The sequence below is a fragment of the Lissotriton vulgaris genome, chromosome 7 (assembly GCF_964263255.1).
Source record: "Lissotriton vulgaris chromosome 7, aLisVul1.2, whole genome shotgun sequence".
NCBI lineage: Eukaryota > Metazoa > Chordata > Amphibia > Caudata > Salamandridae > Lissotriton > Lissotriton vulgaris.
Window position 1 is genome coordinate 23,387,764 of NC_141695.1, and position 236,140 is coordinate 23,623,903.

The following is a 236,140-nucleotide window of genomic DNA, read 5'->3' on the forward strand; positions in this document are numbered from 1 at the left end:
TTGAAGAGGCAGGACTCAGGCCACGTCTGCACCATCAGCTGTGTATTAAAGAGGCAGGAACCCCGGCCACGTCTGCACCATCAGTTGTGGATTGAGGAGCCAGGACCCCTGGCCACATCTGCACCATCAGCTATGGATTGAAGAAGCGGGCACCCCCGCCACATCTGCATCATCAGCTGTGGATTGAAGAGCAGGAACCCCGGCTACGTCTGCACCATCAGCTGTGGATTGAGGAGCCAGGTCTTGGGCCACGTCTGCACCATCAGCTGTGGATTGAAGAGGCAGGACCCCCTGGCCATGTCTGCACCATCAGCAGTGGATTGAAAAAACGGGACTCCCAGGCCACATCTGCACCATCAGCGGTGGATTGAAGAGATAGGACTCCCTGGCCACGTCTGCACCCTCAACTGTGGATTGAAGAAGCAGGACTCTGGCCACGACTGGACCATCAGCTGTGGATTGAAGAGGCAGGACCCGGCCACGTCTGCACCATCAGCTGTGGATTGAGGATCCAGGACCCCTGGCCACATCTGCACCATCAGCTATGGATTGAAGAGGCGGGCACCCCGGCGACATCTGCATCATCAGCTGTGGATTAAAGAGGCAGGACCCTGGCAACATCTGCACCATAAGCTGTGGATTGAGGAGCCAGGACTTGGGCCACATCTGCACCATCAGCTGTGGATTCAAGAGCCAGGACCCCCAGCCACGTCTGCACCATCAGCTGTGGATTCAAGAGCCAGGACCCCCAGCCACGTCTGCACCATCAGCTGTGGATTGAAGAGGCAGGACTCGGGCCACGTCTGCACCATCAGCTGTGTATTAAAGAGGCAGGAACCCGGCCACGTCTGCACCATCAGTTGTGGATTGAGGAGCTAGGACCCCTGGCCACATCTGCACCATCAGCTATGGATTGAAGAAGCGGGCACCCCCGCCACATCTGCATCATCAGCTGTGGATTGAAGAGCAGGAACCCCGGCCACGTCTGCACCATAAGCTGTGGATTGAGGAGCCAGGACTTGGGCCACGTCTGCACCATCAGCTGTTATTTCTGGACGGTTCCCCTGGTGTTGGCACGGGTACAACTAATGCAGCTTCAATCAATTACGGACAGGTTCATTTGGGGGTGGAAGAAAGCTCGTCGAGCTTCAAAATATATGATGTTACCATTGGCACGCGGTGGGTGGGGGGGTTCCAACTTTCATTTTTTACTATTTAGTAAGCCTAATACAAAATATGAAGTATATTGTAATAGGGGGGGAGATTCGGCAGTTTGAATCCCCTAATATCTATCAGATGTTACTAGGGAACCAGGGGTGTGAGGCTTTGCTTAAATTCAGCTGTGGATTGAACAGGCAGGACCCCTGGCGACGTCTGCACCATCAACTATGGATTGAAGAGCCGGGACCCCCGGCCACGTCTGCACCATCAGCTGTGGATTGAAGAGGCAGGACCCCGGCAACATCTGCACCATAAGCTGTGGATTGAAGAGGCAGGACCCCTGTCCACGTCTGCACCATCAGCTGTGGATTGAAGAGGCAGGACCCCTGGCGACGTCTGCACCATCAACTATGGATTGAAGAGCCGGGACCCCCGGCCACGTCTGCATCATCATCTATGGATTGAAGAGCCGGGACCCCCGGCCACGTCTGCACCATCAGCTGTGGATTGAAGAGCCGGGACCCCCGGCCACGTCTGCACCATCAGCTGTGGATTGAAGAGCCAGGACCCCCGGCCACGTCTGCACCATCAGCTGTGGATTGAGGAGCCAGGACTCAGGCCACGTCTGCACCATCAGCTGTGGATTGAAGAACCAGGACCCCCGGCCACGTCTGCACCATAAGCTGTGGATTGAAGAGGCAGGAACTCCGGCCACGTCTGCACCATCAGCTGTGGATTGAAGAGGCAGGACCCCCAGCCACTTCTGCACCATCAGCTGTGGATTGAAGAGCAGGAACCCTGGCAACATCTGCACCATAAGCTGTGGATTGAAGAGCCAGGACCCCCAGCCACTTCTGCACCATCAGCTGTGGATTGAAGAGCCGGGACCCCCGGCCACGTCTGCAACATCAGCTGTGGATTGAAGAGGCAGGACCCCTGGCCACGTCTGCACCATCAGCTGTGGATTGAAGAGCCAGGACCCCCGGCCACGTCTGCACCATCAGCTGTGGATTGAAGAGCCAGGACCCCGGCCACGTCTGCACCATCAGCTGTGGATTGAAGAGCCAGGACCCCGGCCACGTCTGCACCATCAGCTGTGGATTGAAGAGCCAGGACCCCCGGCCACGTCTGCACCATCAGCTGTGGATTGAGGAGCCAGGACTCAGGCCACGTCTGCACCATCAGCTGTGGATTGAAGAACCAGGACCCCCGGCCACGTCTGCACCATAAGCTGTGGATTGAAGAGGCAGGACCCCGGCAACATCTGCACCATAAGCTGTGGATTGAAGAGGCAGGACCCTGGCAACATCTGCACCATAAGCTGTAGATTGAAGAGCCAGGACCCCCGGCCACGTCTGCACCATCAGCTGTGAATTGAAGAGGCAGGACTCAGGCCACGTCTGCACCATCAGCTGTGGATTGAAGAGGCAGGACCCCCAGCCACGTCTGCACCATCAGCTGTGGATTGAAGAGCCAGGACCCCCGGCCACGTCTGCACCATCAGCTGTGGATTGAAGAGGCAGGACCCCCAGCCACGTCTGCATCATCATCATCTATGGATTGAAGAGCCGAGACCCCCGGCCACGTCTGCACCATCAACTATGGATTGAAGAGCCAGGACCCCTGGCGACGTCTGCACCGTCAGCTGTGGATTGAAGAGGCAGGACTCAGGCCACGTCTGCACCATCAGCTGTGGATTGAAGAGGCAGGACCCCCAGCCAGGTCTGCATCATCATCTATGGATTGAAGAGCCAGGACCCCCAGCCACGTCTGCACCATCAGCTGTGGATTGAGGAGCCAGGACCCCCGGGGACGTCTGCACCATCAACTATGGATTGAAGAGCAGGAACCCCGGCCACGTCTGCACCATCAGCTGTGGATTGAAGAGGCAGGACCCCTGGCCACGTCTGCACCATCAGCTGTGGATTGAAGAGCCAGGACCCCCGGCCACGTCTGCACCATCAGCTGTGGATTGAAGAGCCAGGACCCCGGCCACGTCTGCACCATCAGCTGTGGATTGAAGAGCCAGGACCCCGGCCACGTCTGCACCATCAGCTGTGGATTGAAGAGCCAGGACCCCCGGCCACGTCTGCACCATCAGCTGTGGATTGAAGAGCAGGAACCCCGGCAACATCTGCACCATAAGCTGTGGATTGAAGAGCCAGGACCCCTAGCCACGTCTGTACCATCAGCTGTGGATTGAAGAGCCGGGACCCCCGGCCACGTCTGCACCATCAGCTGTGGATTGAGGAGCCAGGACTCAGGCCACGTCTGCACCATCAGCTGAAGATTGGAGCAGTGGGACACCGAGGCCAAGTCTGCATCATCATCTCTGGATTGAAGAGCTGGGACCCCCGGCCACGTCTGTACCATCAGCTGTGGATTGAAGAGCAGGAACCCCGGCCACGTCAGCATCATCAGCTGTGGATTGAAGAGCAGGAACCCCGGCCACGACAGCATCATCAGCTGTGGATTGAAGAGCAGGAACCCCGGCCACGTCAGCATCATCAGCTGTGGATTGAAGAGCAGGAACCCTGGCCACGTCAGCCTCATCAGCTGTGGATTGAAGAGCAGGAACCCCGGCCACGTCTGCAACATCAGCTGTGGATTGAAGAGCAGGAACCCCGGCCACGTCTGCACCATCAGCTGAAGATTGAAGAGTCAGGACCCACAACACGTCTGCACCATCCGCTGTGGATTGAAGAGCAGGAACCCCGGCCACGTCTGCACCATCAGCTGTGAATTGAAGAGTCAGGACCCCCAGCCACGTCTGCACCATCAGCTGTGAATTGAAGAGCAGGAACCCCGGCCAAGTCTGCAACATCAGCTGCGGATTGAAGAGGCAGGGCCCCCGGCCACGTCTGCAACATCAGCTGTGGATTGATGAGCCGGGACCCCCGGCCACGTCTGCACCATCAGCTGTGGATTGAAGAGGCAGGACCCCCGGCCACGTCTGCAACATCAGCTGTGGATTGAAGAGCCGGAACCCCCGGCCACGTCTGCACCATCAGCTGAAGATTGAAGAGGCAGGACCCCCGGCCATGTCTGCACCATCAGCTGTGTATTAAAGAGGCAGGAACCCTGGCCACGTCTGCACCATCAGTTGTGGATTGAGGAGCCAGGACTCAGGCCACGTCTGCACCATCAGCTGTGGATTGAAGAGGCAGGAACCCCGGCCACGTCTGCACCATCAGCTGTGGATTGAAGAGGCAGGAACCCCAGCCACGTCTGCACCATCAGCTGTGGATTGAAGAGGCAGGAACCCCCGGCAACGTCTGCACCATCAGCTGAAGATTGAAGAGGCAGGAACCCCGGCCACGTCTGCACCATCAGCTGTGGATTGAAGAGGCAGGAACCCCGGCAACGTCTGCACCATCAGCTGTGTATTGAAGAGGCAGGAACCCCGGCCACGTCTGCACCATCAGCTGTGGATGGAAGAGGCAGGACCCCCAGCCACGTCTGCACCATCAGCTGTGGATTGAAGAGGCAGGACCTCCGGCAACGTCTGCACCATCAGCTGTGGATTGAAGAGGCAGGACCCCCAGCCACGTCTGCATCATCATCTATGGATTGAAGAGCCGGGACCCCCGGCCACGTCTGCACCATCAGCTGTGGATTGAAGAGGCAGGACTCGAGCAGCGTCTGCACCATCAGCTGTGGATTGAAGAGGCAGGAACCCCCGGCCACGTCTGCACCATCAGCTGAAGATTGAAGAGGCAGGAACCCCGGCCACGTCTGCACCATCAGCTGTGGATTGAAGAGGCAGGAACCCCGGCAACGTCTGCACCATCAGCTGTGGATTGAAGAGCCAGGACCCCGGCCACGTCTGCACCATCAGCTGTGGATTGAAGAGCCAGGACCCCCGGCCACGTCTGCACCATCAGCTGTGGATTGAGGAGCCAGGACTCAGGCCACGTCTGCACCATCAGCTGTGGATTGAAGAACCAGGACCCCCGGCCACGTCTGCACCATAAGCTGTGGATTGAAGAGGCAGGAACTCCGGCCACGTCTGCACCATCAGCTGTGGATTGAAGAGGCAGGACCCCCGGCCACGTCTGCACCATCAGCTGTGAATTGAAGAGGCAGGACCCTGGCAACATCTGCACCATAAGCTGTGGAGTGAAGAGCCAGGACCCCCGGCCACGTCTGCACCATCAGCTGTGAATTGAAGAGGCAGGACTCAGGCCACGTCTGCACCATCAGCTGTGGATTGAAGAGGCAGGACCCCCAGCCACGTCTGCACCATCAGCTGTGGATTGAAGAGCCAGGACCCCCGGCCACGTCTGCACCATCAGCTGTGGATTGAAGAGCCAGGACCCCCGCCCACGTCTGCACCATCAGCTGTGGATTGAAGAGCCAGGACCCCCGCCCACGTCTGCACCATCAGCTGTGGATTGAAGAGGCAGGACCCCCAGCCACGTCTGCATCATCCTCATCTATGGATTAAAGAGCCGGGACCCCCGGCCACGTCTGCACCATCAACTATGGATTGAAGAGCAGGACCCCTGGCGACGTCTGCACCATCAACTATGGATTGAAGAGCCGGGACCCCCGGCCACGTCTGCACCGTCAGATGTGGATTGAAGAGGCAGGACTCAGGCCACGTCTGCACCATCAGCTGTGGATTGAAGAGGCAGGACCCCCAGCCACGTCTGCATCATCATCTATGGATTGAAGAGCCAGGACCCCCAGCTACGTCTGCACCATCAGCTGTGGATTGACGAGCCAGGACCCCCGGGGACGTCTGCACCATCAACTATGGATTGAAGAGCAGGAACCCCGGCCACGTCTGCACCATCAGCTGTGGATTGAAGAGGCAGGACCCCTGGCCACGTCTGCACCATCAGCTGTGGATTGAAGAGCCAGGACCCCCGGCCACGTCTGCACCATCAGCTGTGGATTGAAGAGCCAGGACCCCGGCCACGTCTGCACCATCAGCTGTGGATTGAAGAGCCAGGACCCCGGCCACGTCTCCACCATCAGCTGTGGATTGAAGAGCCAGGACCCCCGGCCACGTCTGCACCATCAGCTGTGGATTGAAGAGCAGGAACCCCCGCAACATCTGCACCATAAGCTGTGGATTGAAGAGCCAGGACCCCTAGCCACGTCTGTACCATCAGCTGTGGATTGAGGAGCCAGGACTCAGGCCACGTCTGCACCATCAGCTGAAGATTGGAGTAGTGGGACACCGAGGCCATGTCTGCATCATCAGCTGTGGATAGAAGAGGCAGGACCCCCAGCCACGTCTGCATCATCTCTGGATTGAAGAGCTGGGACCCCCGGCCACGTCTGTACCATCAGCTGTGGATTGAAGAGCAGGAACCCCGGCCACGTCAGCATCATCAGCTGTGGATTGAAGAGCAGGAACCCCGGCCACAACAGCATCATCAGCTGTGGATTGAAGAGCAGGAACCCCGGCCACGTCAGCATCATCAGCTGTGGATTGAAGAGCAGGAACCCTGGCCACGTCAGCCTCATCAGCTGTGAATTGAAGAGCAGGAACCCCGGCCACGTCTGCACCATCAGTTGAAGATTGAAGAGTCAGGACCCACAACTCGTCTGCACCATCAGCTGTGGATTGAAGAGCAGGGCCCCCGGCCACGTCTGCAACATCAGCTGTGGATTGATGAGCCGGGACCCCCGGCCACGTCTGCACCATCAGCTGTGGATTGAAGAGGCAGAACCCCCGGCCACGTCTGCAACATCAGCTGTGGATTGGAGAGCCGGAACCCCCGTCCACGTCTGCACCATCAGCTGAAGATTGAAGAGGCAGGAACCCCGGCCACGTCTGCACCATCAGCTGTGGATTGAGGAGCCAGGACTCAGGCCACGTCTGCACCATCAGCTGTGGATTGAAGAGGCAGGAACCCCGGCCACGTCTGCACCATCAGCTGTGGATTGAAGAGGCAGGAACCCCGGCCACGTCTGCACCATCAGCTGTGGATTGAAGAGGCAGGAACCCCCGGCCACGTCTGCACCATCAGCTGAAGATTGAAGAGGCAGGAACCCCGGCCACGTCTGCACCATCAGCTGTGGATTGAAGAGGCAGGAACCCCGGCAACGTCTGCACCATCAGCTGTGGATTGAAGAGGCAGGAACCCCGGCCACGTCTGCACCATCAGCTGTGGATGGAAGAGGCAGGACCCCCAGCCACGTCTGCACCATCAGCTGAAGATTGAAGAGGCAGGACCTCCGGCCACGTCTGCACCATCAGCTGTGGATTGAAGAGGCAGGACCCCCAGTCACGTCTGCATCATCATCTATGGATTGAAGAGCCGGGACCCCCGGCCACGTCTGCACCATCAGCTGTGGATTGAAGAGGCAGGACTCGAGCAACATCTGCACCATCAGCTGTGGATTGAAGAGGCAGGAACCCCCGGCCACGTCTGCACCATCAGCTGAAGATTGAAGAGGCAGGAACCCCGGCCACGTCTGCACCATCAGCTGTGGATTGAAGAGGCAGGAACCCCGGCAACGTCTGCACCGTCAGCTGTGGATTGAAGAGGCAGGAACCCCGGCCACGTCTGCACCATCAGCTGTGGATGGAAGAGGCAGGACCCCCAGCCACGTCTGCACCATTAGCTGTGGATTGAAGAGGCAGGACCTCCGGCCACGTCTGCACCATCAGCTGTGGATTGAAGAGGCAGGACCCCTGGCTACGTCTGCACCATCAGCTGTGGATTGAAGAAGCAGGACTCAGGCCATGTCTGCACCATCAGCTGTGGATTGAAGAAGCAGGACACCTGGCCACGTCTGCACCATCAGCTGTGGATTGAAGAAGCAGGACCCCTGGCCACGTCTGCACCATCAGCTGTGGATTGAAGAGGCAGGACCCCCAGCCACGTCTGCACCATCAGCTGTGGATTGAAGAAGCAGGACTCGGGTCACGTCTGCACCATCAGCTGTGGATTGAAGAAGCAGGACTCGGGTCACGTCTGCACCATCAGCTGTGGATTGAAGAAGCAGGACTCGGGTCAAGTCTGCACCATCAGCTGTGGATTGAAGAGCCAGGACCCCCAGCCACGTCTGCACCATCAGCTGTGGATTGAAGAGGCAGGACTCAGGCCACGTCTGCACCATCAGCTGTGGAATTGGAGAGGCAGGACCCCGGCCACGTCTGCACCATCAGCTGTGGATTGAAGAGCAGGACCCCTGGCCACGTCTGCACCATCAGCTGTGAATTGAAGAGTCAGGACCCCCGGCCACGTCTGCACCATCAGCTGTGAATTGAAGAGCAGGAACCCCGGCCACGTCTGCACCATCAGCTGTGGATTGCAGAAGCAGGACCCCCTGCTACGTCTGCACCATCAGCTGTGGATTGAAGAGGCAGGACTCAGGCCACGTCTGCACCATCAGCTGTGGAATTGGAGAGGCAGGAACCCCCGGCCACGTCTGCACCATCAGCTGAAGATTGAAGAGCTAGGACCCCCAGCCACGTCTGCACCATCCGCTGTGGATTGAAGAGCCGGGACCCCCGGCCACGTCTGCACCATCAGCTGTGGATTGAAGAGGCAGGACTCGGGCCACGACTGCACCATCAGCTGTGGATTGAAGAGGCAGGACTCGGGCCACGACTGCACCATCAGCTGTGGATTGCAGAAGCAGGACTCTGGCCACGTCTGCACCATCAGCTGTGGATTGAAGAGCCAGGACCCCCGGCCACGTCTGCACCATCCGCTGTGGATTGAAGAGCCAGGACCCCTGCCACGTCTGCACCATCAGCTGTGGATTGAAGAGCCAGGACCCCGGCCATGTCTGCACCATCAGCTGTGGATTGAAGAGCCAGGCCCCCGGCCACGTCTGCACCATTAGCTGTGGATTGAAGAGGCAGGACCTCCGGCCACGTCTGCACCATCAGCTATGGATTGAAGAGGCGGGACTCTGGCCACGTCTGCACCATCAGCAGTGGATTGAAGAGTCAGGACCCCCAGCCACGTCTGCACCATCAGCTGTGGATTGTATAGGCAGGACTCAGGCCACGTCTGCACCATCAGCTGTGGAATTGGAGAGGCAGGACTCGGGCCACGTCTGCACCATTAGCTGTGGATTGAAGAGGCAGGACCTCCGGCCACGTCTGCACCATCAGCTATGGATTGAAGAGGCGGGACTCTGGCCACGTCTGCACCATCAGCAGTGGATTGAAGAGGCAGGACCCCCAGCCACGTCTGCACCATCAGCTGTGGATTGAAGAGGCAGGACTCAGGCCACGTCTGCACCATCAGCTGTGGAATTGGAGAGGCAGGACTCGGGCCACGACTGCACCATCAGCTGTGGATTGAAGAGCCAGGACCCCGGCCACGTCTGCACCATCAGCTGTGGATTGAAGAGCCAGGACCCCGGCCACGTCTGCACCATTAGCTGTGGATTGAAGAGGCAGGACCTCCGGCCACGTCTGCACCATCAGCTGAAGATTGAAGAGGCAGGACCCCCGGCCACGTCTGCACCATCAGCTGAAGATTGAAGAGGCAGGACCCCCGGCCACGTCTGCACCATCAGCTGTGTATTAAAGAGGCAGGAACCCTGGCCACGTCTGCACCATCAGTTGTGGATTGAGGAGCCAGGACTCAGGCCACGTCTGCACCATCAGCTGTGGATTGAAGAGGCAGGAACCCCGGCCACGTCTGCACCATCAGCTGTGGATTGAAGAGGCAGGAACTCCAGCCACGTCTGCACCATCAGCTGTGGATTGAAGAGGCAGGAACCCCCGGCAACGTCTGCACCATCAGCTGAAGATTGAAGAGGCAGGAACCCCGGCCACGTCTGCACCATCAGCTGTGGATTGAAGAGGCAGGACCTCCGGCCACGTCTGCACCATCAGCTGTGGATTGAAGAGGCAGGACCCCCAGCCACGTCTGCATCATCATCTATGGATTGAAGAGCCGGGACCCCCGGCCACGTCTGCACCATCAGCTGTGGATTGAAGAGGCAGGACTCGAGCAACGTCTGCACCATCAGCTGTGGATTGAAGAGGCAGGAACCCCCGGCCACGTCTGCACCATCAGCTGAAGATTGAAGAGGCAGGAACCCCGGCCACGTCTGCACCATCAGCTGTGGATTGAAGAGCAGGAACCCTGGCCACGTCAGCCTCATCAGCTGTGAATTGAAGAGCAGGAACCCCGGCCACGTCTGCACCATCAGTTGAAGATTGAAGAGTCAGGACCCACAACTCGTCTGCACCATCAGCTGTGGATTGAAGAGTCAGGACCCCGGCCACGTCTGCACCATCAGCTGTGGATGGAAGAGGCAGGAACCCCGGCCACGTCTGCACCATCAGCTGTGGATGGAAGAGGCAGGAACCCCGGCCACGTCTGCACCATCAGCTGTGGATTGAAGAGGCAGGAACCCCGGCAACGTCTGCACCATCAGCTGTGGATTGAAGAGCCAGGACCCCGGCCACGTCTGCACCATCAGCTGTGGATTGAGGAGCCAGGACTCAGGCCACGTCTGCACCATCAGCTGTGGATTGAAGAACCAGGACCCCCGGCCACGTCTGCACCATAAGCTGTGGATTGAAGAGGCAGGAACTCCGGCCACGTCTGCACCATCAGCTGTGGATTGAAGAGGCAGGACCCCCGGCCACGTCTGCACCATCAGCTGTGAATTGAAGAGGCAGGACCCTGGCAACATCTGCACCATAAGCTGTGGATTGAAGAGCCAGGACCCCCGGCCACGTCTGCACCATCAGCTGTGAATTGAAGAGGCAGGACTCAGGCCACGTCTGCACCATCAGCTGTGGATTGAAGAGGCAGGACCCCCAGCCACGTCTGCACCATCAGCTGTGGATTGAAGAGCCAGGACCCCCGGCCACGTCTGCACCATCAGCTGTGGATTGAAGAGCCAGGACCCCCGGCCACGTCTGCATCATCCTCATCTATGGATTAAAGAGCCGGGACCCCCGGCCACGTCTGCACCATCAACTATGGATTGAAGAGCAGGACCCCTGGCGACGTCTGCACCATCAACTATGGATTGAAGAGCCGGGACCCCCGGCCACGTCTGCACAGTCAGATGTGGATTGAAGAGGCAGGACTCAGGCCACGTCTGCACCATCAGCTGTGGATTGAAGAGGCAGGACCCCCAGCCACGTCTGCATCATCATCTATGGATTGAAGAGCCAGGACCCCCAGCCACGTCTGCACCATCAGCTGTGGATTGAGGAGCCAGGACCCCCGGCGACGTCTGCACCATCAACTATGGATTGAAGAGCAGGAACCCCGGCCACGTCTGCACCATCAGCTGTGGATTGAAGAGGCAGGACCCCTGGCCACGTCTGCACCATCAGCTGTGGATTGAAGAGCCAGGACCCCCGGCCACGTCTGCATCATCAGCTGTGGATTGAAGAGCCAGGACCCCGGCCACGTCTGCACCATCAGCTGTGGATTGAAGAGCCAGGACCCCCGGCCACGTCTGCACCATCAGCTGTGGATTGAAGAGCAGGAACCCCCGCAACATCTGCACCATAAGCTGTGGATTGAAGAGCCAGGACCCCTAGCCACGTCTGTACCATCAGCTGTGGATTGAAGAGCCGGGACCCCCGGCCACGTCTGCACCATCAGCTGTGGATTGAGGAGCCAGGACTCAGGCCACGTCTGCACCATCAGCTGAAGATTGCAGCAGTGGGACACCGAGGCCATGTCTGCATCATCAGCTGTGGATTGAAGAGGCAGGACCCCCAGCCACGTCTGCATCATCTCTGGATTGAAGAGCTGGGACCCCCGGCCACGTCTGTACCATCAGCTGTGGATTGAAGAGCAGGAACCCCGGCCACGTCAGCATCATCAGCTGTGGATTGAAGAGCAGGAACCCCGGCCACGACAGCATCATCAGCTGTGGATTGAAGAGCAGGAACCCCGGCCACGTCGGCATCATCAGCTGTGGATTGAAGAGCAGGAACCCTGGCCACGTCAGCCTCATCAGCTGTGAATTGAAGAGCAGGAACCCCGGCCACGTCTGCACCATCAGTTGAAGATTGAAGAGTCAGGACCCACAACTCGTCTGCACCATCAGCTGTGGATTGAAGAGTCAGGACCCCGGCCACGTCTGCACCATCAGCTGTGGATGGAAGAGGCAGGAACCCCGGCCACGTCTGCACCATCAGCTGTGAATTGAAGAGTCAGGACCCCGGCCACGTCTGCACCATCAGCTGTGGATGGAAGAGGCAGGACCCCCAGCCACGTCTGCACCATTAGCTGTGGATTGAAGAGGCAGGACCTCCGGCCACGTCTGCACCATCAGCTGTGGATTGAAGAGGCAGGACCCCTGGCTACGTCTGCACCATCAGCTGTGGATTGAAGAAGCAGGACTCAGGCCATGTCTGCACCATCAGCTGTGGATTGAAGAAGCAGGACACCTGGCCACGTCTGCACCATCAGCTGTGGATTGAAGAAGCAGGACCCCTGGCCACGTCTGCACCATCAGCTGTGGATTGAAGAGCTGGGACCCCCGGCCACGTCTGCACCATCAGCTGTGGAATGGAGAGGCAGGACTCGGGCCACGTCTGCACCATCAGCTGTGGATTGAAGAAGCAGGACCCCTGGCCACGTCTGCACCATCAGCTGTGGATTGAAGAGGCAGGACTCGGGCCACGACTGCACCATCAGCTGTGGATTGCAGAAGCAGGACCCCCTGCCACGTCTGCACCATCAGCTGTGGATTGAAGAGCAGGAACCCCGGCCACGTCTGCACCATCAGCTGTGGATTGAAGAGGCAGGAACCCCGGCCACGTCTGCACCATCAGCTGTGGAATTGGAGAGGCAGGACTCGGGCCACGTCTGCACCATCAGCTGTGGATTGAAGAGCCAGGACCCCGGCCACGTCTGCACCATTAGCTGTGGATTGAAGAGGCAGGCCCTCCGGCCACGTCTGCACCATCAGCTATGGATTGAAGAGGCGGGACTCTGGCCACGTCTGCACCATCAGCAGTGGATTGAAGAGGCAGGACCCCCAGCCACGTCTGCACGATCAGCTGTGGATTGAAGAGCCAGGACCCCGGCCACGTCTGCACCATTAGCTGTGGATTGAAGAGGCAGGACCTCCGGCCACGTCTGCACCATCAGCTGAAGATTGAAGAGGCAGGACCCCCGGCCACGTCTGCACCATCAGCTGAAGATTGAAGAGGCAGGACCCCCGGCCACGTCTGCACCATCAGCTGTGTATTAAAGAGGCAGGAACCCTGGCCACGTCTGCACCATCAGTTGTGGATTGAGGAGCCAGGACTCAGGCCACGTCTGCACCATCAGCTGTGGATTGAAGAGGCAGGAACCCCGGCCACGTCTGCACCATCAGCTGTGGATTGAAGAGGCAGGAACCCCAGCCACGTCTGCACCATCAGCTGTGGATTGAAGAGGCAGGAACCCCCGGCAACGTCTGCACCATCAGCTGAAGATTGAAGAGGCAGGAACCCCGGCCACGTCTGCACCATCAGCTGTGGATTGAAGAGGCAGGAACCCCGGCAACGTCTGGACCATCAGCTGTGGATTGAAGAGGCAGGACCCCCAGGCACGTCTGCATCATCATCTATGGATTGAAGAGCCGGGACCCCCGGCCACGTCTGCACCATCAGCTGTGGATTGAAGAGGCAGGACTCGAGCAACGTCTGCACCATCAGCTGTGGATTGAAGAGGCAGGAACCCCCGGCCACGTCTGCACCATCAGCTGAAGATTGAAGAGGCAGGAACCCCGGCCACGTCTGCACCATCAGCTGTGGATTGAAGAGGCAGGAACCCCGGCAACGTCTGCACCATCAGCTGTGGATTGAAGAGCCAGGACCCCGGCCACGTCTGCACCATCAGCTGTGGATTGAAGAGCCAGGACCCCCGGCCACGTCTGCACCATCAGCTGTGGATTGAGGAGCCAGGACTCAGGCCACGTCTGCACCATCAGCTGTGGATTGAAGAACCAGGACCCCCGGCCACGTCTGCACCATAAGCTGTGGATTGAAGAGGCAGGAACTCCGGCCACGTCTGCACCATCAGCTGTGGATTGAAGAGGCAGGACCCCCGGCCACGTCTGCACCATCAGCTGTGAATTGAAGAGGCAGGACCCTGGCAACATCTGCACCATAAGCTGTGGATTGAAGAGCCAGGACCCCCGGCCACGTCTGCACCATCAGCTGTGAATTGAAGAGGCAGGACTCAGGCCACGTCTGCTCCATCAGCTGTGGATTGAAGAGGCAGGACCCCCAGCCACGTCTGCACCATCAGCTGTGGATTGAAGAGCCAGGACCCCCGGCCACGTCTGCACCATCAGCTGTGGATTGAAGAGCCAGGACCCCCGGCCACATCTGCATCATCCTCATCTATGGATTAAAGAGCCGGGACCCCCGGCCACGTCTGCACCATCAACTATGGATTGAAGAGCAGGACCCCTGGCGACGTCTGCACCATCAACTATGGATTGAAGAGCCGGGACCCCCGGCCACGTCTGCACCGTCAGATGTGGATTGAAGAGGCAGGACTCAGGCCACGTCTGCACCATCAGCTGTGGATTGAAGAGGCAGTACCCCCAGCCACGTCTGCATCATCATCTATGGATTGAAGAGCCAGGACCCCCAGCCACGTCTGCACCATCAGCTGTGGATTGAGGAGCCAGGACCCCCGGGGACGTCTGCACCATCAACTATGGATTGAAGAGCAGGAACCCCGGCCACGTCTGCACCATCAGCTGTGGATTGAAGAGGCAGGACCCCTGGCCACGTCTGCACCATCAGCTGTGGATTGAAGAGCCAGGACCCCCGGCCACGTCTGCACCATCAGCTGTGGATTGAAGAGCCAGGACCCCGGCCACGTCTGCACCATCAGCTGTGGATTGAAGAGCCAGGACCCCCGGCCACGTCTGCACCATCAGCTGTGGATTGAAGAGCAGGAACCCCCGCAACATCTGCACCATAAGCTGTGGATTGAAGAGCCAGGACCCCTAGCCACGTCTGTACCATCAGCTGTGGATTGAAGAGCCGGGACCCCCGGCCACGTCTGCACCATCAGCTGTGGATTGAGGAGCCAGGACTCAGGCCACGTCTGCACCATCAGCTGAAGATTGGAGCAGTGGGACACCGAGGCCATGTCTGCATCATCAGCTGTGGATTGAAGAGGCAGGACCCCCAGCCACGTCTGCATCATCTCTGGATTGAAGAGCTGGGACCCCCGGCCACGTCTGTACCATCAGCTGTGGATTGAAGAGCAGGAACCCCGGCCACGTCAGCATCATCAGCTGTGGATTGAAAGAGCAGGAACCCCGGCCACGACCGCATCATCAGCTGTGGATTGAAGAGCAGGAACCCCGGCCACGTCTGCACCATCAGCTGTGAATTGAAGAGCAGGAACCCCCGCAACATCTGCACCATAAGCTGTGGATTGAAGAGCCAGGACCCCTAGCCACGTCTGTACCATCAGCTGTGGATTGAAGAGCCGGGACCCCCGGCCACGTCTGCACCATCAGCTGTGAATTGAAGAGTCAGGACCCCCGGCCACGTCTGCACCATCAGCTGTGAATTGAAGAGCAGGAACCCCGGCCAAGTCTGCAACATCAGCTGTGGATTGAAGAGGCAGGGCCCCCGGCCACGTCTGCAACATCAGCTGTGGATTGATGAGCCGGGACCCCCGGCCACGTCTGCACCATCAGCTGTGGATTGAAGAGGCAGAACCCCCGGCCACGTCTGCAACATCAGCTGTGGATTGGAGAGCCGGAACCCCCGGCCACGTCTGCACCATCAGCTGAAGATTGAAGAGGCAGGACCCCCGGCCACGTCTGCACCATCAGCTGTGTATTAAAGAGGCAGGAACCCCGGCCACGTCTGCACCATCAGTTGTGGATTGAGGAGCCAGGACTCAGGCCACGTCTGCACCATCAGCTGTGGATTGAAGAGGCAGGAACCCCGGACACGTCTGCACCATCAGCTGTGGATTGAAGAGGCAGTAACCCCGGCCACGTCTGCACCATCAGCTGTGGATTGAAGAGGCAGGAACCCCCGGCCACGTCTGCACCATCAGCTGAAGATTGAAGAGGCAGGAACCCCGGCCACGTCTGCACCATCAGCTGTGGATTGAAGAGGCAGGAACCCCGGCAACGTCTGCACCATCAGCTGTGGATTGAAGAGGCAGGAACCCCGGCCACGTCTGCACCATCAGCTGTGGATGGAAGAGGCAGGACCCCCAGCCACGTCTGCACCATCAGCTGTGGATTGAAGAGGCAGGACCTCCGGCCACGTCTGCACCATCAGCTGTGGATTGAAGAGGCAGGACCCCCAGCCACGTCTGCATCATCATCTATGGATTGAAGAGCCGGGACCCCCGGCCACGTCTGCACCATCAGCTGTGGATTGAAGAGGCAGGACTCGAGCAACGTCTGCACCATCAGCTGTGGATTGAAGAGGCAGGAACCCCCGGCCACGTCTGCACCATCAGCTGAAGATTGAAGAGGCAGGAACCCCGGCCACGTCTGCACCATCAGCTGTGGATGGAAGAGGCAGGACCCCCAGCCACGTCTGCACCATCAGCTGAAGATTGAAGAGGCAGGACCTCCGGCCACGTCTGCACCATCAGCTGTGGATTGAAGAGGCAGGACCCCCAGCCACGTCTGCATCATCATCTATGGATTGAAGAGCCGGGACCCCCGGCCACGTCTGCACCATCAGCTGTGGATTGAAGAGGCAGGACTCGAGCAACGTCTGCACCATCAGCTGTGGATTGAAGAGGCAGGAACCCCCGGCCACGTCTGCACCATCAGCTGAAGATTGAAGAGGCAGGAACCCCGGCCACGTCTGCACCATCAGCTGTGGATTGAAGAGGCAGGAACCCCGGCAACGTCTGCACCATCAGCTGTGGATTGAAGAGGCAGGAACCCCGGCCACGTCTGCACCATCAGCTGTGGATGGAAGAGGCAGGACCCCCAGCCACGTCTGCACCATTAGCTGTGGATTGAAGAGGCAGGACCTCCGGCCACGTCTGCACCATCAGCTGTGGATTGAAGAGGCAGGACCCCTGGCTACGTCTGCACCATCAGCTGTGGATTGAAGAAGCAGGACTCAGGCCATGTCTGCACCATCAGCTGTGGATTGAAGAAGCAGGACACCTGGCCACGTCTGCACCATCAGCTGTGGATTGAAGAAGCAGGACCCCTGGCCACGTCTGCACCATCAGCTGTGGATTGAAGAGGGAGGACCCCCAGCCACGTCTGCACCATCAGCTGTGGATTGAAGAAGCAGGACTCGGGTCACGTCTGCACCATCAGCTGTGGATTGAATAAGCAGGACTCGGGTCACGTCTGCACCATCAGCTGTGGATTGAAGAGCCAGGACCCCCAGCCACGTCTGCACCATCAGCTGTGGATTGAAGAGGCAGGACTCAGGCCACGTCTGCACCATCAGCTGTGGAATTGGAGAGGCAGGACCCCGGCCACGTCTGCACCATCAGCTGTGGATTGAAGAGCAGGACCCCCGGCCACGTCTGCACCATCAGCTGTGAATTGAAGAGTCAGGACCCCCGGCCACGTCTGCACCATCAGCTGTGAATTGAAGAGTCAGGACCCCCGGCCACGTCTGCACCATCAGCTGTGAATTGAAGAGCAGGAACCCCGGCCACGTCTGCACCATCAGCTGTGGATTGAAGAGCTGGGACCCCCGGCCACGTCTGCACCATCAGCTGTGGATTGGAGAGGCAGGACTCGGGCCACGTCTGCACCATCAGCTGTGGATTGAAGAAGCAGGACCCCTGGCCACGTCTGCACCATCAGCTGTGGATTGAAGAGGCAGGACTCGGGCCACGACTGCACCATCAGCTGTGGATTGCAGAAGCAGGACCCCCTGCCACGTCTGCACCATCAGCTGTGGATTGAAGAGGCAGGACTCAGGCCACGTCTGCACCATCAGCTGTGGAATTGGAGAGGCAGGAACCCCCGGCCACGTCTGCACCATCAGCTGAAGATTGAAGAGCTAGGACCCCCAGCCACGTCTGCACCATCCGCTGTGGATTGAAGAGCCGGGACCCCCGGCCACGTCTGCACCATCAGCTGTGGATTGAAGAGGCAGGACTCGGGCCACGACTGCACCATCAGCTGTGGATTGAAGAGGCAGGACTCGGGCCACGACTGCACCATCAGCTGTGGATTGCAGAAGCAGGACTCTGGCCACGTCTGCACCATCAGCTGTGGATTGAAGAGCCAGGACCCCCGGCCACGTCTGCACCATCAGCTGTGGATTGAAGAGCCAGGACCCCGGCCACGTCTGCACCATCAGCTGTGGATTGAAGAGCCAGGACCCCGGCCACGTCTGCACCATTAGCTGTGGATTGAAGAGGCAGGACCTCCGGCCACGTCTGCACCATCAGCTATGGATTGAAGAGGCGGGACTCTGGCCACGTCTGCACCATCAGCAGTGGATTGAAGAGGCAGGACCCCCAGCCACGTCTGCACCATCAGCTGTGGATTGAAGAGGCAGGACTCAGGCCACGTCTGCACCATCAGCTGTGGAATTGGAGAGGCAGGACTCGGGCCACGTCTGCACCATCAGCTGTGGATTGAAGAGCCAGGACCCCGGCCACGTCTGCACCATTAGCTGTGGATTGAAGAGGCAGGACCTCCGGCCACGTCTGCACCATCAGCTATGGATTGAAGAGGCGGGACTCTGGCCACGTCTGCACCATCAGCAGTGGATTGAAGAGGCAGGACCCCCAGCCACGTCTGCACCATCAGCTGTGGATTGAAGAGGCAGGACTCAGGCCACGTCTGCACCATCAGCTGTGGAATTGGAGAGGCAGGACTCGGGCCACGACTGCACCATCAGCTGTGGATTGAAGAGCCAGGACCCCGGCCACGTCTGCACCATCAGCTGTGGATTGAAGAGCCAGGACCCCGGCCACGTCTGCACCATTAGCTGTGGATTGAAGAGGCAGGACCTCCGGCCACGTCTGCACCATCAGCTATGGATTGAAGAGGCGGGACTCTGGCCACGTCTGCACCATCAGCAGTGGATTGAAGAGGCAGGACCCCTGGCCACGTCTGCACCATCAGCTGTGGATTGAAGAGGCAGGACTCGGGCCACGTCTGCACCATCAGCTGTGGAATTGGAGAGGCAGGACTCGGGCCACGTCTGCACCATCAGCTGTGGATGGAAGAGGCAGGACCTCCGGCCACGTCTGCACCATCAGCAGTGGATTGAAGAGGCAGGACCCCCAGCCACGTCTGCACCATCAGCTGTGGATTGAAGAGGCAGGACTCAGGCCACGTCTGCACCATCAGCTGTGGAATTGGAGAGGCAGGACTCAGGCCACGTCTGCACCATCAGCTGTGGAATTGGAGAGGCAGGACCCCGGCCACGTCTGCACCATCAGCTGTGAATTGAAGAGGCAGGACTCAGGCCACGTCTGCACCATCAGCTGTGGAATTGGAGAGGCAGGACTCAGGCCACGTCTGCACCATCAGCTGTGGAATTGGAGAAGCAGGACCCCCAGCCAGGTCTGCACCATCAGCTGTGAATTGAAGAGGCAGGACCCCGGCCACGTCTGCACCATCAGCTGTGAATTGAAGAGGCAGGACTCAGGCCACGTCTGCACCATCAGCTGTGGAATTGGAGAGGCAGGACTCAGGCCACGTCTGCACCATCAGCTGTGGAATTGGAGAGGCAGGACCCCCAGCCAGGTCTGCACCATCAGCTGTGAATTGAAGAGGCAGGACCCCGGCCATGTCTGCACCATCAGCTGTGAATTGAAGAGGCAGGACTCAGGCCACGTCTGCACCATCAGCTGTGGAATTGGAGAGGCAGGACCCCGGCCACGTCTGCACCATCAGCTGTGAATTGAAGAGGCAGGACCCCGGCCACGTCTGCACCATCAGCTGTGAATTGGAGAGGCAGGACCCCGGCCACGTCTGCACCATCAGCTGTGGAATTGGAGAGGCAGGACTCAGGCCACGTCTGCACCATCAGCTGTGGAATTGGAGAGGCAGGACTCGGGCCACGACTGCACCATCAGCTGTGGATTGAAGAGCCAGGACCCCGGCCACGTCTGCACCATCAGCTGTGGATTGAAGAGGCAGGACCCCGGCCACGTCTGCACCATCAGCTGTGAATTGAAGAGGCAGGACCCCCAGCCACGTCTGCACCATCAGCTGTGGATTGAAGAGCCAGGACCCCCGGCCACATCTGCACCATCAGCTGTGGATTGAAGAGGCAGGACTCAGGCCACGTCTGCACCATCAGCTGTGGAATTGGAGAGGCAGGACCCCGGCCACGTCTGCACCATCAGCTGTGGATTGAAGAGGCAGGACTCAGGCCACGTCTGCACCATCAGCTGTGGAATTGGAGAGGCAGGACCCCGGCCACGTCTGCACCATCAGCTGTGAATTGAAGAGGCAGGACTCAGGCCACGTCTGCACCATCAGCTGTGGAATTGGAGAGGCAGGACTCAGGCCACGTCTGCACCATCAGCTGTGGAATTGGAGAGGCAGGACTCAGGCCACGTCTGCACCATCAGCTGTGGAATTGGAGAGGCAGGACTCAGGCCACGTCTGCACCATCAGCTGTGGAATTGGAGAGGCAGGACCCCCAGCCAGGTCTGCACCATCAGCTGTGAATTGAAGAGGCAGGACCCCGGCCACGTCTGCACCATCAGCTGTGAATTGAAGAGGCAGGACTCAGGCCACGTCTGCACCATCAGCTGTGGAATTGGAGAGGCAGGAACCCCGGCCACGTCTGCACCATCAGCTGTGGATGGAAGAGGCAGGACCCCCGGCCACGTCTGCACCATCAGCTGTGGATTGAAGAGCTGGGACCCCCGGCCACGTCTGCACCATCAGCTGTGGATTGAAGAGCCAGGACTCAGGCCACGTCTGCACCATCAGCTGTGGAATTGGAGAGGCAGGACCCCGGCCACGTCTGCACCATCAGCTGTGAATTGAAGAGGCAGGACTCAGGCCACGTCTGCACCATCAGCTGTGGAATTGGAGAGGCAGGACTCAGGCCACGTCTGCACCATCAGCTGTGGAATTGGAGAGGCAGGACTCAGGCCACGTCTGCACCATCAGCTGTGGAATTGGAGAGGCAGGACTCAGGCCACGTCTGCACCATCAGCTGTGGAATTGGAGAGGCAGGACCCCAATAGTAAATAAAGTCTCTTTGGATTTTTCTTTTTTTTTCTCTTGGTTTGAAGTAGTGTTTTTTCCTAAGTGCGTGTTTTTTTTCTGCCTTTTATAAATATTTATTAATAATATGAAAGTGAGTATACATATTCGTAAATCATGCATTTTAAACAATAACACCGCTGCACCAATAGTGTATGAAGTGTGCGCAAAAAAATAGACATAATGTTGTGAGGAACTGATGCGCACAATGTTGAGGCATGCTCTGTCTTTTACTTTATGAATCCCTGGTGTAAACAATAATGTACTATGTATAGAATAAAACTAAGGTTTCTGTATAAGCACAGCAATAATTAGTAACATAATAAAAACATTTGCTAATATATTGTAAATTGTGTAAGACCATAATTGGAATCAATTCCATTTTGAAAATATACACCACTGTAGTCACATGCACTGAATTTAACAATGGAAAATTGTGCGTGTCCCCAAAACGTTAGTCTGTGAATTAGTGGGTGGCATAATTAATAAAGTCTATGATAGCACAAACATGTTAAGACATTTAGAAGTTGTCCCAAATGAACAAATAGATGTCATTTTACTACCTCGAGCAGACGTTGACTACCATCATTTTACTACCTCGAGCAGATGTTGACTACCATCATTTTACTACCTCGAGCAGATGTTGACTACCATCCTTTTACTACCTCGAGCAGATGTTGACTACCATCCTTTTACTACCTCGAGCAGATGTTGACTACCATCCTTTTACTACCTCGAGCAGATGTTGACTACCATCATTTTACTACCTCCGAGCAGATGTTGACTACCATCCTTTTACTACCTCGAGCAGATGTTGACTACCATCATTTTACTACCTCCGAGCAGATGTTGACTACCATCATTTTACTACCTCGAGCAGATGTTGACTACCATCATGTTACTACCTCGAGCAGATGTTGACTACCATTTTACTACCTCGAGCAGATGTTGACTACCATCATGTTACTACCTCGAGCAGATGTTGACTACCATCATTTTATTACCTTTGAGCAGATGTTGACTACCATCATTTTACTACCTCGAGCAGATGTTGACTACCATCATTTTACTACCTCGAGCAGATGTTGACTACCATCCTTTTACTACCTCGAGCAGATGTTGACTACCATCATTTTACTACCTCGAGCAGATGTTGACTACCATCATTTTACTACCTCGAGCAGATGTTGACTACCATCATGTTACTACCTCGAGCAGATGTTGACTACCATCATTTTACTACCTCGAGCAGATGTTGACTACCATCATTTTACTACCTCGAGCAGATGTTGACTACCATCATGTTACTACCTCGAGCAGATGTTGACTACCATCATTTTACTACCTCGAGCAGATGTTGACTACCATCATTTTACTACCTCGAGCAGATGTTGACTACCAAGTAAAAAAACCTGAAACATGAATCTTAGTTGCCGCAGATGTAATAAGGGATCTGCTTACACATCAAAGTAAAAAGCCAGCATTATTGAAATAGTTTTAAGGGCTGGCTTTTCCCTGATAAGAGATGTTATCTTGTACTCTAACAGTTGCTTAAGTCTCGGCAGTGAATGGGCCTTAAATGCTGTGTTTTGCCCAAGATCACCATTTAGAAGGGTGAAGCTGAGACAAAAATAAGCTTTTTCACTTTGAAATCTCCAACTGAACCCATAACTGCCCATAGTGTACGAGTCATATCCATTGTGGGCTGTACAGTTCTTGGGGTGCATTCAAGGCAGGGGTTTCCAACCTTTTCTGTAATAAGAGCCCATCACTTTCAATGAAAATCATCCCAATCTACTAATATTAGTAATAATGACCACCCCATCCACAATTGTCAGCTGTGATCCCATCGGTGAACTAGGCAGGGTTTCGAGCAGTAATTTGAGTTGAAATGTTACACTGCCAATGCATAAAAGCCATAGCTACAATCACCCTGGCACAAAGGTAAGAATGAGTAATACATCTCTTCAACTCAAATAATTCCTTTACTTACGTTTTGATATTAAGATAACATTTTTCTCCAAACATCACCTTATCAGTTCTGAAAATGCACGCATTCTAGTCTTGAATAAATGTGTTTTAATTTTGGTGTGCATATAGTTGAACCAAACAAAATCTTCTCAATTAGTAAGCTGGGCTGCACACAGTAGGGCTGCTCGCGAGCTACTGGTTGGAGACACCTGATTTAAGGTATGTAAAGGCAAACTCCCATAATAGGTGATCCTGTAACCAAAAAAACAGTACTTGTACATGCATACAAATGCGTATAATGTTGGTATACGCATTGCATGAGCAAAACGTGTAAAACGTTCGTTCCATTGTGAAAATGGTCGTAGCTAAAAAATAAATATAGACTAAATAGTTTCTATATTCTTTGTCCAGCTGGAAAGAATTTAACAAATGATACATAAATTAGTAATCAGTATCTATACAGATTCAAGTGGGACGTAACCTGCGTCCTACGACCACATTTGAACAACACGACACACAAGGAGGGGGTTCGAGCAAGGAAAGCGTGCCATAAAATATTGCAGACTGATATAACAAGAGTACACTCACTATTGCGGCAATTCATACAGTGCGGTCGTAGGCATACAGTGTATATATTGCCGACGGCTTCGATCCCTATGTAGGGGCGAATGGGATGATCCTCGGGACATTGTATTCATGCCTGTAAACATTGCATTATTGAGACCGTCGCTTTAAGCCAGAAAACAATTAGTACATACAGTGAAAATAATTAAATAAACATTAAAACAACGGGGAAAAAATGGGGGGAAATGAAAGAAGATAGGAGATTAAGGAGGGCGTGGGTATAAATTGAAATCAGTATGGCAGATTCAACCAACAATTAGTCTGGGTGGCATAATTCGAAATCAGCGTTGAGCGCTCATTTGAAGAACCCAGATGTCAATAGTGCTTTAGAATAAGTACCCATATTCCAAACTGCAATGGCGCTGTAATTATGGTAGAGAAATAACAGGCGATATAATATTTTAACATGAAGAACCGTCCTCAGCAATGCCGATATGACATAGTGTGTTTGGGTGGAACAGTGAAACGGTGAAGGTGAGATCATGGGCGGCGGGACCAGTATGAGGGCCCGTTTCTAGTGCGGATACGTGCGTGGCCGTGGAGTGCGGGTATGTGCGGTCAAGGTGCTTATAATAGAGTGGTCAGTCTGACCTACGGCGGAAAGAACACTGCAGGTGTGCGTAGTGACATGGTGAAGCGTCTCAGAGTGTTAGACCGGTGACAACCTTCCTGGAATTGAAATTGAAATTAAAAGTAAAGAATAGTCCTACATGCTTGGCGGTGAGGGACCGCGAGTGCAAAGGGAATCTCCCCGCGATCAGAACGCGCTGCAGTCGGGGATGGACTCTGCGGGCGAGAAAAAGAAATAAAGCCGGTGCCACGCAACGCGTTGTGTACGCACGGAGAGAGTAAGGAATGAGATCCCGTTGGGGCTCACCTAAGAATTGTGGAGGTCGGGGGGGGCTCTGGAGTAGAGCGGCGGCTAATTCCAACCTGCGGGGTAAAAACGGGGGGCGGGGGAGGGGTGTTGTAGCGTTAAGGTACGTGGTGAGCAAGCTTGCGGTAAAATTCGAAAAGGAACTGCGCCGCGAAGCTTAGTTGTCACAGATGTTCAATCGATCCACCAGGGTTTGAGAGGGGAGGTGGGGAGGGCTGCTGATCGGTCTCGGTGTGGAGATTCAGTTGAAGGACCAGGTCTGGAGATGCTTCCTGGGCTGGGTCAGCAAAGGGGATTGGTTGGGGTGGAGGGGCAGGCTGTTCCAGGTCTTGGTGAGGAGGGGTGGGTAACCCAATTTACCCTTGTGGGCTCGGGCAAACAATATGTATAGATAAAGGTACCAGCAAGGGTTTTACTTTTGTTGAATAATTACAGCGACACAGATCTATATTACTAAGATTCTTAGACTGAGAACATCAGTTGCTGAAGTTGTTATATCTCACCTTGTTCTCAGTGAGAAAACCAAAGAGCTCCCACACTAGCTCCAAGGGGGCAAGAAAATTCAAAAATAAGAAGCAACACAGGAGGTTGATTTCAAACAAGACTTCTTATTTGTTGTTCTTGAATAAAAATTGTGAATTATACGGTTTCAAAATGAACTGAATTGATACCAGATCTTAGGTACAAGGAAAAAGGCATTCAATCAGTAAATCAGATGCAATAAATGTCATTTAATGCAGACATGGACTGGTGTGTCGACGTTTCGGTCTTTAGCGGTGTTATCCCAAGACCATCATCAGGACGAAAGTTTTGTATAGTTGACCCTTGTAGAAACGATTAAACAGTGTGACCCACTCTATGGGACAGATCAATTGTAGTTGATTGTATCACACTTAGAGATTGCAAATATCTCTCACTAGCGGCGTTATGTCAGAAGTACAAAGGCCGCGGTTATATTTCTTATGACGAAGTCGGCGATCAATTCTAGAGCTTAGTTAGACAGTCACCGAACGAAAGAAACTGGAAGGGTTGCCACCGTAGTCTCTGATCAAAGATTAATCTACAAACTACAATTGATCTGTCCCATAGAGTGGGTCACACTGTTTAATCGTTTCTACAAGGGTCAACTATACCTTACAAAACTTTCGCCCTAATGATGTCTTGGGATAACACCGCTAAAGACCAAAACGTCGACACACCAGTCCATGTCTGCATTAAATGACATTTATTGCATCTGATTTACTGATTATCTTAACAAGGAGTCAGTTATTAATCATACAGACTGGATTTTTATCTTTTGTATCAATGGAATGAATGCCTTTTTCCTTGTACCTAAGATCTGGTATCAATTCAGTTGATTTTGAACCCGTATAATTCACAATTTTTATTCAAGAAAAACAAATAAGTCTTTTTTGAAATATAACCCCCTGTGTTGCTTCTTATTTTTGAATTTTCTTGCCCCCTTGGAGCTAGTGTGGGAGCTCTTTTGGTTTTCTCACTGAGAACAACGTGAGATATAACAACTTCAGCAACTGATGTTCTCAGTCTAAGAATCTTAGTAATATAGATCTTTGTCGCTGTAATTATTCAACAAAAGTAAAACCCTTGCTGGTACCTTTATCTATACATATTGTTCCAGGTCTTGGCTGCAATATAGGTGAAGGATCGGATTCTGGTCTAGTGGATCTGTGGGACGGTGGTCAGGGCAAGTCGGGTGGAGCAAAGTAGTCTGGCGGGTACGTGGAATGAGAGGTGGAGGTTCAGATATGCTGGTACTATGTCGTGGAGGACTTTGTAGACATGTGTGAGGATCTTGAAGGTCGTCGTCTTGTTGACTGGGAGCCAGTGCAGTTGTCAAAGGTGTTCAGTGATGTGGCTGCAGCAGGGGATCTTGAGGACCAGTCTGGCTGGGGCGTTTTGAACGTTCTTTAGTTTCCTGAGCTGTTTTGAGTGACGCTGGCATAGAGTATGTTGCTGTAGTCGAGTTTGCTAGCAATGAGTGCCTGGGTGATCCCTTTAACTGTCTTTGAAAGCAGGCGGAGCAATTGGAAGCAGGGTGAGGATACGGTGTTGATCTGGTGCTTTATTGTTAGCGAGGAGTCCAGCATGCTACTGAGGTTGCATGCATGGTCCATGGGGGATGGAGGGGTTCCCAGTGCGCGGGCCACCAGGAGTTGTCCCAGGCTGGGGGGGCGAGTCCCATGTTGAGAACTTTGGTCTTGTCCGAGTTGATCTTGAGGCAGCTATCTTTGATCCAGGTAGAAACGGTCTGTGAAAGTTGATTCTGTCGGCAGTGGGATGGTTGGTGAGGGAGAGGATCAGCTGCCTGTCGTCGGCATAGGAGATGATGTCGAGTCTGTTGTTTTTGCCGATGGCTGCAAGGGACGCCATGTACACGTTCAAGCGGGTGGGGCTCAGGGAGGAGCCCTGGGGTGCTCAACGGCAGATCTCTAGGTTCTAAGAGGAAGTGAGGTAGCCTGACTCGCTGTGTTCGGCCAGTAAGGAAGGAGTTGATGCAGTCCAGGGCCTTGTCACAGATGCTGTTGTATTGGAGTCTAGTGTTTAGGGTTTGGTGAGAGACGGTGTTGAAAATGTCCAAGAGGTCAGTAGGATGAGGGCTGCAGTTTTGCCTTAGTCAAGGAGAAAGCGAATGTCGTTGATGGTGGCAAGGAGTGTGGTATCGGTGCTGTGGTTGCTTCAGAAGCCAGATTTGGAGATGTGCAGGATGCACATCTCCAAATCGATGAACTTAGAGAGCTGGGTGTTGATGGCCTTCTTAACGACCTTGGCAGGGAAGGGGAGGAGGGAGATGGGTCAGAAGTTCTTGAAGTCTGTCGTGTCGGCGGATGGCTTCTTCAGCAGGGGGTTGATCTCTGCATGTTTCCAGTCGTCGGGGAAGGTGGCAGTCTCTATGGAGCAGTTGATGGTGTGGCGAAGCTCAGGCAATGGAGGTGGCTGCTCTATAGAAGATGTGATACGGGCAAGGGTCCGATGGGGCACAGGAGTGAATGCACTTCATAGTCTTGAGTGTGTTGTCTATGGTGAGCGTAGTCCATTTGAGCATGATCTGTTGGGGTGTGGCGTGGTTGCATGTGGTAGTGTTTGACTTTTTGGCAGGGTCTTGGGTGTTGTAACTGTCGTAAATCTGCCTGATCTTGTGGTGGAAGAAGGTGCAAAATTTGTAGCAGTTTACCCAAAAACCAGTCCCAGGATGCTTGTTTCTGGTCCATGGAAGACCTGGCCTGGCAGTTCGGGCTGGACTGTTCCCAATGGGAACAGGGTCAAGACTGATTTACATATGGTTGGGTCTAAACTGAAATGGTGTGGCATGCAAGAAAATGGTGGATTTAACCCCAATCTGTGATTGGGGGTGAATGTTTGATTAATTCAGCATTCCGTCCATCATCTATTTTTTTGTGTTTGTGGAGGGAGCGCGTATTGAGGAGGATGCAGCTGAGGTTGGTCGGGTGCACTCTTGATCGGCTGAGCAGCAAGAGGAGCTGGTGTGTTGAGGAGGGCGAGGGTGTGGCTGCAGTTCTGTCAGGAGAAGGGTCCTGGGTGTCCCTTGGCCATGCGAGGTGTCAGGTGGAGTGGCGTCCTGTGTTAAGAGCGAGGAGGGTGCTAGCTTCATATCGGTGGAGGGTCCGAGAAACAGGGGTCCGTGGTGCTGGGAGCGGTTCAGATGCAGACGGGTGCTGACAGGTTTGCCTCTGGTGTGCCGTCGACGTGCCCCCTGCTAAGTCGTATGCAGGAGCTAGAGGCAGGAAACGCAGGAAACGCAGGGAGCGGGAAGGGTCACTGGAGCGGGTGGGGCCATGGGGGATCACATCGGCATGGGTGATGAGCAAAAGAGCGATGGAAAAAGAAAAAGTGTAGAAAGGGAAAAAAAAGGCACAAGCAGAAAAAGACCAAATAAAGCAGAAGAGCGGGAAAAAGAGAGAAAGAAGGGCAGCAGAGCGGTGACGCTCTACCACTAGGCCACCAGGGACTCGAACTCCTGATCAGAGGGGGAGCGGCAGTGACAGGGGCAGCTGCTACCAGATGAAGCTACCCAGGGAAGGGAGCGGGCCACTGCTCTAAATAAACCATATGCTTTACTCATCAAGGTGGAAACCAAGCAATGCTGAATAGTGTTACAATGTGGATGTCTTTTTCCTGTGAAAACTTGTTATCCTGCACTATACAAGTTGCTAAAGTCTCTACAGCGAACAGTGTGACTTGCCCAAGCTAACTATATGTTTAGCTGACACCGTGACCGAAATGCACTTTTGCCAGGCCAGGTCCTCCCTGGACCAGAAACAAACAGTCTGTGACCGGTTTTGGAGTATCACCCCTCATCAGCCAGGCTAGCTTTAATCGATCGGCACAGTGAGCACAGGACCCACTGCAGGGCATACACTTTCCACTTAGGTCGACATTAGCAAAAAGAACAGATGATAGACGGAATACTGAACCAATAAACCATTCAACCCAGTCACAGATCTGGGATTAATGTATCATTTTATTGCATGCCATGCCACCCCAATTTGGACCCAGCCATATGCAAATCAGTCTTGACCATATAAATCATGGGAACAGTCCAGCACGAACTGCCAAGCCAAATCTTCCCTAGAACGAAAACAAACTCTCTGTGACCGGTTTTAGGGTAACACCCCTCATCAGCCTGGCTAACTTGAATCCAGTGGCAAAGTGAGCAAGGGGCGCACATCTGGGCACAGAGCGCTGAACATTTTCAGACACTCACCCCCAGTCACAGATCTGGGTTGAATCCATCATCGTTCTTTAGTTCACTCCGCCACCCCAGTTGAGACCCAGCCATATGCAAATAAGTCCTGACACAGTTCCTCCTGGGAACAGTCCACCCCGTAGTGCCAAGCAAGGTCCTCCCTGGACCAGTAACAAGCATACTGGGACATGTTTCAGGGTATCATCCCTCATCAGCCAGGCTAGGTTAAATCCAGTGGCACAGTGAGCCTGGGACCCACGTCTGGGCATACCCAGTGCACTTAGACTTAGAGCGAGAAAGCAAAAGACGCACAAATGGATGGAATGTGGAATAAATCAAACATTCACCCCTAGTTAAAAGATCTGGGTTAAATCCATTGGTCTTTTCTCACCATGCAAACCCAGTTTAGACCCAGCCATTTGCAAATCAGACTTGACCCTGTGGCTCATGGGAACAGTCCAGGCCGAACTGCCAAGCCAGGTCCTCCCTGGACTGGAAAACAGCATCCTGGGTCCGGTTTCGGGGTATCACCCCTCATCAGCCAGGCTAGTTTGGATTCAGTGGCACAGTGAGCCCGGGACCCACGTCCCAAACCGATTACTTTGCATTTGCAGTGCATATATGAAATAAATAATTCAACGTCATGTGGTTTAGGGTACTTCGATGACAAACTAGCACTGGCTGAAGGTGTCACATGTAACATGGGGGCTCTTGCCTGCTGTAGCAGAAGTGTCTGACAAATTGAGAGCCATCTGTTTACGTGAGGTTCTGCACCACAGTATATATCTTGCTTTAGCTATACTTCTACAGGTAGCCATGCCAATAAAGAGGTATTAATGTCTCTAAAGAAGCATCCCGCAGTCCTGAAAGCTTTGAAGCCACCGTACAACTGGGCATTTGACCAATCTGTAAGATGGCCAGTCCCCCCTGCCTTGCTCTCATGGTACGTTACAATGGTCTCTGATATCGCTTTAATACTTTTTGCACGCCACTGTCTCTTGAGCTTTATCATCTGCCAGTGGTTGTCAATGCCTTCCTGCCCCCAATCTGGCAACGTATAGCTTTAAAACAATGAACTACGTATACTGCGCACCTCTATTCAGTGGCGCTGAAGGGATTCAAAATGTCAGCTCAGCCTGGCCAGTAACACATTCATCGGTCCTACTGCGTTTCGCCTTCGCACTGAGTTCTGAAACCATTCTTCTGGGACCTCAAAATGGTTACATCCGCTGGACAGAAAACCACTTCCTCATTCACCACACGCAGTGGAACAACCCCATCGCTGAAGCCTCACTCAGGCGGACAACTTGAGCTGTTGGCTGTTTATCACCTTCAAAAATGGAGGACAAGGACCAAGAATACGATGTAGCTGGCAGATGGGAGGGAGTCGGCCAGGGGTCAGACCCCCAAGCTTCCATTTTGTACAGCAGCTTGCGTCATATATCGCAGGTCGATGGGTCAGAAGACAGGGGAGGTAAGATGAATTGGAACCCTTAAATATATCATCCTGAGTGCAGTATAAGCAAGTTAACCAACAGGGTGTAGACGCTGGGAGTCATTTTAACCATATAAAGGTCATTCTTTACTCTTTCTAGTATGTCTCCCAGCTCTCCTTTCCCATTGGGTTCCAGGTTTCTTTCTTCTCTGCTTATTGTCTTCTTTAGCCCTGCCTCCTGCTCCCACTTTAGTCTTATTTCTCTAGTTTCTCTTTTTTAATGTTTCTAATCTGCCCTTTTCTCGTGTTTTGTCTGAAATTCTCCCCTCTTTGTTCTTTTTACTCTGCTGAGTGTCTCTGTAAACATTTGGTTTGTTTACATCCCATATTCCTGACCAATGAGTGTCTCTGTAAACATTTATATTATTTATAGCCCACGCTACTGATCAGTGAGTAGCTCTGTGAAAATTTGATTTGGTTGAAGCCCAATCTGTGGGCCAATGAGTGTGTCTGTAAACATTTGTATGAGTGACAGCCCAAGCTGCAGATTAGTGAGTGCGTCTGTAAACATTTGTATGGGTTACAGCCCAAGCTGCGGATTAGTGAGTGTGTCTATAAACATTTGTATGAGTTACATCCCTTTCTGATGATCTGTGAGCCTATAAACATTTGTATAGGTTACAGACCATACTGTAAATCAATGAGTCTCTCTCTGAACATTTGTATGAGTTACAGCACAAGCTGCGGGTCAATCAGTGTGTCTGTAAACCTTTATATGGGTTACAGCCCAAACAGCAGATCAGTTGGTAAGCAATTAATTTATTATACTAGATTGATTGTCAGCATTGCATATACATAACACATATAAGTAACTTAATTTAAACAAGATAAAAATTTGTTAAATGTCATGTTCAGTCCATCTTAAGAAGTTGGTGTGGTTTAAAAGAACCCACAGGAGAGTGCCTCTGGTTTCGGGTTTTCTTTTCTTTCCGCAGTGGTGTCTTTCGATTTCAAGGGGGACCTTCGATGTTTCCAGAATTATTTATTTTATTTTATTTTATTGTGCTAATTGCCGCTGTGCAAGGTAGGTCCTCAGTCCTCATGTTTTGTTGTGCTGCTCGGCTGCCTTGGCTCTGCTGTGTATTTCTGTGTGCAGTCTCTTCTCTACTATGTTGAGGAATTTTGTAAATTGGCAGATCAGTGAGCGTCTCAGTAAAAATTTGTATGAGTGACAGCCGAAGCTGTGGATCAATGAGTGTGTCTGTAAACATTTGTATGGGTGACAGCCCAAGCTGTGGATCAATGAGTGTCCCTGTAAACATTTGTATGAGTTTCCAGACACACCTGTAAACAGAAGGAACCCTATATCCGGAGGCTCTGATTTGATTCACCATTAACTGTGAAACCAGTAGTTAGAATTATACTTAGTCCCTTCATCTGCATCATAACGTAACTAACGCAGAAAGAATAGAATGTGACATCCGGTTATCTTCAGACATTACTAATCCTTTTTCCCTGTTCAGACGATGCATGTCCATTGGACAATTAGTATACCCTTATTGAAATCACATCAGGATATCTTTCAGTATTTTGCAGCATAAACTGATGTCCCATCGTCATTTGGTTTTGAGATTATCTTCAAAATAGCGTATTGTCCTTATTCCACTGTGCATCATCATATGTCTACTATCTAAATTAAGAATTTATCAATTGCTTTCCCTGCGGCCGTCCTCCTGACGAAGGCTCTTTGGCAGTGTCGAAACACATGTAGAATTCCACCAGTCAATTGAATTTGTGCCACTCTTCTGATAGTGTTTTGCAAATTTTGTGCTGATTAATTAATTCATGATAATGTGTTATCATTATACTAATTTTTTTATCTGTTTTCAGTATGGTTGTGAGTTTTTATGATGGATATGAAAGTGAATGAATGATTCAATATACATTTTCTTTCATGGTTCAAAAACTTAATAAATGTTAACCTTTTGTATTTTTGATAAATTGATTGTTGTCTTTTCTGACAATTATTACATATGCTGGAGTATCAAATGGTCTGCATTTTGGTTGCCTTAAATCTGCACACTCATTAAGATTTGTATGGGTTACAGTCCAAGCTAAGGATCCATGAGTGTGCCTGTAAACATTTGGAAGGGTTACATCTCTATCTATAGATCAATGAGTGTGCCTGTAAACATTTGTATGGGTGACAGCCCAAGCTGTGGATCAATGAGTGTCCCTGTAAACATTTGTATGAGTGACAGCCCAAGCTGTGGATCAATGAGTGTCCCTGTAAACATTTGTATGGGTTACATCCCTATCTATAGATCAATGAGTGTGCCTGTAAACATTTGTATGGGTGACAGCCCAAGCTGTGGATCAATGAGTGTCCCTATAAACATTTGTATGGGTGTCAGCCCAAGCGATGGATCAATGAGTGTCCCTGGAAACATTGGTATGAGTGACAGCCCAAGCTGTGAATAAATGAGTGTCCCTATAAACATTTGTACCGGGCAATTTAACCGGGTCAATTGGCACACCGCCCTCAGCATCTAGCACCCGCTTGGTACCTGCGTCTGCCCTCGGTAACGGGGTCCACGAGACTCGGTTACCGAGGGCAGACGCAGGTACCAAGCAGGTGCTAGATGCCAAGGGCGGTGTGCCAATTGCATCACCACCGCCCTCCCGAGGTCTATGATGTGAGAATTTCACACCTGCCAAGTGCATTTTAATTTTTGTGTGGTCTCCAAACTGTGAGAACCTATTATTTTGTTGCACTTCTTTTTGACAGTTTTTTCACTTTCATGTCCCTTGGTAGAGTGGGCCTTAGTGCGTCCATACCGCCGGGGTTTATTACACCATAGGTCCTGACGAATGCCAGGTAAATTAAAACCGACATTGGCAGAAACATGTTGACCAGCACTTAAATCTAGAGGAAACAAGCCACGCAATTTATTTGGCTGAGTTTTCCCACACATATTTTTAATATGTCTTATTGATCAGGTAATAAAGAATTTTTTGATACAATTAAGGCATTTTTAATCTCACCACTAACACATTCTTTAGTCACTTACACAACCACTTAGCCACTCACGACTTCACATTACCCGCTCCGCAGTAAATCTGGCGTTGAAGCACACTGGGGTGGCACTCGGCCACTCCCAGTGGGGCCCGATGTTGAAGCAGGTCACCGACCAGGTCGGTGAGTGAGGGCTTTCTATAAACACCAAGAGGGTGGTTCTACTTTCTTCTCTTTGTGCTCTGAAACCCGTCCTTTTCTGACGAGCTCCGAACACTCTTCTGTTGTTGTTAATGAATTACATATTATTGTGCCACCTCCTCTAATATGTCTGTAAAACGTATGTTTTGTACCAAATTTTTGTCCTGAATTGTGACCTTCTGTCCTGAATTTTTGTCCTGAATTTTGACCCTTTGTCCTGAATTTTTACACTGACCGTCCTGAATTTGCACCAATGCAAGTTGGTCACCCTACTTTAAACATTTGTGTAGGAAGGTGGATACCGGACTATGGTTGCCCCCAACTTGTTGCCTAGTGTTTAGCTGGTTTTCGGTTTAGTTGGCTTGGGATCCTGCTATTCAGGATCCCAGGCTATATGCTATCTCTGTATAATGGACTCCATGTACTGTAGGTACATACCAAATTGGATATTGGGTTACCCTTGTGAGTCCCTGTATAGTGTACCATCGGTACCGAGGGCATAGGTGCACCCAAAGCCTACCAGGGGCTGCAGCATATATTATGCCACCCCTGACTGGCCACCTAAATCGACACAACTGGCTGATCACTCAGCTGGGGCAAGGTTGTGTAATCACCCCTTGCTTAGGTATAGTATCCCTATACCTACTTTATATATAGACACACAGTAACCTGTAAGTCACTCCTATGGCAGGCCTTAACAATCCTGGAGGCAGAGTGCTTGGTTATGTGTGAGATGGTGCTCTAGCATGAGCTGAGCCTGTCTGCAGCTTTTGGAACCATGTCTTTATAGCTGTTCTATGATATCGCCATACCATATACTTTTAAGTGCATTATAATCCTTGCGGTTAATGCAAACTTTGGTTTGGCTTTATCCAAACATGTCGTGTAAGGTGTCCTACGCTTTGGGATTCTACCCCCTCGCCAATTCTGGTGACGGGGGTAGCATTCCACCCTTCTAGAGAGAGAGGACATGTTGAAACTACTGTACCCGGTTAAAGTTAACCAGAGCCCCAGCATCACAAAATGGATGCTGCTGCCACAGACACAAATCTGACATCCTGCTGCTGGGAGTCCTTCCAGTCACGGAGGTTTGGACAATAGGTTTCCTGCTTGGGGAGGTGCGAGCACCACCCCAGACAGGAGGATGTGTATTGGGACAGGGAGGGCTGAATAGATTGAGACAGTGCTTGAGGCACACTAGGTGCTTCATGCATACCCCAGTTCAAACCGGTTGCTGGGACACTCCAGCCCCAGCTCTGGCCCGAAACTGAACAAAGGATAGGTTGGTGTAACCAGGCCCCTTCCTGATCCCTCCCATAGGAGGGACCTAGAAACTAATCCAGCCCTTTTTAGTTGTATAAAAGTAGGAGCTGAGTCCTGAGACTTTAGATTAGATCCTGACTGAAACTTGACACGAAACTCTTGACCTTCGACGTTCTGCTAAAGCTGAAGACTGAAGAATCTGGCCAAGGAGTGACCACCCTGGGCAACCAGGCACCATCCAGCAAATCAACGGCTTGCTTTTTCCCCGTTCCCGCCCGAACCCGAGCACAGAGCCGGACAAGACCCAGACTTCCAGACCTCTCTGACCCTCTCTTCACGTCTGCAGCATAGCTGAGATCCGTGGAGGCGACGAGACACGTGGGACCGGACACCTTGAAAAGCCTGCAACTTGCTACCCGTGCAGCTCCTGAGGCATCCTCGAAGCTGTACACTGGGGACTGAGAAACCCCGAACCCGAGCTCCACCTGCACCGAAGATCGGCCCTCCACACTCCACAAGTTCTGCGTGGGGCCCTTCTGCTTGTGTTCTGCTTGATGCGTTGTCCGGTTGCTGGCCCGTTGGCTAGTAGCCTCTGTGACGACAATCCTTTTGAATCACCTTGCTGGTTTGTTGTTTGCTTCAGACTGGCCCTTGCCTTCCTGCTAAGGTGAGGCACCTCAGACCTTGCTGGTCTGCACCAGAAGCCTTCTTTGAATCCTGCGTGGGTTGCCTTTGCCAAGGCTCGTTGACTCCCATCCGGCAGTCGACCCCTCTATCCGCGAGAACCTTCATGGGACAGCTCCTCTCCAGCACCTAGTCGCCGTCGACGCCTCCTGGTCCGAGTGGCTGCAAAGACTAGCTTCAAGACAGCACCAGATTGCTCCTTGACATAGTCTGGTTCCTTCCTGGTTCCACCCGGTCACTGGCTAGTGACCCAGACTCTATCCCCTCTGCTTTCAGGTCCTCTTCATCCTCAATCCACCCTTGGATCCGCCCGAACATCTTCCTCCTGGTCGCCTGCAGCATCTTTTCTCCAAGGTTCCATAGGCTTCAACGGCGAAACCCGACACATCTTCACACCTATGCACCCGCTTCCTGTGGGTGAGGTAACGCGAGTACTTCGGTGCTCCCAAGGGTATTGACTATCCAAGTGTCTAGGTTTTAGTTGTTTCCTCCTAGCTAGACCGGAAGTGTCCTAAATCCTTCTTTATCTAACTTTGAGATTCCCATTGACTTTGTATTGACTCTCGCATGAGTGTACAGACACGGATGTATGACCGTACAAAGCGTACGGTTACAACGTGTACCTTTACGACTCAGGTTTAACAACGCAAGTCGTTACAACGACTTGCGTTGGGGGGCGCTGGATAGTGAATAGTTTAATTTACTATTCCAACTTCAGTCCCCGTGGATAGTAGGGAAGGTGTTGGATAGTAAATTAAACTATCCCCTGTCCTAGAGCGCCCTCCAGCGAAAATCGTTGCAACTACTTTCGTTGTAAACCCTGCGTTGTAACGGTCCCGCGTTGTAACGGTTCCGTTGTAAAGGATGTTTCCCTACTGACACTGCACGTTCCGCCTGTGGGCCTCCTACATCTAAACTAAGGTTCAGATAGTGTAGCCCCAGCGATTCCCTAGGCCTTTCCTTTTCTCGTGACGTGGTACTTATACCACTTACTTAGTATATAGTTTTACGCGCCCATAGGGCCGAACTGTAAATTGTACTATTTAAAGTATTTCTGAGAGTAACTTGTTATGTGCTTTGACCTCTGACCTCATAAAGAGTTCAGAGGAGTGTGTTGGTAAATAAATACATATATATGTTATATATATCCTGTGTGGTGTCCTTTCATTTGGTATTCAAGGGGTTACATATGGTAAAACAGCTGGCTTTACACGCCCTCAAGAGCCTTTTAGCCTAAGACTGTTCTGTCCACGCTACCCCTAGGATAGCTGGTCTATAAAGTTGACTTACAACCAATCACCATAAGGGTTGTTTGGACTGGTGCAAGGTGTTCACTAGAATAGTGAACATCATATACCAGGCCAACTTCTCACAATTTGTATGGGTTACAGCGCAAGCTGTGGATCAATGAATATGTCTGTAACATTTTATTTGTGTTACAGACCACATTGTAGATCAATGAGTGTCACTGTATTGGTTACGTGTTGTGCTGTGTGCACAAGTAAATCTTCCACTGTAAGATATAAGCAGTATGGATGCCCTTTTCTCACCTTCATTTAATATACGATACAGCAATCGCTGCTGATTTGTGTAGGTGTTTCTAATCCTTAATTTGTGGGTTACGTGCACTGTTGATAGGTGTACATTTATCTAAGATCTGTGCATAGAGACTTGGAACCTCAGTGAATTAGGATGAACCAAAACTTACCTTAGTGTCCAAAATCCCCTACCAGACTAGCAATCAGTGTCTCATTGGTTCTTACACACCCCCAATGATTAGACAACACAGAACATAGACTTAGAACACCTCCGGCAAGGTGGAACACATGAACACTCTTTCTTTATACCAACAAATCAATCCAGAATGAGGAGTCAATGAGGACACGTGCGAGTTTGGGCTAATACAAGCAAACATATTATAAGCAACAAGGTTATCAGCATATTTACTAGTCCATAAAATGCAAAGGGTGAAAGCATGTTAAAATGCTAAAGGGAAAAGGTCTAAATAGAACCTCCGTCTTACCCTCCCTTGCTAGTATATTAAATTATAGTATAGAAGGCCTCTTTGGGTTTTAGAAGGGCGGCCCCATACCTCTGGTCTTAGTAGAAAGGGATCACATCATCTTCTACACCAGCTCTCTGCATGCGGATATTCATCAAGTGTGTTTGCATGCTCTGCGCAGTGCATTATTAAACGCACCAAAAGCCAGAGTTGGCCACAGCTGCCTTTGTATTATGTCTAAGACGTGCGCTGATCAAACCGAACAACAACCGCTGTGTTGAAATAACCTTGAAGGCCTCGGCACTCACTGTTCAGATATAGCTAACCAAGCAAAGCTGATAATATAGGAAAACATATTATTCTCGTGTGAAGCAAAATAGTCTACTAGGCTCAAAGAATTAATAACAATATGTGCCGTGTGCAGAAGCAGCAGAGAGGTAAAATGGCGTTTAAACTTCTAATAAGCTCATGCTAACTTAACACAGTGTGAAGGCAAGGCCTAACTACATGACAGTAGGGCCATGAAAAGTGACGCAATTTTATGATTGCACAGCACTGGTTTCCCATTTAAGGGCCCCAAAGCGCTATCTGCCTTCTTGCTCAGCTGTGTGTCGATTGCTACTTGTGATTTTTGTGGGAATGTACCAAGTGGAGAAACCTCTGGTCGCTGTGATCATCAGAGGCTCTCGGGGTCGCCAGGAATCAATACTTCACATAATAGATCCAACACATAAAATGCCTTCATCATTATATTCTTCTTTTAAAGAGTTGACTAAAAGGGCTAGTTGGGTCTAACGTGTAACGTAATTTACGTCATTCACGCTGACCATATTCAACACTTGCTTTAAGGGGCTTTGGGTCCGCTTCCTTCAGCCAGTGCATCTTTGCTCCGGAAGCATCAACGATTGCTTGAGACATTGTCAATCACATGTTGGATCAGTCCATATGAGTATATTTCAGTCTCACTGTTATTCTATTGGCTGTTTAGGTGTGTCCCTCCGCCTGCATTAGAATGCATGAAGCATTATTTGACATTTTAAACCAAGTGTTTTTTTGCCTGCCTTCCCCACACACGGCTGCTAGAGCCACATGCGCATGTCCGATTCGTAAATCATACAAACGTCAGACCTGTTTGTTTTGCCAATGCTTGTTGCTATTAAGTTGCAGGCTCGTAGGCCTATGTCTGTCCACATGCTCAATCTCCACCTACCCTTCCTGCGTGTGCCACATTTAACCTCGGTGTGCACATCCAATTTGCAAGTCATAAAATGTCAGACCTGTTGGTTTCGCCAATGCTTGTCTGTGTCTGTCCACCTTGTCAGGCTCCACCTACCCTCCCTGCTTCTGTCACACTCACCCTTGGTGGTCTCCTGCCCAGCAAGCTGCAGGGTCTCACACTTCATTCTGAAGATGTCTCTTCCGCGCTGGACATGGCTGTCTCTCTCCCACTCCCCGTCCCCCCTCAGGCGCCATGACAGTCTGGAAGGAAGTGAACAGAGGCTGCTTGAGGGGCCTCAGCCCCACAGCCCCCAAAGCTGCTAGTTAAAGACCAGCATTCCTCTGCTGGGTGTGATCGAAGGTGACCTCACAGACATCTGTCTGTCCAGCTCCAGGACTGGCTCTTGTAGGATGGACAGACGCGCGCCTGCAGATTGTAGGAATCCCAACACCGGGCCAGGCCCGGGGGCTGCGGGCTTAGGCCGGGCAGCGGGAGCTTTACTAGATGTCCTGAAAATCGTGTCCTGGGTCCAGGGGCTCCTTGGATTGAACTTTAATCTAAACAGGGTGTAAAGATCCCTGTTTGTAAACCCAAAGCGGCCTCTGCCTCTGACCCCCCACCGCTGAGAAACTGATCCGAATCACACATTCTGGTCCGTTTAGGCGATTTTAAGACACAAACCTTAATTTACCAACGCCCGTCTGAGTCGTTCCTGAGCGTCGTTCGTTTTAGACAAAAGTTTACATTGACAAAGATATGATTTGCACTGGAAATAACAATGTCTTCATTTTAGATAGCGCTTCAAAGTTGCACTTCTGCACTCTCAAGCGCTGTAAATAGCAGGTGTCGCTGCTACCTCATTTAACGGTTCTTAATTGAAGTAACTAGGTAAACTGGGTTCCTCTTCTTGTAACACAAGCCACGTAATTTCCAGCTCAAAAACCTCATCAGGAAGTCGACATTTCGGCGGTGGTGGGCCTCTAAAGACCACTTCCGCCCTTGTTCTGTTTGAAAAGGTGATGTCGATGCTTCCGGTTCCACTGCTCAGGACATTCAAGTTATATATATTTTTTTAAATCACCACAGCAGCTCCAGGCGTGCAGGGCCGGCGTTAGCACTTAGTGCCTGGTGCGACAACCTTTTATAGTGACCCCCACCCCTAATGACCCCCTCCTCAGACTCCCTCACTACCTCCAGGCAAGAGTGCCCCTCACCCCTCCATACCCCCCCTCACATACATTTCATTCGTTTTAATGCACTGGCAAAGGCTGACTTTATTAAGAAGAATATTTATCTACCCAAACAAACCCTTTTTTTTTATCAACATTAGGAATAGATAATGAAAGACTGGGGAAAATATAACCTCCTGACCAGTGCTCAGGTCGGGGGTACACGCAGGTACACGGCGTCCACCCCCTATTTTCACAGGGTGGACGCCGTCCCCGTGCCAAGAAGTTGGGCCCCACAGAAATATGCTGAACTTGTCCCGGTGTAAGACACTGGGCATGTTCAGCGGCGCCGCAACCTCGCCTGCTTTCCATTCCCAGCCACAATGTTCAGGCCGGGGGCTTTTTTTCACCTCCAGCTGGGCCTCAGTTAAGGGGCCATCCGGCCTCCTTCTGTTTCAAACTCCTGACTGGAGGTGCCCTGCAACCTCGCACTTAAATCCAAATGCACCAGAGGGAAACAAAGACACACATCTTGCCTTCTCTTTACAGGTACTTAAGAGTGGCAGCTTTTGACTTTGTTCTGTCCCTTTATATAAGTGCAGACACTGTAAGACTGTCAGATGGGGTGGTCTGTCCCAGTATTTACACAAACAATTTAAATAATGTAATTTTTTTCATAGCTCTACCTTGTGATGGCATGCGTCATGATGTCACTTGCATAGTGTCTGACTTTCAGTCCCCCCACTTTTTATAGGACTTGTGCCCTGATACTGACCTGTTTTATGCGGGCTGCAAGCAGCTCTTTGATGACCGTTCATAAGTCACTGTTCTGTATTAGGGGTTGTATCTTATGAACCGAGGTAAGAAAAGGATCACTGTGACAAAAGCTGTAACCCACTCAGCTATCCACCTAAAATCTAGATCTGTCATCTGCACGGTATGTGTTCTTTGCAGCAGGCATATTAACCCCCTGTACTGCTTTATGGGCAGTCAAAACTGCCACTAGACAAAACAGGTTCTCTTTCAAGCAGGAACTGTAATCACAAGAGTTATCTTGACATTTTTATTGCTGCCTGAAAGCTGGATGCACAAAGAAGTCTGTGGCGGGTGCTTTTAAATCCTAAGTTATTGCTAAACACAGCCCATCCCCCCCCAACCTGGGTCCCCTCCCCAGGCCAACGCCCAGTGCAGCTGCCCCTGTCGCACCGCCCAAAAGCCAGCTCTGCGGACGTGCTATGGTGATTTCAAAGTAAGAAATGAACAACACACTGGAACCAGGTCCCTGTGGCCCGCAAGCTCCTATCTGAGTACCACCCAGAGGAGGCGTGAACCCCCCCCCCCCTGTAGGGTGTACGTGTATCTAAGCTGCTCCACTGGAGAGACTCACAGAGGAGGAGTGAACCCCACCTGAAGGGTGTATGTAAGCCTCCATCAGAGAGGCTCACGGAGGAGACGTGAACCCCACCTGAAGGGAGTATCTAAGCCGCTCCACCGGAGAGACTCACAGAGGAGGCGTGAACCCCACCTGAAGGGTGTATCTAAGCCGCTCCACCAGAGAGACTCACAGAGGAGGCGCGTGAACCCCACCTGAAGGGTGTATTTAAGCCTCCATCAGAGAGGCTCACGGAGGAGACGTGAACCCCACCTGAAGGGAGTATCTAAGCCGCTCCACTGGAGAGACTCACAGAGGAGGCGTGAAACCCCCTGAAGGGTCTATCTAAGCCGCTCCACCCGAGAGAGTCACAGAGGAGGCGTGAACCCCACCTGAAGGGTGTATCTAAGGCGCTTCACCGGAGAGACTCACAGAGGAGGCGTGAACCCCACCTGAAGGGCGTATCTAAGGCGCTCCACCGGAGAGACTCACAGAGGAGGCGTGAACCCCACCTGAAGGGTGTATCTAAACCGCTCCACGGACTCGCATCGGAGGCGTGAACCCCCCCCTGAAGGGTGTATCTAAGCCGCTCCACCTGAGAGACTCACAGAGGAGGCGTGAACCCCAACCTGAAGGGTGTATCTAAGCCGCTCCACCTGAGAGACTCACAGAGGAGGTGTGAACCCCACCTGAAGGGTGCATCTAAGCTGCTCCACGGGAGAGACTCACAGAGGAGGCGTGAACCCCACCTGAAGGGTGTATCTAAGCCGCTCCACCGGAGAGACTCACAGAGGAGGCGTGAACCCCACCTGAAGGGTGTATTTAAGCCTCCATCAGAGAGGCTCACGGAGGAGACGTGAACCCCACCTGAAGGGTGTATCGAAGCCGCTCCATCGGAGAGACTCACAGAGGAGGCGTGAACCCCACCTGAAGGGTGTATCTAAGCCGCTCCACCGGAGAGACTCACAGAGGAGGCGTGAAACCCCCTGAAGGGTCTATCTAAGCCGCTCCACCGGAGAGACTCACAGAGGAGGCGTGAACCCCACCTGAAGGGTGTATCGAAGCCGCTCCATCGGAGAGACTCACAGAGGAGGCGTGAACCCCACCTGAAGGGTGTATCTAAGCCGCTCCACCGGAGAGACTCACAGAGGAGGCGTGAACCCCCCTGAAGGGTGTATCTAAGCCGCTCCACCTGAGAGACTCACAGAGGAGGTGTGAACCCCACCTGAAGGGTGTATCTAAGCCGCTCCACGGGAGAGACTCACAGAGGAGGCGTGAACCCCACCTGAAGGGTGTATCTAAGCCGCTCCACCGGAGAGACTGACAGAGGAGGCGTGAACCCCCCCTGAAGGGTGTATTTAAGCCGCTCCACCGGAGAGACTCACAGAAGAGGCGTGAACCCCCCTTGAAGGGTGTATCTAAGCCGCTCCATCAGAGACTCAAAGGGGAGGCGTGAACCCCACCAAGAAATCAGCATTCAAGGATCGTCTCGACAACAACACCCATAACAGCAAGGAACTCTTCAACATCGTCAAAGAATTCACCAACCCCACCGCAGCATCTAACGACATCACTCTCTCCCAAGACCTCTGCGACGCGTTATCCTCCTTCTTCTACGACAAAATTGCCGACATCCACAACAGCTTCGAGAATTCTCCCAGTGATCAACCCTCCCCACCCCCCTCCGATCCTACTCCTCCAACTAACAACCTCAGCGCCTGGAACCCAATCGCCACTGAAGACACCATTCGCCTCATGAACTCAATCCACTCTGGCTCGCCCACCGACCCCTGCCTCCACCACATCTTCAACAAAGCTGACTCCATCATCGCACCCCATCTCCGTGATGTCATCAACTGCTCGTTCAACTCCGCCACCTTTCCAGAAAGCTGGAAACACGCCGAACTCCGCGCCCTTCTGAAGAAACCCACAGCAGACCCCTCTGAACTTAAAAACTTACGACCCATATCCCTCCTCCCATTCCCGGCCAAAGTCATCGAGAAAGCCGTCAACAGCCAGCTCGCCGCCTTCCTTGAATCCAACAACTCCCTTGATCCATCTCAATCCGGCTTTCGAGCCAAACACAGCACCGAAACCGCCCTCATTGCAGCGACTGACGACATCCGAACACTCCTGGACAACGGAGAAACAGTGGCCCTCATCCTACTCGACCTATCCGCCGCTTTCGACACAGTCTGCCACAGCACCCTTATACATCGCCTCAACAACATCGGCATACAAGGAAAAGCCTTGAACTGGATCATCTCATTCCTCGCTGGGAGAACTCAAAGAGTCCGACTTCCCCCATTCTACTCAGAGGCCACCGAAGTCATCTGCGGCGTTCCACAAGGATCATCACTCAGTCCCACCCTCTTCAACGTCTACATGAGTCCTCTCGCCTCCATCGCGCGTCAACACAACCTCAACATCATCTCTTACGCCGAAGACACCCAGTTAATCCTTTTCCTCACCAAAGACCACAACACCGCCAAAAGCAATCTTCACGAAGGCATGAAAGAAGTAGCAGAATGGATGAAACTTAGCCGCCTAAAACTCAACTCAGACAAAACGGAGGTGCTCATCCTAGGATCTTCCCCCTCAGCTTGGGACGACTCTTGGTGGCCTTCCGCGCTGGGCACAGCACCCACACCCACAGACCACGCACGTAACCTCGGCTTCATCCTAGACTCCTCTCTCTCGATGTCCAAACAAGTCAACGCAGTAACGTCCTCCTGCTTCAACGTACTTCGCATTCTCAAAAAAATCTTCCGCTGGATCCCCCTCGAAACAAGAAAGACTGTCACCCACGCACTGGTCACGAGTCGACTGGATTATGGTAACACACTATACGCCAGAATCGCAGCAAAATTACAGAAAAAACTCCAGCGCATCCAAAACGCGTCAGCGAGACTCATATTAGACATCCCTCGCCAAGATCACATCACCGGACATCTAAAAGACCTCCACTGGCTTCCCGTCAACAAAAGAATTACTTTCCGCCTTCTCACCCACACACACAAAGCCCTCTGCAATCTAGGACCCGAATGCCTCAACACTCGACTGTCCTTCTACAAACCCACCCGCCAACTAAGATCGTCCAATCAAGCACTCGCCGCAGTCCCACGCATCCGAAAATCCACCATGGGTGGCAGATCCTTCTCCTTCCTGGCTGCCAAGACCTGGAACTCACTCCCCACCCACCTCCGCCTTACTCAGAACCACATCTCCTTCAGAAAAGAACTTAAAACCTGGCTATTCGACAAATAATGAACCCCTTCCCCTAGCGCCTTGAGACCCTCTGGGTGAGTAGTGCGCTATATAAATGCCCGAACTTGAACTTGAACTATCTAAGCCGCTCCACCTGAGAGACTCACAGAGGAGGTGTGAACCCCACCTGAAGGGTGTATCTAAGCCGCTTCACCGGAGAGACTCACAGAGGAGGTGCGAAACCCCCTGAAGGGTCTATCTAAGCCGCTCCACCGGAGAGAGTCACAGAGGAGGCGTGAAACCCACCTGAAGGGTATATCTAAGCCGCTTCATCGGAGAGACTCACAGAAGAGGCGTGAACCCCCCCCTGAAGGGTGTATCTAAGCCGCTCCATCAGAGAGACTCACAGAACCCCCACTGAAGGGTGTATCTAAGCCGCTCCATCGGAGAGACTCACAGAAGAGGCGTGAACCCCACCTGAAGGGTGTATCTAAGCCGCTCCATCGGAGAGACTCACAGAAGAGACGTGAACCCCCCTGAAGGGTGTATCTAAGCCGCTCCACCTGAGAGACTCACAGAGGAGGCGTGAACCCCACCTGAAGGGTGTATCTAAGCCGCTCTACCTGAGAGACTCACAGAGGAGGCGTGAACCCCACCTGAAGGGTGTATGTAAGCCGCTCCACCTGAGAGACTCACAGAGGAGGCGTGAACCCCACCTGAAGGGTGTATCTGAGCCACTCCACCTGAGAGACTCACAGAGGAGGCGTGAACCCCACCTGAAGGGTGTGTCTAAGCCGCTCTGCCGGAGAGACTCACAGAGGAGGTGTGAACCCCACCTGAAGGGTCTATCTAAGCTCATCCATCAGAGACTCACAGAGGAGGCGTGAACCCCACCTGAAGGGTGTATCTAAGCCACTCCAGCGGAGAGACTCACAGAGGAGGCGTGAACCCCCCCTAAAAGGTGTATCAAAGCCACTCCAGCGGAGAGACACACAGAGGAGGCGTGAACCCCCCCCTGAAGGGTGTATCTAAGCCGCTCCACCGGAGAGACACACAGAGGAGGCGTGAACCCCACCTGAGGGTGTATCTAATCCACTCCAGCGGAGAGACTCACAGAGGAGGCGTGAACCCCCCCCTAAAAGGTGTATCTAAGCCACTCCAGCGGAGAGACACACAGAGGAGGCGTGAACCCCACCTGAAGGGTGTATCTAAGCCGCTCCACCGGAGAGACTCACAGAGGAGGCGTGAACCCCCCCTAAAAGGTGTATCTAAGCCACTCCAGCGGAGAGACACACAGAGGAGGCGTGAACCCCACCTGAAGGGTGTATCTAAGCCACTCCACCAGAGAGACTCACAGAGGAGGCGTAACCCCCCCCTGAAGGGTGTATCTAAGTCGCTCCACCGGAGAGACTCACAGAGGAGGCGTGAACCCCACCTGAAGGGTGTATCTAAGCAGCTCCACCTGAGAGACTCACAGAGGAGGCGGGAACCCCCCCCTGAAGGGTGTATCTAATCCGCTGCACTAGAGAGACTCACAGAGGAGGCGTGAACCTCCCCTGAAGGGTGTATCTAAGCCGCTCCACCGGAGAGACTCACAGAGGAGACGTGAACGCCACCTGAAGGGTGTATCTAAGCCAACAAAGCGGAGAGACTCACAGAGGAGGTGTGAACCCCACCTGAAGGGTGTATCTAAGCCGCTCCACCGGAGAGACTCACAGAGGAGGCGTGAACCCCACCTGAAGGGTGGTAAGTCAGAGAGACTCCCATTAAGGCCTTGCTCATTGTTACGGGTTTGGGGAGACCAGACTTCCTGGATTTTCCCGGTCAGTCCCTGTGTTAACAGCTTTGTCCCGATGTCCAGATAAGTTTAACTGTTTTAAATATGTCCTAGTTTTTAAGAAAGTAGAGTGAGTTTTAGAGTCTGTTTTGCAATCGTATTTTCTAACTTTCACATGCACCTCTGTGGTGTGGAATAGAGCTCTTTACTCCTTGGGCCGGGCTGCATCAGCCACATTCAAAGAGCACAGCAGGAGCTCAGCAATAAACATAGTAAACAGACTTTGGCATTAACACTGAGTTGCTTCACTGGATGAAACACAATTTACAAATCAATAACATTTTATCTGCAGCAAATAAACAATGTAGATTTAAATATTGCCCTCAGCATGACGAGATCGAACTCAAGCATTTATAATTAGCGGTGTGCAGGAGTTTTCTCGTGTCGTAGTTGATAACGTTTTGAATCAACTTTACTCCCTGTAACTAATAACAACAGACACTCCTTCTTTTGTTGAGCATGTACATTTAGCAGAAATTGCAAAGAAATAAAGGTGTCACCCGATTGCAAACCGTAGTAAATTGACAAACATGTGCCCTGTAACACAGACCATGTTATCTATGCCCTAAAATGCACCAACCAGGTACCTTCAGTAAGTGCCACAGAGCTGGATTGCAGAGAGGTGGTCCGATGCCATGCCCCTTTTTACACCACTCTGCAAACACGCTTCTTGGCACACTGCTGGAGGGGCGATGAGGTCCTCTTGTGTCCTGAGTGCCTCAGGACACATGTGGACTTCAACCCTTGAGCAGCAGTGCACCAAGAGCCACGTTTGCAGAGTGGTGTAAAAGGGGGCGTGGCCTCAGACCACTCTCAGCAATCCAGGTGTGTGGCGATTACTGGAGGTACCTGGTGGGCTAGTTGGGCCCCAGGGACCCTCTGATATGAAGGGGACTTAATACCCCAACTTAGAACGCACCAGGAGGCACGTTTGCAGAGTGGTGGGGAAAGGGGGTGTGGCCTTTGTTCACCTCTCAGCAAACCCACAGTGTGGGGCTTACTGGAGGTAAGAGGTAGGCTAGTTGGCCCAGCAGCGAAGGGGACTTCAATCCCTAGCTAAGAGCACACCAGGGAGCGCGTTTGCAGAGTGTTGAGCAAAGGGGGCGTGGCCTGCTATGAGAACATGGCAATCGTGCTGTGTGGGGCTTACTGGAGGTTATAGTATGGGTAGTTGGACCCCAAGGATGTCCTTGGGGGCAACTACCCCTCTTGTTACTTCCAGTAAGTCCCACACAGTGGGATTGCTAAGACATCTTTAGAGGCCATACCCCCCTTTCTCCACCACTTTGCAAACGCACCTCCTGGCAAACTATGGGATGGGGGATGAAGTCCAATTTACTCCTGAGGGACTTTGGAGGCCCAGAAGCCCTCATAGTACCTCCTGTAAGTCCTACGCAGTGGAATTCCTGAGCACTGGTTGGAGGCCCAGAACCCTTTCTCCACCGCTCTGCAAACGCGACTACTAGTTAAACAAGCACTTGCAATGCAATAGGTCTCTCACTGACATTATTTTGAGCTATTGACATTGTAAATGACATTGTTTTTTTGTTTTGTAAAACATAAATAAAATGCATTGTAATTTTAAATGGCAATAGCTAAAAAATGTTAAATGCGACATCTATTGCATTGCATTTACACTAGTGTGAGCTATTGGCATTGTAAATGGTACTGGCTTTTATTAATGCGATTGTTTAACAATATACATATAATGCATTTTCAATGCTAATAGCATAAACTAATGTAAATGTGATACTTCCAATATGTTGAGAGCTATTTTCATTGTAATTGCAACGCTTTTAATTTATGTGTTTTTAAAACCTACAAGGTGTGCATTAATATGCAGACCTTGGAACACTGGCAGTGAAACCGAGAAACATTGATCATGCTTATATTTGTAATGGTAGTTTTGGCAATTATCAGCTCCACTATGCAGTGTAATTTTGAATGTACTACTTTACACATATTTTAGCCTACCATTGCTTAGTGGAACAACTAAGCTGTGTAGCCATATTTAAATGATATCCTATAATGATTAATGTGTTTATTGTGATTGCTCCAATATGTTTTATTATATTATGTTCACTTTTGACTAGCATGTTTTAAACAAGCATTTACAATGCAATGGTTTCGCCTTTGGAAAAGTTAGAGCTATTGGCATTGCTCATGACATTTCTTTTTTTTTTTTCACTTATAAATAAATGGCATTACTCTTTTCTGGTCAGCCTCTCCTTTCGAGCGATGATTTTTATGTTTGGCTTCTTTTTAGAAGCATTCCGCAAGGACATACACCCCACCCCGCTTTTTAGGTTTTTTACTTTTTGTGAATGAGAAATTAACAGATAACTACGGCATAGCAGATGTGTGCTGAAACGAGGCTCTAAACCAGCACGCAACACGGTTCTAAATGTACTACTTTCCGATCTCTGGCGAAAAACGTCTTGCTCCTTGAAGTGTTTTTCTAAGCGCTGCAATCAGTGGGGAATGCCCTCTGTCCCACTTTACGGTCCTATCCCCCGGAGTTGCACTTTTGCTCTAGTTTGGGGCCTCATGGCCGGCCGTCTGTGTCCTCCCGGGGCCCAATGGGGAGCGCCTGCCCCGGAAGGGATCGTGTCTGGGACGGCGCGTGTGTCTCCGATTTCAGTGCTGGGTTTCTCTTCCCTGCTCAGTGCACATCTGCACTCCGGGCTCCCCCTCGAGCTCTGTAAACCGAGGAGGGAGTTTCCTGCCGAACAGGCCTGACATCACTGGAAGAACAGTCCGCTCGCGAGGCTGTGGTGTTAAGAAGCTCTGACGTGCGCTGGAGCCCCTCGCCAGGGCCCCTACAGCCACTTCTATTGCAAGTTGCCAAGGGCAACTCATCAAGGGTAAGTCCAGTGAATCCTGCCACTGTAAGCAGGGTGGCAACGTCGACTGCATTAAAGCAGTTGGGTCAATTGGAGCAAACAAGACTACTATACCCAGAATGCATTAGGTTGTCACACGAAAGCACAGGGCTGGAAGCGATGACATCGAGTGACCATTACATCTGATTACAATTGTATGATGTAATAGCTAGTCGTTACTTGCAGTGCTTAAACACATCATATGTGATACGAACCGGTATATAAACGAGCATTGTCAAACCCAATAAGCCTCGTCTAGCGTCTGTCGTTAATTAGTAAAAGTCTCACACCACGGGGAAGCGTGTTAACCGTTCACGCTTTTCCATCCGGCATAACTCTGCATCAGTTAACAAGCGAAGACTGCCACCTACTGGCAAAATAATATAGACACGCGATCATCAAAATACATTCCAAGTTTAGTTAACGCAAATCTTTAGGTCACATTTTCCTTCTGATTTCTATTGTGTTGCGTGTTCGCTTTTCTATTATTATATAGTACTGAATGTAAGTAGGCGTCACAAAGGGAATTGTTCACCACTGAGGGAGATTGCACGTGACATCATTTTTTTTACTCCTCCTCCTTCAATGTGAACAAGAATGTGCCCGGGCTCACGGAGAGCGGGAGGGGGGACGGGCACACGGAGGGGGGGAGGGGGGACGGCGGGAGGAGGGACACGGAGGAAGGCAGGACAGCAGTAAGCACGGCCCGGCCGGACCAGATTCGGGGGCGTTCCCGGCTTTTGGCTGACGTAGCATGACGTAGCCAAAAGCCAAAAATTCTCGGGAACGCCCCCGAATCTGGTCCGGCCATGACGGACGCCTCTCTGTTCCAATGGCTAGCCTCCATTTATGGAGCTAGCCAATGAAACAGAGGGGCGTATTCAAGGCACCCATACTAGAAACTACAGATTTCTCTGGAGGCGGAGCTTACGCTCCGTTCCCCAGCGAAACCTAAAAATTAACAAATTGTCACACATTTCGTTCAAATATCCTTAAGGATCATACATTAGCCAAATATATAAAAAAAAAAACCTGCCTGTTTTTAAATATCACCAAAATTATAGATTTTTTCAAACAGATTCTGCAGAAAGAAAACATTACATCCCACCCGGAACCATTTGCAGTCTTTATGTGGGGCCATGTCCCCCAATAATGTGTACTTCTGGCTACGAGCCTATATTAAACTGAATACCATTTATGAAAACACTCCAAAATAATGCTTATTTTTAAATCCCTTATGCATTATGGGAGATGTAGTGCATACACTTTAGTGGACTTGTCACAATTAATTCATTTTTATAACAGAAAGAAATATGCATCAAAATATGTCAAAATACTTTAACCCCTTGCATGCTGATGAGGGACCCCGTCAGTCATGCATCACGGTGCTCGTGTGCTGATGACGGCTGGGGGCCGTCATGAACCCGCCCACTCAATGAAAGTGCCTCACAGGTGCAGAATCGCAGCCGCATGCAAAGGGTTAAAACTGTACGGAGCCATTATAGAAATGCTTAATGGAAAGTTTGTGAAAAAGTACTTGATGCTTCAGAGTTCAGCACAGTAATATAAATATGTATACATCACATATGTACCGCCCATGAGAGGGCAAGAGTCCAAACATGAGGCGCCACAAGACTGTACCTCAGGAATGGAGGAAGCCAATGATCCTACAGGCATACCAACACCACCTGTACCATCACAACGCAGACCAGCAGTCTCTCGTCTCTCTCAGAAGAGCATACAGCACCCGGGGAGACACGATAACCTGCTGTGAGGGACAGACACGCCAACGTACAGCCAGAGGCTGTAATGACCGGATTCTCGGACCAAAAACTATCCACTCACCTAGATGCAACCAACTCGGCCAAAACGTAACCCCATCCCTTCCCGGAACCTATTTACAACAGTACCTGAGTACTTACCCGGGAATGGGGAATTCGCAATATACAAGCTTATACCATCAAAAACACTGCTAGATCTAAGGGATTACTAAGAATAGTCACTAATAACTACGGAATTCCATGTCTCATCCTATGATCTCACCTTATAGCCCCGCGACAATCTGGCCCGGGCTATTCTACCCTCCTTCTCATATTGGAGAGCAGCTCATTCTACCACACCAACCACAATTGGTGTTCTCATTAACACCCTATCTTGAGCGGTCTCACTACACACCATCCACAATTGGTGTTCTCACTAATGCCCTATCTTGAGCAATCTCATTACACACCAATCACAATTGGTGTTCTCATTAACGCCCTATCTTGAGCGATCTCACTGTCCTATTAATACCTTCTGCTCTCTCTCTCTCTCTATTGGGAAGTTCCTAAGTACCTAATATTCACTGGAAGTTATTTCCTATCAAAACTACCCTGTCTTCCATTTCTCAGTTACCTGTAAGAAGGGAATTGCCCATCCTTCTATACGACAGCACCTGGCTAAAAAGAAAGGTTAATTCTGTCTTAGTAAACAACTCTCAAGTGCAATTACTACGTATTGGGGCCTCTTTACACAATAATAGGATGACAAGGTGGAATATCAATATAGATGAAAGGGAAAATAATTAATCATGAGAATGCACACATACACACCTAAAAGATACACATATCTGACTAATGCATTTGCAGTTATTCTCTGATCAGAAGCAGTACACTTCACTGTCTTCAGTTACCTGTAAGAAGGGGATCACCAGCCTTCTGTACGTCAGCACCTGGCTATGAAAAGCCCACTTACTCCCTCCCAAAGGAAAACATACAAATGATACTAATGCACATTGGGGTCTCTTTATTAGAAAAAGAACGAGACAAAGAAAACATTGCAATAATACAGTAGGGAATTATTGATGCAAACAGGAACCTAAATATAACCTAGAAAAGAAAAAGGGGATGAATGATTATATATAGTGCAAACTAGCTAAGAATACCTCACCCTGTTAAGAAGGGTCCAACTGTCTGTTCCTCTCTCTGGTTGAATCAGGACTCTCTCTCCTTCACCATCACTAACGTACTAGCTTCATTCTGGAGTTCTGGACTTTTACTAAGGTCCAGAGGTGTCAGGGACAACACCCGAAGACCCCTGAGTTCTACCTGTCTCGGTGCACAAATAAACAGAAACACGGGCTTCTCGATGGTGGCGTCAAAGACCAAAGGTTTATTACTGCAGGGACACAGAAGTCACAGAAACTACACATGGGCAGATTCTAGGAGCCTGTTTGATTTGCACTAAATTGGTTGCTCCTTAAATACAAGTTTTTTAGCTGGGGGCAACATTCTCCACATACTAGTGCGTTTCTTAAACTTTATGTCCTAAACAATAAATATTTGGCGTTAAACAGGAATCGTCAACAATTTCTGATGTCAAAACATTACGAATGAGAGGTTCCCACTGTTCGATCATAATCCCATGTCATCTTTTCATTCAAGAGCCGGACCGCCTCATCGTAAATTTCGTTACCTCCCCCTAATAAAGGCCCAGAAGGAAAGGAGCAGAGCCAGGTACAGAAGATAGAAAAGCAGGATAAGAGATGTTTGTGGGTCGTAAATGGGCAAGGCTACCAACTTCGGCCGCCTAATCATGATCAGGCCAACGAGCACGAGAACCAGTATGGCCGGACTAGCCTCAGGCAGAGGAGGCAGCTTTTGCTGAGTCATGCGGCCACAGCGTTTCTGTCCTAAGGTGCACGTGTCACTAGCAAGGTGAATCGCCGGCTAAAGCCTACGTGTCCTTAAGTGAAATGAGTTGATCAGAGGTCACTGTGTGTCCATTGACTATGTGAGGGCAAGAATACAAGATGGATGCCACAATCTAAAATGGATGCCATCGGTGTATCGGAAATGTGTTTATAACAGGAGTGCTCTTGCTCGTAGCATAGCGAAAACACCAGGATATACTAAATGGATCATTTGCGGTTCACTGGTACCAAAATTATGAGTTTACGACAATGTTGAAAACACGGGTTCAAATCGTCACGGAACCTCAGACCCTCCTTTTGCCCTTACATAGGCAATTACTCAGTCTATGTCAGAGTCTATCTCGATGTTCATTAGGTCAGTGATATGTTGTTGCAGCATCATCCTTTCTCGCACCTTGTCTCCAAACACAGGCGGTTTTCTAAAACAGGTTGCAGCACAGAGGCTACACAAAGCAGGACCACATTGGATAATAAGGCAGCACGAGAATAGGAATACTAAGATAATACCAACGACCATCAGAACCTTCCATCCCCACGCTGATAGTAGAGTCCAAAGCCATTCCATTAATGACCAATTTCCCTTGTCTATATGAATAGAGTCAGAAATCTTGTGTAGCTTAGAGATCGCTTCGTATACGGTCGGAGCATTATTGGGGATAAAAACACAGCAGCTCGATTGGATCATTCTGCATACCCCACCTCGATCTGCAAGTATTACGTCAAGAACCATACGATTCTGTAACGTCATGAGACGATCCGCCTGGAGCTCAGCTGTTAAATTACTAAGGGCACCAGCAGTTTCTGTAATAGTAGATTCAACTACCCGTGTTAGCTGACGTAGATTTCTACTATTGGCCATAGGCCCCCAGAACGGAAGGAAACCTTTGAAAAAGTCTCCGGCTTCCTGACCAGCGGTATCTTCTTTGCTGAAAACACCTCTTACTACTCTGGTCTTGTGATAATCTGGGGAAGCAGTGTATGTCGGAGGCAAAAGTCGAGCAATATAGCATGAACCTGAAAAGTCAGCAGGCAACCATGTATATGCTCTATCTCGACAGATGAAGTAGGTACCCTTAGCAGTTAGGAAGGCAGGGGAAGAGTTTGACGGATACACGTAAGTTTCAACACAGTCACTCTTCCCTAGCCGAGCTCTTGGATTTCTCCCATTACCCTGCAAGCAGAATTGACCTCGGTGAGGTACGACCCAGACTGGAGTGGAGCTTTTACGCTTGCTTTCACCCAAACTAATGCTATACTCCGTAGAATTCCAACTCAGATAAACTCGAAGCTCATCTCTAGGGATAATTGGGGAGTTATTGACGTCTTTAATCATGTCAGTTATTCCCTTTATCAAGGCTTTATTAACGGAGTTATACTTAGTGGAACGTGGAGGATGCGGGGGATAGGTCTCGAGAGCATAGACAAATACGGTCTGGAAGGCCCGACATGATCCATTATAGCTAAAAGGCAAGACCAGGTAGGGAATGCCTTTATCCATAGTGTGTGGTATCAAAACACATACCCAGCAGTCTGTTGTGTTAAATACCAGTTGGTGTTGATGCAAGAGATGTACAAAAGTGTTATTTATGAATTCTGAGCATCGAGCTTGCTCATGTTCGGGGAACGGATGAAAGGAATGAAAAGAAGCAACAGTAGAAGAAAGAAGATCAAGGGGAGGTACTGTAGTTGCTATCGGTGCAAAAATTAAATGGATACCAAAGACAATTCCACCCACCAACGTTATTAAGATAATCAAAAACGTAATTGCACATTGCATCAGAAAACATTTGTTATGAAGAATTTTGTATAATCTATTTCTGCGAACATAAATTACATTCTCTCGGTGCAGCCCAGGAAGCTCCATCTTCTACAACCGCTCGCGACCACTGATGATATGTACGTAGTTGAAAATGCCTCTATCAGCCCTGGGAGTTCCCAGAACTAACAGAAAGACCGACCTTGTGTCTGGCCCCCGCAGATTCAACTAGGCACAAAGCCACGACCCTACGGCGACCCAGACGGCAAGGTAATAAGAACAACAGAAATACACAGGGAAATACAAGATATTCAGCAAGCTTCCTGGCTGGAGGCAATGTATCAGATCAAAATATAAAAATAGGCAGTTTCCTGCTTTATTTGTCCTTAGAATGAGAACGTAGGTTGTATCTCAGTTTTCCTGCCGTAGTTTGATCCGGAAACAGTCTGTTTTCAGCAGGAGTAACAATGTTCAAGTTCGCAGAGGGCAAATGTTCATTTGATGCAGTGTTCCGGTCAGTGATCGAAGGAGCAGCTTCAGAAGGAGAGTCAGAGTTCGGAGAATCAGTTATCAGTTCTGCATCACTGAAAGGAACGTATCTAGGAACCGGTTCTGTATCAGAGGCACCAATTCCTTGTCTAACCCAATTATCATAAGGGAGTGGAAGGGGTACACGCTTAGTATGGGTCGCGTGAACCCAATTCTTCCTTCCAGCCACACGTACAGCAGTCCTTGTTGCCAACAGCACCTGGAAAGGGCCGACGAACTTGGGTTGGAGGTTCCTGGCCCGTCCAAAATTCCTGATAACGATGTAATCACCGGGTTTCAGCTGATGACCTGGACTTTCCGGAGGCTTTGGCAATGCATCGAAAACCTGTTGGTGAATGAGACTCAATTTAGCAGTCAAGTCAAAAAGGTAATCAATTAGCATTGGGTATTCCAGTTGTTTAAACTCCCTAGGTCTTGGTACCCCCCAAACATTAGCAGGGCGACCGAACACAATCTCATAGGGGCTAAGCCCTACTCGGGCATGCACAGTCGCTCTTGTGGATAACAGGGCCAAAAGTAGTGCATCAGGCCAGGACAAGCCCGTGGAGGCTTGTATCTTGGCTAGTTTCAGCTTGAGGGTACCATTGTACCCTTCAACTAAACCTGCTGACTGGGGGTGGTTCGCACTGTGGAATTTTTGTTTTATTCCCAAGCCTGCACACACACTCTGCATAACTTTCCCTACGAATTCACTCCCATTGTCCGACCATACAATCCGTGGCATACCATACCTGGGGAAGTATTCTTTTAGGAGTATTTTGGCAGTGGACAAGGCAGTATTATCGTTTAGTGGATATGCTTCGATCCACCTTGAAAAAGCACAGACCACCACTAGGACATATTTAAGGTTGTTACATCGATCCATGTGAATGAAATCCAACTGAATCACTTCGAAGGGACAAGAAGGAGGAGCGAAGTGACCAGTGGGTGTGGGGATTCCCTTGCCAGGATTATGCATCAGGCATATCATGCAGTTTTTCACCACTCTTTCTGCACATTTACTAATTCCATCATTCTTCCAGACTGGAGCCAACATCTTACACATCCCTTTAGAACTGATGTGCGCTGCTCCATGCGCCATCGTTACCACCGCAAGCACATACGCATCAGGCAACATCCAACGCTGCTGTTCCGACAAATCAATCCAGCATCCACTTGAGTCTAATTTACCCGTTTTCTCTTTCCATGCAAGTTTTTCCTCTTCAGTCGCTTCTTCCTGAATCGCTTTCACACTTTCCACTGTATCCTCACACATTCCCGATTCAGCAACCCATCTTGCAGACGTTGCAACATACATCCCACTCATCGTATTCCTAGCTGTCTGTTTAGATGTCTCATCAGCAAAGGCATTTCCACGACCAACATCATCCGTGATTGCTCGATGAGCACTGCACTTCACAATCGCAACTTCCATTGGTAAGGTTAGAGATTCCAACAAGTCATTGACTAGCTGACCATGCTGGATCTTAGTCCCATGGGACGTAGTAAAACCTCTTTCCTTCCACAATCGGCCAAAACTATGCGCTACACCGAACGCATACTGACTATCTGTGAACACATTCACTCTCTTTCCCTTAGCTAAAACACACGCTCTAGTCAATGCAATTAATTCTGCAGCTTGGGCAGAATTCTGACTCACTCTTGCAGTCTCCACAATCGTACTCAAAGTCGTTACTGCATAGGCAGCTGTTACATCACCATTCTCCAATTTAAAACAAGACCCGTCGACGTATAACGTGCCATCTGGGTCTGATAACGGAGTGTCTTTAAGATCAATCCGTCCTTTTGTCTCTTCCTCGGTTCTAAAACAACAGTCATGTGGTTCAGAATCACTCGACTCCTGGCTAGTCGGCAACAGTGTTGCTGGATTCAATACATTGCATCTTTTAATCTGAATATGACTTGCTAGCAGTGTCAGCTCATAGCCTGATAATCTAGCACTGGTTAGGTGCTGTGTCTTTGTTCGGTTCATGAGTGTATCCACGGCATGTGGAACCATGACCACTAGCATGTTGTTCATGACCAAACCAGCAGATTGTCGAATGGACGCTGCAGCTGCTGCTGTAGCTCTCAAGCAACTAGGCAACGCTCTGGCTACTGGGTCTAATGTTGATGAAAAATACGCACAAGGACGTTGTTTATCACCAAATCGTTGCGTCAGAACACTCAATGCACAACCTTCTCTCTCGTGAACATAGAGTGTAAATGGCTTACTGTAGTCGGGTGTTCCCAACACCGGAGCTGAACACAGTGCATTTCGTAACTCAGAAAAGCTTTGCTGACATTCGGCAGACCATGGCACCGGACTCGGAACACCTTTTCCAGTCAAGGCCACCAATGGTTTTGCCAAAAGAGAAACATTTGGGATCCATTGCCTGCAGTATGAAGTAATACCTAAAAACGCACGCACTTCTCTCTGTGTGCTCGGAACATTCATCTGCGTAATTGCTTTTATTCTCTCTGGGGTCAACCTTCTTCCCTCCTTTGACAAGAGATGACCTAAGTAGGTCACTTCTTGACAACAATATTGCATTTTGGAAGGTGACACCTTGTGATTTAAATCAGACAAATGATGCAATAGGGAAATTGTGGCTGCTTTGCAAGTTTCCTTGTCATCGGCAGCCACTAGAAGATCATCGACATATTGCACCAAAGCAGAACCAGAAGGAAGTACAATAGAATCTAACTGACTTTTTAATGCCTGACTGTGAATGGATGGGCTTTCACAATAGCCTTGTGGAGTACGTTTAAACCTGAAGCTTCGGCCTCCTAGAGAGAAGCCGAAAATATCTCTGCTTTCTTCGGCTATCGGAATGCTGAAAAAGGCATTCTTCAAGTCGATCACTGAGAACCATGTGGCTGTAGCAGGAATCAACGTTAACAATGCAGTAATGTCCGGAACCACAGGAAACTGTGGAATCACAATTTTGTTAACCTCTCTAAGGTCAATTACAAATCTATAGACTGGAGCTTTTGAAGGATCAGTGCGTTTTAGAATTGGCAGTACAGGGCTGTTACAGACATTTCCTCTAGTTTCCTCTATTACATCTTTCTGGATCAAATCTTGAACTATCAATAAAAGCGCACGTTCGCCTTCACTAGAGATCTTATATTGTGGGATTCGTGGAAATTTGACATTTGCTTTCAAAGTTACTACATAGGGAGGAATTTCCAAAAGACCTACATCGTTAGGACCAGTCGCCCAAAGAGTATCAGGGAGAGAACGCAGCTCCAGTGGGAGCGCATCCATTGACAAGTACATCGGGGAGATGATTCTCTTACCCAATGTAAGCTGTACTCCTGACGGAGAACAGTACAGAGTCGCGTACAGGCGTTTTAACAAGTCTAAACCAAGCAGATTTTCATTACAACCGGTCTTCAAAATCAGGGGTGCTTTTAATTGACGAGGCCCAACAGAAATAGACAAAGGACCAGAAACAGGGTTGTGAACAGGGGCGCCTGAAAAACCTACTGAAACATTAGTTAAGCCGGACAAAGGTGCGCCAGGGAGTTTCGCATGTATGATAGAACTTTTTGCTGCACCAGTATCCAACAGAAACGGTTCGACTACACCTGATGTAGCTACTGCGACATAAGGCCCACTCTGATCTACTGGAACTGATACTACTCCCTCTCTTTGTCCATGGCTGTCCTAGTACTCATTTTGTTGAAATTCCTCACTAACTTCACAGTAATCCTCAACGTGATACTGTTGAGACCTAGTTGGCTGTGTAGATTGTCCGTTTCGCTGATCATAATAATTAGAAGGGCGATCATTCGTTTGTGGAGGCATAGCACCTCGTCCTCGATCTCTAGAAGTTTGCGTAGAACCACCACGACCTCTCTGAGCTGCTGCAGCGTTATTTTGTGCTAGCACGGGACACTCATTCTTATAATGACCTTCCTTTTTGCAGTAAGCACACTGATTCCATTGGTATTGCGGTCTCTGAGAACCATAGTCAGTCCTCTGGTATGGCCCTTGCTGTGTGTTTGTCTGATTCGTGCGAGGTGGATATGCCTGCTGCAAAAGGACTTTAGTTTTTAAATCTTTTGTTTTCTTTTCAGATTTTTCTTTCTCTTCTTTATCCCTATTTTCATAATACTGGGCAGTTGCAAGTATTTGCGCAGTCGTAGAGACAGCCCACGCACTTTCAGAATCTTTTAATTTATTACTGAGCTCTGGTAACAGATTGTGCACAAATTTATCAACAAATAATCTCTGGCCTCCCTCCGTGCTCATATCCTGACCACTGTGATCTACGAAAGTTTCTTCAAATCTAGTGAAAAAGTCGGAGACGCTTTCGTCCTTTTTCTGCCTGCATGTGGACAATTTGTCCCAGTTAACGCGCAATGCTGGCATCAGAGTTTTCATTAAATCGATTATTCTACCGGGCAAATTAGCAATTAGAGGTTCGGGTTTAGAACCACCAATTTGTTGACCATCTGCCGCTATTATAGCCTGCCAATCACCACCTAGGGCAACTGGATGATTTTCTTTACGAGTTTTAGCCCAGATTGGTTGCGGTACTACATTGCCAAATAGCATGTCAATGTCCGCTAAATTCATTACGCAAGCTTCAACCATTTGGGTCAGCTCTTTGTAATATCCAGCAGGATTTTTACGCGGATCTGGCAAGGCCTGTTTTACTGCTAACACTTCAGCTCGTTTCCACGGAATATGTATCCACACTCTCTGGAATTGGGCCGGAGCGGCTGCAATACCATTGACCGCATCAGCTTGAATGGCTTCGCGCCATATTGGCGGAACTTCTCTCATAGGATATTGACGACCTTGTTTTGTGCTACGTTTCTCTAATTCCCTTGGTGATCTGAGGGAAGGATCAAATCTAAAACCTAAAATCAGTTCCATTGCTTCCTTTATCTCCTGACCAACTATCATACCTGCAGCAAATTTTTGTTGAACATGAATTAATTCATCCGGAACTTGGTCAGAATCGTTCTCCTCCCACTCCTCACGTAAAAGGGAACACATGACATCAAACACATAGCGCTGTGTCGGTTCATTCCATTGCATAAATGTATCTAATACATCTCGTACATTATACCTTCCAACTTTCGAAATCCACCTAAGGGCTGTAGAATCTAATATTCCTCGTTCTTCAACACTAGGAAGCTGACTACGTCTCTGAACAGATTCAGAGGCAGGACTCCTAATCAGAGTTTTGTAAAAAGGGAGATAGAATATTAGAGACAGATGCAGTGATCCTCCGACGAACAGAAAGCGGAGTCACATAGCTTGCAGAAGTTTGAAGTAGAGTAGTAGTTGGGACAGAAGAAACAGCAATAGTAGGGGTAGCAGGCAAAGCAATTTGCGAAACAACAGGTATCAGCGGTACAGGCATAGGCAGAGGAACTGGCAACCCTGGGAGAGGGGGTGCCGGAGGAATATTGTTAACCACAGGAAGTGCAGGAGCTTGATTCAGGGGAGCAGGAGCAGGTATACCAGGCTGTCCAGCAACCGGTAACAGAACATTTAGCAGAGGTGGAGCTGTAGCACCCTGTGCATATGGTGGAGGTGACCTCAACAAGTAAGACAACAGGGGATCCTTTTCAGGGTCCTCTACTGTCTTAGCAGTACTCGATGGCAAGGCAGGATAGCACTTGTCTATCGCTAAATTACGCTCTCTATCGGCTACCTCTATCGCTTTCTCAGATTCATTGAGTTGCAGCTGCTTGGCAGACTGTTCTAAAGTCAACTTTTGCTCTTTTTGCTCTTTCTTCAACTTTTTAGTCTCTCTCTGTTTGGATTCTTTTCGCCAACAACGGAAAGAATCAAACATTGCCGGCCGGGCTTTCTTCTTAAACAACTTTATTTCTAAATTATCGAGAATTTCGGGTTCAAAACTACCATGTAGTGGCCAACTAAGGACACCATCTTTCTTCGTGTAACGGATCCATACCTCATTATAAGATATAGGACCCACACCGTGCTTACAATAAAGATCATAAAGAGGGGTTCCAATCGGAGGAACCGAACATGAGTCCTCCAACCGGGACTCTCTGTTGCAACCAAAACATGAAAACACACAGTTTTTCCGACTTACCATTTTATAAACCGGAACACAGAACAAACACAAACAAAGGTGTGCACTCGAACTAAGAACTTAGGCCTACCAAAGTGAACAAATGTATCGATACCCAAACCAAACCAAAAGATTATCGTAACTAGAACAACCAGTGATAATCTTACGAAAACCAAACCAAACCAAGGAATTAAAAGGATTATCCAAACAGGAGCAAACCCTTACGAAGTAACCAAACAACTAGCAACCACTGAATACTTAACTGAGGCACTGAAGACGTCACCAAGGAGAAACCCGTCACGTCTCTCTGTACTTAGGTCTGCACCTCGGGTCCAAGACAGGGCGACAGTCAAGGCAGCGGACCACTGCAGCCGTCCGAACGGGAACCCTCGTGGAAGAGAACGTCGGGCCACTTTTGCGATATGCCGGGATCGATGAAGTGGGGCGCCTCCCTCTGGAATCTTCAAACGAAGCTTCTCGAACTCTACAGGCTTTTGGACCGGTACCGAATGACGTCGCCCCACATTGGGCGCCAATTGGAGTTCTGGACTTTTATTAAGGTCCAGAGGTGTCAGGGACAACACCCGAAGACCCCTGAGTTCTACCTGTCTCGGTGCACAAATAAACAGAAACACGGGCTTCTCGATGGTGGCGTCAAAGACCAAAGGTTTATTACTGCAGGGACACAGAAGTCACAGAAACTACACATGGGCAGATTCTATGAGCCTGTTCGATTTGCACTAAATTGGTTGCTCTTTAAATACAAGTTTTTTAGCTGGGGGCAACATTCTCCACATGCTAGTGCGTTTCTTAAACTTTATGTCCTAAACAATAAATATTTGGCGTTAAACAGGAATCGTCAACAATTTCTGATGTCAAAACATTACGAATGAGAGGTTCCCACTGTTCGATCATAATCCCATGTCATCTTTTCATTCAAGAGCCGGACCGCCTCATCGTAAATTTCGTTACCTCCCCCTAATAAAGGCCCAGAAGGAAAGGAGCAGAGCCAGGTGCAGAAGATAGAAAAGCAGGATAAGAGATGTTTGTGGGTCGTAAATGGGCAAGGCTACCAACTTCGGCCGCCTAATCATGATCAGGCCAACGAGCACGAGAACCAGTATGGCCGGACTAGCCTCAGGCAGAGGAGGCAGCTTTTGCCGAGTCATGCGGCCACAGCGTTTCTGTCCTAAGGTGCACGTGTCACTAGCAAGGTGAATCGCCGGCTAAAGCCTACGTGTCCTTAAGTGAAATGAGTTGATCAGAGGTCACTGTGTGTCCATTGACTATGTGAGGGCAAGAATACAAGATGGATGCCACAATCTAAAATGGATGCCATCGGTGTATCGGAAATGTGTTTATAACAGGAGTGCTCTTGCTCGTAGCATAGCGAAAACACCAGGATATACTAAATGGATCATTTGCGGTTCACTGGTACCAAAATTATGAGTTTACGACAATGTTGAAAACACGGGTTCAAATCGTCACGGAACCTCAATTCCACTGGTTCAACTTCTGGTGTTTCTCCTGGCGTCTGTATTTCACTGACTCCAACTGCACTCCAAATGTAACTTCATCGTCTGCTAACAATTCCAACTCTTCCATCTGCCTGGTAACTGCTCCACAGATCATCTGTCCAACTCACAGCTCCAGCTCTGCAAACCAACTGACTCCATCTGACCAAACTGATCCAACAGACTGCATCAACTCCAAAAACCATCTGACTCCTTCAATTCCAAAAAACCATCTGACCTCTCTGCTCTTCTGTTCTCTGATAATATGGGAGGCTCTCTGCTCATGGAAATTTCCAGCAAGCGCCCTGCCTCCCACCGAATTCCTGTACCAAGCCCTGCGCTCCCTGCGCTACCACAGTGGCCAGCTGTAGTTGCGTCTAGAGCCCGGGGAAGTAAGCACATTCCTTCGATAAGGGCCGGTCCTCACCGGTTTCTAACTAGTGAATAACAGGCTCAACTCTAAACATCACTTCTGACCTACAAGCGCCTCAGACAACTGAGGCAGGAAGATAAGATGGCTGCTCTCTAGTTTAGGCCTTTAGGCCCGAAAAGAGGTAAAAGAGACATAGAATCATGCCAAAGCCAATATGCAAGCCCTACAAATAGGCTAAAAATAGGGAACTAACCACTATACTAGGATGGTAGTAGACCAAAGTCACCATCACTCAGAAACAGGACAAAATATCCGGTCACTACAGAGGCTGAACAAAAAGCGTACACATTCAGTGACGTTTTCATATTATTAACAACTGCTGCTAACTATTAAAGAGGAAGGAGTTCATACTACTAAGAGCCTTGGATGCACAAAACTATAGACGGAATGTCTTTTTACAAAAAGCTCATTAGTGCACCGATACGGCTTCCCACATAATCATAGGCTGGATTTCTAGCCGTGGATGATGCTGTACCCAGAGCTTATCTTACTTACGATCGTCGATCTTTATCTCACGACCCCGCACATTCTCCCATTCACCCAATCCTTACCTTCATGCGTTCCTGGCAGGGCCAGGAACCTTGCTGGCAAATAGGGTGCCTGAGCCCTCCAGTTGCTGGTAGTGCACCTCCACCAATGGCTTGTTGCCCCATGATGTGTCAGTAATCCCTGGCGCTCAATTCCTTGGTGGGCAAACATGCAACATCCAATGCCGGCATGCGGAAGTAAAAAGCCGGCATTGGATGTTGCATGTTCGCCCACCAAGGAATTGAGCGCCAAAAACTAAGCCACACGCAGCGCTAGCTGTGGTCTTTAGCGGCAGCAGGAATTACCACGGAAATTCTGCTGCCAATTTAAGAGTGCTACAAACAACTAGGGATTACTGACACATCAGATACACGAAAGAGGGTTTTATTCCCTGAAGATTGAAGAATTTTTGGGTCCTGAGGAGAACCTCATTATCCACTGGGTTCGAAACGCGTCGACCTGGTCCCATGTCAGATATAATATGTTCCCAAATATTGTGATGAGTTCTAATTTGTTGAGATCATGATGATTATGTAAAATATACAATCTAGGGAAATTATTGCATTTAGTATTTGTTCCATTCTTTCTGGTTGTGGACATTGGGACCACTGTCTGACCCACACTGGGTCTTTTTTGTATGAATGATGTGTGAGTATGTGTGATGATTGTTTGTCTTGGCCAATTTTGTGAAGAGGTGTGATGTGTTGGTATGTATATAGTGGGAAGGTTTGAATGAAATGTATTTATTGTATATAGTCTGTTTCAAGTGTATTCTATGAATTTCTATGCACAAGAAAGTACATTTTTTGCAAAAATAATAAATGCAAAAAAGTGGAATAAACCATTTATTGGTGCAATTTAAAAAGCTGACTTATGTTTCATAAGGTTTAGTGAGAAGGATTTTGGTAGTTGTGCTAAGTACTGGCATTTGTTCTGTTCTTTATTGTTCTGACACCCAGCACTGCGGATCACCTGCACTAGGCGTTTTTTCAAACGAGCTCGGAGGAGCTGTATTGGGACCGCACTGACTTCTTGATCAGAAATTCAAAGCGCAGCCAAAACGTATGTCGCCCACATAACAAGGCACTTGTTAAACAAAGTGGTGTCCCCCTTTACATAAAAGCGCTCAACGGGCGCTTGTTAAACCGGGCGCTTGGTAAACAAGGAGTGGGGGCGGGGAGGGGTGAGTCCGGGACTATGTTCGGTGGCCGGAATGTGCGCCCATGTGGATGCGTGCGCATGCTAATGCACACCTAAAACAAAAAAATAATAATAAATTACCGGTGTAAGGATACTGAAGTTAGGCCGTGCTGCTTCCGGAATGAACGGAAGTTACGTACGGCACGATGAGCCGATAATGAGGTGTATAACTAAAAAAATGCACAAGTTAACAAATAGCAAGCCACGAGAAAGTAACAAGCAATGGGCGGAGTTCTAACACCCATATGGATTACCAGATGTCTCAGAGAGACAGCGCATTCGCGCTGCCTAGCAAGACCTAAAAAGTGTTTGCATTGTAATATGTTTCACATTTGCGAAAATTAGAGCTATTGGCGTTGTAAATGCAAATGTTTTTTACTAAGGTTTTTTGGAGTGAAGTGGAGTGGATGTACGTTGTGTGTAGTGGAATTGTGTGGTACATTGTGCAGTGAGATTGTGAATAGAAAGTATGTGGTATGTAGTGTATGGGAATTATGTAGAATGGGAGTATGTGTTATGGAGAGTAATTATGTGGTATGATAGTCTGGGTTGTGGAGTGGTAACCTCCGATTTAGTCTTCCTCGTTTCCACAGAAGCTCAACTATGAACTCAGTGAGACAAAAAAAGAAGGAATAATGTAGGAGCACTTGTGGACTTAGACAGAGGTATGAGCAGGGCCACTGGAATTATGTGACTGTTTGGCTGCACCGACTTTAGCACAATTATACATGTTCTGCATTACCCACATAATTCATCATCTGCTCCTTAATATGCAGATTTGAACAAAAAAAGCCTTATTTCTGGCTCAAACGTTACCAAAAATGCAGCGACAAGTGTTACAGCATGGTAGAAGGTCCTTTGCAAACCTAGAATAGTCACATGTTACTTATTGCTAAATGTGGGTGTTAAATTGGTACTGATGGTGTGCAAGCCACTGTTGCTTCCCTCTGCGCCTCTTTTGCCTCATTCTGCATTTCTGTTGCTTCTTTCGGCACGTTTCTTTCTTTTTCTGTATTTTTCTTGCCTCTTTCTGTAAATCTCTTGTACTTTCTGCACCTCTGTTCCCTCTTTCTGCATGTCTGTTGCCTCTTTTTGACATAATTTGCTTCTTTCTGTACCCCTCTTACATATTTCTGTACCCTTTTTACCTCTTTCTGCACATCTGTTCCTTCTTTCTGCACGTCTTTTGTTTCTTTCTGCACCTGTCTTGCTTCGTTGTGCACCGCTCTTGCCTCTCTCTCTCCACCCCTCTTCCTTCTTTCTGCACTTCTGTTTCTTCTTTCTGCACCTCACTTGCCTCTTTCTGCACAACTACTGCCTCTTTCTGCAGTTCTCTTGCCTCCTTCTGCACTTCACTTGCCTCTTTCTGTAACTCTTGCCTCTTTGTACACCTCTGTTGCCTCTTTCTGCACCTCACTTGCTTCTTTCTGTACCCCTTTTGCCTGTTTATGCACCCCTCTCTCCTCTTTGTGCAACTTTCTTGCCTCTTTCTATACCTCTATTCCCTCTTTCTGCACCCTTCGTGCCTCTTTCAGCACCTCTGTTGCTTCATTCTGCACTTTCAATGCTTCTTTCTGCACCTCTGCTGCTTCTTTCTCCACTTCTCTTGCCTCTTTCTGCACCTCACTTGCCTCTTTCAGTACCTTTGTTTCTCCTTCCTGCACTTCTATTGCCTCTTTCTGCACCTCTCTTGCTTCTTTCTGCACCTCACCTGCCTCTTTCAGCACCTCTGTTGCTTTTTTCTGCAGATCTCTTGCCTCTTTCTATATCCCTGTTCCCTCTTTCTGCACCTTTCTTGCCTGTTTCTGTACCTCTCTTGCCTCTTTCTGTAACTCTGTTGCTTCTTTCAGCACTTCTCTTCCTTCTTTCTGCACCTCTGTTGCTTTTTTCCGCAGATCTCTTGCCTCTTTCTGCACCTCACTTGCCTGTTTCAGCACTTCTGTTGCTTTTTCTGCAGATCTCTTGCCTCTTTCTGCACCCCTCTTTTTACTTTCTGCACCTCTCTTGCTTCTTTCTGCACCCCTGTTCCCTCTTTCCCCACCTCTCTTGCCTCTTTGTGTACCTCTGTTACTTTTTTCTGCACTTCTCTTCCTTCTTTCTGCACCCCTCCTGCTCTTTCTGTACCTCTCCTACCTCTTTCTGCACCCCCCTGCCTATTCTGTACACCTCTTGCTTTATTCTGCACCTCTTTTGCCTCTTTCTGTACTTCACTTGTTTCTTTCTGCCCCTCCTTAGTCTCTTTCGGCATCTCTCTTGCTTCTTTCTGTGCTTCTCTTTCCTCTTTCTGCACCTCTAACTTAGAGGTAGTTTTAATCCCCCTGCCCTATTATGTACTAGGTTACTAAACAAAGCAGGAAAGGTCCAAGGATTCCAAGGCTAAACAACGCTTAGTAAGCTGGTTTTATAAGTGGATGGAAACACACTCGAAGCTCTGGACCTCTTGAGCTTCATAAAAGAAAGCGAGTTTGAGAAAAGGGGAGTGTGTGCTCCTTGAAAGGTCAAAAGTGTACTTTTTTGGACAAATATCCGTTCTTTCAAATTTCCATATAGAGGACAAGACTACTTCAAGTTGCAGTGTGACATCTTTATTATTTTGTTGTGAAACATGGACAGCCGACACATGTTTCGCCCCCTTTGGCAAGTTGCGCCGGGGCTTTCTCAAGGCTATTTATACAAGTGCAGCGTGTAATGCAGCTGTCTTCATATTGTCAAATATCCAAAGACAAGAGTTTCAATACTCGCAGGACAACATTCTTCTGTAAGTTAGCAGAAGGTTGAAGGGTGAAGGGAGCAGTTCGGTCCCTGATTGCGGCTCTCAGCATTCGATACGTACATGGGTTGAATCCCGAAAACGTATCGAATGCTGAGAGCCGCAAGCAGGGACCGAACTGTACCCTTCACCCTTCAACCTTCTGCTAACTTACAGAAGAATGTTGTCCTGCGAGTATTGAAACTCTTGTCTTTGGATATTTGACAATATGAAAACAGCTGCATTACACGCTGCACTTGTATAAATAGCCTTGAGAAAGCCCCGGCGCAACTCGCCAAAGGGGGCGAAACACGTGTCGGCTGTCCATGTTTCACAACAAAATAATAAAGATGTCACACTGCAACTTGAAGTAGTCTTGTCCTCTATATGGAAATTTGAAAGAACGGATATTTATCCAAAAAAGTACACTTTTGACCTTTCAAGGAGCACACACTCCCCTTTTCTCAAACCTATTATGTACTAGGGCCTTATAGGGGAGGTTATGCCAATCACAGGGTTACCCCAACCCATAGTGTATCCTAGTGTATGTAGGTGTTTTCACTGAATGTATGATGTTACTATGCTTCCATATACAACGCGGTATTTTACATCGCATTTGTTACAACACAAGTCGTTACAACTGTGAGAAGTTGGCCTGGCATATGATGTCCACTATTCTAGTGGGCACCTTGCACCAGTCCAAACGACCCTTCTTGATGGTAGGTTTAGACAACATTTATAGAAAGCTATCCTAGTGGTAGCTGTGGAGAGCAGCCTTCAGGCTAAGTCTGAAGGAATGTAAAGCAGCTTGTTTTAACAGTCTATAATCTCTTGAATGATCAAATGAAAGTACACCACACAAGGTATATATAAAGTATATGTATTTATTCTAAACACAACCCCTCTAGTCTCTTTATGAGGCTAGAGGCCAAAGTACAATACAAGGAACTTGATTAGCATACAATAAATTGCACAGTATACGTTTTGCCCTAGGGGCCTCACAAACCATATGCCAAAATAGTGGTATAAGAACCACGTGAGGGATAGAAGTCAGGCCTAGGGCCTGTAGAACTGCTGGGGCAACCAGGAACCACCCAAGGTAGGGACGCAGGAGACCCACGGGGGACGCGTGCAGTGTCTAAACACAGCCTCGAATCACCATTGGCTTTATATGGAGAACAAACAAGTTCCAATTTTAAAGATTAAGGACACTTAGGGGTGAACTACGATGGAACACTTTTAGACTTAGACACTTTGAGAGTCAAGACCCACGGGAGCACCGGAGTACTCGTGTTACCTCACCCAGGGAAGCCGGGTGCATAGGTGTTTTTTGGTGTTGGGTTTCGTCGTCGATTCCAATGGAGAGCTGCGAAGAAGTGCTGTAGGCGACCAGAGGAAAAGTCTCCGGGTGGATCCAAGGGTGGATCGGAGATGTGAAGAACCTGAAAGCAGAGGGGACAGAGTCTGGGTCACTAGCCAGTGACCAGGATGGCGACAGGAAGATGCCAGCCGATGTTGGGTGCTTTCAAGTGGAGGAGGTGAAGCTTAAATCTTCATCCATGAGGACCAGGAGGCATCGATGATGACTAGGAGCTGGATTTCAGCTGTCCCACGACGGATGTCTAGTGCTGCAGCATCAGAATCCGGATTGGACCCAACAAGCCTTGGCAACAGCAACCCACACAAGATGACAAGATTGACTTCGGTGCAGACCAGCAAAGTCTGAGGGACTCACTCTTTGCAGAGGAGTAAGAGCACATCTGGAGCAACCAGGAAAGCTCAAGAACCAAAGGATTGTCCTTCGTGGGGACCTACTAGCCAACGGACTAGGGATCGCAAAGGAACCTCGAGCTGCGGTGAAGAAAGGGGACTCACGGAACAGTCGTGGAGTGTAGGCCTCTCAGCTTCGGTGCAAAAGGTGCTCGGGCAAGGGCAACAAATAGCCAAATGCACAACTTCGGGAAACTTCGGGAAGTAGGTGCAGTTGCAAAATTGCAGGATGTCCAGGAGTTCCGGTCCCACGCCTCTTGTGTCCTCTACAGGTCTCAGCTTTGCTGGGGACTCGTGGCAGCCTCGGAGATGTCTGGAAGTCTGGGTCCTGCATCACAGATTCTTCGGGATCGGGCGGGAGCCTCGAAAATGCAGACCAGCAAGATGCTTCTTTGGTGCCTGTTTGAACAGGGAGGTCACTCCTTGACCCGAAAGGAGATTTCTTCCGTCTTCCAAGATATATGTTGCAGTGTTTCGTCCGGGGTAGTCTAAAGTCCTAGGGACTGGGTTCCTATACTTATACTAAGTTTAGGGGTTGGACTAACTCTAGGGTCCAACCTATGGGAGGACCTGTGGAGGGGGGTGGTTACACCCCTTCCCCTTTGTCCAGTTTTGTGCCAGAGCTGGGGCTGAGTGCCCCATAAAGCGGTTTGAACTGGGAAATGCATGGAGCACCTTGTGTGCCCCAGGCAGTGTCTGAAAAGCATTCACTGAATGCAACCCACCTTGCCCCAATACACTAAAACCTGTCTGGGGAGGTGCTTGCACCACCCTGGACAGGAAACGTATTGTCCAGTCCTCCCCTGCAGGAGTTTCATCCAGCAGCAGGAGGTCAGACTTGTGTCTGTGGCAGCAGCATCCATTTTGTGATGCTGAGGCTCTGTTTAACTTTAACCTGGTATACCAGTGTGTACATGTCTTCTCCCTCTAGAAGGGTGGAATGCTACCACCACGAGGATTATAATGCACTTAAGAGTATATGGTATGGCTATATCATAGAACAGCTATAAGGAGATATTTCTGAAAGCTGCAAATGGGCTCAGCTCATGCCAGGGCACCCTCTCACACAAAATAAAGCACTCTGCCTTCAGGATTGTCAAGGCCTGCCATAGGAGTGACTTATAGGTTACTATGTGTCATATACATATATATATATATATATATATGAAGAAAACACCTCCTCTCAGCGAAAGAAGCAGAAGCCTCGAAGGGGATTTGCAAGACAACACCCTTTATTCTTTAAAAATGGCGAATGCATTTCGGCCGGATTGGCCTTCGTCAGCGCCTGCGGTGAGTGTGTAGGAAGTCCCAGCGTCCTGCAAAGGAAATACACCCAACCTCACTCTGATAGGTGCATAGTGTTAGCTCCGCCCCTCACTCAGGTGATGTTCCAGCCGGTCCGAGAAAGTCAGCGGACTTCATGACCCAGGATGCACTGGTTGCTCCCAGGTGAGTGTGGCTGAGGGACGTTCTTGAAACGATGCAAGAAAGTAGCGGGGGTTGGGGTCAGTGCAGGACGTGACCCGCAAAAGAAATTGATGGTGCTGCCTCGAGTCCCCATGCCTCACTAGCCGAAAGTCCAAGTGGCAAATTCACAGGGGCGGGAGGACAATGCAGCCCACCCTGGCCGAGGCAAATGTCTCAATTAGCCACTTCAAATTGCTTGGACTGCCGGCGAGCCTGGAGATATTCATGAGAATGAAGAAACAGGCAGTGCCGAGGCAAGGACCAGAAATATATATACATATGTATATGTATATGTATATATATATAGATATATATATATATATAAATGGGGGTGGGGTCGCACACTACTCACACACCGGCGGTGTCGCCCCTAAGGACTCTGGTCAATGTAGTAAAGTGTTCGCGATGCATCATCTTTCGATCTTCTGCTATCTTCGCTGTCTTCGCCATCCCTGGACACGTGTTTCGGGGTATTACCCCTCATCAGCAGGGATAGGCCGTGTACTGGGGTTGCCGATGGCTGCCAATATCGGCCAGGTAAAGTACCACTCAGGCACGTAGGTGCGGGATCCCAGGCTCGTCAGCCCGCTGCTCAAGGGAGCTTTAAAGTTGCAAATGGGGGTGGGGTCGCACACTACTCACACACCGGCGGTGTAGCCCCTAAGGACTCTGGTCAATGTAGTAAAGTGTTTGCGATGCATCATCTTTCGGTCTTCTGCTATCTTCGCTGTCTTCGCCATCCCTGGACACGTGTTTCAGGGTATTACCCCTCATCAGCAGGGATAGGCCGTGTACTGAGGTTGCCGATGGCTGCCAATATCTGCCAGGTATAGTACCACTCAGGCGCGTAGGTGCAGGATCCCAGGCTCGTCAGCCCGCTGCTCAAGGGAGCTTTAAAGTTACAAATGGGGGTGGGGTCGCACACTACTCACACACCGGCGGTGTCGCCCCTAAGGACTCTGGTCAATGTAGTAAAGTGTTTGCGATGCATCATCTTTCGATCTTCTGCTATCTTCGCTGTCTTAGCCATCCCTGGACACGTGTTTCGGGGTATTACCCCTCATCAGCAGGGATAGGCCGTGTACTGGGGTTGCCGATGGCTGCCAATACCTGCCAGGTATAGTACCACTCAGGCGCGTAGGTGCGGGATCCCAGGCTCGTCAGCCCCCTGCACAAGGGAGCTTTAAAGTTACAAATGGGGGTGGGGTCGCACACTACTCACACACCGGCGGTGTCGCCCCTAAGGACTCTGGTCAATGTAGTAAAGTGTTCGCCATGCATCATCTTTCGATGGGGGTGGGGGTCATGAGCGGGAAATCCGTTACGCCCGCGGATTTTTCGGATTTTTGTGAAATCCGCAATCCGCGAATTTTGCGGATTTCCCGCAAAATCCGCACAAACAAAAATCCGCAGACGTAACGGGTTCAAAAGTTGAACCCCCACTCATGTAACTATTTTACAATGGCGCCAGCAAGCTGCCAGCGCCGTTGTAAAATAGTTACAAAGTTAGCTTGCACAGGAACCACTAGATAAAACGAAGCAGGTGCTGCTTTATTTTATCTAAGTGCTTCCTGTGCAAGCTAACTTTGTAACTATTTTACAACGGCGCTGGCAGCTTGCTGGCGCCATTGTAAAATAGTTACAGCTCACTCAAGGGACCCCTGCGCCCTTCGGGGCGATTGCATAGTAACACACACATGGTCGCTCGAACTAGTTGATGCTCAAATTCAGTGACTCATTCATTAGCCCAAAAACAATCGTGAGCGTCGTCGAGGCTGGACAGGTGTGCCTTCTTCCCAAATCTACCGTGGAAAATCAGCTGTGATGCTGGATAGACTTTGCATCCTTGACTTTCACGAGCGCAATACCCGTGCTGTTCCTGTGACCAGGAGCTTCTTTCTCTTCATCTGCTGAACTGATCTTTCTCTGACCTTTTATACACACAAGAGGCACATACATGAGTAGGCACATTGTGTTCGCACAGGTTTCTGCAAGTTCTCGAGCATTTTGTACAATTTCGCAATTTGCGAAATTGTACAAAACCCTCGCGAACTTGCAGAAACCTGTGTGAACACACAAAAAAAATTCCGCGAGGATTCGCGGATTTTGCGGATTTTCGCAATCCGCAAATTCGCAAATCCGCGGATTGCCAATCCGCAAAATCCGCCCATGCCTACTACTCACACACCGGCGGTGTCACCCCTAAGGACTCTGGTCAATGTAGTAAAGTGTTCGCGATGCATCATCTTTTGATCTTCTGCTATCTACGCTGTCTTCGCCATCCCTGGACACGTGTTTCGGGGTATTACCCCTCATCAGCAGGGATAGGCCGTGTACTGGGGTTGCCGATGGCTGCCAATATCTGCCAGGTATAGTACCACTCAGGCGCGTAGGTGCGGGATCCCAGGCTCGTCAGCCCGCTGCTCAAGGGAGCTTTTAAGTTACAAATGGGGGTGGGGTCGCACACTACTCACACACCGGCGGTGTCGCCCCTAAGGACTCTGGTCAATGTAGTAAAGTGTTCGCGATGCATCATCTTTCGATCTTCTGCTATCTTCGCTGTCTTCGCCATCCCTGGACACGTGTTTCGGGGTATTACCCCTCATCAGCAGGGATAGGCCGTGTACTGGGGTTGCCGATGGCTGCCAATATCTGCCAGGTATAGTACCACTCAGGCGCGTAGGTGCGGGATCCCAGGCTCGTCAGACCGCTGCTCCCTCGAGCAGCTGGCTGACGAGCCTGGGACCCCGCACCTGCGCGCCTGGAGTGGTACTAAACCTGGTAATATTTGGCAGCCACCGGCAACCCCAGAAGATGGCCTAATCCCTGCTGATGAGGGGTAAATACCCAGAAACACGTGTACAGGGATGGCGAAGATAGCAGAGAATCGAAAGAAGATGCATCGCAGAACACGTACTACATTTACCACAGTCCTTAGGGGCGATCCCGCTGGTGTGTGAGCAGTGTGCGCCCCCACCCCAATTGTAATGTTAAATGCTCCCTCGAGCAGCTGGCTGACGAGCCTGGGACCCCGCACCTGCGCACCTGGAGTGGTACTAAACCTGGTAATATTTGGCAGCCACCGGCAACCCCAGAAAATGGCCTAATCCCTGCTGATGAGGGGTAAATACCCCGAAACACGTGTACAGGGAAGGCGAAGATTGCGAAGATAGCAGAGAATCGAAAGAAGATGCATCGCAGAACACGTACTACATTTACCACAGTCCTTAGGGGCGATCCCGCTGGTGTGTGAGCAGTGTTTTGACCCCACCCCAATTGTTAGATATATATATATATATGTATATATAGATATAGGTATACTATATCTAAGTAAGGGGTGCTTACACCACCTTACCCAGGCTGCAAGTGCAGACCTGTGGTGCCATTTTGGAAGGCTACCCAGGGATGGCATAATACATGCTTCAGCCCCTGGTAGGCCTCCGGGGTACCTATGCCCTTGGTACCTAAGGTACCTTATACAGGGACTCACAAGGGTAACCCAGTAACCAATCTGGTATGTACCTAAAGTACATGGTATCAATTTAGAGAGAGAACAGCTAGGCTGTGGTCCTGATTAGCAGGGCCACAGCCAGACTAAAGTCGAAAAACCTAGTGAAACACAGCTAAAAAAAGTGGGGGTAACCATAGGAAGCAGATCCTACTCTCCTACAGCAACGACTTGCGCTGGACTTAGGAATAGTATGATTTACTATTCCAACTCCAGTCTACGTAAAGTAGGAAAGGTGTTGGAATAGTAAATTATACTATTCCTTAGGTTAGAGCGCCATCTAGCGCAAGTCGTTCTAACTACTTGCGTTGTAATGACCGCAATGTAAAGGCATTGCGATGCAATACCCGTGTTGTAATGGATGTTTCCTGTTTTCACTGTATTCTAAGTGTCTTTCAGCATAGCATTGGCTCCGGGACTGGTTAGTCAGTCAGTTACCACCAGTACCAGTCAGCAAACAATTGGGGGCACAGGATGACTTTGCAACAAGGCCGCTTTCTGCACCAATGTTGGTTCTTTCTGCATATCTCTTGCTTCTTTCTGCACCTTTCTTCGTCATTCTGGACTCTATTGCCTCTTTCTGCATTTCTCTTGCTTCTTTCTGCACCTTTCTTCCTCTTTCTGCACATGTCCTACCTCTGTAGAAATAGTTAGAAATTAGCATTTAAAAAAACATTGAAATTCACAGAAAAAAACATAGGTTTTTTAAATGCTAATTTCTAACTATAATGTCCCTGATCCTAAGAAATTCACTGAAAAAAACATAGGTTTCAGGGACCTTATAGTTAGTTGGACATTTCATTCGTACAAAACCAGAGAAATTCAGACGTTATACTTAGTTGAACTAACTATAACTCGCGCCCCCGCAATGCACTGCTGATTACGTCACATATTACATCATTCATGACATGGTCAGTGACATCACTGATGACATCTCAAATGACATCATTTATGACTGCCGCCCATTTTCCCTGCCTCTGGCCTAGCTGCACCCACCACCTCCCAATGCCCCTCCCTCCTCCCAGGACCTACTTAATGGAGGCTGCACCGCTCTTTTTGGCTATCCTGGCTGAAGAGGGGTGAAACCCCGAAACCGATCCTAGGATGCTTGTTTCCGGTCCAGGGAGGACCGGGCTTGGCAGTTCGGACTGGACTGTTCCCATGAGGCACAGGGTCAAGACTGATTTGCATATGGCCAGGTCTAAACTGGGGTGGCACGGTGAGCAAAAGAAAGATGGATTTAACCCAGATCTCTTGACTGGGGTGAATGTTTTGATTTGTTCTGCATTCCGTCCATCAATTGTGTGTCTTTTGCTCTTTATACATCAGTCTCCTCAAATGTCATTCACATTTTGCTTCCACCACCACAGCATAAGGCAATGGGTCAGCCCACTCCGGCCACTCTCTGTCTTGTACTGTGAGTGACAAATCTTTTCCGACCCCATGTGCACATCTGCCTAAAAAAAGTGCACTTCACTGCAGGGCTGGTGGGCCAATACTTAGCTTTCCATTTTTCTTCTTTATTATTTGAACCTTTTGTGTTTCAGCTCAATCATGAGGTTGTGATAAGCCACTGGTACATATTCCTTAATAGTAAGAATCATATTTTCCTGTAATGAGCATTAAAATTAAAATCACTTACTATTCCTGCTTGGTTGGAAGCACTAGTAATGCTCTGTGTTAGAAATTGGGTTACTGTTTGACTGGGGTGTGAGTCCTGGTCAAGGCGCAACCACAATCCTAGTCAGGCTAAGGCACATGCAAACCACAAATAAATCTGTACTCAAACCTCTGGTAGTTTGGCACAACGCAGTCAGGATTAACTAGGGGCAATGTATAAAGTATTTGCACAACATCAAACAGGAATACAGTGAAAAGGCCATACAAAAAAAATCACACACCAGGTTAGGAAAATATATCAATATTAACGACTAGAGCAGCCAACTTTGAAGCTGGAGAACCAGGTTCGAGTCTTGTGGGAGGCTCAAACATCCTATGCAAATCACTTATTCTCCTCGTGCCTAGAAATGAACGTGTCCCGCTGTAATGCAACTGGTGCTCATGTAAAGAACATAAAGCTTCAACTGCGGCTATCTGGTTGGACTGGACCAGGTCAAAGTCAAAAGTTCAGGCTGACCACGGGGGAGAGCAGGTCAGATACAGTTCCAGACTAGTCACACTGAAATTTTGCCTTCTCAAGTTTCGAACCGAGAGTCTCGATCAATTTGGAGAGGGTTGCAGGGAGGTAGAAGAGCATCACTGATGGTAGTTGGCGTGGCACGCTGAGCAGGCCTGGCGGCATGGGCAGGCGGGAGCTTAGCATTGGCGGTCCTTCATGGATGATCAATGATTGCTCTGCCAAGAGATGGGCTGGTGGAGCTCACTCTGATTTTCGGTGGGAATGACACAGTTCTGGTGCAAATGAACTTATTCGCAGAGAGCCCAAAATCTTAATTTCAAGAGTCCATGAGCCACACCAAGGGTCCAGGACTTGTGAGGCACCACTTGGGGGTCAGGAACTCGCTGCAAACTGGTCCAGGAACTGTTGGCAAGTTTTTTATGTCACTGAGGCTCAGATAGGGAGGCCAGAAGACTGCCCCTTTGAGTCACTCTGGGGTCCTCAGTTCAAGATGAAGTTGCAGGTCGTTCTTCTGCAGGCAAGAGGGCAGCAGTTCAACACAGCAGGGCAGCAATTCTTTCAGAGCAGCAGTCCTGAAGAGTGGCAGTCCTGTAGCAGCACAGCCGTCCTTCTTCTGGCAGAGTATCCTCAGGTCCTGAAGTGTGCTCAAGAGTTGGTATCTGAGGCCCTTCTTTTATACCCTGGTTCCAAGATGACTGAAGAGATAATGCAGGGTCGTTAGGCCCTTTGTGTGAAAGTAGAGGACAGGCTAGTCAGTTGTAAGTGGGGTTGTGCTCAAATCCACACAGCCTTTTAACCGATGGCCCATCCAGGCAACCTAATCGCTCTATTGTGGGACTGTCCATGAGGAATTCAGCTACACCCAGTTGTGTAGCCCAAGGCAGGCTACAGGCACAAACGGGTTATGGGCAGGAAAACGACAATTTTCTAAAAGTGGTACTTTCAAAACTGTAATTTAAACTCCAACAAGAAGTTAGGGTGTTAAATTCCAATTACAGAGACACCAAACATGAACCGCTTATCTCTTCCCATTTGGAAATTACAGTTATAAAAGGTAATTACGCAACTATGGGAGGGGTAGGCCTCACAAGGTGTGCAACGCCCATTGGGCTAAAAGGGCTTCAGCCCCCCCCCCCTGTCGTATGTCTAAGCCTGGGCTGCTGCAGCTCGAGCTGTTATGGGCTCGGCTGGGCAGTGTCTGGAGTCTTATCTCTGGCTCCCGAGTTTTTCACAGATCTTTGAAAGGCTATTTGCTTATTTATATACCTTTGTAAACTGGTTACCGCGGCTTCGTTTTTTAATGGTTCCAGTACCCCCTGTGCCACCACTCTGCCTAGTCCTTACATTTGTATTTTAAATTTACTGCTGTAGAGTGAGAATGCATTTCATAAAAAGGAATATAAAGTAGGGGTTGCCAAAAGAAGAATGCCAGCCATTTGTTGTTTAAAGAGCCTGCGAAGACCTCCTCTTGACACCAATAGGGTTATAAATAAAAAATGATGTATTCATTTGTAATGTGACTTTTCTTTCTTTGTTCCTTATAATTATCAGTTATGGATCGTTCAGGCAGAACTAGAACACAAGTAAGAGAGCTTTGTATTTATATTTGCTGTTTGAAGTACGCAGAGATAAGTGCTGAAAATACGGCTTCAGGTGACTGCTTATTTTTGTACCATGTGGGACATGAAAATAATAAGGTGGCCACCCTAATCGTAAGACTGGAATTTTGCTGTAGGATCAGCACATCATTTATTTCCTCCATTCCTGATTAATGCCATGATAGCAATAGTTTAACTGGGAGCTGAAACCATGTGCCACCGTCAGTAACATTCTGAGTTACTTCAAGTGTTTCGGAATGCACCCTGCATTCAGACAACTCACTCCTCATTCTTGCCCTTCACTTTCACGCTTACCCTGCACTCACTGTCATCAAAATGCACTCACACTGATCACCATGCACTAATACCATTCACCCGCTCACCCTGCATTCACAATGCACTTGCATTGTTTACGATGTACCTCACCCTGCAGTCACACGAGCACACTACTCACCCTGTACTCGAGTGACACTTCACTCGCATGTGCCCCTCACTGCTCAATCTTGCTCAAACAAGCCCATCACTAACCATGCATTAATTCATCCCACTCTGCACTTACATCCACACCCAAATTCATATGGTCACCTCACTCACCCTGCAGTAACTCCTCTTACCCTACTCTCACTGTTGCATCGCACACCGTGCACTCACATGGGCACTCCTGCCACCCACACAGAGCAGAGGGTTAATGTGTCTGCTACAAACCATGCAGATCACAGAAGTGAGTGTGAGTAAACTATGAGTAGCACTATAACAAAATACAATTTTGGCCAGAAATGTGCTATGGAGAGATGAGGTGCATTGTTGGTGAGTGGTAGTGAGGGAATTCATGAAAAAGGAGGTAATGGGGGAGGGGGCTCCAAAAAAGACTGTTTCCCTGTGTGCGACCAGTGCTAGGGCCAGCCATGGCTGGGAGTGTTAGCGCCCAGAGTCTGGGTCTAGTTGTGCCCCTGGTTCTCATAGTAGTAAAAAACGAATTTCCTTGGTTTTCACTGCCAGGATATGCAAAACTTAAAAGTACACATCCTATCTTTTGATTACAGGGCACCCTGTCCCATGTGCTACCGAAGGCCTATCTTATTGGTGACTTATATGTATTAAAAATAAAGGTTTGGGCCTGGCAAAAGATTGAATTGGCAGTTTAAATTTCACACATAGCCTCTGCAATGGCAGACCTGAGACATGTTTAAAGTGCTACTTAAGTGAGTGGCACTATTAGTGTGGCAGGCCCCCAATAGCATTTAATTGCCACTTTGCTTGGGACTTACAAGAAAATTACATTTGCCAATTGGGATCAAGCTCATTCTTCCATGTTCCAACTAGAGAGCACAAGAACTTTAGCACAGTTTAGCAGTGGTAAACTACACAGAGTCCTACGACCAACAAAATATATTCAGCAAAATAAATAGTTAGAAGGCAAAAGGTTTGGGGTGACTCTGCAGAGAGGGCCTGGTTCAACACTCTGTAAAGATTATATGCTATGGTTATTTTTAACATCAACATTTTTATTGCAAGCATATGGCTAACATGTTTAGATGGGTGAATGTTTTTTCTTATTTATAAGATATATATTGTAATAAAACCTGCCCAAAAATTAATCATCGCAGTTTACCAGGTCCGACCCATTGGTGTGGGCAGTGCAGTAGTATGTGCTGGCAGCAGGGCACGAGGGAAGCTTCCCTGCTCAGTGGGGATCCTCTTAGGAAGATGTTCTAGTATACACATTTACAAAATCACTTGAATATTTTGTTACTCAAGATGTACATCAGAGTGTCACTTCCTGTTAAGAAGTATCAGAAAACATCAACATCTGTGCTCCTTTACAGATCATGTAGAGGGTGAACAGCCATCGAAAAGGATACACACAGTCTATCTTGAACTGCAGAGGGCAGCTGCGGAAGATGTGTGCATCCCACAGCAGGCCACAGCCCACGGTAAGAACCACAGCACAGTGTTTACATCAGGTGAGACTTCAAGTGCTGTATGCAGGTGTACAAGGGAGCAGAGCTCACCAGGTAGGAAATATTTTTGTGACTAATATGGAAGTGTGCTTTGTAAAGTACAGAAACCAAGTGGAAATGTGCAAGCGCAAACGGGCTCACCAATGAACAAAGTCTGCAGGGTGCATTTTCCACACTCAGGGCCTGTTTCTGATGCGGTTAGAAAATCCTCCCGATCTAATTGGTTCGGAAATGGTTCCCAACCGACTCGGATCAGGAGAGTCCGACTGACCGACCGAGTATGATGCATCCGGATGCTTCCAGATACAATTTGGTTGGACTCCCATTAACTTCTATGGAAGCCTATGTTCCTAAAAGCATCGTAATCTGGCCCTCGGTCGGGAAGACACGTTCCCAATCCGATTTGGAAGGAGCAAATGCCGTTAGGAGGCCTTCCTAAGCGCATTGTAATTGGGCCCTAGGTCAGAATTCTTTCCTAACGGGATCGGAATCAGGCCCTTAGCAGTGCACTTTTGACCAAAAGTGGGGGTAACATGGACGTCATTTAAAAATCGCCAGGGTCACCCCTGTGACCCCTGACTTGCCAGCTGCGACTCCTAGCACTGCTTTTGCAACTCCTGGTTTGAGAGATGAAAAAGCAAATCTGATGCACACTGTTCACCTCCCCGCAGATCCCATTGGGAGATTACACTTCAAATGAAATATAAATACCTTCAGCAGTAGAATGCACACTCTTTATAATACAAAATAACATTATACAAATAAAAGACAATTTTTTTTACATTGTTGCCATGGTCCATGACTGTAAATTCTTTTGAAAAAAATATGTCTGTGAACTGACCCGTCGCCTCTGTGTTCCGAATATGTGATAGTTCCTTAAAAGCGTTGATAGATTATAGCTTATTATCAATTAAAAGGAGTAAATGAAGATAGCAGCATAGTTCATGTGCAATTTATAGTCCCTATGATTTAATCCTAGTGGATCTGAGCACTGCTGCTTTTTTAACCTTTTTTGTTGCTCATCTCCCTGGGATTAATCAATATTTTTCCTTTGAGGTATACATGAGGCTTCAATGATGTCAATTATTATGATGCGATTAGAATAGGATCTTGTGGCATAATTTCCTAGGTTTCGGAGTCAAAGGTCATATGGTGCTAGTTCCTGTGATGTCATTGAGAAATGAAGTAACTTCCGCTACCCCTGGAGTTTTGGTAAATCAACGTTCGTGGTGGTAACGGCACACAGCACATACACACTGCCCAAATGTATGACTACAAATAATGAAGACCTCCCAAACTTATGCGGGTAGTGCCCTATGCACATTTTTTCCTCTGCACGCTGATGTTTTATATTCACTTATATTCCAGGCTTACACCTGTTCTATAACCCAAAATGTACATTCTCTTTGTGCTCCACAGATTTATCATAAAGATCCACATCATGGCGTGAAACCACATGATCCCGATATTTATTTTGAGACTTGGCAAACTCACATTTCTTAACATTTGCCACAGCACTGGCACGTTTCAGCCTTCCCAACACTCTGCAATATTTTGTCATGCTCCTGAGTATCCGTAGCAGCGACCAGAATGTCAACTTGAAACACAACTAAACCATTGATGCCTTTGAGTATGGATTCCATGATACATTGAAAAACTCAATCAGCGGATGCCAACCCAAAAGGCATCCTCTTAAACTGAAAATTGATTTAATTCCACCTGATGGTAAGCGGACGCTAAATCAATCTTGCTAAACACCCATGCACCCGCAAAACAAGACACTTTGGGGCCCATTAGGATGGTGCCGGATTGCCTTCGCCAGGTTGGCGGGGGCAATCCGCCCGCCATCCGCACCTAAATCCCCCCCCCCCGCCATATTAAGATGGCGGGGGGACCGCGGCGGATGGAAAGACCGTCTGCCACTTTTCCGCCCCGGTCGCCTTGGGCGGAAAAGGTTTAATATGGTGGCGGTGTCTATTTGACACCGCCAGCCATATTAGCATGGGCATGTACAAATGCCTTGCCGCCGCGGAAAGGCATGCGGAGACACCCTGCGGGGCCTGTTGCGGGCCCCCAGAGACTCGTGGGGGGTGCACATGGGGTGTACCTATGGTACCCCCCAGCATTACAAAGTACAACGTGGCAGGCACCGCTCGGTGCCTGTCATGTTGTGCTTTGTAATGCATTGCATGTCTCTTCAGCATTGCGGCGGGCAGTGCATTCAGCACCGCCCGCCGCAATGCTGAAGATACAGGATGCGCCTGCCACTCTGGCGGTCGCCTCCTAATGCCCCCAACGGGACCCCTACTCTTATGGTGGGCGATCCCTAGACACGACAGGATGTCCGCCCGTCATCCTAATGGACGGAACAGGATGGTAGTCAATCTATATAACCTTGCTTAAGCTGCGCAAATTAATGCAAACTCTAAGATTTCAGTTTTTTTCCCTGTGATAACTGATGGGGGAAAGCCATAAAGCAGATTCTATGAGTTCCATAAACTTGTATACACATTCTTTCCAGAGTGTTTGCCAACTCTTCTCTGATGCTAAAAGGCACCATCCTACGTTTGTGTTTAACAGGTAATTGTTCTGGACCCTCATTGTATGTCTAAACCCACAAATCTTTCCCAAACTATCATCAAAAACGTTAGGGAACTTTACCCTCCATGAATTTCTGGTGTCCGTATAACTCTCCCTGACCAGAGGCACTCTTATTTCCGTCCCTGGTCTCAGTCAACCCAAACAATCCTTTGTGATACCAACCTAAGATCTTAAGTCCCTTTTTTTGCAACATGCACTTTCTCTTGAAAGATTCTCTCTTTGAATTGAAGAGTGGTTTCATAATAGCCAACCAACTAAATGTATTTACCTTTATAGGAGACAGGACACCTGTCTGGAGCGAAGTGCACCCTGTTGTCCCATGATTTCATGAACAGCTTTTGCGTTATTATGGTCATTTTTGCTCCAGAATTCAGTAGTAGTTACTACATTTTGTCGTCTACACATAAATCAGATCATGGATTCCTACACTCATGTTCATTCTCATCGTGTAAGACTAATACCATGTCTCTTGTACCATCCATCAAATCAGTTATATCACCTTCAAACACCACTTTCACCTCGTTTCTTTTTGACTGGCACACTTTAGCAAAAGACCAAGTCTCCCCCAGTTCTTACAAGTGGCATTCTTGGCGGGTCACGGGAGCCCCGTGGGAGGATGTTGATAGTACCCACATCTGAAACAAACATTTTTCTGCTTAAAATATTTATTCTGGTCACCTCTATTGGTTTCAAGTTTCTTCTTCTGAAAATAAAATGTACTTTTCCCCCCTTAACAGAACCATTTTCTGACGTAGCCACGACACTGCCATTAACCAATTCTCTCGGACTTTTTTGAGATATTTCAATACGTTTGACAATATCATTTGTCTCATTTAGAGATTCATTCTTATATGTAAGAAGTTTCTTCCGTGCCTTCTTGTCACAGCACGTGACCACTATTTGGTCCCTGATTAAATGGTTTATGAAGTCTTCAAGTTCACAATCGGCAGCTAAAATGCGTGAAGCTGACACACAATGGGTTACTGGCTCCACCTGCTGTTGTTCCCCTGTGAAAAATGTATTCCTGTTTACAATTACACTGAACTGCCTCCTCAAATTCATCCAATTCCTCGTCATCGTGTGATGCCTGTTGCATTAGAGGAAGATGTTCAAAAATAGTTTGACCCTCAAATCCTAATTTGTGCTCAAGAAGGAACCTTTGCCTCTCTGAACAGCATTGATTTCCCCCAGTGGCTCCTAAATACTTTGTAAAAGCCTTAATTAGATCTCCCATTTAATTGGCGGTTCCCTGGTAACTGTAAAAATGGGGGGTGGTGGATTTACTGACAGTATTTCACAAACATAATTGCCAAATTTGAATTTAAACCACTATTCCCACAGCAAATACGACTAATAATGATGTTTATACAAATGACCAAACAGTCCACTGTACTTTTGTAGTTTGCTGTTGTAAAAAAAACTTCTGTCCTTCCACTGCAAGATGGCAGAACGCAAAACTGTAGCCTAATTTCAACACAATGCTGATGTGCACAGTGTATATATGAACAGAACTTGTGATAGCCAACAAATAAAAGTGTGTGTCACTGCTGTTTTAGCTGACACACAAAGTGTGCATGCCACTGTTTAGATTGCAGAGAAACCAATTTACCTGACCCAGGGTGAACAAGAAAAAAACTTCTGATGTGAAATAACAGTATACGTTTCACTGATGAGTGAATAAAAACCTTGACAAGCTGTTCACTTCAGTGCCGTAGCACAATACAGTGTGCGTGTCACTATTAAAGGTAAACTCACCAAAAAACATGCCAAGACATGAAATAAACAAGTGTGTGTGCCACTGATGGCTGATTCTGTGGATGGGACACACTGGCTGAAAGAAACGTGCTGGAAATCGTCTACCAATCACAGCGGCTCACATGACATAATGTCACAAAAGGGTTTTTCGCCATGCAGGCTAATTCCGGGAACTGATATATATATATATATATATATATATATATATATATATATATATCAAGCAGGTGCAACCTCCCAGGCTCCGACCGCAGCGACCCAGGAAATCACGCAGATCCGGTAGTTTACTTTAAGCACAGATTTTATTTAAAAGCTGAACCAAGCAATCTGACGCGTTTCGGGCATCCGCCCTTGCTCACAGACAATCAGAGTTGGAAATGCTTGCGTTTAAATACTGAATGCTTAACAGTGAAAAAGTGCATTTTTTTTTCATTTTTTCGTCATACACCTCGTGGTAGTAAAAAGTGAGGACAAACTACTGTTAATGCATGGCGTAGTCTGTTTTCCAAACATTTCAAATTAGCAACAGTCGGAAATAAAATTCATTGACTGGTTAAAATCCACATTTCAAAGTGACAATTAAAAACCCGTGATTTTGAAGTTAATACTGACATTAAAGGAGCTTAAAATGCCTATACAAAAAATACATACCAAATATGAAAAAGCCCTCACTTACACAGAATATTTACAGTGCAAAGTTGCGTAAAAAAGTGCAAAGTGCGTCATTTAAAAATGATTAATGTCATGATAGATGCAATAAAAAATCAATAGTAATACTAAAGATTTTGTGCAAAATAAGCTAATTGTAAACATTATAATATAGCATCTATGACTATCAGAGTGCAAATCAACGCAATATGTAAACATACGACTGTAGCAGCATGTTTGTAGGGCGAGGGCTACTTGGTATACATATCACAGGAATGTCATTGTCACAGATCAGACTGTTGAAAAAGCATATTAATCAGGAAACACAGAAAAAGCATATTGTCTATGTCCTCAACTAATAAGTGTACCAAAAATTAATACAGATACATAAGTAGTGAATCACCGTGAAGAACATATATACAAAGATTAAATATTACGTGCAAAACCCCAACCAGGAGACATAATATTGATCACATGGGGGAAGGCGGCACCCAACCAGGGCCCCAATACCCTAAGCAATACAGAACGGGGCAGCCAATACAAAAATTGATCTACAGAAACACATGTAGGTCCTCCGTGGTGTTAAGGCCATTGAGAGATCTGCTGTCTAGCTCAAGAATGAAATGAGATTCCATTCTTCTCAACATCCTGACCCTATCTCCGCCCCTTCTAGGTTTATCAATTGCAGAGATAACAAAATAGGATAGGCACTCCAGGTTGTTGTTATGTACTGCCTTGAAGTGCCTAGCCACAGGATAGGCTGGGTCATTGTTGACGATGGCACGTAGATGCTGGAGGATCCTAACATGCAAAGGTTGTCGTGTACTGCCGACATACCTAAGTGCACATGTGCAGGTTAAAACATAAATGGCAAATTCAGTTTTACAATTGTATTGACCTCTGATCTGAATTGGGTCAGGACTGAATGGCGTGTAGTATTGCCTAGTACTTTTGCCAAATTTGCAGGCCCTGCAGGAGGTGCAGCGTATAAAACCTGACCTTGTTTTCATCCATTCCTGCTGTTTTCTAAGTTCAGGAAAGTCATGGCAAATGTGAGACCTGAGTGAGGGACCTTTCCTAAAGGTGACAATAGGAGCTTCTGTCAGTTGGGGCTTCAGTACAGGATCTGTAGTAAGGACAGGCCATCTTTTGGACAAGATAGATTTTATTTGCCTGGCCTGTCTACTATAGGGCGTTAAAAACCTAGGGTTCGTGGTGTTAACATCAGATGCACAAGAAATGTCAGCAGTGCTTTTGGTCTCTAATAGAGAGGCACGGGATCTACTCTTAGCTTTTTCCACTGCTGTTCTTAGCACTGATTCACGGTAGCCCCTAGCGCGGAACCTTACCAACGCTTCATTGGTACAAGATTCCAAATCAGAGTCTGTACTGCAGATTCTCTTGATTCTTAAGAGTTCACCTAGAGGGATATTGTCCACTACATGGCGCGGATGTGCACTGCTGGCGTGCAGAATACTGTTGCCAGCAGTACTTTTCCGATGTAGCTTGGTAATAAGCTGGCCATTGCGAATAAGGATTTTTACATCCAAAAATTCCGCCTCACAATCACTGATGGAACTAGTGAATTTCAGGTTTTCATTATTGATATTGATAGAATCAATGAACAGTTGTGCACTGTTCCCATCACCTTGCCATAACAAAAAAACGTCATCAATATAACGAAGCCAAAGCAAAACATGACCAGAAAAAACTTGGGCGTGTTGCAGCTTGAGGACCTGCTCCTCCCACCAACCCACGTGCAAGCACGCGTAGCTGGGAGAGAAGCAGGCCCCCATCGCGACCCCACGCTTTTGCAGATACAGATCACTCCCAAAAAGAAAGAAATTGTTATTAAGACACCATGATGTAAGCTCAATTAATACCTTGTTGTGCTGGTAACAATTTATAGGCCTTTTTCCAAGTAAAAAATCTAATGCTTTTAGGCCCGACATGTGCTCTATGCTCGTGTAGAGCGATTCAATGTCCAAAGTAATCATGAGCATTCCATCATTCCATTGGATATTTTGAATTTTGGCAAGGAAGTCGCCTGTGTCTCTCACATAAGTCGGTAGATCCTGGACAAGGCCTTGCAGGAAATAATCGATGTATTCTGTGACATGTTCTGCCACCCCTGCAATGGCCGAAATGATCGGTCGGCCAGGTACCGGTCTAGTCAATTTGTGGATTTTAGGGAGTAAATAAAGTTTGGGCAAAACAGGAAATTCAACATGGAGGAACTCAAACTCTTGTGATGAAATCATGCCCTCCCTTTTGTACTTAAAAAGTAGTTTTTTAAGCGTCTCTTTGGAGGTTTCAAAATGTCTCATGTTGGTAATAGAGTAGCAAGTTCCATCACTAAGCTGTCTCTTTGCTTCTTTGACGTAATCCTCCTGGGGCCAAATGACCACATTGCCCCCCTTGTCGGCCGTGGTTACAATGATATTATGATCATTGCCCAACTTTTTAACCAAGGCATGGTAGTCAATTTCCTGTTTGCTCCTGTATCGCTTTTTGTGTTTAATCCGATGATGCAAATGCCTAAGGTCTTCCACTACCACGTCCTGAAAGACATCAATAGAGTCTCTGGGCATGGTAGGATTGAATTTCGACGCTTGTTTGAAAGGACTGATATTGGCTCCTATTTGGGGAATGGCAGCTGCTCTCAATTCATCCTGTGTGGATGCGAGCTCATTGGTGGGTGCATCATTTCCCAAAAGATTCAAAACTGTAAGTACTGTCCGTGTATCACTGGCCGGAAGTGTGGGCACATTGGGAAGAATATTGATAGTGGCTCCAATTCCTTGTGGTGTCTTATTGTTCAGACCCTCCTTAATTTCAAAGAATTTTTTGAGCTTGAGTTTCCTTATATACATGTAAACATCTATGCGAGTCTTAGCATAGTTGAAGTCAGTAGCTGGGCAGTATGAAAGACCAAGGCTTAAAAGCTGTTTTTCAGCCATGGTGAGGTCCACGGAAGACAGATTGACTATTGTATTGTCACTTATTTGTTTTTGCGCCAGTATTGCCGCTTTGGTTTTTTGGGTGCTTTTGTGCTTTTTCCGGCGCTGGCCCCGTCTCCTGTTGTTCCTGGCGCGCTTTGCTGCTGTTGCTGCCCCTTTGTCTGTTGTTTGTTCCGAGGCCTTAGTGACTGCAGTCTCTCGTTGGATAAAAAATCCACTTCTTCCCCTAGATCTAAAATGACCGAACTTGCTTCCCAAATGCTACTGGCATCATCATCCGAGGTAGGAGCACTAGTCAGTGACTCATTATCGCTGTGTACTTGGTTAGTTCTGCTGGTTGTAGGACCCAGAGCTGGCGCTGAAGTAGTTGGTTGTCCATCAGATTTGCCCTGTTTGGCTTGCTGTGTTTGTTGGGCAAATTTGGAGCGCTTTGCGTTGTCAAACTTGCGTGCGAAGGTAAATATCCTACCTTGTGCATAATCTTCCTTATCGCGCGCAAATTTAAAAATCTTGCGAGCTTTGATTTTTTCTTCCTGTTTAGATATGCGCTCGTCAATTTCTTTTCTGGATTTTGTTATGAGATCGTGCGGTTCGAATTTCAGCAGCTCCTCCTTAATTTCAGAGATTTCTTGCATGAGCTGCTCACGATCAATCACAGCGTATTTGACCAAAATTTGCATTAGTTTAGCCGACGACTCCAGGTTAGCTTGACCCCACTCCTTAAGCATACTGGGATTTGGCCTATCGTAGCTCGGTGCCAGCAAAATGCGTAACCCTCTAGGGACTCGGTTTTCTTCCAAATACATTGTCAAAGATTTGTGCTCCCACCATTTAGCCATCTCTGAATACATGCATTTTTCTAATCTTCTCAATGCAGCACGTATTTGGTTTTCAATCGTATTGGAGCTATCAGTTTGATCAGTTTTATTGCTGCCTCCTCCCGCACCCGATGTTACCTTGGGTAAATTGGAGTACAAGGCGGCCGCCGCCGCTTCCCTGCCATATATATATATTCTTTATTGTCCGATTAATTAAAATCATTACAATAAAACAATAGTTTGTGAATCAGAGCAATTTTTTACATTCCTTAAAGATAATAAGGAAGTATTAACATATCTTTATAACTGTTAGAAGTGCATAAAATATCATAAAAAGGTATTTTGTTCATAACCATATAAAACAATACATTTCATTATTATTCACCTTACATATTAATAAAGCAATTCATAAAAATAATCTTTGAGTCCCCCTCTCTGTTTTTTTTTTTTTTTTTTTATCAGCCCCTAAAAAGAAGCAGAGCACCAGTAACACATGTTTGGTCCAGTTGTGTTCTTTATACTTAAAATATAGAATGCATCCATGCTTCTTAAAATTTCCCCAAACCTCAGATATTTTATAAAATGTATCAAGTTACATTGCCAGTATAAAGAAAAACAATATAATTGGAATCATACCCACTTTCAATTCTTATTAAATGACCACGTCGTCTTGAGCCAGTTTTTTCTCAGCGATAATAATAAATTTGACAAAGTTAACTGTTAAATTGATGATACGCCCTTGAAGGCACAGTATTATCGCTTGGAGACAAGTTCTCACCCCTTGTTTGTTGAATATTGGTTTTAAAAGTGTTAATCTTTCTTGACACAATTTGGGGCAATCGCAGTAAAATCCTTCCTCAGACCTTAATTGACCGCGCTCCTTGCTGGACAGCATTTTACCGGTGCCTAGATATTCCTGGGCATTTTTAATTGTAATTGCGCTGCTCGCGCTGCTTATGATCGCGCTGCCGCTTTTTGTCACCTAATTGCTTGGCGCTTGTTACTGCAGCTACTAGGGACATCGGTAGGCTCACCTGCACTATAATTGTGTCCTCACTCGCATTTTGCAGGATTTTAGGATTCAGATCGTGGTGCTCCGTCCGCCATCTTGGGTGAGTGTAGAAGCTTGGGACACTCTTAGGCGTCATTTTGCTCGGGTGTGGAGGCTCTAGCAGCCGGAAGCCCGCGCGGCGTAATACTATATAGAGGCATGGAGGAACAGGCGCGCAGTGAGTGCGCGCAGCGGACGCGCCGTAGACGCGCCGGAGGTGCGCCAGAGGTAAGCCCGTTTGCGCTCGTTCGCGCATCGGGCGCGCCTAGGGCCGCCTCCACTGGACTCTCACATACTCATCGCCTAGTCTATTCCCGGGCTGCGCTTCTGGAACTCAGACCGGCTCTGAGGTCTCTGCCTCAGAAGACTCTTGTTTCTTCTCCACCTCAATCTCTGTCTTGTGGGATGCTTAACGTACGGATGCTCTGCAAGCATCATACAGAGATTGCCTTCCTGATTGATTCTGCAGGTTTGGACGTGTTGTTTCTCACTGAAACGTGGACTCGGGAGGACTGCCTAGTTGAGCTGGGACTTGCCTGTCCCCCTGGCTTTAAAATCTTCCACACCCCTCGGCTGAAGAACAGAGGTGGTGGAATTGGTATCATCTACAGAGAAAAGCTAGGTATTTTTCAGCTTAAAATTGGTGAGGTGTCGGGTTTTGAATTGATGGGGTTTTCCATTAGAGGTCTGGAGAGAACACTGCTCTCAGGTGTGCTCTGCTATCGCCCACCGGGATCGGCACCCTCTCTATCAGACTTTCTTGACCTTATATATGATTTATCCAACACTCACTCTAAGCTGCTGGTCCTGGGTGACTTTAACCTATGGCAGGGGGGTCCACTGGATGGGGCGTTCACGACACTTTGCCAGGCCTTTGGTGACATTCGGCTGCAACAACTGGTCTGCTCAGCGACTCACAAGGGTGGTCACGTCCTGGACTTGATCTTTGCTGCTGACGCTCAATTAGCAGTGGTCACCGATATCTTGTGCCAGTGTTGGACGGACCACGCACTTGTGGCCTTTTCCCTTCGTATAGGTGATTACTCCTCTGTGACTGCTGGGGTAGGAGTGGCGAAACTGGGTAGACCCTGGTCTCGACTACTTAGTCTATCTCCTCTGCCTTCTCTACTACCAGACAATTATTGCCTGGGTAATTCAGTGGAGGAAAGCTACTCGACTTTGTGCCAGTCGATCACTAACACGCTGGACAAGGTGGCCCCTGTTCGTAAGTCCCGTGGGAGAGTGCACCGGGCTTCTCCCTGGTATACGGAAGAGCTTCGACAACTGAAGTTGAGCTGTAAACGTGCGGAGAGGGCTTGGAGGAAGCAATACTCACCATCAGCAAAGGCCTCGTTCAGGCTCGCGCTGCAGGGCTATAAAGCGCAGATTAAGCTTGCTAAGGCGGCCTTTTTGGAATCCACCTTGAATCAGGCGCCCAATAAGTCGCAAGCGCTGTTTAAAATCGTCAGGGACATGTCCCACCCTATATGCGCGGCTAATACGGTCCCTACTTCGCAGGCCTTATGCGATTCTCTGGCGGATGCTTTTAAAGAGAAAACTGCTAAGATCTTAGAGGGCCTAAAACACCCTTTGCCCAATACGCTCGGTCTGGGAGCTCCGGTTAGCCCACTCAGTCGACCCCGGCCTGTCGGCTCTTGTCCTGGCTTGGGAGCTCCGAACGGGTTATCCAGTCGACCCCAGCCGACCGAATCGTGCCTTCCAACTGCAGTTCCTGTCCTGGGAGCTCCGGATGACCTGCCCAGTCGACCCCAGACAGATGCCTTTGGCCCTGGTCTGGGAGCTCCGGACGGCTCACCCAGTCGACCCCAGTTGACTACTCCAGCTTTTAGCTTGGGAGCTCCGGTTCTTCTCTCCAGTCGACCCCAACTAAAATCTTTTCCTCGTCCCTCTTTTGAGGAATTCTGCAGTTTGGCTAACACGGTGTCCTCTGGTTCTCCGCGTGACCCACTGCCTCCCAAATTTTGGAAGGCTTTTCAGGCGGAAGTCTTTCAACCGTTGCATTCCATCGGCCTTCAGTCTCTGGAGTTGGCATCCGTCCCCGAGTGTTAGAAGTTAGCAGTAGTGTCACCTCTGCTTAAGAAGCCAACGCTGGACCCGACTTGTCTGTCCAACTATCGGCCAATTTCCTTGCTCCCCTTTCCTATTAAAATCATGGAAAAATGGGTGACCCGCTCGCTCTCAGGTTTCCTGGAAAACATTGATTGGTTCGATGAGGCACAGTTTGGCTTCCGCCCCGGGCACGGGACGGAGTCTGCGCTTGTTACCGTATTGAACGATCTTCGCTCGCGTGTCGACAGTGGTCAGGCAGCCTTTTTAGTGCTGCTCGACATGTCGGCCGCGTTTGACATGGTTTGCCATCGTACCCTCATCAGGAGACTTGAAGAGTGTGGGGTCACAGAGGATGCAAGAGATTGGCTCATATCCTACCTTGACAGTCGGCAACAGCTGGTCTCGCTTCCTCCTTTCTGTTCTGAGCCAAAGAAAGTAGGGCAGGGGGTGCCACAGGGCTCGGCCATCAGCCCAATACTTTTCAATCTGTACCTCCGCCCCCTGGTCCAGCTCATAAAATCTTTTGGTGTCTCGGCTTTTAATTATGCCGATGACACCCAGCTGGTCTTTTCCTTGGAGGGCATTAAGGCAGTCTCGCTGGAGACATTCCATCGCTGCATGGCAGCCACAGCGGACTGGCTACGGGCCAACTCCCTACAATTTAACAGCGCTAAGACTGAGGTCCTCTATTGTTCCACAGATCGGATCCCGCGGGCACTTCCAGAGAACTTTTGGCCTGCCTCCTTCCCCGAGCCAGTCTCGGCTGCGTCATCTGCCCGTAATCTCGGGGTGATCTTCGGCCCAAATTTACAGCTTGACATGCACGTCAATAAAATCACGTCTACGTGCATGATGCTGTTACGCATGTTGCGTAAAGTTCTGCCCCTTCTCCCCGCTCAAGCCAGGCCGGAAGTGGTTCGCGGCACTATTCTAAGTCTCTTGGATTATTGCAACGCGCTACTTCTGGAGGCCCCAAAAAATCTAGTGGGGAAGTTACAACGAGTGCAGAACATGGCCGCCAAGTTGGCTCTCTCACGGCCTAGGCCTAGTTCTTCTACCCTAGCCTTGAGAGAACTACACTGGCTCCCGGTACATCTGAGAGTGCTGTACAAAGCCGCTTGCTTAGTGTTCAAAGCTGTACATCATCTGGGCCCGATACCTTTGCAGAATATGTTCTCCTGGTACTCTGCCCCGCGACTTCTCCGATCCTCTTCTGCGCATCTGTTGGTTGTCCCGAGGTTTCAGAGAGTCAGGATGGGTGGCCGTTCATTCAGTGTGGCAGCGGCCAAACTTTGGAACTCCCTGCCTCTCTCCTTGAGAAGCCACAGCAACTATCTTCCGTTCCGGAAAGCTCTTAAAACGCACTTATTTCCTAAAAATGCTGTGTAAGTGAATAGTGCTGTCGCTCAAGTTCAAGCGCCAGGATGCCCTTTGGGTGACAGGTTTGCGCTCTATAAATACACTAAATAAATAAATAAATAATACAATGTGCACTAACGTTTCATTAATATAACCACATAATCTACACTTTTGTGATTTCCAAACTTGTACCCATCTCGGTGTACCATCTTTTGTTGGGTAGTGTCCAAACCTAAGCTTGAGGAATATATCCCTTACCGCCGGTTTCAAGCAAGAAGTTAGATAGAATTGGGGTTCAATTTTATTGTATGAATTGATAGCGGACCAGGCATGCTTTTTTTTTATAGTCTGCTCCTGATCCAATATTAATGATACCAATTTAGTTGATTGATTTAAAATCTGTTTTAAAATGGCTTTATTTCTAATCATATTATCAAAAGGTTGGAGCTTAAAAGTATTCAAACTTTCCATTAAGTATAACCTCCATGGTCTTGTATACTCCTTCTTATTCATGTCTTGCCAACACATATATGCAAGGGACTCCGGATCCGATAAGTAAAGTGAGAATAGGCATTTAAAAAATGCAGCTTGTCTTACCAATGTTTGATTTTGCAAACCAAATTCCAGTCTAACTGTAGCATGACCAACATTTTTGGAAATCCTAAAAATGGACTCAAAAACTTTTATTTGTAATTTATCCAGCAGTTGTCTATCTTTTCCTCTAAAAATTATTGACCCATATGTAAGCGCAGGGATAAGTTTCGCCTTCATTACTTTTAGTAAATGATTGTAACTAGGGCATGAATGTTTGTCACGCAATGATCTAAAGGCAAAAGACAATGAAGTTGCCTTGGCCTTTAAATTATCAAAGTGTGGTTTAAAAGCCATTCTATCGTCCAGCGTAACTCCTAAGTTTTTATACTGCTTTACAGTTTCAATAGATAAATCCTTCATTTTCCATAATGTCTTACTTGATTTTGTCGCTCCTATTATCATAATTTTTGTTTTTTTGGCATTTATTTGTAAACCATTTGCCAATAAATATTGATCAAATGACTCTATCAATCTTTGCAGCCTTATTTGCGTGTGACTCAGCAGAATAGAATCGTCTGCATATTGCAAATATTTTACATTTTGGCCTGCAAGAATTAGCGAGTGTGCGTTTACACTATACAAATGATGCGACAAATCAGCAATAAAAAGCTTAAAAAGTTTAGTTGTGCAGACATTTTTTTAAATTTTTTTAAAACTGTTTATTGACGACTGCTTCAGGTATTACATCAGGCATATATTTTCTACACCACTCATACAGTCTTTTCTGTTTTTCTCCCCCCGACAACTGGAAACATCTGACTCAATACCTTCATAACACTCATAACACTTGATCTATACAAATCGTTCACATCAGCCCGGGCAACTCTATATACAAGTGGTAATTCTTCACAAGTGAATTCGAGCTGTGGATGCCTGATCAATTCTCAGCATGTATACATCATAAGTGATGGCATCGCCAGACTCTATCCCTCCCAACCCCCCACCCCGTTTCGTACGTCTCCTGACATCTATGCACAGGCCATGGCATCTCCCCGGGCCTAGTGGTCTCGGAGAACTGACTTATCTAAGTAAGTGTGATCCTCATCCTCTTCTCTGGCCATCCTCTGCGCACCCTGGGCCATTCCTTAGTCGTGGACCCCCCACCCTTGCCCAACCATTCCTATGATGCAGTCCCAGTAGGGGAGGGCTGCAAGTCCTGGTCCTCCAGCAGTATCTGTTCCCACTCCTGCGCTATTGGGTGTTTCCGTAGCCCTCGTTCCTCCTCCTTCCTGAGTATTGTACCTTCAGCCCTACCCCACTTCAGCACTTCGGACCGCAAGGCCTCTACAGTCGGGGGTTGTGCGGATTTCCACCTCATAGTCAGTGTCCTGACCGCCAGTTGCAATGCTAAGTCCAGGAACTTCAGTGGGGCCCTACGACCTTTAGGTCTTTTCCTGTGTCCCAGCAAGCACGGCAGCGCCCCCTCTGGTATCTGCATGCCCGTGGCAGTGTGTAGGATGTGTCGTACCTGACCCCAATAACCCTCTATACGCGGGCAGGACCATAACATGTGGAGAATGCCAGCCTCCTCCGCATGACACCGGGGGCAGCAATGGGAAGAGGCAGGGAACATCCTGTGCAGCCTTTGTGGGGTAAGGTATGCTCGATGTAGTAACATGGCTTGGATAAATTTAAACTTCACATTTCTGGACACTCTTCTAGGGTGTTCCGTAACAACCTTCCATGCCCCATCTGTCATATCCTCCCCTGTGTCTAACGTCCAGGTAGTCCTGAGGGGAGTAAGGGACATAGCAGCGTGTTCCCTAATGCCATTGTACAACCACCTCACAAGATGACCCCCAGTTCCCATGTAATATAGTAGGTGCACTAGCTCATGTTGCTCCGGTCTGCTACGCTGTGGGGCCCATGTAGTACGTATGTAGTGTGTGATCGTGGCATGTAGGAGGTACAGTCGTGGAGGGGTTCCCGTGGTCTGCACAAAGGAGGCATGGTCTAACAGTGCGTCATTGCCAAACAAGTCGCCTACTCTGTCTACCCCCGCATCCGTCCAAGGCCGTAATCTATTGTGCGTCAACCGACCTTGTGGTGTTGAGATTCCCAAGAGGGGAATGTTGTCGGCGTACGATGGGGCCCATGACGTGTACGCCAAAGCTTTCTGCCAACATGTCAGGGCGGTATACAGAAGAGGGTGGCAGTCTCGGGGCACTTTGGCCCCGGGAAGTAGTAAGGAGTGCAATTCTCCACGCGTCAGCCGCTCATCAGTGAAGCCGATTTCGTGTAAATTTCTACCCGCCACCCATCTTGAAAGCCATTGTAATTGGCTTGCGTAATAGTAACCGCGAAAGTCTGGTACACCCAGGCCTCCACGCCTGGTTCCCAGTTGAAGTTTTTTTAGGCTTATCCTCAACCTGCCAGAGCCCCAGACTAGGGTGGTCAAGAGTGTATTCAAATTGTTAAAAATGGACTGGGGGAGGAGAACCGGTAGGTTTACAAAATAATAAAGCAATCGGGGAAGCATGACCATTTTAGATATAGCAATCCTACCCATGACGGACAGCGGCAGAGATGTCCAGAACTGCACGCTGCTCCGAAGGCCAGCAATGGCCCGCCTAATGTTGCCATCGATCCGGTCCTCCGGCCGCCTGTAGACCCATATGCCTAAATATTTAAACGTTTCCTGCGCTATCGGAATTTGGGAAGTGCCAAGTAGTAAGTGGGTTGGCCGTTGTCCCTCCTGGAAGTAGAACCCCACCGACTTCGCCGGGTTGACCGCCAGTCCCGACACGTCTGCGAACCGGGTAAAAATGGTCGCTAAGTCCGAATGATCCTCCTCCAGATCTCGGAAATACAGAAGGATATCGTCGGCGTAAATTGATAACAAATTTGGTGTGCCGCCGAGGAGGATGCCCTGCTCAGCCATCCCGGTTCGGAGGGCGATCGCCAGAGGTTCGAGGGTCAAGACAAACAGCAGGGGCGACAGTGGGCAGCCCTGTCGAGTGCCGCGGTATATGTTGTAACTAGAGGAGACGTGTCGACCCGTGCGCGCTCGAGCCGTCGGGCATGTGTACAACAGCCGGATCCATCATATCAGGGAGTCAGGGAAGCCAAAACGTAGTTGTGCAGACATAATATTAAGTTTTTATTATCAACTGGCAGAAATATTGAGTCAGAAATAACATGAGTCAAATATCGACAGCAAGAATATCGTGGTCAAGAATATCAACTTAAGGTAAGTTATACCGATTTTAAAATCATTGAAGTGTTTAATATCATTTGCAAACATTTGTTAAAAATATTAATATCAATTTTTTAATTAATGTTATGTATTTTTGTATATATTTTAAAGGTATGTGAGGTAAGCTTTTTTAATAAGAATAGTTTATATTTTTCAATATATGTTTTCAATTTTTAGTAGTTATTTTTTTATTTTTTAGTTCTATAGCAGGTTGTGGGTTTATAGGGGTGTTAGACCTGGCACCTTGGCGTGAGTCTCCATTCCACTTTTTGCTGATGTGCCTCATATGTTTTGCTGGTGTTAGCTGCTCAGAGCACTGCGCCACTGCCAATCAGTGCCACAGTGCAAGTGCTCCCTATGAAAAGTGTATATGTGATTGGATTCCATGATTGGCTTATTTGGTTTACTGTCAGACCCCAGTAAAGTACACGAGGAGTGCCAGGGCTTGTAACTCCAAATGCTGCTAGTGGGCCTGCAGCACTGGTTGTGCCACCCACAGAAGCAGCCTTGTAAAATGTGTCTAGGTCTGCCATTGCAGAACCTGCATGCAGTCTGGTACTGTCATGCTGGCTGGGCAAGTACACCCACTTGCCATCCCTAAACCTTCCCTTTACTTCATGTGAGTCACCCCCATGGTAGGCCCAAGGGCAGGGTGCATTGTAAGCATAAGGTAGGACATGCCCTGATATGTGTGGCATGTCCTAATAGTGAATTACAGCCTTTTTCGTTTTTCACTATTGTAAGGCTTCCTGTTCGCATAGGCCAGAATGGGCTGCTGGAATTATTACACTCTATAATCCCAGCAGGCTCAGGGGACATGGTAGAAATTCGAGTTTGGTATGCCTGAACTCAGAATAATAAAATAAATCTTTTAGAAAAGTTTATTTTAATGTTCTGTGTTTGAAAATACCACTTTTAGAAAGTTGGTATTTGCTTGCCTAACCATTTCAGCCCGCCTCTGCTCTTATGTGTATCTGCTGTCTGGTTTCTGTGAGTGACAGGGCCGGGGAATTCCAGGAGACAGGCGGGGGCTGCCAGGTGGTGAATAGAGAGATTACACCAGGATGGGTGGAAGGATTGCCCCTTGACTCTGAATAAGACTGTGCTCTGCCACCTCAATGCTGGCTCCACCCCCTGGGGAGCGTCTGATGTCTCTGCCCTGCACACTGAAAGGAGAAGCCAGAGTCACCACAACAATGTGCTCCAGAACCGGACTGAACAAGGCACAGGCCCCTTGGCCTCAAAGAACAAAAGATTTGCTGTATAAATGTAGGAGCCCTGCTCCTAAGAAATCAGATCCTGTTCAAGCCAAGAAGAACCTCTGCTCGACGGGAAGGACCTGGAAAAGCTGCATGGGGGAGTACTGTCTCTAACCTGGGAGACTGGCCTGTGGTGGGTGCCTTGCTGCAAGAAGGAGAGGAAAGGACTAAAGTGACTTTTTATTTCAACTTGTGCATTGCTGAAAAATCTCCAAGGGATTGCGTGTGAGCCTGCCCCCTGAACTGAGCCCCAGGACCATTGGGCTCTATCCCCCAGGAAAGAGAAGCTGCTGTGAGTTCCTCATTTCCCCGCAGTTCTAACTGGGAGAAGCTGAGCGCGCCGTGGAAATCCGCCCTGCACTCTGAAGAGCCCTGGGCACCGTTATCCCTCCGAGCAACGCGACTTCTGTCTGTCAAGCCACAGCTCGCATCGTAAGGACCAGCCCCGCTGGCCCGAGCACAGTGACTGCCACCTGCCCGAGCCTTAGCTGACACCGTAAGAAAGGACCCGTCCGGTCCAAACACCGCGACTACCTGGCCCCCCTACGAGCCGTAGCTCGCATCGTGAGGAACGGACCTCGCCTTGTGCCTGATATCCCCTTGTTGAATTGCCCGGTTGAAAGTGCCTGCCGCTGTTCGTGAATGGCTGCGCGCGTAGTGCGGCTGGGTACGTCTCGTACCCTCCGAATCGTGCCACCGCCTCGCACCACTCTCCGGAGCCCCCCCATTTTCAGGATCGGCGCGTAGGCCGCAACAAAGAACCTGCGCCACAACGCATCACTGCCCTCAAAGTAAAGTGACTATTGAGCCCTTCGAGCCGTAGCTCGCACCACACGAGGAAGGCACCGCTGCGTGGGACGTCTGGTTTTCGCACCCTCCGCATCGAACTCCGTCAAGCGAAAGGTACTGTGTACTCGTCGCACTGTGTGCAGCGCCTCGGACTGAAGTGTCTGTGAGGCGCGTTAGACTCCGTGAAGCATTTCTTGTCAACACCGTATGAGTCGCACTGGAGTACTACGACTCGCACAACCTTTGTAACCAAGCATCTTTATACGCGTCGCACTGTGTGCAGTGCCTCGGACTGAAGTGTCTGCAAGGCGCGTGAGACTCTGCGAGGCATTTATTTTTGACATCACACGAGTCGCACAGGAGTACTACGACTCGCACAACCTTTTTAACCAAGCATCTTTGAAGACTGATTGCTGCTAGATAGTTTTGTGGAACTTTTTTAAACGTTATTGAGACTTGTGGTAAACCTGATATAAAGAATACTATATTTTTACATAAAGCTAGACTTGTGTCCATTTGTAGTGTGTCATCTGATTACTGTATATTGTCGGGGAGGGGAGGCGGTTCTGCCAAATATTGCGCCATCAGTTTGGGAGGCGCACTTTGGTGCTTTGTACACAAATATGGAGTGTGGCGATGCTCCCCTCCCCCCCCCCCCCCCGGGCCCTAAATCGGCCATAAGTGCAGAATGACTGGGGTGGCAACATCGCTCCCGGCGGGAGCCGTGGCCCTACCGCTACCCCCTGCCCTAGACCTCCATCACGAGTATCGACTGGTGGGGGACTTGGGCATGGAGTCGCGGGTGGATTACCTGGAAGCCCTGGAGACCCACCGCTCCATAATGCCTGAGACTATCACCCTGAAGGAGGTAGAATCTGCCATAGCGAGGCTAACCCCAAATAAAGCTCCTGGCCTAGACAAATTCCCTGGGGACTTGTTCCGATCCCAACCGAAAGTATGGGCACCATACCTGTATGTATTGTATGTATTGCGACTTATATAGTGCACGTATCACCCGAAGGCATCAAGGCGCTTGCCTTGGGAACCCGTCCTGGCTTTTCCCTGTGAGATAACCCCTACTGGGCATCCCCAAGGTGAAAGCCAGGCATCCCGCAGCGGGTGGGCCCCCGTAGTGGAGATTAAGCAAGCCATTGCCCAGAGTTGCAGCGTGGGACCCCCTGATTAGAGTAGGCACCGAGGCGAGAATTATCGAGTCAGTGGACATTTTTGGGCTCAGGACCCTGCCGCGTCGGGAATTGAACCCTGGTCCCGGGCCAGACCTCTGCATCAGGGTCTGCCGCTCTAATCAGTGAGCCACACTCCTCCTGATTATCCTACGTGGTTATCCTGTTCAATGCGGTCCTCAGGGGGTACGATCTACCGGACACCTGGTTGGGAGCTGAGATCGTCCCCATTTACAAAAAGGGCTGTCCGTTAACCCCATCAATTTTTACACCGCGCAAATACCCAGGGGTGTCTTGGCGCTTTGATGATCAAACTGAACAGGCTAGGCAATTATTGTGCAAACAGCCACGTTTTGAGTTGTTTTCTGAAGCTGAGCAGTGTAGGGCATGTCTTGATACTGAGGGGGAGTGAGTTCCACAGTTTGGCAGTGGCAACTGTGAAGCTTCTGTCACCCCTAGTGACCTTTTTTGTGCATGGCACATTGAGGAGGTGGGCTGATGAGGAACGGAGTGTTCTAGATGCTTCTAAAGGTCTAAAGGCATGTTTCAGGAACAGAGGACCAGAGTTGTTGATGGCCTTGTATGCTATGCAGAGGGCCTTGAACTTAATGCGGCACCTCACAGGGAGCCAGTGGAGTTTGCGAATGGAGTGGGAGATGGAATTGTGTTTAGGGATGTTAAGCAGAAGCCTGGCTGTGGCGTTCTGTACCAACTGAAGTTTTTTTGAGCACCTTTTCCTGGGCGTTGAGGAGTAGGGAGTTGCAGTAGTCAGTTTTTGAAAATACCAGGGAAGTGATTAGGGTCTTTGCAGCTGAGGTTGGGATGAAGGGTAGGAGCTTTTTAATTTTCCTCAGGGTGAAGAAAGAGGCCGAGACAACATTATTAACATGATGGTTAAAAAGAAGCCGATCATCAAAGATGACTCCGAGGTTTCTCACTTTAGTGACAGGTGTGGGAGGAGTGCCTAAATCGTTTGGCCACCACTGAGGGGACCAGCAGGGCTCAAGTTTACCAAAGGTCATGATCTCAGTCTTGTTGGAATTCAGTTTGAGACAGTTGGCCGCCATCCAGGAACTGATGGCCAACATTCCCTCTTGGAAGTTGGCGGCCACCCTGTCTCCGTCCTGGTGTATTGAAAGGACTAACTGAGTGTCATCAGCATAGGTAGTAAGGCTGATGCCATGTTCAAGTCCGACACATAGATGTTAAAGAGGGTTGGACTTAGCGAGGAGCCCTGTGGTACACCGCAGGGAAGGGAGAGGGGAAGTGATAGAAAGGCACCTAGTTTGACATTGTGGGAACGGTCGATTAGGATGTTGTGGTCGACCGTGTTGAAGGCCGCGGATAAGTCCAACAACACCAGGACTGCCGCTCCTCCCTTGTCCATGGTGTGTCTTATCTCATCCGCTGCCTTGATGAGTGCCGTCTCTGGTCCGTGGCCTTTCCTAAAGCCAAATTGTGTATCGTCCAGAAGGTTATGGGTGTGAATGTAGTGTGATAATTGTTGGTTCATGAGGTTCTCGAAGATTTTAGCTGGGAAGGGTAAGCAGGAAATAGGTCTGTAACTAGCCGGATCAGTGGGGTCAAGGGAAGGTTTTTTTTTAAAAGGGGTCTGATAATTGCTTTTTTCCACACTGCTGGGTAGATACCTGTTTGGAACATGTTGTTGCATATGTTGGCTAAGGCTGGTGAGATTGCCTCCGGAATGAGGTTGAGGATGGAGGGAGGGCATGGGTCTAGTGGTGAGCCTGATTTGGTGGTTGTAATAAGATGGGAGATTTGTTCAAGTGTGATAGGCTGGAAGAGTGGAAAAAATCGAGTGGTGGAGGAAGGGGTAGAGACAGAGGTCTTTACTATGGGTATGGTTTGAGGGGTGAATGCAGAGAATATGGAGGTGACTTTATCTGTAAAAAAGTCTGCCAGAGAATTGCAAAGTTCTTGTGAGGTGTTTTCAGGTGGAGCGGGAGGGTTGGCCAGATGGTTGACCACCTGAAAGAGCTTTCTGGTGGAATTTTCTGCTGAGGTGATCTGGGTAACATAATAACTGCTTTTCTCAGTGGCCAGCTGCTGCTTGTATTTAGTAAGCGCGTTTTTGTATGTGATTTGATCAGTGGGGTTGTAATGTTTGCGCCATATTACTCTTATAGATACACCACAAAAATTGATGGGCAGAATTATATTGGACAGGGTCCAGGTATGGATGGCGGAACATCAAATTTTGACGACTCTGCAGGCAGGATTTAGATCAGGTATCTCAACCCTCGACCAAATTTTTCGGCTCCAGGTCCTTTTTTGGAAAACAGCAAGAGTGGAGGGTGACAGTCTCTACCTTGGTTTTTGTGGACCTGCAAGCCGCCTTTGATTTAGTCCCCAGGGAAAAGCTATGGAAAGTACTGGCAGATCTGGGCCTCCCACCTTATCTATTGAACATCTTAACTAGATTGCATGTTGGCAACTATGCTCAGGTGAGGTGCGGGAGACACAGGGATCTGTCAGCCCGCTTTCCAGTATCCAGGGGAGTGCGCCAGGGGTGCGTCTTGGCTCCCACACTGTTTAGCCTCTTCATCAACGGCCTTGTGGATGCCCTGAATGGCGTGAGAGACCACGCCGCTCCCCGGTTGGCAACTGGTAGGGTGCCCGCTCTGATGTTTGCGGATGACACTTTGTTGCTATTCAAAACATCATCGGGCATCCAGCGCGTTCTGGATGGGTTTGTAACATTCTGTGCCTCACGGGGATTGGAGATTAACTTGGATAAAACGAAGTTTAAGATCTTCAATCCCCCGAGGCAGACCCGCCCGAAACCCTGTCCTGAATACCATTCCATTGGAACGGGTTAGGACATTTGTCTACCTTGGCATCACTTTGACTGAAGATTTCAACCGGGGCCATCAGAATGCTAAATCTACCCTCAGACTATCGCAAATAGTAGGGGGTATCAGTAAGCTCCAGAGAACCTCAGTATTTAAACGGGTAGCTCCTGTCTGAGAAATCTATGGACTTCAGGCAAGGCCAGCAGCCATGTATGGCGCTGAACTCTGGGGACATAAGAATACACATAGCCTCTTGAGAGTTGAGCAGTCCTTTATGAGGAATTTGGTGGGCCTGCCACAAAGTACACCGCTTACCCCTTTGAGGTTGGATTTGGGACTAGAGTCCATAGAAGAACTGGTAGCCACCAGGCCTCTGCTTTATTGGAGGAGGTTCTGGTCAGTGCCAGAACTGGTATCATATAGAGCTGAATTTGCGGAGATCTGGGGGCATATAAAAGACAAAAACATTCCTTGGCTGTCTCATATCAAGGCCCTTACTAGGCATATGGGACTGCCCCAACTATGGGAGACCCCAGAGCTCAGCTGTCCGAGTATATCTAGGGCACAGTTGTTAACACCAGTGAGGGAGAAAAACTTAATTGCACTACATCGATCGACAGCCCAGGGTAGGTTGTCTGTTGAGTTTCTTTTAGTAAAATCTGATCCTCGACAGGAGGAATTTCTTGATGTAGTCCAACCCCCTCTTACAAGGAAATTATATACCCAACTGATTCACGGCTGCCTACCAATAAGGGCATTTACTGCAAAATGGGCTAAAACAGATAATGAAACCTGCCCAGCATGTAATTATAATCGAGAAGATGTTGCACATGTCATGTTTTTCTGCTCATCATATGGTACAATAAGAAAATGCTGGCTAATTCCGCTATGCAGAAACTTGGGCTTTAGGCAACATATGCAGGCGTGTAGAGTCTTAATGTACGACACATCACCACCTATTGTTTTTGCTGTCTCCCGCTTCTTACATGGTATGTGGCGCCGTAGGAAAAGCTTTGTTTAGAGTTATTGGAAGTTTATCTGGCTTAACCCTTTCTCTTTTTTTCTTTTGATAAGAAAACTATTTTATCAAGACCGTCAACTGATAACTATCTGTATAATTAACTTTTTATCTTCTTTGTGAAATGTGTATATTTATTGTCTAATTTACTGTGCTTTGTATGTATTTTATCTGCACTTTTATGGTCTTTGACCAAAATAAAGTTATCTTATACGTATATTGTCGCAAATGCTTAACTCGTAAATGATCTGAGGATTAGCCTTGTCTGCTTGCGCCACACTACCTAGAGGGTGAGCAGGGGTTACTTTCAAGAGTAGGTCCCTTGCCCTTACTAGAGGAGAGGCTCCCTGCTTGTCTCAAGTACTTACCTGTGCCAACCAAAGACCCCAAAATCTAACAAGGGGAATAGGGTGGGAAGTAATTTAATTATTTTAAATTAATTGATTATTTTTTATGTATTCACATTTATTTAATTGAGATGTTATAGTGTTAAATGTGTAAAGTTATGTATTTATTAATATTTGGTTGTTAATTAATATTAATCAATTCATTGGTAATTAATTATGGTAATTCTGTAATACATTTTAGGTGTGGGTTTTGGTATTGGGTTCTTGCTCTTCACGGCTCTTTGGTGTCCTCCTTCTTCTTAAGTTGACAGAGTTTGCTTTCCTGGTGTCAGGGGCTCCCCTAAATACTAGATTTAGGGGTGTTAAACATGGTAGCCAATGGGCTACTTAACCTTGGGGTCACTTCACCCCCTATATGACCCTTTCCGAGAGTTCCTAATTCTGTCTTCACCAAGATGGTGGAATTTTCCTAAAGTGGGCACATCATTGCAGCTCCCCTTAGGGGTGTGACTGGCCTGGCATTGCACCACGCCTCCCTGCATATCTAATTTCCTGCCTGTCCTGGTGCCAAATGGGCTGAGGGCTGAGGATTGGCATTTTCCCTGTCTGGGGAAGCTGCAGTCACATATCGAAGGTGGCATAGGTCTTTGAAACCTCCTGCCTTGATATGCTGATTACTTAGCCATCCTGTCTGGAGGAGGTGTCAACAAAATCAGCCAAAGCAAGCAGTGTTTTACCTGCATGGGGCCAGAAACCTGTCTGTGATGGCAGACTGGTCGATACCAGTCCGCCAGCACACTAGACGCTGGTAGGTTTTCAGGGGGCACCTTTAAGGTGCCCTCTGGGTGCATGTATTAATAATCCCACCACTGGAATCATTGTGGGTTTATTAATACAAGGTGTTTGATACCAAACACTATAGATTTCAGTGAAGCCATCATGTAGCTTGGGAACTCGTTTTCACCAGTGTCCAGAACATGCTTTTAAAATGGCTTCCCTGCTCACTTGCAATGTCTACTAATTGACTTAGACATCACAGGAGCATATGTCCACACATGTAGTATAGTGTACCCTGCCTTAGGGCTATACGGTCTGCTGTAGGGGTGTCTCACGTATACTGCATATAGTGTCTGCAGTCATGGCACACAGGGATGTGTTCCATGTTGTGATTTCACTTTTCTCTGTCCCAAGGCATGCAGCCTGCAATGGCATTTTGCATGTTGGTGCAGAGTGGTCCCTTAGGGTGGCACAATACATGCTGTAGCCCTTTAGGACCCTCTTTAGCCTCTGTGCCTTAGGTACTTAGGTACCAGGGGTACCACTTACTTGTGAATTACAGGGGGTGCTAAAGGTATTGCCATTTGGGGGAACAATCGTGCAGTTTAGGAAAAGAGACCTGGCACTGGGGACCTGGATACCAGCAGCCTAGTGACCCTCTGTCAAAATTGCATCAGAAAATCAATCAATCAATCGGGGGTTTGTAAAGCCCGCTACTCACTCGTGAGCGTCTCAAGGCCTTGGGAGGGGGTTGGGGGGGGGGGGGGGAGGGGGGAAATAGGCGACTCAGTGGCAGGGGCAAAATGTGGGGGTGACCATGTAAAAAAGAGGTGTTTCCTACAAGCCCCCACAAACTAGCACACGTTATTCAAAAGCTTGTGCCTGAGCCCTCACCCTCTTATTTAACATTTGCTCCTGGTATCAGCAGGGATAAATCCACTTCCAGGGTCCTATGGGATTTATTCAGCTCAAAGATTGATTGGTGTGTAAGGGATGGAGCTCTCTAGGGGTACAAATGTTCTACCCATGGAGAAAGAAAAAGCATGGGATTTTCACTAGTGCTGCTAATTTTCTCAGATGAAATTGACAACACTTTTTCTGGTGTATGCCTGGATTTCCACGTTTCCAACACATGTGAATCCTGCAATGATGGAAATCTGCACCACTGTAAGGTCAGGAACCTGCAGGTGAAGATTCCCACCCTTTTTGTTTGTTCTGGAACAATACGTGCACTATTTATTATGCCTAAAGATGGCCATGCTCAGTTGAGTCTTTTCACTCACATCATCACCTCACAGAACTTAACCATTGGATGCAATTAGGCGTGCCGAACATTCACTCCTAGTTCTACGTGGACCACGTCAGAGCTCTGAAATCTTTGTCGCGTCTCTTTAGCACCTTCTGTGAATCTGGGTTAATCTTACCACTTCAATAACAGGGGATAAAGTAAGGAGTAAATCAGGGGTGTTCAATATAGGTCCTGGAGGAGGAGGAAGAGGTCCAGATCCAGGCCAGGTTTTCAGAACATATACAGAAGTACATTTGCAGACGTTGAATGTACGTGAAATAAACTGCACAGTCAATGATTATCCTGAAAATCTGGCATAGATCCAGCCCTCTCGGATTTCTGTTATTAGACACCCATGCATAAACTGCCATATACGTCTATTTATAGTGTGCTTCCTAATATATATATATATATACATATATATATATATATATATGCAATTCAACTGCCCAGGTGTGTCCACTACATAAGAGGGAGGAGTCTTTTGTTGCAGACGATCATTTTAAACAGGATGGAGAAACAATTGGAAAGGACTACAGTGATGGGTACTGAGGAAGGCCAGGTTGCCGAAATGCATTTACTTACCCCAACTGCCAGCAACTCAATAAAGCTTGCTCTTTCCTTAAAGCCCCTTTCTGGCCTCTTATTTCTCCCAAGAAATTGTCTTCCATATATATATATATATATATATATATATATATATATATATTCACTGGAAAAACCATAGGTTAGAGACCATATATAGTTAGCTGGACATTTTATTGATATAAAACCAATGAAATTCCATATATAGTTAGTTGCACTAACTATATATTTCGCGCATCCGCAATCCAATGCTGATGATGTCACATATTACATCATTCATGACATGGTCAGTGACATCACTGATGACATCACTGATGACATCTCAAATGAAATCACTGATGACATCACTGATGACATCTCATTTAACATCAATGATCACACCACTGATGATATACTTCATGTGATAATACAATGCACCTCCTTACACTCTAATATAACCTCTGTTACACTTAGTGTAAAATACAGAGTATCATTTTTGAAACCATTGACACACGAATAACATTTACTACATACGCACTCACTGATTCCTACGTCTACCCACACATTCACTCATTCACCCATACAATCACTCGTACATACAGTCACTCATCATTACAACACTATCATATGCACTCATACACCTATGCAGACACTCACACACTGCCACTCATCCATGGAGTTACTCACACACCTAGTCAGTCCTGTAAAGAATCAATCACACTTTGATTTCTTCATCTATACAGTTAAACACAGAACACCTTACATTTTCACACATATACTAACACATACTTACTCACTGATACAATCAAATCCTTCATCCATACTCTTATACATCCACTCATTCTTTAATATGTAAAACATATTTAAAATTTAAAAAAACACACAGTCACTGGATGATGTCATCAGTGATGTCATTTGAGATGTCATCAGTGATGTCACTGACCATGTCATGAATGATGTAATATGTGACATCATCAGCATTGGATTGCGGATGCCCGAAATATATAGTTAGTGCAACTAACTATATATTGAATTTCATTGGTTTTATATCTATAAAATGTCCAGCTAACTATATATGGTCTCTAACCTATGGTTTTTTCAGTGAATTTTCAAGGTTTGTAAATGCAAATTCCTAACTATATATGGTCTATAACCTATGGTTTTTTCAGTGAATATATATATATATATATTCACTGAAAAAACCATAGGTTATAGACCATATAAAGTTAGGGATTAGCATTTACAAAACCTTATTTTACTCACACAAAACCATTGAAATTTGCATATATAGTTTTTTTTTTTTTTTACAAATTCTTTTTATTGTTGCATCAGGCGAATCAAAAGTACTAGGAACAAGACATCGCGGGGGAGCGTCAACATTCCGCTCTACCCGCCCTTACGCAACTTTTGAAATAGTCAATTACATTGCATTCATCCTGACGAACTTATTTTTCATTTTCACCCCGAACTCCCCCCCCCCCCCCATCAACTATAAGTAAAGGCAGTAACTGAGAGACCTCTCCCCGAAGCCCCCCTTCCCGTCCTCCCCCCCCCCCCCCCCCAGCAGCATGAACCCTTCTCAACCACTCTCCCCCCCCCCCGACCCTCATGGCTCTCTCGGTCCTCTAAGTTGTGTGACATTGAGTATAAGCAATCCCCATGGCCCGTAACCTTCAAGGGTACAAATGCTGGAATCAGCGACATACGCACCATCTCTGTGCTTCATCCTACCACCCGCCCACTTCCCCCACCGGTCCCACCCTCCTACTCCAATCCATGGTAGTGCCTCCACTTGGCCCATATTTTTCTAAATTTTCGGGGGCACCCTCTAGCTTTATACGTAACTCGTTCAGCTGCCATATACATATCTAGACCTCTTCTCCATTCCTCGAGATTTGGTTTCCCAGGCGCCCCCCACAATCTTGCAATGTCTCTTTTTGCGACCACCAGGGCCAGCAGCAGAAAAATGAGTAAGTATCGCGTGATATCCACCTCCGTGGACATTCCCAAGAGCGCCAGTTTGGGGTCCTTAGGTATCTCTACCTCCAGTATCGCACTCAATTCATTAAAAACCTCGTCCCAATATTCCTGTATCACTGTGCATCCCCAGATGATGTGGAAAAAGTCGCCTGTTTGGTGCTGGCATCTTAAACAGGTGGTGTTGTTAACCCTCCCCATCCGGAAAAGCCTCACCCTGTCAAAGTATGCCCGATGAAGGACCTTAAACTGAATGAGGCGAAGCCTCGATTTTATGGCCACTTCTCGGGGGTGCATGAGTATGAGTTCCCAGTCTAGGTCCTCCAGCGTGCCCACATCTGCCTCCCACCTCTCCCTGAGGGCCTGTAGATCACCCAACATGTTATTTGTCAGTGTTTTGTAGGTCATGGATACCGCCCCCCTCTGTATCTGTTCTTGCAGTAGGCGGCCCTCAAGAGGTGCAAACTGGGGAATGTCAGTGAGAGATATGTTTTGGGCTCCCCATGCATGTCGCAGCTGTATGTATTTGTAGTATTGGGTTCTCTGGAGTCCAAATTCCTGCTGCAGTGCTTGGAAGGTTTTAAGTTCCCCCTTTGCTATGACATCCCCAACTGTGGAGATGCCAATGTCATCCCACCTTTGAAACCCGCGCAGCTTGTTCAGTTCAGTCAGCCACCTACATGACCATAGGGGGGTTTGGCGGGTGAGCCTTTCATGCCAGCCCATTCTAACCGACGCTCTGCGCCACGCCGTCAGGGTAATCTTAGTCGCAGGGAGAAGCTGGCGGCCTCCCCTCCCCCCATATAAGAAGTGGAGCACCGTCTTATTGCCCCATTTAGATCTCTCTAGTGCATAGGTGGGGTGGTCAGCCGGGGCATGTATCCAATCGTTGATCGGGGTGAGGTGTTCCGCCCAGTAATAGGCCTCCAAATTAGGCAATGAGAGACCCCCACTGTATTGGTGGCGCTGCATAGTCGTGAGTGCCACCCGGGACTGCTTCCCCAGCCACAAGAAAGAGCGGAGATCGGTATGGATTTTCCGCAATGTCAGAGCCGGAAGGGGGTAATACTCGTTTTGCAGGGCGTATAAAAACTTTGGGAGTAGGATCATTTTATACAGAGCAGCCCTGCCCAAAATGGTGAGCGGGAGCGGCCTCCACCTATCCATCTCCGCCTTTGCTGCCACCAAAACTCTGTCGACATTGTCCGTGTAGGAGCGCCGTTTATCTCGGGTGATAAAGACCCCCAGGTACCGGAAGCCTGCCGTGGTGTGGATGAGCAGTTCAGGCAGCTCCTCCCCTCGCGGGGCACCTTGTGGGTCGTAGAGGACCGACTTATGCCAGTTAATAGTATGTCCAGCTACCGCCCCAAAGTCGTCCAGTTCCCTGAATAAGGCCGGTATCGTCTTAGCCGGGTCGGTCACGTACAACAGCACATCATCGGCGTATAGGGAGATCTTCTCCTGTTCAGTGGCCGATTCCCCCCATTGGAAGCCAGTCACATCTCGGTTGAGCCGGATACGGATCGCAAGGATCTCAATCGTGAGGGTAAAAAGGAGTGGGGACAGCGGACACCCCTGTCGTGTCCCCCGCTCTATCGCGAACTCTCTCGACATTCGCCCATTTATACGCACTCTAGCCCTAGGTTTCGAGTATAGAAGTTTCACCCAGCGCTGGAACTTGGGCCCAAACCCAAACCGTTCAAGGGTCCCCATTAGGAAAGGCCAGTGGACCGCATCGAACGCTTTCTCTGCGTCCAAGGAGAGGAACCAATGTGGCTCCCTCCTGTCACAGACTTCTTGGAGCCAGTTGTGGGTGCGCCGCAGGTTGAGTTTGGTGGCCCTGTCCGGCAGGAACCCGGACTGGTCCGGGTGGATCAGGCCCGTAATTACCTGTCGTAAGCGCCGTGCAAGAATAGTGGCCAGGATTTTAGTCTCAATATTTAGCAACGAGATTGGGCGATAGGAGGAACAGTCTCCACGGGGCTTGCCTTCCTTGTGAATCGGGATTATGGTAGCTAGGGCCAGGTCCGGCGGGAGGCCTCCGGAGGCAAACGCACCCGCATATAGCGACTTCATGTGACGCGAAAGGAGGTCCCCCGTTCGTTTGAAGAACTCCGCCGGGAAACCATTTGGTCCCGGAGCCTTCCCCGGTTTCAGGGCAGCCATCGCCTCTGCAATTTCATCTAGGGACAGGTCGGCTTCCAAAGCCTCACTATCTTCAAGGGTCAACTGCGGAACTTCCACGCTACCCAGGAACGACTGCACCACCTCGCAGTCCCCTAGGTCCCTCGCCCTGTAGAAGTCTTCGAAATAGGTCGCAAAGGCCTCTGCTATAGTGCCGTCTGTGGACGCCCGCGCCTTACTAGGGAGCTCAACCCAATCCACCCACCTGGCAGCTCTCTCGCGCCTGCTCAACCATGCCATGAGTTTACCAGATTTGTCGCCAACATCGTACAAGCGATGTAGGGTGGCCAGCGCCTGTGTACGCGCCTCGTCCGTGCTTAGCTCTCTATACAGCCTTTGAGTGTCTAGCAGTATTCTGAGATCTACCTCCTCCTTCGTTCTGGGATATTCAGCCTCTCGGGTCAAGATGTTTGCCTCCTCCTTCGCTATGGCTTCCGTGCGTTTCCTTCTGGCCTCCCCTACCCTGGATTGGAAGCGGTCCCTCAACACCGTTTTCATGGCTTCCCATAGTGTCACCCCGGACTGTACCGATCCCTCATTTTCGGCCATAAAAACTCTGATATCCGCTCTTATGCCCCCTAGAATTTCAGGAGTCTGTAAATCCCATGGCGACATATGCCACTGTGCCTGACCTCTCCCCCTTCCCCGACCTATATGTACGAACAGCGGAGAATGGTCCGAGATACCCCTCGCCCTATAGTCTGCCTCGTCCCCCGCCGAAAGTTCCTGTCTCGATGTGAAAATGTAATCTAGCCTAGAGAAGACCTTGTGGGCCCCAGAGTAAAATGAGTAAGCTACGTGGGCAGGATGTAGCCACCGCCAAACGTCGGTGAGACCGATCGTGTCCATTCTACGCGCCAAAGCCGTCTCTGCAGCCACCGTGTGGGGGTTCCCAGATCTATCGCGCGTCGTGCACATCACGTCATTGAAATCCCCCCCCACAATCTGTATAGTGTCCGCCGTGTCTAGCAGAATGGTCGTGATCTCCTGCATTGTTCGTGGTTGTAATTTGGGTGGAGCATATACCGACAGTAGAGTGTACCTGCGCCTCCTCCATGTCCCCTGCACCCCGGCAAACGAGCCCTGTGGGTCCAACCATGTACGTGTGACTGTGAAAGGTGCTGTTTTCCTAACTAGTATTGCCGTGCCCCGTGAGTCCATGGTGTATCCCGCGTGTGCCAGAACTGTGTACTGCCCGCGCGCTAAAAAAGCACAGCGGTTCCCCCTCAAATGTGTTTCCTGAAGGAAAATGATGTCAGGTGCTACTCGCTTAATATATGCAGTAACCAGGCTCCTCTTAATTTTGGAACCCAGTCCGTTTACGTTCCAGGTTAGCGCCTTAACCCCAGCGCCTTCACCGTGTGGTGTAGCTAGTGTACTCGCCATTGTTTCACCTGAGGACTATCCAGCACCGGGCCCCAGGGCCGGGATGGTAGCAAGGGTAAACTTTCCCGAACTTGCTGCTGCTGTTGTTTGACGAACTTCCCCCCTCCCTCCCCAACACTCTCAACAACCCCAACGTGGGGTAACATGGTAACAAAACCCCATCCCGCACCCCCCACCCCACCTCCCTCCCCTTCCAGTTGCATCCCCATCCGGGTCTCAACTATCCACGGGAGAAGGCCTGTCGCCCTCCCACACATCCCACCCTCAATAAACCGCAACCAGTGCTAAAAACACAGAGAACAGTAGTGGGGGGGAGCCAACTTGCTTGCTCTGCATCGCCAAGCCGCCATCTTTTCCCTTTCCCAGTACACCATTGTTCACGAGTGTGAGTCTTGTGTGTCCACCTGTCCCTCACGACCTGTAGAGTCTTGCTCCAGCTGCCGGATTTCTTTGGCCAGAGGGTGCAACGAATCACTCCTTGTATCATCCTCCTCTTCTCCGGTTGCGCGGCCCTCCGATTCCTCCATTTCTTCTTCTTCAGAGCGGATTCCATTTCTCAGGCTACCAAACCTCGAGCATGCCACGGAGTCGGTACCCGGTGACGCGGACCTGCCTCGCCTCCTGTCCTGCAGGTTACTTGTCCTGTATGGAGTCTGCGGCATCTTGTGCTGTGTCCTCCTCAGTCTTCGTCTTTGCGGCTTCGGCCTCTCCCATTTCGGTCGTTCCCGCAGTGACCGGTCTAGCGCTGCCCGGCCCGCCGCCTCCCTACTATTCAGGATAGGTCGCTCCTCCAGCCATTGCCACGCGTCGTCCGGGTGTGCAAAGAAGATGGATTTGTCCTGATAGATGACCTTGAGCTTGGCCGGTAAGAGGAGCATATACTGGATGTTGAGGAACCTCAGCTTTGCTTTTACGGCGTCAAAGGAGCGGCGTTGTTTAGAGACTTCCTGACTGTAGTCCGGGAAGATCATTATGGTGGCGTTTTCAAAGCGGATCTCACCCATTGTCCTGGCTTCTCGCAATATCAGATCTCGATCGGCAAAGTTCAGAAAGCGGGCTATGACCGGTCGTGGTCTCGCACCCTCCGGTGGTTTGGCCAGGAGCGCCCTGGGTGCCCTCTCTATGATAAAACACGGGGAAAACCGCGCCGTAGGGAAGGTCTTTTTGAGCCAGTCGAGGAGGAAGGCGGTCATACTCCTTTCTTCAATCCCTTCTCTAAAGCCCACGAAGCGTAGGTTGTTCCGCCTTGACCTGTTTTCGGCATCATCCACCTTCCACAGAAGTTGACGGTGGGAGGCCTGGAGCTCTGCCATGTCCTTCTTAAGCTCAGAGACCGACTTCTCATTGTCTGTCAACCTCGACTCGGCCACCGTGACCCTGTCGGTCAAGTTTCGAAAGTCCTGGCGTAGCAGCGTAACCTCGGATCCTACCTCCCCAATTTTGGTTTCCAAGGCCGCTCGTGAAGCTTGGATGTCCGTTCTAGACGCCTGTATGGCCTCCAGCAGCATGTCCGTGTCATTGCGTGCGCCAGCTTGCACGGGCCGTTGTTCCACCGTAGGTCGCGGAGCAGCGAAATTGTCCATTGGGCCCTGCCTCGTGGTCTTGGGTATCGTTTCCTTCTTGCCCATAGCTGCGTTGTCTAGAGGCCAGGGGCTTCCGGGACGAACCTGCCTCCCTCTGCGGTATCGCTGGGCTCGGCCGTGCGCCGGGAACAGAGGCAGAGTTAAGTAGCGCCTCGACCACGCAATGTCCTTGGGCGGCCCCTAATTGTGATCCTGAGAGTCTCTGGGCCAGGGCCCGCGTACACTCCCTGTCCTGATGTGGAGAGCCGGGGGGGGGGCAATCCTCTGCTCGCGGCTCGTGGGGGGTTTTGTTTTGTTCCCCGAGGATCTTACCGTCTCAAGCCCGGGTCTCAGGGCGTGGGCACAGGCGGTGTAGCGCTGTGAGTGGAGGTCTCGCGGCGTCGTCCAGCCGCCTCCTTTCCCGTGTGGGCTACCGGGCTCTATGGCAGCAGGGCCTGGTCACCACACTCCCGGCAGGCCCCAGTGGTCTGCTGCGGTTCGACCGCCTTCACCCCAGTGTCCTCAACTGTGCTGCCTCCGCGTTGGTGGAGAGTGATCCCCGCTCCCGGTGCCAGGCAGACCAAGCCAGGCCCTTTTGATGGAGGCCCCACCGTCCCTCTGACTCCAAGCCTGGGTCCCGGTCACAGACCCTCACTGGCAGCGGCCACCGCAGGGGGTCCCGCTGCCGCCGATCACCATGTGGGGGGAGTATATCTCCACCTGCGTCTCGTGCGGGCCCTCTCCGAGATCCTCACCGCCTCGGGCCCGGATCGCCAGGTGTAAGGGTAGTGGTGCGGCGCTGTTGGCGGAGGGCTCGTGATGACGCCCCGTCGCTCCTGTTCCTGAGCGGGCCGCAGGGTTTCTGGGGTGTCAGGGACCGGCCCTTTCCCCCTCGGCAGGCCTCCGCGGTTGACCGTGAGTCAAGCGCCGTCCCGCAGTGCACAGCTAGTGCGCGGCCGCCATGTTGGTAAAGGCGGGCGCCGCTTCAGGGGCTGACCCTGGTCCTCGTGCCGGGCAGATACGGAGCCCCTCACCTCGGTGCAGGCCCCAGTTTCGCTCCGTCTCTGAGCTCGTGTCCGGCCACAGACTCTGTCCGGCTGTGGTAGCAGTGGGGGACCCCGCCGTTACACTTCTGGAGCCTCCACGCCGGCCGCCATATTGGATAAGGCGGTCGGTGATCGTTGCTGTCCCGCTCCCAATGTCCGGCGGAGATGGTATGCAGCCGTCCGCCCGGCTGCCAAGCACCCAGCGGAGCCCCCACGGGCCGGTGGCAGCGATGTGTGGGTCCGTCGGTCCTCGATGAGTGCCTCTCTCTATCCGGGCGCCTAGGCCGCCATCTCGATCTCCGTGATGCAGCAGAGCCACCGTTATACACGGTGCCCAGGCAGGGATTGACTTCGTTTCAGCTCTGCAGTGGCCCGTAACAGGTACCCGGGCTTCAGCTCCCTGCTTCGGTGGCGTTTCTGGGTCTTGGGGGATCGGTAAAGTCTGATAATCAGTGGGCTCGGCCGGAGCTCTGTGCCGGCACATCTAGTCGGCCATGCTGCTGGCCACGCCCCCCAAATTTGCATATATAGTTAGTTGCACTAACTATATATCACGCACCCGCAATCCACTGCTGATGATGTCACATATTACATCATTCATGACATGGTCAGTGACATCACTGATGACATCACTGATGACATCTTAAATGACATCACTGATGACATCACTGATGACAACATCCAGTGACTGTATGTTTCTGTAAATTTAAAATATGTCTTACATATTGAAGAATGAGTGGATGTATAAATGTCTGGATGAAGGATTTAGTAGGTGCATGACTGACTCTATGAGTGAGTGATTAAATGTGTCTCACTGAGTGCATGGGTTAGTGACTAAACTGTCTTAATTTGTGCATCATTATGTCTGTTGTTCTGTAAACTTCTGCATGTGTTGATCAGTAGCTATATGAGTAACTATATGGGTTATTGATTGGTTGCCCAAGTATTTGTATGGGAGACTGAGTGTGTGTGTGGGTGGCTGGAAGGTGTATGACTCTGTGCATAGATGTGTGAGCAGTTGATTCACTAGATGTATGGGTTCAAAAGTGCATGTGGAAACAGCTGTATGGGCGGTTGACTGTGTGCATGAGTGTATTGGTGAGTGAATGGATATCTCAGTGCTACATGTCAAAGTAAGTACATATGTAAAACACAGTACATGTGAGAGTTGACATATATAAATAACTGTGCATAAGAGCCAGTGAATGTGTGAGTGGCTGTATGGATCATTGTGAACTTGTATCAGGGATTGTATAAGAGAGTAAATATGTGTTAGTATATGTTTGAATAAGTAAGGTGTGTATAACTGTATAGTTGAGGAAATGGAGGTGTGATTGATTCTTTGCATGACTGACTAGGTGTGTGAGTAACTCCATGGATGAGTGACAGTCTGTGAGTGTCTGTTTACACTGAGTGTATCTAAGGTTATATTAGAGTCTGAAGAGGTTCATTGTATAATCACATGAATGATGTCACCAGTGATGTGATCAGTAATGTCAAATGAGATGTCATCAGTGATGTCATCAGTGATGTCATTTGAGATGTCATCAGTGATGTCATCAGTGATGTCATTTGAGATGTCATCAGTGATGTCATCAGTGATGTCACTGACCATGCCATGAATGATGTAATATGTGAGATCATCAGCAGTGGATTGCGGGTGCGCGATATATAGTTAGTGCAACTAACTATATATGCGAATTTCAATGGTTTTGTGTGAGTAAAATAAGGTTTTGTAAATCCTAATCCCTAACTATATATGGTCTATAACCTATGTTTTTTTCAGTGAATTTTCAAGGTTTTGTAAATGCTAATTCCTAACTATATATGGTCTATAACCTATGGTTTTTTCAGTGAATTTCAATGGGTTTTTAACAGCAAATATCAAATCTGTAAAATGTATTCTTCTTTTAAAGGAAAAATATATTTTGTTTTGAAAGACCTCTCATGTTTACAAGCTCACACAACAATGTTTCAAATGAACTCTGAACTCTCAGTACACCTGCTAATCCACTGCAATGTTTCTTAAAATCATTTTTTCTTAACCATTCAAATTACATCTTTCAAAGAACACATCCATGCACCCTAACTTTCTGTTTTCAGAAATGGAAATCCACCAATCACTGCTAGTGAATCATTAGCACTGAAACTCCACAGTTTTTTTCTTTACAAACTCCTACTGTTTCAACTGCCATTTCATTCCCACACTTCATCTGACTGCAGCAGAACCTCCTCTCACCATGTTTTCTGTCTGGATTCTTGGACATAGCTACATCCAGTGGGCTCACAGGTATGCTGATAACAGAAATTTACACAACCTCAATTTACAAAATGTGGAAATTAAATGGATTGGGCAGAGAGGATTGAGATCTCATCAATTGATACCATTGGTGAAAACCTTTTTGCATTTGCCAAACCCTGACCTCATAATAGTGCACTGTGGAGGAAATTATTTGGGCACTTTGACTGGGGTAGGTCTGGAAATGCTTTTAAAGGACTCCTTTGAACAATTGATGGCACTTTGTCCTCAAACTGCCTTGGTGTATTCAAATATATGCCAAAGACAGAAATGGAGGTGGTCCAATCAATTTTGTCCACACATTGAGAAAGCGAGGAAGCATGTAAATAAGTCTGTTTCAGCTTATATGAGAGACCATGGAATGGGCGCCATCTACAACAATAACTTGCGTTACTACATGCAAGATATCTACAGTGAAGATGGTGTGCACTTCTCAGATGAGGGAAACAGAGTTTTCATACAAAATTTAAGACTGTGTATTGATACCTACTTATAAGTACCTAGAACTTACACAGAACCCAAAAGCTCTTTTCAGAGCTACCTTAACTATAATTACTCTTTGAACATTTCGAATGTACCTTTTTTCACTAATTTTCACTTATGTTCGCTTCCCGGTTCGCTACCCAGTTCGCGTACCGGCAGCTAACCGCGCGAAAATTCATTTTTTTTTGTTTTCGACATATATGAGCCTCCTCAGCCACCCTCAGAAAACCTAGGGGGTCAGGATACGTCTCCCGTTCCCCCTTATACCCATTTCTCACATTGTTTTTCCTCCATCTTGTGATTAAATTCGACCGAAACACAAAATGGCGAACTCCCGTTACGCTACCGGTGAGCTAACCGGTTCGCGTACCGGGTAGCGCTTCTACCGCGAAAAATCGAAACTTTTTATTTTTTTATTTTTTGCCCCACAGGACCCTTTAATAGCCCCCACATCATTCCTAGGGGGTCAGGAGGGGTCTACCTTGCCCCCTTTCATTAATTTCCCCCTTCGTTTTTCTCCACCTCTTGTCTCTCGATCCTACCGAGAGACAAGATGGCGGCCGTTCCGGACTGTTTAGAATGTTGACGGACACCGGAGAGCCAATCAGCTTCACTTCGCGAAGTTCCGTTACGCGTCAGGTACGCGAACCGGGGCGCTAACCGGAGCGCTGTCAGATATATCTATTTTTTAAAACGTTAATTTCTCAAAATCCACTGGAGCACATATATTGAGACATAGCAAAGGCACGTCGGGCAAACCATATCTACAATTTTGCCAAGTTTCGTGTAAATCCATTCAGCCGTTCGAGCTAAAAGTGAGTCCAACCGCCCTATGGAAAAATGAATGGGAAAAACGCGTTTTGAGACCCCTCTTTTTTCTCGGCCCCCCGTGGACGAAACCCCCCCAAATTTTCAGGGGCTGCTCAGAAACAAAATGTGCCATTTTTCTGTAAATTTCAGCCAATTTCGTCCACAAACGCCAAAGTTATTCGACATAGAATTTTCAGAAATCCCATAGGAAAAAAATCCTAACTATATACAGCTACTGGGGACCGCCAGTAGGTAATATATATATATATATATATATATATATATATATATATATATATATATATATATATATATATATATATATATATATATATATATATATATGTATATATATATATGTGTATATATATATATATGTGTATGTGTATGTTTTTTTATTCAACGCCTCCGGACACTGGTGAAGTCAGGTAATCCCATAGAAGACGTTGGTTATCCTTATCACACTCAGACATCGCACTCTGATTGGATTGGATTTCATTATCCCATGAACCTTTTTTTTAACACAAACTTTATTGCATTTTTTTAAGATATGCCAGTTATTACATTGACGCCGGACAGGAGAATGACATATATCACATGAAAGGTGTTACTGAGAGCTTCAATCCAAGTTGTCAATGTTTCAAGATGTAGTACTATACAGCGACCTAAATAAACATCAAACTATAACCCTCCCAACCTGTTGACTGTGTCACCTAATATGGGGATCCTATGTATGTGGTGGTCATAGGCAGTGTATAGAGCATTGCTAAGAGTATGTATGGGGAGGCTAGAGCGATGATATACCTGGACATACAGAAAAAAAGTGAACCCAACTAAACCACTATCCATGTTCACAATCCTGAAGAAATCCCTTGGACCTTTTTAGGAGTGAACTATATCCTGTCTAGGTTCTTAAACTGATCCAGCCTATGACTGGTAGTTACTGAGCCCTTTGCACATGACTGAGTTCTCTTTCTAACTGCCCATTCCACCTCTGCCTACTCTTACAAGCCTTGGGCTCACATTCATCTTGTATCACCCTAGTTCACCAAGGAGTGCCCGTCCTGCTAGATTACAGCTGGAGCATCATGTTCAGTAAGTGACTTTAATGTGGTTGTCTGAGTTTGGGGAATTTTGGCCACTTGGAAGAGGCTATCACAGGTGAGTGGGCGTGTGTGTTTGTGTGTGTGTGTGTGCGCGCGCGTATATTCTCTGTCGGGAGGCGGTTACACCTAGATGCTACTGGCAGCAAGAGTTCTGCAACCCTACCCGCCTCCCTTCATTTTGAGGACTTCATGTGGATGAGTTGGTGTCTGTTGATTAGGTTGAAAGGGAAGCACTTGAAGATGGTGCCATCGCGGCTATGAAGGAAGTCGGGGTGTAGAGCTGGCTGTGTGAGAGGACCAGGAGGGTGCAGAAACAAGGGATCACCCTTTTCAGCGATAAGGGGAGCGCTTTCCATCACCTGGATGGGGCTGTCTCACATAGTGCCTTGACCCAAATACGAGTGCAGATTCAACATCAGGAAAAGAATAAGATCAGAGCAAAGCACGCACTACTTAAGTTGCCATCTTGCAAGAGTTGCCAGTCATATATAATGGGAATCTGGGCCATTTATCCCAGGAAAGAATTAGCCACAAGGGTGAAAGGTGGATTAAAAAGACCTCATATGCACATTGGCTCTAGTTCTATCCATGTTTGTGGGCCCAGTGGACGTGTAACAGGCACTGTTTTGGTTGGCAGAATCCGGTCATTAGGGCTAGGAAGGGAAACAAATTAGAAAAAAAAACAGATCGGGCACCACGACTGTCAGTGTCCTGAAATTAAGAGTTGCCACTTCGGTGTGTTTATAACAACACTGATCACAAATAATTAAGGTTTGAATGTTGTGCTGCTGTCCGTCTTTATTGACATAATCAATTAATGCATTTAACTACTGCTAATAGTATCATTATGAGTAATGTAGAAATGTTTTTCTGAATTGAATCACAATGATCCATTGTTGTAAATGAGGGAAGGGACCTTTTTTATGGTCAACGCCCCCCACACTTTTTTCTCCAATGCTGATTTTTATTATTTTGTGAGTGCCCTGGATCCGGCTGCTCCAGGCCCCAGTGCCAGTGCTCTCTCCCTAAAACTGATTTGTGTAAATTGGTAATCCCAATTGACAAGGACTTTACCGCCCTTATAAGTCCATAGTATATGGTACCAGTGGTACCCAGGGCATGGGCGGTAAAGGGGTCACCAGGGCTTGCAGCACTGTTTGCACCACACTGAGTGACTCAAAGAAACTACTGACAGCAGGCCAGCCATTGCAGACTGCAGGGGCTGTACAAACTGCTCGAACTTGACTTTGCCCTCACTATGTGGGGCAAAGTCAATTCACTATCTTTGATATATGCCAGTCGCCCCTAAGGAAGGCCTCCTAAAGCCCAGGAGACATGGTGCATTATATCAAGGGTGTGGACATGTAATTGCAAGTTTATATGACATTATGGTGCTCTTTACCATTAAAGGAGACTATAAGTTATAGACGGTTCATAGCATATCATGAGCTGACACCCGGGCAAACCCAAGGTTGGCAGGTCCATTACGGTGCCTGCTAAATATGTCATGGTTGGTATCAAACAACGTACCTTCTCACCCCTTTCATGACTCTCTTGTCAAGGACAACATGGCATGTGCAAAGGGTCTACCTTAGAGGTTGCCTACCTGGTTGCGCTGCTTCTTACTGCTCTGGCTGTCAAGCCTGCGTTTCCCGCATTTGCTGCAGCCAAGACAGGGTTCTGACCTCCTTCCAGGCAGTGTGATCACTCACAGGAGTCGGGAACAAAGGCTTGGGCAGGCAGGAGGTCACCCCCCTCCTCCCAAGCAGGCTAGTGAAGTGGCACATCAAGGCGGTGAGCTTCAAAGGCTGCACCATCTCTGATATGCATCAGGGCTGACTCTCAACAGAGGAAATAGCCCTCCACCGCCCTAGGTACATTTGCACCCGGACAGGCAAGAAATTAGTCAAAAAGGTGTAAACCCTCAGAAGGCTAGAGACGCCTCTAGGGGGAACATCCTGGTCTGAAACACTAAGATTATGAGTGGCAGGATTGAGGGTTCTGGGAAGAAAAGGCAACCCACACTCCAGGATGTGGTTACCTCAGTGGCGGACTAGCTGCAGGGATTCACAGCCCATTGGCTACTAGCTCCCACACCTTTTAACTCTCTAAATCTATGATTTAAGGGACAACTCTGACACCAGACCTGCAGTTTGAATGACCTGCATCAAAGAATACCGAAGAAGAGACACATGTCTGTGACAACAGGACTTGCACAAAGCAAAAGAGGGATACCCTGGACCTATGGCAACACTCATGGAACTGACTGACCGAGACTCGTCCTAGGGTATCTCTCATTTCACCCAGACAGAGGGACCTCTGTGGAAGCATGAAACACCCTCAGACTCCCCTGAACTAGGGCCTCTAGCCCTTGAAAACTGCAGGAAAAATAACAGTCTGGATCTGAAAAATCCCTCTCCGAGGGATATCCAAAATCCAGATGGTCTAGTGCATTGTGGGAACTGTAGTCATGCCTTCCACTAAGTTACAGCCAGCTACAGTGTTCCCCGGGACCCCTGGACGTCGAAGTTACTTTCTGCTCAATTTACCACTGCCAAGGCAACTGACCCATGTATTTGGCACTGTACCCAGAGGGAACTCCATCCAACAATAAACCGACATCAGCAGCTGCCCCATTGTTTTTGCATCTTTTTTCCCCAGCAGCGTGGTTTTCGCAGTAAAAGCAGCTCTCCCGCGGCTCCCGTTCAGCACCAGGGACAGCCAGGACAACTCTGTGTACATGATCCACAGACCAGGTAAAATTAAAGTGACTGTAGTGGATTGGTCCTGGGACTTGCATTACCTTTACCCTGCAAGGGTACAATGCAACTCGACCTACAAGTGACCGATTGGTACTAGTGTTTTTTCCCGTTGACCACAGTGTTAATTTTTAACTGTATTATTTTGCACTGATTATATATTATTTGCGAAACCTATATCCATGGTTATATGTCTGCTATTCCATTCATTTTGGTGTCTAAATGAAGATAAAAGTACAGTCTATGTTTATAAATTAGTTTCGGATTATTTTTGAGTTGTCGATTGCTTTTCGTCCATGTTAGTACTCTGAAATGTTTAACACATGTTCCTCTAGTAAAGCCTGACTGCTCTTTGCCACTATTCCAGGACTGAGGTAAGGGTTTATTAGTGTGAATGTAAGGACCATCTTTAGGGTATAGTATTAGATGGTGAGGTCTAACCCCCCCACCACATAATACTCCACCTTCCTACAGTGTATTCACTACACAACTCAGGGTTCCTGGTGTTATACAGATTTGCTCCTATGTTGTTACACTTCCTTGAATGATGGGGAACTCTGACTCCATTCAAACATCTGATGCACCTTTGAAATTGTCAGCCTTACTCTCACATGAACCCCCATACAGTAGAAAACTAACTGCTAGGATCATATTTACACACCATCATCTTAAGATGTACTCTAGCACCAGCCTTAGGTAAAGGCCTGTGTGTAAAGTATTCTCAAGTGGCTGAAAGTTGACACGTTTCAGTGCCACATGCACACCATCAATAATGCAAGTGTTCTAGATTCGTTATTAGTTGCGGTATGTACATCAGGTGACTTTAACTCCTTCTCTGTAGTTTCTTCCAGGGCGCTGCTGTCCCACCACCTCTTCAGGCTGCTTCTGGGAGCCCTAGTCTCTGTGCTTCTGATTGCGGTACCCGTGGTCGTTGTCCTCAGTAAGTCTCTACACAAACAACACAAGTGTCTACATTTGTGACGTAATGATGGGACATGTGCATGAAATGAGTCATGTTTGCTGGAACATACCAATGTCATGTGGCCAGTGGTCAAAGTGGGGGGATCTGAGGGGTACAAAGCACCCATACTTTTTCTAATTTTTAAAAGAAGAGTTCCCTTACTTATTGTGAAAAGACAGCTGTCCTGGGAAGGTTAGTACCGAGAATTGAATTGCTTCAGCAGCACAGGGAGCCTCATGTGCTGTGAAAAAGAGGAAGGGGCTGACAGGTAAACAAGCCTTCTTAGGGTGTCTGCTTCTCTGAAAGAAATGTAAATGCACACACCGGGTCAACCTGTATATATAAAGGGTGCTTGGAAGCCGGTATTGGCTTTAATGATGGAATCACTTTAAGCTTCCTGATGACACGGATTTAAGGCCCAGTTAAGAGTTTGGCAGTGTAGGAGCGGGCCACCACACCACCGCCCCCTCCCACACTGCCATTGCCTGCCTGTCAGATTATGAGTATTATCATAGTCTGGCAGGAAGGTGGCGTGGTCGTCCCACTGTGGTTCAGTTTAAAGGCTCATATGTGAGCCTTAAACTGCACCGCAGCGAGACCGCCAGTGCACGTTCCTTCACAGCATGGACTGTGGAGTCAATGCGGTGCAGGAATGAGGTGCATGCACACAGAGGGACACAACAAGTGCCCCCTTGTATGCACCCCCCCGTGCACAGGGCCAAGAGGGAGCCCTGTAGGGCCCCCTTTCTTTCCTCACCACCACCAGTTTAATGGAGTAAGAACCTCCTTGTAACCGCTGGGGGTGAGGAAAGTCATAATATGCTTGGCGGTGCCGCATGGCACCACCAAGCATATTACAGCCCTCAAACCGCCATGCCACAGATAGGTATCTCTGATCCCTGGTGGTTTCAGTGGTGCCAGGGCGGTCCAACCGCCCAAGTTCTAATCCAGCGGTCGGACCACCAGTAGCCAGACTGCCACCATCAGTTTGGTGGTCCTCGGACCACTAAACTCATAATTAGGTCCTTATTCTTTTTGAGAGGTATTGTAAGGGAGTTACCAGCTAAGCTGTGAAGTGTGCGCTTTTAAGACAGTCATAAAAAAATATGCATTACGTACAATCTGGTCATTAATAAAATACATATTTTGGGAGCACTTTTTGGTTTTAAATCCTTTTGCACATTTTGAAGCAACTTATTTGATGCAGTTTGTAATCTAAGTTTAAAATAATGACTTGCATGTTCAAAGGGCTTTCTGTCACAGACTGGGATCTTGTATCACTAAACACACACAAGTCACTATTCTCCACTGCACCAACTGAGATTCGATTCTGTGGCTCTCTGGTACTATGGTGCATTTGCCACCGATTAACATAACTTGCATTTAATTTTCATTTAAGCTGTGTGTTATTTTATATGTAGTTACCTGAAAGTGAAAGACCAAAAAAAGTTACTGAATATTTTTTCTTTTTAGCCATGCCTCTGACCACGCCCACTCACTTGCCCAACCCCCATTGCACATAGCATCACAATGCCCCAACTTTGTTTATGCACTTCGACCACTGCATGTGGCAAAATCAAATTTACAGACCAGGATCTGGTAATAATAGGTGCTGACGTCACGGGTGAACCATATCCTCTCTCTAGTCCTCTGACGAGCATCATATCCATTTGCACACAGCTGCGCTCAAGACAGCAGCAGGGTCAATGTCAAGGCTGTTGCCCCGAAGCAGAGAGACATAGAGGTCTGTAAAAGAGATGTTGAGCCCTCAAGATGCTGGTGAAATATCACTCAATGGGTGGGGGGCTAGCCCCGCACATGAGACCGCGCCCATCACCAGGCTCCTGAGGTACCTGTCACCCGCTACAGTCACATTTCAGGAGGTGTTTAGGAAATGATGTATGTGGGAGCTTGTGTTGAAAGTTTAAAATAAGTTAGAGTTGGCATCATCTTGTGTCAGGGTTCCTAGTGTCATTTCACCTTATCCTGGTGGTATTCTGGGCACCTCTTCATCATCACTGCTCTTGATACATGGAAGGAGTCAGCTGGTGATGTCATGCAGGATGCAACAGAGGGTGTTAGAAATGGGATTTCTGGTTGGCTAGGGCTTGCGCCTAAGTCAGGCAGTAACCACCACTCTAGTCAGTGCAAGGGAGTTACACACCGAAGATAATCCCTGATCACCCCCTTGGTAGCTTGGCACGAGCAGTCAGGCTTATCCCAGAGGCAATGTGTATAGCGTTTGCGCACGCACACAGCCACAACATACTAGGCACACCACAAAAGGAACTCCACACAAGGTTATATATAAAAATAGCCTTTATATTATCATAAACACATTAGAATAGTAATCACACAGTATACAATGTGCCAACTGGCACTGGGCAATATATACAGGGGATTATGTACAAATGACAGGGCCAATTGGGCCACTGTCAGAACCATCACAAAGTGAAAATAGTGAATGTAGAACATATAATAAACGTAGAACACAACCAGTACTTACTGGCAAACACTGTACTCAGGATTATAGGGCATATGTAGGTAATTTTCATTTTGCGATTCTCAAATTGCGGTTTTTAGGGAATTGCAATTAGAGAATCGTAAAAAACGAAATGTAGGTAGGATTAGCAAATTTAATTGCGAATCCCACTTATTTGCGCATCGCAATACCTTCTTATTCATTCATATGGGCTAGAAGGCCCATAGGAATGAGTGGGAAGATATTCTCAATTTGCGATTCTCAATTAGAGAATCGCAAATTGAGAATGCAATTTCAGGGTTGTAAGGGTGTCAATAGGACACCCTTTTGCACCCCTGAAATTGACATGTGTGCACATGTGGCCCACAAACATGCCCTAAGGGCATGTATGTGACCCACATGGCAATTTGAAAAATGCGAAAAAGTGCATTTTTCAATGAAATCGCAAAATACCACCAACCTGAAGTTGGTGGTATTTTGCGATTCCTTAAGCCAAAAGTCGCACAACTTGGGTGCTTCCTACATTGCATTTAAGGAATCTCAATTTGGTGCTTCCCGGGCCACGGTGGTGATTCCCTCTTCAGAATGTGAGCTGGGCCCTCACAAATAAAATAAGGCAGAAGCGGGGTGGGCACCCGCCAAGGCAAGGCATAAGCAGGGTGGGCACCCGCAATCAAAATAGCAGCATAAGCGGGGTGAGCACCCACGATTCTCAGCATCACAGGGAATCCTCACGCCGGGATTCCCTCTAAGAGGGGCTGCAGCTCAGCGCTTCAAAGCCCTCGTGCTTCCTCTTCTGGAGAAAATAACGCGCTCACAGGGCACAAGATGCAGCACAAAGTCTGAGAAGATTAAGGGGGCTATGCTGGGCCCAGGGAGGCCAGCACACAGGGCCCGCCAGCAAGTAGGTAAGCCCCCATGGCGAGTCCTACTGGGCCCCAGCAGCAGCAAGCCCCCAGCAAGTCAGGGACAGCACCAGCACAGAGCAGAACAACTTCATGGGGTCACAGCCCCTATATTTATATTAGGCACTCCTTTGTCTACAATGTAGGGTTTGTGGGAATCTGATGCAACTGGTTCAGGGGGATTTGGACCACTTTGTTTTCCAAGCTCCTCTTCCCTTTGTCAGGTGGGGCTAGGTGATCAGACACACCACAGGGTGCGGAGCCTGCATTGTTCAGGCTAGGCACAGATCTATTCAGAGTCAGGAGATTACTCCTCCCTCTACTCCCAATGCAGGTGTCCCATTCAGCCTAGTGCTGACTCACCCTGCCACTCCTGGAGCCACACACACCTCCCAGCCCCTGTCACTCACAAGCCAGACATGCAATTCACATCAGGCAGGCAGACACATAGCACACAGAAATTGCAACTTTTAAAAGTAATATTTCCCAAATTGTCATAATAAATCTGCGCACACCATTGCGCAGCATTTATTATTACAATTCCAAATATACTAAACTTTACCACGCTGTTTCTCCCCTATCAGGAATTACCACTGACATACTGACCAGGAAATACATTCCTATGGGAGGGCAGGCAAATCTTACGCAATGTACACAGAGAGCCCACACACTTTACACTGGACAGCAGTGCTAAAGTACCCGGAGGCCTAAAACCATCAACACCATGTCAGAAATAAGGCGGGGAGAAAGGCAAAATGTTTAGGGATGACCCTGCAAAAAGGGCCAATTCCAACAGGGGGCACAGTCCAACCCACTCTAGGGGATACATCAAAGCTCCACCAGTGTGTGTTGGATGCCGCGGAACCTGAACTCTGAGCCTCCAAAGGTAGGTGCTGTGGATTTCCAAGACTGCAAGGGGGGGAGGGGTTCTAATATTGCATCACCTATAGAGGGGGTCACGGATGTCACTTGGAAGTCTGCAGTCATGGATGTAAAGCAAGTCCAGAGTCACCTGTAAGGATGTGATAGTCTTTTATTCCCATGAGCACATTTCATCTTAGTGCGTGTCCAAGCACCTATGTGTGTTCACAAATACGGTGATAGGTGTGTGTTTGATACTGTACAATCATTGTCATGTATTATTGTTATCATATGCGTAGAGGCATGTCATGTGCACTTCCACATGTTGCCTGTGAGCGCTGTGTGTGCATTGGGATGGACGCGCAGATGTGTGACATCTGACCTACATACCTAATAGTAGTGCCCTCTGGACACGTGTCAGCCTCATATGTGCACATCGCCTGCCGCAGAGGACCACAGAGCACTCTGCAGGGGTAAGAAACCAGCAAGCATGTTTCAATTTCTAACACCTTAGACAATGTATCTGTATAAACTATGAACATTGATTGATTCAATGAGGCAAATGGAATAGTTGAATGTGATAGATCTGTGCTTGACGTGAGGGCCTGTGCGTTTAATGCACAGTACATGAGGCATGTAGGTACAATATGTCCAGAGAAGACAAGTTAAATGCACAGCATTCTGCATTAATTGGATTGAATTACTGAAGTAGCTGACTTTTTTAGAGATACCTGATAAAGGTATGGTGGGTGATAACAGGATATTTTCTTGAGTTAATTGATTATGTTAATAACTGGTTTGAACAAATTACTAAATAAAATGTAACTTTTGCACCTTTTCAGAGAGACACGTGTAGAAGTTGCGATTGGCCCTGATGAAGCACAATGCTAGTCGCGAAACACGTGTTGTCCATTTGTGATATTATTAGTGAAAAAAATCAGATGAAATAAAGGAACATGGTTGAATACAAGCTACCCATGAGAGCATGAACCCTCATTTCATGTATGTTCTGTATCTCAGTGCGCTGGGCATCCATAGTCAAAGAGGGTATACATGCTGGTCTAAAAATTGATAAACTACCCAGCAGATAGAGACAGATAAAGTATGTTTATCCGTTACTCTTCCTTTAGTCAGTGGTCCTCTGACTAACAGGGGCATGGTGTCTGTTAGTGCTGTGAAACTCAAAAGGTGTTATAGCGCTTTATAAATACCAAAAACAAATCAAATTAGAATGAGTGTGGGGGAGTGTGTGCGAATGTGTGTGTATATTCTGTAAGAGTAAGTATATCACAGAATGCATGCTGTCACCATGAAGTTCAGCCAGTTGAACAAAGGCAGCGTTGACAATTTCTTCTCTTCTTGTGTCATAGTATATCGTAATCATTTATACATTTGCCGTATTCTTTGCCAATAGGTTTCCAATCCTTGCAGCCGACCAGGAGAGAGGAAGAGAGGCCCTGCAACAGCAGTAACTCAGACAACCATTTGAATATAACAGATGAATTCAGGCTTCTGAAAAAGTCTTTGAAACATCTACAAGAAGAAATATGCAGCCCACAAGGTAAAGCATGGGTGCCGGATAATCTCTCTTTTTTTTTAAATTATTTTTATTGAGAGTTCAAATATAGCAATACAATACAATTGAAATCCAATTAATACAGTATGAGGTAGGAAGATACTGAAAAACATTCATACAAATTGTCATTTTAACATTTAAGTTATAAAGTGCAAGGTTGTGTAAGAGCAGACAATTAGTAAACTGGTTCGGATAACCAAAAGATTTTGTTAGAATTGAAAGAGTACATAGTATACAAATATAATAGACGTCTTCACAGTTAATATTCCAAAGTTGAATTCTAAAGTGCAGAGTGCGGAGGTAGAACCGTCGTAATAGACTAATAAATATTTTCAATAAAGCATAAATCAGGTTAAGTAATAACAAGACAAAACTAAACATCGAACACACTCCAATATTTATCATATTTTTTGAGAGCCTCTGATCTAAGGGCATATTTTTTCTCCCTACCCTGGATTCGCTGTAATTTTGCCTTCCATGCCTGGAAGGATGGGACAGAATCTGTTCTCCAGGACTGTAATATAAGGGATTTAGCTATTAGAGAAGCTATAAAAAGGGGCTCATCATATTGGGTGTGGAAAGGAGAGCAGCCTAGGAGGGGAATTAGGTCGTTGAATATAATATTTGTTTTGAGGACGATTGAAAGATATTTTTCTATTTCCTTCCATAAAACCTGGATTTTTGGACACTCCCAGATAATGTGTTTCCAAGTGCCTTTTTCTTCAAATCGAAAGCATTTGTCTGCTACAAGGGGGAAGATATTATGTAAAAAGGACGGGGTTCTATATATTAACCATTTACTGTAGAATTGCATACGTTTAAAGTTTGCTCCTCGAAAGATGATTTTATTGAATTTATTTATTTTGTCCCATACCTGTTGATTAATTATAATGTCTTCCCTTTTTTCCCATTGTTCAATTATCTTGCTGTAGAAGTCCTGGTCCTTACTTTCTATTAATATTTTAATCCAGATACTCATTTTCTTTTGTGTTTTATTATTAAGGGTAGTGGAAATATTTTCTTTGTGGGATACATTTCCTATATTGAGTTCCCTGAGTTTTGGACTTATCCTGATAAAGGACCAATTCAGAGTTGTATGCGAATGAATTAACTGGCTGTAAATTTCATCCCAGGAATTCCACCTATTTCCCAGTAGGAAGTCTTCAATTGTCTCAAAACCATTTTGCTTCCAAAGAATTATTATATTTTTGTCCATGCAACCTGTTTCTTCCAGGCTAAAATTCATCACATTCGTCTTATTACTTACAATGGGTAAATCATAAAATTAAAAAAAACTGAGTTTTCACCTTAAAAATCCACTGCAAAGTTTTATATCGTACTTTTTTTGGGTCTTTCGTGGTTCTAACCGGATCATAGATTTTCAATTCCAACAACATCCTCTTCATGAAAAAATGGTGTGTCTCATGACAATCTAGAAAAAAAACCTATGGCTGTAATGTGCAAAGGACGCAAAATAATATTCTTTGATATTTGGGAGGGACAGTCCTCCTTGTGTGGAAGATAAATATAAAGTGCTCAGTGCAAGTCTAGGGGATTTTTTTGCCCATAGGAAAGAGGAAATCAGAGCTTCTATTTTTTTTTAAATAAGAGGCCTGGATTGCACAAGGGATCGCATTAAAAAGGAAATTAAAAAGGGGTAATACCGACATTCGAATTAGCGATGCCCGGCCTATGAGAGACAGGGGTAGTAGATTACAACGATCTAAAAGTGAACCCACCTTTTTTAATAAAGGTAGAAAATTTAATAAGTAAAGGTCGTCTAGGCTACGCGATATAAATATACCAAGATATCTCTTTGGATCCGTGTTGTATATCTGCCTGAATTCAGGAGCTAAAGTGTCTGTAGTGCAGTTGAGTAGAATAATTTCTGTTTTGTTTACATTCATTTTATACCCCCCTAACTTTTGAAAGTCAGAGAAGATTTTTAGAATCTTCAATTGACTTGAGGGTTTAGAGTCTAAAAAAAGGGCAATATCATCCACATATAGTTTTATATTTGTCATTCCTAAAATTGGGGCGGTGTCAGCTTTGATATTCCTAATGGCGATCGCTAGAGGTTCAATAAAAAGTGCGAATAAAATTGGGGACAAGGGGCAACCTTGTCGTGTGCCTCTAGTGACCTCACAGGACCCAATGTTGGTATTATTGATGATAATTTGTGCCCTAGAATTCGTGTACAAGTGTCGTAAAAGAGAGATAAAATCATTCGGGAAATTAAAACTATGTAAAACTGCAAACAGACAATCCCAGGAGACTAGATCGAAGGCTTTCTCCGCATCTAAAAAACAAATTTGAGCCTTCACCTTGTTAGTTTTAAAATAGTCTAGCGCCTCCAGTAAAAATGTAGTATTGGAATGGAGATGCCTGCCTGCAATAAAACCGCACTGATCATAAGCTATTAGTGATCCTACTAGTTTATTTAATCGGTTTGCTAAAAGTTTAGTACAAATTTTATAATCTGTGTTCAGAAGGCTAATAGGTCGGTAAGAATTTATATTTTCCTTGTCCTTTCCCTTTTTTAAAATACTGACCACCACCGCTGTGTGAAAAGAGTCCGGTGGGGGACCACCTTGAAGTAAATTATTAATTAATTCCAAGAATTCTTTACGCAATATTCCCCCAAATTTTTTAAAGAATTCAATGGGAAGGCCATCCTCACCATTGGCTTTGCCATTGGGGAGAGACTCTATCACTTCATCTAGTTCTGATAATGTGAAATCCTGTGTGAATTTCTTGCCACAATTTACGCACCTATTTTGGACGACCCACAAGCTATTTTACAGGTTAAGCAGGCATTAACTGGCCTTTCTGGGCCAATAATTTGGGGGGGGGGGTGATTTTAACCTATTACAAAACCCTCGATTGGACTCTTCCAAGAAAGACCGTCGACAGAATAAACCCCAAGTCTCCTTATCTATTCAAAGCTGCAAGATAGATCTTGACGTTATTGACCACTGGCGTAATTTGAATCCCACCAAGCGTGAGTACACATGCCATTCAGCAAAATATAATTCTGCGTCAAGGCTGGATTTTTTCTTGTCCTCCCATGATCTAGAATTATATAATTACGCTTACCTACCCAATGCCTTTTCGGATCATGCGGCTCTTTGCATGGAGGTCAAACTGGGGAATTATGAAGCAAGATCTATAAATAGATAGTTTTTTTTAACAAACTCAACCTCCTTGACCAACAATGGTGCACTGATATTAATGAAAAGATCGAGCTATTTTTTTCACAAAATAGAGGTACAGCTCCATTAAACATAATCTGGGATGCATTTAAAGCTACTTTACACGGAATTATCACATCTAAAGAGATCCCCAAGATTAAGGCAAAACGGGAGGAGAAAATCAAACTTCAAACTGAACTGTCACAGGCTACCCAAGAGCATTATAGGGTTAGATCTCAGATTTCCAGCCACAAACTCCATGAGGCGAAGCGTAAAATGAAGGAATTTTATTATGAACTAGGTGAGACAAATAGTAATTTTCGGGCACAAAAAATCTATGAGGAGAGTGAGTACACAGGAAAGCTTCTGGCCTGGCAATCTAAAGAAAAACAGGCTCGTAACAGAATAGATCAGTTAACTGACCCCATCACTAAAAATCAAGTTAAGACCACCACCGCCATTGGCGAGCTGTTTTTAAAACACTATGAGGGGATATATCAAGCATCTGCGGGGACCACACCTGAATCTATCACGGACTTTCTTCAGCCATTTGAAATACCTAAAATGGATGCTGAGGGGTGCCGGATAATCTCGTGACACAATCAGTAGAGTAGTGAAAAGGGGAGCTGTGCATTATTGTAGCGTTATTGAATGTTCAAAAAAGCATTATCATGAAATAATTTTCTGACAACTAAATAATGTTGCTTAAGCCAAAGTTGAATGTGAAGAACAATTACTCAGCCATGGATGTAATTTAGGGGTTGCAGCAGCGACCCGTGTCTTGCCTTTGCAACCACTGCCACTGCCTTTGCTACCCCTGGCCTCAGAGCTGTAAAAATCAGTACCAGGAACACAGCGGCAGATTTTCCTTATTGACATCTGCTTGGACCCCACTCCGCTAGTTTTCTGTCCATTTTTATTACACTAATAGTGAATACTTTACTTTATTTACTATCAGTGTAATCAAAATTGGAGTACTATTAGCTGGTATATGACCTTCCCTGGCAGCTGAGGTAAGTAAAACATGTTTTAAATTGTGTGTTCTGTGTGTGCTGGCGGCTGAGGGTGTGTTTATGTGAACATGTGTAAATGTGTGTGTTTGTGTGTAAGCATGTGTGTGTGAGTGAAAGTGTGTAATGTTACTACAGCTAGCCCTGGCATTTTGGTGAATTGACGTCCATGATGCCAACTAAAATATTAGTTGTGATTGGCTGGCAGGTTTTATAACAACACCTGGATTATGAGCTGTGAAATGCAGGCCTTCACTACCAGTTAATGCTCTTTTTATGGGTGAGCTCACTAGCCCATGCCAAACCCTTTCTAGTGGTAAAGGTGAACTCGCTTATTAATGCGACCTATAGAAATGAAGGCATTTCTAGGCTCTAAGGGCGCGATTCACAGAACTAACTTAAGACAAAATCTTAAACTTACTACTTTTGGTATTCACAGAAGTTAGGATTTTGTCTTAAAACAGACTTAAGACAAAATCCCAACTTAAGTCTGTCTCAAGTCTGTCTTAAGTTTGTCTTAAGACAAACTTAAGACAAAATCCTAACTTCAGTGAATACCAAAAGTAGTAAGTTTAGGATTTTGTTTTAAGTTAGTTCTGTGAATCGTGCCCTAAAACTCCTTGTGTGCCATCATACGTGGCGCCGGTCAACACAGGAGGCCGGCAACACATCTGGGCAATCCCCAGTGACAGCCATAAACCATAGGGCATGCAATTGGATTGGCCGACACCCGCCATTTGCGGCCCTAGAGGAATGGATTGGGGGAAGAAGTTGTGACACTTGGCCTCTGGACTCAAAAACACTTGCAGCGACATTGTGCATTGTCCCTAATGTGTGGCCAGGCTGGCCAGGCCCCTTCCCCACCAGGTCCAATGACCTTACGCCAATCTAACCTTCCACCCACCACGCTGTGCCCTTTGAGCTGACAGCAGACAGCATGTGGCCCTGTCAAGAATTCAGTGGAAAACACAAAATGACACCCCCCCTTGCAAAATGTGAAGAGCATAACATGCAGACTGCCACCGTCTGAGTGTCGACCACCTTCTGCATACATGCCACACTGTTCAGGAACTGGGGGTGCAAATCCAGGTGGGCACTACAAGTGCCTCCCCACATGCACCCCTCGGCTCAGGAGCAGCAGGGGGTCTTATTAGGGCTGCTTTGTTGCCTCTTCGCCACTCTTTTTGTGGTGGGCTACCCGCCACGGGGAGGTGGAAAGCCAACTTGTAATATACTCAGTGGTGCCGCAGCTGCACCACTGGCATATTACAGCTCCTTGACCACTGCGTGACTGCTACAAGATCGTGGATCCACGAAAGACGCAGTGATCTTGTGGTGGTCCAACTGACCCACTTGGAATAGTATGGGCGGGCGGCATTGTGGAGGTGGTCGGACTGCCACCTCGAGTACGGCGGTCCCAGGTGCTATGGACCACTGTATTCGTAATAAGTCCCTAAGTATACTTTAAGTCTGAATGCACTGAAGCCACATAGGCTCATTTTTAGGCATCTGTCATTTACTAGGTACATTTGAACAAAATGTGACCTACTGCCTAAGAAAACAGAAATACGAGGTACTCACCAGCTCGGAACTAGGAGATAGGTATGTAGATAATCACTGTTCTCTGCTTAAATGATATTTTTATGTTATATTTACTACACTAGTCCCTGTACTTTCACGATATTTCTCTCACATTTTCTCGCTCATCTGTGTGCTTTACACTTGCTTCCCACGAAAGTACCCGACGAAGTAAGTTAGACCACGATCTATTAACTGATAACTGGACTCTGGTTCATGTACTTTTATTTGCAGGACTATCATTTTACAGCCTTGAGTAAGTCTCAGGCACAACAGGTCTGAGGGCTAAACAAGTGTTGCTGAGACACAAAAATGCTGCAAATATTTAAACAGAGCCCATGTATCAAGTAAAAGAGAAAGAAGAATACAATTAATCTTTTATACCATTCCAGCTTTACCATATTTTATAGCTTTGTAATATATATAAATATGTGCATCTAAATCACACACTTTCTAACTGTTGTAGGAACCTTAGGAAAATTAAACCAGTGTGAATACAGTAACAAACAGCGAGGTTTAATAATTGTTTTCGATGCACAAAAGAAATGTGTTCTGGTTTAGCCGCTGATACTTGCAGTCATGAATTGGTTATGGGATAAACAGTACATCTATCAAAATGCAAAGGAAATCCTCGTTTGGATCAGCTACTTGGGCGTGGCTTTGGGGCAGGGGGAGTCCTTGGAGTCCCAAATCTTTTACCTCTGTTGCTGGAGTGGGACAAGGACCCCCAAAGAGGGAAAGGGGCTGATGGTGGTGTCACACAGCAGTGTCTGGTTCATGGTCAAGAGAATTTAAAATGTGGAAGCATTACCTTTAGGAAAGTTGCTATTGCATTTTATAGAATTGCACATTCTACAATTCTGTTCCAATAGGAGCAGCCCATTTATTTATTTGTATTTATTTCGGCGTTTTATTGAGCAGGTACGCAACGCAAGGGTCTCCGAACGCTGCGCATAGCACAAGTTAATGTTACATAGATCCGGAGTGTAACGTAAGGTGTTGCTTAATTACACTATGTACAGGTAACATCAGTGAGAATGAATGAATGAGCTTTTATCCATCTTTGGTTTGCTGGGTTGTTTTTAAGGATGTACATATTTCTTGTTCAGAAATGGTTTGCCATTTCTCTTGATGATGACCGCGGAGACGTTTGGGCAAATCTCTGGCAGAAGGGAGTTCCAGACTTTGGGAGCATTTCCTGAAAAGGATCAAGCATGCAATCTTTCTTTCTTGATTTTGGGTGCTTCCAGTAGCAACCAGTCAGATCTGCGTAGCAAGTATACCCCCGCCCGTTAGTCAGTTACTATGCTAGATATTTTGGAGATCCGTATTGCACGGTTTTGTGGGTAATGCATGCAATCTTGTAGACACCATGTTGCTGGACAGAGAGTCAGCTGAGTGTGGTAAGTGTGGAAGTGATGTGATTGCATCTTTGGGTTACTGAGACAAGTCCAGCTCCTGCATTGAATGTGGCCTTCACAGGACCAATGGGGTTTGGGGCCCCGATGATAGTTGTGTTTCTGAAGTCCAATCTACAAATGACGAGTGTCTCAGCCACCTCTGTAAGGTCATTTTCAGGGATGGATGGCTTGACTTTTTTTGATTAGTTTTAGGTTGTGCATTGTTGTTTTGTTTGTGGCGTTGATATGGGTCTCATGTTGAGGTTCTTCTCTTGTGTTATTCTTAGTGATTTAGGTCAATGATTGGTTTTCGGGGAGCCGTTGAGGGCATCCAGTTGGAAAACCCACTTCTGAAGTTCACCTTCAAAATGGCAGAAAACGTGTGATAAATCCACCTGTGTTCTTTTTGCAGAACAAATGAAATGCAAACTGTGCCCTCAGAACTGGGTCTACAATGAGGGGAAGTGTTATTACATCTCTGAAGAGGTAGCTCCTTGGGATGAAAGCAGAAGGCACTGCACTTCAAGAAGATCTGAACTGGCGGTGATTGAGACGGAGGGTGGAAAGGTAAGTGGTGGAGCAGTATGAGCACATGAATACTGGGTAAGTGCGGGAGTAGGAATGTCACATCAAACCTAGGTTTGAATCCAGCCTTCTTCTCCTCCTCAGTGATTGAGTGAATATTGGCAGACTGAGGACACACAGTAGGTGTTAGAAAGGAAAATTACATGGCATGTGCAGGAAGCTTGACATTACACAGTGAATGTATTTGGCATATCCTCAATCCCTTTATAAATACTTTGGGCCCGATTCACAGAACTAACTTAAGACAAAATCCTAAACGTACTACTTTTGGTATTCACAGAAGGCATTTAGTAGTAGTAAAGTTAGGATTTTGTCTTAAGTCTGTCTTAGGTCTGTCTTAGGTCTGTCTTAGGTCTGTCTTAGGTCTGTCTTAGGTCTGTCTTAAGTCTGTCTTAAGTCTGTCTTAAGTCTGTCTTAAGTCTGTCTTAAGTCTGTCTTAAGTCTGTCTTAGATGTCATAAGTCAAACTTAAGACAACATTCTAACTTTACTACTACTAAATACCTTCTGTAAATACCAAAAGTAGTAGGACAGACTTAGGACAGACTTAAGACAAAATCCTAACTTTACTACTACTAAATGCCTTCTGTGAATACCAAAAGTAGTAAGTTTAGGATTTTGTCTTAAGTTAGTTCTGTGAATTGGGCCCACACATTGGTGGGCCAGATAGGTGACAATAAGTGTCAAATTTATTTGATTTGACAATAAGTGTTAAAGGGTGGCAGTGGCACCTGCCACCAATCTAAACCAATAGGGCGGGGGGAGCGGAGAGGTTATAAGAAAAAAAAATCTCTTACCTGCTGCTCTGCTCCCGGTGCCTCAATTCTCCTACTCTTCACGTCCCGGAAGTCGATGGGCCTAAAGGCACAGGCTCCCCACCCAATCCAGATGCTGCTCTATAAGATGAGAGCAGGACCAGGATTGGTCTGAGTGGCCGTGTTTGCCGCTCAGACGGTGCCTGGGAGCCTGTGGGGTTTCGCCAACCTGTCTGTACAACACAGCCGGGTTGGAGAAACATAAGTGCGCATGTGTGCTTGGCGAGCCTAAGACGGCCGGCCAAACACACATGCGTACTTATAAGTGCACGGTACTCCTCACTGACCTGGTCCGGGCCCGACTGTCTAACGTAAGTAGCTCAGACAGAGATAAATAAAACGATAATAACAATGTGTTACTGCCGTTTTATTTATCATTTGCTGGCAGTGGGTCAAAGGTCCTCCGCCATTATGGAGGAGCCTCCCCTGAAGGATGGACAGAGTTATACAATTCTGTCTAAACACTTGTTTTCACACTTTTTCACAATTCACAAGACAAGTGTAATAATACGCTAGGGATGCCATGGCCAATGCAGGCACAGGTTTCCAGCAAACCCTTGCACTTGTCAGATGACTTTATAAGGTAGTCTGTGCCCCCTGTGCATAACTCTACATGGCTACCAGCTCCACACAGTTGGATCAGCAGTTGCATGTGCAGAGTGCATTCTTGTTTTTTCACAGGGTACACATTATCCCCTGGTGAAAACCCTTTCCCTTCAACGCCATCAAATCAGAGGTGATCTGGCCGGCTGGCAGAAGTGCAACTCCAAAAACAGAAAGCAATGGAGGTTGTGGCCAGGATGAGTGGGAGGGACTCAAAATGATCATCAATAGTGCTGAACCCTCCAGTCTTGGACTCACATCCTGATCATCACTCTGATGCCTCAGAGGGTTTGAGCCTAGAACTACCCAGGATAACACCGACATAAGCAGATGAGATCATCTGAGTCCTGTGAAGACCGGTAATGGGTTGGTGCTTGATATGCCACGATGACTATGCTAAATGTCATAGACAGTGCATAAATACTGCAAGGAACAGAGACTACTAAGCTGATAGTCTATTATGATTTATGCAAGAGGAGGATCTGAAAGCTGAGGGGGCGTATTGGCCACCCCACTGCCTCTTTAAGGTGTGAGGAACTCTCACGTCTAGTCACGTTCCATTGTGCAGTTTTGATGGGTGGTGCTGATCTGCTTGTCCTGGGGAAAGGGAGTTAAGGTATTGAGTTCTGGTTTAGAAGTTGGGGAGTGTTGAGTCATTTAGCAATGATATTGTATTCATCTTGTGCCTATGGAGATCTCGTCCCATAAAACTGAGACGCAGATTATGTTAATGTTAATGTTAATGTTATATGATCTTGTATAGCGCGCAGCTGCCCCAGCCAAGGGGCGTCCCAGCGCTTACTGTAAGAGGAGTGGACAGAAGAGGGATCAGGAGGAAGGAAGGGAGATGAGTTTAGCAGAAGAGCTATTCCCTGATGCCACAAATAATAGAACAAGGATTATACAAATGTTTGCCTTGGAACATCAGAGGAGTGCATACCATGTCAAAGAGGTACAAAGTCTTCTCATACCTCAATAGGGGTAGAGTCCAAATATCTCTCTTGCAGGAGACACATATAATAGGGAAAGAGGGTATTGCACTGCCGAGGCGCTGTAGGGGACAAGCATATGACACAGAATTCTAAGCCTATGCAAGAGGGGTCCTAATTTGGATTAGAGCGAGAGTACCTTAACAGTTTTTAGACAAAATAGTGGGCACAGAGGGTAGATTTTTAATGGTCCGGGGGTGACTTGAAGGAGGAGACATAACTATAGTTAACATACATGCCTCAAATGTAGAGCAGGGTCTTTTTCTTGAGGCCCTCTTGAGGCCTTCAGCGCCGTACCTAACCTCTACAACTATAATAGGGGGAGGGGACTTCATCTGCGTATCTATCTACAACTGGACTGATCACACCCCCCCTTCCTGACTCTCAGACCATGCGCACAGCCAGAGTGTTTAGGGACTGGCAAAACCATTAGGGTCTCATAGACTCGTGGAGACAGACACATCCCCTGGAGCGAGACTATTCCTTCTTTTCTGGACTCCACGAACTACATTGCTGACTAGATTTATTCCTATGCACACTTGATGTTCATATGACCCATACTATTGAATACCACTTTTGCACAATATCAGACTACAATCCTGTCTTGATACACCTGTAATGGGCTCTCCTTCGACCTTCCATCCCTACGTGGAGGTTGAAAACAGTTATTGTAAGACTAGGTCTTCCTTGAGGCGATTAGAACCAAGATAATACAATATTTTGAAGACAATACAGCAACCGCTTCCTCTCTGCAAATAGAATGGGATGCTTTTAAGGCACTTGTCTGGGGATACTACCCAGCTGAATCGAAGGGGGTAAGACAGACATTGATGAAGGACATACAAGACGCTGATAAGACCTTACGAGATATAGAGAGCCAACAGCCAGGACACCTGGAACTACAGCTGGTTCTCCTAGAACCCAGGGAGGCGGTAGCAGCGCATAAAAAAATGATTATGGTGCTTTGATTATAAGCAGTACATGGATAGAACACATGCAGGAAGAGATAAATCTAGCTCCTGGCTGGCCAACCCAGACAAGTGTGGCTCGACCCTACTAGGGGTAGAGGATGAGATCTAAACACAAGATGGAATTCATGACATCTTTACCAGATATTACAACCCTCCATATTTTAGTTTCACTGACCAAAGAAGAGAAGTGATACAGACCTATTTAAGGGCCTTGCCAGACTGCATCTCGATAAAAATGAAGAGAAAGATCTTGGTGGTGACATTACCGCCCAGATATGTCCTCCATCACTAAACATATCACCCACAATAAGACCCCGGGGACCGACAGGCTTCCGGCGGAGTTCTAGGTCACATTTTCTATGGAATTAGTGCCTCGATTGGTCGCCCTATATGAGAAAGCCAGGACAACAGGGATACCACTAACTACCACCAACAATGCACTAATAGTCCTGATCCAAAAACCAGGTAAACCTGCCTATCATAGATCCACCTACTGTCCCTACTAAGTAAAATCTTGGCATCTAGGCTCCTACCTTTAATGCCCAAGCTGGTCCATATGGACCAGCGGGATTCATCCCAGGTCGCAATGAGGTGGGTAATATTCAATGCCTACTAGCTATTTCGGAGGCTAAGAATGAGGATCGTGAGGGTGCCACAATTTTTGCAGTGGACCTAGAAAAAGCATTCAATAGCCTGGAATGGCAGTACCTATCCAAATTACTGGCCTGAATGGGAATAGACGAAGGCTTCATAGCACCTATGGCAAGAGTACGCATGGGGAGAACCATCTGCGCATCTACTCGGTGGGACGGGGACAAGACAAGACTGCCCCCTGTCCTCCCTGTTGTTTGCCCTCACTATAGAGCCCCTGGCGGCTTTGGCTAGATCTGGTCGATACTACGTGGTTTGAGTATTGGGCAGCATAATCATCATATAGCACTCTATGCAGATGACTTGCTCATCTTTCCACACAATACGGGAGAAGACCTGAGGGGGGGCCAGATCCATGTTAGATGAGTTTGGGTTATTGTCTGGGCCGAAAGTGAACTGGCAAAAGTCCAGGCTCTTTCCTAGAGTGCGGGGTACTGACCCCTGGGAGGGGCTGGCCCATCTCGAATGGGAGCCCCACTGTTTAACTTACCTTGGGGTAAGAAAATAGTGTGATCGTGAGGACCAACTTGATGGAAACGCGGGATGGGCTATCAGAGCCCTGAGGACTTCTGCAGACTTCTGGATGACTATCCCACTCTCAGTAGCAGGCAGGATAGCGCTTCTGAAAATGGGGGCCTTACCTCGTCTCCAATACTTCTTTGTTACTCTCCCATCATGCATTCCGAGGGCGATATTTAAAGAATTGGATTTGTTACTTATTGGGTTCCTCTGGGGACAGCGCATGTGGAAATTAGCAATATTAATGTACATAAGCGGCGTTCATTTGTCTTCTTCCATCCCCCCTCCCTGTAGGCACCATGAATACCGTGAAACGTTGGCCGCATCATTCCGCCAGTAAAAGCCCGTGCCCATATGTACATGACAGCCATTTTAGGCACCATGGACTTTTTGCCCGCTCATTGGAATCCCTGGCTTCCCTCCTGCGCGCATTTGAACACCCCCCCCCACTCTCACATGCATAGACCATAAAACCCTCTCCCTCTGCGCGACCCTGCTCTGAAAAGTAACCCTCCTGCTTGACCCACGCACCCCCCCCATTTCCTCTTGAAGAAGCATCCTTCGCCTCAGCTGACATAACCCCCCCCCCAGCTGTACCTGACTGCCCCCGCTCTCTCATGTACGGGTCATAAGACCTCTCTCTCTGTGCGACTCTGTCCCTGGGAATCACACCCCGTGCCTGACCATCACCTCCCTTCCTCCCATGAATACCCCTCCCTTGATGACCCCTCCACTGAGCCCGATTGTCCGCACGGACCACAGGTCATCTCCTTCGCCTGAGGATACAGTTTGTTGTCCACCACTGTATGCACTCGCCCCTCTTCAAAAGAGCTACTATTGATCATGACCTCCCCACCCCTCCGAGAATCGATCAGGCGCACACATTCCAAAGGAATCAGCGGAACACTCAGCTGGGTGATAGCCCCCTCCCATTGTATGGGGTGAGGACCTCTACTGTAGCCACGTGTTGGATTGCGCCAGAGCGGGGAGGGGTCGGGGATGTCTTTTCCTTGCTTCACAATGCCATTATTGTAATAAGGAATGTTTGTGATGTATAAAAGGCGATGTCTCAGAGAACTTGTTAGAGCACCTCCCGAAAGACACTGTGTTTCGTGTCCGAAATGACAGGCTCTCCTCATGAGAAATAAAACTCTGTTCTTGTGTTCCTGCCTCCAGCGCCCGTCTCTTTATTTGGTAACTATTCAGAATGGGAACTAAGAGGCGTCTTGTGCCAGCAGCCTGGGCATCGGTTGTAAATTGGGCTAACTTTCCACAATTGGCGTCCCAACGCGGGGCCCACCAGTGACATAGGGTCCTGTAAGAGAGGTCCAGACGATGGGGTGAACATCTAAAAATTGGAGTATACCTGCCTTGAGAGGGCCCTCATCCGGCTGCCAATTGAATGAACTTCACCGATTCTGAACGGACCTCTCTCGAGTGACCTATTGTCCTGGCTGGAAGCCCACAGGAATGCTGCATGGAGTAAGAGAACGATCGGGCGCTGGAAAGGGAAGACGAAGAACTGTCCACATGGTCCGGTCCGGGTAAGATTAAGTAGGGCGTTCTTCACGCCTGATTGGTAGGATGGCTTTACCCATCTGATTGATTGATTGTATTGGAATCGGTATTTAAATACTGATATTGTTCGCTTATTGGTTCATTTAGCTTTGTTGCTACTTGAAATATTGGTTCTCTTCTTGAGACGAGACATTCTCTGTTCGCAAACAGCGGCGAATAGGAACGTTCGTCTCTCTTTGCAGATAGAGAAGGGTAGGTAATGCAGACTTTTGTCCCCGTTGTAATCCGTCATGCCTACCTTTCTCCCCACTGATTGTTTGATATCGATTTATATCGATTGTTGCTCTTTGAGATCTTCCCTGTCTACAAACAGAGACGAATAGGAATATTCCGTCTCCCTTTGCAGAGAGCGAAGGACAGGTAATGCAGACGTTTGTCCCTGTTGTAATCCGTCATGCCTGTTTTTCTCCCCACTGATTGATTGATTGACTGGACGTTTATTGTTCAAGGAATAGTTCGTTTGAGGTATTTTCTGTTTGCAAATAACGTGGAATAGAGATATTCTGTCTAGTCTTTGCAAGTAGTAAAGGGTAGGTAATGCAGACTTTTGTCCCCGTTGTAATCCGTCATGCCTACCCACTCCCCACTGATTGATAATCTAGTTCCACCCGGACCATTTATTGGAGGTAGATCCTCCGGCTCAACCGGAGGGTATCCCTGATAAAAGGACATATAAAATATGAAGTGATCACCGAATCCTGTTAACAGAAACTTTAGCATGAAACAAACTAGAAAAGGAAGGAAAAAGAAGTCGAGCTAAGTCAGTAGCCCACTGATGAGTTTCCGACTTCACTAAAAATAAGAAACATTAGAAATAGTCCGTAATAAGAAATATAAAATGGCGAAAGAAGCCAAGCTTGACGCCAAGACAGCCACGAGGTAGCTAGGCCCCGCCGCCCCCTCGCTATCCAAAGCATGTCTGTCCCACCGCCCGCCACGCCCAAATAACGGTAACATGAAATAGATACAAATCAGCAGATACCTACCCCCATTCCGGAAGCTCCCGGAGTGCAACAGGTCCGCGGTTACGCCCATCCGGAAGGCGAGGCCTCAACACGTGCAGAGCAGGGCCCGGCTGGCCGCCATCGGAAGGGGAGGCTGTGGGGCGGACGGCCCGAAAGTTGTAATGGTCTCCCCTTTCGCTTCTTTTGGCTGCCCTGCGGGCCACGGGGGGTGTCTTGCCTCTGCCACCGACCCCCCCCCCCCTCTCTCTATCGCCTGCTCCGGCCATCAGAAAAACAAAACCGGAGCTGAGGTCAGCAGCGCCCTTCTGCGACAACACTGGAGGGTTGACAGGCAGCGCCCTGCTTCGACAACACTGGAGGGTTGACAGGCAGCGCCCTGCTTCGACAACACTGGAGGGTTGACAGGCAGCGCCCTGCTTCGACAACACTGGAGGGTTGCACACGGCGGCACTACTTCTTTCTTTTATGATGGCCCTGACAACGGAGGGGGGGGGATGTCTTGCACATGCCACCGACCCCCCCTCCCCCTCGCATCGCCTGGTCCGGCCGCTACGAAAAGTCCAGAGAAAACGGTGCCCTGCAGGCCGCGGGGGGGATGTCTTGCTGCCTCCGACCCCCCCCTCTCTTCATTGCCTGGTACGGCCATCCCAAAGTGCTGGAGCCGAGAAACGGCGTGGGGTCGCTGGAAGGGGGAGGCGGCGCGAACGAGCCTCCCCCACCCCCCCCAGGTGGAGGCTTCCAGCGACACCCCAACGCTTCGATCAACAGGGTCCCAATCGAAAAACGACTTTTGGCCCAGGACTGGTGCACGTCCTGTGCTCTTCTCCTCGACCTTGAAGATTCTAGAAGAGCCGGGGGGGCCGCCCCCTCCGCGGGCGCCCCCGCCCCCGTCCCCCGATGGAAACCACGAGACGTCGGCGCACTCCAGCCGGCGCCAGCCTCAGTTTTGAAATGACTAAAATCCTGCAAAAATACAGATTTGTTCAGTTCCGGTGGAACACCAGAGTGACCCGGTAGGAGAGATTGTTGCCTCCCTCCCCACTTTTGACTGATGGTTCATATTGCCAGTCTGTTACCCTATTGCGAAAAACTCTTTGAACTGCCAAAAGAGGTTCTGGTCCAACCCGAGTCAGTGTAGACAATCTGACTGTACTGGGACCTGCCTGACCTCGCCCAAAATGGCGCCGATACAAATGAAACTTTCAGCTCTTTGTTGTACGCTGATTGCTCAAGCCTTGATGTTCTGAGATATGTATGTAGTTTGTGGACAATGAAAGTAGATAAGATGGATATTGATAAGGTGTTCAGAAAAGGAAGTGATATAAGATGGATATTGATTATGTGTTGGGACAATGAAATGGTATAGGGTGGGTACCAATTATGTGTTAAAGCAATGAATTGATATGAAATAGGTACTAATTGAGCATTCGGACAATGAATTTATATTAAGTTTTAACGCACCATGGTTATTGAAAGTTTGACTTTTCGACATTTATGATGCTTACTCCCAATGAATTTCGATACGATGTTATTGCACTTGCCGCACTTTATATTATGAAATAAATGGCCACCGACTTCGTTCCCCTCACGCCCGGCTCCAGTCTGCTCTGTGGCCGGCCCACTGGGTTGTAGGCTCGTATTTGTGCGCCAACATTTTTTATTAAAGGTTTTTGAAAAGGCAAGTACAACTGTAGCGATTGCATTAATGAGTTTCGAATGTGTTACTACTGTCTCCGATATAAGCGAAAGGTAAGCAGCTTTATTAAGGTTAAAGGTTAAAAAGCCCAATACTTAAGCCGTTACGTTGTATGCCACAGGCAGCAGGAAAAACGTTTTAGATGCCCTTAAGCAATACTGAAGAAACGCCACCTGACCACCACCCTTGCGCATGATCTAAAAGACCACGCTCGAGTGATTCATGCGGATACGCAGAACACCAATGATTATGTTTCTAACACTACTGGTCCCTCTGGGCTTAAACGCCGAGATGGTAGAGAATGCACCGTGTGGAGATGGGTCGAGTATGTGGTAAGTAAAAACATTTTCGGATTTATGCGCGCTGATGTGTTTTGAATGTTGCCCCCACCCCCCTTCTTTCTCCTCCCATCTGCAGGTCACGTCGGAACATCGGCTGAAGTTTGGAGGAGTGATGACCGAACGACCGACGGAGGGGGAAGTAGGGAATTTGAGCATAGTGCTTATACATGACGAGCTTTGTAAGATGTAGCACCCCCCTTACTTAGACATGACTGTTCCTCCCTCAGAACCTAGCGATTGGGAGGATGGACTGACGTAGATACTCGACGGGTTAGTACGATATGACAGATTATGACTCGAACCAGCACGCCAGATAATACAACTATGACGTTTAACTAGATAGGGAAAGGACAAGGAAAGTTCCGGGGTAAGGTTTACCTAAGCACCGCCCGTCTGGAAGACTAGGAATGTTGTTAATGTACCACCTCCTTCTCGCACCCTTATAGATATAGCTAAGCTGTCCGACTGTTCTCCCGATTAATGCCCTCCGTTGCCTCAGCCTGGAGAACCTTTTCGCCAAAAGGGAGAAAAGGAAAAATGATTCAAAGATCCCACCGTGAGCAGTAACCCGACCAGGTTAATAACTGACCGAGGTGTAAGTATTAGTAACCGAGAACACTCGCAAAGATGGCAAATGAAAGGAAAAGGAGGAAAAAGGTAAAAAGAGCTCAGAACGTAGATAAATAGGATACTAAAGATGCGCAGCATGCAGAAAGAGATCTTTTTGGCCAATAACTGCTCTATGTTTTGTCGTGAATTTTTTGTATGTAACACACGTACTGTCTTCCCTTGTCTGAGTTTGAGTGTATGTAATGTATGGGTTTATGTCTTCCCTCTGTTTGCGTTTCCGTGTTACCTGACCCCTGCCGTTCTGTGTTGTGAGCGCACTAAATGACCTATTACCGTACACGTCTCTCTCTTTCTCTCTCCCTCTCTATCTTTCTCTCTCTCTCTCTCTCTCTTTACCTTTCTACATGTCATACGTGTACCGAATGGCTCGTTTAGAATGTGGACGACTCTCACTCTCTATGAGAGCCCCCCCCCTATTGCCTCTTCCTTTTTGTGGTAAAATTGTGCCCCGCCGTCACCAGCCTAATTGGATACTTATTGAACGCGAAGGTGTTCAGCAAAATTGACAGAAACTAAAATGATTGTAACTCGCCATATTACTACCTCTCCTTTCTGCAAAAATGAAAGAACTTGAATTGGCTAAGAAGGAAGGGACAGGTAAGACGGCTGATGTCCCCTAATCTGGCCCTTTTATAGGGGGACTATATGTCAATGGCATCCTATTTTTCAGTTCGTTAGAGATACAAGCCCCAATGTCCAGATTGATCCCCAATGCCCAGATTGCCCCACCCCTCTGCACTCAAGCGCGAATGTCCAAAGCGTCCCCGCCTCTCCTTGACCCCTGCTCCATATCAGCTGTCCTCGAAGTATAACTGATGACCTTGATTAACTGTCGCTCCTCGATGAAAGCCTGTTTTCCCTCCCCCTCTCTCGATGATAGCACCCCTGCCCTGTTTTTGAAAGGGTTAGCCGGAATGAACGATAAATAGACTTGGCACAGACACAGTAGGAATGCCAACATATATACTTCATGGTGGTAGGGTTCTGACTGTGACCGATGAACGTAACCCCCAAGTGCGTAGGATTGAGGGCGGAATTCAAATGCATAAATGTCTTCTCCTGCCAGTTCTCTAAAACTTGTTTTGTACCCATTCAAAGATATACGATCATCGGAGGAGAAGGGTCGGACGTGACGTACAGCCTGGCTGCAGATCTTGAGGCACATGTGACCTCGACCAAAGGTGGAGCTGCAGAGCAACAAGATACGGGACGAGACAGCAATCTCAAACGTGGAAAATGAAAGGTTGAAGGGCTGCCCTGAAGCCCTCTGTCTGCTAACCCACGTGTGCCTGAAGTCTTCGCCCCTTTTTGGGCCCGATTGATGGGCCTGCCTGCTCGTTTTCCTTTGCTCCCTTGGTCCCTTGATGTGTCCAAGAAAAGATCTGACCCCACTCCGCCCTCTCTTCCCTCGACTATCCAACACCCCCTCTTTTCCACATGACTTTTTGACTCAGACAAGAAGAACAGCATTCAGATGGAATTGGGATTTGCCACAGAAGGAAAAAGGAAATACAGGTGCCGAGCATAAGGCACCCTTAAAGAATTGGTTAGGGAACAGGACTGTGGTCTAACAGCAGAGGACTGACCGCACCCTGCAACGCGTAAGGTTAGATCCGAGCTGGACCTATAGCTCCACCGCCGGTGCTCAACAGCGCCAACGAAAAAAAAACGGACTAGAGCCTACCAGTGATGGCTCACTGCTAAAAAGACACTGTGACGAAGACACCCATCAATTTGACTAAATTACTTGTGTCGAACTGAATTCCGCCCTCAACCACTTTGTATTGCTTTCAAAATGTTTTTCGGTCACTTTTGAAAGCTGTACATTGATGCCACCGAAGAGAAAGTCAGAACATTTATACTATGTAGTATGCTGAACTCTAGGCTTGTATAAGTAACCCAGCAACTGTGAATTCATATGTGCTGCATTCCACCAACCGCATCGATTGTGCCATGGTTATATGCAATTCGCTGGTATTTGACAAACGCTATCTCATCGACCACACATGTATTATATGTACGCCCATTAGTTAGGAAATGAACTCACTTATGTTAAAAGCGGCGACTGTGGAAATTAGCAATATTAATGTACATAAGCGGCGTTCATTTGTCTTCTTCCATCCCCCCCCTCCCTGTAGGCACCATGAATACTGTGAAACGTTGACCGCATCATTCCGCCAGTAAAAGCCCGTGCCCATATGTACATGACAGCCATTTTAGGCACCATGGCCTTTTTGCCTGCTCATTGGAATCCCCGGCTTCCCTCCTGCGTGCATTTGAACAACCCCCCCCCACTCTCACATGCATAGACCATAAAACCCTCTCCCTCTGCGCGACCCTGCTCTGAAAAGTAACCCTCCTGCTTGACCCACGCAGCCCCCCCCATTTCCTCTTGAAGAAGCATCCTTCGCCTCAGCTGACATAACCCCCCCCCCAGCTGTACCTGACTGCCCCCGCTCTCTCATGTACGGGTCATAAGACCTCTCTCTCTGTGCGACTGTGTCCCTGGGAATCACACCCCGTGCCTGACCATCACCTCCCTTCCTCCCATGAATACCCCTCCCTTGATGACCCCTCCACTGAGCCCGATTGTCCGCACGGACCACTGGTCATCTCCTTCGCCTGAGGATACAGTTTGTTGTCCACCACTGTATGCACTCGCCCCTCTTCAAAAGAGCTACTATTGATCATGACCTCCCCACCCCTCCGAGAATCGATCAGGCGCACACATTCCAAAGGAATCAGCGGACACTCAGCTGGGTGATAGCCCCCTCCCATTGTATGGGGTGAGGACCTCTACTGTAGCCACGTGTTGGATTGCGCCAGAGCGGGGAGGGGTCGGGGATGTCTTTTCCTTGCTTCACAATGCCATTATTGTAATAAGGAATGTTTGTGATGTATAAAAGGCGATGTCTCAGAGAACTTGTTAGAGCACCTCCCGAAAGACACTGTGTTTCGTGTCCGAAATGACAGGCTCTCCTCATGAGAAATAAAACTCTGTTCTTGTGTTCCTGCCTCCAGCGCCCGTCTCTTTATTTGGTAACTATTCAGAATGGGAACTAAGAGGCGTCTTGCGCCAGCAGCCTGGGCATCGGTTGTAAATTGGGCTAACTTTCCACACGCAGACGAAGAGTTGCATTGGCAATGATGCAGGACACAGTGACCATGGGAGGATTGGCAGTCCCAGACTTTCAGACATATTATATCATGGCCCAATAGCAGGCATTGATTCAGGGACTGGCGCATCATTGGAAGCCCGATTGACCCCCGGCCCCCTTTGTGCCACCACTTGCTGATCTTCTTAGAGTGTTCCTTTGAGTGAAGAGATCGTCTGTGAATGACTCATAGGAACTAAGGGGCATATCAACAAGGGGGCGAAAACGTCCGCAAAAGCGGCGATAATTCTAACGCCCTATTAGCAAGGAGTTGTATGATGTTACAACGCGGTCTTTTAAATCGCGGTACATCACAACGCAGGTTTTACAACGCAAGTCGGTACCATGACTTGTGCTGTAGAGTGCTGGACTTGGGAATAGTTAGATTTACTATTCCAACACCAGCCTACGTACAGTAGGGAAGGTGTTGGAATAGTAAATCTACTATTCCTTAGTCTACAGCGCCCTCCAGTGTAAGTCGTGGTAACTGTGAGAAGTTGGCCTGTTATATGATGCTCACTAGTTCTAGTGATCACCTTGTATCAGTCCAAACAACCCTTATGGTGATTGGTTGTAAGTCAACCTTATAGACCAGCTATCCTAGTAGCGTGGACAAAAGCAGTCTTTAGGCTAAACTCTGAATGGCATGTGAAGCCAGCTGTTTTACCACATATAAACCCTTGAATACCAAGTGAAAGGACACCACACAGGTTGTTATGAAAATTAACAGATATTTATTAACTAACATACACCTCTGAACTCTTTATGAGGTCAGAGGGCTAAGCACATGACAATACTCAAAAGGAAATACGAGTTCGCACAGTATTTACAAGACGCCTGAGGGGCGCAACAAACCATATACTAAATAAATGGAATGCGAAAGTCAATCAAAGGAGTGGAGCTGTCCAGTGGCTGTAGGATCGCTGGGACCACACTACCCTAACTGGAGGTAAGTAAAAGGAGGCCCACGGAACGCGTGTGCAGAGTGTGAATTCACACGCGAGATGCGTACAATCGTCTATGGACAGTACAAGTTAAAGAAAAGGTGAGTACGGACGTCCCTGACTAGATAGGACTGAAACGACTGTGGAACTGGAAACTAGGAGAGTCAAGCTACCCTTGAGCACCGAAATGCTTGTGTTACCTCACCCACAGGCTGCGGGTGCACAGGTGCCAAGTCGTGTCGGGTTCTGGCGTTGAAGTCTATGGAGCTTGGAGGAAAAGATGCTGCAGGCGGTCAGGAGGAAAATGTACGGTGTGATCCAAGGGTGGATCAGTGAAGAGGACCTGAAAGCAGAGGGGACAATGTTCAAAGTCACTAGCCAGTGACTGGAGTGGAACCAGATGTCGTCGTCGCGAACAGGTGAAGGTGGACGCTTGTCTCTGCAGCCACGTGGACCAGGTGGTGTCTTCGACGACCAGGATGGAGGCACGAGCTGTCCCACGCAGGCTCTCGCTGTCAGCGGTGTCGTCTCCGGATTCGGGTTCAACAGGCCTTGGCAAAGGCAACCCACGCGGTGAGTGGAAACGGCGTCTGGAGGGGACCAGGAGGGTCTGGGGTGCTCCTCTTTTGGAAGGGAGCAAGGGCCAGTCTGGAGCAACCAGACCAGCAGCAAAGTTGTCGTAGTTCGTCGTCTAGGAGGCCACTAGCCAGCCGGCAAGTGACCAGACAACGCGTCGAGCAGCAAACAGGCAGAAGGGCCCCACGCAGATCTCGTGGATGCTGGAGGGCTGGTCTTCGGTGCAGGAACTGCTCGGGGTCGGGGCTACTCAGTCCCCAAAGCACTTGGACGAGGATACCTCTGAAGTCGTGCTGGAGCGAAGTGCTGCTTCTTTCAAGATGGCCGGTCCCACGTGTCTCGTCGCACCCATGGATCTCAGCTGTGCTGCAGATGTAGGTAGAGGTCAGAGAGGTCTGGGAATCCGGGTCTCGTCGGGCTCTGAAGTCTGTATCCTTGCAGGAAGACGACAAAGGGAAGCCGCTGTACGCTGATGGTGCCTGCTGGTGCAGGGTGGACACTCCTTGCCCACAAGGGAGATTTCTTCAGTCTTCTGTGGAGCAGAACGTCGAAGTCCAGAGTTTCTTCTTGTAAAGTTGTTCAGGATAATCTGATTTGGAATGGGACCAGCTCCTACCTTTATTCGGCTAAAGGGGGCTGCACTACGAATAGGTCCCTCCTCTGGGTGAGACCAGGAAGGGGGGTGGTTACACCCCCTTTCCTTTGTCCGGTCTTGCGCCAGCTCTGGGACTGGAGTGCCCCAGGAACTGGTTCTGACCGGTGTATGCACAGGGCACCTTGTGTGCCCCAGGCATGTCTCATTCCTTTGAGCCCTGTCCTACCTAATACACAAAATCCTGTCTGGGGTGGTGCTAGCACCTCCCAAGGCAGGAAACCCTTTGTCTCAGCCTTCCTTGCTGGAAGGACTCCCAGCAGCAGGAGGTCAGACTTGTGTCTGTGGTGGCAGCATCCATTTTGTGATGCTGAGGCTCGAGTTAACTGTAACCGGGGTTCACAGTTACATACATGTCGTGTCCCTCTAGAAGGGTGGAATGCTAACCCCGTCGCCAGAATTGGCGAGGGGTTAGTATTCCAATTCGTATGACACCTTACTCAACATGTTTTGATAATGTTATACCAAAGTTAGCATTTGACCGCGTGGTTCATAATGCACTTAAGAGTATATGGTATAGCGTTATCATGGAACAGCTATTAGGACTTGGTTCCGTAAGCTGCAAACGGGCTCAGCTCATGCCAGAGCACCATCTCACATAATTCCAAGCACTCTGCCTTCAGGATTGATAAGGCCTGCCATAGGAGTGACTGATTGGAATTTATGTGTCCATTTTAGGGTTAGATATAGGAATACTATATCTAAAGCAAAGGGTGATTACACCACCTTGCCCCAGCTGTCGTGCAGCCAGTTGTGTCAGATTTGGATGGCCAGCCAGGGGTGGCATAATACATGCTGCAGCCCCTGGAAGGCCCTGGGTACACCTATGCCCTGGATACCTAAGGTATGCTGTACAGGGACTGGTAAGGTGGCCCAGTACCAATTGGTAAATGCACCTAAGGTACATGCTTGTCAATTTAGAGAGAGAACAGCTAGGCTGTGGGTCTGATTAGCAGGCCCACAGCCAGGGAAATTCGTAAACCAGTGAAGCAAAAAGCAAAAATCGGGGGTGACCATAGGATTGCAGACCCTACTCTCCTACATAACCCCCCCCCCCCCAAACTTAGGGACATTAAACTAACCTTGACCAGGTGAGTCTTCTTGTTCTAAGTGGAAGTACCTGGAGAGACCATCTGCATTACCATGGTCAGTCCCTGGGCGGTGCTCCACTGTAAAGTCCATCCCCTGTAGGGAAATGGACCACCTAAGAAGTTTGGGGTTTTCGCCCTTCATTTGATTTAGCCATAAGAGGGGCTTATGGTCGGTCTGAATCTTGAAGAGAGTGCCAAACAAGTATGGCCTCAGCTTCTTCAGGGCCCAAACCACAGCAAAGGCCTCCCTCTCAATAGCTGACCAACGTTTCTCTCTAGGGGTCAGCCTTCTACTTATAAAAGCAATGGGCTGGTCATGACCATCAATATTCAGTTGAGATAGAACAGCTCCCACACCCAACTCAGAAGCATCTGTTTGGACAATGAATGGCTTGGAGTAGTCTGGACTCTTGAGAATAGGTGCAATGCACATGGCCTGCTTTAGGTCATCGAATGCCTTCTGACAGCTAACTGTCCACTGAACTTTCTTTGGCATTTTCTTACTTGTCAGGTCATTAAGTGGAGTCACAATGGTTCCATAATTTCTGACAAATTTTCTATAGTAACCATACAGGCCCAAGAAAGCTCTGACCTGTGTCTGGGTGGTTGGAGGAGCCCAGTCCTTTATGGCCTGTATCTTGCTCTCCAAATGTTGAACTTGGCCTCCATCTACAAGGTGGCCCAAATATACAACTTGACTCTGCCCTATCTGGCACTTGGTAGCTTTGATAGTGAGGCCTGCCTTTTGCAGGGCCTCCAAAACTTTCCACAGGTGGATCAGGTGATCCTCCCAGGTGGAGCTAAAGACAGCAATATCATCAAGATATGCTGCACAGAAGTCATCCAGCCCAGAGAGAACTTGGTTCACCAACCTTTGAAAAGTGGCAGGTGCATTTTTCAAACCAAAGGGCATCACCACAAATTGGTAATGAACTCCTGGGGTAGAAAATGCTGTTTTGGCCTTGGCCGCCTCAGCTAACCTGATTTGCCAATAACCAGCTGTCAGGTCAAATGTACTCAAGAACTTGGCAGAAGCCAATTTGTCAATGAATTCATCTGCTCTTGGTATTGGATGGGCATCTGTCTTAGTGACAGCATTGAGACCCCTGTAGTCTACACAAAACCTCATCTCTCTCTTACCATACTGGGTGTGAGGTTTAGGCACTAGAACTACAGGACTAGCCCAAGGGCTCTCTGAGGGTTCAATGACTCCCAATTCCAACATCTTTTGTACTTCTTTCTTGATACAGTCCCTGACGTGGTCAGGTTGCCTGTAGAGTTTACTCTTTATAGGCATACTGTCACCAGTGTCCACCTCATGGGTGCACCAGTTTGTCTGACTGGGTGTCAGAGAGAACATTTGTCTGAAGGATTGAAGAACCTGTTTACAATCCTTTTGTTGATGCTCAGAGAGGCTGTCAGAAAAGACTACACCATCTACTGGCCCATCATCAGGGTTCTGAGTGAGCAGGTCTGGGAGAGGGTCACTCTCTTCCTCCTGTCCCTCATCTGTAGCCATGAGCAAGCCCATGTCTTCCCTGTTGACAAATGCCTTGAGCCTGTTCACATGAAGTACTCTGTGAGGGCTCCTGGGAGTTCCAAGGTCTAGCAGATAGGTGACTTCTCCCTTTTGTTCAATGATAGTATGGGGTCCAGACCACTTGTCTTGGAGAGCTGCTGGGGCCACTGGCTTCAACACCCACACCTTCTGTCCTGGGTGATACACAGTCAGGACAGCCTTTTGGTCATGCCAAGCTTTTTGAAGTTCTTGGCTGGCCTCCAGGTTTTTAGATACCTTCTCCATGTACTCTGCCATCCTGGAGCGGAGACCAAGTACATAGTCCACAATATCCTGTTTAGGCTTTTTGAGAGGTAACTCCCATCCTTCCTTCACAAGACATAAGGGTCCTCTTACAGGATGCCCAAACAAAAGCTCAAAAGGGCTGTAGCCAACCCCCTTCTGTGGGACCTCTTTGTAAGCAAACAGAAGGCAAGGTAAAAGGATGTCCCATCTTCGCCTAAGCTTTTCAGGTAACCCTTTTATCATCCCTTTTAGGGTCTTGTTGAATCTCTCAACAAGCCCATTGCATTGTGGGTGATAGGGGGTGGTGAACTTATAGTTGACACAACACTCCTTCCACATAGCAGTCAAGTATCCTGACATGAAGTTTGCACCTCTGTCAGAGACAACCTCCTTAGGAAACCCCACTCTGGAGAAACCTCCAAGTAGGGCCCTGGCCACAACAGGAGCTGTAGTGGTCCTAAGGGGAATAGCTTCTGGATACCTGGTGGCATGATCCACTACCACCAGTATAAATCTGTGCCCAGAGGCTGTTGGGGGGTCAATTGGTCCAACAATGTCAATCCCCACTCTTTCAAAGGGTACCCCCACCACAGGTAGTGGTATAAGGGGGGCCTTAGTTGTGCCACCTGATTTGCCACTGGCTTGACAGGTGACACATGAGCGACAAAACTCTTTAGTGTCTTCAGACATATGGGGCCAGTGAAAGTGAGGGACAAGCCTGTCCCAAGTCTTGTTCTGGCCTACGTGACCTGCAAGGGGAATTTCATGTGCCAAGGTGAGAAGGAAACCTCTCAGAGACAAGGGGATGACCAGCCTCCTGGTAGCACCAGGCTTGTGGTCTCTTGCCTCAGAGTAAAGGAGTCCATCATCCCAATACACTTTATGGGCACCTGTGGCATTCCCTGCAGCCTCAGCAGCCGTTTGCTGTCTGAGGGTTTCAAGAGAGGAACAGTCTAATTGTGCTTGTCTCAAGTCTGCCCTGGAAGGTCCCCCTGTCCCAAGAAACTTAACCTGTTCAGGCTCAAGTTCTTCTAGGACAGTTCCTTCTGGGGTCTTTGGGTCAGTCTCCTGTGAGAGCTGATCCTCACCTTGAGGCAAGAGGGAAGGCACTGCCTTAACCCTACTGTTCTTACTCTTGGTTAGTGTCTGGTCCATTGTTCCAGGATCCAGCACTAGTTCAGCTGGGCATTTCTTGGCCTGTGACCTAGTCACAGCAAGGACATGTGCTGACAAACCTAACATCTCCACATGAGTCCTATACTCCACATCTGACCATAGGGAGGATTCCAAATCATTGCCCAAATGACAGTCCACTGGGAGGTCTGAACTAACAACAACCCTTTTGAGGCCATTTACCCCTCCCCAGGAGAAATTAACAAGTGCCATACTATGGTTGGTAGTGACATTGCTAGCGTTGGTCACTAGGTAATCTGAACCTAGTATTACCTGTCCAGGGTCCACAAATGCTGGTGTCACCATAGTGACACTGGCACAGGTGTCCCTGTAGGCCTGAGCCATCTTGCCATTGATTAAAGGCGTTTGCCTGTACTTGCCCAGAGTACTGGGACTTATTGTAGGGGTCAAATCCATGTCCCCAGTACAAACAAGAACAGCCTGGGTAGGTACTCTGACTAGGTCAGAGCCTGCCTCAGATACCAATGTCAACCCCACTATAGCCTTAGGGGGAACACTACCACTACTAACTGAACTAGGGGTTGCAGGTGCCTTAGGGGCAGTGGTGGTAGGAGCTGGGCCTTTCTTGGTGCACTCACTAAACCAGTGAGTATTACTTTTACAGTATTGGCACCATGGTTTCTTCTGACCATTATTCTTCTTCTTTTGGGAATTCTCGGACCCACCCTCTTTAGATTGTTGGGGCCCTGTTGAAGACTTCTGGTCATTTTGCTTATTCTCATTACCCTTCTGGTCTGCTTTCTTCTGGCCACCACCCTGGTTCTGGTTCTGCTGCTTGATCCTTGTCCTGACCCATCTGTCTGCCTTCTTTCCCAATTCTTGGGAAGAGGTCAGATCTGAGTCAATAAGGTGCTGATGCAACAACTGATTTTGACAATTACTTAAGATTTGTTCTCTCATAATTAGATTATACAATCCTGTGTAATCAGTAACTTTACTTCCCAGTAACCAGCCATCAAAAGCCTTAGTGGCACAATTAACAAAGTCAGCCCAATCCTGAGACTGAATTTTCTGGGTGTCTCTGAACAGCAACCTGTACTGCTCAGTTGTTAAGCCAAACCCATCAATCAGTGTATTCTTCAGGACTTGGTAATTGTTAGCATCCTCAGTTCTAGTAGTGAGGAGCTTATCTCTACCTTTACCTTCAAAGGAGAGCCACAGTATAGCTGCCCGCTGACTCTGGGGGATGCACTGGACAGTGCAGGCCCTAACCAAAGCAGTCATCCATTTGTGGATGTCATCCCCTTGTTTAAAGGGGGGCACTATTTTACTCAGGTGTCTAGTATCAAAACTCCTGTCTTTATCTCTAATGATAATGCTGCCACCAGTGGGGTCTGCCCCACTCAATTTCTGCTCTCTGGCAAAGGCAAGGGGGCGGAGGGACGGTGGGAGGGAGTTAAATATTGTACTGTTTGCAAATGAATGAACAGCTGAATAATGACTGCATTGTGTTTGATACATGATGCATAACATTTTATAAAATCTGTTTGAAAAAAACTATTATGCAGTGGCGTCACTAGGGGGGTGCGGGGGGTGCGGACCGCACCGGGTGTCACCCCATCTGGGGGTGACACCAATCTAGTTAGTTAGCCTGGCCACTAGCTGTTGAAGCGCACACCACCCCGCGCCACGCACTGTGCACCGCACCTCACCTGACCAGAGATCATGTATGTGAATGATCGTCACTGGTGGTGCGATGCGGATGCGCGCGGCGTGGCGTACACACAAGCTGGCACTGAATTGAGTGAGTGCAGAGACGAGAACAACTGCACATCGTCAGTAGTACCCACTGGGGGGGTCCGTTCCAACTGAGAGGTAGAGGCTTGGCTGGCTGCAGAGCGCACTGGTTTGCGGGCAGCGGGCGGCAGGTGCACCGGAATCATGTGCTCGGCTGGCTGGCACAGGCAGCACTAGTCAGAGCGCACCTTCAGTCTGTTACAGTGGGTCTCAAATTATATCATCTATGTTCTGTCCCCTGCCAGTAAATAATGTTTGCCGACCCGGAGGGCCGGTCGAGGGATGGTGCTGGAGCCTGTGTCTGACGGGAGTACAGGCAGAGTGAGGCTGCTGCTCATCGCAGCTGGACAGGTCTCTGCAGTACTAATGGGCCCCTTTTCGGTCTTGGTATACAGACTCAAGCCTTAAAAAATGGAGTAAAGTCGAGACAACACCCTCAGAGAATCAAAGAGCAGCAAGACCATTAATGTCAGTCATGCACAACAATTAAAAGTGCGGTCGTGACCAGTAAAAAACAGACCGGAGCAGGTGCCTCTGTGGAAGGAAGGTAGGCCCAAGAGAAGCGGGGAGTACAGAGGGTTGCTGGGATTTTTGGAACAGTTGAACTTACCCTGCGCAAGCTAAGAGTAAGAGCAGGTGCCAAAACATTTTCATTTTTCATAACGGATATTTAAAGGCAAGGTGACATTTTTCACAACTGTGTGAAAATGGCGCTTCATCTGTATTTGCAATTTGTAAAATGAATCAAAATTAACGTTTTCAGATCAAAACAAACAGTGCAACCCGGTGAGAGAGAGATGAGAGGGCTAGAGAGAGCGCATGAGAGAGGAGAGGGATAAAAAGAGGCAGAGAAGGGGTGGGATAAAAAAAGACAGGAGAGGGATAAAAGTATAGAGAGAGTGTGCAAGAGGGGGGATGGATAAAGACAGGAGAGGGCTACAGAGTGAGTGTGAGAGAGGAGAGGGATAAAACTAGACAGCGAGAGGAGAGGCATAAAAGGATAGAGAGGAGAGGGATAGAGAGAGAGCATGCGAGAGGGGGAGAGGGATAAAAAGAGACAGGAGAGGGATAAAAGGATAGAGAGGAGAGGGATAGAGAGAGTGGGATAATGACAGGAGAGAGATAGAGAGCGAGCGCTTGAGAGAGAGGAGAGGGATAAAAAGAATCAGAGGAGAGGGATAAAAAGAGACAGGAGAGGGATAAAAGGATTGGAGAGGGATGAAAGGATAGAGAGGAGAGGGAAAGAGAGAGATCATGCGAGGGGAGAGGGGAATAAAGACAGAGCAGAGGTCTAGAGAGTGAGCGCGTGAGTGAGGAGAGGGATAAAAGGATAGAGAGGCGAGGGATAGCGAGAGAGAGAGTGTGTGAGAGGGAAGAGGAATAAAAAGAGGAGAAGGATAAAGAGAGAGGAGAGGAATAAAGAAAGAGCGATAAAGAGAGGGAGAGAGCGAGGGGCAGGGATAAAGACAGAAGACGGATAGAGAGCGTGTGAGAGAGAGAGGAGAAGGATAAAAAGAGAGAGAGGAGAGGGATAGATAGAGCGAGAGCATCGTGGTCACACACAGAGGAAAGCTTGCATTGTGAGATATAGTTGCCGTAGTAGTTTATTCAAAAGTTTATTCAAAAGACTGACGTGTTTCAATTGGAAGCAGGCAGAGGGTGAGATGGTGCAGGCAGGGGGGGAGATGGTGCAGGTGGAGGGGAGATGGTGCAGGCAGAGGGGACATGGTGCAGGCAGAGGGTGAGATGGTCCATCCGGTAAGTTGTGAGGGGGTGACACCATGAGTTACCCGCACCGGGTGACACCAGCCCTAGTGACGCCACTGCTATTATGAGTCCAAGGTGCAAGTGCTGTGTATTTGCCTACTGCAGTAACATAAGTGCAGTGTTTACGCACAATGGGCCTGGTTCGAAATGTTAAACTTACACTTTGTGTGAGTTTACGATTCTTCGCTATTCCCAAAGGGATGTACAAGTAGTCTCGTAAAGATACTACTCGTAAATCCCTTTGTGAATAGCAAAGAAATGTAAACTTACACAAAAGTGTAAACATACCTTTGTGAATCAGTTTCAAAGTCTACGTACATAACAATGGAAAACACAGGTTTGGGAATATACCTCAACACCATGTCAACAGATTAGATAAAGAATCTATTTACTTACAGATTGTGGAGGAACCCCAAAAGTAGGGACACAGAGGTCCTAGCTGATTTCATTGGGGAATGGTTTGAGATGCTGTGGGAAAGGAAAGAAGGTGCACTTGGCTCAGGGATAAAAAACAATGAGGGGAACCCAGGAGACGATCCCTGTGGACCAATCACAAAGGAGGTACTCTGGGCTTTTTGGACAGGTCCAGCATATGTGCCCAAACTTAGTAAAGATACAGGAAGTATGCTCTTCCTAATTACGAGACAAGGGAAAACTAGGGGAACCGGTTTTGCGTGGTCATGAGTTAGAAGGACGGGGATTCCTCCTCTTGGAATTTTGGGCCTTCACACACCCAGCTGGGTGTCATGCTTCATCATAGGGCTGCTCCTTATCAGGTTGGCTCTGCAATACCTGACGGGCTCCCTATGAGGGGCTCTTTGGCGAGATCTTTTATTCTAAATTGATGTTTGGTGCTGTGTGGGTGAGGGGCCTAACCAGTGGAGATGAGTGAGTGGAGATGTGTAACCTGAAGGAAGTTTAAAACCAGTTTGGAAGTACCAACAAAAACAATGTTATTCAATAGGTCGCCCAACCAGTTTAAAAAAACAAAGGCACATGTCTGAGGTTATGTCTCGGGTAGGGCGCTCAATTGTGTGGTCAACATGTTTCTCGCCTAGTAGTCAATCAGTCTGATGGCGATTCGTTAGGACCATATAACATCAAATCTACCTACACACAGGTGGTTATATGGTGTAATCTACCCCTTTAAACCAGCCAAACACATGCTATGTGTAGTACCTGATAGAACATGATTAACCCCAGTCGGGTTTCTCATTTTACTTCATCAATACCATGCAGGTATCACACAAGTAATTTCCCTATGTAGTTTGCTGGATCAGCGACAGGCTCTCTGACCTACCCACTTCTGCTGGTATCCGATCCACGAGGCAAGAGTGTTGAACACTCCCAGAATATTCCACCCAGAAACACTAATGGAAGTGGGTGAGACCCTGCGGGCACCTGCTCTGCATCATAGAGTTTAAGCCCTGGAACACTTTGGGCCATATTATCAAGAGCGGCGCAAACATTATCGCCGCTTTAACGGCAGGAAACTGCTGCTAAAGCGGCAATAAGGGGCTTGATAATATGCCCTATAGAATTCCAATAGAGGCCCAGTTTTGATGTCCTTGATACTAGAACCTGGGCTACTATTGGAATTCTCTAGGGCCTATTATCAAACTCCTTACCGCCATTTTAGCAGCAGTTTCCTGCTGTTAAAGCGGCGATAATGTTTGCGCCGTTCTTGATAATATGGCCCTTTGACTTTTGTAAAGCCATAGTGGGACTTCTAGTCTCGCATTCTTAGAGGGGCCTAACCTAAATATTGCCTATTGTAAATGGGGAATAACCATGACCAGTAGACAGGGAAGTGAGACTCAGAACAAGTTCAAGTTCGGGCATTTGTATAGCACACTACTCACCCAGAGGGTCTCAAGGCGCTAGGGAAAGGGGTTCATTATTTGTCCAATAGCCAGGTTTTAAGTTCTTTTCTGAAGGAGATGTTGTTCTGAGTAAGGCAGAGGTGGGTGGGGAGTGAGTTCCAGGTCTTGGCAGCCAGGAAGGAGAAGGATCTGCCACCCATGGTGGATTTTTGGATGCGCGGGACTGCGGCGAGGGCTTGATTGGACGATCTTAGTTGGCGGCTGGGTTTGTAGAAGGACAGTCGAGTGTTGAGGCATTCGGGTCCTAGATTGTAGAGGGCCTTGTGTGCGTGGGTGAGAAGGCGGAAAGTAATTCTTTTGTTGACGGGAAGCCTGTGGAGGTCTTTTAGATGTCCGGTGATGTGATCTTGGCAAGGGATGTCTAATATGAGTCTCGCTGTTTTGGATGCGCTGGAGTTTTTTCTGTAATTTTTCTGCGATTCCGGCGTATAGTGTGTTACCATAATCCAGTCGACTCGTGACCAGTGTGTGGGTGACAGTTTTTCTTGTCTCGAGGGGGATCCAGCGGAAGATCTTTTTGAGAATGCGAAGTACGTTGAAGCAGGAGGATGAGACTGCGTTGACTTGTCTGGACATCGAGAGAGAGGAGTCTAGGATGAAGCCAAGGTTGCGCGCATGGTCTGTGGGTGCGGGTGCTGTGCCCAGAGCGGAAGGCCACCAAGAGTCGTCCCAAGCTGAGGGGGAAGATCCTAGGATGAGCACCTCCGTTTTGTCTGAGTTGAGTTTTAGGCGGCTATGTTTCATCCATTCGGCTACTTCTTTCATGCCTTCGTGAAGATTGGTTTTGGCGGTGTTGGGGTCTTTGGTGAGGGAAAGGATTAACTGGGTGTCGTCGGCGTAAGAGATGATGTTGAGGTTGTGTTGACGCGCGATGGAGGCGAGAGGACTCATGTAGACGTTGAAGAGGGTGGGCCTGAGTGAGGATCCTTGAGGTACGCCGCAGATGACTTCGGTGGCCTCTGAGTAGAATGGGGGAAGTTGGACTCTTTGAGCTCTCCCAGCGAGGAATGAGATGATCCAGTCCAAGGCTTTTCCTTGTATGCCGATGTTGCTGAGGCGTTGTGTTAGACCTGGCACCTTGGCGTGAGTCTCCCTTCCACTTTTTGCTGATGTGCCTCCGATGTTTTGCTGGTTTTCCGATACTCAGGGCACTGCGCCACGGCTGATCCGTGCCGCAGTGCAAGTGCTCCCTACTGTAAATTGTACATACGATTGGTATCCATGATTGGTGCATTGGATTTACTGTCAGTCCCTAGTAAAGCGCACGAGAGAGTGCCGGGGCTTGTAGATGCCAATACTGCTGGTGGGCCTGCAGCGCTGGTTGCGCCACCCACCGAAGCAGCCGTAAAGATGTGTCTGGGAACTGCGACCGCAGAACCCGCGTGCGGTCTCGTACTGTCACGCTAGCTGGGCAAGTGTCCCCACTTGCCAGCACCGACCCTTCCCTTGACTACATATTAGTCACCCCTATGGTAGGCCTACGGGCAGGGTGCGTTGTAGGTGCAAGGTAGGACAAGCCCTGATGTGCATGGCATGTCCTAGTAGTGACTTACAACGAAGACCGTATTTCACTACTGAAGGCTACCTGCTCCATAGGCCAGACTGAGCTGCGAGGGTTGTTACACCCTATAATCCCCGCAGGCTCAAGGAGCATGGTAGTGAGTCATGTTTAGTATGCCTGAACTCAGGATAAGGAGATATTTCTTGTAGTCAAGTTTATTTCAGTACCCTGGGTTTGCAAATGCTACTTTTAGAAAGTTAGCATTTGCTTGCTTAACCATTTCAGCCGCCTCTGCTGGTGTGTATCTGACTGTCTGGGATGTGTGAGTGACAGGGCTGGAGGGATGACAGGTGGTGAATGCGCAGATTACACCTTAGTGGGAGGTAGGAGTGCCTCTTGACTCGAGCTGTCACTGTGCTCGACCTCCACAATGCTGGCTCCACCCTCCTGGGGTGCGGCGGATGACTCTGCCGGCACCTGGCCCAGGACGGGCGAAGCTCCCATCAACAAGGTACTCTGGCCACTCCTGTCCGGACAATCCTGGCTCCACCTCCTGTGGGGCGTCTGATGCGCCTGCCCCTCACACTGAAAGAAGAAGCCGGAGTACACCCGCGGGGGTACTCCAGAACTGAAAGTGGCTATGCAAAGGCCCCCCTGGCCTGCGAGAACAAAAGAATTGGCCTATAAAAGACGGAGCCCTGCTCCTTGAAAATTAGATCCGGTTTGGGCCACAGAAAGACTCTGCCCTACGAGAAGGACCGTGAGAGACAAGGAAGGGTGCTGACTCTTGCCTGTGTCTGGTGCCTTGCTGCTGAAGGAGAGGAAGACAATAAGACTACGAAAAGACTATTGTGCTACTTGTGCCAAACTCTGCAAAGAAGATCTCCAAGGGCTTGCAACTGAACTTGCCCCCTGACCAGCGTCCCAGGACCAGTGGACGCTACCCCCTTGGAAAGCGACTGCGGGGGCTGACCATCGCCGCAGCACTGACGGAGGAATCTCCTCTAAGGTATCAACCTCCTCCCGACCACCGTGACCGGGGCCCAAAGCAACAGCAGAAGCAAAGTGAGGACCAGCCGCCGCTGGCCCGAACACCGTGACCGCAACTGCACCGGAAGCCCGAGAGCAAAGCGAAGGAGGACCCGTCCGGTCCGAGCTATCGAGGGGACTGCATAGCGAGCAGTCACTCACCTGCAAGGACGGACAGTTGCCCTACGAGAATCCGCAAGGTCGGTAAGCCTGCCCGACAGCCCAGCTGTGAGCCCACAGCTACACCGACATTTGGCTGGGTACGTCCTGCACTTGGGGACCGTACTGCCACTTGTCACAACCGCACAGCCGCCACCTCCAGGGTCGGAGCGGACGACGAGGAAAGGACCCTGCCGCCACAGAACACCGCTGCCCCGGACGACCAGTGACCTGCTCGGCCGAAGAGCCGCAACGATCAGCGACCCCGGGAAGGCAACGCGACGTGGGACAGATCCCTTGGAAGCCGCCGGCTCCACAAGAACTTTGAATAACACCGGTCTACGGACCTCAAGAGAACTTCCATAAGAACTGTGGTAACCCGAATTACGTAACTTGCAACCATCTTCATAAAGCTATTGACTGTATTCACAAGCCTGCTTAAAATCTATATAAAGAGATATATTTTTTACAAGAATACAGTCTGGTCTCGTTGTGTGGTGGGTTGGTTGTAAAGGTGTACTGTTGCAAGTGTTTAACCCAATGTGCCCCAAAGATTAGCCTACGACTGCTTAAGCCACACTACCTAGAGGGTAAGCAGAGGTTGTCTGGAAGGTAACCCTCAGCCCTGACGAGGAAGAGAGAGTCCCTGCTTGTCGCTAGTGTTGCACTGCGCCAACTAGAGCCTCCCCCTTCCTACATTGGACGCAGCGGTGAGGATTTCGAATTTACACTTGCGATAGTTATACCTGAGCTTCTGACCACTACACAAGGATTACGGTGCAGTTACTAAACCACAGACTTTGCTTTTTGAAAGAAGATTCCGCGTGCCGAAACCATGCCGGGCACAAAGAGCCTGGATGGAGCGGAGTCCACGACCTCTGAGGTGTTGGAGGTGGAGTGGGACGCCGCAAAGCTGGATAAGTACACCAGAGTTGAACTGAAGTTTTTCTGTAGGAAACTCAAAGTTCCGCACGCTGGCTGCAAAAACAAGCCGGAGCTCTACAAGGCCCTGAAAGCCTGGGTGGAGTCCAGAAAGACCCCGGAGGAGCAGGACGTCCTCGCCGAGCAGAATGCAACGCCGGAGCAGAATGCACCTGGGGATCTGATCGATCTCGAGAGGCAAGACAGCGAGCACAGCTTTGGTAAAGGCCTGTCGCCAGAGGAGCTGGCGGACAGGAAGGAAACCCGGAATCACGAAAGAAAGTTGGCAGAATTGAAAATCCAGCTGGAGCTGGAAACCAAAAGAATGGCGCTGGAAGAGCGAAAGCACCAGATGGATTATGAAATCAAGATGAGGGAGATAAGTCTCAAGGAGAGAGACTTGGATCGGCCTCCCTCTGGTGGCAGCACATCGCCAGTGCAGGTAGAGTCAAGAGTGCACATCCCGAAGGACGTAGTTAAGGAGTTCTTTAAGGGGGATGACATAGGACAGTGGTTTAGGGCATACGAGGTAGCCATGTCCTCCCACCGGGTCCCTGACAAGGATTGGGGAGCAGGGTTGTGGGGAAGGTTCCTTAGCGAAGGGAGAGATACCTTGCTAGATTTGCCCGTTGAGAATCAGAGATCCTATGCCCACATGAAAGAAGCTTTATTAAACAGGTACGGGCTTACCCCTGAAATGTATAGACAGAAGTTTAGGGGATGTACTAAGCGGCCTGGGAATACGTATGTGGAGTATGTGACTTACTTTTGCAGAGCACTGGATGGTTGGGTGAAAGGTAACAAAGTTAATGATTTTCAAGGTCTCTTTGATTTAATTGCATGGGAGCACTTGGCTGATCACTGTTTTCCTGAGTTACGCCAACACCTGATCGATAGCAAGCTGTCCAACCCGAGGAAGCTTGCTGAGGAGGCGGACCGCTGGCTCAGCACCAGGGTCCACAAGGGTCCCGTGGGAGATTCCGCCAAGAGTGGGCAGGGTCCCCAGCAGAAGAGTGGGGGGGACAAAGGGGGAAAACAGAAAGGGTTCCAAAAAGGCCCCCAAAGTAGTTCCCAAGGGAATCCGCAGCAGGGTTCTCAGCCTCCCCCACCCCCAAAGCAGAATGGGGCCCCGACAGGTAAACCTGTTCCAAAGGGGCCCTTCAATTGTTTCAAATGTGGCGAGCCTGGGCACATATCCAGTGACCCCAAGTGTCGCCTATTTGGAAAACCTGCACCCACTGGTGCTCCGCCCCGACAAGTGACTAGCGTTCACCTGGGAGAAGAAATGATGGTCCCGGGGGGTGGAGATCCCGTTCACATGACCCTGGTCTCGCTAGGAGACAGTGAGATGATCCCGACGAGCTACCTGCCCTCTAACACTAAGAAATATGGGCAGGTGGTGATCATCAATGGCAAGGAAGCTGAGGCTCTTAGAGACACAGGAGCCAGTGTGACTGCAGTGAGGCAGCACCTGGTGTCTCAAGAGCAGGTTGTACCCCATGCCTACTGTAGGGTTATCAATGCTGATAATTCTGAGAGCCAGTGTCCGATGGCTCAAGTTCCCTTCGAGTGGGGGGGTCTCTGGTACTCTGCAGGTCTGTGTAAGAAAAACCATGCCTGTTGACTGTTTGCTAGGGAACGACTTGGAGCACTCCCCTTGGGAAAAGGTGGAGAAAGCGACTCACCTGCGGATGGTGGGTCTGCCTGACTGGGCGTGCGTGACCACCCGGTCAATGGCAGCCAGTAAGGGTGATCGAGAGGTCCTGGGGCCTGATGGAGAGGCCCAGGAACCGGCTTTAGGGAGAAGGCGCAGGGGGCGCGGGAAACCGGCCCCTGAAGTTCCTACGGTCCAGGAGGAGGCAGACCTTGAGGGGGATGCCCTGGAGCCTACTGGGGAACAGATCCCCGAACTGGGGGACCTGCCTGAGCTGACCCATTGGCAGCAAGAAGGAGGACCCTCCAGGGAGGAATTCTGCAGGGAGCAGAAAGAATGCCCTTCTCTCGTGGGTATGCGGCAACAGGCTGCAGACCAGGCCAATGGTGTTCAGGCCAAAACACATTACGTGTACTGGGAGAACGACCTCCTGTATTCGGAGCCTAAGGCTGCTGAACCTGGGTCAGCCCGTGTGCTGGTGGTACCCCAGAAATTCAGAGCCTTCCTACTGGGTCTGGCTCACGATGTGCCTTTAGCAGGACATCTAGGGATGGACAAGACCTATGACAGGCTTGTCACCCACTTCTACTGGCCCCAAATGCATAAAAGCTCAGACGCTTATTGCAGAACCTGTCCGACTTGCCAGGCAAGTGGGAAGACGGGAGGGAAGAACAAGGCTCCCCTCCAACCCTTCCCTGTGGTCGGTACGCCATTCCAGCGAGTGGGTATTGACATCGTTGGGCCTCTGGACCCCAAGACAGCCATGGGCAACAGGTTCATCCTGGTCTTGGTGGACCATGCCACCCGGTACCCTGAAGCCATCCCTCTGAGGACAGTGACGGCTCCCGTGGTGGGGCGTGCACTGATGGGAATTTTCTCACGAGTAGGATTCCCTCTAGAGGTGGTGAGCGACAGGGGGACCAATTTCATATCGAAATATATGAAGTCCCTTTGGCAGGAGTGTGGCGTAACGTACAAGTTCACCACACCCTACCATCCCCAAGGTAACGGGTTGGTTGAAAGATTCAACCGAACCCTCAAAGGCATGATCATGGGCCTGGAAGGTCCGATGAGGCGTAAGTGGGACGTCCTCTTGCCATGCCTGCTGTTTGCATATCGCGAGGTACCACAGAAGTCCCTAGGGTTCAGCCCCTTTGAACTGCTGTACGGTCACCCCGTGAGAGGACCACTGAGTTTGGTAAAGGAAGGCTGGGAGCAATCTCCCAGGAAACCTCCCCAGAATGTATATAGCTACATGCTGGCCTTCAGAAACCAGACCAGACGCTTCAGACAACTTGCCGAGGCAAATCTGGAAGCGAGCCAGGAAGAGATGAAGCGGTGGTACGATCAGAATGCCACTCTGGTCGAGCTTCAGCCTGGACAGGAGGTGTATGTCTTGGCCCCAGTGGAGCCCTGTGCCCTTCAAGATAAGTGGACAGGACCATTTGAGGTTGTGGAGCGCAAGAGCCCCGTGACATACTTGGTGGACATGAAGACGCCCAGGAACCCTTTGCGGGTCCTACATGTCAACCGCCTTAAGCCCCACTTGCGAAGGTCCGAAGTGGGCATGCTGTTGGCAACCGATGACGGAATGGAGGAGGAGTCGGAGCCTCTTCCTGACCTCTTGGTAGCCTGTGAGAAGGATGGGTCTGTGGATGGAGTTAACCTCTCACCCTCCCTGACCGCCGAACAACAGGAGGACTGCCGCCAGTTGCTGGGGCAGTTTCCAGACCTGTTCTCCCTGGTTCCGAGTGTCACAGATTGGTGCGTCCATGATGTGGACACTGGAGACAGCTTACCGGTGAAGCATAAGGCTTACCGGGTAACTGACAGGGTCCGGGCCTGCATCAAGGAGGAGGTCTCCAAGATGCTTGCCCTCGGGGTGGTTGAGTCTTCCAGCAGTCCTTGGTCCAGCCCCGTGGTCTTGGTTCCGAAGGCTGCTGCGCCGGGAGCCACACCCGAACTACGGTTCTGTGTGGACTACAGAGGACTCAATTCAGTCACGAAGACTGACGCGCACCCCATCCCCAGAGCTGACGAGCTCATTGATCGGCTAGGGGCTGCCCGGTTTCTCAGCACGTTTGATTTGACGTCTGGGTACTGGCAGATCGCCTTGACCGATGGGGCAAAGGAGAGGTCGGCATTCTCTACACCAGATGGGCATTTCCAGTTCCGGGTGATGCCATTTGGAATGAAGAATGCCCCTGCCACCTTTCAGAGATTGGTCAACCAGGTGTTGGCTGGACTGGACGAGTTCAGTGCCGCCTACCTGGATGACATCGCGGTGTTCAGCGGCACCTGGCCCGAACACCTGCGACACCTCTGGGAAGTGTTGATGGCCCTGCGCAGAGCAGGCCTCACAATCAAGGCAAGCAAGTGCCAGATTGGGCAGGGTTCAGTGGTGTACTTGGGACACCAAGTTGGGAGTGGCAAGGTAGCCCCCTTGCAGCCCAAAATCGAAACCATCCTAGCTTGGGAACCCCCCAAGACCCAGACTGCAGTGAGAGCCTTCCTGGGGCTCACTGGGTATTACAGGAGGTTTGTCAAGGGCTATGGCACGATCGTGACCCCCTTGACAGAGCTGACTTCGAAGAAGCAGCCCAGGAATGTGATTTGGACTGACACCTGTCAGAAGGCTTTCGACACCCTGAAGACTGCCATGTGCACGGCGCCCGTGCTCCTGGCCCCAGATTTCTCCAAGGAGTTCATTGTGCAAACAGACGCTTCAGAGCATGGTGTAGGGGCTGTTCTTTCACAGATGACTGAGGAGGGCTTTGACCAACCAGTAGCCTTCATAAGTCGGAGGTTACTTCCACGGGAAAGTAGGTGGAGTGCAATAGAGCGTGAAGCATTTGCTGTGGTCTGGGCGCTGAAGAAGCTAAGACCCTACTTGTTTGGGTCTCACTTCCGAGTTCAGACGGACCACAGGCCCCTCAGATGGTTGATGCAAATGAGGGGTGAGAACCCGAAACTGTTGAGGTGGTCCATTTCTCTACAGAGTATGGACTTTACGGTGGAACACCGCCCTGGCACCGATCACGCCAACGCTGACGGTCTGTCCAGATTTTTCCGCCTTAGTGATGTGGAACTCCCTGGGGAAGGGTAGTTCCCCCCACATTTCAGCTGGAGGGGACACATGTTAGACCTGGCACCTTGGCGTGAGTCTCCCTTCCACTTTTTGCTGATGTGCCTCCGATGTTTTGCTGGTTTTCCGATACTCAGGGCACTGCGCCACGGCTGATCCGTGCCGCAGTGCAAGTGCTCCCTACTGTAAATTGTACATACGATTGGTATCCATGATTGGTGCATTGGATTTACTGTCAGTCCCTAGTAAAGCGCACGAGAGAGTGCCGGGGCTTGTAGATGCCAATACTGCTGGTGGGCCTGCAGCGCTGGTTGCGCCACCCACCGAAGCAGCCGTAAAGATGTGTCTGGGAACTGCGACCGCAGAACCCGCGTGCGGTCTCGTACTGTCACGCTAGCTGGGCAAGTGTCCCCACTTGCCAGCACCGACCCTTCCCTTGACTACATATTAGTCACCCCTATGGTAGGCCTACGGGCAGGGTGCGTTGTAGGTGGAAGGTAGGACAAGCCCTGATGTGCATGGCATGTCCTAGTAGTGACTTACAACGAAGACCGTATTTCACTACTGAAGGCTACCTGCTCCATAGGCCAGACTGAGCTGCGAGGGTTGTTACACCCTATAATCCCCGCAGGCTCAAGGAGCATGGTAGTGAGTCATGTTTAGTATGCCTGAACTCAGGATAAGGAGATATTTCTTGTAGTCAAGTTTATTTCAGTACCCTGGGTTTGCAAATGCTACTTTTAGAAAGTTAGCATTTGCTTGCTTAACCATTTCAGCCGCCTCTGCTGGTGTGTATCTGACTGTCTGGGATGTGTGAGTGACAGGGCTGGAGGGATGACAGGTGGTGAATGCGCAGATTACACCTTAGTGGGAGGTAGGAGTGCCTCTTGACTCGAGCTGTCACTGTGCTCGACCTCTACAATGCTGGCTCCACCCTCCTGGGGAGCGGCGGATGACTCTGCCGGCACCTGGCCCAGGACGGGCGAAGCTCCCATCAACAAGGTACTCTGGCCACTCCTATCCGGACAATGCTGGCTCCACCTCCTGTGGGGCGTCTGATGCGCCTTCCCCTCACACTGAAAGAAGAAGCCGGAGTACACCCGCGGGGGTACTCCAGAACTGAAAGTGGCTATGCAAAGGCCCCCCTGGCCTGCGAGAACAAAAGAATTGGCCTATAAAAGACGGAGCCCTGCTCCTTGAAAATTAGATCCGGTTTGGGCCACAGAAAGACTCTGCCCTACGAGAAGGACCGTGAGAGACAAGGAAGGGTGCTGACTCTTGCCTGTGTCTGGTGCCTTGCTGCTGAAGGAGAGGAAGACAATAAGACTACGAAAAGACTATTGTGCTACTTCTGCCAAACTCTGCAAAGAAGATCTCCAAGGGCTTGCAACTGAACTTGCCCCCTGACCAGCGTCCCAGGACCAGTGGACGCTACCCCCTTGGAAAGCGACTGCGGGGGCTGACCATCGCCGCAGCACTGACGGAGGAATCTCCTCTAAGGTATCAACCTCCTCCCGACCACCGTGACCGGGGCCCAAAGCAACAGCAGAAGCAAAGTGAGGACCAGCCGCCGCTGGCCCGAACACCGTGACCGCAACTGCACCGGAAGCCCGAGAGCAAAGCGAAGGAGGACCCGTCCGGTCCGAGCTATCGAGGGGACTGCATAGCGAGCAGTCACTCACCTGCAAGGACGGACAGTTGCCCTACGAGAATCCGCAAGGTCGGTAAGCCTGCCCGACAGCCCAGCTGTGAGCCCACAGCTACACCGACATTTGGCTGGGTACGTCCTGCACTTGGGGACCGTACTGCCACTTGTCACAACCGCACAGCCGCCACCTCCAGGGTCGGAGCGGACGACGAGGAAAGGACCCTGCCGCCACAGAACACCGCTGCCCCGGACGACCAGTGACCTGCTCGGCCGAAGAGCCGCAACGATCAGCGACCCCGGGAAGGCAACGCGACGTGGGACAGATCCCTTGGAAGCCGCCGGCTCCACAAGAACTTTGAATAACACCGGTCTACGGACCTCAAGAGAACTTCCATAAGAACTGTGGTAACCCGAATTACGTAACTTGCAACCATCTTCATAAAGCTATTGACTGTATTCACAAGCCTGCTTAAAATCTATATAAAGAGATATATTTTTTACAAGAATACAGTCTGGTCTCGTTGTGTGGTGGGTTGGTTGTAAAGGTGTACTGTTGCAAGTGTTTAACCCAATGTGCCCCAAAGATTAGCCTACGACTGCTTAAGCCACACTACCTAGAGGGTAAGCAGAGGTTGTCTGGAAGGTAACCCTCAGCCCTGACGAGGAAGAGAGAGTCCCTGCTTGTCGCTAGTGTTGCACTGCGCCAACTAGAGCCTCCCCCTTCCTACACGTTGTATAAGGGTGCTGTGGCAGACTGTGTCAAAAGCGGCAGAGAGGTCGAGTAGGATGAGGGCCACTGTTTCGCCGTTGTCCAGGAGTGTTCGGATGTCGTCGGTCGCTGCAATGAGGGCGGTTTCGGTGCTGTGTTTTGCTCGAAACCCGGATTGAGATGGATCAAGGGAGTTGTTGGATTCAAGGAAGGCGGCGAGCTGGCTATTGACGGCTTTCTCGATGACTTTGGCCGGGAATGGGAGGAGGGATATGGGTCGGTAGTTTTTAAGTTCAGAGGGGTCTGCTGTGGGTTTCTTCAGAAGGGCGCTGAGTTCGGCGTGTTTCCAGCTTTCTGGAAAGGTGGCAGAGTTGAACGAGCAGTTGATGACATCACGGAGATGGGGTGCGATGATGGAGTCAGCTTTGTTGAAGATGTGGTGGGGGCAGGGGTCGGTAGGCAAGCCAGAGTGGATTGAGTTCATGAGGTGTGTCTTCAGTGGTGATTGGGTTCCAGGCGCTGAGGTTGTTAGTTGGTGGAGTAGGATCTGAGGGGGGTGGTGAGGGTTGATCGCTGGGAGTATTCTCGAAGCTGTTGTGGATGTCGGCAATTTTGTTGTAGAAGAAGGAGGATAACGCGTCGCAGAGGTCTTGGGAGGGAGTGATGTCGTTAGATGCTGCGGTGGGGTTGGTGAATTCTTTGACGATGTTGAAGAGTTCCTTGCTGTTATGGGTGTTGTTGTCGAGACGATCCTTGATTGCTGATTTCTTGGCGGATCGAATCAGTTGGTGGTGTTTGCGGGTGGCTGTCTTGAGGGAGGCCATGTTGTCGGAGGTTGGGTTTTTTCTCCATATTTTCTCCAGGGTACGGCATAGATTCTTGGATTTTTTAAGTTCGTCATTGAACCAGGGAGCCTTTTTGCTGGCTAATTTCATCTGGTGCTTTTTCAGGGGTGCTAATTCGTCAGCACTGCGGGTAATCCATTGCCTGAGGTTGGTGGCCGCTTGGTTTGGGTCTTTTGTAAAGCCATAGTGGGGCTTGGTTTGGGTCCATTGAGAGGGTGGGAGGGTTTTGGTTGAGTGATATGAGGAGTTGGTCGGAGGTGATTTTGTTCCAGTTTCTCCGAGGAATAGGTTGTGGACGGTTGTGAGTCAGGGTGGTTTTGTAGCTGAAGTGGACACAGCTGTGATCCGTCCAGTGGAGAGCTGTAGTGCGATCGAAGGAGATGTGCTTGCTGGAGGTGAAGATAGGGTCGAGCGTGTGTCCGGCTGTGTGGGTGGGGGTGTCAACAAGTTGTTTGAGTCCGAGATTGGCCAGGTTGTCCAGAAGGGTGGTGGTGTTGCTGTCGTGTTTGTTTTCAAGGTGGTAGTTGAGGTCTCCTAGAAGAATTTAGTTATCGGAGGCGAGGGCGTGTGGGCTGACGAAGTCCGTGATGTCATCGCTGAATTGAGTGCGGGTACCTGGAGGTCTGTAGATGAGGGTGCCTCTAAGTGTGGTCCTGGGGTCGGTGTGGATCTGGAAGTGGAGATGTTCGGCGGTTGCAAGATTGTCGTAGGAGCTGGTTGTGATTTTGATGGTGTTCCTGTGGATGATGGCGATGCCTCCTCCTGTTTGATTGGTGCAGTCTTTTCGGATAATCTTGTAAGTGTCCGGTATGGCTATGGCGATGTCGGGTGCTGATGATGTGTTCATCCATGTTTCAGTAAGGAAGGCGATGTCAGTTGACGCAGTGTCGAGTAGGTCCCAGAGTTCTGTTGTGTGTCTGTGGACCGAGCGGGTGTTGAGCAGGATGCACTTTAGGCGGTTAGAGTCGGAGCTGTGTTTGGAGGACGTGGATTTGGTGAGGGTCCTGAAGCAGTTGAATTTGCAGGAGAGGCAGGCGAATGGGCTGAGAGTGCGTCCTGGAGTAGCTTCGCAGCATAGTGGTGTACGTCCAGGGTTGAGGGCGAGGAGAGTAGCGGCATCATATGTGATTCTAGAGGGTTGGGAGCGGCGGGGACCAGGGGGACAGGCGCGGGGCGCGGTCCAGGCTCGGACCGGCGTAGACGGGCTTACCTTTGGCGCACCTTCGGGGTGACTGGGGCACGACCGCTGCGCGTGAACGCTGTGCGCAATAGCATCTGACATATGTGGAGGGGGAGGGGCGAGGGAGGAGCAGCTGGGAGGCGGGTGCGTGGTGGAGGGGGCGGGCTCCGGGCACAACAACTACAGTAATAATGGCGGCTAAAACGGAAGTGCAGACCAGGTTGGGGAGACTGAATTATTTATTTGCGTGGTGGGTAGCGGGGCGCCTGAGGAGCGGGGCGCCTGAGGAGCGGAGCACCGAAGCAATGGGCCACAGCAACAAACAAACAAACGATGCGGTAACGCGAGCTAAACAACACAGGCACTCTGAATCACTGTTGAGCAAACACAACGGGCACGTGAAAATAATGAAATAATAATGCAGGCTCGGTCAAGCGCTAAATAAGATCAGCAGAGCAGCGCTAATGATACCCAGCCAGAGTAGGCAGGAGAGAGCAGGGCAGTAGGGAGCGACCGCTTCTGACGAAGAACTGTCCCCCTCACACCTCGCTACCCCCCACGAATCCTTTGACTGCTTGCCCGCTGCTACCACTGAGTGTCCAGTGCTGAAGTGGTACTTGGCCCAGGACCCAAAGTAGGTTAGGTCCCGGGGCATTAGGATTAAAAGGACTCAACCCCCAAAGTTGGGCCCAGTAATACATGCTTGCCCCATGGCCCTCTGAAAGGGTTCTGACACCACAGAATGGGGTAGCTGATGGATGAGCTAAAATTGCCAGTTGTAGTTGCAGCTAATGGGATGCATATATCAATCGCTAGCAACATCAAGTGGCTATACCTATTAACATGCCAATACGGGCCAGTTGGGTAACCCTTGTCTACGTTTGTCCTTTTATGGGTAGAGAAGTGGTTGTGGCCTCAGTTATTGAATATCTGAGAATAGTCATGAATGATGGTCTTGTGGGTGTCTTGATTCTGTAAGATCTATGATGTGTGTACACCGTCGACCATGCACAGCTACAACAACTGTTTGCCTACATTTCAAAGGACACAGCACGCCAGCCGAATAGAAAGTCCACATTAATGTAGTTCCTTATCAAAATGATTCGACTCTCCTGTGGCTATCTAAATATTGCCCGAGATATACTTCAGAGGGGATGTGCAAAATTCCTTAAAAGGTTAAGGGTGTCAGTGGCCCAGTACCTGTGGGAACAGACACACAGGGACCCATAAGACTATATTCATATGTAAGAATAAATAAACTCAGGCTTGCATTTACACTCAATCTCTCTCTCTGTCTCTCTTTCTCACTCACTCACACATGAGTAAAAGACAGTCTGACTTCCACAAATGCTCTCTCTGATGGGGTGTTATTTGTGTATTTGTTTAGGAATTCTTGGTTAAGCAGCTGCAAACAGGTGCTTTCTGGATTGGTCTGAGAAACGAAAATGGGACCTGGAGATGGGTGACTGGAAGTAACTTTACAGATGAGTACGTACCAGCTTTCTAAAGGTTATTCCTTTACAGCATGGTATGTAAATTCCTGCTGGTATGACATACGCAGTGGTAATCAGTGATAATTAATGCATTAACCTGTGCAGCGCTACTGGTCGCTAAACCCGGACTAACTATTAGTAGGCAGGAATCAAAAAATTAAATAGATAGTGTTTTTTATGAAATTGTAGAGAGGGTTTCTATACATCATTGGTTGTCAATACGTTGGGGCCTAGTCACAACCTGCATTTTGTACTACATTCAGTAGTACGACAATAAAACCACTAAAGTACTACAAAAAATAGCCCAGTGAGTGTGAGCCTCTACCACCACCTGGACTATCCTTTCTATGGGGAGATCCTCAGGCATGTAAGTTTACTATTACTTACTACTAAACAGGAGGGGTTTCGGGATGAATAGGCAGGAGTTAGGGAGGGACATGCACCCAGCCCCAAAAGAGTAACCCCATTGCAATTCACAAACGGCAATTTTAAAGTTTTTACAGACCAAAAGCACCCAAAAAGAGTCGTAAATTACCCCAGTACAGAGCTGAAGCAGGTCCAACACCACACATGGCCAATCACTGGCAGGGCCGGACTGGGAACTGAAAGCTGCCCTGGCAAGTTTTACCACACCAGCCCCTGTTCGGCGCATAGCGAGAGAGCGCAGCGAGCGAGCCCAACCACCACTAGGGGATTTGGGGGGTTCTCCCCTCAAGAAAATTTTGGAAAAACACAGACCAAAATGGTGCATTTTACAGCAAATTTTTCGTTACAATGCACATGGAGGAGGGCCCCCCCTCGCTCTCACTCACAAGCTGGCCTGGCTGCATAGCTCGTAATGCAGTAGGTTTTGCCTTTTCTAAGAATTTTAAATAACGTGCTGCTATGAACTAATTTAAAGCGTGTCAATGTATAGACCTCAGAAAGCTGAATGGCTGAATTGGCTTTGCCCAGATTCGTACCTCCGATATAAACCTTGTGGGCTTTTCTAGCCGAGACACATTGTGGCTTCTCGCTTCTCCTTCCTCAATCATTTATTCTCTTACCGCCATCTTTCCCTTATTCTTCTCTTCAGTCGTTTTCTCACTAGTTTCCTTCACTTGTCAGTCTTCATTCATTTGCAAACTCCCTTCCTTCTGTCTGTCTAAAAAGTTTTCTAGCTCTTCTCTCTCTGCGCCTATTCGTCCTTTCTTCTCTTCTATCCCCTACTCCTGTCATCCCTCCAGACAACCCCTTGCCCTTCACTTTCATGCTTCATTTATCTTTTTCTTGTAGAAGTCTTTTCTCGCTTTCTCTCTCCCTGCTTCTTTACTTATCCCATCCTCCCACCTTCATCTCTTAATCCCTTCCATCTTTTCCTACCTCCCTGCCATTATTGCTGATGTCTCCACTGCCCCTTTGCCTTAACATGTCTGCGGCAGTGAGGAGATGATTGCCAGCACCCCACTGCCCACAATATGCCCCCGGGTCTGACTCTGATTCACTTTCGAAGCTGCAAACAGTTTGATTTTAGGGCGGGTTCTCATTTAGCTCTACATGGCAGCACTTTAGCATGTGTTTGCGGTTGTTATTGTCTCCACCGGCCAACCACCTGTTAGCAGCAATGGTTCTGCACCCGGATTAGGTGCCTATTTCCTATTGCCTAAAGTCTGCCTGAGCTGCAGCAAGTCGTTCCCTCCGGCAAAATTCAGCATACACTGGAAATGGGAGTTTTGAGAGATGTGACCACAATGGTAAAGTTTACAAGTGTAAAAGTTGGTGTAAGCCCTAGGAAGTGATGGTTAAGTTATTAACTATCAACAAACTGGGAATAGAATAAAAAAGTCACTTATATTTCAAAATACGATTGGTGCGACTTACAACTAACAAGTTTAGATACCTAACAGAAAATCTGATGCCGGGAGGAAAGGGGCACCGAAGCCAACAACAGCATCGTTTCTGGTTAAATTGCTCTCTAAATAGATACCATAGAGAAACACAAGGAAGAGGTGTACAGGCAATCGATAGGTAGCATAAATGTGGTAGTAAAGGGCTATGCATGTGCTCCTTTTTGATAACTTTTTTTTTCCGATTTTTGCAAAATATAACAGTCAAATCCCCCCTCCCTTCACATGGCATCAATTAAAACAGTATTACACAGATCGATGGACTCATTATGGCACTCCCCGGGTTAAGACCACAACTGTGAGCAAGGAAGTCTATGCGACAGAGCAGTGTATTCATCAGCGCATTACGAACCACATGAGGATTTCAGGCCAGGTCTATCAGCATGCATTCCACAGGCAATCGCTCATAGGTCTGCATCTCCTTCCCCCTCTTGGTCTGAGTCGGATGGAGAGAATAACTCGCTACTGGTCTCTCCGAATCAGAGTGGGACTCCGTGCCAAACTCTGCCATACACATAGTACGCCATGCCAACAGGTCCTCTTGCAATTTGTCATCCTTTCTGGTGTGTTGCATGTGGGTCTACTCGGCGAGTACCCACTCTCGTACATCTGTAAGCCAAGTGTCTACTTCAGGGGCCCTTTGTCCCAACCATGTGATAGCTACCCTACGCCTAGCCAATACCAGCATCAACTGCAGCATCCTGTACGGAAGTTTCCTTTTCGTGGGCTTGGGTACCAATCCCAACATGCAGTGTAAAGGGGACAATTCAATTCTGAGACCAGTTGTAGCTGCTATGCGACCCACGACATCCGCCCAGAAGCTCCTAACCAGCAAACACTCCCAGGCCATATGCAGAAATCCGCCCCCCGCGTCACACCTGGGGCAGTTATCCCGCCTGTCTGTCAAATAACGGCTCATCGTTTTCGGGGTAAGATAGGTGCGATGGAGGAAATTGAAATGAATGAGCTTGAAGCGGGCATTGCAGGACACTCACTTCGTCAAGGCCCCTATGCGCTTCCGCTGTCCCTGGTCCAGGGACATACCCAGGTCTTCCTCTCAGGCCGCCCATGACGGTGGGACCGGGGGGGCTGAATCATGTTTCATGGCCGCGTACAATAAAGTAATTATTTTACGTCCCCTACCACAGGACAATATGTTATGAAGTGTGTGGGTCATTTGGGGTGTCTCTGGACACTGCGGCCAAACCGATCGCACAATGGCACGCAGGCTCTGGTATTGGAGAAATTGCCCACCGCTGAGGCCAAAAGATTCCTCCGCCTGCTCATATGTCAGGAAACTCTCCGAGGGGTATAAGTCCGCAAGTAGCTCACAGCCCCCTCCCCTCCATTCAAGGAAGGACATATGGTTCTCCACTTCCACCATTGGGGCCAAGATCCAGATTGGCAGCTCTGTGTGAAACGGCGCCGCACGCAGAACCCTTTCTACAAAATGTTGCCACACTAGCCGTGTGCCGTACCACATATGCAAGGTCCGCTGGTGCCCCCGACCCCGCATTAATGCCAGCTGGAGCTCCTGCGTTGTGGCCCGTCCTGCTAATAGTTGCATCTCCCACACCTCGGTGTCTGCAAACCATCTGGCTGCTGGGAGGAGCTGTCCCGCGTAATAGTAGAGGTCGAATCGCGGGGCCTCCAATCTCCCCTCTTCAAAGGAGCGCTTGACAGTGCTAAGTGCCACTCTGCTGCGCCGTCCCGCCCACAACAGAGAAGTGAGCAGGGAATTAAGGGTTTTAAAAACCCTCGGGGGGAGGGGGCACAGCGAATTCTGGAGAACATATAACATTCTTCGCAGCATCACCATTTTCGCAATTGCCAGCCGCCCCATCAGTGAGAGAGGCAAAGTGTTCCAAAACGTTACCGACTTGCGCAGCGATGCAAGCACTCTATCCATATTGCAAACCAGGGATTGCTCCTCCGATGAGGTTACTTGAATACCCAAATATCAGAAACTGGTCAGTTCCCATCTCAACCCCAGCTCAGGTAAATCCTCAGTCTGTACAGAATCAAAGCCAGAGAGCGGGAAAATCAGGGTTTTACTGCGATTGAGCCGCAATCCCGGCGCCTCATCAAAAGAGTCCAGGAGATATAACAGCAGCGGGAGGGCTCTCTAGGAGTTGACAGGTAAAACAACGCATCATCCGCGTAGAGCGACAGAACATGACAGGTGTCACCGACCTTTATACCCCACTGCCGCAGCTTAGTACGAATCTTTACCGCGAACGGCTCTATAGCCAGGGCAAAAAGCAGTGGCTAGAGGGGGCACCCCTGTCTCGTTCCCCGTCCCAGCAGCCAATCCTCGAACCTCGCACCTCCCAGGCGCACATGGGCACGGGGGGAATTATACAAGATCGCGACCCAGCGAGCAAAGTTGGGTCCGAAACTCAACTTCCGGAGCACCTCTTGCAGATAGCCCCAGTCGACCGTGTCGAATGCCTTGGCCAGGTCTATGGAGACCAACACCGTCTGCTCATCTCTACCGCTCACCTCGTGCTGTATGTGGCTTAGCCTTCTCAGGTTCATCACTGATCTTGGTGCACTAAGTGCTCCATGAGAGGTGCCAGCCGGGTAGCCAGCAGCTTTGTTAGTATTTTGACGTCAGTGTTGATCATAGTAATGGGGCGGTATGAGGACGGGTCGTGTTTGTCCCCCCCTGGCTTAGGTACCATACAGATTTCTCCCTGAGCCATGCTCAGCGGGAGAACCCCACTCTCAAAGGCCTCGAGATAGACCTGCAGCAGGAGTGGAACCAATCTATCCCGGAACTCATATTAAAACTCCGGGGGGAAGCCATCGCTCCCTGGTGATTTGGCACGCGGCAAGCGGGACAGCGCCCCCTGTATCTCAAGCAAGGACAGGGCCGAGTCCAGGTCGTCTCGGTCCGAGTCTGAAAGGGTCGGCATGGGCAGTCCCTGTAATTAGGAGAGATAGGTGTCGACGGAAACGGCTGGGTCTGCCTGATACACTTGCTGCAAATGTGACTGGAGAACCCCCAGAATTGCCTGTTCTGAGTAAACCACCGCACCCGTCCGGTCGCGAAGAGCAACAATTCGTTCAGGCATCTGTTCTCGTTTCAGGATTAAGGCCAGAAGCCTCCCCGACTTGTCGCCTTCTCTATACAGACGCTGCCAGTATTGGCCCAGGGTGTGCTTGTCCAACCTATCAAGGACATCGTGCAACCGGACCCGAACCGCCTGCTCCTCCCGCCTTTGGGGATCACTGGGGTCGACCACTAATTGGGCCCGCAGTAGAGCGTCCTCCTCCCTCTGAAGGTCGTGGAGAAGCTGCTTCCGGACGCCATATGTAAGCGTACCACTGCCTTAAGGGCCTTCCACCTGGTGGCCAGTGACACAGTACTCCCTCCCCAGTTAATATCAGTATAGTCTCCAATTGCCTTATCCACATGTGCCCTGCCCACCTGGTCACAAAGGATATCCACTGGGAGCCTCCAGGTGCGAAGTCTAAGCACCCATGACCCCCACCGAACCACGCAGGTCACTGGAGAATGGTCAGACAGGAACCGCGCCTGGTGCGTTACGTCAACCGACAGGCCAGGCTCGGCGATGGCCACCAAAATCCTGTGCAATCGACTATATGTATTGTGCGTGGGCGAATAACAGGTATACAACTTCTGATTCGGGTGCGTTAGTCGCCAAATATCGACCGCCCCCACGTTGTCCATGACTTCCCTAAGCTGCGCGGTCATACAGGGTTTAGTGCCCTCCCGGGGGGAGATCTATCCAGTACTGGATCAAGGATGCAATTAAAGTCCCCGAACCAAAGCATCGGGGTCACCAGGTCATATATGAATGTGTCTTGCACTGCCCCGAAAAATGGGGCGTCATCAGTGTTGGGCGCGTAGGAATTCATTATGACTAGATCCCTGCCATCTAGCTTGGCCCCGAGGAGCAGGTACTGACCCTGAATGTCCGCCTCCATGTATTGCATAACTAACGGTACCCCGGGAGCCACCCAAATCCGAACCCCTCTAGCGTAGGTAGAGAAGGACGCATGAAACAACTGCCCATGCCACTTTTTCCCTAACCGTTGTGCTCCCTCATCAATCAAGTGAGTCTCCTGCAGGCAAGCTATGGAAATGTTATGCCGGCGGAGGAGGGAGAGGACTCTATATCGCTTGGTGCATGTCCCTAGCCCCCTCATGTTCCAGCTCAAAATCTTTAAGGAACCCATGGTATATATCTACCCTGCCCCCCCTGAGCTCCCCCCCCCCCCGCCGCACAGAGAAAGTCCTCCCCTGTACCCGGTCTGTAACACAAGTGATGCCAAAAACATTGCCCCGCAACTTCCCTCTCCAACTGTCCCCCCACCCCCCTCCCTCGAGCAAACTGTCAGCAACAACCACACATGCCAATCTGCCCTTGCCTGCCGGTGCCAGGACGTGCACAGCCACCCCATACCCCTAACAATGCAAACCCACTACAAAACAAACAATGGAAAACTGCCCCCCCCACCCCGACTCTCAACCAGACCCATTGTTCAAGTGAAAAGTCCGGGTTCAACATTCCGACTCAGAACCATACACTCTCATATCTGTGACCTCGAGCTCACACATTCTCCCCCACATGCAGAGCCCCTAACTAAAATCAACCCCCCCCCTCCTTTGGCGATCCGCTCCAGAGAGCCCATACATCGCTGACTGGCCGACACAAAACTACCGGACCCAATCATACAGCCAAACATGCCGCTCACTGAAATGTTGAAGATTCTCAGGGAGGAGCCCCAGCCTCCGGAGACCCAGTCTCTGGGATCACCGGAGCCGTAAGCAGCGCGTCGTTCGTCGCGACCAGAAGGGTGTCCTGGACCAGGATGTCGGGATGTTCAAGAGGGAGCGAGGCTCCCGGGTCGTCGGCTGCTTCCACCGGCTCCAAGTGTAAGGAACCATCCTCACCAACCAGTACCCTGCTGGGCTCCTGACTATCCACCGCTTCGGAGCGACGTCTGCGTCTGCTGTTGCATCTCCTGGGTGGTCGGGTTCCCCATTTCCCACTGGGGACTCCACTCTCTCCTGGGGGAAGATCATCTCCTCCGATCTCCAGCCATTCCCATACTTCCGCCGGGGACTCGAAGAAGTGCGCCTTTCCATGTGACAGGACCTTAAGCTTGGCTGGATATAGAAGCATGTATTGCAAGTGCATCTCCCTGAGTTTCTGCTTAACTCCTAGGAAGGACTTTCCCTGCTCCTGGACTTGTTGGATGTAATCCGGATAGATGGAGATCTTGCTGTTCTCAAATGTGAGGTTCGGCGACTCCCGTGCCGCCCGCAGGATACAATCCCTGTCACGATAATTCAAGATTTTCGCAATTAGAGCTCTCGGAGGTGCACTCGGCCACGGCTGCGGGACCAACGCCGGGTGGGCCCTTTCAATCACAAAGACCTCCGACAGACCCCTCGGGCAAAGCTGAGTGTGGATCCAACCTTCAAGGAAGTGTTCTGCGTTCCCCGCCTCCGCACGCTCAGGGACACCTAGGACTTAATGTTACTGCGACGCGCCCTTCCTTCCGCATCCTCCGCTCGCCGCTCCAGGGCTCCCGTCGTGGCAGTAAGTTGTGCGACAGTCTTCTTGAGGGAGGCCACCTCTCCTTGCCGCAGTCCGATGTTGCCCTCTGCCTCGGTCACCTTGTCCGCCACCTTCCGCAGGTCGGTCCGAAACAAATTGACATCTATGGACACCGTCTCTATCTGGCGCTCCAGTGCGGAGTGGGAACCCTGGATCGCCTTCAGCAACTCCGCCCGGGAGGGCTCCCCAGGGGCATCCGCCCCCTTGTCGTGGCCCGACTGTCTCGTAAGCCATTGAGACGGGAGTCTCGGGGTGGTGTATTGCGTAATGGTGTTGGGCTGCATGGACTTAGACATCCTGTCCTTGCGCATCGTTGGCTCCGGGAGCGGCCCACTCGGACCCGTTGGGAGGCCACGGGGATCCCAAGGAGGAGTGTCCGTGGCCAGTAACTCAGTCCTTAAGGATCCAACTGGAAGGAGTCCCAGACCATAAGCTCAAGCACCACAAGGATCACGCCCGAGGCGCCCACTGCGTTTTCTCTCTCTCTCCAGCCAGCAGCGGCCGGTCCACAAGTTGCCAGGTCTCTTCCACTTCGCAGTGCCACCTCCAGGGGGGACCAACCTCAGGGCAACCGCCCGGTCTGCAGTCAGGGGGTACGATCATGCCAGGTAGGCTCTCTGTCCAATATGCGGGGCAGGCAGTGCAGGATGGCTGGCTGCCCCAATACACAAGATCCGCAGGAGTGCGACTCCAGCGGGGCTCTCCGGTACCCCACAACACGACCAGCCGCCACAACACAGGGAACAAGGCAAGAACCCAGAAGGCACCTCCGGGGAAAAGAGCCCCTCACACCACGTAGCTAGGCCGGGCACCAAATGCCACAGGCCACCGGGTCAGTCTAGGCTCAGGGAGCGCAGTTCGTCCTATGCCTGCAGCGCGAGATGGCACGTGCTCTTTTCAAGCCACCCCCCCGATCTGGGGGGCAAGCAGGGTGCAGGGGCCGGGCACTCAACAGTCTCACAATGGCTGGGGCCCCCCCTCCGGGGCCGCAGGATCACTGGGTTGCACTCACCCGAGGACGGGGCACCATCTCATAGATGGCATAGGCTTCAGTCCGGGGCCTCGCTCAGTTGCGGGCCGCCTCCCGATGTAGGATGGGGGCCGCTACCAGCCCGTTCAGCCCCCGTCAGCCTCCGGGTCCTTCACCAGGCCGGCGGCATCCCCAGCGATGCAGTAGACTCCTGAGGGAGGAAGGCCCAGGAGATCAGGCTGGAGGGCGGGCCCACTGTACTCGCCTCCTGAGCCACGCGGGTCTCCGTCGGCCTCTGCAGTCCCCTCACAGTTCCTCCGCATTCAGAGCGACAGCTAGCTGCGGGCTCCGGTCCTCGAGCGGCTCCACCGCAGGATCAGCCAGCGCCAGTCGCCACCGGTCATCAGGCTCAAGGCCCCGCCTCCTTTCCACCGGCAGCAGGCCTCAAGCCCCGGCCTCGCGTGATCAGAGGCCCGGGGCGCCCCAGGCGCAGGATCAAAAACGGTCAGTCTGGGGGAGCCCGCCTGTATTTTCCACCTCAAAGCAGCCCCAGGCAGTAGGGGGGCGCTTCCGATACACAATTCAGGTCGTCAGGAGCCCGAACAGGATAATTAACAGGATGTTAGGGGTCCGATGGACAGGAGCCGGTGGAGCACACGTCCTGTCGGCCATGCTGCTTGGCCACGCCCCCCTATGCATGTGATTTTTAAAAATTTTTTTATTAAAAGTATAGTGACTGGGACTCCTCTTGCCCCATTTGAGTGCCTCAAGGGCATGGATGTCAAAGAAGATGGCAGTATGACTGAAAATCTTGCAAAGGTAGTTATGGAATATAAAGCTAGGACCTGGATTACTTTGTTTTAGGTACTGGCACCGGGGGAATGAAGCAGAGGAGGCAAGATAAGAGTGGACTTATAAACACAGATGTTTGGAGGCTAAAGGGCATATGCCTTCCTAGTGCACTGTACCCCTTGAGTTTAAAAACAATTATTGCCACTCGATGTCTGCTGCTGGCAAACCGGACAAACAGAAAATCAGGAGAACAAAAAATATTGATGTTGAGGAAGAAAGCAGATACTCCATTGCCATCAAGGATTGCTGCTAACACATCTTTTGCATCAACACACAGGGTTACCATTTTCAGGTGATAACAAATGACCGAGATCTGTAAAACAACAAAGCGTAGGTCAGACAGGCTACAGTGCAGTCTGACTCACGGACCAAAAATCGGCCCCAGCAAAACCGGCCCCCTCCACATTCGGCCTACCGGGGATTGCCCGATGCCCGGAACCACCAGTCCGGCCCTGAACATAACATGGCGCTGAATAACAGATGTTAATTGTTACCCAACTCCACGGTACTCATTTAATCAACCTCAGATGGATGAAAGGCTGAGTGGACCCACTGGGATTTGAACCTGTGACCAAGAGGTTGAACACAGGCTCCTGCAGTAGACATACTAGTACACTGAGCCACCAGACCCGGGTATAAACAGCCTTAGTATTGTACTGGTGACGCACTGTGCCGAATGTGGTCATATTTCTTTATATATCAAGTTCCAGGTAAGAGAACAGTCAATCACAGATATATGCAAACCTATATTTCAGTTCCACCGCAACACTCCATCTTACAAACTTATATTCCAACCATCACCACTCCAAGCACTAACCACACTCAGTAATGGACAGCTCGCGACTGAGCAACGCTTGCAACGAACTTGTAAGAAAATTTTTAGGATACATCATATATTTATTTTATAAATTAAGCACAGCGTGTTGCAGAAAAACGCAGATAACATGCTCTGTGGCACAAACACACCCAACATCATATAAAACTGCCACAGCATTGCATAATGTAGGAGCGTAGCTTCCATTGGTGCAGTAGGTGCCGTGGCACCACTGCCCAGAGAGACCCACTGAACCCTGCCCGATTATGGCTGCATTGTATCATTCTGACTGCAGCTAGGGGCACATTTCCTTCCTTCCACGAGTATGTTGCTGCTCCAAGTTCACATTCTCTCTGTTAATTCTGTTTTTCCAGTATTTGTTCGATGAAAAAATGGCTGTGCTTTCATTTTGATCAACAAAGATAGGCAAGGTCATAAGGGCGGGGGGGCATAGCAATTATTCACAAGAGTAACCTCTCCATCACGGAAATCACCTCTTGCGAGTATAGCTCCTTTGAATGTCTCTCAGTCAACATCAAGACATACGCCAAAAGACCATTGCTCTGTCACCTCCTATACCACCCCCCAAGCAACTCCAAGGAATTCGGGGTACACCTTTCCGACCTGATTGCCCACTGTGCACTAAGCAACTCTAACATAATTCTTGGCGACCTCATTCTCAGATGGAATGAAACTCAAAACGCGCTTATTCAATCCTTAAATAGCCTCCTGCTGGAAAATAATCTGACCCAACACAGCTTAGAAGAAACCCACCAAAGAGGAGCAACCCTGAACGCAATCATTGCCGAAAACAATGCAATCTCCATTGACTACATCTTTCCCGTTGGCTGGTCTGACCACCACATCATTCTCTTCCACATCAACGTAATGGTCCAAACTCAACCCCCTACTCAGGTCCCCCCAAATGGGTCAGGAACACAGCTCAGATCCCTTGGTCAGACCTAGAAGAACGAATGAGCTCGCTCCTCCCCAGCGCACTGATCACCTCTCAACTACCGAGCTCACCTCCCTCTACAACGTCAATTTGACGCTCACCCTGGACCACCTGGCCCCCCTGAAACAAAAAAAAAACCAAGATCATCCCGTCTAGATCATGGTTCTCCACTGACATTAATGAAGAAAGAAGGCAGCTCAGAGCCTCAGAAAGAACCTGGAGGAACAATCCCTCTGCCCTCCATCGCGACCAACTTAATGAAGCCCGCAGGAACTACAAAATGAACCATAAGATCAAAAAGTCCGCTTTCTTCTGTTCCGCGCTAAACACCGCAAAAAAACATCCCAAAGAACTCTTCAATATCATTAGGAATCAGACATCCAAGCCCCCGACTTCCTCAATACTGGCATCCAAAGAACAATGCGACAACTTCGCCGTCTTCTTCAATGACAAAATCGAAAAGTTCGACCTCTCACTTGGCGTGAATCTTCCCTCTGCCATCGAGAGCAAGGCACGCGAATCTAAGGTTGCTGCCACCATGAACGCTCCAAAACGATGGTCCTCCTTCATCCCTATTCAGGAAGCAGAAATAGTCAATATAATCTCCACGGCTAAACCATCATCCCATGCTCCAGACCAGCTTCCCACACATATGGCCAAGGACCTGGAGCACACCTTAGCCCCAATATGGTGCAAGATCATTACCAGCTCTCTGAGCACTGGATCTGTACCAGACTGTCTCAAAGTAGGCCAAGTCACGCCACTGCTGAAAAACCAGGACTGGACACAGAAGATATGAACAACTTTAGACCTGTATCGAACTTACCCCTTCTCTCCTAAATCCAAGAAAGATGTGTACTCCCTCAGCTGACTCTTCACCTGGACAACATCAATCTCCTAGATCCCCATCAATCTGGCTTCAGAAAAGGCTGCAGTACAGAAACGGCAATCATCAATGTCCTAGACGATCTCCACAAGTCACTTGATTCCGATCATTGCTGCCTTCTCATCCTCCTAGACTTATCAGCCGCGTTCAATACAGTCAATCACTCTCGTCTCCTTAAGACCCTCCAAGAAAGAGCCGGTCTTGAAGAAACAGTCCTTCATTGGTTCTCCTCTTTTCTTCACAACCGCTCACAAAGAATAAAAATCTAAAACTTTGAGTCCGACCTCCAACCAGTCGAGAGGTGTTCCCCAAGGGTCAGTGCTCTCCCCCCAGCTTTTCAATATCTGCATGGAACCACTCACCACACTGCTCAGGAATTCCAACATTCCTTTCCACTTATATGCAGACAATACACAACTTTATCTGGAAACCACCTCCATTGACGACATCCGAAGATTAAACACCACGCTAAGGGAGGTGCAACACTGGCTCACAATCAACCACTTGAAACTCAACCAAGAGAAAACTGAAGTACTCCTCATCTCCAACAGAGACGAAAGACCCCAAATTGAAGAATGGCTGAAAGCCATTGATGTCCTCAATGGTACCCTCTCCCCAGCGGATTCGGTAAAATCTCTAGGTTTTACCCCAGACCCGAAACTGAACTTGAAAAAACACATTTCGAAATCCGCCAAAAGTGCCTTTCTCAACCTGAAACTACTATATAAAATAAAACCCTTCTGTCCTCCTAAAGATCTCCAACAAGCCACGCAAGCACTGGTGCTCTCCAGAATCAACTATGGGATCACAGCTCTGACTGGAACAGGAGAATCTCACCTAGCACCCCTAAAAACAACCTTCAATGCTGCAGCAAGAATGGTCACAGGAACTAAGAAATTCGACCACATTTCTCCTGCACTCAAGGAACTTAAATGGCTCCCATTGGATCTTCGAGACAGCTTTAGAACTGCGTGCCTCGCGCATAAAGCCCTACACACAGGCAAACCGGAATACTTAGCCGCAAAAACTCACAAGAGCCGGCCAGTCCAAAAACCTCAGGAGCTCCAACACTCTACTGCTCATCCCCCTGAAAACTCGCAAGCAGAATACCACAGCCAAATCTTTCACTGGTAACGCCCCTAAAATCTGGAACTCCATCCCCCCCACATCAGAACGGCCCCCTCATTCCCTAAATTCAAGATCTTGCTCAAAGCCCTCTTCCTAGACCGCTCCCGAGCCAAATGATAAGCTACAAGGTTGCAACTGGCACAGCTCTCCATATTCTTCTGACGGTGAACTTTGAATTGGACCCAGAAAACCTATCGGTCCCTCCGACCTGGCTAAGTATAGAATCGAATTAGACGCTCGTCCAGAAGGATCGTCACCCTACCCGCCCCTCGCTTGCCTGTGCTCCTATCTGAAGTATACGCGGCTCAATCCTCCATGGACTATCCTACTATCTGTACTGTTGTATTTCTATCTAGGACCCTAATTCAATATTCCCGATTCATGCCCTTATGTGGTTATAACAAATAATATCTTTACAAAAGCATGAGAATCATATCCATATTTAGTAATAGCCCAAGCAGTCCAAAACACGGCAAGGCTACTCCCATAGACTCCTAGACAGCACAACGCGTTCTTTAAACAAACCAAGCCTCCAGCAGCCCGGGAATTCCCCCTGCTTTTCTTTTGATTTGTACAAGAACTCCTGGAGTCCAGAAAGAACTGTTAGTTCTTAGTGACGTCTTATGTCCAACCTTACGTCAAACCCGGCACCTTTCAGGTATAAATATACCAACGTTGCCTTACGCAAACACTAGGTGGTGGGAGCAGAGTGATGTTCTACTTGCCCGGGAGCCCAGCTGTTGCTAGAGCCGAAGGAAAACGCCCCTCCCTTTGACGCACTGAGAGAGACGCTGTCTTTTTCTGCAGCCGAGAAAATCCAGCTCCGGTGTTCCCAAGTCACCCTCGCGGGTTGCTGTGAGATCGATTCCTGAGAAGCGAGATACAAGACCTCCTTCATTCTATAACCAAGGTACGGAGCTGATTAAAACCTTAGAGAGAATTCTTGATTCCGATTCTTGGCAAAAACCTAACTTAACTTAAAACTGCAACTTACTTACTCCTTCCCACGTATTAGGCTTAGGTCAGGTAAACCGGGGTAGGCGTATCTTAGAAGCACCAGTTGAGTTCGTTAGTCAATGTTTTTATGTATGTATATATTTTATCCATTTTTAAGTATCATTTGGCTTAGAAACCATATCAATGCTTTTACAGTATTATCTCATAATACTACTTTTACTGTACGGACTTTACTTCATGATAAGTATTGCAATTGTGGCAATTCATTTCTCTTGCATGAGAAAGAAGACTGCTCCATAAAATAACACCTTTTATTCAGAACGCCCGTCTCTCTATTTCTCTGCAATCTGGTGAAATTAAGCATGCACGATTGACTGAGTGAAATAGTTGTCTATTGTTTTCACACGACTCTAGAGATATACTCTTTATTCTGAGGGAGCAAAGTTGTCATGTTTGTATGGTTGTCAGAAGCTAATCCCTTCTTGTCTAAATCAGGACGGTTACCCCTTTCCTGAACATTCGAGAAAGTTTCTAGTGACCTCTGAGCTAGCTGGCAAAACTAATTAAGTCTAAAATAGTCAGTAGAGACCTAGATGACCTCAGTCCTACGTCTACACTGCTGTTTATGTTATTCCAATGCGCAGAGCTTATTGGGAATATAGGAACTACACTAGACGCTCGTCCAGAAGGATCGTCACTGTACCCGCCCCTCGCCTGCCCGTGCTTCTATCTGAACTATACGCGGCTCAATCCTCCATGGACAATCATGTTATCTGTACCGTATAATTGCATCTGACTGTACATGTTGTAAAGCGCTTTGATACCCTCGGGTCCAGCTAGCGCTATATAAAACTCCTAAATAATAAAATAATAATAAATAATAATAGCACATAAACAATCTGGGGTGTGTTTTACAAGCACATCAGCAATTTGTGTTGTGATTCACGATAAACTGTTAAAAAAAACGACACTTTTAAGGCTGTGGAATTACACAACACCTTTTGTGTATCGACATACAGATTTTAGGAAAGGACTACCAGGCGAGCGAGCATCGCTCAACGGGGCTCATGATATGAAACTGAAGCGCCAGGGAACGCCAGCCGCCCACAATCAAGCTAATAGCAGCGGAATGAACGCGAGCATCACTTAGCATGAATTTTGAGCCCCAAAGGGCCTGTTTATATGAAGCCCCCCCCACCCCCCCCTCACCCCCCCGCTCAGCAGACTAATGCTGCAGAAACATGAGTGACGCCACTCTCTGGGGATTACTGCAAAATATGATCTCGATGTAACCCCAGCAGGTCAAGGCAGGACACTAACCAACGTTGACATGTCAAAAAGCAATGGCGTCATTCAGGGACGTCATGGGGGGGCGAGGGGATGAGTGCACTAGGCCACGCTCTTTTCAGGGCCCGGCGGTCCCACTGTTTGAATAAACAGGCGTAGCTTTCAGATTGTTGATCAGGCACGTTATGTGGATCACCACTAGGTGGCGCCATATACCGATAAGTTCCTAGGGCCACGCAGAACTTCTTACCGGCCAGGGCTGTCCTGGCATGGCAAAACTATTGGTCAGCAACATGGAGCACATGGAGCTGAACCCAGGGTCTGTGGAAGGGTTTTAAGTGCTCCAGGCAAAATAGAAATGTGCCCCCTAGAGTCTCACCACACTTATGAACTCTGATATTACACTTTTTGCATTATTTAAGGGTCGCCATGAGGTGGCGGCGCCCTAGGCTGCAGCCTTACCCAGAGTAATGGCGTTCCTGGCTGTATGTAGGAGTAATTAATGCTCTCTAATTAACCACAGCGAGGAGGTTGTGCTGCGGCGCTCCGGGCTAGTGTTCATGGCGCACAGGGGTGGACTGTGTAGGGTCTGGATGGGCCCTAGGCCCTCATGCTGGCAATCAGTCACACGCAGACACAGGACACACCGTCCGGAGGTATGGTGCAACTGGCCCAGAGCACGTGCGCTCTGCCTCTTTTATTGGTACTGTGTCACATGACCTGTGACATCAGTGGTGGGTGGGTGTTCAGTGTGAATACAGGCTTCAGCACTAGACTGCTGACTTATGCTGGGCATTACATCCCTCCCCAAATTGGTTAAAAATTAACCCAAACAGAAAAAGTCCAAAAACCTGTGGGGGACAGAAAACAAAGAAAATAACATTGGACTTGCGCTTTCAAAATGAGTCTCTTTGGCTGCTTGCAAGCCGCAGGCAGTATTGTTCTTGCGTTTTGGATTACCAGTTCTTGGTGGCACGATTCGCAGTTGTTCGGCGGGTTCATTCTTTGTCTGTGCTGTCTGTCCGTTGTTTTCAGCCCTGCATTTTGCTTTGCTCTCTTGGTGACGAATAGTTAAAGAGAGATGGATGACGTGGTTGTTGTCTGTCTTCCGGCTTCTTTTCTCCATGCTGGTTGCGTGATGTTTTCAGGCAGGCTTCAGTGTGTTTCTTGGCAGGTGAAAAGAGTAGGTGCGAACATCCCTCTCACTAGGATGCCCCTCTCGCCGGTTTTCTTCTGCCACAAGATGTCCGGGAGGACCTCTTTGCCAGGTTTCCACTGGACTGGTGTTTTTGGTCGTGTTGCTCTACCATAGCCTTCGGGCCGTGAGCAGGGCGCTCCATGAGCCTCACCGTCGTGTCCTAGTTCCACCTGAAGGTTGAGTTGTCGACTCTCTTCATTGCTCTCGAGGCTTTCATCTTCTTGGGTCCTGCAGACGTGCTTCTGTAGATCTGTCTCCCGTGCGGGACTTGCTGCCACCAGAGTCCCTTGAGGCTTCTGATACTGGTTTGCCACGGGCTGGTGTGAGGTAGGTCAGGTCCTCCACTTCCGGAGTCCTGAGTAGTCTCGCCATCCAATCTTCCGCTCAAACCCCAGAGGTAGATGTCGCCAACAGTCTAGCTTGCTCTCTCCTGCGATCGCCATGTGGATGGATGGCTCGTAGGTGGTTGTCTCTGTTCTGCGCTGCCGGTGCTCTTGCCAGGCTTGTCTTCCATTGCACTCAGGTGTTCCAGTGCCTGTCACCTTGCTTCTTTCCGCAGGGCGGCTTCTTCTTGAAGTGGCAGCGTGCCATTCCGACTTCTCCTTTCTTCTTTTCTTAGTGGCGGTGGCCACTCTGTTCTTTCTTCCTTCTTCTTAACCTGACAGTCGTGCCACTCTGATTACTTCTTCCTTATTGTCTTCTTCTCTTCTTCTCGCGACGTACCCTGGTCCCCTCTTCTTCATCTTCTCTGGCCATGCTTCCCTATGCAGCGCGCACACTCCACACAGGTCTGCCTGGTCCTGTCCTAGTCCTAGGACACTGTCTTCTTGTCACTTAACTCCCAAGGTTAGCGTCGCGACCTTCACCTCTTCTTTCAGTCGCATCTATTATTTGTGAAGTTGAAGTTCTTTGGTCCATGTTCGCGAACCGCGCCGTGGCTGAACTTTAGGTAAAGTTTGTTGATCCATGTCCCTGGACCGCGCCTTGGCTGAACTTCTTGGACCTTTGTGCTGGTCCCTTCTGCCGAGGTCTGGCAGGTATGCTTCGTGGTGCTGAGCTTCTTGGACCTAGTGCTGGTCCCTTCTGCCGATGTCCGGCAGGTAGGATTTGCGGTGCTGAGCTTCTTGGACCTCGTGCTGGTCCCTTCTGCCGATGTCCGGCAGGTAGGATTCATGGTGCAGAGCTTCTTGGACCTCGTGCTGGTCCCTTCTGCCGATGTCCGGCAGGTAGGCTTCGTGGTGCTTGGTGACCATGCTGAGTGGTCATGTTGCTGTTGTGTGGATTCTTCAATGCTACAGGTTGACTGCGCAACCATTTTCTTTTCATCTCTGATTTCTTTGGTGCGCAACTGGGTACGCTCTTCGTATCTTCTTTGTGACTTGCTGCTTTGGGCTAGTGCTGTCTGCACTGCTGCGCATTTGCGTCATGCGCTTTCGCACTTCCTGGTGCTGGGTTCTAGAACCATCGTTGGTTCGTGTGGGGTGTTCTTACTTTTGCCATTCTGCTGCAGCGATGGCCTGTGGCCACCAGGCATCGCTGTCTTCTCTCCTGGCGTGGTGTAGATGCTTCTTGGGTGTTAGCTTCTTGGAGGGTTGCTTCACCACTCCGTTGATGTTCTCCGGGTCTTTTCTTTTTGCGCGCTCTAATGACTGCACTCTTCGTTCACTTTTCTTCTGCACAGGTGCTGCGTATCGTCTAGAATGTCCTGCGTGGAGTTGCTGCGCTCCTGATGCACTTCTGGAGCGTTTCTGGGATTCTGTCGCGTTTTTGCGCTTCTGGCGCGCTCCTGCGCTGCCGCCTTTTATCTTCTCAGGCTATGTGGTGGCTTGGTGGTACTCGGGCGTGGTGGTGTTCCTGCGCACTCTTCAAGCACTCGCTGTTGCTTTCGTGGGCGCACTTGGTACGTGCTGTCCTGAGTATCTTCTGAGGAGTTCTGGCACTCCTGTTTCTGGGGTGTTCTTTGTGCTTCTGGCGCGCTCCTGCGCTGTCGTCTTTTGCATCTGTGGTCAGCGTTGCTGTGCATTTACCTTCATGCACGTCTGACGCTTCCCTTCGTCTTTTCACGCAGTGTCATGTGTGCAGGCCTTGTTGCTACTCCACAGTTACCTTGTGCTGTTGCGCAGCTACTTGGTGGGGTTCCTGAGTGTCCCTCGCTTGTCCAGTGGTGCTCTTTGTTCACTTTCCTTCTGCGCATTTGCTGCTTGCTGTCCTTTGTTTCTGGATTCCTGTTGCGCGATCCTTTGCAAGCTTCCTTTGATGTGACGGCGGGCAGGTTGCTGCCCTTTGTTGCCTCTTGGCTGAAGTCCCTGTATGTCTGGGTTGCTGCCGGCTTGCTCTGTGCTGCCTTATTTTCCTCCTGGCACATGGTTGCCTGTTAGCTCGTGTCACTCTATGGCATGCGAGTTGCTGCCATAGGGTAGCTACTTCGTGCTGCTGGGTGCAGTGTTGCTCGCTGGCCACTGGGTGGCGGCATTGCTTGTGGGGGCTGTGCACTCTTGGCTGGGCTGTGTGTTTGGCAGTCTCCTCTGTGCTCTGGTGCTGTTAGAGTTCCTTTACTTTAGGGGCGCAGTTGTGTGCTTTGGCCACTAGATGGCAGTGGTGCTTTCTTTTCCAGTGCTGTACTCGGCTCGTACCTCACCGAGTCTTCCAAAACCTTTCACTTCCTTTGGAGGAGTGTCGGTGCAGGCTTCTCGTGACCTGGGCGTCCTTATCTTTTGTTCCCCCCCAGGGCAAAGGCACTCACAGCCGGTAGGTGCTTTCCTCTTTGTTCTCCTTGTGTGTGTGGCTTTGCCAGGTTGCCTGTGCAAATTCGATTGGGGCACACTTTTCTCTGTTGCTACTATTCATGCAGCGTGCAGCGCTCCATTCGGCCAGAGCAGCTTCACTCACGCTGCTGGCCTCGCCGGCATGCTTCTTTTCCACGCGCTATATGCGGCAGTGGGTGCACACTGTCCCTTGGTGCACACTGTCCCTTGGTGCACTTAGCCCCACACAGCAGTCTCCACATCATTCTCGGCGGCGCTGGCCACATGGGGACATTTCTTTTTCTATTCTCTGCTCCTCGCAGCAAACCTGTTCAGCTGACGGCCTGCGAAATGTAGGCACTATTTCCGGAGCCTGCCTGCTCCATTCTGGGCAGCCTCCTTCACTCGGGCTTTGCGGGATGGTAGAGTGCCTAGCTGCTAAGTTTTGGGGTAGAAACTATTTCGTAGCTCCTGCGTTCTTTCACTTGCTGGGCGTGCGGCCAGCTATTCACCTTACGCTGCTTCCCGCCGGCTGCTGGTCAGACGCTGACCTTTTCCACCTATCTCCGCCGGCGGCAGCCTCTTAGGTCACACGCTGCGCAGGGTGGGGGGAGTAGGTGCCGTAGTGTGTGTGTCTTTGCCTCGTCAGTGGCCAACCTGCTGTATACTGTGTATTACTGCTCTCCGCCCCTCACAGCAGTTTGATCTGTATGCCCGCTACGCAAGGGGCAAATCGCGGGACACTTCGTTGCTTCCCTGGGCACTTTACTGCGGGTGGGCTCCGCTTTCAGTGTCTCGGCGCCCGGCAGCTTCCCACACGCTGCGGGCGCTCCCCTTTTCAGTTTAATCGGGGACGCTACAGGCAGGCCGCGAGTGGACTCCGCTGGTCCTGCTTTAGTGTGTGTTCATTGTTGGCTGCACTGTGCTCGGCAGGGTGCCGCGGCGATGCGGGTAGGGTCCGCTGGCCTCGTGGAACGTAGGGCTGCTGCCTTCGCGCTTGGGCTCACCTTCGGCCGACGGGCTTTCACCTTCCGCGCGGGTGGGCTCTGCAGAGGTTCTTCCGGTGGGGTACCTGGTTGCAACCACTGCGGGTGGGCTTCGCGTGGTCACGCTTCATCACCAGGCACGGACTTCCTCACCAGGCATGAGCGCATGAGGTGCGGGGTCGACTCCCGGTCACCTCGATATCATAACATGGGCCCTGGGCACAGCACATGCCCTTCGGGCCTTTCGGCGTCCGGCGCCGATCGTCGTAGGGGGTGTGCCTTTTCTGCAGGCAGCTCTCTCTCCCCCTTTTCCCTGAAGTTTTCGTTTAGCTGTGGCACGCTGGGCACAGCTCCGCCCTCGTCGCCATTGTAGGGTCTGGATGGGCCCTAGGCCCTCATGCTGGCAATCAGTCACACGCAGACACAGGACACACCGTCCGGAGGTATGGTGCAACTGGCCCAGAGCACGTGCGCTCGGCCTCTTTTATTGGTACTGTGTCACATGACCTGTGACATCAGTGGTGGGTGGGTGTTCAGTGTGAATACAGGCTTCAGCACTAGACTGCTGACTTATGCTGGGCATTACAGACTGGTCTTTCTCCAAAAATATATTGACAGTAATGCTTACCTGTCCTAACTAAGTAGTTGCGTCATGTGCAGGTAACTGAACCAGCGGGGTAACTAACTTCTATGCTCCGGACCGCAGCTCTGATGTTCCATCTTTTCGACGGCGGGCGAACTTGTGGAAGAGGCGCGCGACGCGTGTGGCACACCAGTCATCTGCGCCCCTGTTTAGTCACGAGTTGTGGTGGCGTGGGTGTGGCACGGAAAGTGTGCGCGGCCTGCCAGTGCGCACACGCACTATTAAATTTACCCAGGCCACAGCAGTTGACTCTGTGCAGGTGATACTAAAAAGAACCTCTGCCATTCGTGAGATAAGCTCACCTCACCATTGGCAGTTGTTCGTTTTCCCCCGCACAGAGAGTGAAGGAAGACTGATGTCAGGGTAACGGACAGACTTCTGATTTTCTTGCTGGAGGTCGATTTTGCAAAAAAATCGGCCCCCAGTAATAAAACCGCCCCCCTGTGAAAAAAACAGCCCCCGCCCCTTCAGGCCTACCGGGGAATTACCAGTCCGGCCCTGATCACTGGTACTGCAACACCTTCTCATAGAAAATAATGATAGACGGGACTTAAAGTGAAATCCATGAGGGCCATAGTCGGAAGACTGCTCCACCAGCGGTACTCGTTACTCTTCAAATCCATAGTCCGACATGATAAACGTCTGTGATCTCGAGGCTAGATTAAAGCAATTCTGTCCACAAAGAACACGGGGAAGCCAATTCACGTCAGTCTCAGATGAATACATGTTAAGAGGACATGTTACATTATGTGCCCAAACCTTTAGGGGGAGAGAGAGTTACTGAAATGAGACTAGTCATGTGTACTCCAATTAATACAAAACCTAGAAATCTCACTGTACAGATAGACTACAATATGCAAATTAACCTGGACATTTTATTTAAAGAAGGTCGTCTGTGAGATGGGAGGCGATAAAAGATTAAAAATCATGTGCTGAGATACCAGCACCCCCCAGTTCTTGCCTGTAAGCCGCTGCCTAGGGGCATGGTGAAATGACAACAGGGGCTTGGGTTGTAAGCAATGTCATTAATTACAGAAGAAGCAGTAGGTACCGTGTAGTAGATGGTGGATCCGGTATTCACCCAAGCCTGTGCGGCAGGCAGCAAGTTAACCCATGACATCCAGTCAAACGCCTTTTCTGCATTGAAAGTCACCCTAAAGCCTCAGCATCCCCAACTCACCCACCATTGACATTAAACTGCATTTTTAGGCCATTACTTGTTCATCTATTCACAATCAAGCTTTCCTAATCACGGTGTTCACATCTGAGCATGAGAAGTAAAATCCTGGTAAGGACACATTTTGGAACTTCTTACAGTAGACTGTGATCATCAAATAGTACCAACTTTGCCTCAGACTTTCATTAGGTTTGGCAAAGAGAATAATTCTAGTCCTCTCCATGGTAGTTGGGAGGAGATGTGAGACCAATTCCCGGCCAAACAACTGTAGTAACCTAAGGACACCTGAACACCTTCTACCCCTCTGTGGCAGGGGATTCTCTGGAGGATAACTCTCTGATCGCCCCCGTTATCTTGTTGACTGGCAAACGCCTGTTCGGATCGGCATCATCAGTTTTTATTCTGCTCTTGTATCCTTCAGTAAACCTCCATGACATGATATGTAACCTCAATAACACCCTGCCTCGCCTGTCCCTCTGTGTGTCTCTGGGTTATCGCATGATTTCCAAAGAAGACAACCTCTCTGCCAGCTGCTATGTGAAGCTTACTTCTTAGAGTTTTAATGTCACCCAAGATGCATTTGTTCTTGGAGTCCTCATAACAGGGCCTGTGACGTTTTAGCTATTTGTGAATCTTTTCTAGATCCCCCTGCAAGACTTCAGTACACCGCCCAGTACTGAACACCCGCAGCACTTGATGAGGATAAGGTTAAGTGCTGGGCCCAAGGCTTTGCTCAGAAGGCTGCAGCCGGTGCTGTTGAATGTCAGGGGGGCTGAACTCCTTAGTCTTGATTCCACCTCACGCCTCTTTCTTTCATCCTCCACCAGACACTCCCTGCCTCTTTATCTCACTCTTCCAAGTTCTTTTTTATCTTCAACTTCATTCTTGGTCACTTTTTTCCATTCCCCCTGTGTTTTTTCTATCTCTTGTTCTGGGTCAAAGTCTTATGAGGAAAAATGGGTGCCCTGAGTCTCACCTTCAACCACCCCCTCAAATTAAGCAGTGAATACAAGGAACACAGACTAGAAAGATTTTCTAGAACACTGGTTATAACATGCCAGTAGTAGGATTCATCAGCTAGAAAAGATAATAAGATTCTATTGGAAAACAATTCCGGATTAAACCTCCTGCTAGTGGCCCAGGGCCCGATTCACAGAACTAACTTAAGACAAAATCCTAAACTTACTACTTTTGGTATTCACAGAAGTTAGGATTTTGTCTTAAGTTAGTTCTGTGAATCGGGCCCCCAGTGAACAGCAATGATGAAAAGTACAAGCAGGAAACACTTTTCACTAGTTTCATTATCACATACCCATGGATATCTGAACAACAATGGCCTCGTGGTAATCACTGCAGCTACCCAAAGCTAAGCATCCAGGGGAGAGGGTCCCAATCACTGTTTTCGGTACACTGGTCGATTGTCAACAAACTTGATAACTTAGTCATGGGGCAGCAGCGTAACAAACCTCTGTGGCCTTTCAGGGTTTTACCTTCACAATCTCTTGAACTTTACCTACATCAGGGTGAGCTATTTCTGTCTCTAGAAAGATGGCATGATGTTGCAACAATCTCTTCCTCCTCCATCCCTGCATTGCTGGCAGGACATATCAAGCATCTCCTCAAAAGCAAACCCAACAAATGGATGGGTTAACCAAGGAGGAAGTGTTAGGGGGGTGTGGCCAGTTCTGGAACTTAAAGAAATCTGCATTGTAGCCTTGGTGGAGCTACAGAATCACCAGCAGCTACTTAAATTCGATGTTGCTGGGAATGTTTTAAGTAGCTATAAAAGCCACCTTCTTTGCTGTGCAGTGTCAAGAGGCAGTGATCAGGCCCAGGAGAACAGTCAAGGCCATTTCAGTTTTATGTGTGACCCAGAGCAATAGAGTGTAGAAGTTACGTGTACAAGTTCCAGCCAGCACCAAGACTCTCTGGGTCTTTATGAACAATCGAAAAGCTAAAATGACCAGTGCATTTCCTCTAGAATTCCAATTAATCAAATATTTGGAATGGGCCCACGACTTTCTACAGTAAAGGAGTAAAGTCCGCATTTTTACAAATAACTTTCCTGGGTGAGGACTATCGGACAAAAAAATAGTGGAGCAGAGCAGGATGCAGCTGTATTCCGTGAGCGGTGGTCTTTAAGGCGGGGGAGGGTTGCACTAGTGTGAAGATGATCCTGCAGAGTGTTGGCTTCAATCAGTCAATCTTGTACTTGTATAGTGCGTCTTATCACCCAGGGGGTATCCAGACGCTAGGGGACTGGTGGCCTCTAGTGGAAGAGCCAGGTCTTTGGTCCTTTCCTGAAGTTAAAGAGGGTAGGTGTGGTTCGCAGGTGGAGAGGGGGGGGGGGGGGTGGTCATTTAAGGACTTGGCAGAGAGAAAGTATAAAGAACGACCTCCACAGCAGCTTCGACAAATGCGTGGGACGTGCGCGAGGGCGAAGAAAGTTCACTGGAGTTCCCCGGCGGGTTGGTGAAAAGCCAGGCAGTGGTTGGGTCTGATGTTGTGAATGGCTTTGTATGTGAGGGTTATTACCTTGAACTGGCATCTCTTCTGCAAGGGGAGCCAGTGGAGGCTTCTGAGGTGAGGGGTGATGCTCGTCCATTTGGGAAGGTCTAAAATGAGTCTGGCTGTGGTGTTCTGTATGGCTTAAGGTGCCTTGACATGGATTGCAATATTGGATTACAGGTTGCCCTGACTGTTCAGGCACTAGACTTTGATTAAGGTAACCAGTGTGAGCATCCATCCAGGGTTATCTGGCTCTGAAATAATTCCAACATACTTTTTAAGTTTTTTATTCAACAGCATTTTGCTAAGGTGAACCTTAGGGGTCTCAGCAATGTATAATTTATATTACATGTGGACATTAATGTGATGGTTTTCACATAGCCATCAAGAACACTTTTCTAAAATATTTTGGGGCTTTCAAAAAGTTGTATTTCAAGGATGTAAAATAAAACCAATAAAGAAAAAAATAAGCGCTAAATGTTAGGGCACACAAAATATAGGTGCAGCCCACAGACGGTCAGCACTGGTCTAAAAGAATACAGTCAATGGTCAAAAGAGCTGGGCATGTTCTCGGAGGATGCCCTTGGGTGAGCGTGAGGTCAAAGTTTGTCAAGGGAAGGTTTTGTTTCAGGAAATGGTGTTCTGACCTGGAGGGATAGTCACACTTTCAGAAGCTGGTCTACCTAAGAATTTACGTTCATAAAATGTATGTATGACGTCAGTGTTTACAATCTGTCACAGTTTATCACCTGTAGATGATAGACAACTCAACCTCCTAATGGAAATGACTCACTCAGATTGGCTGGCCTCAGGGATTGCATGCAATAAATTTGCTAAACTGGTCATTGTATATTATTGTCGGTCAATGAACCTAATGGAGACAAATGTATAGATTGTCCAATCCTCCGCATTTGTAAATAACGAATATCCCCTGAATACATCTTTTCATTGTAGAATCAACGGTGGCGGAGATGGCAAGGGAAGCTGTGGCACCATGAATGGTGGTAGAGTTGGCAGTGAATCTTGCAAAAATCCAAACAAGTGGACATGTGAGAAAAATGCCACAGATTTCCCACCCACCTCGGAAGTCTACAATTAAGGGACTCGTTGCATCCTTTCCCTCGGTCTGTTATAGGTTAATGTTAAAATATAAGCGATTGTGTTTACTTTAAATATATATTTTTTGCTATTTTTGAGAATTCTGTGTTAATACAATAGACTGTGTGTTCACTGCCAGATAAAGGCCAGTGTGTATGTTCTTGTCTCAATCATTAAAGTGTCTTGCATTGTTAACGACCATAGTCTCTCATCACTGCTGTTGACTCCCACTGTCCTTGTAAACTGAGCAGTTTCAGGTTGTATAGACGGAGAGGATCAAGTGTGAGATTTGAGGATGGTTTAAACCATAGCTGTGAAGCTCGGGTCCAGGAGGGCGGATCCGGGGCAGATTTCACTGACATCCAGCATCTGACTAAATAGATTTCATTTAGGGTAATTGTTTGTGGTTGTTTCAATCAATCTATCAATCAATCAAGGCATTTATATAGCGCACTACTCACCCAGAGGGTCTCAAGGCGCTAGAGGAGGGGGGTCCGCTACTGCTCGAACAGCCAGGTCTTGAGCTGCTTCCTGAAGGCGAGGTGGTCCTGGGTCAGGCGGAGGTGGGTCGGGAGGGAGTTCCAAGTCTTGGCGGCGAGGTAGGAGAAGGACTTTCCACCTGTGGTGGCTCTTCGGATGCGGGGGACGGCGGCGAGGGCATGGCCGGTCGATCGAAGCTGGCGTTTGGGAGCGTAGAAGTTGAGGCGGCTGTTGAGGTATCCTGGGCCTTGGTTGTGTAGGGCTTTGTGTGTGTGGGTGAGGAGACGGAAGGTGATTCTCTTGTTGACCGGGAGCCAGTGCAGGTCTCTCAGGTGTCCGGAGATGTGGTTGCGACGGGGGATGTCCAGGGTGAGTCGTGCTGAGGCGTTCTGGATCCGCTGGAGCCTCCTCTGGAGTTTGGCGGTGGTTCCGGCGTAGAGGGAGTTGCCGTAGTCCAGGCGGCTGGTGACGAGGGCCTGGGTGACCGTATTCCTGGTCACGGTGGGGACCCACCGGAAGATCTTTCGTAGCATGCGCAGGATGTTGAAGCACGTCGAGGAGACGGCGTTGACTTGTCTGGTCATGGAGAGGGAGGAGTCCAGGATGACGCCCAGGTTGCGTGCGTGGTCTGTCGGTTTGGGTGCGCTGCCTAGGGCGGGGGGCCACCAGGAGTCGTCCCAGGCAGAGGGTGAAGATCCCAGAATGAGGACTTCCGTCTTGTCCGAGTTCAGTTTCAGGTGGCTGTTCTTCATCCATTCTGCTACCTCTTTCATCCCTTCGTGTAGGTTGGCTCCGGCGGTGGCGGGGTCGTTGGTGAGGGAGAGGATCAGCTGGGTGTCGTCGGCGTAGGAGATGATGTTGAGGTTGTGCTGGCGTGCGATGGCTGCGAGGGGGCTCATGTAGACGTTGAAGAGGGTAGGGCTGAGCGAGGAGCCTTGAGGAACGACTCAGATGACTTCGGTGGCTTCTGATCTGAACGGGGGAGGCAGACTCTCTGTGTCCTTCCGGCGAGGAAGGAGATGATCCACTCCAGTGCCTTCTCCTGGATTCCGACGTTGCTGAGGCGCTGTACTAGGGTACGGTGGCAGACAGTGTCGAAGGCCGCGGAGAGGTCTAGGAGGATGAGGGCCGCTGTTTCTCCGTTGTCGAGCAGGGTTTGGATGTCATCGGTGGCTGCGATCAGGGCGGTCTCGGTACTGTGGTTGGCCCGGAAGCCAGACTGCGAGAGGTCGAGGGATCCGTTCGTCTCAAGGAAGGCGGCCAGCTGCTTGTTGACGGTCTTCTCGGTGACTTTTGCAGGAAACGGGAGCAGCGAGATGGGGCGGTAGTTCTTGAGGTCGGTGGGGTTGGCTGATGGTTTCTTAAGTAGAGCGCTGAGTTCGGCGTGCTTCCAGCTCTCCGGGAAGGTAGCGGTGTTTAAGGAGGTGTTGATGATGTCCCGCAGGTAGGATGCGATGGCAGTGTCGGCCTTGTTGAAGATTTGGTGAGGGCAGGGGTCGGTCGGAGATCCGGAGTGGATGGAGTTCATCGTGCGGACGGTGTCTTCGGTGCTGATCGGGTTCCAGGCGCGGAGGGTGGTGGTGGGGGGCGCTGGTTCGGTCGTGGCGTGCGTCGGTTGAGTGCTGAAGCTGTTGTGTATGTCCGCGATCTTGTTGTGGAAGTAGGAGGCGAGGGAGTTGCAGAGGTCTTGCGAAGGGGTGATGTCTTTGTTTCCGGCGTTGGGGAGTTCTTTAACGATGTTGAAGAGTTCCTTGCTGTTGTGTGCATTGTTGTCCAAGCGTTCCTTGAATGCAGTTTTCTTGGTAGCGTGGATCAGTTGGTGGTGTTTTCGGGTGGCAAGCTTGAGGGCAGTCATGTTGTCCGGTGTTGGGTCTTTGCGCTAGGCTTTCTCGAGGGCTCTGCAGTTCTTCTAGGAGCTCTTGAGTTCGTCGGTGAACCATGGGGCTTTCTTGCTGCCGGGTCTGCTAGGCGGGGTCCTCAGAGGGGCGAGGTCATCTGCGCAGTCGTTGATCCACTTCGTGAGGTTGGTGGCCGCTGCGCTGGGATTCGTTGCGCTGGTGGGTGGATTCTTGCTCAGGGAAGTTGCGAGCTGGTCGGCTGTGATCTTGTTCCAGCTTCTGCGTGCAACCTGTTGCTGGTGGTGGTGGATCGTCGTCCTTCTGAAGCTGAAGTGGACGCAGCTGTGGTCCGTCCAGTGGAGTCCGGTGGCGTGGCTGAAGGTGATGTCCTTGCTGGATGAGAAGACGGGGTCGAGTGTGTGTCCGGCGTAGTGGGTGGGGGTGGTGACCAGCTGCTTGAGTCCGAGGTTTGCGAGGTTGTCCAGCAGGGCGGTGGTGTTGCGGTCGTTGTTGTTCTCCAGGTGGGAGTTGAGGTCCCCGAGGAGGATGTAGTCAGCGGAGAGGAGGGCGTGTGGGCTGACTAAGTCGGCGATGTCTTCGCTGAATTGTGTGCGTGGTCCCGGGGGTCTGTAGATGAGGGTGCCTCTGAGGGTCGTCTTTGGGTCGGTGTGGATCTGGAAGTGGAGGTGCTCGGCGGGTGCGAGGGTGTCGTCGGTGTTCGTCGTGATGCGGATGGTGTTCTTGTGGACGATGGCGATGCCTCCTCCAGTCTGGTTTACGCGGTCTCTTCGGATGATCTTGTAGCCGTCTGGGATGGCGATGTCGGGCGCTGAGGAGGCGTTCATCCAGGTTTCCGTGAGGAAGGCGACGTCTGGGGCTGTGATGTCGAGCAGGTTCCAGAGCTCGACGGCATGTCTGTGGACGGAGCGGGTGTTGAGCAGGATACACTTGAGGTGGCTGCTGCTGTTGCGCGCCGTGGTCTTGGTCAGTGCTGGAGTAGTGCACAGGCCCGGACTGGCCGTTGAGGGCACCGGGCAATTCCCCGGTGGGCCGCATGGTTGGGGGCCGGTTTTGGGCCCCTGGGGCCGTTTTTGTTACCGGCCCCCCTCCCCCCCGGAGGTGGGGAGGAGGGCCGGCCGAGCACTTTGCCAGGGCCGGTTCTGGTTCCCAGTCCGGCCCTGGTAGTGCAGGTCCGGATGCAGGCGAACTTGCAGGAGTGGTAGCAGAAGGGTCCATGGGTGCGTCTCGGGGTGGCTCGGTAGCAACCCGGGGTTCGGCCAGCGTTGAGTGCGTAGAGTTCGGTGGCGTCGTAGGTCCGGCGGGTGGGCTGGTGTCTGCGGGGGCCAGGGGTCCTGGCACTGGGCACGGTCCAGGCGCGGACGGGCGCAGACTGACTTACCTTTGGCGCACCTTCGGCGCTCAATCGGTGCTCCCGCTGCGCGCGTCCGCTGCGCGGTCGCTGAGGGGGCGTCATAAGAAGGGAGCCGGGAGGGCAGGTCAGCTGGGAGGCGGGAGCGTGGGATCCAATCGGCTGGCGGGGGCGGAGCCGCAGGCAGGCAGCGGCGGGAAAAGCGAGTGCGGGCTTGGCGGGCGGCCCTGCGGCGGCTGGGGGCGCTCGCTGACGGCGTAGGCGAGCAGGCAGGCACGCACAGCAGCAGGAGGAAGGTGGCAGGAGCAGGAGGTACTAGGAGCGTTGGGGTGACCAGGCCGAGGCGCAGTGGTGACTCCCGAGACGGAGACGGGTTCCCCTTAAGAAGGGAGCCGGGAGGGCGGGCCAGCTGGGAGGCAGGAGCGTGGGATCCAATCGGCTGGCGGGGGGGCGGGCCGCAGGCAGGCAGCGGCGGGAAAAGCGAGTGCGGGCTTGGCGGGCGGCCCTGTGGTGGCTGGGGCGCTCGCTGAAGGCGTAGGCGAGCAGGCAGGCAGGCAGGCACAGCAGCAGGAGGAAGGTGGCAGGAGCAGGAGGTACTAGGAGCGTTGGGGTGACCAGGCCGAGGCGCAGTGGTTTCTCTTGTGATGGTCCTGCAAACCTGTACCCACCTTGTGCACCCTGCTCCAAACCCCTGTATTATTCCTGCACCCCCTCCTAGATATTGCTTTCAATGGGATAGAGTGTCTGGCTCTGGAGTGCCTCCACCAACCTTTCAAAAATCACCTTCATGTTTGGAATGTAAGCGCTCAGGCGACAGACGGAAGCGAATGACCACCATATTCTGGACATCATGACCGGTGCATCAGTCTTCATGGATTAGTTTCAGTGATTGTTTGTAAACAAAGCAAAGAGTAGACCTTGGGAATTGACTTTATTGCTATTTTTTTTAAATTATCTTGTAGCCGTCTTCGCACATTTAGACTACAAATCTATGAACTACTTTTCCATGCTTAACTTTGTAAAAATGCCCTTTCGTTCCACACAATTGGCTATCTAAGGTAATATCTACTATACTTAAGACCTGGTTTAGTGAAACGTGACAGCTCAGCATCTATGCGCCAGTGTCGTAGCATGCTCTGCGCTTGCCGGTTCCACAGGATGCAGGAAGAATGGAGCGCTACAGCCCTAGCTGTACACTTGGCAGATCTCTGATCTGCCCTTCTTTAAAGTGTATAGTCATATGCAATGGGCAGATGGGACGACTGCCAATTTCAGCCGCGTGACTGGTATCCGTCAGTCTCTAATTAAGCCCCACTGTAACATGTTTCACTAAACCAGCCCCCTCAGAAGTGCACGACCCAAATTTACAAAGATTTGTGCCGTCACAAAGTTGTGCGAAGCAACACATTGGTATTTACCCTCTAGTTCAAGATTTTGTTATGGAAATGTGCCTTTTCCCAATGCAAGAAGCAATTTTTTCTCTCGCAGAATCCTTACTAGAACAGTACTTGGGTTTATTACCGCAAACACCCATATGTTTTGATGCAAAGCTCGATCGACTAAGATTGCCAGTCGTATGGGGATTTTATCAAAAAGTATTTCCTTTTTTAAACCGGCGTAACAAGGAGAAATGTTTTAATTTCTCGAAATAATCCACGCTTTACATACGTGCTGCAGTGCACAACGCACATCCAATGCATGGGACCCTTCTGAATTTGTCCAGACATAGGAAGGTGTACTGGAATGCTATAATTCCTGTATAATCCTTTGTTAGACAGTGCACACTCCCCTCTGCACCATGCGGCGAGGCTCTGTGTAACGCACTCACGCAAGGCTCCTTGTTAGTGCACAAGCACAGGGTGCGCCAGCACCAGGACAGTCTTAGATATGTCTCTGCAAGTCTTTCTTCCCCCTTGCGTAATGCAGCACAGCAAAGTGAGTGACTCGCAGCCTGGACCAATGAGCAAATCTGTCTCCTCTGGACCTTCTGATAAGAGTATGTAGCATGGATGATGGAGAGCTAACATGCCTAAAGAATGCATACATGTTTTTTGTTGTGGTGCTTGGATATTACTCCCGCACGAAATTTTGAGGTATGTGAAGGTGTGTATCACTTACAACGCAACTTTTACGTCGTAATGCTGTTACAACGCAGCTATTACAACGCAGGATCCATTACATCGGATGCCATTACAACGCATTGCATTACATAGCAGATGGTATTACAACGCATACCATTACATCGTAAGTATTGGTAAGTATATAATTTTTTTATTTTATTTAATATTATATAATTGATTTAATTATTATTAATTATAAATAAAAATAAATAAAAATATTTATTTATGTTTTTAAATATTATAAATTAAATTTATTAATTTAAGTAATTTTTTTAAATAAGTATGAGTATAGGAGTATGTGTTTTGGGGTACTGAGGTATATGTTTTGGGGTACAGGGGTGTTTTTAGGTTTTAGGGCAAGGTTTGTGTTTTGGGGTACAGGGGTGTATTTAGGTTTTAGGGCAGGGTTTGGGTTTTGGGGTACAGGGGTGTTTTTAGGTTTTAGGGCAGGGTTTGCGTTTTGGGGTACAGGGGTGTTTTTAGGTTTTAGGGCAGGGTTTGGGTTATGGGGTACAGGGGTGTTTTTAGGTTTTAGGGCAGGGTTTGGGTTTTGGGGTACAGGGGTGTTTTTAGGTTTTAGGGCAGGGTTTTAGGTTTTAGGGCAGGGTTTGGGTTTTGGGGTACAGGGGTGTTTTTAGGTTTTAGGGCAGGGTTTGGGTTTTGGGGTACAGGGGTGTTTTTAGGTTTTAGGGCAGGGTTTGGGTTTTGGGGTACAGGGGTGTTTTTAGGTTTTAGGGCAGGGTTTGGGTTTTGGGGTACAGGGGTGTTTTTAGGTTTTAGGGCAGGGTTTGGGTTTTGGGGTACAGGGGTGTTTTTAGGTTTTAGGGCAGGGTTTTGGGGTACAGGGGTGTTTTTAGGTTTTAGGGCAGGGTTTGGGTTTTGGGGTACAGGGGTGTTTTTAGGTTTTAGGGCAGTGTTTGTGTTTTGGGGTACAGGGGTGTTTTTAGGGTTCAGGGGTAGGTTTGTGTTTTGGGTTAATTAAATTATATTTACCATTTTTAAATTAATTAAAATATATTTAATAAATTAAATTAATTTTATTACATTAATTACATTTTTAAATTAAATAAATTAAATAAATTATTTCAATTAATTTAATTTAATTTCAATTATAAAAATATGTACATTAAGTTAATTTTATTTTTTTAATTAAATTATTTCCTTTTTTTATTAAAATTACATTTATTAAATAGATATTATTTTATTAAATTAAATTAATGGCTATTTTAAAATGTATTTTAATTAAATTAATTAAATTAAATTAATTAAATTAACTTAACATTTTTTTAAAAAAGGTATACTTACCTATACTTACGATGTAATGCCATGCGTTGTAATACCATCTGCTATGTAATGCCATGCGTTGTAATGGCATCCGATGTAATCGATCCTGCGTTGTAAAAATTCCGTTGTAACGGAATGCGATGTAAAAATCCGCGTTGTACTGACACCAATCCATGATGGATTGATGAATTCCTTCTCAGAGGCCCCCTGAAACTGATCACTCAAAAGCCACAGAACTTGGAACAACCAGCCAATGAATATCTTTTAGAATCTATAAAAGTGTTTGATGTAGGTGGGGCGTGGCCAGGATCTGACTCAAGAGCATGTCAGCCCAACTACCTACAGTCTGAAATCTCCAATGCCTTAAGACAATACATTGATGGTCAGAGCTTGAACATCTGAAGGCAGAACAGAAGACGCAACCCCCACTCCCTGAAACAACAATGTAAAGAGAATAAATGAGGTAACACATGACCAGATGTAGCCTGGTGGAGGGGAGTGGAGATGTAGAGTAGAGCGGCTCCTTTGTGAGGGCAAAGGAGGAGTTGATGCGCCTTGAGGGAGACTCGACAGAGTCACAGGGCTTAGGAGCAGAGGACCAATCTCAGTCTCGGCTAGAGGCAGGTTGGGTCATGAATAGAAAGGGGCTTGTTCTCTCCCTGCTGGGACCAGAGATCTCCGAGTGATGGTGGGCCCGATTCACAGAACTAACTTAAGACAAAATCTTAAACTTACTACTTTTGGTATTCACAGAACTTAGGATTTTGTTTTAAGTTTGTCTTAAGAATGACTTAAGACAGACTTAAGTTAGGATTTTGTCTTAAGTCTGTTTTACGACAAACTTAAGACAAAATCCTAACTTCTGTGGATACCAAAAGTAGTACGTTTAGGATTTTGTCTTAAGTTCTGTGAATCGGGCTCAATATCTTCAATTTAGGTGCCCTTTTTTTAACATTGCACATGTTCATTTAAAAAAATATATATAAATGCACTATTGCCAACATTCTTGGAATATTTGTTTCAGTGCAATGCATTACTTCAGCTTATTTAAAGCTACTGTTTGGATTTTTTTTACAGCATGGCCAGATATTCCGATTTTCAGATCATTATTTCTATACAGTCAAGGGTTCATAGAATCGGATATCTTGATTTCTCTGTTATTATTTCGAAACAAACAATGTTTCACAGGACATAGGTAGGTGAAAGACTAGAGGGGCTTTTATATTGTTTATTTAGAAAATACTCAACAATGCTCAGATGGAGGGCCGTATTTAGCAAAGGGTGCAAAAGCGACACAACCTGTAGGATGTGATTCATCAGTCCACACAAGGCCACCTTGTGTGGACCGGAGTGGCTTGATAAATCCAGAGTAACTCAACGCCACACAAAGCGCTGTGTCGCATTACTTTGCCCCAGGGAGACGTTCCGGGGGTTGTGCGTGGGCGTTCCCATGCAAAATTCATGGATTATGACACATTCACATATTTACCATAAGTGATAGAACTGATAATAACGAGAAGTATGTTAATTTCTCCTTGTTTTTTCCTTTTTCTATATGTTCCGCATTCAGCAGTACACATACAAGGAGGAAATTTGCTCAGGGGATTGTTTTTGTGCATGAATGTGAACCTTTCTGTAGAAAAACAGTCCTGCTAACAACTGAGGCACCCTTGCACCACGGTGCAAGAGCACCAGTGTTGGCGCTCGGCAGCACATTGTGCGCCAGAACTGGGAAAAGGCAGGAATGCACTGTAATATATAAAATGCAGCACATTCCTGCCATGTTACGCAGAGCAATGCAGCAGAGCAAGGTGACTTGCTGAGCTGCGTCACATATTGAAAAATCTGGCCTGAGTATATAAGCTGCACGGAAGCATTTTAAATAGAGAGGAACTGCAAGCCAGGGATTGCTGACTGAGAGCTGTATTTCCTTGCTGAAGTTGACAGAGAAGGCCCATCGAGTCTTCAGACAGGCTTACCCGCCTGTCTGAAGACCAAACAGCAGCTGTGGCGTCCAGAGAGAAAGAAAAGCTGTCTTCCTACTAAACACTCCACCAGTTGTTCTAAAAAAAGGTATGTGGATGTGAGCAAGACCATCTAAGAAACTTACCACCACAGGAACCTTATAATGCTTAGATCAGCATAGTTATCTGAGGAACGGGATGGGTCGGGAATACTCATTGTAGGAAATTGGATTGATATTTGAAGAGGGGGGGTTGGCTCCCTAACTCAAGGCCTCAAGAAATAATCACAACCCCTATCGGGGTGAACCACTAAAGTAATTCAATTAGCTGAGTTTAACCTACTGGTAGCTGTACATTGCCCTAAGTTAAGCCTGTCTGCTATGTGCCATAAAATATTTATGCACTACCCAAACAGTAATAAAGTCAAAAGGCAAAGCAATAAAAATCCCAAACCAAATTAGACAACTAGAGTAAAATGTATTAAGCAAAATGATGCCAAAAAGACAAAAATCAAATAAGGGGAACCAGAGATATGATTTTTTTTAAAAACCTTTAAGTAGGATAGTGCGAAGAAGCACAAAGTGCCAATGATATTCAGTTGTCGTGGTAGACTGGGACCTAGGTGCTATTTGACACTGAACGCGATGGAGTGCAGGTTGGATACACCAACCAGGTTCATGCTAGTCAAATATTGTACCTTCTGACTTTAGTCCTTTCAATCCCAGTCCACCAAAGGAGAGCACTTCCAAAGCCCTAAAGTGCCTCTGGGGAGGATCTTAAGAGACTCACCAAGTGTCAGGCAGAGCACAACACTATGGTCTAGTCGAGTTGCCACTGGGCTGTTGCAGGAAAAGCCTCTTGTAACTTGCTCTTTCCCTGTAGTTTGGCAAGGGGTTTTCCCACGTGCAGCATAATGTGTAAGATATAAATGCACATGACGGATACCCCTTTTACTTATGGGGCAGTTTGACCCTGTAGATCCCAATACAGAGAACCTTCATACAGTCTGGATGGCTGCAGTACCTGCTAATTATAAACCCTAACGAGATTTAGGAATCCTGATAGGATATGAAGAGCGTCCAGCATGGTTTAGTGGACAACTACCTCAAGTAGTTCAGAATATTAGAATGGGTCGCTTGAGTAATGAAGGGACTCCTGGGTCATGTTTGCCGGATACACACCACATCAATGGATGGAAATTTCCATCCAGATAACAAACAAAGCAAATTACACAGTTCTAGGAGACTTAAATCTCCACCTAGAAGATGTCACATGCAAAAATAGCATTAGACTTATCTCGGATATGGCCTCACAAAATCTCAAACTGGTAAATGAGGGGCCAACTCATCGTGATGGCCATTTTCTAGACCCAATCTTTACCAATCTAGACACAATCACCTGCTCGTCTAGGAAAAATCCCTGGGTACACACTATCAAAGAAGTTCACTCTATTTCCATACCTTTTCAGTCTAGGTATTCATACACTCGTACTCCCACCAACACAACCCACTCAATCACGGTGATGGTAAATGGTCAATTTCCACACTAAAATTGAACGTTCACAGTCTCTTTAATAAAAAACCATATAGAAATATACATACACATGAACAAATTAAAATTTCAAAGAATAATCTTTGAACCTATGCATTAAAAGAACAGATATTCTGGGAGGAGGCAAGATGGCTGCCGTGCTGAGGGCTGTGTGAGCAGCTCTGTCCTCCAGCTCCGGACCCTCACCGGGACTCACCAACGCTATTGAATTTTGTTCGGCAGGGATGTTCGGACTTTCTCACCATCCTTAGAAGTAGCAAAAGAAGTGCTACCGATAAATAAAAACAGCCGCAAAAGTCATTCCATCGGCAGCAAGCAGCAAGCGGTAAGCAGTATCGAAATCGTGTATGCGAGTGTCGCTTCACCCGTGTAGCCGTCTGGCGGCTGCTGTTTCTTTTGCTCTGAACACGAACCACGGTGAACTGCGATGAAGGTGTTGAACAAAAAAACAAACACGAGCATAGCAACGGAATTAATCACTTACCGGATTTTGACCTGCTGATTGTTGGGATTGTTGGGAGTCCGCTCCTCCTCTAATTCTCCGAATGCTATCTGACTTGCTGCTCATACAACGGCGTGCCCAGTGTTGGCGTTTTCCTGTTCTTCCATATCGGATTTTTATGGTTAGGGGTCGTGGCGGTGGGCCACGTAAAAAGAAGATGCAAGTACAAGTGCAAGTACAAGACTCTGCGCCGACAGTGGCCTCAAGCACACGAAGCAGCAAAAATACTGGTGAGCAACAAACATTAATACATAGCGGCAAACCTACAGATGTTGTTACTGTAACTCCGAAACAAGCTGTATTAACGCTCCCCGAAATGTTTAAAACTAAGTCAAATCAAAAAGGGGATCAAACAGTGCTTCCCACTGCTAGCGCTATTGGAAAATCAGGACAGTGCATTGTGGGAGATGAAGTTCGGGATAGCTCAATGCTTCATGTAGAATTGCACGAACATTTAACAGCAAAAGCTGCCACCGGAGCTTCTCTTTCTGTGCCTGTGCATGGGGCGAGCGCTATAGAGGAGGGGGTGCCGCCGGGGCTACAAGACATTACCGAGAATTTTTATTCTTTATCTGATTTCTCTTCTGAAGAGAGCGCTAATGTCAGTAAGGATTGGGCAGAATGTAGTATGGAAATGAGTTCTGCTACGGATGAAGATATTGTCAATACCAATCCCAATTCTTCAAATACAAATGCCTCCACTGTAAAAAGACGTAAAAAAAAACCCTCTCAACGCTCTTTGGTTATGCACTCAGCCCCAGATGCCAATGTCTCATATTCAGGACTTAGGCCAGATTTGCGTACTGATGTGTGTGATGAGAATGAACCTCAAGAGGGTGCGCCCGGGCTATCAGAGGATAATGATCCATTGATCCTGGTACAAGACGTATGCAACACATCACCCGGTACTGCGGAGATTACTCTGACAACTATATACAACACTATGATGACGCATCGCGCTGAAATAAAAGCCGAAAATTTGCGCACCCTGGCCACCTGTGCTAAACTCAAGAATGCTGTTCATCGTGCTATGAAATTGGGTGGCGAGACAGCCGATAGAGTGACTGAAACTGAGGCAAGGATCTCTGCTCTGGAAGATGAGAATATATCAGAAACGGGAGTTAGATAATGTGAAAGCTCTTAAGGACGACATTACTAACAAACTGCAGGGCTTGGAAAATCAGGCGCGTAGGAATAACCTGTGTTTCCTTGGAATACCGGAGAAAAAAAGAAGGGGGGGATCCTAGGAGATTTATCATAGAACTACTTAAAGAAGCCTTTCCGCAATTGTCCACCTGGGATTGGGATAAAGAAGTGCAGAGGGCGCACAGATTTCCTTTCACAATAAGAAAGCCGCGTCAGGGCACCGCGGAATATCCCAGGGCAATATTGGTGTCCTTTAATAATTTTTTGGCAAGGGAAGAAATTTCTACGCTAGCAAGGCCTGACAAAAAAGCCTCCGCTAAGGACTGTGAGTTTTTTGTAAGGCCAGATTTTTGTCAAGCAACGGTGTCTCAAAGATGGCATCTCCGACAGCTTATACCTGATTTCAAAAAGAAAGGCGCTATTGTATTTTTGCAAAATCCGGCCAAGCTAAAAATAATTGTGAAAGGGCAGACTAAATTCTTCTTATCTGAGATTCGAGCCAAGGAGTATTTAGAGTCATTATGAGTGATATAACTCTATCTCAGAACAATTATTCTCTTATGGTAATAATGCTCTTATTTTTTGTATACTTAACTGGTGTTTTCTCGTGAGGGCCTAGCAGCGGGGGGACACGGCAAACCATTTTTTCCAGGAACCGGATGTTCCTGAGCCTCTGATGCTGGGGAGGGGGGTAGTGGGGGGCACAGGGGGGGGGGGTGTTGGGATTGGTGGGTCTGGGTGGGTGGTGGTGGGGGTGTAAGGCAGTGGAAAATGCTAGATTGTACAGAGCAAAACAGGTCGAAGATTTTTTTTCTATGTTAACTTTATCCATACGTTGCAGAAGAGGACTCCTAATGTTTTTTGAAATCAGAATATTGTATAATGGATAAGAAAGTAAAAATATGTACCATGAATATTAATGGTCTCAACGATTACAAAAAGATCAGGGTGTTGTGTAAATTAATTCAATCTTTAAGTATAGATATTTTATGCCTGCAGGAGACCCACATTGCATGGGAAAAACGCAGTATCTTGAGGAATCTGGGGTTGGAACTCTTTGTCAGCTCTAAACAAACTGGGGTAAAAAGGGGGATCGCAATTCTTATGGGAAAAAATCTTGGCAAATGTGATAGAACATTATCAGACAAATGGGGCAGATGGGGATTGGCTGAGCTTAATATTAATGGTAACAGATTCACTCTGTGTTGTTTATATGGTCCGAACCTCGACGATTGTGAGGTATTTAATACTATTAATATGGAATTAGCTGGCTGGTGTCAACCGCTAATTTTATGCGGTGATCTTAATGTCCATATCGATGCCAAGTGCAATATTAGGACATGTGGAAAATACAGTGGTCGTAAGATCAAGACCTATAAAGCTCTAAGGGAGACAGTACTGAATAATAGATTGTATGATGTGTGGAACAAAAACAAATCAATTGATCCCGGTTTTACCTTTTTCTCAAATCCCCATAAAAAATTTGTTCAGTTAGATTTTTTCTTTACCTCTTCCTTTTTTTTGGAGAATGCCGAAATAGAGATTCTACCTCAGATGATTTCAGATCACAATCCTATAATACTAGAGTTGGCATTTTCTCTTAAAAAAATTTAATACAAACTATCATTGGTCATTTCAAAGGAGTTTCCTGCTCGATGAGAATTACTTACGATATATGACTGAGACCATTAAAGTTTTTTTTTCCAACAACTCGGACACTGCTTCAATCCAAGTGGTCTGGGATACTTTTAAATCTGTTGTAAGAGGGTAAACACTAAGTTATTCTAATTTTCAACATTTGAAGGTAAAAAAGGAGCTAAGAGATAAAATGGACAAAGCACGTATTTCTGAACTAAATTTAGTCAAGCAGATTATAAAAGGTAATAACTCTGATATCCAAGAAGCTCAACGTCAGTTAACCATCGAACGGGCTATTTCATATTCCTATTTAGCAGATCAGGTAGCAGTACAATTCAAGCAACATAAAGCAGAAAGCTATGAGTTAAATGAAAAAACCGGGAGGATTTTAGCCCAAAGGGTCAGACAAAAAGCTATGCAAAATGAAATAACCAGATTCAAAGATTTAGCTGGAGTATTTCAAGAATCTAAGGAAGGGATTCTGAATGCATTTAGTGATTTTTATAAAACACTATACAATAAACAAGTATCTGAGAATGATATAGATAGAAGGTTCATTGAGTATTTGAGTGGTATTGAGAATACATCAATGTCTGAGGATGATGAAAGATCTCTTAGCTCCCCAATTACATGGGAGGAGATTGAGTTAGCTATTCATAGTTTACCATCTGGGAAAGCCATGGGGCCAGACCAAATTCCTCTTGAATTTTATCGCACCTTCAGGAATGTTTTAAAACCAGAGTTACTCAAGATTTTTTATCAAGCTTACCGAGGATTTCCCCCAGCTTCTTGGTCCTTAGCCACAATTATAGTGTTTAGTAAAAAAGGAAAAGACCCTAATGAACTCGGCTCATATCGACCTATTTCTCTTATCACAGCAGACAGCAACATTTTTTCCAAAATGTTAGCAAACAGATTACTTAATATTATGCCCAAACTGGTTTCCAAAACTCAACATGGATTTATTAAAGAGAGAGACACCACTGATCATGTAAGAAGGATCATTACCTTATTTGATTGGGCACGGGTTATGGAATCCCCAGTCGGCGCTATTTTGTTGGACGCGGAAAAAGCGTTTCACAGAGTCGACTGGGGGTTCCTATGGTCCGTCCTAACCTGGAAGAAGTTTCCAAGAGAATATATTGTGGCAATTCAGGCGATGTATCAGGTTCCAAAGGCTGTAATACGTATAGGGACGGAAACATCTTGTTCATTTGCGATCCCCAGGGGGACAAGGCAGGGTTGTCCCTGCTCCCCCCTGCTGTTCGCTTTATATATTGAACCCTACCTAAAAAAGATCATGAACGAAGTCGGAATTCCTCCGGTGACTATCCAGCAAATTAACCATAAGGTCCTTGCGTATGCTGACAACGTCGCGGTGGTTACTTCTGACGTGGCTACTTCTATGCCTAAAATCGTAGAACTTGCACAAGAATTTGGTGAGCTGTCAGGCTACAAACTTAATATCTCCAAAACTCAGGTAATTCATTCCTCTATTGGTAAACCTGACGGAATAAATTTTACATCTACCGCGTTATATCTTGGTGTGATAATATCTCCTACAGTTGATGATATTGTAGGGCTTAATACAGACCCTCTTTTAAAGTCTACTAATAGGACTCTGGAACGGCTTAATAACTTACACCTATCTTTAATCGGGCGAACCAACGTAATTAAAATGGTTATATTACCAAAATTTCTTTATGTATTTCGCACCATTCCTCTTCTTTTCTCCTCTTCTTTTTTTAATAAACTAGATTATAGTGTATCTAGGTTTCTATGGGGCTATCGGAGAGCGAGACGAGCACTTAAATGGTGTATTCTTCCAAAACTTAGAGGCGGTCTAGGAGTCCCTAGTTTTCGCCTATACTATTGGGCAGTCATGTTAAAGCAGATGGGCATTTTAATGTTTCCAGATTATGGTCTAGATGAAGCTCTGAGTCCATCAATCTATGAAATGTTGCTCGGAGCTGATGCTCGGCAATGGCTGTTTAAGTTAATAGAACCCAGTTATCACAAAAAAAACAAATTTAAGATTATGATTACCGTAGCTCGGACATGGAAACAAATTAACAAAAGGTTTCATCTTTTGCCAAAATTTAATTACTACACTCCTCTCTCACAGAATCCCTTGCTACCCAAGATATTTAATGACCCGGTTATGCATAAATGGCTGGGCTCAAATATAAAAATACTTGGTCAATTATATCACGAAGGGCAATTAGCATCATATACTCTACTACAAAACAAATTTGGTTTAGATAAAGCGGATTTCTTCAAATATTTACAGATTTGTAGTTTTTTAAGTGCGAAGAACTTAATTACGTTAGATTCGATGAAGACAATAGATTTGTTGGAGTGCTGCTGGCAGGGATACAAGATCGGTATAATATACCAAAAATGCATAGAGAAGATGGAGGATAATTTAGATACTTATGAAGAATAATGGAAAACAATTTTTGGTTTGGAATCTGTAGACCAAATTAGATCTCTCGAAGTCTGTAGTAAAGTTATTCTCAATGATTCACTAAAGAGCCAACATTATATGTCAGTGTTTGATCTGTATTATACACCATTGCAAATATCTAAATGGAATACTCAGAAGAATGTGAACTGTAGTCGCTGTGGCCATAACGCTGCTAACCTGTGCCATATGCTGTTTGATTGTATAAAACTGACCTTATTTCAATCTCAGATACAAGCCTTTTTAAGAACTATTCTAGGTGTAGATATTGTGTTAACACCTGAACTTGTTATAACTGGAATAGAAACTGAAAAAATTACTGTCAGAACAATTGCTGAAGAAGGGGTTATATTTATAGCTATGTCAGTTTATCGTAATTCTATAACATCTCGCTGGCTGGATGCTGAACCACCCGTATTCCATCAATGGCAATCAAAAATATTGAATATTTATCAGTTAGAAAGGGCTGTATATAAATTTAAAGGTGTTAGAAGAAAGGGGATGGGGCCAAAAATATGGTTACCTATTACGAACTGGCTGTGAAATGCCTATCTATTTTTGCTGTATTTTTAAATTCTATGTATTATGATTAATGTATACTTATATTTTGCTCTGTTTCCCTTTATTCATTTTTTTTTATTATTCTCTGTATGAATTGTTTTTTCTCTGTTTGCTTTTTTCCACTGCCAAAAAAGACTAATAAAAAAATAAAATAAAAAAAAGAACAGATATTCAAAACAATTCAATATAGACATTGGGCAAGCATAATTTCATTTATCTAAATTAATGTATCAAAATTATAAACATATTAAAAACAAATATGGCAAACAGAAATGCTATACAATCATAAGAACCCCCTACACAATGTGGCCTTTAAATTCCTTCTGCACTCTAATATCTAGATCCAATGGTCTTTGATTGATTCACACGTGGTATAGTCAATAGTACCCTAAATGTGTTAGTATCTATTGCTTCCCAGACCCTACTTCGATTCTACACACAAAAAAAAAAAGGAATTCGTCGACGCGTTTCGGTGCTGTGGACACTGGATACTGTAGCACCTTCTTCAGGACTGCCGTTTCTTTGGGGTCACCGGCTTCAAGGATTACTACTTAACACCCTCCCTGTAGGTACATAGGGAGAAAAGCAAGGTATCACTACTGTGGAATAATTTGTGACACAAATATTAATCTAGCACCTCTTATTACTTTTACTTGGTCGGTTGGTATCATGATCTAGTCTCTCCCACCCTTATATTAGATTGTTACCATCAACTTGTTCCGAATCTTTGGCCCCTCTTTCCAATGACTTCTCATGGGTCATCAATCTATTACATGTACACGTGTTTACAGTCTCGTTATCCTCTGTATAATTCAAGGATCATTTATACACTCGTATTGGAGATTATTTCACACATTGTTCAATTGTTATCCCTCCGTTTCTTTTTTAGTGTGGAAATAGAAAAAACTTTGGGGACCTCACTCAAACACAGTCTTATAACCTTAAATCATATCCCACACGCATGTCTCTTTCTACTCCAGCAGACGTATTCTTACCCTGTGGGTATAGGTGGATTTCCCCTGCGGATGTTTATCTGGTCTACCGCTTTAATTCGTGCCTTCTCGTATGGGGTGGAATCCTTCCTAATGTAGGGACACAAGGCACTATCAGTTCCTACATACAATTTAATTTAAATCTTCTAGGAACGACAATAGGGAAGTCAATTACCTCTTCACTGGTATATGGCTGAAGTAAAAGGGACCTTTACACTTCTTTGCAGATCTATAAGAACCCTTCCACTCTTCTTATTTGACTGTATATGTCTCTGTTCAAGTAAAAGGTATCACTATTAAAGTATTTTAGATATTCGTGCCCTTTTCTATATATCCGGACGGTTATATTGTATTTATTCTCTTACCTTAAAAAGTCAGTAAAATTATTTCTGGACGGGCATATGTCCGCGTATTTCCGTTGAACAGCTTGATATATTCTGTCGGAATAAACATATATGTATATGTATGTATTTATATACTTTTTAATAAGGCAGTTACCTGTCTCTCTCTATTTGTTTTAAGCCCGCCTTATCCCTTTCCAGCAGTATGGGTTTATCTATCTTTTTATATTTTTTGACCATTCTCTGTGTGGTTGTATCTGTCTGTTGTATCACCGAATAATTAAAAACAAAGTCGGGGTAACGCTTAATACATGCAGGAGAGAATGTATTAAACTCATCCTTAATATTCTGCTCGTGATTAGTCAAGAAAAATAACCCAATATTATTAGAGAACGATGTTCCACAAAGAATGCAGACAGGCACGCGCCACCTTTGTGAACTTGACCATTTCCAAGGCTTCAAATTGCGCAAAAACGCTATTCAATACAGTGAAAAGTCTGGCAGGCTCAGATACAATAGCCAAACCACCGCTGCTGTCCAAATCCAAATGTGAAGAACAAGCAACCTTCTTCATAGAAAAAGTGGACGGTATCTATCAAGGTATCATACTACAACAAGATGAGGCCCCTAGACTTGAAGTTCCTACATCTGATCGGGCACTTAAACATCCTGTAAAGGCCGACGATATGTTAAAGGACTGGCCCCTACTGACAACTAATATCACAAGAGACTTACTGAATTCAATCCAAGGGACCCGATCCCAGCAAATACTCTTAAACAACTTGATCACTCAATGATGTCAAACATAACAAATGTACTCAATACGTCAATTAAAGACGCCAAAGTTCCTGCCCTCTGGAAGCATGCCATGATTCATCCTCTATTGAAAAAACCAAATGCAGATACATCGGATACAAAAAACTATCGACCCATTTCTCTACTTCCCATTCTGTCCAAAATCTTGGAAAAACACATTCATATACATTTAACACAATATGTCAATACTCATTTATTACGTCACCCATCACAGTCCGGTTTCAAGGCAGGCTTCTCGACGGAAACCACACTCCTGGGTGTGACGGAGACAATCCGCCAGAAATTGGATCAAGAGGAAACAGTAGCGCTCATCCTTTTGGATTTGAGCGCCGCTTTTGATACTATCTCACATCAAGTGCTCTTAAAAACACTGAGCAACATAGGACTAGGCGGAGACGCCCTAAAGTGGATCCGAGACTTTCTTGCAAACAGAAAGTCCCAAGTTTTCTCCCAAAATGCCTGCTCCGAAACACATTCTTTTAGTCATGGCGTACCGCAGGGATCCATCTTGAGTCCGCTTCTCTTTAACCTTTATGTAAAACCTCTGGCGAAGTTAGCTGAGGAGTCGGGACTCACGATCTATTCCTACGCAGACGATTCACAAATTATTTTCTCCCTGGCGACTCAAAATGCTAATGACACCTCAAGGCTGAAAACAGGATTAAATAACATCGCAACTTGGATGAAGGCCAACTTCTTAAAACTTAACGGAGAAAAAATGGAGGTAATAATCTTTGGAAAACAGAAACATTTATGGAGCCAACAACACTGGCCAGATAAAATGGGTAACCTCCCGATCCCAGTACCACAAGTACGAAATCTCGGCATACTCCTTGATGAAAATTTGAGCATGCAAGCACAATCAATTAAAGTTGCAGCCACCTGTTTTTCTATCATTAGGTGGCTGAGAAAAATCTGCTGGATGCTCCCAGAGTCAACCAAAAAACGGTAGTAAATGCCTTAATTACGTCCCGTTCAGACTACGGTAACATCCTTTACCTGGGATCAAATAAAACAGTGGCACACCGCTTACAGATGGCCCAAAATGCGGCAGTCAGATTGCTATGTAAAGTACCAAAAAGAGAATCAGTCTCTACATTTCGAAATTGAAAGCACTCATATACATGTACAAAATTAAAACTAACACAGCCCCTAGATACCTCTGCACTCTGGCTAAAACTTATACCCCGACCAGGACCCTCAGATCGGCCACCCAGGGCCGTTTTATGATCCCCAAATTTAAGCGTGTTCGCACTGGAGGAAAATCCTTTGCCTACTTGGGTCCTTACCACTGGAACTCCCTCCCCATTGCACTGAGAAACGAGCCAAATTACTCCAACTTTCGCAAGTTGCTAAAAACCTGGCTGTTTGATAAGTAAAGACACTTTTATCTATACAGAAGCGGCTAGATGCGCCGGGAAACCCTTTTTGGGTAGCTGTTGCGCAATATAAGTTCAAAAATAAATAAATCAAGACAGAGTAACCCTGCCTGCCCCAAATGTAATGCACTTAAGAAATCAGCTAGTAGCGATGTATAGGCGATTTCGACAGTTAGTTTTACAATCGACTGTGAGGGGGCATTTATTGCCTGCCCTGCATAACAAGCGCATCCTGCAGTCCAGGCACTTAATCCAGAGTATTAAGGCTATCGTGGAAAAGCGCCCGCAAAACAAGACAAGATTGCATTCTAAATTGTTAAACAAATGTTTGTTTTGTCAATACAGTGTCAGGAGTAATGTCTCACTGGGTGTTGCAGTCAGCATTAACCACGGTCAAACTGAAGCCCGTGGTCCTCCAGGCACCCGTGCAGTCTGCACCTGACCAGTCTTAATTTCAGTTCCTTCAACCAGAGGTATAAACACCTGGGTAGTTTGATAATGCATAAGCAGGATATTTACTGTACTCATTTTTATTGGAAAAGTAGAAAAATATCAATAATACATTGGTGCATTGTAAAAATCAGCATATACATAATGAATACAAAGTGGGGAGTGATATACGGGGCTTATTCTAAAATTGCCACAATTACAATATTGATCTCAACCCATACTACAAACATTTGCATAATTATCCCCCAAACTTGATTAATCTTCTTCACTTGGTACCTATGCTTCTAAAAAATAAATTAATCTCAAATGATTATACACAATGTCTCCACAGATCGCCATTTTTTAGTAAATAATAATCGTACAGCCAGAGCAAAACAGGTTCTGAATAAACCCACTCCTCAGACAGCCAACATCTCAGACAAATAGATGGCTGCAAATGTATTCAAATGCTCTGGGGTTTAATGAAATTTGTAAGTACCTGTAAAGTAATGGTTGCGTGGTAAAGGTAGCATGCCTTATGGAATAGTAATGGACCCAAGTTAGATTAGCACTGATGGACATCTGTAAGATCATAGCCAATATCTACAGACCAACTTGCGCCAACTTTTTTTATGCTTTGGACAAAAGCGAGGGCACTGCTGAAACGTCAACCTGTATGTTACCCTAGGAGGCTTCCTGTAGATCTGTATCAAAGGCTACATAGTTGGAGGTACGCAAGAAATTCCATCCAGGCACGGCCCGTCATTAAAGGAAGAGAAGACCCGCTCTCCACACCAGACACAGAGGGGCAGATTTACAACTTCGGGCGCATCTCTCCAAATCATCAGGGATGCGCCAGAAGAGTTGCCCACCCGTGCCCACCACTGATGCGCCGCATTTACAATGCGGCACACCGTGGTGCACCGATGGGCAGATGCGTGTCGCATCCCCCGGCGGAAAGGCGGCGCATTCCTAACATGCTGCGTCAATCCTTACGCCTGCTTCAAGCAGGCGCAGGGTTTTGACGCAACATGGCCTTAAAAATGACTGAGTGAAATCTTGTAGATTTCACTGAGCCACTTTTAGGAGGCGTTCCTGCGCCAGAACGCCCCGCCCCTATGCCGGAACACCCACATGTGGCGCAGGGCTTTACAACGTGATGCATCTCCCTAGAGGTGTCATGTTCTAAATACCCCGCAGCATGGCACTGGCTTTGCGCCGCCGCTGCGTCACAAAGGTTATGCAACGGCGGCACATATGTTGCATACGGGGCTTGTAAATCTGCCCCAGAGTGTCTGTCAGGCTGAGCAAAGGCCCTCTGTGTTACCTAGCGTCGGCACTTAGTTCAGCTGCTGTGCATCACGCACACACCTTAGTGCTAGGGTGCGTGTCTGAGTCTACCATAGGTTTTGTACTGGGCCATTCCAGTACAAAATACTATACATAGACGCACTTTAAAAACTTTTCCTACTTTGCATGTGTGCTGTACAGTACACATGCAAAGTTGTTAGATAAAGGAGAAATAAAAACAGTTCTCCTATTAACGCTTCCTTTTAAATGGTGTTAACTTTTGGCATTAAGCCCGATCTACTGTTTTTGCATAGGGTTTTGCGTCAAAAGGCATTGCTGGTAGCATGGGAATGCCCATGTACCACCCAAGTAATGCCCCTTTGGCGCTAACCTAGGCAAAGCCGTGCTCACGCTGCTTTACGTTACTTTCAGGGTACCTTCCAGCGCCAAACAAGTTTTGCATTGGAAAGTAAATTAGGAAAAAAACATTGTGTGCTGGTTAGCATCACTTTTGTGATGCTAACCCAGCCGAAACATTTAGTAAATCTACCCCTGACTGTGGGTATGCATGAGTTTGTGAGTGCACGTGCCTTTTTATGTATGAATGTATGTGCATTAGTGCGTGTGTGCTGTCAATGGGAGTGTGTGTGTGTGTGCATGCATGAGCTTGTGAATGGTAAGTATATGTGTGCATGCTTGTGAATGTATGGGTGAGTGAATGGGATGAAAATGGGTGAGTATGTACGTTAGTGCATGTGCGGCTTGCCCATTCACTCACCTTCTGAAATTACCAATTTAAGAAATCCTGCCTGATTTTAGAGAGAATCCAGGTGCATTACAGCTTAGTTGGAAGAATTATTTACAGCTCATATTGCATGAGATAATGATGGTTTTTAACTTTTTTTTTTTACACAATATCAAGAGAATCTAAGGAGGTTGTCAAAGTTATACGGCTTTGCTATATTATATGCTTTATGGGTTGGAAATGTACAAGAACATTACTGAACTCAAAACATTTTGTTCCATTGACTCCTTTTTGCAGCCTCACCATAGACGGCACCAGTTGTCTGTCGTATATTTAATTGTATAAAATACTCCACAGAACCAATCCTTCCTAAAGATTGGATGACTTTCATGACAATCTCTGTTGCCTTGTTCTAATTTGTGGCTTTCTCCTGCTTCTGTGTTTGACTCGCCCATAAGAGCTTCTTGGTTTCACTGCCAGTAGATGCATCATTCATAGAGCTCTGAATGCAGCATTACATTTAATAACAAGCATTGGTAAGTGCATTAGATTTCGCCTATGTGATTAATAACAAGCTTTTTTTGGTGTAAATTGAAGCTTGCTGAGTTGGTGTGTAATATAAGTTACAGAAAGTCTGTTAAAGTGTTTAACTTGTTTATGTACAGAAAGGCAATATATTGTGCTATTACTAGTGGTATAGTGTGGGTAAATAATAGCAATATTTTGAAAAATGAAAGAAGGAAGTAATATAATTAATTGATGTAGTAACAATATTATGTGTTTAGAGGAGTTCTGACAACTTTTGGGCCCAGTGCCACTGCACCTGCTGCACAATTGAAATTGTGATCATAGTGCCAGTAAGATAACTCCATTTGCGCCAGCTTGTTTAGTAGTAAAATATAGCAATATTTGGTATTCAGAGGAGCTATGAAAACCTTTGGCCCCGGTGCCACTGTAGTTCCTGCACCGTTCACATTCAAGCATAACTCTATTGCTTGTATGGTAACTGCGCTTGCCTATTTAGTAGTAAAATATTGCAACATTTTGTGTTTGCAGGGGTTCCTAGAGCTTTGGGCCCCGGTGTCACTGCACCTGCTGCACTATTGAAATTATGACACTACTGCCTGCAAGATAACTACACTTGTGACTGCCTATTTAGTAGTTAAATATAGCAATATCTGGTGTTTAGAGGAGTTCTGAAAACGTTTAGCCCCGTGCCACTACACCTGCTGCACCATTCAAATCATGACCCTGTTGTCCGCAAGGTAACTGCACTTGTGGTTGCCTGTTTAGTAGTAAAATATAGTCATTTTACGTGTTTATTGGGGTGCCTATAGATGTTGGTCCTGGTGTCACTGCACCTGCTACACTATTGAAATAGTGACCCTGTTGCCTGCAAGGAAACTGCACTTGTGAGTGCATGTTTAGTTTCAAATTTTAGCAATAATCTGGGGCGTGGCTTGCAGCCGAAGAGAATGGTCGCACTGTGAGGCGGCTCCTCGGCCCGTAAAGCTAACCGGCCTTCAGACCTTCGCTAGTGCTGGTGCCTGGCCCAGGGTCGACTGGACACATATCACTGCCCCTCCAGGAGCCCCGGCCGATCTCAGATGCCCGCTAGCTCTCCCTGATCGCCGCGCTCGAATCCCGGCGCCTGGATCACATCGGCCCAAGATTGCGGCCGCAACTCGCCGAACCTCCGTGGGATACTCCGGGGCCGCCACACACCACACCAGACCCTCGGCGCCTGCACATCGTCCAGTCGAGTTTGAAGGAGGCGATTCCCCACCACTACAGCCAGTCAACGCGCCAGTGGCCCCCACGTGTGGGGAGCGAGACGGCATACATAGGTCTCCCCCACCCGCCCGGCGCCAGCACCACGGCGAGTCCCCGGCTTGCGCCTACCGCCGGGGACCATCACTGTGCACCGGCTGCGGCTGCCTTTTTTCGCCCTGAAGTGGGACGACCGAGACTGGGTCCACACCTGACGGCCTGCCTCTTGCCCTGGTCTGGGAGGCTATGACGTGGACAGGTCAGTGCACTGGAGGGGCCCGCAAAGAAGCCGCAACTCAGTACCCGGGGCCTATCGGGGCACGCTGCAGCAGACGCTGGTCCCCCTAATTCACCAAAACTACTGCTCGGGCACATTGCCGGGGATGCCTGGCGGGGGCTGGGACCGGACTCTGTGGTGCTTGATCCCCTCAAAGACCCTCCAAAGTGCCTAGAAAAACGCTTGCTGCTGGCCTGCATCCAGCCTACCGACCCTGCAGAGGCAGATTCCCCCCGACCCCCTGCTCCTCACCAATAACCAGCTCCGCATGGTCACCTCCGCCCGGGCCTTGGGAATCACGACCCCCTTCCGGAACTGAGATTGCAGGAACGTGGGGTGCGCTTCCCTGTCTCCCCCCGGATCATCGGTGAGAGGCTCCCTCTCTCCCCCTCCTATCCTTCTCCAGCGAGTACGCCTCATAGTCTTCCACCTTCACAACCCCCTGTGAGGCCTAATTTCACGATGGCCTCCAATAAAGGAAATGGGCCTTCCAATCAAAGGCAACTCAATAAACTATCATGGGGTTCTAAGGGGGAACCTAAAGATACGGCTCCAGACGCCATCCTTAAAGCGGCGACCCCCCCTCCGCAGGTGAGGCCCTCCCCCACGTTGGACGATGTCATGGAAGCAATTGCGGGGTCCGCTCCTCACTGGAAACCCGCATTGATTCGTTGAACATAGAAGTGACACTGCTACATGCCGACCTCCGAAAAATGGATTCTAAGGTGAAAGACATTGAAATCAAAACCCAGGCGCTCGTCGATGACACCTCCACGCTGCAACAACAGGTGACCCAACTGCAGAAACAACAACACCAGATGGAGGTGCTCCTTGACGATTGCGAAGGACGCGCTCGGCGCAACAACCTCCGCATCCTGGGTGTTCCCGAGCGCCTTGAAGAGCCGGCCACTGACCTCTTCGTGGAGAAATTGGTCCCACAACACCTCCAACCAAAGCACCTCTCCAACTATTTTTCCATAGAAAGGGCCCACAGAGTCCCGGGGGGCAGACCGAAGCCGGGAGCTCCCCCCCGCCCCATCGTGGCCCGTGTGTTCAACTTCCATGACCGTGATGTCATCCTCCAAACGGCACGAGCGGGACCGCCTGTACGAATAGACAATGCACAGATCACGATCTTCACGGACTTCACCATGAAAGTACAGGCCCGTCGACGCAGCTTCTTGTAAGTGAAGAAGGCGCTCTGTGCACAATCCATCAAATACTCTATGCTATTCCCTGCAAAACTCCGCATTGAATCGGAGGGTAAGACCTGGTTTTTTGAATCTCCGGCTGATGTTTGGGACTGGCTCGAGGGGTGGCGCCAGTCGACTTCAACCCAAAATCGGCGCAAGAAATCCGCAGATCGCTCTGACAAAGTGGTGCCACCGGAAAGTCAGGACCTGTTCACGGACAATGCGCAGGAAGAGTAATGACCCAAGAACCCAAGTTGGATCGAACAGTTGGGCCACCTCTCCTTGAGCCGGCAGGCTCTCCGTTTCGACCTTCAGACTTTACTCTTGGATGGAAGCTGTATATCGGACCCTGTTACTCAGAGACTCAATTGACTGGAGCGCAGTCCACCTCTTACTTGAATCACGCCTTGACTCTTATGTAACCTTTGCTGATTTTCTTCCAATATGGGTTACTTCACCTGTTGTTGTTGAATGACCTATCCATGTCACTGTTCAAATTGACTACTCTCAGGTGGGGCGCTCACTCTCCTAGTACCCATATAAGGGGGGGTCACTTAGCCCCGGAAGCCATTTCTCAAGTAGTATGGGGTGATAAGCGCTATGCTCGAAGACGATGTAAATGGTTATAAATTCTGACCCTCCCTCTCATGTTAATTGTTGAATACCACATAGATAGGCTGAGCGGTGCTTTATGACGATGCCCCCCGCTTGGGCTGATCTCCATGAGACCCCGGGCGCAGGACTTACGTATTATCAATGACTTCTACTATGTGAATGCTACTGCTGATCTCAGTTGTTTCTAATCGCACTAGATGACATCATCCTGTTACTAGCTGACGAGGGCACCTTCGGCTCTCCACACACCTCAACAATGTTCGGGGGGCGACAGGCACTCTGCCTAGTTGGGGAGTGGATAGTTTCAAGTCCGTGGGCAGGGACGCAGGGAGGAGGGTTGATAGGGGGAAAACAGTAAGGGGGGTAGGTTTGGGAGGGTTGGGAAATGTTGGGAAGTTAATGAAGAGACTCCTTTGGTCTCTGTTATTGTTTTTGCTTATTCGTTACAGAGAATTCTTGATCATGGAGCGTGTCATGCAGCACGCCGCGACCCAACGCGCTACCTCTTGCGACTTCTTACTTACAAGCCCAGCTACATGTCACCATATGCCATCACGATACACTTACTGCTCAGACTTGCTGGGCCTCGCGAATGCCCCACAGTAGCCCTGTCTCTTAGAGTCATTTCCTACAAACTGCACTCCATACACCACAAACCATTGATCCGTGTACAATCTCACTTCTTTAGGCCACCATGACACACCCCTCAACAACGTCCCTTGCCATCATGGCGTGGAACGTTAACGGTCTTGGCAATAGGATAAAAAGAGGGGTGGTCATGCAATATCTCAAACGCCACTCTCCAGACCTGGTTCTCCTCCAAGAAACGCACCTAATGGATAATGTGTGCCAAGCGCTACACCGAGGTGGCTATAAATTACTCGTGCACGCAGGTTTCACCTCTGGATTCAGGGGAACCGGTATTCTGGTGCGAAGAAATGTGGCCTTGACGTGTACCAAAACATGGGCCGATCCCCTGGGTCGCTTCGCCGTGGTGGAGGCCACCTGGGAGGGCAAGCCACTCAACATCATTTCAGTCTACATCACTCCAGCCTTAGGCACAGCCGCACTACAGACCCTACAACGACTAATGCTTGACCTTCCACAGGGACCCCTGCTTATCGGCGGCGATTTTAATATGACAATGAATGATGCCATAGATCGGCACCCCAACATCCTTCACACAAATCGAGCTCAGACCTATCTGACTTCACACAAACAATGGGGCTCGAAGACCTATGGCGCCTATCTCACCCAAATACTTCTTACTATACACACTACTCCAACGCTCATAACAGTAGCTCTCGCATAGACTACTTATTCTCTCCCACAGCTGATTTGGAATTTTTTCGCCACCCAGTGGGGCTCTCTAGAGGGATCTCCGACCACTCCCCACTCACTGTGAAATTCACGCACCACCGTCAAAAGACACGCAGCCCTATAATAATCATGCCCTGGCTCTTAAAAATCCCTGACATAAAAGATTGCTTGCTTGAACACACCGAATACTACTTTGCCGAAAACGTGGGGTCCGTGGCTTCGGCCATAACAATATGGGAGGCATACAAAGCAGTGATCAAGGGTAAAGCGCTAGCCCTCAAGAATGGATACATCCACAAGCAGAATGAACACTTGTTACAAGTAGAAACAGACCTTATCAACCTGGAATCCCTCCACAACACGAACCCCACAGACAACATAACAGCCCGCCTTCGCGCGAAACAAATATAATATAAAGCACTGGCTCTTGAAAAGGCGCAAGCCAAGCTCTTGAAAACACAGAGCAGGCAAAATGCTCGCGTGGCTCGAAAAACGCGGACAGGGTTCCCGTTGGATCCCAGAATTGACCCAGCCAGATCAGTCTACTGTCACAGACCCGGGCGATATAGGGGAGGCCTTTGCCACCCACCTAGAAGGGGTCTACTCCACCAGAGCCCACTACAATGCGGAAGAATCCAAACTGCTCCTAGCCGAAATGAGGCTCCCTACCCTTTCCCAGCCCGAGATACAGGAGCTGGAGGCTGACCTCACGACGGAGGAAGTTGGAAATGCCTTGTTTGCCATTCAATCAGGCAAGGCTATGGGCCCCAATGGCGTCCCAATCGAGTTCCTGAAGGGTATGGCGGGTGAGATCCTCCCACACCTTAAAGCAATGTTCGAAGAAAGCCGTGATGTCGGATGCTTGCCACAAGATCAACGGTTGGCTTTGATAGTGGTTATTCGTAAGCCCAATAAACCAGCTGCTGATTGCAGCTCCTACCGACCTATCTCTCTCATTAACACTGAAATAACAGTCCTAGCCAAGCTCCTTGCCACCAGACTCATGGCGGTTCTCCCCGCCCTGATACACGTAGATCAATCGGACTTTTTACCAGGCCGCAATACTGCGCTCAATCTCCGCCGAGTCCACAATGTCATAAGTAGGATACCACATCTCCAAGAAGATGAAGCTAACCTTTCCCTTGATGCAACACTTGCCTTCGATTCTATCGAATGGTCTTACCTCTTTGAGGTACTCCTCCACTATGGCTTTGGCCCCAAATTTAAACAATGGATTCGACTACTCTGCACTGATCTCTGGGGACAGGTTTATGTCAACGGACATACGTCCAGGCGCTTTCCCTTACACAGAGGTACAAGACAAGGATGCTCTCTGTCTCACCTGTTGTTCAACCTCACTCTTGAACCTCTAGCCCACTGGATTAGAACCGACAATTCCATCCGAGGCCTTCGATGGAATGCTGACACAATCGACAAGATTTCACTGTACGCAGATGACATCCTAGTATATATCTCCTCCCCCAAGTCCTCCCTTAACAGCCTGCTACACGTGGTCACCAACTTTGGCAAATACTCAGGCTTCTCTATTGATTGGTCTAAATCGGTGCTCTATGTTCTGCATGGTCCACCCCCACCTCTCCCGCGAGTCTACTCCATTGAAATCGCCCAAGACGGTTTTAAATATTTGGGAATCTTTGTCACCCCGGACCCCCAATTGTTCCATGAATGTAACCTTAAAGGCCCACTCCAGAGACTCCATACCGACGTCTCGCATTGGAGAACGCTCCCCCTCTCTCTCCCAGGTAGAGCTGCCTTATTTAAGATGCTTGCGCTCCCTCGATTCCTTTATGCCCTACAAAATTGCCCATTCCCCATAGCTGACTCTTATTTCAACCTAATCGAAGGAGACCTTCGCCTCCTTCTATGGGATGGCGGTTCTCCCTGCATTGCTTTCATCTCTCTCACGCAAGGGTGGTATGATGGAGGTATTGCCCTCCCCAATATCCGCCTCTATTATTGGGCAACTCAGTTGGTCACCACCAACTCATGGATCTACGGCTCGCCCACAAACCCTGCCTTTCACTTAGAGAAATACCAGACAGGCCAAGGCTCTTTACGGCAAGCCTTCCCGTACCCGATATATTAGCCCAATGTTCCACACAATATCAATTTGGCACCGGGCAAACAAACGACTCGGATGGGCCAACACCCTCACACTATCCATCCCACTCTGGATCTCGTACAAACTAGACACCCTCTGTCATTATAGAGGCTTTGACAAATGGGACACACTAGGCATATCCACCATTAGCGACTTGCACCATAAGGGCAAACTACTGACATTCAAAGAGCTGCAAAATACATACGACCTGGCACAATCCGAGACTTTCCGATACCTCCAAATTAAACACGCCATACTCACCAACGTCCCGGACCTCGCCTCTCTCCCACAGTCCTCGCCCCTTGAAGACAGACTCCTATCAGAACCCCTTCAGGCCAAAGCGATATCCTACACTTACCGTAAATTGTGCAATAATATGCCAAACACTTTTCACCTTCTACGAGATAAATGGCAGACTGACGTCGGTGCCCTAGATGAAGTTGAGTGGCAGTCAGCATTAATGTCCCCGCGCGAATCAGCCATCAATCATAGATTCAGATTAATACAGCTAAAAATATTGCACAGAACATACATGTCCGGTCCCCTTCTAGCCAGAATAGGCCGACGCCCATCTGATCTCTGCCTCCGGCATTGTGGCCTAACAGGTACCTTCTATCACATACTGTGGGAATGCCCAGCGGTCCAAGACCTTTGGAATCACGCCGTTCAGAAAATGATTGAAGCTTTAAGGAAACCGGTCCATCTGACCCCCAAATGTGCTCTTCTTAATGTGTGGGACCCCACAGATTTAACTGCGATAGAACAACGATGGGTGGCCCTAAGCTTCCTCTTATTGAAGCGTGAAATAGCCATGCAATGAGGGCTCACCACACAAACCGCTCCTGATTAGATGGGTGGCTGCAATGGACGTGTGCATGCTGTCTGAAAAAACGGTTTACAAAAATAGGGGATGCCCCGGAGTTTGGGATAAGAAATGGGGTCGATGGAATACCTATAGAGGCGAATTGTGTACTTCCCCCTCAGCAGACATGGAAATGACCAGGCCTGCCATCCCTCAGTAATTGTGATTGTGGTTACTGCTGTACTGTACGTGCTCTATGACGAGATTATGACTGATTGTTTTGATAAATATTTCCTCTGCTTCGAACAATGACGTTTGTTTTAAAAAAAAGAAAAACCATAGACCTCTAAACTATCCGGAACACGAATCTGACTTATCTGTGTACACCTTGCTTTACCACGCCGCCGGACCTCCGGGATGTCGGCTGAAGGGCTGTGTTACTCCGACAATGATAAAAGGTGTACGTAACACAGCCAGCCCTAGGGGTTGTAGGCTCTATGCTGTATTAATACATAATTGTACAATAAAGGTCTTTGGAAAAAAATAATAATAATAATTTAGCAATAAAATGGATTTAGTGGGGCCCCTAGAGCTTTTGGCCCCAGTGCCAATGCACCTGCTGCAACATTCAAATCAAGTCTCTTTTAACTGCAAGGTAACTGCAATTGTGCCTGCCTGTTTAGTGATCAAAAATAGCAATATTATGTGTTTAGAAGAGTCCCGACAACTTTTTGGCCCGGTGCTACTGCACCTGCTGCACCATTCAAATCATGACCCTGTTGTCTGTAAAATAACTGCTCATGTGGTTGCATGTTTTGTAGTAAAATATAGCATAGCATTTGTATATGAACTTTTTTTATGTGCAATGTTTATTGAAACATTTAGAATGTGGTCATAATGACCAAACAGATTAAAGTGAAAAAAAACAAGCACTGGCGTTGCCAATAGGTCTCGCAGTAGGAAAGTTGGAGCTATTACAATTGCAAATAACAATGCCTTTTTTTTTGTTTTCATTTTAAAAACATAAAGGGCTTTGTCATTTACAAAACCAATAGCTCCAACTTTCCTACTGCGAGACCTATTGGCAACGCCAGTGCTTGTTAAAAGACATTTTCTTTCGCAGATATGACTGCAAATGTCCAGGTATCCTTGCTAGACGGATCATTGTGTACTATGTAATGTATACCATCCTTCAGACGTCATTAGTTGCTGTCTTCTTGTCAAGCTCAGTGCCCCCTTCCTCTAGGAGGGTGTAGGCTGCGTGAAATAAATGCTGGCTTCTTAATTTGTGCTCCCTGTGTCTCGAAGCTTGCTTGGGGAGTCAGATCAGCAGAGCACAGCCAGGGCCCTCATGTTTCCATGGCTGCTCACTCATCCATCCAAGGATTCTGCTCTAGTTTTCTGGCCTGTATTCTTGACTATGCCATTACAACATCAAGACCACGTGTCCCAGAATGCAAAGCAGGAATACAGAACTGAAGTGTTTCGTGAACCAAGTTTAGTGTAACCTAAGAGTCATGCACAGAAATAATCATTGGAGCAAACACCTCTGCTGTGAGAAGCAACCTCTTCCCAACTCTGCACAGACAGCCTACAAGTTGTGATCTTGTTCCCTGGGCAGACTCGCAAGCATTTGGGTAAGGGTGGCACCTTTTCTTCTCTTGTGAGGACTGAGTGCATTACTTTGTCTGAGCAGTGGGTGCACAAGTGGTACAGAGTAAGCACTGTGGCGTGGCCAGTGCAAGGAGAGATGTTTGTACCTGCACACTTCACACAGGCACTTTTGATTTTGTTATGGCCAAGTAGATGTGACGATGGGTGAATCTCCACCCCTCCCCTTTATTGCCACCCCCAAGCATTGTATATCTCTCACAATTAGTGCGATCGGGTTACAATGTGTGAGTGACTTTGACAAGAAGGGCTGGTCGAGCCTGCACGACATGTCACACTCACAAAGAAGCCTCCAGGAAAGTGGCATTTAAAAGGAGAATTACCAGTTTCAGGTTTAGCTTTTTGTTTCTCACCTCTAAACACGCCCAAGATTGTCTGTGGGTCAAAGGCTACGCTGGGTGGGCTTCGGGGACTGTGCTGTACTAGCCTGTTTGGTAATTATCAGGTCTTGGGCCAGTATAACGCAGACAGAAATCTAAATGTTTATTATCTATAACCCAGTGTGGTACAAAGGGCACGGACAGAGCAGGCCAACTGCACCATGGGCGGACATTCAGGGAATTAGAAAAAAAGTTGTTTACCTGTAACATGAGTTCACTACATATCATGTTAAGTGCATTTGCGTCTCGCATTCCGCCATGGAAGACCATACGAAAAATGAAATGTTTCTTACCTGTAACACTGGGTCTTCTTTGCGTGTGGGATTCTATCTATCCAGTGATCTTTGACACCGGTTTTGGTATGGAATCGTCTTTATATTCATAACCTTGGGGGATACGAACACTGTTCCGCGGTGCAGAACACGCGCGTTCATAATGGTTAGGCCATCGTCGTTGCCTGGCAGCGGGGGTGATATATATGAACAGAAATATGCATAACTTTGCAGTGCGTTGAATTGGCCCCTTTCAGTGCCCTAGTTTGTGCACGTGCTGCGTAAAATACCTATCACCCGAGCAGTAAAGACTCAAATAGAGGACACAATTTCTCATTGCTGACATCACAGAGATGTCGTGTAGGTCAATGTTTTTTAAATCAAATTCATTTTTTATTGGGAACTGGAATCGCCTAGTCCAATGTCT

The 236,140-nt window shown here is 48.5% G+C and overlaps 1 protein-coding gene across 1 annotated transcript; it reads left to right on the forward strand.

The window, feature by feature from the left end:
- Nucleotides 1-30,760: 30,760 nt before the first annotated feature.
- On the forward strand, nt 30,761-202,581 carry LOC147700549 (C-type lectin domain family 10 member A-like). Its single transcript, XM_086928448.1, has 7 exons — nt 30,761-30,942; nt 80,529-80,636; nt 124,208-124,306; nt 129,990-130,136; nt 137,743-137,897; nt 176,594-176,694; nt 202,239-202,581. The coding sequence occupies exons 1-7, from the start codon at nt 30,807-30,809 to the stop codon at nt 202,381-202,383; spliced, it is 891 nt and encodes a 296-aa protein (XP_086784574.1). The 5' UTR covers nt 30,761-30,806; the 3' UTR covers nt 202,384-202,581.
- The last annotated feature ends 33,559 nt before the right edge of the window (nt 202,582-236,140 follow it).

What these genes read in the sequence shown, in the direction of transcription:
- LOC147700549 (XM_086928448.1), top strand. Translation starts at nt 30,807, where the DNA reads ATGGAGGACAAGGACCAAGAATACGATGTAGCTGGCAGATGGGAGGGA. An exon ending in TTGAGACGGAGGGTGGAAAG is followed by an intron (nt 137,898 to 176,593) that starts GTAAGTGGTGGA and finishes GTATTTGTTTAG; the next exon opens with GAATTCTTGGTTAAGCAGCT. An exon ending in GGAAGTAACTTTACAGATGA is followed by an intron (nt 176,695 to 202,238) that starts GTACGTACCAGC and finishes TTTTCATTGTAG; the next exon opens with AATCAACGGTGGCGGAGATG.